We start from the raw sequence: 284,284 nt of genomic DNA on the forward strand, positions 1-284,284 counted from the left end.
AGATCACTTACATACGGGATATCACCTGGTTCACCTTTCTGTCCCTATAAAGGAAACACATGAATGACTGGTTTTAATTTAAGGAACAATAGTTTTTAAAAATGAATCCATGTAAGAGTGAATGATGGCTTACCTTGAAGCCCATAATTTCTAGCAGGAAAAGATGAAAAAAAAGAAAGAAATTAGATTTTATTTCTTATTTCTGTGGTCTTTCAGTGAGTTTGTGATGCAAAAGCATCCTCCAAGGTGTGTCAGTGCACTGTGACATCACTGCTGGGCGTACAGGTGCAACACACTTGAAACATTAAACCAAAGTGGCTTTGAATGTTGAGCTTACTTCCCATGTCTGACCATAAAGATGATGGCCAGTGGGCTAACAGGCGGATTATCTCACCTATCATCCTGCTGGCGCTGGCGAAGTTGTCGCACACGGGGCAGCACTCTCCCTCAGGTGTGACGACCTTCTCGCAGTTTGGCAGCAGTTCACACTGCACCTCGTCACAGATGGCGACACCGTTGTCACAGACACACACGCGACAAGGCTCCGGTTTCCAGATGTCGTTGTGGTGGTAGACCTCCCCGTCGACCGTGCAGCTATCCATTTTATTTTCATCTGCAGCTGCGGCGAAGGACAGAAACAGAAAGAGCATTTTACAGGTGACACACTCTGAGCCATATGTCAGGATGCACACCTGTGTTACCTGTTGTGGGGTCTGTGTTTGGAGTTGATGTTGAAGCTGCAGTCAAGCACACAGGGCAACACTCGCCCTCCGGGGTCACAGTTTTCTCACAGCCACCGAGGTCCTCGCAGATCACTTCTTCACACATGGCGGTGCCCTGATTGCACACACAGATCCGGCACGGCTCTGGGTTCCACATGTCGTTGCTGGCATAGACTTTTCCATTTTCTGTGCAGGTGTCTTCGTGGAACAGAAATGCAGGGACATTAGATTAGTATCTGGGGCAAGTTTGAATCTCAAAGTGCAAAAAATTACTGTTGAACACTGAATATTTAATATTTTAGGCTTTCTTGGCTAGAGTAATGAAAAGGCTGGTCCCACACTGTCTGTATGTTAAATATGAAGCTATCCAGTCAGCTTGGCTGATCAGCTTTAGATGTGCTGGTAGACATTATTATCTTAGCTGTTTCTGTCTGTTTCCAGTCTCTATGCTAAGCTATGCTCGCTGGATGTATCCTCATATTTAGCATGCATTCATTAAAGTGGTACTGGCCTTCTCATACAACTCTTCACCAAAATGCATTAAAGCGCATTTCCCAAAATGAACTTAAATACTTATAATAATAATAATCTTAACTTCTAATGGTGTACTCTAACATGCTTAACTTTCATGCCAGTAAAAAAAATCCCGCACATAGGGGCTTTAAAGAATGCATTTCAAATTTAGTTTAAATACTTTTAGCTTTAATTGGTCCTGAAATAGAAAGCAACTCATAATAAGTGGAAAGATCAATGAACATGTCAATTACCAGAATAAAAAGTGCATCCAAAGTGCAGTGAACAACATGACAGTGCACATGATGGAAGAGGTAGCAATTTCCCAGAGGAATACACTTTATTTGGTACATAAGTGACTTGCTCAACTTCCTTTTGTGTGGCAGTAAAATTGGTAGCAGCTGCAGTGGTGTCCGTAATTTCCCATTATTATCAATCCTGAAGTGGTTGTGAGCGTGCGCTTTATGCAAATTGAAATTGCTACCAATGTTTTTGCTGCACAAAAGCTGGTTGAAAAGTGATCTTATTTAGCAAAAAGTAAATGTATTCCTTTTGCAAACTGACAGTGGAGTCAAAGGGAAACTCGGAGCACGATACTGTAGAATTAAAAAGAACATTTGGAGGTTGTGTGCACAGGATGGACCCTGAAGAGGAGGCCTTCAGGCTGGGAGAGCACCAGCAGTCCTGACACAGATGGGAAGCTTGTCCGACTGCTGAAGGTGAGGAAACAACACAAACACTGCGAGAAAGAACCCAGGATGCATCCGCAGAATATATTTCGGTGCAGGTTACATTCCAGTTTACCAGTGTCAGGCCGCTGTGCTGCAGCCAAGCACACGGGGCAGCACTCGCCCTCTGGGACCTCTGTGGTCTTGCAGTCACCTACATCCTCACACACCACGTCCTCACAAAACACCGAGCCCAGATCACATATACAGACTCGACATGGCTCTGGGTTCCATATCTGATTGTTGGAGTAGACTTTGCCATCCTCTGTACAGGAATCTTTATGAAAAAGAACAGCAGCTGGCATCAGTAACTGGGGTCATTCTTTGCAGCAGATGTACCACAGCATCATTAGCATAATAATGAATAATAGCAGCACATGGTATTGTTGGAGTCCCAAAAACAATCATCTGTGGACATGATTTTCGTGAAAGCAGCTTAAAATATGCGCAAAATATTGTAAACACTCATGTCATCCTTGTTATGACATCCTCACAGCAGATACAAAGAAATGTAAGAGATGAAACGAGAAAATAATGGGATGAAACACAAAAATTGCGAACGAAAGAATGGATTTAATTTTAGTGCATTAAGAGTGAAGATTGACCACTTTAAAGCGCGGAAAAATCCACATAAATACACCAAACGTGGATTTGGAAATGTGGATATTTATGGAACATACAGACCCACATTTAAATCAGCTCTGCCAAAGTTCAAAATGGTTCTTATTAAATATTTATTACCAGTTTTATTGTCCATGCTAGAAGGACGTGGTGTTGCAGTGGAGCACACAGGGCAACACTCGCCCTCTGGGGCCTCGGTTGTTTGGCAGTGCCTTAGCTCTTCACACACCACTTCCTCACACACCACAGTGCCCGTGTCGCAAACACAGATCCGACACGGCTCTGGACTCCATATCTGATTGTGGGAGTAGGTCTTTCCATTTTCTGTGCAGGTATCTTCATGAAACAGAACAGCAACTGACATCAGTATTGTGGGTTGACTCCCTTTCAGTTGGCTGATGGTGAAGTCTGTGCATCATTATGGGGTTTTTGATCATGACACCTGCAGCAAATTTCTCATTTTCCTCATCTGTTTCACAATTTAATGCCTCAAAACGTCCAGTACATCACAAACACCTTCAAAGCACTATGAAGCTACTTCAAACTCCGCTATTGTTTACTGTCCCGGAATTCTAGTCACCAAAATAGCTCAGAAATGTTCTAAACTTCTGCACCAGTGGATCTAACCAAGGCTTCTCCAGAAGTTTAAACAAAAAGTCAGGATTCTCGTGGGCCTTTAATTGCCCAGAAATGTGTAAACACAATAAGGCGAAAGCTGGTTTCCTCGGGTCAAGCTGTGCAGCCTGTGGCTGAAGGTAAACAGGAGAAGTAACACTTAAACCACACTGGCACCTTGACTTGGCGTCAGCTGGACCACATGGCGACAGCGACTACGTGTGGGCCTCCTGGCATGCAGTTTGATGACTATAACACCCACTGTTTCCATCTACAGCTGCGTTTCCTGTTTATAGACATGAGGTTGACTTTACAAACCTGGAGGCAGAGCTTGGGTGAAGCAGAAATCATCTTTCTCGGCCAGATAAACCTCAACAGACCAAGTTAAAGAACCAAAGCGCAGAGCTGTTGCTTGCTGTTGCTGTTGCTCCTACGAGTAAAAGCTCCCATGAAAGTGAAGGCACTGCAAAGATAAACAGCTGGTTTGAGTTTTTCTGGCTAATCACAAGTTGAAGTCAGGTGGAGCTGAACTGGCATGTTGCTAGTTTCGAGCCACATGTTGCTACCAATGTGAATAAATGCTACATGATGCAATGCAATTATGCATGATGACAATTTGACATAAAAACAATGTCCACTGTTGTCTTTTCTCAGGAAGGAAAAACCTACACACGTTAAATATTTCTCATGATTTGGCTAAAAATGCAACATTTCAGGTCAGACAGACCATATCAGGCATTAACTACTATTCCTCTCTGATTTGGCAGCAGAAAGTCTTAAAAGTCTTGCAACATACGTAAAAGCAGAACATGGCCAACACAGACTTAAAACTCCTTCGCCATACAGTCAGAAAAACCCCATAATGATGTGTCACAGTCACCAGAGTTCCCTGCAGGAGGGAACGAAGGTGCAACAGCAGTCATTTCCATTTACCTGCTTCAGTGTCTGTACCGCCAGTCGGTGCTGCAGGCGAGCACACAGGGCAACACTCGCCCTCTGGGGTCACAGCCGTCTGGCAGTCACTTAGCTCCTCACACACCTCGTCCTCACACACTACTGTCCCCATGTCACACACACAGACCCGACACGACTCTGGGCTCCATATCTGATTGTTGGAGTAGACCTTTCCGTTTTCCGTACAGCTGTCTGAGTCAAGCACAGCAGCAGTGAGCATCTGGACCAAATGTGCATGGAAAAGGGTTTATTTACACCAACCAAAGGTCATGAAACATTTTCTCTGTGTTGGAGACAGTAGTAGGTATTAGCAGAATAAATAAACAAAAAGAAAATAAATAAAACTTAGGGACAGACAACCTAAAGCTGGTCTTTTATGGCACTGTTTGATTTCATTTATTTTATTTATGGATCTAAAAACACCTGATAAAAAAAACAGGTCACACAAAATTAAACAGAAAACCTGAAAGACCAAAATTACATGAGCGCAAACTTAAAAAAGAAACACTTAAAAACACCTGAATACTGTAGAAATACGGTCATGTAACTGCACTTCCCCACTTTGGCCAGCAGGCCGCACCCACTACTAAGCAATGTGGTTTTCATGCATGATTTGATCCACTTGCAGAAGGCTAAAATCAGTCCAAGACTGGGTGTAGTAAAACCTCTGCTGATGTTAAAGCCCATTATAGGACCCTCTGTGCAATTATGGACTCGTTTCGTCTACCCATCTTTCAACAGCTGCACAATGAATCCAGGAACCAAAAACTTGTGTAGTATTCAAGAGGTACTTTTGCAGAGGATCATAATTGACAGTGGAGTATAAAGTATGTACATTCCACCATTGATAACCCGTATAAACGAAGCGAGCGTCAGCCTCGTTACACTTCACTGTTCACAAACTAAGTACTGTTTTCACTCTCTTTTCACTCTTTAAAGACATGAAATTAAAAAGGCATAAATTACAGTGAAGGCCAATAAACTCTGCTGCTGCGAACCTGAAGGGAAATTCCACAGATCCAGAGTCAGTTTCCTGGAGTTCAACTCAACACTATTATAAGGAGGGTAAAAAAGTCACCCGAGTGATGTTGCCATTTGCCAGCTGCATTATGGGAAGTGTAGTGTTCAGCTGTTTTCAGCTTTTAACTCATACTAGGAAATAAAAGTCAGGATATCAGCGTCTGTTTGACCATCCTTTTTTTAACCTGTCTCTCACAAGCCACCAGATTTCATTAATTTTATTTCATCTTTATTATCATAGGGACAAATATTACTTGAATCATTGCCACATAACACAGTATCTAGTCTATGCTCCTCTGTAATGCCCGACCCTAGATGTGCCTTTCAAATACAAAAAACTCAACAAGTACAATGTTGACAATGCAATAATATCACCAGGACAGGCAACAGGTCATTCATGACTTCACTGATCCTTCTTTGGAGTATCCCTTTATGCCTCAGTTTTCCAAATGCCTGCACATTTCAGCCATGTACAGCAGTCTAAAAAACTGTGTTTTTAGTGGTTTATACGATATAAAATGTGGCTATTTTGACATATTTTAGGTGAAACCGCCCCCAGGAGACGAATAACAGCTCACTGATCTATATAGAAAACAATACAATGTGGAGAAATGTATCACTTTCAGGCAAATTGCCACTGAGCTGCACTTGAGCAAGGCACTTCAATAAGCCAGTCAGCGGCTAGACTGTGGTCGAGCTCGACAGGCTCCTGGCTGTAAATGTGTCTATAAATGTGTCTGTATGCGACTGTGTAATCATTTTTGCACCAGCAGCGTCTCTCTGAAACAAGACGAGACCAAGAGTCTTCATGTCGGCACATCACGGTGCACAAAATCCACCGACATGTCATGTAATCATGAGGTATGTCAAAACGTGCCCCTGGAATCCTATAATTTATTTGGATTTCTAAAAATGTTTTTTCAAGAAAAACTCAGTAAATTCCACTTAATGTTAGCAAGTAAATGATCATTTTGATAAGCCAAGTGGAAAAATACACCAGTACTGTGAAGAATTTTCTGCAAAAAAGTGACATTTTCTTTGTGGTTTTAGTAATATTGTTCTTAATAAAAATTGGTTTTTCATTAATAACATGATATAAAAACGGTCTGAGGCGGGATTAAGATTTATTATAGTCACATTTTGACCTTGTTTTGAGGAAAATAAGGTTTAAAGGCAGGTTTAAAATGATTAAAATGAAAAGTTCATTACTCATGAAACAAAAAAAAAAAAAAGCCAACATGGCCACCTGCTACACGAGCTATGTGAGCATATTTTAATCCTGGCAGTTTGGTGACGTCCTAAGTACTAATTATGTGGTGGAGCCTCTCCCCGCGAGAGAGGCCCGTTTTCAAAAGCAGGAGTTATTTCAGGGGAAGCCGCAGTGGCTGTATTATACGTTGGGCTTGGGTATAACTTGTGGCTTGCCTTTATTTGGGAGAGAGAGCAGAGAGGTGCCACACCCGGAGAACCCTCCCGAGGAGCAGCTCGCAGGCTGCAGCATGCAGGAAACGGCGACTAAATCAACCAGCTGGAGGTTTATCTGCAGCTTCTTCTTCGTCCTTCTGCAACTGCAGCAGTGATTGAGTTTTTATACTGATGATTTGCAGGAAAGTTACAACCTACACACTCCTGTGATCAAAAACTGATTATAGCTTGGATATGCAGCATGAGAGCAATTATCATAACTGAGCGAGGGCTTCTTTTTAAGTGGAAACTGTCCGTGCTGCCCGCTGACCTTGTGGTTTGCAGACGCCTAAACCTCCTCAACTCAGGTTTATAATTAAACAATATTCAGCCTACATAAACTGTACCTTAGCGCCAGAGGTTTCCAACCTGGGGGTTAAGACTCCTCAAGAGGTAGATAAATCAGAGGGGTCACTAAGACAATTAGACACCAGTACCTGTTTTCTTGTAAAATCTTCACCTCCTCCAGCCTCATGCATTCATTCACACCCACATTACATTCATTATGTCCATGAAATGACTGTAAGGGTAACTTAAAGGCCACAAAGGTAATTTCCCTTGCATTAAATTCAACACTGAGTGTTGGAAACTCCTTAAAACCAGTGAAAAAAACATGTGGAGAGAGATACAAATAAGCCTGCTGATGTTACGTCCTCCCATTTAAAGTCTCTCAAACAAACACACACATTCTCATGCACCATGCCAAAAGCAGCACACTAAAATCTGAGATGGCCGGTCGTAAATCATCATCAGCATCGTAAATCTCAGCGCAGAGTCCCTGCACAACAACAGGGAACAGACCTGGTTCAGAAACGACCAGAGCGCCTGAATTCAGCTTGAAACCACTCTTGAACACAACATTAAAACGCTGGGTGTGAATTCATCTTCTGCAGAAATCGTCATGCTGCAATCGTCATGTGACAAAAAAAAAGCCAAATATTTAAACTCCTATTTTGTAAAATAATGATGCTTAAAGGAATAGTTTTCAAGTTTTCATAAACTTCACTTTTGAGAGTTAAATGATGCTGTAATGTATATTTTTGTCGTATGATCTTAATCAGTGTAGTGTGGGACTCGTTACACCTGCAGCAGTAAACTGAGTATTGTAAGACAGGGTAAGGAAAGACCGTAAAGGGACCACTGGGGCTGGAAGAGTCTCCAAACAGCCTTCGAATTACCCTTGATGTCAGAAATACAATGCAAACCTTCACTTAGCCCAAAGCACAAATGTAAAAGTGATAGCTTGTTGTAGTTGTTTGAACACAACAGTGGTGTGTGTACTGCTGTCATATCACTTTTTGGACTCTAGTGACGCGCCTGTCAGTTCACAGGTGGGGGAAATGAACCCAAAGCACAGCATCGAAAGGTCACATATTCAGTCTTAGAAATATCTAACGCACAAGTCACGACCTTCAGGTATCAGCGGGCTTCTCTAAGCGAAGTCTTTCTCCTGTTGATGCTTCAGTGGAGGGGAACTTGGATGAAAGCGAGTGAGGCATATTTCATATCCAGCATCCTCTCGCTCTGGGTGTGTCTTGTCTGCCTCTGGCCCAAAGTCTGACCAAAATTAGTGGCCTGCTTTTGTCCATCCCATCCGCAAGGCCACATCATTATAGCCGTGGCACTCAAAACCCCGTCATTCAGCCTCGACCTTGCACTGAAATAGCCCGGCCAGCCCTGCGCAGTACATAGTGTGTACTGCAGCCTGTAGGGGGGGAGATATTTTTGACCCAGGATCACATCCACTGGGACTTTTTATTTTAGCTCAGCCACATCTTCAAGAAATCATTTTGATTTGGAGATTTTATCTCAACAGTGTGAGGCCCTCAATATCAGACATCAATGTCGCTCTTCCTCCAAGAGATTGGAGCTCGATATCACTTTCTCCATCTCTAATTAATTCCTGAAAGGTTTGCAGCTTTCACTAGATATTGTGTGTGGAGAACACGCTCTTAATCATGACTTAGCGGCTTCACGAACAGGGAATGGTGTGTCATTAAGTCATAATAAGCCTTTCGGGTCCAGGTTGTGGGTGTGATTTGAACCCTTAGTTCCCAAACCACAAGGCCAGTGTGGGCCGGTTGCTGCAAGGCAGAGCAGCCCGGTTTCACTTATACACGAAAGAGAAACTTCCCACATCACTTCCTAAACTTTGAAAAAGACAGAATCATAAACCAAGAATGGGAAAAACAAACACAACTGCAAAAAGCGAAGAGGGAAGTGTTTTTACAGGACCGGTCATGAATCATTGGATGACAGCAAATATGGAGGAAACATTGTTGTCAGGAGTTATATAAAACACAAACATGAAAAGATATATGTAGCTATCTGGCATTTGTGGTACTTAAAGTAACCAAAAGCAATTTTTCAGGGTGATTTTATGAATTTAAAGTTTACATATTGGCATAGGACAGGTGTTTATTTCAGCACAAGAGCCCACAGAGGCACAAGAACATCTCCCTGACTTGATGTCACACAGCCAAAGCATTTTTATGACCGATTTGTGCTCCATTTTTGCATAATAAACCTGTCAGCATATCAGGTATCAACACAGAAAACCACCCAGAGGACAGAAAGGAGCAGCCACACATGGGCGGGTGCCGCTCACCTTTTTTGGTATCTTCTTGGCAGGTCACGGCGATCACCTGAGCCAAGGTGATGACCAGGCAGAAGGTAATCCTAGAGCATAGCGAGCGGTCCATGTCTGCCAGACATGCAGCGTCCTCACACACAGCCGCCGCTAGACAGACAGAGAAGACCAGAGAGAGCCCAGCCCCGAGCTACAGCATCCAGGCTGAAAAATCCAAATATCCCTGAGTGGAACAGGCTCCTGGGTGAGCGATCACTGCACACCGAAACAAGCTCCCTCTTTACCCCCCCTGCACGTCTCCTCCTTCGCTCACTCTCCTCCTCCCCTATCATCATTTTTTCTTGCTTTATGTCAAAGCCAGCCTCCTCCTCGGGCTCTTGCCGCCGCCTTGAAAGAGCTGATTAAAGGCTGTGTTAAATTTGTCCAACCAAAAGGAATGATGAAAGGAGATGGAGATGACATGGAGGCTCGAGCTGAGCTTTTCTTTTCAGGATGTCCACACAGAGGATTCACAGCTTGCTGCATGACCTTTCACCTTGGTTGCTTTGTGGGTCAAGAATAATGTCTGCTCACACTTTCTGTGTTTCTGCAGTCTGCTGCTGCAAAAGATCATTTCAGCATCCTCTCATTTTAAGTTTATTTACTGGCTTTAATTAAACCAAATCAATGTTTTTCAATGGATCTAAAGAGGATTTCAGGCTCATTTTTTGGGGGGTTTTTGAGTTAAAATAAGAGTGAATATTGGACTTAAATATTCCAGGTCACCTGAAACATGCAACCAGTTTATTTTTCTACCTACCTGAAATTCAACTTGCTGACCTAAATCTGTGCACTCCAGCTTGAGTGTTTTACAATGTGCATGTTACATTCACCTGATGTGTTTTCCAGGGCGAAGCTCTGCCAAGTCAGTGCGTCAAGCAGATCGTCGGTCCCTGAGGCGATGTCCTAGAGGTCGAGAACAAAACAAACATCGTGACTCCTTTGCTATCATTTCGGCTGGTGGATCCTGTACAAAATACTTTACACTTAACAAGCGGTTTCCGCTTCAAAGCCTTCATAATGTCACATTTCTATCAGTGGTTGAGGTGGATTTCACGTGTTTCCTCTGCTGGACAACTGGTCAGGAAGTGTTTCAGGTGCTTGAGGAACAGACTGATTTCCCATTAAAGAGTCGGACAGGGCAGATGCTCGGGGGACAGAAGCCGAAGCAGATGGGAAGATGGTTCCTCCATCAGATGAGAGCTCAGCGTCTGTACATTCATCGTTTTTTATGCGGTGTGATGAACTGGTGGCTGGAGTAAGATCTCCTTTGAACCAAAGGTCAGAGCTGTCAACCCCTGAAACAGCCGGTGTTTGTCTGTTTCCTCCTGAGATACTGAGCAGAGTATTTTAAAGCACGATAGCCTTCTGTCAGAGCTGGTACGACAGGGTCATCTATCACTGCTGCCCTGCAAACAGTGATTCAAGCAGCCATCAACCACCTTTACACTGATCTGTAACAACACATCAGCAGCATGTTTAATGTTTAAAGGTGCTTAACTCCAGTGTATACACATGTCTGCATCTAAGTGGCTCTTTAACATTTTTACGTTCACTTAGTAGTCATCAAAACCGAGCTTTGTTACATACTCACTCCTACATTTTCCTTAAAATAGGTTTAAAATGCTCCAAATTCACCATACTTAAGATAAAACTAACTTCCTTTCTCCCCATTAATCTCACCTGGTGATTGCAGGGGAAAGCTGTGGGTGCCCACTGTGTCACCAAACCTCAGTTGGTAAACTGAGGTTAGGACGAAGTGAGATTCAACATATATTGCACTGTAGGTGTTCCTGAAATTTGAAAGAACAGGCAAGGCTACATGTAAGTGTAAACTGCAGTGTGAGGACTGTTTAGCCTTAAATCATGCTTCTTTTGGACAAGAAGTAAAAATTACAGGGAGCGCAATGTATAGAAAACTAATTCTGATGCTGGCTCTTGCGGTAAGAAAGCTGCTTACATGTGGCACTGAAAAGACCAGCATGCAAGCTATTTCTGGATGTATGGACTAGACAGCAGCGGAACCACAGCAGAGATCAACCCCCGAGCGTGCATGGACACACACACTGTGAGCGGAGGCCACCAGTCAGAAAGGTGGACATTATCCAAACTAAAAAAAGCTGCAATGAAAAAAACATTAGATCTCACAAAAAACCACTGAGACATCCCTAAAAAAAATAATCCAGCCCGCTTTTGGAGACAGGCTTGTGGCCAGAGCGCAAGTTTCCTGGAGTCAAAGGAGAACATGTAGCTACTGTTTAAGCAAGGATGGAGACTTTTATTCATAGTTAAAGCAGCAGAAAAAAGTGCTGGGAAGACAATGCTCCTTTAATTTACGTTTTTCCACCTCATTTGTCATGTGACAGGAAGCCGCAGGCCTACAGTGACCTATCAAGTTAACACACACCTTGTCCCATATTCCCTTACACACTACCTGCATTATTTAACATTTCACGAGCCTGAAAGAACACTCCAGAATTAGCTTCCCCGCACCCAGCTCGTCAAACAAGAGCAGCAAATGGACCCAGCGGGGTGTGTGTGTGACACCCTCGTCTCCTTTGGAGGTTGTTTCTGAAGCAGGTTTGTCCTCATGCATCACTTGAAATGTTCGCAGCAGCCACCAAGAACTTTGTGAAGCAGGTCGGGGACACGGGGAGGCTGATCCCCGTCCCGAGCCTGAGCGAGGCCGACCGCTACCAGCCCCTCAGCCTGGTGACGAGGAAGAGGAAGAGGCATTTCTGGAAGAAGAACAAGTACGCATCCACCCCTTTCTCGCTGAAAGACATCATGGTAGGAGAGAAAGAGATCACAGCAGGTACAGTCACAGGAGGTCCTTCATGTGTTTGAATGCAGTTTTCCCATTTCGGACCATTTCAGTAGCTTCAGGTTTGAAAAACAATATTACATATAATCTGTATCAGCTCTACATTTAAGACGGCTAAGATATTACATTTAAATCCGAGACATAGATATTCTTCATGTCTACATTAAGCAACATTTCCCTAAAATTCAAGGTGAATTTGAGATTCGCAGCTGCATTAAACCATTTCTTCGTGGCTTAAGTGTTAACACGACTAAATATTTCCAGTGGTGAAGGGGGTATTTAGGTAAACGTGGAAGTGCAGGTTAAAGTCCTGCAATGCAAGTACTATTAGCAAAATGTACCTAAAGTATCATAAGAAAATGCAACCTTCTTGGATTGTTAGCACTGATGCATGAATGTGTTTGTGTTATACTACAATATTTTCCTCTAAATGTACTTCATTAAATGTCACCGCTGAATCTTTCTACGCATGCCTTGACCACAACCTCTTCCTTTCTGCCACAGGAGTGTCTTCTTATCAGCTCCTGAACTACGAGGACAAATCTGACGTAGCCCTGAACGGCCGGTTGGGAAACCACCTCATCAACGACGTGGGGTTCAACATCAGCGGGTCAGACTCTGTGGCCGTCAAGGCCTCCTTCGGCATCGTGACCAAGCACGAGCTGGAGGTGCCCACCTTACTGCGAGAACTCAACTCCAGGTAAGACGACTGCTGAGTGCTCAACAGCTGTGCAACGACCTTCACCTGCCAAAGCAACATAATCATCATAGTATCACTGCAGACAGATTAGATGATGCGCCCTCTCTGCAATGTTTTATTAATAACCAAGTTAAATGAGCTATTTTTAATTAATTATTAATCTCTTTGAAAGAGAGAAGGGGGCAGAAATCTTAAAAAACAGCTGTAATCAATTGACTTTCTTTAAATAGATTTTTCTCCATGCAAATTTGACATTTTAAATATCATGTTTTTTTCCCCCAACGACAGTTGGAAGTTGACACCTGACCTCTGACCTCCTTGTGGCAGAGGGAACATGAGATGAGGGTTCCCTGTCAGGATGAATAAATGATTGTGTTATTCTTCACTGGCACACACACAGGAACATGAAGACAATGCAAGACAGCAAATGAACAAACATTTTTTTTGGGGGTCTTTCAGGAAAGTGGACCTGGATCACTGCCTGGTTCGTCAGTCCAAGGAGAGCGGACGCAGCGTCCTCTGTGTGGTTGTGGAGAGCATCCGCACCACACGTCAGTGCTCTCTGACCGTTCACGCCGGCATGAGAGGGACGACCATGAGGGTGAATGCACGCAAACACAGCGTTAATCTGGCTCACTTTTCAGGACAGCAGTACACGGAGCAGGAAGTGCAAAATGAATCCACTGTTTGAAAATGTAAATGCCAAAAGTCCTTTAAAATACTCACATACTTTTATATCAGAATCATGCTTTTAAGCAGAAGGCCATGAAAGGAAAACATGACATCCCCGGACAAGTAAATACACTCAGGGCCTTTACCACTATCTTATGGTGGGTGCTGACTGGTCTGATCTATTGCTCAGCTTTCTATTACGCTGCAGTTTCAGATCGACGACGGCAGAAATCCCAAAGGTCGAGACAAGGCCATCGTCATCCCGGCTCACACCACCATCGCCTTCAGCATCTGCGAGCTGTTTGTCCGACTGGACGGCCGCCTTGGTAGGAACCGGCACTGTTCCCCGTCTTTCTTCCCCCACAAAGCACACACACCTATGATCACCACACCAAGTGATTCTTGCCACATCCTTGGGTGTAGAAAGTTAAGATTTCACTCTGCTGCGAGCAGAAAAATGGCTCAATGAAGCTGACAGTGCTGAAATTACAAACTGCAGCTTTCACTGAAATAATTCTGCTTTCCAGTTTTACTGACTCCCGCTTTAATCCACTACAAACAAAGAGTGTGACGAGAGCCAGCGGGGGCACTTAAAGGATAAGCAGTGTGGTTATTGTGAAAATTGAAGGCTTGAGAGGTGCGTGCCACATGAAAAAGCTACGGTTGCATCAGTTGTGGTCAACACCTGAGGCTCCTCAGCGCTCTTCATGTCGCACATTCTTAACTTCAATGGCAGGAATTATATTATAACAATTCCTCCACCTTGAAACATGAAAAGGATCATTTCTTCCTCAAGAGTGGTGGTGTCGTTTTGTATTATGACAGCAGATTGTTCAATGAGTGGATCAGCCACAAGAATGTGCTGCCATTGATGCAAAATGCTGTAAGCTGAGAAGTCCCACAACACCTAAATGTGTTTTGATTTTCCAATAGTAATCATCACAGAAACTAAAATCTGTGTGCTCTCTTCCACTGAACATTGCAGATGTAAAGTCAAGACGGCTGGTTAGCATCCTTTAGCATAAGCTAATCAAATCACAGGCTGGAGGGGTTTGAAATGTAATGCAATGAAAAGACATTTTTGAAGTTAGTTTCAAGTTTAAGTGTGTCAGTGGTTGAATTATCACTTTTTTATGAGTGGCCTGGTTAAACCAGGTGTCAGAGCATAATGCATGACCTTTTTTCCGAAAAATAGATGCTTCTGTTGTTTGTTTGTGAGACCACGTGGCCTAATGGATAAGGCGTCTGACTTCGGATCAGAAGATTGAGGGTTCGAGTCCCTTCGTGGTTGTAATGTTGTTTCAATGGATGGATGTTGAGTGAAGTACATGCAAACAAAACTGTCCTTTGACAACCCAAACTAGAATTAATTGACTGATCAAAGTACGCCTGCATTCCTACCTGAAATGGCACCTGACAATTTCTTTACACAAAGCTGTTTCCCTCCTGTGTCAGATATTTGTGTCGCCCCGGAGTCTCAGGGGGGCTTTGAGCGGGAGCAGATCAGGGAGCAGCTCGGTGGTTTCATCGGTCAGTTCTCCATGGGTCGTCTGCGCCGCTTCCTGTCTGGAATCGTCTACGGAAACCCCTTCAGAGCAGGTACGGTAATAATGACCTCTGCTAGATCAGAAACTCACCTTTCATCTCGCTATAATTTCCCCTTCTGGCTTCATCCGACTTCTGTGCAGAAAGCAGAACATTTGAGGAGCTCACCCACTCCGACACCTACATGGACGACATGGTTACCGACTATTATGAGAAGGCGGCCAGCATGACGGACGTGTCCACTGCCTACCTCAGAGAAAGCTCCCACACACGGGTCAACCTCCTCAAACACAACATCCCCAAGGGGCCCTGTGCGCTCTGCGGCATGGGCAACCAGCGGCGGGAAACTGTGTACGGCTGTCTGGAGTGCTCGACCGGGGGGCAGAAATATGTCCGGCTGCACGTGGTGCCCTGTTTTGACCTCTGGCACAAAACGCTGAGGTGAAAAAGGGAGCTGTGAGCTGTCTTTCATGTAAAAGTCATGGAAACTGGACATTGGTCTGGACTTTGTACAGAGCCGCAGCACCTCCAGCCATTACTTCCGCCAACAGTTCCAGTCAGATGCACAAATAAACTTAGTGTTATCTCTCACTTTGTGGTGTCACGCGATCAGTTTACCTTTGGCACCGACCCACTTCTACACGTGTGCTGCACTGTAGCTGCCAGGTGCTAAATTATTCAGCGGGGGTATTAGTGAAAATGGAGCAGAGGGATCGTCTGAAGGCCTGTCCTGTTCCAAGTGTGTCATTTATTTTGAGTGGGGTTTTTTTTGTTTTCACTGTGTCCAATGTGTGTGTATGTACAGTCTATAGAGAATGAGGACATGATAACTAATGGTTCCTCATTAACTTTGATGGAAGCTTGTTGTTCTGTCTTCTTAGTTGTGTATACAGATTGTTGCTGTATGTTATTGTAATTGCTTTCAAAATTACTTTTGTTCGAGGTTGATATTTGGATACAGACAAGCATCTTTTGAGACAAGCAAGTCTCGCTCAGGTACAGAAATTAATTCAGTTTGTTCTGACACTCTTCCCTTTGTTGTGAAGCATGAATATTCTCTGTTAATTTATTTTATTTTTTATTTTTTTGAGGCTGCATGTGAAATTAGCTGGTGGAAATCTGGTGGACCTAGTCCTATTTTATCAAGATACTATAAGAAATTTGTGTTTGTGTGTATTTGATATTTGTGACACCATAAGAGCCAAAATAAAATGTAAAGCACCCTCACTTGAATCCATAATAGTACTGGGAATACAATATTGGCTGGATATGCAGTTAGTTGCATTTTCCCAATCACTTTGTTTGTTATTAGTATTTTTTATTTTTTATTTATTTATTTATTTTTTACCGAAATGGATTCGGTCTTGAATAAAGATTGACGTACCATGCTTTCACTTTCACTCATTTCCCCTCCGTGGCGCTAGGGGGCGCAGTGTTTTCACTCGTTTACCCTCCCTGCCGCTGGAGGGCGCAGTGGTTCGGGTTGAACTCGACTCCAGCCGGATGTGTCAAGTGTCAACAAAATGCAAACACGTGTGAGGTCGCTGTGGAGTAGGAAGCATGTGGAAAATTAGTGCTTTATTCACATTTCCACAGAGATATAAAAAGAATTAGAAAGCAGATAAATGCGTGTTTAAGGGATATCTAGTAAAATGAAGTTCGCTTATCGGGTAAGTAAGACACTGCTAGCTAACTTGGTACTGTCGCGCTGCTTGGCAATGTAGATCTGAATGTAATGTATGGGAGAGAACAAACCGGACTTCATTCAAAACTTGTTTGATATATCATGACATGTTGTTAAAGCTAAAAGTCCTGAAGCACTTTTTCACTCGGGCTCCTCTCTGATCTGCTTGCACTTTAAAACGTATGTAACGCAATTGAAGAACCAGCGATCTGACATTTATGTGAAGTTTAACAAGATGTTACTGTGTACTGGTTGGAATTATTATATTTATGCACACCGGCTTGTAAGCAAAACACTGTCTAATTCCCATATTTTTGAATGGAGTTCGGGATGAGGTTCTCTCCCCAGCCGCAATCTAATGAGTGCTGGAAAAGAAAACTATTGTAATCTCCATTGTGTAGTTTTCCAATCTGCTCGGAGCCGTCTATCGTCAGGGAAATTTGAACTTCTCTAAAGATGGAAACGCTGTGGTTAGCCCGGTTGGAAACAGAATCTCTGTCTTCGACCTGAAAAAGTAAGTCATGATTAAATGCATGAAATGTTGGGGAAGTGTTAATCATAAAAGACAAAGCAAAACTTTTTTCTTTCTTCTCGGTCCTCTAGCAACACATCTGAGACATTACCCGTCTCCGCCACAAAAAACATAACATGTGTGGGTCTGTCCCCTGATGGGAACTTAGCGATTGTGGTGGATGAAGGTAAGATGTTCCACTGATACGAATAAAACGTGATATCATAAGGTGTGATTATAAGGACTTCAGCAGGAGTTAGCGTGCTGTTGCAAATCCAAATGCTCCTGTTTTTTTGTCACACAGACGGCGCGGCGCTGTTGGTCAGCCTCATCACCCGAGCCGTCCTTCATCATTTCCACTTTCACAAACCTGTCAACAGCATCCGCTTCTCACCTGATGGCAGGTACGGCTGCCTAATGAATTTCTTAATGAAATGATAACTTATTTTGTCCATCCATCAGTCCAGAACTCCAAAGATGTTCAATTTAATGTTATATATGACAAAGAAAAGCAGCAAATCCTCACATTTGAGCAGCCAGATCCAGCAAATGACTGCTATTTTCACTTGAAAAATGATAAACACTAAGTCTTTAAAACAGTTTCTTCCCACATTTTTACTATGAAAGACTATATGTTAGTTAAGACATCCTTACTGAACTGCAAAGTGATGCTGAGCACTGGTGTGTGTTTCCTTGCAGGAAGTTTGTTGTCACAAAGGAGAACGTAGCTCTGATGTACCACGCTCCTGGAAAGCAGCGGGAGTTTAATGCCTTCGTGTTGGACAAGAGCTACTACGGTCCCTACGATGAAACCACCTGCATCGACTGGACAGACGACTCCAAGTGAGTAAACATCAGTTAGCATCGATCTACGACTACTCCACAGGAGAGAATGTTGTACCAAACTTCATTCAGAAATTGTTCAATCTAACATGTTACACATGGGTAAATGTAAAAAATCGTGCAGCACATTTAAGGCCTTCTGTTCATTCATACATTCATACTCAAGTTCGGCTGATGTCTGTGACACCAAACAGCATTTCATCATAAAATGTCATCATTTTGAAATGGGCTCTAATTGTCTTCCGCTACGATAAAGTTATGTTACGCTGCTGAAGGACCCGCAAACTTCAAAATCAATCATGGTTGTGACATTTTCCTTCAGGTGTTTTGTGGTGGGCAGCAAAGACATGTCAACGTGGGTGTTTGGTGCGGAGCGCTGGGCCAACCTCATCTACTACTCTCTGGGTGGACACAAGGACGTCATCGTGGGCTGTTTCTTTGAGCAGGACAGCCTGGATGTGAGTTTGTTTTTGCTGCGCTCTATTTTAAGTTTTTTTTTTAACTAAAATGAAACCGAACTTTAAAATCTATCCCTGATGAGTGTGTGGTTCCTGTGTGGGCAGTTGTACACGGTGAGCCAGGACGGGACACTATGCGTCTGGGAGAGCGACACCGAGCTGGACGGCCTGGTCTTGAAGAAGACCCGGGAGAAACCCAAGACCCCGAGGCAGGGGGACGAGGAGGAGGAGGAGGATGAGGAGGACAGGACGGAGGGAGAGGTCATCAGAGGGAAAGCTGAAGCTCCCAAAGAGGAGAAGACCAAAAACGTTCGATACAAGCAGAGGAGCAAGTACGACACTTTTCTCTCTTTCAGTCAGTTAATGTGAAATAATTTATCGTGTTTAGTTTTTTCTAAAGCTCCTCTGGCTAAACCAAAATGCCACACAACTGTTTCTCACGCCAATCTCTCAGTCACAGTCGTTTTTTGCTGCCAGAAGTCCTTCCAAAAATCACCGTACTGCTCATAGTTTGACACTTGGACTGGCAATCATCCCGCTCTCCATTAGGCTTTTGGCTACACAAAGTGCAGGTTTATTTGTCCCTTGGCTGCTCTAAAACTCCAATAGCAGTATCAGTATTTGTAATGAAAACCAGCATGTGCCGCGGCTTTGAGCCAATGTCTCGTCGTAATTTTTCCCGTTCAGTTAAACCTCCAGAAAGTGCTAAAAACGAGCAAGGTGCGGAGTGAAGATAAGCAGCAGATGATGAGTCGAAAGGCCTCACAAGTGGCAAATTTTCAGCTGATGATAAAGACATCAGCGTTTTCTGGAGATGCCTCTTGGCTTTAGAAGTTAAAGAAAGGCTGGAAGCACTTCACGCAGCTCAACCTTGTTTATTCCCTCGGCACTTGCAGACACTTCTTCAACAAAGAGGGGGATTTTAACAACCTGACAGCCGCCGCCTACCACAAGGCGACTCACATCCTGGTGACGGGTTTCGCCTCGGGAATCTTCCACCTGCACGAACTCCCGGAGTTTAACCTCATTCACTCCCTAAGGTGAGAGAGTTGCCTTTTTGTCTGTGAGAGGGTAGATTATAAAAAGCATTGTTTTCCCATATGAATGATGCTATTTGAATGCTTTTCCTTCCAGCATTTCCGACCAGAGAATCACCTCGGTGGCGCTAAACAGCTCTGGAGACTGGATCGGCTTCGGCTGCTCAGGTAACAAGCTGTGCTTTCTTTTGTGTTTTTGACTCTGTGAGCAGCAGACAACCCCTAATGTTTGTGTTGTTTCAGGGATGGGTCAGCTGCTGGTGTGGGAGTGGCAGAGCGAGTCGTACGTCTTCAAGCAGCAGGGACACTTCAACAACATGGCCTCGCTGGCGTACTCGCCAGACGGACAGTACATCGTGACAGGAGGCGATGATGGCAAAGTGGGTGCTCCACGCTTTGTTTTACATCATTATCAAGTTAGATAGCGGACATTATTCAATACTTATAAGTCAGTATTTTAGCAACATATACAACATGCATAGAGTACCATGCTAATGTTAGCTGTTTCGGTTCAGAAAACAGTAAGTCAGTCTTGAATGCTGCAACCTGAAGGTGTCAGAGGTCAGACTGTGGACTCATTTCCGCAGGTCAAAGTGTGGAACACCAACAGCGGCCTGTGCTTCGTCACCTTCACGGAGCACACCAGCAGCGTCACCAACGTCACCTTCACCTCCAGTGGTTTCGTCATCGTCAGCGCTTCTCTGGACGGGACCGTCAGAGCATTCGACCTGCACAGGTGACTTACAGTGAAGGGATGGGGGCTGAGCGGCGGCACAGGGAATACAAATGCGTTTGAGTGCGTGCTGTAGGAGCCAACAGCTGTGTGATCATGCGTTATTTAATTCATCACAGGTACAGAAACTTCAGGACGTTCACGTCGCCTCGGCCTGCGCAGTTCTCCTCCCTCGCAGTAGATGTCAGTGGAGAGCTGGTGAGCGCAGGAGCCCAGGATTCCTTTGAGATCTTTCTGTGGTCCATGCAGACAGGCAGACTGCTGGAGGTAGGCACGAAGGATGACCTCAGCTCTCAGTTTTCAGAGGTTTTCCAGTGACATGTCATAGAAAAGAATATGCTCTTATTTACCACGTCTGCCTGTCATTGACCAGGTCCTTGGAGGCCATGAGGGTCCAGTCAGCTGCCTGTGTTTCAGTCCAGTTCAGTCCATCCTGGCCAGCGTCTCATGGGATCGCACTGTCCGGCTGTGGGACATGATGGACAGCTGGCAGGTCAAAGAAACCCTCCCCCTCACCTCCGATGGTAAGTACCAATCCCTCACTAATGATTATTACTTTTTGATACTTGCACCAGGGGATGCCAGCAGTGAGCACCCTCACTGTGCTTGTATTTTTTGTCCTCAGGTCTGTCAGTGACTTATCGCCCTGATGGTCAGGAGTTGGCTGTGGCCACTCTGAACAGTGAGATCTCCTTCTGGAACCCTCACACGGCCACACAAACCAGCTCCGTGTCTGGGCGCCATGACCTAGAGATGGGCCGGAAAGAGACCGATAAAATCACAGCCAAGCAGTCCGCAAAGGGCAAGTGAGTGAAAGCAGTGATCCTGTACCCTGTGGTCCAAACCATAGAAGAAGAGTTTGATTCGGTGACTCTTTGTGAGCAATGATTGATGCCTTTTTAAACATCCAGGTCGTTCACGTCGCTGTGTTACTCTGCGGACGGGGAGTCGATCTTGGCAGGAGGCCAGTCCAAGTTTGTCTGCATCTACAACGTCAAGGAGCAGATGCTCATGAAGAAGTTTGAGATCTCCTGCAACCTGTCCTTTGATGCCATGGAGGTACGGCCGCACCTTCAGCTCAGTGCATGCAGAGTGAAATATGGTAAAACAGTGGTGGTCAGTGTGAGATTCAGACCAGTGTTTGATATTACAAACACGCTGACTTGAATTTCACCAATCAGCACCGTCACTTTTGGAAAATGGGTGTGTGTCAGTTGGGGGCCTGTTGTCTGATTCATGCTGTGGTCCTACGGTGACACTCAGGAGTTCCTGGACCGACGGAAGATGACCGAGTTCGGCAGCCTGGCTCTGGTGGACGAGGGCGCTGGAGACGGAGACGGGGTCAACATCAGCCTCCCCGGAGTCAGGAGAGGTCTGACGCTCACTTCAGCCTTTACACTGCATATTATTATGCATATGAATACCTTATTTCTCCGAATTGAGGCTTGTGACCTTTTCCTTCAAGATTTCTGAGATTTTATCTTTGCCACCAGACAGGAATGATTTATCTGCGTTTGGTTGTTGGGGAAATTTAACAGCATTAGTTTTCTCAATAAATTGATATATTTTCAAGAAAAAGGTCAACTGACGTTGTTTTCCATTACTTCCTCATGTTTTTGCCCAGCGAACCTTTTTTTGTCTGGATATCTTCACAGGTGATATGAGTTCTCGACACTTCAAGCCAGAGATCAGAGTGAGCTCACTGCGGTTTTCCCCTACTGGTAGGTGATGGAATTACAAGTGGCGGTGATAATGTAGTGATTCCTCCCTGCGAGAAGTCATCACGTGTTGTGAGTAGCACTAAAGTCTGACAAAGGAGATGAAAATTAGATCAGACAACAGCTTTGAAAATATGAGCATTTAAATCTTGCAAAAAATGCTCCAAAATGTTTGCAATGGAGAAACTGGTGTCATAAAGTGTTTCCATCTTTTCTCAGGTCGTAGCTGGTCAGCCACCACCACCGAGGGCCTGCTGGTCTACTCCCTCGATGGCTCTCTGGTCTTTGACCCCTACGACCTCGACCTGGATGTGACGCCAGCCAGCATCCGGAAGCAGCTGCGGCTGCAGGAGTGGGCATCGGCCATCGTCTTGGCGTTCAGACTCAACGAAAAAGCCCTCAAGCAGGAAGTGCTGGAAGCGGTGCCGCACGAGCAGAGTGAGTGAATTAATCTCCTCACAACACATTGAAAATGACGAGCTGCGATGAGCTTCCTGACTGATCCGGATTGTGCTTGTTGTTCCAGTCCCGGTCATTTGTGACTCTCTTCCTGACATCTATGTTGAGAAGCTTCTGGGCTTTGTGGCGGCGTGTTTGGAGAAGTCCGGTCACCTGCAGTTCTACATGACCTGGGCCCAGAGCCTGCTCATGCTGCATGGACAGAAGCTCAAGAACAGGTCTGCCCCCAGTCCCTTAAAGCACGACTGTCTCAATGCAATTGCGAGCGAGTGGAGCTGATTGTCTTTACGTGGTGTGCAGGTCAGGAGCCATACTGCCCACGCTCCAGGCGCTGCAGAAGAGCATCCAGAGACACTTTGACAGTCTGTCCAAACTGTAAGTGTCAACATTTGGCCTCAGTGAAACCTGACACCCAGTTTCAAGCTAAGTCATTTTAAGTATGTGTTTTCTTTCCACAGGTGTGACTTTAACATGTATAACATTCGCTACGCGGTGGCCCTGTCCAAGCAGAGGGGCATGAAGAGAGCAGCGGAGGGGGAGGACGAAGACGATGAGGATGAGGAGCTGTCTGAGGAGATGAGCGAGGCCTCCTTGGAGGATGCAGACATGACGCTGTAAGCCTGAAGCCAGGGCACCTCATTCCAACGACATGGCAGATGACACAAATAGAGAATAATGATGTTGGATTATAAAAGCAAACCTCAGAAAACTTGATTGTAAACTTTTTTTTATTAAATACATTTAAATGTGAATGTTTTTATGTTTTCTTTCACCTGCATTCACTTTGGTTTTAGATCACACATCACATGCACACACAAATGATTTTGGCTGATTGGACTCCCTCTCAGGTGCAGCAGGTGTCCAATCAACCACACAAATGAAAACACCTGTGAGTGTGTGCAGGGCCCCTGAAGAAAAGAAATGTTCGATGTTGAAGGAATCCTTTGTCCTTCGGGTGCTTGGTTGCTATGAAAAAGGGTCCAAAACGGCTCTTTGTCTGTGCGGTGTCCACCACCAGGGTCATAGCAAAACTTCTGCAAGCCAGAAGGATGACAGCAATTAACTGACTTCAAGGGCTGCAGCTGCTTATTTCTTTCTATATTTTTTGCAAAAAATATCAAAGATTATGGTGGCGACCTATTTCGATGTAAATATATTTAAGTTATCATAGTTTGTAATTGATAATTTACACTGAAGTATTCCTGCTTGCAGAATGTAAGCAGCATTACAAGAAAAAAAAATCTTAAGAAAATCTTACCCATGATCAATGGACTGTACTAAGGTCAGCATACATACACAATGGAAATAAATTGGTCATGGCACTTCTCTGACACAATGTATAAGAGATAGGATATATATTAAAAAAAGCAACAGCAACAACACTGCTTCATGTTCAGCAGTATTTACACTAGTGTCACATTTTAAACATACCAAAATTTACAGACAATACAAATTTAAATACAAAAGAAATTAAAGACAGCATACATTGCATGGATTAATCACCAATCCATGCAGTGTATGCTAGAAATGAATGAGAAAAACAATACAAAAGACAGTCACCAGATGTTGAGATATTCATCTCAGAGCAGCAGTGTTCAAATGAGATGGTGATCCCAGAGAGCATGTGACATTGTCATGCTTATAACAGCTAAATAGTAAATTTACTAGATTTCCCTTTACAGACACTGAATCAATGAATCAAAATGTCAGTCCAAGCTAACATTAACGTTATAGGCTATGTATAGTTAGTAGGGCTGTCACTAATCAAAAAATAAAAATAAAAAATCATCAGCTATAACAGCAACTTCTCCCCCACTAGAGCGGAGCTGCTCCATACACCGGGCATGAACGGACCGAGCCGCCCGCCGTGAACGGACACAGCGGGAGGCGGTGATGAATAATGAATATATATATATATTTTTTTTATTGTTGTTGTTTGAAAACATACATCGCAAGGTCTGAGGCACCGCTGCAGTCAAAGATAAGCGGGTCAAAAGAGAGTTATGCTTGAATTATGCGTGAAAACTACATTGGTTAAACATGAATGACACAACATGAGGTCGAATTTAACTTTCAGACAAAAAAATGGACTCGTTCTTAAATTGAATTTTTGTCATCTCAAAACCACAATCACAAGTGTACTCGTATTGGTCTTTCCTTATTCTTTCATTATTTGATAGATAATCAGTTTTTACCTCTTTCCTGGTGTCTTCGTCCTTGACTCCTGGCTCTCTTGCTTCGCGCCCCTCCAATCAAAGGAGTCTCATGCCGCTCTCGCGTTTTCTCGTGCTGCATGCACTGTCGTCGGACATCGGAACTTCGCGTTCGTAAACGTTAAATTTGCTGTGACTTTTCTATCAATTCATTGCCGCCGACTGGGGTGGCAGCAGGGGTGGCAAGGGTTTGTTTTAGGGTGGCATTTGCCACCCTATGCCACCCCGGTAGATCCGCCCCTGCTGGTGGCTGAGATCTGTTCAGCATCAGTTGTAGCAGAATGGGGGCGAGATGCATTTCCAACTTGACTGAACTTTGACCTGCAAAGACAAGACTGGTGTGAGGGGGCGGACTCATGCCTCAGTCAGGAAGTATTGATCGTTGCAGTCTTTGGATATCCTTCTGTTCAGGTTCTCCGATTTTCTCTGAGCAGGTTTGATCAGCAGCTGCTGCGCTCTGAAGAATCTGACGAGTTAAGAGGACGGTCATCTGGGCGTTTTGGCATCATTTTAAGACTTTTATAATAACATTATAAAGTGAGCCAACATATCTGATTACATCAACTTATTGGCAGAATTATGAGTTCATTTAATTAAACTGACTATGAAAGTTTACATTGTTTGAATTACAGAATTACGGTTAAATTACTAATACTTTCAGTTTGACCTATGTACATACTCCACTTGATGTTAGTACTATACATATATTTATTGATAATGGTCTGAAAAACACAGATGAAGTGAAGTTAAACATATAAATAGAAGGAATGTAAACATATGTGCACACACAGAGGTCCCACTCTCACATTCGTATGTTCCGGGAACAGGTGTCCACCCTTTGAAATGATTGATGGATTGGACTGGGCATGCTGGCAAATATTCACAATTAGTCTCTGACATTGGGGAGAAGAAGAGAATCGTTCTGTGCAACAGGAAGCAGTTCAGAAGAGGCTAAACTCCTCCACGCTGAGATAAGCTGAGTGTTTTAATGCTGCAGCCTTCTGCCACTAGAGGGCAGTAGTCATCCATTTCCTCCAGTGTCAGTTTAATTTGCATGGAGTGCTCCTTACCTTCCCCATATTTTACAATAAATTAGACTCTAAGTCGGGTCTATAAATTCTCCATTTGTCATGATCATCCCGAAGAAGTTCCTCAAGCAAATGCTGTCCAGCACACCGCCGACTCCACCCCGTCCTGCGCTGCGAGTTCCCAAAAAGCGACACCCAAGCTCAGACTCTAATGATGCTGATGGAGGAAGAGGCTCGGTGGAGCTAGAGGAGGGAGAAGGGAACAGTGAGCTGTATTCACAAACACATGAGTCATGAACGGAGAGGGTCACTTATACGAACATGAGTCACACAGGAAGGCAGCGTGTGGGACATGTTCACATGCACTGCCACGTGAATTCATGCACTTCACATGAGGTGTACGTTAAAGATTTATGTCCTAATCAATCACCTGTGCACGGGTGCATGACAGCTTGACGTTTACTGCACAATCTAACGGCTCCCAACGGGCTCAGGTCAGGCCCCGATGAATTTCTCATTTTGCTGCGTTTGTGTTCTTTGTGTTTTTGCTTAAAGAAGTCCGACTTTTTGGAAATAATCCTCCCTGTGGGGATGATGATGAGGCATTTCTCATTATCTAGGCAACCGGAGACAAAATTTCTACTTATCTCTGCCTTTAAATCAGATCATATTTAACCTCTTAAATTGTTACAATCTCATGCCGTGCAGCCAAACTACATTGAAAACAACCGCACTTTATGTGACATTCAAGAGAAGATGCCAAATATGGCTGAATTTGGGAGAAATGTGATGATGCAGAAAACATGAACTCAGATGGAACAAGCCGCTATGGAACATGATGCCATCCGGTGGAGGCGGTGGGAGACAGGAGGATGACGGCTAAGCTACCGTCCCTGATGGAGAACACAGCTCCTTCACAGCTGCAGTTTCAAGTGTGTGAAGGAGGGACACTGCGTTCCGTCCTTCCTGCTGCTGTCAGACTTTGCAATCACGGCTGCCCCAAATTTCAGGATGAGAAAAGACAATCTGCTCATGCACTCGTTGATTTTAAGAAGTGTTGAGCGAATGAGAATTTTCAAGTCCTCACGGTTGATGCATCTGACTGCTTTGGTGTTTACATAATGTTGGCCTGGCTGCTCCTCAGCTATCTGGCTGAGATGATATTCTGCTTACACACAAAGTCTTCACAGTCCGAATCCACCTGCCACTGAATCGAAGAGGAGCAGCAGCAGCAGCAGCAGCAGCAGCAGCAGCAGCCCAACAGGCATCTGCAGCTAGCCCTCTCTGATTCCAGCCTGGTTGTTTTATATTTAGCCATGATGGCAGCAGCTCTGGTTGCTAGGAGATCTCTGATGCAACTACAAAGACTCTTCAGAAGAAACAAAATACTCCCGGCAGCCAAGAATGATCATGCATTACAGAGAAGCGCCGCAACTCAATTAAAAGTCGTGGAGTAAGTTTGAAAAGATGCAGCTTTCTTAATGGCGTTCAGAGGAAATAGTCACCCTGCTGCTGCGGATGGCGCCGTTGTGGTAGATGGGGGAGCTGCCGGCTGAAGCGTTGTAGTAGGAGGAAGTGGCTCGGACCAGCGGCCTCTTGGCTTTCTCTTTGGTGCTGTTGGAGTCGTTGTCTTTGATGATGTCATACTGTCGGCAGAAGAGGGCGATGACGGCTTGGGTGGAGAGCGGGAGAGAGCAGAAACAACGTCAGCCACGTGAATGTTTGCACGCGGGTGCCATCACGCCCACATTCAGCTACAAGCTTATCTCCAGCTGACACACGCCCACGCATGCATACAAACACACATCCAGGCTGACCTGCCCACAGCAGCAGCACAGTGGTGATAATGAGCAGCTCCCCTGTCTGTAAGTGAGGAGTCATGCCCAGACCCTCCATCGCTGGTTCATCTGAGGAAAGACACGGATTCAGCATGTCAGACTTTGCTAACAAGGACGGGAAAATATATAAATGCACGTACGGTTCATAACATTTGCACTTTTTGTGTGTATGATTGTGTTTATTTACGGTGGTCCAGGACTCCGGCTGGATAGTGATCGCTCCTCTCCAGAGTCCTGAAGTGGACGGCACGGCTGGGCTGGCTGTCCCCGTGTGTGCCGACAGACTGCACCTAAAGCCCCCCCCACAGAGGAGTGCAAAAAGAAGACGGGTTCTTGAGGTGAAAGCACGACGAGGAAACACTGAAGCTCAGATGGAGCCATTCAGACACACCGTTCTTTACACCGGGTACGTTCCCAGCTGACATTAACGGAGGATGACATTATGTAACGATGACAAGAAACTGGCTCGCGAGGGTATATTTAGCGAGCAAATGGTGCTTTGGTTTTTGGCTGGGATCCTGAATGACCATTGGAGGACAGACAGTACTGTAAGTGGAGAAGCAGACTGAAGATAAAAGAGGGAACACAGACGAGCTAAAGACTCATTTAGGGGCGTCTTTGGGACGACCGAGGAAAGTTAAAATCCTCCCAAAAATGAGGCGACTTGCAAGAAGTGAACAAGTTTGCTTGTTGTGCTTCTCATTTAGACTGAATGCTGAGACATTTCCAGCAGCTACAGAAGCTCAACAGTCATAGAGGGAGAGAAATTCATCACAGAGATGCAATTAGATGCACAAGAGGTTTCAGACACTGTGGTCTGCGCCTACGTGTCGAACACAAAGGTTGAATTCAACGAGTTTTCTGTGCAGTCATTCTCGGAAACCAAGGCAGGAGTGGGCTCGATGACGACGCTACATTACAAAATAAGTCCTTGAACTCATCTAAAAATATCCAAAAGTTTCTGTTTCAAGAAAGAAAAACCTCTCTGATTGGAAAGTTGCAAGTTCTGCAAAGCTCTCATCCATTCACTCTGAATCAGGATAAAATGTCTTCACCGAACTCTTACTCCTCGCCACAGGAAGGTCGGAGGTTAAAATTCCGGTGCCCCCGGTGCTGGCGAGGCTTCAGCGCTTTGCTCAATGACACTCCTGCAGGACACCCGCCTGCTGACGAGCACATTTAACAGAGTCCTCCAGCTGAAGGACGATCTGTGTCAGTCTATTAAACGAGAATGGATTATAAAAAGTTTAATAGAGTCATGATAATGGAGTTACATTAGATACTCCCCCTTCAGAGAGTCGCTGCAGCTCGAGCTGCAATAACTAATAGCTCCGCCATTAAGAAAGCGCGACCAGTTTATATTAATTATACGCCGAGGAGAAGTTAATAAGAATAAGAGTTTCTCCATTCAAGCTGCACCAGAGACATCTGTGGAGTCCCTCATTTGCATTTTCTCGGGTGAAATTTGATGCTAAATTGTCAACTCAAGCCGTCTTGCTGCCTTCTCTCTGAGCTTTCAATGTCTTCCTCAGTGGATGATGTTTACTTAGCGGTCATGAGGCAACAAGCTGCTGAGGAAAACCCGCTTTGTGGTTGAAAAAAAGCCACTAATGTGAGTAATTAGTAAAAGTCTTTGCTCAGCGGCCTCGCCTGGCCCGTCTTTATTTATTAAGTGGCAGGGAAGCCCGAGGACGGAGAACCACCTTTAAATCATGACTTAATTAAAACCGTAATTCCCCGTAGCTGCAAACAGAGAGAAATCTGAGATTATAAAAGGGTTTTATGTTGTCTCTAATGGCTTTATTAGAGGTTCATAAATCACCTCCTCATGCTTTATGGCTTTAGTGTACGACCATTAATAAAGCCTCTGTGTGTCTCCAATAGACTGTCCTAGCTTGGACAAAAGGACCCCTGCCTGACACTGATTCACCTTATTTCTTTAAGTTAAACATGATCCCAGCTCAGTCGTCTTTCATTATGAGACGCAGCAGTGGAGTAATCCTGTCTGCGTGTGTGTGTGCCAGAGTACGACTGCTGTCCGTCTTGTCCTCACCTGGACGCTGTAGTGCGTGTCCTCGTCCAGGTCCCACAGCACACACCAGCGGCTGGACGTGTTCACCTCCCGGATGGAGCGCTGCATCAGGCCGTCCTGCCTCTGCAGACACACAGAGCAGCGAATATGAGCAAACAGAAGGAGTTTAAAGTCAATCATTGTCACTATTTGGCTCTGCAGACCGTTCATCAACCTGGAAGAGGAAGCCGGAGCGTAACATCTTGCTCTGGGGCACGTCGGCAGGCGCTGTGATTAAATAGCTGAATTGATTCCTCTTTATTTCATAATTTCAAGACAGAGGTTATGAATGCAAATAAAACCCCTGCTGCAACAGCTTCACCTCATATAAATTCAGCTTCAACGCCGACTGTCCCGCTGGGGGAAATGAGGCCTGCAGGCAAGGTAACACCACTAATCATTGTTTGGAAGAAACACATGTACAGGCAGAGGGGCCCTTTAACACACAATCCATGCACAAATATTACTTTACGGGTATTATCTGGGCTTTCCTTCCAACTAAAAACAGACAAATTCCTAAAAAGCAACCACAGATGAGACACTTTCTTGACAGTGAAATGGGTTCACAAGGGCCAGGCACGCCATTTATCTCTGCAAACAGCTTCGTCCGCTGGATAAAAGTCTCCGATCCAGCCAGTGTGGGCGTTAAAGTCTAATTTAGAATGAGACACAAGTTTCCCATAAAGGAAATGTGGCTGTTAAGTACTAAAAGCAGAGGAAGAGTCAATAAATAGACGGCTGGTGGGACGCTCGCGGCTCTCCAGATGTCTGAATCACCAGAGATCAGCAGAGCTGAAGTCGCCTCTCCTGCCCCTCTGGCAAGCCCCGAAGAAGGTTTTACTGCACGGAAAGACCATCATATACAATATCTCCCCGCGGTTAAAAGGGATGTAAATCGATACAAGTGACTCAGCTGGAATTTTGCAAAAATTAAGAAATGCTGCTGAAGCAACTGGCATTAATTATAGGTCAAGAAAGGTGCGAGATACAGCACATACGCCTCATTCAGGCAAAAATAAGGCACTTAGTGTCTTCTGTTTATCTGTGCATAAATTGTTGTGTTACTGTTCTAAATCTATAATAGAAAAGGACAGTTCTTTTCATCCCTGCAGTCCTGCAACCTCAACCTCGAGGTTATATAGCCTGTATATTCCCTATGAGGCAAAACTCAGGGCAAAAAAAAGACAAGAAAGCAGACGCCTGGTCATAATTGGAGGCAACATTTCATTCCCCTGTGGAAATGATGCCAATTATATTTGATGCAATGTCTGCGATGCACAGTGCTCCACTATAGGAAGCTGAAAATGGAATCATTTTCGGACCACTGCAGCAAATATTTAGCCTCTTGCTCGGCGGGACGAGCTGATGCCGCAGAGGCTTTTTAAAAAAAAAAAAAGGAAAAAAGGTCGTAACCTCAGTAAAAAGGTACATCCTGTGAGGACTGACCCTGAAGCTTCCAGGTGAGGACAAAGTTTGGCTCCGCGGCTATTTTTAGGGAAAGAAAGACGTCGGCAGCCTAATGCATTCTGGCAGTGAAGTGCAGCAGATAAACACATCTCTTCTTTTTGTCACAGGCTGACAGTTTTCCTCTTGTTGCAGGTTAAGGAACGACAGAACACGCCTACAGTTTAAAACAGACGCTATCTGCAGGCGCAGCGTGGATTTATTTGATTGACGTCCACCCACACGCACACACACCATCAATTAGCCTCGTGCATATGATCGCTGCAGATTTCTGAATCAGAACGAGGATTATTGGGATGTCTGATGCACAATCTCAAATTGGGTTACTCTGTGTGTGTGTGTGTGTTTGAAAGCGCTGTTGCATAATGCGCGGATCTCAGCTGCAGGAGCTCTGGGATTTGGAATAACTTCAGATGAGTGAAGCAATTCTTTGTCTGAGCATTCACTCGTCCTGCTTCTCCTTCACAAACAGAAGGCTCAGCTTGTTACTGAAAGAGCGCACACAGGAAATAATCTCCCGAAGCAGCACCCAAATCGAGCCTTAAAGCCTGACACGGGATCATTGTTGAGTCCAGCACCTTGCTTATAGCTGCATTTCTGAAGATTTCTTTTGCCTTTTTAGTAAATTTGCAACCTTTTTCTGAGCACCTTTTGATGACTAACAGCAGAAAAAAAGCTCAGGAGATAAAACCTCCTGCATGGAGAGCTCCTGTGTCTACCTGATCCCATCACCTCGCCTATTAATATTTGAGCGAGGTTTTTACATAAGTGCTTTCAGAGGTTATGGCAGGAGATGTTTTACATCCCCATCCTCTGTTTTCTTGAAAAATGCCACTCGGCTGATGGATTCTGAGTCAGACGTGAGGAGACTTAAAAAAAGAAAAAAGAAAAAGAAGAGTTGCTTGGCATCCCCGCCACCGTGGAGGATGTTTCTCCTGTGAGACGAGTCCCGGCCAAATAATTTCCACTAATGGAGACGACTCCCACTCAGAGCTCAGCTAATGTCTGATTCTCCTTTTTGCCAAACTGTGGGTGGTAAAAACTGATTGGAATGAAGCAAGCTGAGCGAGCAGCCTGGGTTTCAGGAGACGCGAGACCGGCGCGAGCAACATGAAATGTCGCTTGATTGGCAAACAGGTGCGCTTGTACCCCGTGTGGCGCTTCTGTTGTTGCCTTTATGGGAAGGATTATTCATTAGCTATGCAACAAATTAAGGGGAAAAAAATGAAATTATATTTGGGTGGCAAAATATAAACACAATAGCTAATGGATCTAATAGGTGAAGAACAGAATTTTATCTGATAAGCAAATAACTCTCAATGTTAAACAGCTGAGACTTAATTTCTCATCATTTCAGTGACCATTATCCATCTGCTTTTTCTGGCTGTTTGCACATAAAAGTTCCCGTTTTTCTTCTGGCTGGAAACTTTTGTAATCAGGAGATTTGTTTTTTTATTATTACCTCTTAAAGCCCCAACGTCAGCCTCAACGTTAACAAGCCTTTCAACAAGTCCGACGTTTATGAGCGAATTCTCCTGACGTTTCCGAACTTTGCCAGGGTCTTCAGGCAGAATGCTGACTGACTGGCCTCGTGAATGACACTGCACTTTAAAAACCCCGGTGGGCGGCAGGAAGGGGGAACAAAGAAAAGAATCCACTCCCCAGGAGATAAAGACGATCACAAAAAATGCATTATTCAACTTTGGAAAAGCTGTTTTCTTGCACTGAGCATGGCAGAAATCCATGTTTTCTGGGCATTTGAGGCATAATTTATATCCCTTCAATTTGTATCCCTGCAAAATTAATTGGCCTTCAACCAAGTGAGAGCGCACAGAGGGTAGATCCGGGTGAGTGTGATGAGAGACGGATTGACTGAGTTTAACGAGAAGTCTGACAAATCATTTTTCAGGCTTTGAGGATTAAGCCAATTAAGAAAAATCCATCTTTGAGCTCAGTTGCCGTGCTTGTGGTAAATAGTCACACACACACACACACACACACACACACACACACACACACACACACACACACACACACACACACATTGGGTAATGACACGAGGCTCTTCACTGTACCTGCTGTGAGATGGCGTATCCGATGACAGTGTCTCCCTGAGGGACGTTCCAGGTCACCATGGCCGAATGCGCCCTCAGCTGGGTCACGGATACATTCACTGGGGCTGCTGGCACAGCTGTTAAAACACAAGCACACACACACACACACACACACACACACACACACACACACACACACACACACACACACACACACACACACACACACACACAGAGAAATGAATGCCCTGCTGCAGCAAAGGCAAAGTTTCACAAAGCCAAAGAAATATTTGAAAACAATGTGGGCAAAAGTATGCGGACACCCTCAACATCCATGTGTTTTCTAGAACTAAATCTCAGTTTAAAATGGCCAAAAAGTGTGTGGACATGTCAGCATTACACCCATACGTGATTGCTGGATCTCCACCTGCATTAAAACCTGCATCTATTACAGCCTCCACTCTTCTGGCTTTCCACCAGATGTTGGACTCTGGCAACAAGGATTTGCTCCCATTCTGCCAAAAGAGCATGGTCCCAGTGATGTTGGGTGGTGCACGGTTGGTGCTCCACTTCATCTTAAAGATGCTGGATGGGGTTATGGTCAGGCCTCTGTGCAAGCTCTTCCACAGCAGACTGGGAAAAACCATTTCTTTATGGACCTCCAATATCAGCCTCAAACAGAGATGTCCACAAACTGTTGGCCATACTATGTTTGCATGCAAAGCCACTTGGGGCTTTGTTTTTGTTGCGTTTTGTCATATTCTTCGACACAAGTTCCTTGCTGCTGTCTGTATTTTAACACACACACAGACAGAGATGATAAAGCTCGAGATGTAAATGTGACACATTCATTCGTGATAAATCTCTGACGCATCAACACTTAACACATTTGTATTTCCAGAGGATAATTCAAAGAGGCTAATTGTTGGCATCCTGCGCTCTCGCTGGACGTCCTGAACACAAAAACAAACGAATACTCCATCACGGCCATGTGTTTCTGTCAGTTTCCATCAGCCGCCTGTCCAAGTGTCCTTGAACAAGACACTGGCGAGGATGACTTTTCCATCTACTCCGTCAATGTGAGTCACTGTGGATTAAAGTGTCAGCTAAATGACCACCATGTGAATGTATGGTCATGTGCAAAAGATGAGAAACACACACACTGTACTTACACACTTGAAGGCTCATACTAATGACTCTCTGGGGACAGATTAAAATTAATGGGAAATCTGAAGTGTTCGCTAAAAGAGTGTGAGATTTTTTTTTTCTGTCACTAAATCATCAGTAAAAGCTGTGACATCCAGAAGGAGGAGAACAGCTGGAATTAGGAGGGGAGAAAATAAGAAGGAATGAAAGAGATTTAGAGAGAAAAGTTTCTCTGAAGAGGACAGAAAGAGAGAGCAAGAAAGACAAAAAGAATAAAAAAATGGGATACAAAAACAGAGAGAAAGGAAAGACAAAAAGAGACAGAAACAAAGACAAAATAAGACAAAAAAACAGAATGAGAGAAAGATAAAAAGAAAGACAAAGCGTAAAATGGACAAAACTGAGCGACACTGAGCAGCAAAAAGAGCAGCAAAACAAGAGAGAAAAAGACAAGAAAATAAGGACAAAATGATAAAAATACAGACACAATAAAGAGGAGGGAAATATATAATAAAAAAGACCAAATGGGACAGAAAAAAAATTAATGAGACAAAACAACAAAGATGAAACAAAACGAAATACAGAGAGACAGAAGAAAAGATGGCAAAAAACATGAAAGAAAGAAAGAAAGAAAGAAAGAAAGAAAGAAAGAAAGAAAGAAAGAAAGAAAGAAAGAAAGAAAGAAAGAAAGACTTCCCTCTTGGTGATTTTATATCTAATAGAATCAATAAGTGGATATTCACTGGATATTCACTGAGAGTTAACAACAGAGAGTTAACAGTGTTAACACCCAGTGTGGATGAACAGTGAACTTGATAAGTTCAGTTCACCCACACCGACTTCTTCTTCTTCTTCTTCTTCTTTTCATGCAGGACAAGAATAGCACTCCACGTTTCTCATCAATTTTTCTGGTTGCAGAAAGCAATTAATATGTGCCCACTGGAAGTGTGTGTGTGTGTGTGTGTGTGTGTGTGTGTGTGTGTGTGTGTGTGTGTGTGTGTGTGTGTGTGTGTGTGTGTGTGTGTGTGTGTGTGTGTGTGTGATTAAAAAAAAACACTGTCAGAGGGGAAAAAAGAGCCTCCACAGCAGCAAATGGGGTCATCAAGGCTCAAAAAGGACATTTATATGCTGAGGTTTTGCATTTTGGCGCATTGAAGTAAAACTGAAGTTTGAATTCTCTTCACGTTGTGTGTCAGAAAATAGAAACAATAAAGAAGCGGCAGCTGTTGTGCTTATTCTAGCTTTTTTTAAAAGGGGACACAACAGTTTTTTGGCATAATATCAGAGACTCAGCTTCCAGCCTCTGGGTGGTGTTTTCCATTTCAGGTGCAGACCAACGTGTATTTTTTATTTAAACCACTTAGATTTAGCAAACTATTTCAACCAGTTATTTGTTACTATTTGCTAATAATTCCAACTGTTAATCTGTTACTTTCAGCAACTTTTTAACCCACTGACTTTAAGCTAACAATTACATGTGTTTATCCACTTAGCTAACAATTTTAACCACTTCTCTGCTACATTTATCTAAAAATTTTAACAATTATCCATTACATTTAGCTAACTATTTCATGTGTTTATCTGTTACTTTTAGCTAACAATTCAAATCATTTATGCATTACTTTTAAGAATTTTGACTGGGTTTTTTTTCCAATACATTTTCTTTTATTTTCTTAGTAGCCTGTTAGGATACTTACAGCTAGCTAACCATTTAAAATATTTTTGTTACCTTAGAAAGTGCTCTTTGTATCTGCAGAAGATCCTCTTTCATGGAAGCAGCCATGTTGCTCCGCCATGTTTCTACAGAAGCCCAGAAGGGACATACCAAACACCGCTCCAGACAGTGCATTCCGTTTTTGTGACGCACTCTCACCACTAGATGCCACTGAAACGTACACACTGGACCTCTAAGATACTATTTAATCACTTATTTGCTATTTTAGCTATTAAATCACCCCTCCTTTACTTTAATCCACCTATTTTTGCCATTTTTGCATGACTTTTAAGTATTTACAGCTCTCTGACTACTTGCTAACTAGTTTTTACCCACTATGTTTTCCAGTTTATGAGACATTATACATGTTGGCTATTATATGATACTTTGAAGCTTTTACTTTATTTTTGTGAAACAAATTGTACTAACTCAGCATTATATCAAGTTCTTTTCCCTCTAAGGGTCCAACAAAAATATTAATAATATCAGTATTTTGGCCTGATGGCTTATTGATTGCTCATGGAGTACTAAAATGACACAACACTGTTTGGAGCACTGACAACCAAAACAAACACAGCAGCAGCATCAACCCCCCTTTCCTGTATGAACAAAAAAACTGACAAATTTTTAGGCAGCTGGAGGCGTAATCGCTGACATCAACTCTCCAAACACAACAACAAAAAACGGAAAGCATCCAGTCAGGCTCTGTGAAGTATGACCGTGAATGTCAAGCTCTATCTCGGGCTAACAAGCTAACCGCAGCTCATTATACAAGCCAGCCTTCCCCCGCTCCCTGCAGGACATGCTCGACTGCCTGCCAAAACTGGTCCGGACTCATTAAAGCACATGTTTTCACTGCAATCTGTGCTACGCTGCATCTTCCTACATTTCCCAGAATTCCATATGACAGCTCACAGGGAAGGATTAAGAACCTGTTGCACTCCGCATGTGTAGGTGGAGTGAATGAAAGCATGGCAGAACAAGACAGTGGGAGTTTTTGTTGGTTTTTTTCAGTTGAGAAAAAGCAGCATTTGTGGCTGCAAAGCATTCTGGTCTATTTCCTGACACTGTGGGTGTAGAAATTGGCCGCTGTGCCTGTTCTGTGATGAATTCCTCTCTGTATAATTACTGAATGTCTCTCCTAAATGGTGGCTGTAGAAAGACACTCTTGACTTTTGATGGAGAGGAACTGACTCAAGTTTTCCACTTCTGAATCATTTCTCAAGGATGTGGACACCCAAACAAAGCACACAAATGCGATTGCTGAACACCTTATTCTACACCACAGGTATAAATACAGTGCTATAACAACTCTTTTGTGAAGACTTTCCACAAAATTCTCAAAGCTGCTTGCTGAGATTTGGTTCAATTCAGGTGTAGGAGCAGTTTAAGCGTGTAAAAAAAACAACCTTAGGAGAATTTCAAAGGCATGATTGCATTAAGGCAAGAGGCTGAACAAAGCGAGGTGAATTTGCAACCTTGCAAATGTGCAGAAAAAGAAACGTCCTGCTGGTTTCTGAGGCTGAACTGTCACACAGGCCAGCTCCACAAACAGCGCATATGTTTGCATGCTCGCTAAAGCTAACATGTGAGCCATATGCGGCAGACTGCACCAACAGTCCAATGATCCTTTTTTAATGCATGGTGGTTGGTCTAAACACCCACTCACACAATGCAAAGATTTGCTTTATATTCTGTCCAAATACATGTTTTGTGTGGTCAGCGTTGTTCCAGCTCATCCCAAAGTTTTAGATGGAGTAAATTTCAAGTTCTTCCAAATCCAACATGGGAAAACTTCTAGATGGACCAGGCTTTGTGCACAGGGAAAGGCCAAGTCGGCACAAATATTGTGCAAAGAATCGTGCACATATGCCTGTCCACGTACTTTTGGCAATACAGTGTTCTCCACATGGCACCTCAGACAGGCTTTTATGGAGGAATTTTTCTTTACGGAGGGAAGAGACATTCAAAAAAACACTTGTACATATAATAAAAACAAGCAGAAGAATCCCATCCTCCACCTACACACACTCACTCACTCCACAGAGGAAAACACATTCAAAACCGTGTTCCCTTGTCTCTGCCAATGACAGCCAAGATCCTCACGAACTCCCATCACATTACGGCTGCTAAATCCCAACTGCTTTCATCTGTCAGGGCTGCAATGGAGTGCACGCATGGTGAATAGACTCCTGCAATTACATTATACACACCAGGAGAGGAGATGAGAAGGGAGGCTTGGACAGAGTCAGGAAGACAGAGGAGAAGAGATGGAGATGAGAGGACGACAGAGAGAGAGAGAATGAAAGACGACAGGAATATGACAGAACAACGGATGAATGAGTCAGAGGAAAAATAAAAGATGGAGGGAGAACAATTATCTCAGCCAGATATCACGAGGTGGGCGAGTGGATTCTTCAATCTTTTGGTTTTGAGAGGAAAGACAGACGAAGGGCAAAGTGAGATGGATGGATGGAGAGGGAGGAGAAAAGATCAATGTTGGTTGGAGTGGTAAAAAAAAGAAAGGCGAGAGATGGAGAGAGGGTGGAGGGAAAACAGGGAGTAGGAGGAGAAGTAGAATGTGGATATTGATTAAATGATGAAATATAGCAGCTCAGGTGGATGTAAGAGAACACACACACACACACACACACACACACACACACACACACACACACACACACACACACACACACACACATACACATCCTGACATGTCCTTGTTTGTCCTTCATGTTTCAGGCTGGTTTGTCCCAATTAATTATTTAATCCCATTCATTATTTTTTAAACATTTCAGGCTTTTAGCCACTGTTCCAGGCTATAATTGCTTTATATGAGGCCAAATTAGGGATTCACCTGAAATCTTCTTAAATCTATTGATATAACTATGCAATCACCATAGACAGAATGTAACATAACATAGACGTCACACATCCCCCAACCTGCTGACTTCATGGCACTGGACCAAAGTGACTGATGGACAAAAATCACCTGTTAAGGACTTTGTCGGTGTAATTGTTGTGTTGCTCCAGAGCAGCTTTTAACAGAAAAGTCAAATTAAAAAGTAAATTGGGACAGTTGGGGTGTGATCACTGAGGATGTCCTTCATTTTTGTCCTCATTTGGTCCTCAGAAGTTCAGAAAAAACACACATGCACACACACCCAGCAGGTTTGATCTTTCCACACAACGCTCCGTTCATTTGCTGCGCGACACGACGGACAAATGCTTCTGCCACACTTGTCAAATCCAACCCCGTGTTTCTCCGCAGCCCCTCACAACAATACAAGGGCCATGTCACCGGCAGAGACAAAAACAACAAGGGGCCTCGTGACAGTCGTTGTTTACATCGTTTCCCTGGAGTAGAGTAGTCTGTGACGTACGGCTCGGCCCGGACAGTTGACAGTAAATCACAGCGGAGTAACAGTTTGCTGATAGACTCAGACAGCCTAATCTGGCTAATGGCTCCCCACCACGTCTGTGATGGATGGATGTCTGTGCATGGGTGTGCGCTCGAGATACAGCAACAACCTGTGCATGCTGATTGAGATACAGTATGATCAAGGACAGATTGTAAGACAATAAGCACTTGGACATGGATACAAGGACCCCCGCTGCCTACATAAGACCTACAGGCTGACACGCAATGGGACCGTTTTGTGTCTAACGGCTTTTACATTTTGCACATCTTTCTGTCCTTTTGGGTCTCTTTGTGGTCATTTTGTGCCTTTTTGTGGAGTGGATTTTCATTTCTTGGTATTCGTTTTGTGTCTGTTATATCATTTTGGAACTGTTTTTGGGTGTTGTTTTCTCAACAAGAAATGTTAAACAAATGTGTAAAGGTTAAGGTTTTTGTGGATCTTTCTGTGAGTCATCTAAAAGCTGCTAATCATTTTCAGACTAATGGCCACATTATGCAACAACATTTTTGAACCAGACCCAAATGTCAGCAATTAGCAGAGAATTTTAATTTGCCCTCGGGCCAATCAAGTGCAGCCATTTCCCACAAGAACCCATCAAAGTGTGTTCTGCTGAATTACTGAGCAGCAACGCGGCAGCAGTGATGCTGCAAAATGGAAGAGACACAGGTAGAAGACACAGGGATCAATCAAATATCAGGTTGCCTGGGAAAATCACCGCGAGCAAAGAGGGTAAATAAAGACAACCAACAATGAGCACAACAGTGATGTGAAGCAGAGCAGAAAGGGAGCCTTCCCTGCATGAATAAAGAAGCACTTTGCCCTGCTCCGATTTAATAAAGACCTCTTGAGGCCACAGTTGGGTTTTTTATACCTCCTACGTGCTGCAGATATTCTGCTCCCTCTTTGAGCTCCTTTCCAAAAACCCTTGTAGGTTTTTTGGTCTGAAAATGAGCCGCTTTTCGTTTCATTTCAAGGGATTGCATCTGGGAGCAGTGAGATGCAAAAACAACCTGCAGTGCAGCTCGAGCTGACCCAAATTTGCCTTGTTGGATGGAGATTCACCCTTGACCTTGGTGCCACATCTATATGGTAAATATTTGAAATACAAAGGCCACACAGCTATTCCCAGAGTGTTTGACCACATCCCACGGTCGTCTTCAGCGAATGGAAAGTAAAGGACCTCAGTCAGGTGACAACAGGTGGTTGTCTCTTTAGTAGCATTTTCTAGTGATTTTAACTAATGCTCATGCTGAACAAGATAAAGCTCCAGTTGCTTTTCGTGAATGAAAAGCCTGATTTAAACCTAAGGCAAAGAGCGCCGTGGTTAATGAGCTCCTGCAAAGACGAGATGTTTTTGTCATGAGCCTGGAAGATGAAGGCCGTGTGGGGAAGTATAAAAGCACTCTTCATTGGCTGAATCAATATGGAGCCTCGTAAATGCACATTTGCCGCCTCCTGGTAATCAGCCGAGGGGAAGTGTGTTGATTCGGCTTTGTTTGCCAAGGGTTGCTCTGATTTTGTAGAAATGGAAAGAGCGGGAATCTGACCAGAGGTTGGGATGATTTAAGTGCTGGTGCATTCCTGCTATAGCTAATTAAACAGGCCGGAAAGCGAGCGAGAGATTGCTTTGAAATACCAATCCCCCGATAGACATTCAATTAAGGTTTTGACAGTTTTACAACAGCTGTTTGTCTAGTTGATATATAGAGGGAAAACACGGTACAGTATGCAACCCCCGACTCACCCTGAATCAAACAGCTGAAGCAACATGTTAATGTAAATCTGTGTGCTGCGGATGAATTTATGAATATTTTCAGCTTTTTTCTCCCCTCTGAACATCCAGTTTTCTCTCTTTAGTAGCTTTCAGTTTGTTAAAAGCATCTCATTCCACACTGTCTGACTGCGTGTATGTCAGTGTAGTCTGACTCTTCACTGAAGCTAGAGTGAAATAGTCAAACCCAAGAACTAAGGCTGTGATTGAAATCATTTTATACAGATTTCCCAGAAATTCAGCTTGACATATTTAGTATCTTTAGAAACTTTGGGATCCCTGGTAGAATTGAAAATCCAGTTTGGGTTTGATCGATGTTTGGCTGCACAGCTTGACTTTGTAATGACTAGACCACCAGCGGGTTTAGGGATTAAATGAATCAATGCAGAGAAAAAGGAACAGATAAAGAGATGTTTGCCCTGAGAACATGCAAAACAACCATCAGTTGTCCTTTTTTTGTATCAAAAATACAGCATTTTCTAATATTTATTCTGTTTGCTGAAGAAGAATGAGCTTCAAGCGATGGCTCGATAAGTGACGGGATGTTATCAATGCAGAAACACCTGAACGATCACCTGACCTGCTTCTGCTATCATCATAATGACATTACAGCCTGTTTATTGGGTCATTTATGTTAATATTGCACAGAAATGACCAATCTTCTAATCAATCAGCCTGTATTTGTTCTTCTCCAAACATTCCGCACGGATTTTTATTGTCAGATTTGCCATTTTGCTGAGATAAATATTGTATTTTTAATGTAGTTTTGCGTATGCGCTAATGTGTGATTCTTAAACCTCAGCTGCTCTGCTGAATTATATATATCTTTGGATTGGATGACAATAAAGCTATATTTGAAACACACATATATCCTGGTACAAAAATCTCCTCATCACCTGAACTGTGCCAGCTGTTTGCACCTGCAAAGTCTTCACTTTGATGCGGTATTATTGCACGGATGTGCACAATGAGAAGCACAAAGACGCTGAGGAACAAAGGGGAAGTAGTAAACAAAGAGACTCACTTGCTCCAACCATCCCCGGTGTTTGCCAGCAGGCCAGCAGCAGCAGCAGCAGCAGCAGCAGCAGCCTGGGGTCCAGGTGGAGAGACGCGGTCATAACCTTCTCCGTCTCCGCGCACACCTCTGGCTCTTCAGCACGCCCTCTGGCTCTTCCTTTCCCCCCTCAACTCTCCTGCGTTCGATTGCAAGTTCCCCCCAAACAGGGTCACCACTATTTCCACAGCATCTCCATCCTCATCTCCAACCACAGCCCGGCACTGCTTCCTCTCCTGCGTCGCTTTTACTCCCAACTTGCACAAAGTAGGTCAGTAGGTATGCAGCTGTGAATTCAAATAACGCGGATTGAACGGCGAAGGACACTTCTGGGCGCCTTCAGACGCGCAGCAGATCCAGCATCATCCCGCAGCCCGGAGAAGCTAACAGGTAGTTCGACCCTTTCCCTCTGCTTGTGTCTAGCGGACTCAATTTTGCGTCAAACTGTCCGCTGGAGACGCAGAAATTCGCCTCTCTCCGCGGCAGGTGGAAGGTCGCGGGAGTTTCAGCACGGCAGACAGCGCACGGACAGGTCGGCTGTCATTCCAGCCAAGAAGAAAGGTGAGAAATCGGCGTGGTTGGAGGGTCTAAATGAAGAAGAACAGGAAGAAGAAGACAACAGGGTGATATTTAGCGCACGCTGTCTCCAGGGAGGCTTGAGACGCAGGAGCGCAAAGGTGATCCGCCGGTTTAATCTGACAGATTAGAGGCAGCCTGGAGCATCAGAAAATGTCTGTCTGCCTGCAGGAGCTAACTCCTCCAACCAAACACAGAAATCCAGCACGGTGCCGCTTTCAGCAACGAGACTGACAAATCCTGTCACTACACAGAGGATGGAGGAGGAGGAAGAGGAGGAGGAGGAGGAGGAGGAGGGGATGAAGGAGGGAGGGGGAGGACGGGGGTGCGCATTTCATCACTCTTGAATTGCCTTCATGTTATCAGTGACAAACTGTTGATACTGTGGTCAGATAACAAAGACACACGTGTTGGTATTGATTCAAATCAGAAATCAATGAAGAGAATCAACCATGAACTTAAAATCAATGTTTGTGCTTTCCACGGTCCGTTTCCACTGGAGGAAGTATTCAGACCCTTTACTTGAGTAAAAGTTCTAATACCACACTGAAATATACTCTGGCACAAGTTGAAACTGTTACTTTGATAAAAGTATGTAAGTGTAATCAGGAAAATGCACTCAAAGTACTAAAAGTAAAAGTACTCCATGCAGAAAAACACCCCCGTGACTGTTAATCACCTGATTGTTTCCTCTATGAATCGATTGATTGAAACAAAGAGACCAAAGCTCAAAATTACAATTATTCTGATAAACTGTCAGATTTATGTAGTGAAGTAAAAAAGTAGATTATTACCTACTCAAATGAGCAGAAGTATGACAAAGCAGGAGGAGAAAATAAAGTTCTATGTACACACAAACGTAAGGCATTTGTACTTTTACTTAAGCGTTCTATCATACTTCTACTCCATTACATTCGACAGGACTACTTCAGTGTCCTTTGCATCATATGACGTATTTCAGATAAAGAACGAAACGTGAAGAAACGTTAAGTTTCAGCATATCTGTGGTTTGCAGAAACACACTGCCAGCATTGTCTCTAAAGCTGTGGGCCAGAATGCAAAACAACGAGACAAAAACTCCTTTCACATCGTCAGAGGATGCATTATCATAAAAATATCGATTAGAGATGCTTTAAGTTGTCTCTTGAGATGCATCATCTCCTTTACAGGAGCGAGCCGGCCAATATGGCAGCATGGAGTGGTTAACAGAGTCAGAGAGGCAGAACTGTTCCAGTATATAAAGCACGTTATGAAAGTATGGATTCTAGTTTCTCAAGGCCCGAAACAAGATAAATCTAGAGTGAGAAAGGCATTGTAACCTCTCTACGGATGCACTATGAAACCATTTTAATGTATATTTTCAGCATAACATCACATATCTCACTGAAGTATGATAAGCTTGAAACTGTAATTGGAGAAAAAGCAGCAATAAAACAAGTTCCCCTGAGGAACATTACAAGGATGGGTTATAGATATTCATTATAAAGCAAAAAAAAAAACAAAACCCCAAACCAATAAGCTGAACATTGTGGCACTCATGCTTCCATAAAGCAGGAGCATATTGACCTTGCTCGTAAAATCGGCTCCATAAACAAAGGACGTGGCTCACGACCTTCTGCTAAGCCTTTTCTATGGTGTAAACTGGCATTTTTCCCAGATATGCTGTCAAAATAAAGTACCTGTTTAATAAAAAGCCCATGTTTAACACCTGTGGGACGGTGTTAACACATTAATCTTTGGTTGGAGCTTGAGATTTAGCCCATTTTCGTTGAGCGCTGCACTTGTTATTTCCCTGCAAAGTGACACCGCTTGACATTTCTCACATTACAAATTGATTCAACATGAAAAGGTCGTGTGTGTTTTTGCTCTTGATATTCTGGGATCAGATGTCTCGCCAGCCTTCAAAGCGGTGAACTCCACGATGGAAATGTGAGTCTTGAACGAAGCGCAGCAGATTCTTCATCAAATGAAAGTCAGGTTTTCTTGGTGCACTTTGACGGGAGATGCTGTCTGCAGATGGAGCGCTACATGTTCAAAATGGAGGTTTCAAACACTCATGTCAGCTGCAAACATCCAGAGAGACATCTCCACAGACTCACAAACTCAAAAACACTTGAAGGTTTCATGAGTGTACAGCATATCATTCGGGGCCAATAAAGTCCTTCAAACTCCTGAAAGCTATTGTAAATACACAGAATATTTCAAAATATGTGTTCCAGTTGCAGAGGACATACAGAACTGATTCTTGATTTAAATGCACTGTTCATACATACAGTTGTTATATGTGCCTGTTCCCTTTATTGTGCACTAATTATTATGTAGTATGCCCTAATATAACCCTGTAATATCACCATGCTGCCACCTGGGGTCGCCAGAGTGCGACTTCTTGAAGTGCACCTGTCAGGTCTGCTTCTTCCTCACTGCTGCAGTCTGCATGCAGTATTAAAAGTATCCTGACTGTCATTGCACAGGCTTCTGTCAGCATCTACACGATGGATGCAAATCAAAGTGCGACCCACAATATCAATTAAACTCACAGAAGGAAAACAGAACTTTAGATTCAGATTTTTATTTTTTTGGGGGGGCGAGTTCAGATAACCTTTCTCCAGCTGTCTCAGCATCACCCGTCATTTGTTTTAATTGTTTGCAGCTGTGAGCAGCTTCTCCTGCTCTGTGTCGCCATCAACAGTGACTCAGAAATCAGGATGTTTTCAGTATTACTGGTGTAATTTTATAAATTTTCCAATGTGTCTTCCACAAACTATCCACTTAAAAATGCTTGGAATTAGCACGCAGCACTAACTTGTGTGTGAGCTCGTGCTGAGAAGTTTTGCTGTCCTAAAACACTGAATCAGTGTGTTGTAATGGGCCTTTTTTTTGACCTGTGCTGGACTTGAGTCACAATAACTGAAATAGCCCAATTATACCAAGGCAGTTGAGAAGCTTCACCGCTTTGTTTGGAAGTTTCTGGGGTCACAGATCTTTGAAATAAAACAAATTATGTGTACTGACATAAAATCAGTATTTCCTTTTGTAGACGGTTCAGCTGGTTCAGACATCTGCTCAGGACGCCTCCCTATGGCGATTGTTGTGACCAATTGGGAGAATACAAAAGCAGGGGAAGATCAAGGACATGCTGGAGGGTCTAAATATCCCATCTGGTGTGGGAACGCCTCGGGATCCCCCTGCAAGAGCTGAATCATCGGCGAGAGAAAAGGATGTTTCTGCTCTGCAAGTTTTCAGGCTGGCCAGCAAACTGCAAAACGGATAAGAAGTTGTTACTTATACTCACATATAATGTATTATATTTAGCTGATTTCTATTGTGTATCCTTTTTTATTTACTTTTTTTTTAATCTCTTCTATGTCTGTTTTATCTCTTCTATATCTTCCACGTAAATAAAGTTTTATCTTATCTCACTTGTAGAATTAGTGTCTTCCTGAGGTCTTTTCTTCTAGTTTTAACCGGTGTGTTTGAGTAAAGACATTTTATTTTGACTTTTTACATGTGTCCTCCTGCCCCTCTAATAATAGAATAAATCAATTTACAAGACGTTTCACTTCACACAAAGCTGAATTCAACCTGAGTCAGAAAATAAGATGCAGTCACCAGTGGTTAAATAAAGCCAGTGAATGGTGAGTGGAGTAGAAGTATTCAGTTGTATGATGTGGAAATACTTCAAATTTGTATATCAATACATTCCACTGGTGGTTAGCGATATTTAGCAGGAATTAGCTTGTTTTGTTTTCTCCATTCTGATTGGATTAGCACGGGAGCGTGAATGGATGAACGGTGGTATAGTCTACTGATGTTACACGTCGTTGATGTCTCACTTTCGTCCTAAGAAGTTCTGCTAAAAACTCAGATCTTCAGCGCTGAAACATCAGTTTGTTCCAGCCCGAGTGGCTTTGTTGTCTAAGTTCCACTTTACTGCACGCCTTGATGAGCTTTCTCTCTCTCTCTCCACTCCCAGGAGGACTTGCTGGCAAAATAAATCAAGCCTTGCTCCCTTGTTTATGGAAGTATGCTAATGTGTTTCTGCTGCGTGAGGCTCTGACAAAAGAAAGCAGAAAGAAGAAGCCCTGAAGTGAAGATGCACAGTGAACGGATTAAAGTTTGCCTCTGCTTTGAATAAGACACAGTGCAGAATGAATTATGATGGGAACTTCTTTGATTCAGTTCGGGCTGACATTCGGCCTTTGATATTTGAGTTTGAACTCGTCCTTTCTGGGATTTATTATGAGTCTTGCTCAAAATCAAAGCTCTGGGTGTCAATGAGAACTTTAACATCTCATTTCCGAATAAATATATTTAAAGGTTTTTTGCTGATTGTTAATGGCTGTAACTGATTATTTGCATGTTTTCTTATTTGGAAATGGAGCACCAGATTAAATTCACAGCCAGCAGGACCCTTGTTTACTCCTGTGTACCGACTCTCTCCACCAAGGGGAGCTAGCAGCCTGCAGAACACCATTTATCCTTCGGCAATGCCAAGATTATGAGTCAACCAACTTCAGATCATGTCTTCCTCCTGCAGAGTAAAGACATCCAGTACAGGCCCAGTGAAACAAGGCCAGACCACATCACTGTGTGAATATACAGCATGATTTGTCCATGCTTTTGTTTAACCTTATTAAGCTGTGAAGCAGGAGTGATCTGCGGTCAGGGACTGTGCTGCCTCAGTGGTGTGACACCAAATGCACCACTACATTTGACTTAAATGTTGCTCATCCAGGTGCATCCACCTCCTCATCACCACAAGATGCACCCAGTAAGAGGGAGGACTAGAGGATATTGCAGCCTCCCCATCAAGAGTTCATTCACAAAACCTCAAATAAAACACACATGATTTAAGAACAAGACCACGGTGATGCTCGCAGCTGTAATATTCGCCATCTCAGTCAAGTGAGCATGCTAACGTTTGCTAATTAATGCCTAACACAGAGTACAGCTGAAGCTTATGGGAATGTGGTTCATCCTCTGGGGACCACACATATCTGCATGAAATATTATGGAAGTCCACACAACATTTGTTGAGATATGGAGATAGAGAGGCAAACTTTGACCAGCTGGTGGTGTTAGAAAAGTTGGGGCACCACTAAAATGATGAGGATTCATCCTCTGGCAACCAAGAATTCTTGACAAAATTTCTTTCTTTCGATCCATCTAATAGCTGTTGGGATATTTCACTCTAAACCACAAATGTCAACCCCGTGGTGGTGTTAGAAGAAATGTCTGGGGATCAACAAAGCCATGAGGCTTCAGCCTCTGAGGATCATGAATACAAAAATCCACAGAATGAGACTCTCACAGTATTAACACGAGTTATGACTGCTTCCATTTGCTTTGAAAATTCCACTAAACCATGTTTATTTAACAGTCTTTATGAGCTGCTTTTGAAAACAAAATAATGAAAACATGTCCCCGTTAAAAAAAGCACCGAGCTGCAGGGTTCATTCCAATTCTTCACAGCTGAGCGCTTTATGCTACCTTACAGTATCCCTCAGAGATGTGAATGCAAATTAAATCACATAACGACAAGAATAACAAATCACAAGCGCTCCCTGCCGGGGTTGGACACTTTAATTTATAATGTTTTAAGTCAAACGCCGGCCTGACATGACTTTCTCAATTTGTCTCACATGTTCCTGCTTTTATCTGTTTGAATAAGCTCACTCAGATTTTTCCATGAAAACCGCTGGATCTTTACTTGAGGGGGGAGAGGAATGCTGGAAATTACAAGGCCTAATTAGAGGTTTTTTTTAATTCTTTGCTAATGACAAAAGCCAGCCATGCATGGGCTAAGTGAGCAGCTCCACATATGGTGCTGCAGCCATGAGGAATGTTAGCGAGCAGCAAATCCACCGCATTCATCCTTTTACATAATGTGAGTGAATGAAGGTTCGGTACTTTGACGCCTGACAAAAGGAGGATAATAAGATAGAAATCTGAGGCAGACATTGACCAGAACTTCATGTTGGCAGATAAAAACCAAATGAGGCTTTTGTCTCAGTGTGCAGCTTCTAATTAATGCATGGAGCATTAGAATTTCATACAGACATGAGCACAAATGCTTCAGCCATTCACAGAAACGTCGGGCTCTGTCTCATCTCCATCTCATCTGGTCTCTGCTGCATTGTCTGTGATGTGAGACACATTTTACAGATGTTTTCTTTCTTTCAGACATTTGATCCTTTTCATCACTTCGGTTCATTGGATTAAGTGTAAAATTAAGATTAAGTTGTTTATTTATGACTATGGTGACATCTTATGAATATAACTCTATTTGTTTTAGTTGTATTTATGTGATTTCGCGTGGAAATTTATGTATTTATGTTTTGGGGTTTTTTAAATGGTGCAACTGTGTCTGCAGAGGCCTTCATATAATGGTAAATATGACATTTCTTGATAGGTAACTGCTACAAAACACATTACTGAAAGGGCCCAAAGGGTACAGGACCAGCGGCCCAAGGGGTAGAAAGGCCAGAACCTCTGTTTGAAGTTACATTAACATTTCTTGTGCGAGAAAAACAACCTCAAAGAGTAAATGCAGAAAGACAAGAGAATAAAACAAGCACAAAAAGAATAAAGCAACCACAGCACAAAGAGACACAAAAAAAAACCACAAAGAGACACAGACGACAAAGAAATGGAAAATGACTGAAGAGATAAAATTATCACAAAGACACACAAACCACAATCATTTTGTTTGTTTATGCATCCGTTCGTCTTGGTGTATTGCTCCGATAATGGAGATGCGCTCAGGGTCCCAGTGTGATATAACAGAAGAAAAGGTGAGACAGAAAAGCAAAGACCTTGAGTTACTCCTCTGAAGCTTCATGAAGCTAATCCCCAGATCTTCATCTCGCCTGGCACTGAACTGTAACTTAACTCTGCACACTCTTACTGCAGAATATTCTCAAATCTGTTCAAATCTGTGTTAAATACCTAAATCCAGGATTTTCCCTCTCTGTTCTGGTCATATAGATTTAGATCAAAAACCCTTAAATCTGTCCATTTGCACATGCACATATGTGATCGCTGAAAAAAAAAAAAAAGCTTTATATTATGTTTCACACTCACTGCACACATTCAACCTCACCTTAACCTGAAGCTCCGACCCCTAAAATTACCATTTAACCAATCGCTTCCCGGCCTCGCTATGCTTGTGAGCACACTTGGTCCTCACGAGTATGACATAACCACACAGGCCCTTTGCATACACTACAGAGACGCACAAACACACACCCACATGCAAACAGCCACACTTCCAGTATATTCAGGGCATCAAGGCTTCAGTCCTACTGACACCCAGGGGAACTTGTGTCCTTTGTCAAAGCAACTGGTTCTGCCACACTGGCAGCTTCGGCTAGGAGGCAGCCGGGGCAGTGTGTGTGTGTGTGTGTGTGTGTGTGTGTGTGTGTGTGTGTGTGTGTGTGTGTGTGTGTGTGTGTACAAGAGCCAGAGAGTATAAAAGAGAGAAATCACCGGATGCATGTGTTCTGTAGGATCACTCAGCACAGTGGGCGGCCACGCTTCGCCGATAAAACTTCAGCTCCGGAAAATCTAAACGTACCAGCTGACAGGTGGCTTGTGAGTGCCTAGCAACAAGGACAGAGACAAGATGTATCAGCACTTAGTCTGTCATGTTGAAAAAGGAGAAGCTGCAGCCAAAAAAATTATTGCTTAATGCTGGAAAATTCCACATTCAATTATAAAAACACTTCTCTTGGCGTTATTAATTTGCAGCTGCCGAGTGGTGCAAAACCTGAGGCCATTCCAGCTCCTTGTGATTATCTTAGCTCAGCTTTTATTATTATTTTACTGTATTATCATCTAATACATCCTTCAGATTCTTGGGGAGTGGGAGGGCTGCTGGAGGACAGCCTGTTCTCAACACGCATAATGTCGACTGAAATGAAAATGCTTCAACTTTGATGAAACAGCAAACTGAGAAAATAATCAGCAGATTATTTTGACAGCCAAAGGTGCAATCATGTCCATCTAACTACCAATAATCTCTTAATTTTCTGCACATTTCCAGGTTCCCTCTAACCTAAAAAAAATAATAATTTTGTATCATTCAACTATTCATTCCAGTGAAACTATATCTACTGTATAAATGTACAGTCCATCTGCAGCTTTAAATATTTAATAAATGCAGTCTGGCTGTTTCAGTGGACTCGACTTGGACTTGCGGCCCCTGAGGTCGTCTCGAGTGTTCGTGTTGCGGGCCCTCTAACTTTGCTCGCGTCAAAAACTGTCCTTCTGAGGTTCAGTGATGCTCCTCCGTGTGTGTGCGAGTGTGTCTCATCGGCAGCCTCTGGCATGGTCAGGTCCAATTTCTATCACTGCGCTCTTTGGACGGGCTAAGAAAATGGTTTGCTCTGCCTCTGCAATGCACCAGCCATCCGTTCGCTCATCTATTCACTTCTGAGTTTCCCGCTCATTCGCCTCCACGTCCATCTGTCCTTCGATTCATCCATCACCCAGCCATCATCAGACCTGTGCGTTTGAACTCATCTCCATCCCAGATGTGTATTCTTGCAGCGCTTGCCCTGCAGTTACTGTACCCATAATCCCCTGGCTCATATCACTACAGTTCAGCACATGGTTGCCCCGCTCATCATCCTCATCTGATTTCACAGCTGTATGTGCCCGGCATCTTAACATGTCAGATCTCATTGCATGGCATCAGTCTAAATCCTATCTGGATGTTCCAGGGGAGCCCATGTGTCGATGCATTGTGTTGATTAAAATAGATTTCTGTCGTACAGTATTTGATGTCTCAGTACTAATGTTCTGTCCAGTAATACTGCCTCGGATTGAAGCAGACACCCTGAGAAAGACTCGTCACCTCTGTGTGTCTACATAGGGACAAAAGACACTCAAAATGCTGAAAGCTGAACAGGTGAACCGCAAAGGTTTCATTAGCATTAAGAAACTGGAGCTGTAAATGCAAAAAACATGCAAAAAAGCAGGGATCAAGGCAGGTTAGAAAAACCTCAAATCTACCTTTATACTGAAGAGATGCTTTTCTTTCTTTCGATCTTTGAACAAAGGGCCTTTAACCTGGCTGCACCTCCAGATGTTTGAATCTGGTTGTGGCCCAAAAGGAGCAAAATTATAAGATAAACATAGCTAAAAGCGACCTAAAGGTGTTGTTGGGAGTTATTTATCAATGAGTCTTGAAGTGGTGAGGTCAAAAGCAAAGTGATCTGCAGGGTAGCGGCCAAGAAAAGGAAAGTTTCAAGTGGTACAAAAGGCAGAACTCATACCTCAGCTTTCAAAATGTTCTCCCACAACCTAACTAACTAAATCCCTCCTGAAAAATCAAGGTTAATATTTCATTTATCCCCCTTCAGAAGACAGCTTGTAGGATTAAAATGGAAACACAGCATCCCTCTATGACTCAGCGTCGTCTGCTCATCAATGCGTAATATTCTCTCCCTTGATGTGTTTTCTTTGGTGGATCTTGCAAAAACTAAACTTCCTCACAAGCAAGTGTTATTGCACCTTTTACCCAGCATCTATGTGGTACAGTACGTTTCATTTTTTGTACACTAACAAAGCAAGAGAGTTTGAGCCCAGAGGAGTCAGACAGTCAAAGTTCCCCACCAAACAGAAGTCTATTCATCATCGGTTTTTGCCAGGAGGCGATGTGTTCCCATTACTGGCCGCATTGACCACGTCAGCGGACAGGGTCAGGCGATATTTTCCATTAGGAACATGGAGTTGCTTTGTGCGGAGCAGCTTTAGAGTTACGGGCGAAGGCTTTTAGAGCATGCTGAACACTTATGGGATGTTTATTGTTCCCACGACACAAGAGTGCTTCAGTTATGGCTGTCAGGGATAAAGTCTCACCATAAAAGAAGACGGTTAGACATTATCAAACAGGAAAGGGTTCAGAAGGGCTTCTGCTTTTTATTTCAGATTTATTTATATTTAAGCACCGCTTCCTTTCTGTGTGTTTATTTCTTTTTACGTTCTGCTTGTGCATTAATTCCTCCCTTCATGCTCTATGAGAATATCCGAATCCTCCTCTATGCAAAGCCTTATGGGTGTTGAAAAATCTCTATAGTTGACAACAGCAGAGGAGATGCACTTTAAGATGATCTTTAATGATTTAGAGCAAAAAAAGTGTTCATTCAGAGTTCGTGGGTTTTTCAAAGCCCCTAAAATGTACTGACAAAGACTTATGAGTGCACCATAAAGGTTCCTCCAAATGATATTTATGATGATGGATATTTAAAGAGCCATAAGGCATCGATAACTCTTTTTAACCTTGGTTGTGAAGTGAGTAGGTCTGTCTGCTGGCTGGTTGGTACACCACGTGGATCCAGAGTGAAATATCTCAACAACTATTGGACGGATCGCTGTGAATCCCAATGGTCTGAGTCACATTTGTGGTTTTGACAACTCTTGACAACTTTCCAATGGATTGCCATAAAATGGATCGTCACTTTTCATGTGTCCAGCACTGTGTTTCCAGGAGAATCTGACAATGCGCTGTTATCCTCATGTGAAACGTTATTATCAGGCCTCCATCCCCTCTATGACAGCCGGCTTCTCACTCCACCCTCCAGTGTGGCTGTTCAGAACAACTATAAACACTTTTGTCTTCTCACATGATTGGACAACACATCATACAAATGACCTTTTCTAAGGTTTTCCTTATAGCTTCAGTCTGCTGAACCCCTAAATCTTCCTCTCACACCATTTATGTTTGGCCTCAGTTGAGCTTTGTTATTTGAAGGGCCAATGAGTAATCAATAGAGGGCTAATGTAGAAGAGCAGCTTCCAAATACAGATTTAAGCATCCAGGCACAACTTCACTGAAGACACAAAACTAAACTCTCTGACATTTTCAACAGAAGACAGACCTGTAAGCCGTTTTATCTCGTCTGATAGCTGTTTTTATTTCTCTGCCTGCTTTTTCTGATCATTTATTGCATTGGTTATCTGCTGGATATGGAATTATAGAAGTGAGCTTGTGTAAAAAAGCATTATAGATTTGGATCTCAGATAAAACAACAGGGTTCAGGTTAAAGAACAAAGACGGTTCTTTGTTCTGGAAAAGCACTAAACAACTAAATTGTGTAAACTGAAAATGCACTGCCGAAAGCAGAACCATAACAGTGAGTTTCATCTGCGTAGAAGAAGACCAATCAATGCTTCTGGACAACCACAGATAAATGTAGATTTCAAGAGTGCAGTTACGTGCTTGGATACACATTTTCAGAAGCTGCAGTCAGGTCAATTCGTCATATCAGTGATGGGATGATGACTTACTGTTGATCCGGTCAATGTGTTAAGCAGAAAGATCTAAAACACAATTTCTATGAATTGTTTTTGGACTGATACCCACTTAAGTTGGCTGGCTGCGGTCCAGGTCGCTAACAGTCAATGGTGACACGCTGCTGGTTACTCATGGAAAATTAATATTGATCGCAAAGGAAGTTCTGGCAGAAATAGCTCAAAGCCAATACAACCCGTCACTTCCTCTCTCTCTCACACACACACACACACACACACACACACACTTTTCCCGTGACTTCCTGTTTCTTTGACCCTTTTCAACGTCTTCCAGTTGTAATCTCACTTCTCTGGTTTTCCACTTTAGGAAAATTACTTTCCCAGATTCAGACAGATTTCAATTAACTTGCATAACAAACTTTTTTCACACGTCATGATATGATTGGGGTCAACCCAGCCACTCTTTTGTCGCCATTCTCTTGCATCCATCAACCATCAGCTGGATTGACCATTACTGTGAACTCCCTCACTCTCTCCTTCACGCCCTTCTGCCTCCATTAGGACCCTGGCACCCTGATAGGACACATGGGTGGCTAAGAGTACAAGCTCTGGTCGGGGTGGTGTGGTAATGAGGGGGTGGGGGTGTCTGTGCATGCTGGATCAGCCTGAGTTCATCACCTTGCTGGAGGCCATGGGTGGGGGGTTAGTCAATTTATAGGGCCCTGGGAGCTGCCCCAGCCCTTAGTGTGCCCATAATCTGCCATCTTGGTCCTAACCTCCTAACCAGACTGCACCTCCTCTCTCCTGATAAGGAGCTTCCCTACATCTTCACCGGTAAGCAGACGGACCTTTGACCTAAAGAAGTGCTTTATTAAAAAGGGCTGAGAGAATGCAAACAAGATTTATTTTTCGGTTTCAGCCTGATATAGAAATCTTCAGCTCACAAATATTGTTGATTTATTCACTGGGGAATTTTGTATGAACTGTTTTTTTTTTTTTTTTTTCATTTAGATGGCTTATTATGGCCCTCTAAGCCATTAATACTGCTCCATCAAACAATTTTTGACAGATTATATGTCATATCTCAAAGGACTGAGGACAGAGTGCATTTAGCAGTAATGAGGATTAGACTTCACTCAATTATACAAGAATGTTATGCAAACTAGTTTTTTTTGTTTTTTTTCCAGGGCTGCCACCAGTCTTGGTTTTGGGTTTTGAAGGTGAGCCAACAGTGTCGTTGGAATATAAAGCAGATTTCCTCTGACGTGGTGCTCTATTTTACCCCACACACTCGTCCTTTTATGATTCAATGTGGAGCAAATTTTATGCTCTATTTGTAGTTTATCCCATGGGCCATTTTACAGTTGGGTGGGTAGGTAAAGGCACGGTTACCATTTTGTGTCGTATAGGTAGAAAAATTAAAAGCGTGCACATATCAGGAGCCTCATTACCAAGTACTTATTTTGCCTGATGTCTGGCTAAGACTGGATTTTGCATGGAGAGCATCTGCGTCAAATCAAAACAATTGACAGCGAGGTGAAACACGTTCTTCATTGTCTGCATTGCCCCTAATCCAGACAGCAAAACCCCACTGTTTGCTTTTCCCTGGCAGCTCCCTTAAACGTTCTGTCACTGCCGTCCAACCCTAATAACGTCAGATTAAGCTCTGCACACAACTGTCCATCTGACATGAGGGCTGGATTTGTGCTGGATTGGAAAAGCTGGATGGGATGCCTCCAAAGCTCCGTAATTCTGCACATACACACTCACAGATCGACACACGCACACACACACACATAGCAGTAGATTAAAAAGCAGTGAGGCTGGAGAGGATGTGCATGTCATGGTGGTGTGTTTGTGCGCTGTTGGGGTTGTGTGCATGTCTCTGAGTGCGTCTGGATTGACCTCTACTTCTTTCAGGTGTTTGGTTGCATCAAACCCAAAAAGTTTCTCAACTGCAAGTCCCTCACGGCTTTGAACCGAAGAAAGGCATAATTTGAACAAGGAGCTGGGTTATTTTGGTGTCCATTGTTATCGGCAATGACAAGGACGATGATGAGCTTGGTGGGTTTCAGGGGTGCTCGACCCGACCCTCCCCTGGGATAGACGAGCGCCCCGGAGGCTACAATTCTGAATCAGACCACCTCATCCATGCCCCCGCAATGCCCGCGTGCCTCACTGGGCATGCCCCCCTTTTGTTGCAGCCGAGGGAAAGGGGGGCGTCTGACAAGGCGGTGGGTGATGGTCACCCAGATTACGTCTCATCATACGGCCTATTTACACTTTACACCGAACAGTATGGCAAACAGTAGCAACAAAAACTGCGCTCTCTGAGGATGCCAGTCGGTTTCGTTCCATCATATAATTTCGAGAACTGTCACGTGTTCCTCTGGTCGCTCATGTGACCCTGTGATACCGACCAATAGGGTGGCGCGGTTTGTCCTGGGCAGAGCAAAAGGAAGAGGAGAAAAAAAAAATCATTTTGCCTTTTGCGATTTTTAATCCTGCAACGCTGAAAGTGGTCGTCATCTACGGTATCCTGCGCTACATAAAGGTAAACTCTCCTTGTATGGCTCTTACGAAGAATTGTTGGGTAAATCTTGGGTCAAGGTGTTCTTTAGCATTTTTTCCTGGATTGCTAATATTCAAATGCATAATTTATTTATTCATTACAAAAAAAACTGAACATGGTTTGTGGACTTCCAAATCAAACTGTTGAGAACCTGCATGAAAAACAGGTCCATGCTGAGTTGCGAAAGGCCATTCAATAATTAATTAACTTGATAACTTACCCACAGTCAAAAATAATCATTATCCTGGTAATGAGCTGTGTCACAGTATGACTTATTGATGTAATGTGGTTATTTGAAGCAGATCAAGTTAGCGTTTTCGGAACTTATCAAATAAGGTGCCTGCATGCAGTGTGGAAATATTTTGGTTTTCCTCAGAGAATAGTCAATTTTATGCTCAGTCGCTTTTGCTTTCAGGAGTCTCTTGATTATAATTGTTTGGGTGTTCATCGCCTTGGCTTAAATTCAAGCATGAGCGGTTTCATTGTTGAAGAATTGCTCCTGAATGAGCAACATGAAACAAACTGCTGTTTATCTTCTGCTAACTGTGAAGCTGGACCTTATTCACTGTAGGATTGATAACGTGAGTGGAATTGATACATCAGCCGCCCCCCTTCAAGATCATTATTCCAATTATCGTCACAGTGATATTAGCGCTGCTGATGGCCTTATTCTCGGCTAGTCATACACCAAAAACGTCATTCGTCATTACCTCAAAAGCGAAGTGCTGCGTTCGAGTTGAAATACACCGATGAATAACTCCTTTGTTTGGGTAAAAGCTTGCCGTTTGGCAGCGAGATCAACAGTGAAAGTGTGGTAGTGGGTGATGATACTAAAATACAGCAATGTCTGAAACAGGTTTGGAGGGAATGACAAGAACAATTAGTGAGAAGAGGGGAAACCAAAGAAAAGCTCGGCTGCACGGCCAACGCTCCACGTATGGAAGCCATGACTTTGTGACAAGCAGTGATCTCACATTACAAATTGTGGCAAATCTAAAATGGCCGACTTAATGCTCAGCTCTTAGCACCGCATTCACAGCACAACATGGTGTGCCTGCATTGTAAAGCCCTTTACGCTGTGCCACAGCCGGTGCCGACTCACTGGAACTCCCACCCCCCCATAGTTGACTATTTTAAGCCAACACATAGTACTCTGCGAGGTACTTTTAAAGCTACTTGGTGATAGTTGGTCCCCGTGTCGTCTTTGCTCGTTGCATTCTCTGATTTGACTGGTTGTGGTGGCCGGGGTTTTGATTGTGATTTAGGCTGAGCTATCAGGATGCTGGGCTGCTGATGTGGGCTGACAGCTCTTGAGAGCACTGTCATACTGTAGTGGCGTATAGGAAGGCCGATGGGGTAGAAGCCCCCCCCCCCCCCCCCCCCCCCCGCCGCCGCACCACACCACATACAACAAAAGCCTGCGCCAGACGAGACAAGAGCTGCTCATATACCAGTAAACTGAGGGCGAAATCCTCAGGACTCAGTGCAACTCCTCTCAATTTCCTCTCTCCTTGATCTGTCTGCGGTTACAATTTCTGACAGGAGCGACCAATTATTTACCATCCCTTTTCTTCCTCCTCCTGTATTCCTGTTGCTTTCCCCTCACAAACTTTGTCTCAAAGAGGCTTTTTTTTGTCTCCGAGCTGAATTTCACGAGTTGAGAGAGGTCCTGAAAGTGAGAAGTTCCTCCATGTGGAACGGAGAGGCTTTGAACAGAGCTCATGGAAACATATGGATCAACGAGGTCACCCTCTGTGCTCCCCCTCTGCTGGCCTATATGCACACTAATTTTCCTTTTGTTCGCCCTTAATTGGAACACAAACACGTATGTCGGGAGATCTCCCCGGTCGTGGCTCTAACATATTGGCTGCATTACAAGTAAACCTTTTCTTATGGTTGAGTCGATTAGCTGCACACGTCTGCAGCTGAGTTACTATTTCTATTGTTCTGTCACCAATCATCTCCAATACCTGCACTGGGATTTACAGGAAGCATATGTGGTGTTTTGGCATGTGCTTTCATTGGTTAGAAATGTCTTACTTGCAGTGATCAAGATTGAAAAAGCTCTGGAATATAGAGAAAACATTCAGCACGGTTGCAGCATCCTTGGATTCTTCACATATTTTTACCTTTTCAGCTTTAAAAGCAGGTTATTTAATGGCTGTGCACAGGTTACCTTGAAGATGACCTTGCCTTGTGCTGCATTTAACCAAAACATGTCCTCTTAAACTTTCTGAGTCACCATCCATCACTGGAACACAGCAAACTGCGCATGAACTCTGAGGGAAAAGGCTCAAATTGAAAGTACAGTGTCACTTTAAGATGTTTCAGGAGCTTTTGCAACCACATCTATTTTTAAAAGATGGAGAATGCAGCTGTTTAAAGTTAGCTGCAAAAGGTCAGAGAGCTCAGAGTTGGACACCTCCTTTAATAGCATGTGAACATTGCAGATAAACTTAGTTTGGGTTTCATTAGGACTATTTTTAAGGGCCAGTGTGCTTAGCAGGAGGACAGAATGAATCCCTGCACTGGCGTCCCTCCAAATGCAAAACATCACATGCAAGAAACTTAGAAAATCAGGACGACTTTGACCATTAAAGCAAGACAACCAGCAAGGAAAATCCAAATTTAAGGGAGCTAACTCGATTTTGCATTGTGTCACGTTTCCAAATTGAAGAGAAAAAGAGGCACCAACCTCATTTTTCATGCTGCTTTCTCGTTTTCCCCTCTCCTTTACATTCTCATTGCAAAAACCTTGTTCATCCATTTATCCAAAGAAACTCTCACTTGGAATTTAATGCTCGGTGTTACTACAAATGAAGAATTTTTGCTCTTCCCATGCATTTGGTGAAACCTCTGCCTTGCAGCTCAGCCTCTGGTATACAGTCAGTTAGGGTTTTATGTCAAAACGTCATAATGACATATCTGTAGATATGTGGATTAGGATGGAACAGATGAGAGGAGCTTTGGCCTAGATTAGACTGCCGGCCGTCCATTTAATGATTTTCTTTACAGGATGTCTCTCTTTCTTTCTGTCTGTCTGTCTGTCTGTCTGTATGCAGGCTGTTTTATCGACAGTGTGTGAATCTGTGCTGGCTTTATGGAAACAGAGCGATATGAAAACTTATTTTAAAACAAGTTGCAACACACTCATTTAACCTAGAATCAAAAAAAAAAAAAAAAAAACTGGTAACAGGCCGCTCCCTTCTCACAGGACATAAAACTATCGACATTTCAATTCATTAATGGCCTTTTTCTTACATTTTCTGTTTTTTTTTTTTTTGGCATTTTATGGGGGACTTAATTTAATAGTTTGTGTCATATGCTTACCTAAATTTACCCTGATCTGATAGAAGCGCGGAATTATTTGCATAAATCTCCCATTTTTGCAATTTCAGCACAGCTTTTAAATGAACTAAATCGAAGAGCGATAAAAATGACTTAAAGCTAAATCTTTTTTGCAGAAATTCGATATTCTCACCTCCGAAAACCACAACAAATGACCAATAAAAGTGTCTCCAAGCTAAAAGAGAAATAGGTCTTCAACTTCTTTTGTTAATCTTGATATTTTGAGATGCAAGCTGCAGCTTTTTCACGCTTCACATCAAAGGGGTCAAAGCAAGTTGATGGTCACTTAGCTTGGACTGCACAGCTGAGGAAGAGGGGTGTCCAGGTTTATATGCAGTGGTGTAATGAGATGAATCCATATCTGCAGCCTGCCTTCTCCCTGTCACAATTAAACAAGATATACAGGCTTGAAGCAGCTAATAGTGTCAGTGCTCATTAACGATCAATAATTTCAGCTCTTTCCAGCTCACCAAAGCATCTTACAAATGCACTTTCACATGCCAAATATTGCCCTTAACTTTGCTTTTTCATCCACTTGCGAGTGTTTTCGCATCATTCACACTCCAGCGGCTCCAGATAAGAGCAGCATCTCCTCATTGTTAGGAGTGCATAAAGAGATATAAAGAGGGACCTTAGAATCAAGTTCTTCAAGAGCGGTGCACAAGTCTTTTCTGTGGCGAGTGCTGAGCAGACGCAGGGAGATGGGAGACGAGGGGGTGGGCGGGGGGGGGGGGGAGCCATTTTGTGCACTGCGTTGTCCAGCCGAGCGTAAAGCGTGATTAATTCAATAGCCGCCATAGAGGAGGAGGCTAGCAGCGCTGCAACACCGAGCATGACCCACTTTCCCCATCAGATGTCATGAAAAATTCCCTGCCATCCCTCTCTGTGGTTCTCATTTCCCCCTCCAACTTCCTGCCTGATTAACAAAGAGACGGAGGAGGAAAATTACAAAATCGATGCAGGCACATGATGTTAGAAATGAGTGTCCACAGAGCAGGGATTCCACCCCTGAAATCTGCTAAAAAACAAGCTTTGAGGTGGATGTTTGGTCGCTTCAAAATGCTGCTTTGAGAGTAAGAACTTCAGACCTTAAAATAAAAAAACTGGCTATTTGCTGGAAGGTTTTAGCCCATTGGGGCAAATGATTCACAGGGCCTTGACCTAATTCTATTATGCTACAGGATGTATGAACAAAATACAGTCTGAGAGAGCAACTATTCAGCTCTTAACGCTGACCTGGTTCATCGCTGAGGTCCAGCAGACTCGTCTTTGCTGACCTAAATGTACATTTTCTGTGTCTTAATCACAGAGAGGGATATTTCTCCATTGTGCAAGAGTGGAAACAGGAAGTAGCTACAGGTCTCATTGTTTCTAAAATACAGGTGAGAAGGCATGTGGAGATGTTATTTAGTCAACGGCATCAACTGTCAACTCTCTTAAACTCTTGAAGTGTCCCTGAAAGGGGACGAGCTCTGGGCCATCTATCGTCAACGTTAGCTTGAATCTCATCGTCAATCTTGGAGGGTTTTTTTCCTACCCCCCTCTCCTGCCCCTGCAGAGGACCTGCACCGCTGGCTTGGGTCTTAAACCCGGATTAAGGCTTTTTATGTAATCTGGTCTCCTTTGGGAGATTGGAGAGACAGCTGGCAACAGAATCCCTGTCCTTATCTCTCGAACCTCCCCTGGCCTCCGACCAGCACATCCCTCAGCTCTCAGCGCTGCATTCATCGTAGATTAGAGGAGGAACGATTTCTGGAGCCAGTGGCTGATGGTGCGGTCATACTCGTGCAAAATATGTCATGTTTAACTTATGTGTGGGTTAAGGTCGAAACTGTAAAAGCAACACAGCAACTGCAGCTGGAATAATCAATTAATAGCGGGACGCAACGATTCAGAGATCCTGTTTAAATCCCTGGAGTCTGAAGTCCTGCTTCATTTTGCAGACTTTCACATACATTTGCCTTTGTTTACTGCCTTTTAAACATATTATCTTACTCAGCTACAAGTCTGACTGCTCATTTTCTCTCTTAATTATTGCATAAAGCTGTCAGGAAGCCAAATTACAAGAAAAAAGACAAAGGCGCCTTTGAAAACCGACAAATCTTCACTGATAATTGCTTCATACACATAAAAAGCTGTTAATTTCCATGTAAATTGATTTAATCCCATTGAAACTCACTATCAGTATTAATAATTCAGAGTTAAAAGATAAAATACAGTGTGTCTCCATGATATTGAAATAAAGTTGTGTTGCCATAAATAAAAGATGAAAAAATGTTTTTAAGCAAACTCACCAAAACTGTGTTCCCAGCCTCTTATATATGAATTTCTGGTGGTTTTCTTCATTTTATATCATAATAAACTGAACATCTTCTGGTTTTGGACTGTCGGCCAGACAAAGAAAAACATCTGAAGGCTTCATTTTGGGCGTTAGGAAACAGGTTTTTGACATTTTACAGATGAAACAATCAGTACTCATCAGAGTTATTTATAATGAGATATGTAAATGTGGCATTATCTTTAGTTTATTTTTTTTTTATATTTGTTTATTTGTTCATTTATTATTTGGCTTGTCTACATTTAGATGATGCTGCTGCTGTTACCACTTTGCTTTCATTTATCATCACAGTGAACTGAATATATTTGGGTAGTTTCCTCTTATTATTTATGTTTATCAGGCGCTCCATGTCAGCATCCATAGACGGCGTCTTGACTCACATCATCAATCTTTTAGCGGCTTTTGAGCACACAGGGCATCCGGCTAAATTTGCTCCACCATAAATTTGCTGATGAAAGTTCAGGTGTGGAGATGCTGTGGGCGCAGAAGGACGGGCCTGCACGTCTCACAGCAAATCTGACGACTTAAAATTATAAACTTTATTTGAGCAGCTGCAGGCTGAAGCAGAGAAAAGTCACTTTACTCTAAGTTGCAGTACAAAGTAGGAAAGAGTGCAAAAAATTAAATTCACAATGTACATAAAGCCAAAAATCTAAATAACAGAAAGACTGGAAGAAGAAATATTGCCGATCTTCCATATTATCTTAATCGTGAATGACCCTCAGTGGATTAACATGTGGTTTTAAACATTAGAAATGTATTTAATGGTTGTTTTCAAGTGAATATGTGATATGGCAGCAGGGATTTTACCGGCTTAGTCTCAACAGCTCACCTACCATCACCTGTCCCCTGCAAACACAGCACAGGACCACCAATGTATTCAACACGTACAAGTGTTCAAGCTGTTAAATTAGACTCCTCTTGTGCCGGTCACGAAGGCCTCGACAGGCTGACAGCAAGGTCAAGCAGTTCAATAGACAAGCCCTGAACCTGCCGGAGCATCCAGGCTTTGTGCCATCAGTCCGATTATTCCGTGGATGGCGTTTGACTCCTCTCATGTCTTTGCTGCAGAGCCCATAAGTGCATATTCCATCAGCTAATTAGCGATCACATGAGGGAGGGAGGAAGGAAGGGGGTCCGTTTCCACATAGCAACAATGCCTCTGATTGGCAGACAGTGACTTTATCTGTCTCTTCAGTCAAGGTCAGCTGCTTTAGGAGCTTTTCTCCCCACAGATCAGCTTCTAGTGAACATCATTTCCTCATATCTGGTGCTGAGATGCTTTAAGGGCTGTTAGACGTGCAGGTTCATGGTGATTTTTGTGTGAAATACTTAATCCAATTACAAAAATAGTAAATATATCTAATATTAATTCCTTTCAGCTCACATTTTCAGGAGCAGTCTCTCACTCCAGACGCTTCATGTATTCATTTATCCCATTGTCTTTATCATCAGCAATCATTATTTCAGCAGTCTCACACTCTAAATGTATTTGCCTTCGAACACATCATTTATTCAGATTCACTAACAATCATTTAAAGGCCATCGTTTAGATCCATCGACTGATGCTGGGTGATTCAACACAATCTCCCTTTATAAATGCCTGAAGTTTTAAATGTGCGCTCCCTGTACCAGATTACAAATCAGCCAGCAGTGACTGCACTGCATCCAGGGCTCAGATCCACTTCCAGGACTGCGGCGTCCTCTTGTGGTCGCTCTAGTTACTGAACGCTTGAGTCATTACATCACTTGTCAGCCAGAATTAGATGTGTTCCAGCTGAAATGTGCTCGATGAAAATAAATATGGCGCTCGACGTTCGATGGCTCATCTTGTGACTGAAGAGACATATGCTGACCTACATTTCAATGGCTTTTATTGCCAACTGCTGTGGTCTGCGTCAGTGACCAAGATTGTTGGAGCATATTTACATCTTTTACCTTGTTGTGAGGGTAAAAAATCTGACGCAGTTAAGCCCTGTTCCTCCCTCTTTACTGTCTTAAAATACTACGAGGCCCCAGGTTTAGCTGTGTGGTCATCTGATTAATAATACTAGTTGAAGATTATAGAAAGTATAAGCACAAAACTGGAATAATAAACTAGATTTTCAGCACCTCTGGTGATGTCCTGGAAAAAATGCAAAAAAGCTTTCTCGTTTCTGTTCGTTTGTAAAGTGCTCGAGTGGTGAATAATCCAGTAACTTTCAGGAAGAGATGTTCCAAACAACTAATCTCCCTGATGTTTAAACACAATCTTAAACTAGTCTGAAAGAAAGAAAACACTCGGAAAAGAGTCAAAATTGCCTATTTTAGAGCCATTTAAAATCACATTCTTCAACAACAGAATTGTATTCTAAATGCCACCATCCTGTCATTTAAATATACACATCATTAAAATGATAAAAAGTTTAACTAACACAGGTTGTAACGTTTAAATCGACCACTCGACTAACTGTGCACATCCCTGCTTTTGCTTCCCAGCTCTCCGGGTGTCATCCAGCCTTGTTCTAAGCTGTTTTTCTTCCATTTATACAAAAAGCTCCTCAGTCGAACTTTATTTCAGTCGTTCTCTGCTTAAAACATAACCTGTTACCCAGCGACATGTGACCTCAGGCCCTGCTCATCGGCTTCACTTCCTGTCTGTCAGGTGACCGGTTGGCTGACTCCACCATCACACTCGCGTTGGCCCTTGAACTCCTCTCTCACGTGACCACGCCCCTTCCTTCACATCCAATCCCGACATGGAGCCCATCAAGGTCCAATCAGAAGGTGGACTGAATGTGACCCTCACTATCAGGCTGCTGATGCACGGAAAGGTACGAAAAAGGTTCTCGGCAATGAACTTCCTGTTCTGTGACGCTGGTTCTGTTTCCAATTATCTGTCAAAAGGTAATAGATCATTTCAAGGGCCCCCCCGGGACAAAATACACCTAACATTGTATTTGTTGTTTGTGTTTGTTCCTGCAGGAGGTTGGAAGCATCATAGGAAAGGTATTTACCATAAACACAACAAGCAGACCACAAAGCATCATAACACCTAAGTATCATAACAACTAAGTATCTCAATAATGTTCCTTTTCTTTACGTCCAGAAAGGAGAAACGGTGAAGAAAATGCGTGAAGACGTACGTAGAACCTTTCTGCAAAGAGTCCATTATTACAAACAGTCCCTCACATGTGTTTTTGCCTCATAATAATAATTATAATTTTTTTTTGCACTTCAGAGTGGAGCTCGTATCAACATCTCAGAGGGGAACTGCCCTGAACGGATAGTCACCATCACCGGACCAACAGATGCTATTTTCAAGGCCTTCGCCATGATCGCCTACAAGTTTGAGGAGGTATGACGCTCATCATCGAACACTGCAAAGTTTTTAATATGACGCACTAGTGCAGCAGTGGAGGAAGTATTCAGATCCTTTACTTCAGTAAAAGTACTGCGAAAATACTCTGCTACAAGTAAAAGCCCAGCATTGTGTATTATATCATTCTGTTATTATTGCTCATGCATTTATGTAAAAGCAGGATTTTACTGTCGCAGCTGGTTGAGGTGGAGCTCATTTTGAACTATTTTACAGAAGACAGCAACTAATTATTTTCTTGATTTTTTGATTCAACTGGTTGATTTGTAAAACTTCAGAACATAGTAACACCTTCACGAGGCTTGTTCTGTCCTTTATAAACCTCAAAGTCTTCAACATTTGGAATCGGGTTTGTATATTTTGTATGCAAAAAATGTCATCTGTAAAGCACAGGAGCCTCAAACTGAAGAGCCGTAGTTGAGTAAATGTACTCCGTTACATTCCAGCGCTGTGCTGTAGCGTCTGTGCTGACTCGTTTCCAGATGGAATACAAAGCAGGCTTGGCCCCGTTATGTAGGACAGAAATGTGCTGATCTAACCTTGCAGCACCCTTTGAAAGTGGGCCAGTACTGTGTTTTGATTTGGTGCCGTATCAGCACGCTTTCAGCTGGACCAGGCGAAAACGCCTCCAAAACACGACATACAAACAAGATTATCATCAATTTAAATGTCAAATATGAATCTGCAGAGTAACTCTCAGGAATATCGAGGAGTAAAAAGTGTAATATTTCCTCACTGAAACGCTCAAACAAATATAGAAATTAACAACTTTACCTCATCATGAAAACGGTTAATTTGAGCATCAGGGGCCTTTCGGACTGCATTGGATTGCACATGCTTTACAGTTTGTAAAGATATGATTCAAGAAAAAGAAAAATCAGAAAACAAAAAGAGTTATAAACTTTGCAAAACCAGCATTTAAAGCAGCTACAATTAATATTTTTATGATAATAATATATTACTGTGACAATGTGAACAGGCTTTTTAGCTCATTGTTCATCTGTTCAGCCCACAGCTTCCTCTCGCCGCTCAGAGTGTCATTTTTGGTCACAGCAGGGAGCAGATTTCAGAGAAAAAGCTACTGTCCACCACCTGCGCCTCACCAAACAGCAGACAGACACAGTGAGCGACAAGCTGGTTAACATGGCGGAGCATTTCGCAGCTAAAGAGTCAGATATTTCCCTCAAAAATTAGAGCTAAAGCAGAGCTAAACGAGTCAGCATTTGATTTGCGTTCAACAGATGGCCACAGAAGTGCTGCATGTGGAGACTAGCAACTGTGGGTCAAGTGGGACTTTAGCACAGTGCTTGACTAACTGTACTCTTGTTGTATTCCACCACTGATGAGCATGAAGTCAAACAAGATGCAACATAAAAACATGATGAAAAATACCAAAATATATAACAAGGTATCACAAGGGCTGCTGCACGTGGCCTTGTTACAGAATATAATAGTGATGGACAGATGGTAGAAATGTATGTTTCTGCTGCAACAATGTGACTTTAAGCTAAAGCTTTATCTCTTTTTCTACAGTTTCTACTGACACATGCGTGAAGGTGGATTTCCAAAAAGCCATTGCTGCAATCTTATAAAACCTGGTCTTTCCTCCCCTCAGGATATAATCAACTCTATGAGCAACAGTCCAGCCACCAGTAAACCGCCTGTAACCCTGAGGCTCGTCGTCCCGGCCAGCCAGTGCGGCTCCCTCATTGGCAAAGGAGGCTCCAAAATCAAAGAGATGAGAGAGGTAGAGTGCAATCACCTCTATAAATACCATAAGAAGAAAGATATTGCCATACTTTAGAGGAAATGCACCAGTTTCAGAGGGATTTCATTACCCGGACTACTTTGTGTTAATGGTGCAGACAGCACGCTTTAAAACCTGCATAATCCCAGAACTAACTTGTGACTTGAGTGTGTATTTATTTATTTGCTTTACGTATGAATTCAGATTGGAATGAATATTCTTCTTACCTTTAGTCCACAGGGGCTCAGGTCCAGGTCGCAGGTGACATGCTCCCCAACTCCACCGAGAGAGCAGTGACAATCTCAGGGGCCCCAGAAGCCATCATCCAGTGTGTCAAACAGATATGTGTGGTGATGCTCGAGGTACAACTGGGAAGGGAAAGGGAAAAACATCAAGGAATTAAGGAAATGTATTCACAATAAACATATGCTGATATGGAGTAAAGCAGTTTGTTTGCAGTTATAATCCTTAAGATTTCTGTGGGGCTTTAATGAATGTCCATCCATCCATCCATCCATTGTCTTCCGCTTATCCGGGGCCGGGTTGCGGGGGCAGCAGTCTGAGCAGGGACGCCCAGACTTCCCTCTCCCTGGACACTTCCTCCAGCTCTTCCGGGGGGATCCCGAGGCGTTCCCAGGCCAGCCGAGTGACATAGTCACCCCAGCGTGTCCTGGGTCTTCCCCGGGGCCTCCTCCCGGTGGGACATGCCTGGAACACCTCCCTAGGGAGGCATCCAGGGGGCATCCGATAGAGATGCCCGAGCCACCTCAGCTGACTCCTCTCGATGCGGAGGAGCAGCGACTCTACTCTGAGCTCCTCCCGGGTGACAGAGCTCCTCACCCTATCTCTAAGGGATAGGGTGAGGAGGCATCATTTCCTGTGAATCCCTCGAGTGTGGGAATGCAGTCTGAAACCCACATGAGAATGGTGGACAATGAAAAGAGGCAAAAACAGGGTTGGATGTTATGGAAATCTTAAGGGTTGTAACGTCAACACAGCTGGGAGTTTAATCTGCTGTGTAAAAGTACAGTAAACCTGCTCAATGTCTGCATCTGCTAATACTTCAAAACTGATGCATCTGATTTGTTTTTCTTAGTTTTCTGCCCTTCGTTTCATTGCTGCAAACACATTTGGCTTCCCAACGAGCTACAGTAACAATTGCAGCACGATCTATGTGCGATCTTGCAGGCTAAAAATGCCCTTTTTTTTTGCTCAGGCTACCTCAGCTGACTATTCGACACACAAGTCTTCAGGGCTGCACACTTTGTCTCTCTTTTTTCTTGCACCATTAATATTAATAATTATCTGCACAGCCAGTTCTCCATTGGGCCTTCATGATGGCACCAGCCATGGATGCTAGGAGATATGTGACATGACTGTAAGTCTCTAGAATATGGACCTCAACAGATGTTTAAATACAGTTTGTAGAGTCATCATTATCCAGTTGAAAGTGATGTTCCAGGTAAATCCAGCTTTAGTTGTGCACTGAACCACGATTTGGACATTTTCTGTCAGCATGAACACACAGTGAAGAGCACTTTTGTGTGAGTGTCACAGGTTGTCTTCCCTCAGGCACTGTCCCTCTCAGTTTATGCAACTTTTCTTTCTTTCTCTCCCTCTTTTTCTTTCTTTCTGCTCTAACACTCTCTCCACATCTCACCCTTCTTCTTCTTGCCCCACTCTCTCCTCCTTTGCTCTCCTCAGTCCCCACCGAAAGGTGCCACCATCCCCTACCGCCCCAAGCCTGCCTCCACCCCTGTCATTTTTTCAGGTGGCCAGGTAAGAGCAGACCCACTGGGGGCGTCCACAGCCAACCTCAGCCTCTTACTGCAGCACCAGCCACTGCCTGTTAGTGTCGCACCAGGTTTTACTCACTTCTCCTCCCGCCCTCACTCCCCCTCACCTGCCCCCGACTAGCATGAAGCCATCACTGCTGTTTACTGTGCCCTCACTGTCATCCATCACCTGCGGCCACTCAAACCAGAACTGGAAGACACGGCATTAGTCACGTAATGCAGAATTTGAATAATCTGAGTCAAGTTTTGGGGGAAATTGGCCAGCTTACCTTTTAATTGAGGAGAACTGAAGAGGGAAAACATCCCTGTGTTTGCTTTTGATGAGGACTCCTGCAAATCCTAAATGGACAGAGCAAGATAAACAAAAAAAAACTTGATGTTACTCAGAAAATTAAAAGCACTAAAAAAATTACTTCAGCACTGACACAACTGAAAAAATAATGCTTGCGAACTTACACAGTCAGTAATAACCTGGATCCAAAAACAGACACATGGTGTCACCTCGGGTACAATTAGTTCTACAGCAAGGCGATCAAAACAGACTCAGGAGCAGCAACAGGTGAGCGCATGACAGCAGAGCAGGCTCGACTGTGGAGGCTAATGGGAAGCAGGTGTGTCGACGGTCGGCTAAATCAGGCAAACTGTACAGGAAGGAAAACTCTTTAGAGGAAGCTAATGACTGGAGGTGAGGAGAATCAACACAAAACATCAACTCCAATCAACAGGGCTGTTATATTTGACGACAGTGCAGCTGCAAATGATTATTTCCAGTCTCAATTAATCTGGTGATTATCTTTGGTCTGCAAAACGTCAGAAGACACGAAAAATGTTCTTCAACAAAACTCTCAAAATTCACATTTTAAAAGTTCCTTTTAGGTAAAAAAAAAAAAAAAAAACACCTTTAAATCACCTAAAACGTGTGTCTAAAGCGTGAAAAAGTTCAATTTCCCATCACATAAGACCAAGAAAATCATACATAAACTTCCATGTTGATCAGCTGACTGATTAATTGCTTCAGCTCTGAATCTGACAATCGTTAGCATGCTTCATGTTGCCTTATGGCACTACAGTTGTCTGTTTATCAAGACTATAGTGATATTCTCATCAATTAACAGGAAAGCTGATGGTTAAAATTAACATATTTCCACTGAATTCTGGTTGGTTTTAAATTCCTATGAGAGACATTATTGAGAAAGCAACAAAAAGCCTCAATCTGGGGATCGATTAGTATTTTTCCACTGAAGCTTTCTGAGCTGACCTCATGTAGGTGCTTGACATGTTATTTTCTCTGGCTCCAGTGCAGCTCTTGTTGCTGTCTTGGCAGATACAATGAAAGTTTGCTCAGTTCTGACCTCTGTGGCCCCGATACCACACATCCAGCAGGCCATTCCTCCTCACAGGGCCGATCCTCTGGTTTCCTCCGCACCCTCCCCGTCACCTCCCCGCTGTCTGAGTCGTCCCTTATTGATTTAGTTCAACTGGATCTGATTGATGAATAGTAGGAGAACATGGCAGGGAGTCTATAGTGCATGACTTTCTTGTAATGTCGCTACAAATATAGCTGAGATAAAATGAGTTTCTAGAGTGCTTGAGTTGTAGTAATGTCATTTTTCTTAAATTACATGATTTATGACAGTGTGTGTTTTATTTTTGTGGGTTTGTTCCGATGAGATAACAATGAGCTCTTCTTCTGTTTGCAGGCTTATACCATTCAAGGACAGTACGCCATCCCACATCCAGATGTGAGTGCTAACCCCTGCAGGCAGTCCACACTGCACTCCCCATCGTTCTGTCTCACTGCATCCAAAATTTCTCTCTTTGAGTTGCAGGCTCTTTGCTCTTTCTGCACCCATATTAATATTAATTGTTAATATTAATACAGCTTTTTCTGATATGTAATTCCTATATCTTCTAACTTTTCTGACTCTTGCCTCCCTGCCCTTTGCCATTAAACCTCGTGGGGCTTGGCCTGAATAAGTCACCAGATTCGGCTGGAAATGTCAAGTTTTTGGAGTGATTTCCTTCTTTTTTCTTGGCAGCCGGTGGTTTCACTTCAATGTCGTGTATAATGCATTACAGAGCTGGGACCATTTTGAAAACTCCTCTTTGTTGTTGTGCGCTAAGGAGTTCTGCCATTCAAGGCTTAAATGGCAGCTTTTCAGTCACAAGCTATGAAGTCGGAAAATCAAAAGGCAAACAAGACGTCTCCTGAATTTAAAAGGTTCCTGGTTACAACTGCGTTCAATGCCATTTTAACAAAAACTAAAATCAACATGGAGGTCACTGTGACATTTATTGACTACCTGTAGGGGAGGAAATGATAGTCTGATCATCTACATTGACATTTTGTTTTCACTTCATTATTCAATTTGACATCATATTGATGTCACCTTTCCTTTTTGGACAACGGGGTTATTTTTGTACTAATCAATCATTAATGGTTCACCTGTTCATGCAGGTGACATCAGTTTTAGTCAGATGCAGTTGCTAGAAGCTGTAAATTCTCAAGTAGTGGCTGGGACTATTAATTACAACTGCAGAGGGCAGAAGCAGTCGGTGCTGTAAATATAGCTGCTGCTTCTTTTGGCACTTTTACGCTACTACAAAATACAGTTGTACATGAACACAAATGCACCTGCAGTGATGGAAATCGGACAGTGACTTATCCAGAACAACAAAGTGTAGAAAAGAGAGCCATGATATTGTTGAATTTATTCAGTTTAAGTGATGGAAATGCACATTATGGTTAGCTGGCAAGCACATTATTTAAAAATTTCAACAACCTCTACAACTGCACTGACCTCATCCACACTCTCTGTGGAGCCTCTGATTGGCTCGAATGTTTTTCCAGCTGAGGAAACGGACCTATTGAAATCACTGAAAGAATCAGAGATGCTGCCGGCGACACAGAGGACTGAAACCAGGCTCAGCAAAATACTCTAAAAGGACAAATAAGCTTTAGAAACATGCAAAAAAAAGCCCTTTGCACATGTTCACACAACTCAGGCCAAGCCCTCTCTTGGCTTCTTCTTCTGTCTTTCGTCTGTCTCTCTCTCTTGGTCTTTGTCCTTCACCTGTCTGTGCTGGTGTCCTCAGATCCTCTCTCGACTCTCGTAGCATTTCGGACAGACCTGTGCGTGCGTGTCTGTGCGAGCGTGTGCGAGTGTGTTTTTTAATGATGACCTCATAGCTCTGCTGTCCTCCTCCTCCCCCCCTCAGCAGTTGAGCAAGCTCCACCAGTTGGCTATGCAGCAAACCCCCTTTACCCCCCTCGGACAGACCACCCCTGCCTTCCCCGGTACGTACCCACCTACACGACGACCCTCTTTACCAAAGCTCCTTCTCTCGTTTTTACCTGTAGAGACAAACACATTCTCTTCCTCCTTCTTCTCTCTCTCTCTTCTTTTCCTGTCTCTGTCCTTTCTCTTTTATCTTCTTCTCGTCGTTCTCCTCCTACTGGTCTCTGTGGTGCACTGCCATTGACATGGCCTGCTGGTGGTCTGCTCTTGTTGATGTTGAGGTTTCTTTTGTTCTTTGGTTTTCCCTTAGTATCCTCTCTTTTAAAGATGCCTCAGATCATTTTTTCCCCCCACTTAGAGCGTAGAATTCAAACTGTCAGCGTATTATCTTAGTTATACAGTGTGTGTAGGCTCTGCTCAGGGCTGAGCCAGACTTTCCATTGACACTCAAATGCTACCGGTCAATAGAGAGAGAATGAAAAAACTCCAGGACTACAGTTCATCAATGCTGCTCCCTCAATGTGCCAAACTCTATTTTATGTCCTCTTCCTTCCCTCCTCTCTCTGTCTGTCTGCTTCCTGTGTTCAGCAGCAGGTCTGGATGCCAGTAACCAGGCCAGTACTCATGAACTCACCATTCCCAATGATGTGAGTACATTTGTCATAATGTGCAAAAAGTCTGTTCGTGACTATTTTTTTCGTCTTCCCTGACAGATATTAATCCCAAGCAAAACTGCAAACGACACGCTAGTTCAAAATAAAAGATGTGTCATTCAAGAACTGATGGAGCGTACATTTTTAAGTTATAACAGGCACTATTGCAGAGATACTGTCACACTTATTCAGCAGTTCTGATCATTGGTTGCCAATTTGTCAACACTGCGGAAAAACACTAAAAGAGATCCTCGTTTCAGGAAATCCATCATTGTTAATGTGTGCATATTTACCAACTCAGAATTCTTAATTGACTGGTTGAAATATAAGTTAAGTTCCCAAAATAGCTGCACGAAACAGAAACAAAGCGTGACACTGGTCTGGAACTGACCGCTATCAAAGCACAAATTCGCAAATGTTGCTGGACCACAATGTCAAAAACTCTGGTTTGTTATCTTTGAACATGGCTTCCTGTTGAAGTTTCCAGCGATACAATCTGACAGCAGTTCAGAGATCTTCCCTTTCCACGGCAGAGATATAGTGCAGCCAAAGGCAGTTGGCTTTTTAAAGTGAATGTCCTTAATGGAAAAGACTTGTTGGACCAAAGTAAGAAGTATTGTTACAGTTGAAAGGCTGACAATGACTGGCCTGTACTCACATACATCATAGCGAGTCCGTGTCTAGTCGGATATGGCATCAGATGAAAAATGCATTCTGGCCATCCTAAGTCCCGCCCCCATTTTCTTCCCAGCTAATAGGCTGCATAATCGGACGCCAGGGAACCAAAATCAACGAGATCCGTCAGATGTCTGGGGCGCAGATCAAAATTGCTAACGCCATGGAAGGGTCATCGGAGCGCCAGATCACTATCACAGGGACCCCCGCCAACATCAGCCTGGCCCAGTACCTCATCAATGCAAGGTCAGAACTCAGCGGCTGTTAAAGTCTCATTTTCAGCAGGACTGTGCAAGCTCCGACATGGATGTTTCTGTTTTGACATGGCAGAGTGCCCAATTAGCAGCCCTCAGTTTGTCAAGTTCATGCAAAAGCACTCGTTTCTCATCTTAATGATCATCACATCAAGCCTGGAAGCGTTTATCTTTGCTCCTCTTTCTTTTTTATTGCTTATTATTGTTAAATTTATTGCACTCTGTCTGCAAGTCTCTCATTATTTAATATTAAAAACCTTTCATTACAATGTGCCCTTTTGTGTAGGGGAAAGTAAGGGTGTGGAGGATAACCATAAAGACAACCACAACCTAACCCTAATATTACCCCAGTTTTTTAATTTATCAATCCATAAACCAACCCCATTGCTTATAGTTATAGCAGCCAGTTAGCATAGCTGAGCATAAAGACTGGAAACAGGAGGAAGCAGCTAGCCTAGCTCTGCCCAAAGGTAACAAAATCCACCTTCCAGCACCTCTAAGCTCACATATCAACACATTAATTAACACCTTTAATGAGGGGGATATGTGCTGGAATATTTCTTGGCCTGGAGCAGTGACTTCTTGGCTCTTGTAGCTGCATTGGCTGCTCAGATATTGTCGAGGGAAATTACTGTACATCAAGAGAAACATCACTGAATATAATCAAGGACTTTGCAAAGCATCCAACACCAATGTTCTTCCCGGGCTGGTTTTATTTTGAGCAGAATGAGAGCATAATAGAATTTGTTGCTTACTTTCCGATGATCCTCCGTCAGGTTTAGAGACGTGGCGGCCATGTGGAACGACCCATCTTCCATGACCACATCCTGAGATCCCTGACTGGCTCCTCCGTTTGGCCCTTTCCAATGACTGACCACCGCAGACAACCCTGATGAAGCCCTTCGGACTCTGGCTCTGGCTCTCCGAAAAAAAATCCCTGACCACCTTCCCGCCCTGGTTCAAAGTTGTTTATACATCAGAGAGGGTTGGGCGCTCATTTTTATTTCAGAGAGCCAGATTAAGTAAAAACTAAACAAAAAAAAGGGAAAAAAAAAAAAAAGAAATTCTCTGTTGATTAGGGTTTTTTTTAGAGAACTGTTGAAGCATGTTGAATGTTTATTAGGAACAACTTGTGTTAATCTCTTTTTCTCTCTATCTATTGCTTTCTCTCTCTCTGTCAGTGCTGCGTCATAGAACAACGTTTAAAAGTATAAAAAAGTACTCGTAAGCCATTGACAATTTTTGTAGCACGTAGTTCTTTGCCTATTACAGCTGCTCAGTGATGCTATCGGCAGAGTGTGTGGTGGGATGTAGCCCAATTATCCAAATTTTGATAATATAATTTGAAAAGAAAAAAAATTGGATTGTTCCGCTTTTGTCCTAATTTGCATCTTTGTCTACTTACGAATCCAGTCTCTACCCATGACTCTTTTGCTGCATCACATGACCCTTTTAAGCCAATGGTATCACTCCTAGAGCCTCCCTTCTCATGTTCATTTCCGATACTTACATTATTGCTTATATTGCATGTGTTCAGTGTTGTATCGTTGCGTATTTGAGTAAACCTGTTCAGTGTACGTGTTCCTTCAAATGTTCTTATTATATCTTTGCGCTCCTGTTATTTTTCCGCACACTTTTTCAGCATTTTTGGCCATTCACGTCTAGTCCTACTCCCTGCCCAAACAAAAAACTTTCCGACATAGCCTCCCTCTATCAACACCGATTATTAGTATATAGATGCATGAATGGGAATTAGTGAAAAATCAGTGGCTAAAACATGAACTGAAAAATTAAAATGATTGTTTACTAACTTATTATTATTATACTGTATTTGTTTTGTACAAAGACTTTTGTGACTTAGCACATTAGTCGACTACGCGGCGCTCATGCAATAGACTATTCAACACTTTACTCTGGACTGCCTCTGATGTGGGAGGAAATAGTTGGACTTAAAAGCCAAGTGTTGCGTCCAAACCTTTCGGCTTCTTTCCCTTGTCTCAGAAAATATTCGCCAGACCGCTGGCAATAAAAAAAGGTTGGGCTTTCGAGGGAGCAGAAACAAAGGGAGAGAAGCCGACTCTTGACAGCAAAGAGGACTAAACGTTTGGACGAAGCCGAATGGTATTTTTTGGGCCAAGGAATGTTCAGGGGTTCATTGGGGGGAACCCACGGGGTCTGGGCGGACGTGACCACTCAGTCTCTTTTTCAAGATTGTTCATCTTGTCATGTTTTTTTTGTTGTTTTTTTTTGTTGTCATATGCTTGTTTTGACGCATTAGGTTTGAATGTCTTTTTATTGTCACGACTATGTCAGCAATTTAATTGTTTTTATTTCAAAAAGGACAGGTTGGATGACAATTCCTGCTTCACTGGTTTTCAGTAAAACCAGCATGTATTTATTTATGGTGTGGTGATGCACATATGACTTTCTGTTTGTTGATCATGACACTTAAGCTAAGTTAGACTTGTATTTCATTTAAGAGGGAGGTGTGGATGGCATTTGGTATGATTCAGTATTTCAACCATCCCTCACCTATTCTACTCATAAGGACGCTCTTAATACTATTGGACAGCTTGAGTCATCTCATTTGCGAGCTTCAGCTGAGCTCAGTTAAGTTTTGACACATACAAACAGCTGTTGAATGTTATTGTCGAATCACATTATCTACTGTCCAACACAGCAACATTCTGCATTTTCAGTGTTTCATCATCTGCATACGTTACTTTTGTTTCATTTCCAACAGCCTGTGCTGACCTTAAAGGAAAAGTTTGGCATTTTGGGAAATACACTGATTGGCTGACGAGCCAAGAGTGAGATGACAAGACTAAAGACTAGAAACACAGTGAACTAAATCAGTTTACCAGCACTTAAAGCTACAAGTTAACATGCTATATCCAGTTTGTGTAATGATCGGAGTCAAGCTTGCAGTTTTCCCTTGTTTTTATGCTTTATGCTAAGCTAAGTGAAGCTAACCATCTCCTGGCTGCAGATTCATATTTACAAACTGCCATCGGCTCATCCATCTCTCAGCAAGAAAACGAACGCACTTCCCAAAATGTCAAACGCTAACTTTAAGCGCTTTGGCGACGTATGTAAATGTTATTATCTAAATGGACCAAATGCTGTATCACTATACTGAACCATGCATAGTCAATGATTATTCTGCAATAATTCTTACATTTTGATGTGAACTCAAGTAGTAGTGCTAGCATTGAAATTATAAATTTGTGTTTCTTTTCATTTTGAGTTGTCATAGCTTGTACTTTAATGGGAATGTTTGTCAAATGATTTTTTTTTTTTCTTTTTTTGGCAAACTTGCTTTTTAGAGCAGTTAGCTGATACCTAAGAGGGTATTCTTTCCCACCAGTGCTGAACCAGTGAAGAACATCCTCAAGGGTATTAACTGTTATCAGTGCATGTGTACCATTGAGATGTCTGCTTCAAATTAGTACACATACGTAAGAATTAAAAACATAATAAAACAAGGATTGCTAATGCTTATTAGCACAGCTGGCACTTATGTTGGAGAAAGATCTTGTTGTGTAATATGAATTTGCTCTACGCAGGAATATTGAGTTGTAAGTGATGGCAGTGTGATTTTAATAACATCAATATTCATGTGTTACTCAGTGTTTGAAAACTGTATTTACATTTGTGTATATGGCTGAGTATACTACGACTTTGAAACAAACTGCAACTAATGCAATAATAGGGTGCAATGTGCAATTATTTATTCAGTTATTTCCATATTAGCATAGATGCAGGAGAGCTGTGTAGCTTGCTGAAAAATGCTCTTTTTGAAATTTATCCACTTTCCATGTGGCAGCAACAGCAGGAAAAAAGAATGACTAGACTTTTTTTTGTTGTTTTTCAGCTTTTGTTTGTGTGTATTGCAGTTTGGGAAAAAAAAAGTGATAGAACTTTGTAACTATTTTTGATTGATTTATTTGCTATGTGCAGATCTATATTAGTTGTGAGTAATTACATAGGTTTTAAATTCAAAGTGTTGGTAAGTATAAAAACAAATAAAGTTTCATTTTTTCTTTCTGTGACTTGTTTTTCTCTGGTTTTCACTTTTGCTGCTTCTGACAGAAAATTAATAACTTCGGATCATTACTGCATAGTCCCCGTGCGCACATTAAGGCCTGATGAACCATGAGCTGACAACGGTCTATGTCGAGCAAAACCTCCCTTGATAGTTATTGAATACAGATAATTATTGTATAGCGAAATGATTATGGTAATTAGATGATGAGCTTTAAATGGGAATCTCATCTATCCTTTTTTAAAAAAAGATTGGATGTCTTTGCTGGAACAAACATTAAAATCAAATTTAAAAAAGGCAATTAAATATTGCCAGAGATACAATTAAGCACAGCATGCTTATTATTCAAAGCAGTGGTGGTCAAAGAAAGGTTCAGGGACCTCTTGAGATCTTAAGAGTTTTGTGGAGGACCACAGTAAAATTAGGAATAACTATAATTTCTTGTAATTATAACCATTAGCTCTAATTTAATTTTAATTTGTCCTAATTAGAGAATGACTGAGGGTGACTATTCTTATCATAGGTTGCTCTCTCACCACTTGCATCAGCCACAGTGCAGACAGTTTAATAATGAATCAATGGCAAAAGAAATCCTCTCATATGAGGAATAGAATCGTAACAAACAGCTGTTTGCCTTTAAAACATCCCTGGGTTAAACTTTTGCTAATAAATTAATGGTAACGTGTTAAATTTAATTCATGCCTGGTTGCTCGACTCTGAACTCTGCAAGATTCCAGATGATTAACCTTTGAGTTCGGGTTTTCAACACATGGGCATTAAATAAAGTGTGGAGTTATATCAAAGTGGATGAGTCATGCAAGTGAGGGCCGCTTGATATTGTTGTGCATCTAAAAAGATGAAGTACACAACATTTTCTTACTGTAGTTCTTCTCTCAGCCTATTGGTGAATAATGAGTGTTATGTTGTTATGAGGATGCCTATGAATGAATGAAGATCATTTTACTACATGTTGCTCAACTAGAATGACGACACTCCTGAAACATGTTTTGACACAATGCATCCCCTAGCCCCTTACCCAAACCTAATTATAATCATAAGCCTAAAACCAGGTCCCAAAGGTTATTGTGCAGTCAGTTCAGAGCCCCCACTGGAATATAAAATACAAAACACACACACAAATATATGGAAAGCTGCAACAGACAGATAGAAGCAAAGATCCAAGGGTTTCCTCCCCTCTGCTCTGAAAGGGTCATTTCACCATCTTGATATGAGCTGGCCAGCCTTTGATCCTGCTATTTGCTTCGCCAGGGTGGATGCTGAACATCCAGACCTCACACAGTGAGTCAGAGCCTTTCTCCCCCTCCAGAGCTCGTGATAAAGCTTCTTTCGTACTGTTAAATTTTGCACCGAGGAACACTGCTCAGATTATAGGCAGAAAAACAACAGATAAGTCCAAGAGGCCACTTCCTTTAATATGAATTAACCTATCAGCTGTGAGCATTAAACAGGTGAAAAGCTCACAATTTTAGGATTTTTGGAGGATTTTTTTCATCTCGCTCTCAGGAGATCTCTGGGAGGATAAGTTGTCTTGTGTCTGGATTTGTTCTAAGACAGAGAAGATCCTCGAGGACAGACAGCTGGGCTTATTATGGGGTGTGTGCCTTCACTGTGAAACCATGTGTGATGGCTAGAATTCCACTGAGTTTATCTTCAGAGAACACCGAGGGCTTAAAACAAAGCACAAGACAATGCCAGGAAATCCAAGTTTCATGCTGTGAGATGGGGGGCGCCCAAACTTTTAGCGAAACGCATAACGCTTCCTGGGTTCAGGGCTGGATTCAAGGGCAGATTAAGAACTCTTTGCCGAGAGCGGTCTGTGAAGTTGATAGGCAGGCAGGCCGTGTTCGCTGGCAGAGATCCAGCACAGGGCTTTGCAGTGTGTATCAGAGTTTAACGGGCTGCACCTGCAGCTGCCTGTGAGCCTGACTGAGGAATCAAGTCCTGCCAGGCTACTGTCATAGCCAGTTTTTTTATTCTGATATTAAATAGCAGTATGTCACAGAGTGCCTTGCAAAGAAAGCATATTCAGTGATATAAAGTGTGGAATTCAAGGCATATTCCTACTTACATCATGAGAAGTCATGGATTTTCCATCATATTGGTATGACAAATGGGTTAATACTAATACAAACCATGCTATGAGTGGTTCAATCAACAGAATTTGCGCTCCATGATTGGCTGTTTCTTTCTGAAATGCTCCAAACACACTCGCCAGTCATCACTGTTCGAAGGTCCTGCAAAATTACGCTCAGTGGTGTTTTTACATCACTTTCTACAGAGTCTGTGCATAGCTGTGGCTCAGGAGAGCTAGCTCAAAGCTGGGTTAAAAATCTAAAATCAACTCTACTGGAGAATGATGAGACATGCAGCTCCTCAATCCTCTGAGAGGCTTACAGTAAATCTGACAAAACATCTGACCCGGCACTCAACATTAGCCAATGATCAGATAATCTGCTGCACTTAGAAAGACACAATTACTTTCATCCATCCTTTGCTGTGGCCTATCCAACCATACACTCAGATAAAGGAGGGCGAAATCTCGGGAATGTAACCCAGAGTGCTATGAGGCTCGAGCTACAACAAAAGAAGACATCAGCAAATGAAGTGGCCAACACACTCTGCATCAGACTCGAGCCAATTTACCTTCAATAACGGTTCAATAAGGGTTTGTCCCACTGGGCTCTTCCAAAACGTAAAGGCATTCTCTGCCCCTGTGTTGACTTGGCATGGAAGTTGGAGAGGGTCCATGCTATCACTCAGCAATGCTGTAAGCTGCTTACAGACAACCTTCTCTATAATGCAACAGACTGATGTCACAGCAGCGAGGGAGACAGTGTGCAAATGTGGAACTTGCTGCAAACGTGTTGAAGTACGGAGCGTGAGCGCTTTGGACACGGAGGTCGCCATGCTAAAACTCTCCCACGTGAGTGAAAGCAACTGCAAGCAGAGTGAGCGAAATCCAATGTCAGACAGTCTCTGTAGCTGGAAAGCATTATCAAATGTACTGAGCGTGGCTTTGGAGAGGTCAATACATACTGTAGGGCAGCGCAGTGCTGCTTTCAGAGAGTGACTTTGCAATGTCATCAGTAACAAACCAGCCATGAAGTGCAGATGGGACAGAATGATGTCGAAACGAGAGCCGTGTTAACAGGAAATTATGTCTGCTGCAACTCATTGTTTACATGATAAATATGTCTAAATGTGACTTACGTTATGACAAAATCCCTCAGTCTATAATGCTTACCCGACAAAGGTTCCCTATATTGGCACGGCTCCATATCATTGTGATCCTGTGGAGGAGCATGAATTTATTTAAGATGGCTTACCAGGCAGGAATTTTGCCAGGAGTCTGACAAGATGAGTAAGGCTGTTCAACAAATGCCTTGGCATCTTTCGAGTGGTTCAACCACCAAAGAATGTGAAGTAAATCTGTCACCCTGATTACCCAGGCGCAAGAGAAACACTGATGCTGGGTCGTTCTGACATTAACGAGTGGGCTTTGTGATTTTGGATCCACAATGAAGCAAACTCCTGCTAAAATGCTTCACTAGTCAATATAATCATTGATTCTGCCTTTCAGCAAAATTGACAGGGCTGAACTCTGCACATTTAATCATGTAGATGCTTTGCAAAGCCCTGGCTGCACTCAGGTGGTCTTTAGGTCACAGTGATACAGCTGGGAGTACCTTCAAAAAGTTTTTTTTTTTTTTTGTCAGTGTGGGTGTGAAGGGCTCAGTATTGAAGTCCTCCACCAGGGCAGGACAGATGTAATCAATGTTTATGAAGAATGACAGAGTGTGACACGCAGGGCAAACAATCAGTCACAGGCATGAGGAGAATAGAGCAGCGGGAGGTGGTTCAGGAAAATGTGGTTCAGGGACCTCAAGGGGCCCTTAGACACTCTAAACGCCTGTTTTCTACATCAGCTATATCACAGACTTCCAACTTTCATTTCATGCTTACTTAAAGAGCTTATTTGCAACACACTGCCCTTTTAATTTCCTTTGTCTTCTGCTGTCTGGCTGCACTGATTGGTGACAGGGATGCAATACAGTCAAAATAGAAAATCTAATTAAATGTGCAAAGGTCAAAGCTTAAGTCAAAGTCCAGCCTTCAAAGGCTTAAGAAAAAGTATTGTAAGTAAAAGTATTCGTTCTGCAGACAAACAGTTAAATTAACCGTGTTACATTAGAGTATTGCTGCTGATGCAGTAATGTGGAGGTAGTACTGTAGTAGCTGGTTGAGGTGGAGCTCATTTTGATTACTTTACAATCAGCAAGTTAATTAGTAACTTCATTTTACTGTGTATGGAGTACTTCAGCCCTGTGTATAATTATAATACAGTGGAGGAAATGAATACTGCCATTATATTGACATGCTGATTGGATGACAATCTGTGGAAATGATGTAATGTCGATTAAGTTTTGGTTCATATAATAAGATGCATGCTTAACACCAGTGGTTTCCCCAGTGACTCACAGGTTCAGCAGGGAGGCTTTTTAACAGAGTGAGAGGGAGAGACGGACCACAGCAGTGCCTCTGCGCATATCCACACACACGCACACACACACACAGCTGCTGCAAACCTCCACTGACAGGAGGTTGTAAACTGCGATCAAACAGTTGGATCCGGACTCTTGAACTGGCTGCTTTCTCTGGATGTGACTGCTGCTGGAGACGTGTGTGTGCAAAGGATGATTTAATCCCGGATGTCTCATCAGACAAAAGGATTTGACTGCGTGAACCGCAAAGAGTGAAGCTGTGAGGTAGGCACTGACTCCAATAACAATCGAAACTCACTTCAAGTCAATGCATCACCTGTGATTGGAGTATTATGCATGTCATTTTAATAGGAAAAGCCCAAATTAGGAAATGGATTTTTGTTTTAAGCTCGTTTTAAGATTAGTTTGACTACAACCGGATGTCATAATTTACACAATTATTAATTTTTAAAGAGCTTTTAGGGCTGCAGCTGTATATTCTAATTACTGATTAATCTGATGACTGATTAGTCAATTAATCATTGGGGCTTTAGACCAAATTTGGGTTTGCTGAGAGCTGAACCAACAGTCAAAACACAGTAATCAATTTCTCATCGAGGACAAAGAAAATGTTCATATTTACAACCAGGATAAAAGATGGAATCAGTTAATTTTGAGCATTTTTGCTTAAAAAAAAAAGAAGAAGAAGAAGAAGAAAGCAAAGATTCATGATCAAAATTGTTGCCATTTAATGTTCTGTGGCAACACTAATTGATTAACTGGGTAATTGTTTTAGGTCTATAATATTGTGATAGGTTTAGAATATTCTTATTAAGATTAATGCTGTCTCTGGTACATTGTGATTAGCCATCTTAATCTGTCTTTTGCACCTCCAGTAGTGTTTTAATGAGACATTTAGCTTATCAATATTTAGCCCAGGACACCCGGATAAATCAAAAACATCAAAAGCTGCGTCTTGGTTATCAGCTGGTCTTTGTGTCGTTATCTTCCGCACAAATGCACTGTGTCCTTTGCATTCTGACCTTCACTGCTCTCACTGTTCATCTACACACAGTTTTTTTTATTATTATTTAATCCCAAATCACTGTTTCAAAGTTCATCTGCTGCATATTGATGAGCTCCCACCTTGTTTAATGGCTTGTCATTCTCTCCCAGGGACACATTTTGAGTGAGGGGACCCGTGCTACAGAAACATGCTATTATTATTATAATCTTGAACTTTACTAGCTTTCTCTCAGAGGAGGAAGGAGTCTGGAAAGGGGTGGTGTAGGAATTTCACTGTCAAATCCTCCTCAGATTCACATCATCAAAGGTGTTAACAGCGTCTTTGTGGACAAACTTTACCTTCTCGAGGCAGCAAATGCAAACAAAGAAATTCCTAAATGTGAACTTTCAGGAAAGGCTTAACATTTCCTCAATCTAACTTCCATTTTTTTTATCTCTCTCTCTCAATCACAGGTTTCTCCCACCATGGATGCACAGATATGACTCAGCCTGTCAAAAGTTTTAATTCTGTCTTCCCCTCAGCTGTGCTGCACTTTGACATCTCATTTAGCTAGCATGCAAACCTTTGGACATTTGCTCATTTTGAGCTGGATCTGGACGTGGTTTTCCATAACTGTCGAGGTAAATGACAAACGCTGATGTCTGAGTGAATCCTGAAAAGTGCCCTGAGAATAAAACTTTAGCCAGTAATGCCCAAACTAAGGCCGTGTTCATTCAAATAAGGCCAGTACGCAGAGGGGTCCAGCAGAAAACTGCAGGGTCATCGGCCAAGAAAGCTGAATCTGGCTCAACTTTTGCTGCAACATAATGCAACAAGGGACTGCGCTGGCAAATCAAATGCAATCAAGCGCACATTTCTGTGATAACCTGCCAGAGTTAAAAAGTCCTGTCTCAGAGTATCATAAAGCACTATGCAGTGTTCTGGCATCTGCCTTTAAATTCACTCAAACTGGACTTCCTAGTTTGTATTTTCATGTCTCACCGGGACCCAAAGCAACACACCCCCCACCTGCACAACCCCGTGCGTTGTTTTAACGCAGGGCTGATTTCAGTCTGACCGCTCGCTAATGGGGGCCTCTCGAAGGTGCAGGTCATCCATAAAACCTCCTTCTTGTGGTCCTCTTTCATTTGCGGGAGCACTGTGGTTTTTGTCAATGATTACGACTGTGCATGCTTGCCCCAAGATCTGTCATTGCACAGACAGGAACGGTGTGGTGGTGCAGTGCACCTCGCGCAACCTGGAGAACATTCCGCTTAACTTGCCCAAAGACACCGTTGTTCTCTTGCTTTCGTCTAACCGGATCAGACACATCCCGAAGGAGGCCTTCGCTGACCTGCACCGCCTCAGGGAACTGGACTTATCTCACAATGCCATTGAGAGTATGGAGGTCGGTGCCTTTCAAGGAATTTCTGAGAGCCTGCGGACCATAGATCTTTCAAACAACCACCTCAGCAGCCTCCCCAAGGACACCTTCGCCAAGCTGCACGCCCGCGTCCGCCTGTCCCACAACCCCTGGCACTGCGAGTGCTCCTTGCAGGAGGTGCTGAGGGAGCTGAGGCTGGACCCCGAGACAGTGAACGAGGTCAGCTGCTACACATCAGTGCAGGAGGAATACGTGGGACAGCCGGTCATCCAGGTTCTGGATTCGGGGATCAACTTTTGCAATTTCCACCACAAGACGACAGATGTGGCCATGTTTGTGGCCATGTTCTGCTGGTTCTCCATGGTGACAGCTTACATCATTTACTACATCAAACACAACCAGGAGGATGCCAGGAGGCACATGGAGTACCTCAAGTCCCTGCCCAGCACTTCCCACATTAGCAAGGACTACGACACAGCCAGCAGTGTGTTTTAGTGTCTGAGAAAAGATGCAACTGTACCAATGAATACAGATGAAAGTGCACCAGTGAATACAGATGAAAGTGCACCAATGAATATGTTTACAGCCGAGAAGGAACAATGATAAGTGACAGCTTTGCAACAAGTGATAAAACTCAGCACAAAGACATCAGGAAAGTTTATCATCATCATCGAGTGCAAACTGAAAAGATTCTTTAAAGCCACAGAATAAAACAAAAACGGATGAATTACATGTTCATCTTCTTAAAGAGTAACCTCAAATGTGGGACCAGCGGGATAAACATTCAGAGGTTTAAAACAGCCTCGATTTGTTTTCCTTCCACGATAACAAAAGGTGGCAGATCATTATTTTCCTCTGAAATGTTATGTATAATGCATAAAAGCATCTCCGAGGGAAACTTCGCCAAAACCCCAAACAGTTTTGCATATGATGATGTGGTTTCAGAGTTCACGGTGAATTCATCCACCGAGTGAGGCGAACCTGAGAGCCACTGCTGGTGTCAAATAGAGTTCGGTGAAATTAGGTACCTGAAAAATAATCCCTGCGGCTCCACGGGGGGACAACTTGTTGAAAAATATTACTTTTAGGTTGTTTGTGTGAGAGCATAAAGTTTTCTGACGTATTTCAAAAAAAGTAAATCCTGACTGGGGACTTTGGGGGGGAGTAGCAGAGAAAGAGGAAAAAGCAAGAGTAATATTTGGATGTATTATCTTGTAAATTTCCTGTGAAGACTTGCATATGCTTCTTAATGTGAAGTGTGTTTAATAATCCGCAGAGGATCTCAGATAGTAGCACAGATTCGGTGGCGCTGAACCCTGCTGACACCTTACATTTACGGTGGAACTGCAGCCAGAATTGCATTTCACGCTTGAACACTTGTCACCTCACTTAGTGTTTTGCTTCAAAAGGAAATAACTTTGCCACTTCTGAGAGTAAAAATAATGAATTCCGGTCACAAAAAGCGTCGATGAGATGATCCTACAGATTTCTATAGATCGCACTCGTGTAACTTTTGACAAGTTCAAGATTGTAGAAAGGAGTTTTGTAGAACAATTGGGAAGGAGAGCGGATCAAACAGCAGCCAAATTCAGGCACATGACATGACATGACATGTGCCTGAATTTGGCATTTAAGCAAAAAATGAATGAATGAATGTCATTTAAGCAAAAATGAAAGGAGAAACTGGCACATAAGGAGATCCAAGTAAAAGTGTTTGAATCATGCAATCAGCTGTCAGTATCTGACCACACTGCAGCATTTTCAGGCACATGCTTCACTCACTTCCTGTTCTGCCTGACACCTGAAATTAATCTGGGCAAGCAGACACATATTACATGGTCTTACAAGTCATGTGTCCATGCAAATATAGTGCAAATTTGGTTTCTTGATTTAGAATTAAAAAAAAAACTGTGGATGTCTGATTAAAATCTTGCCGACTGCGCCTTTATGTTTGTCCAAGTCAGTTTTCTAGCTGTATTTCCACTGAGCTCCTGTCCTGTTTTCATAAGTTGGATACAAATGTCTCGCATCTCATCAGAAAACAGTGGTGCGTTTACTTTTTTGCTTCGTCTTTGGACACAAAAATAAAACAAAAACTTCTCGTTTATCAGAATCCTGCTCCTTCTTCGCCTCAGGAAATACAGAATCTGCCTTTGTTTGATGGAGAGATTTGAATCCTGCATTGAGTTCTGTGTTTTTTTAAGAGCACCGTTTTCTCTAGCTGATTCATATGCTATAACTTTTAAACCTCTCATAGGATCCTTCATCAACTCATCTGGCTATAACATACTCCTCACCATCACATCCTGTTATTTATCCCCCCAGATTACCATGAAAAATACCCACAGCTCCAAATATGGAACCCATATATCTTCTGCTGCATAGATCCGGAGGAGGCAGAGTATTAATACATGTCTTGCAACCCAAAAATAGTTTCATCCCTCTAACAGTTTAAATCTATAAATATAATGAGCCTTTGTGGAGGGCATTTCAGGGGGCTGCTCACTTAAGTTCTCCCTACTGTATCCATTTATATCATAGATGTCTAAATGCACTTTAAAAGGTGGACAAACTGTCTTGTTGTGGAATGCTCCAAAAACACCTGTGAGGAACATTCCACAAGTAAACAGGTTCAGTGGTAACAGGTGATTGTATCATGATTGGTTATGAAAGGGGCTTCCTGGAGAGTTGGAATTATTGTAATTTCGATCAACCTGTCTCTTCTTAGCTGCAGCAGCCATGGGAAAAACTATGTACCGGTGGCTGGAAGAGGTCGTCAGCAGAGCCAAACAGAGCTGCTACCCTGATATAAAAAGAGAAACTTCAACTTGAACAATGATTAATTAATTCTGTTTGACAGCGCTGGCGGCCGATAAATAAACAGACATTTTAAGGAGGCTGGACTTTGGCCATATCTGATTTATGTAATCATGCGTCCATTTCTTATTTCTGAATGCTCATCAGTTTGCTGTATTTCATGGATGCAACATTATGGGCCGTCCTCTAGCTTCTATCTATGTTTGTATACAATGCTGACCTTGTAGTCTAAAATTTGACCTCTCCCTCCTGTAAGACTGTCACAACATTAATTACAGTCCACATTACTTTGTGTTACAAGTCCCAAGGGCTGTGCTGTACATCTTAATGAATTGAATATTATTAATTAGCTGCATACAGATGAGGTCAGTGTGTCTCTCTTAGTCTAGATTCAGAAGCACGAGTGGCACTTCATTAGCGTCACATCAGCACCGGGACAAACATTTGCGCAGTGCTTCAGACCACATCCATCTCTTCACTATCAAATTTCCTTGATTTCAGGCAGAGGTAGACAAAGGCAGGCTTCTCATTTCTGGCCAGTGGCTGGCGATTTTGTCGGATGAAAAGACGACTGATTCTGGCTGCTCGTCGGCTAATGAAGCTAATTAGTTGGTTGAAAATGCAGTTTGGAGGAAAATTCTGTAGCAGAAGAAGAAGTCTTTAGTTCAACCATGAGTCCAAAAAAGTCATCTACAAATGCAAGCCAAGACTCTACCATGCAAAGCAAAAGTCAGGTGTCAACAACATCCAGCAACTGGACTGATGCAAAGTGGAAAAGTGCGCTGCGGTCTGATGAGTCCAAATTGTTTTTGGAAATCAAAGACATTGTGTCCTCTGACCCAACCTTTATGGAACGTGTTGCAGACATCAACTTCAGAATGAGTCCATATTTCCAAACCATTGCATTTTATTGACACCTCTGCGTGCTTTTAATGTGGGCTTTGCAGTATTTATCTTCCCACATGCAGGAAAGTCGCTGTTTTTTTTTCCATTGCAATCCTAGGTCACAGCAAAGGTCAGCAGTGCTCCACCTAAACCATCTTTACGTCCAAGTCTTCCTAGTCTCATCCTCTTGTGTGCCTTAGAGGCTAATAAAAAAGCCTCTCCCTGCTTCCTCTGTGCTCTGGGGACTCTCCCTGGCTTGACATTGGCAGACAATGTAGGATTATTCTGCCCCATGCAAACACTGCAAATGTAGAGTTTAGTCACCTTCAAAACCATAGCTCCTGTAATGCCCTGGTAATGTGGTGTAAAAGGCAGGGAGGGAACGCACTGCTCCTCAAACTGACCACAAATTAGATTCTGCTGGCTGATGGATTATCAAGCGCACATATTGCTGAACAAGCAAGTCTCAAAATGTACATTAAAGATTAGACATGTGTACTCCAAGTATGGCAGCGAGGCCAGACAAACATTCACCTTTGAGAAGTTTCTTACACTGTACTATCCATCTAAGTCATCAGCAGGTTGGCAAATGTGTTGTTTTATTAATGTTGCATTGCTCGGTTTTCTTATTTACTCGAATCCGTTGCAGTGGCATATTGATTTATGATTAAAAGCTTCAGAAAAAAAAGCCTTTATGGAGATTTACCACAATGTTTGCACATTGGATGAAGGCCACCCTGCCTCTTCACCCAAAACACTGACCTTCAGTGAAATAGAAAACGTCAAGAGGTAAATGTGTATGCATAGCAGTTTTAGTTCCTGTCTTATCACTCTCTACAGCCAGTCAGGATTAGGCCTCCTCTCAAGGTAAATTAATGCCCCAGTGTTTAACAAATTAAATTCCAAACTATTACAATTTCTGTTGCCAAGGGGCCCATATTAAGCGATGCTGAGCTCTCTGGGGTGCTGTTTGGCCCCTCGACAGATGTGCTGATACAGTATGCGGCCTTATCAAAAATCTGCATGCTTGGTGAACAACTTCGCACCGAAACATTGACGATGTCCGTGTTTCGGGCTTACTCAGTCCTGCAGGAAGCCAAAAATGGAAAGATGCATGAATCTTGTCATTGTCAGAGCTGGGTTAATAATGTAAGTAGTATATTCTGCTCTTCTATTAATCCATCTGCCTTTTGAGCACAGATGGCTCGAGCGTGCAGACAGTCACCGCAAGGCCGTTGGTTCAGTGCCCGTACAGCAAGTCAAAGAAGCTGGGACGACCTGCTCTTACAGAAAGGAAACTGTGACTTTTGGAACATCTGTTCAGCAGTGACTGGACAAACATCTCTCAAATATATCTTATTTGGGACAAAGTCAGTCAAAACTAAAATGATACCCACATTTTAAGTGAAAGTAAATCTGGGTTTTCATTCGTTTGGAGAAAATCTGCTCTCAGCTCCAGTCCTGCTTTTAGTTTCTATAAAAAAAACAAATGTGTCTCTGTCACACTGACGTCTTACAACACTCATCCACACGTCCACAGACTTCACCTCTATCAGGTTAGAGCTGATGCGTGACGCAGCACCTTCACGGATCACTGTTCAAGGTTCAAACACCTGCAGAAGAGACAGCGAATGAGAAGGATGTTTATCCTGAGACGCCCTTAAGTCGAGAGCTGTCTGTCTCTCACCATCTTTTCCTCTGTCAATAACTTCTCTCTTAACAAAGAACAATATTTTAAGGCTGTTTACAATACAGTCACAGTGCTTATGCTGTTTTTTAATCAGTAAAATGACTGGGCAGCTATTTCTCACTTTACTGAATATGTTAAGTACAGTTTTTGTAATATTACTCTGGCATAATAACAGCACAGCCATAATTTTTCTCTTCTTCTCTCAGCTGGGGAATAAAGTTAAATCTACCTAAATAAATGTGAGTGAGCTGAACTGTATCTATCGATTAGTTTTTCAGCATGTACAGTATGAAAGAAGCATCTCACCGACCACACCTGCAGGTGGATCGTCCGAGTTTGGGTCTTTAGAGCTTAACGAGATAACCACTCTGATGCATGTGCATGCAGCTTGGAGCTGCAGCCACAGGACAATGAGCCAAACATGGAATAAACAGCTTCTTCCTGAGTTTAAAAAATATGAATACCACAACCTCAAAAGCTCATAAATTGTTTGATTAGCAAACACACTGTTGTTAGCTGTTAGCTCAGGCGTTCTGGGGGTAAATCTGATCATTTCAAAAGCACTGGTGAGCACCTAACAGCACACAAACCGGGCAATATCAAAATGATCATTTGCAATCATGTGCATTCAACCATTGTTTTATTATTTTACTGATGTTTTGCTCATATTGTGATGTTTCTAATGTCACATGGTGACTGTCTGTTGCACAGGGAGCACATGCTAATGAGACTGAGGATGCATCCTCAGAGACGAAGACTGTGAGTGAACAAGTGGAGTCTGTCACGACATTTCTTTTCCTCCCCTTCACTCTCTGAGCACATTTCAGTGTTTTCTGTACGTGAGGAAATTAAGAAGAAGAAAGGGATTTAAAAAAAAGGGGACAAAGAAAAGCAGTCGCTGCACACTGCGACAGAAAAGTTGAGAGATTCCCGGGGAGGGGGGGCCTTTCAATTTCAGATGCGGTCTGGAAGGAAGATGCAGTGTTTGGGTTTAGAGGAGAGGAGAGAATGATTCACTATCATTGTGTTGCACAGGGGTTGGCGGATGAACACGCTGAGAGAGGGCTGCTCAGTTCAGGATGAATTCTCCAAGATATGAAGTGCTTGAAGTGTGTGTGTGTGTGTGTGTGTGTGTGTGTGTGTGTGTGTGTGTGTGTGTGTGTGTGTGTGTGTGTGTGTGTGTGTGTGTGTGTGTGTGTTTGTGTGTGTGTGTGTGTGTGTGTGTGTGTGTGTGAGAGAGAGAGAGAGATGAGGCAGAGTCAGATAAAAAAAAATGAATGAATGAATTCAGTACTCTGACGTGTCTTTTGATACAGGATGCATCCTCTGAGATGCAGCTTTTAGATGGATGTGCTTGTCTGTGGGAGAAAGCAGGTGAAGATACACTGGGGCCAAAAGTATGCGGACACCCATGTGTGATTAATGAGCATCTCGTTCACAGACGACTGCAATTAGTCTGCTATTATAAGAACGATTTGCCTAACCCTAACCCTCTTGCGTTGTCTTCACTGGAAAACATACAGGAATTTAGTGAAATCAACATATCTTTTATAATATTAAGAGATTTTGTGTATATCTACAGCTACTTAGCAATTTATTAATGATTAATGAATGGAGTTCTTGATTTGTTCCAAGTGTGGACTGTTTATTTTTGCACATTTGAAATATGTGCAAGCCTTATTTATTCATTGGGTCAGTTAATATTTGAATAGCCAAACAAAGTTGCAGAATGACACTTTAAAATGTGCTTTATATTTAAAATGCCAGAACTTGCAGATATGTGGTCCTTTAAAATGAATCCTGAGCAGCCAAGGTGATTTTGCTCCTCTCAGATTGTGCTATTTGAATCATGTAATTTGCTCTAAATGCCTTCAGGAGGTGAAAATGAACAGTATTCCACAAGAAAAAAAGGCAAAAGGTTTAAGATAGTCAGAAAAGAAAATGGCAGAAATACTTCATTTTGACTCTTCAGCTGTGTGGACATGATTAAACTTGTTTGAGGCATTACTGGATTTTGTATGAGATATTAAACTAGGAACAATCTGGGATGCATTTCAACTGGATTAAATCATGATAATCCTCAAATAATAATGAATATCTCCCACTGTTACTGTAAAATAGATGTTTTCTAGCAAATTTGAAAACCTAGGGACAAACCCAGAAGCTTTGTTTACTTGTTTTGGGCTTTGAAGCGCTGTTCCATGAAGATTTAGCACAATACAGACCTGAACCCGTCAGTGCCCTCAGCAGCCCATTATAACCAGTGGCCTGGGAAGTCATTTATCAGTAGCTGCTGTAGCAACCCTTGAACTGGGGAGCACCCAACAAAGAGCTCGTTTATATCTGTAAAAGAAAAGTTATAAAACAGCTATATCACAGCAAAGTGTGCCTTTGCAGGTTGAAATGTTTAATCCTGAGGGGCTGCTGTAAGTACACTTAATCTTCTCCTGCTCAGCTGCTCTGGGGTCAGAGGATCGTCTTTGCAGAATAGCTGTAAAATCTTCACTCAGGGGTTTCCAAACTCCCGGCAGTGTGTCATGTGTGCAAATGTTGAAATGAGCTGATGTGACTGCGTGTTACTGCTGGAGTCGATGCGGCTTTTCTTCAACTGAATTTATAAGTCAGGAAATATGCTGCCCTCCGCTGGGTGGTACCATTATGACAAGAGAAAGCACAATAGAACAGCTGTTGTTGAGGTACAAGTTGAGCAAAACAACGAAAAAAACCCAGAAGATGGATGAACTACGCAGAGAAAGAGTGCAGATGTATGTTATCATGGTTCTCAGGGAATGCACTCCTACCTACAGTGCTGTAATTGGACATCCTAACAGCTTCCACGGAAACTTGACATGATCCTCTTTAACTTGTCAAATCGTCACAGGATTTGCATGCTCATGCTGAAAAAAACCCTTTCAGGCTTCTCAAAGTCAAAGGTACGGACCACAGATTTCTGGCAATTGTGTGTATTTTCCTTCTCTAAAATATGCTCCAGACGAAATAAATAAATAAGTGCAGCTAACGCCTTCTCATCGTCTGTCAGAGGGCACTTTGGAAAGTCTCGGCATCGCTCCGAGACCATCGGACTGTGTCTGTGGGAGCGTCTACAGGCCTAAAGACGCACTCAGCTGCAGGCTGGGGAGGCAGCTTGAATGCATCAACCATGCACGATTACAGATGCAGAGCTGAACAAGCACAGGACTCCCCACGGTGCTGTGCGCCCATAAAAAAAAAAGCTGTAAAATACATTTTGACACCCTGCTAAACAGGAGTTAAAATGTGTTTGCACAGTGGCTAAACAGATATAAAAGATAGCTGAAAGAGGAGATGAGATTAAATGAGAAAGCATCAGTTAAATCTCTCCCTTCAGAATAAAACAAAGAGTTGTGGAGCAAATCTGCCGCCATGAATAAAGTGAAACAGACCAGCAGAGAGGATCATCTCTGCGGTCATCCAGGCCGGAGGATATCTAAACATGTTTAGTCAAACGCTGGAATTGCTGCAGCGTCTAAAAGATGTTTTGCCTCTCATCCAAAAAGCAATATTTGCAAAATCACAAGCTTGAAAACTTGTCGAAGTTTGTGCAAAGATCCAGTCAGAGCCTCACAACGACAAAAGCTAAACACAGCGGCTCAATTCAGCAGGGCTGAAGAGGTCAGGACGGGACAAACAAAGCACTTTTCAGATCATCTGCAGCATCTTCGAGCACCTCTGCCAGGCGGTTTAACACCTGGAGTCATGTGACCTTCTCACATGACAAGCAGGCAGTGGAGGAAGCTTTCAGATCCTTTACTCAGCAGCATTTTACTGTTGGAACTGGTTGAGGTGGAGCCTCAACATTACAAATAAACTGAAATTATTACAGTAATTTAAAGGGAAAAATAGCAAATTAAATTTAAAATCATGAAATGTTTTTACGTAACATTTATCAAAATAGCTTCCAAGCATATTTTATGCTTATTCATATGTTTTCTGTGCAAAAAATCTGAATTTGTGAAGCAACTAAAGCCGTCAAATGCACGCTCAAAGCAAGTAAATCAGGGGAAATAGCAGTTTAGGTGTCAGGGAGTGTTGATAACAGAAGCTCTGCAGTTTGGATAGAATCACACTACAACGAACAGCAGGAGCAAATATGAATGAAATGAACACTTACCTGAGCAAGTGTGTGTGTCAGCAGGCATGTTTTAAATGTCTACCAGCAGCATCACAGCTCAGGTGGAATCAATCCCACTAACGACGCCTCGTTGGCACTTATTGATTACAGCTGTGAGTTTCCTGCGTTCACATGTCAAAATGTCTGCTGTGAAACAGGTGAGAGTCATATTTATACCCCTGAAGTCTGCATATCTGTTCAAATGTGGAACTGATTCTTCCTGGTTAACTATAGAATCCATGGATTAATCATCTCCATCAGTCATCCTCAGCTGAAAATACACTTTCTTCACTTCTATATATAACGCGGCACACACGGTTCTGTGCGGTTCTGCAAATGTCCAATCAGAGCTCCGAATCAGACGAGACGGACCCAAACACGCGTTGTGGATAATTCAGCTCGTGAATTATTCATTACCCGAGTCTCTCAGACCAACAGCGACTCAGTCTCATCCAAACAGACTTTACTTTGAGTGATGGAGATTGTAAAAAGTGCATTTGCACAGCAGTGACTTCAGTGAGAATTAAACAACATGATATAATGCTTCACTTTGGAAGTCTTAGCAGCTTGATTTCTGGACTTTTTCCTAAGAAAGTTACAAATTGGTGTTGACTTAGAGCCACCAGTAAACTATTCACATAAATACATAGAAATATTACACAAAGAGCTTCACTGAACTGAGTCCTTCTTCCCTTTTCCCTTTACAACACATTACGGTCCTCTGCAGTCTGGTGGTCCAGGAGGGAGCAGCGGTCCTGCTGCTCCTGGACAGAGTTAATGGATGGCCCCAGGCTGGATGGCCGGCTGGAGAGGGTTGGTGGGACGCCGCCGCTTTGGCCCGGCTGCTCCCGGGCCCGGGCAGGCGGAGCGGGGCTGCGGCGCTGGCCATCCAGCCCCAGATGAGTGCTGATCTGCGACGACCGCAGGCTCCTCATTTGACCCTGCGCTCGCGCCTCATACAGCTCCAGTGAGGTTTTCTTGTACCTGGAGGTAACAGATGGTTATTACATTCACCTCTGAGATAGAATATGATGAAATTGGTGAAAAATACAATAAAACGAAATGAACAAGAGAGGCTGCTGCAGCACCAAAGGTCATAGGATATATTAGAGGAGGAAAATAGAGAGCGCACACACAGTGTATACTGCTGGATAATAAACATGCAGCTCCTGCTTACAGGACTGATTTTTGGACTTAAATACTAACACATGCCGTTTTGCAGAATCCCACAAGCACCTATTTGTGCTGAACTTATTTGCCTTCATTTCATTTTACAGACTCACAATTTGAGCAGTAAAGACGAGAGAACCACGGAAACAGACGAGGCGGCCATCGCAGCGGAGCCCATCCAGGGTTGAAGCACAAGGCCGGCAGGCATGAACACACCTGAAAGCAACAGAGGAGAGAGGACGGCACGGGCAGCCGGGAGTGGGAAGCTGTTTAATTATGTGTGTAACTTTGGACTGTGAGTCAAAGTGTTTGCCTTTTCTAAAGTTTAACTTTTATATGAAGCATTGTTCTTGTTTCCTTTCGTCCTCAGTCACCCTTGTGGTTTTAAAGTGATCTGCTTCTTGCTTTGCTGCAGCTGCCAGTTGGATTTCTGCAGCAGGTGTCAGGTCACGGGTGTCAAGCTGCACTGGCATCACACTTTCAGTTTTCTGGGAATGTGGGATTTTTTAACCACCTATATTTTGACACACATCCCTCTTTTATAGGCTTTGGTTATCTTTTAATGTGACTTTCATTGTCTTGTTGTGCTTTATTGGTGATTGTAAATCCTCAGCAAACTTCAAAAGTGCAAGCATGATTTTCATTTGGTGTCTAATCCATCCACACCTGCAGCGATGGGGATTCCGAGGAGGTTGTAGATGAGGGCGAAGACAAAGTTGATCCTTATCCGCCACACCGTCTTCTGCGACAGCTCGATGCTGGCCACGACATCCAGCAGGTCATTCTGCAGAGCGAGCAAAAACCTTCAAGTCACACTGTTTCCTGCATCTCCACACACACACACACCCTCAGCCACAGTGTGTCACCTACTCGGATCAGGACAATGTCGGCCGCCTCGATGGCCACGTCGGTGCCCGTGCCGATGGCGATGCCGACGTCGGCCCGAGCGAGGGCCGGCGAGTCGTTGACGCCGTCTCCCACCATGGCCACTCGCAGGCCTTTTTCCTGCAGCTCCTGCACTTTTGCCACCTTATGTGAGGGCAGCACCTCCGCAAACACCTTTCTGATCCCTACCTGGGTTCACACAAGAAGGATTTTATTTCATTTTATGTTCCATTCAGACACTTTCTTTAAAAACAAAACATCATAAATGTGTTTTACCTGTGCTGCGATGGCTTTTGCCGTGCGTCTGTTGTCTCCTGTTATCATAACCACCTCGATGCCGATGCTGTTGAGTGTGTGCACTGCTAACGCTGACTCTGCCTTCACTGTGTCTGCAATGGCCAACATGGCACACAGCACTCCTACAGAGGAAACATGCAGCACACAGTGAGGTGCGGATGCTGCGGATACGACATGAAACTGCACGTGTGTTGTTTTTCGTCTTCACGCGTTTTCTCCTCACCATCAATGGCCACCAGGATGGCGGTCTGGCCTTTGGTCTCGTGGCTGGACATGGCGGCATCGACGTCTGCTGCGATGTGGTGGCCATTCCTCCTCATCCACTCTCTGTTGCCAATCAGGACAGAGTAAGACGAAGGCTCGCCTGGAAGCAGAGAAATACTGTGAAAGTCAAACTTTTACAAACTTTTAAGCGTGGTGCTTTAGCCTCACATAATGTTTTTATTTCAGCATGTACAGCAACTGACATTGAAAAAAAAAAAACGTGGCAATTGATCAATTTGAAGTTGCACGAAACTCCCACGGGTAAATCTAAAATTCTGTAACCCCAGACGACGAAAGCCCTCAGACCTGCAGACGCGGCGTCGGCAGCAGAGAGGAGGCTGCTTTCGTCGGTGGTGGCTCCTGGCAGCAGGAAACACTCTTGGCTCTGCTGCTGCAGCAGATGTTCCACGTTGGAAACCCGGCAGCTGATACCACAACCGGGCACCGCCTGGAAGTCCTGGCAGTAGCCCAGCATGGCAGAGCCCAGCTCCTGCCATGTGCACGCAGACAGATTATCAATGTTATATGTGGATACAAACTTTACAGAGCACTTTGTGAGGCTGTGTGTGATCCACCACTCTCACCTCTTTGCAGTGTTTGGTGACTGCCATGCCCAGCGGGTGCTCGCTGCTGGCCTCCGCTGTGCCCACCAAGGCCAGGATCTTCCTCAGGGGCATGCGAGCCATTTCCCACAACACCAGCACACGCGTCACCCGCGGCACGCCGTTCGTAATCGTACCGGTCTTATCAAACATCACCACGTGGATCTGGAGCAGTGAAACACAGCAAAGTCACGACTCCCATCTTCTTTTTTTGACGCTGTCTTTTTGATCATTTTTGTGTGACAGGTGGGTTTCATCTTTCGGGCTCTCATTAGGACGACGGCGGAGGTGGGAGGATTTTTCAGAGAGAAAATCTGAATGCTTATTTCCTTGTTATCCTTCACAGGTATTTTCAGGTCACAGATGCTCAGAATGATAGAAAGTTTGTTTCCACAGACTCACTGGAGCTCCAGCACAGTCAGTGTGGACACCTTGGATTTAAACGCTGGTTTCACCCCGAGGCAAACACTCATTTTCAGACTGTTGAAATCTTTGAGATTGTGAAAATACCTTTGAAGACCTGAGACCTGCTGCTGGATTACAGGCTTTTCCCCCCGAAGGAAGTAACATAAAATCGGCTGAGGTCACAAATGGGGTGAAAAAGTCACCAAAACCTAAAGGTGTGTTCAGTGTTTGAGTCATCAAGCAGTAATGTTTGATGCCACACGGGGTCACTAGTTAATTAGAACAGAAAAATAACAGATAAGGACTGCAGAGTGAATTAGATCAGATAGATATTAGATTGGAAACAGCAGCATTGATTGAGAAATATGAGAATATGATGCGGGAAGTACAACACAGTATTTGGTGTCTCAGCTTTTCAGTGATCGTGATGAGGATCTGATGGCACCTGGCAACAGTCCTGTACCGTAGTCATCATGAAATCTAATAAAATGAGAGTATCAAAACACTAAAAACTTAGTCAGCAGAAGCAGGATGTAAAGTGCATTGCCTTGTGGGCCATCTCCAGCGGCTCGCCTCCTTTGATTAGGATCCCGTTCTGAGCTCCAACCCCTGTGCCCACCATAACAGCTGTCGGGGTCGCCAGCCCCAGAGAGCAGGGGCAGGCAATGGCCAGAACTGTGATGGACGCCTGGAAGGCGAAGCGGACGATCACCTCCGCCTTGGAGATGTTCTGGTTGTAACCCTGCGAGGAAGAGAAATGGTTGTGAGAGTGATATCAAAACACTGAAACGATGAAAACATCTGTGTGCACACTGACCGGGAAGTTCTCCTTCACGATGTCAAAGTTGACAAACCCGACTGCCAGCCAGGCCACCAGTGTTAGCAGAGACACGACCACGATGAAGGGCACGAAGTAGCCGCTAAGCCGGTCTGCAAACTGCTGGATGGGAGCCTGAACAAACACCAGAGAGTAAGTGGTGTCAATGTGCAGCAAGAAAACAAGGTCAGCTTATGTGTTTCAGTTAAAAAAATGCAATGGAAATATGATATTTCTGTTTTTCTGGTGAGTAAACTGCCTCTAACCTTCGAGGTTTGGGCCTCTTCCACCAGTTTCACTATCTGAGACAGAGTGGTGTCTGCGCCGACGTGAGTGGCCTCCACCAGAAGAGCGCCGTGAGCGTTGATGGAGCCGGCAATGACTGAACTGCCCACCTTCTTACTAACAGGCATCGGCTCACCTGATGCAGGAACAAGCACAGACAGGGACCAAAAAGATCCTCCTCAAATAGAAAGAATAAAAGGCTGACATTGCTTTCTTTGGCAGCTTTGTTGTGACATCATTTTTAACATTGTAAAATCAGATTTTATGTCCTTAATGGCTTAGAGGTAAATGATGCCAGCTAATACGCCTATTAAAAATACAATCTAATGCAGAGTATATTTCTAAATGATCTTAAATGCCTTTAAATCACGATGAATGATGCAGCACTGCTGCAAATTTGAAAACTGCAACCAAACACCTTTACTGACAAATAGAGAATAAAACAAAACAAACTTCACTGTTAGACTCCAGTGAACTGAATTGCCTTTTGTTGGTGAATTTGCTGGTGTTGGCTGCTTGTGTTTTTTCCAAGTGGAACTGATTGATGAACTTGTCAACAGCCTCAATCTGGAAACACGATTGTGTCTCAGGTGTATTAATTCACATCCTCCTACCTGTAATCAAGGACTCATCTGCCATGGAGCTTCCCTCAATCACTTTTCCATCAACGGGGAACTTTCCTCCTGGGATGACTTTGACGATGTCGCCCCTCTGGACGAGCTCCACCACCACCTGCTCCTCACTGAAGCACACAGATGCATTCACAGTCACACGTGGAAATCATCGGTGGTTTCAGCTTCTGCGGAGCTGATGGGTCTCACCTGATGATGGAGTGGTCAGGGCCCAGAGTGACCACAGTGGCATCGGTGGCTTGAAGTGACATTAATTTAGCCAAAGCCTCTGAGGTTTTACTCTAAAAATACAGAAACAACAAACGTATTTAAAAATGTTCTGGGGTTATCAAGGTTTTCAACCATTTATTATTACCTTTAGTGAACTATGTCAGTAGTTTAGCCATGACTTTTAGCTATTCAGGGTAGATATGAATAAAATATTCTGCAATATTTTTTCATCTTCCTGTCACAAGAAGCCCATTTATCACCAGAAATTACCGGACCGCTATTTAGCGTCATAGTTTTGAGGCTTCCATCAAACAGCAGCAACAATGGAGGATTTTTCAACACACAGGCATGTTTTTTTCAATTTATTTCTTTATTTTTACCTTTGCAATGTGCTCCAGCCATCGGCCCAGAGCGATGAACACAAAGAGCATAGGTGGAGTGTCGAAAAAGGTGACGGGGCTCTGGCTGGCTCGCTCAGCCATGGCGACAATGAGGACCACACAGGAGTAGATGTAAGCAATGGAGGTGGCTAACACGATCAGCACGTCCATGTTGGCCGTGCGGTGCCTCAGCGAGCGATACGCCTGGATGTAGAAGTATCGGCCTCCAAAGATCTGAGGGGAAGAAATGGTTTAAAACTTCAAGGACTCCTTCAAAACAATTGGGAAATACCTTCTCTAAACTCACAAAGTGTCGTTTTCACAATTACTTTTTGTATTTTATATTTAAAAAATGAGGTACGACATGTTCATCACTGAGCTTTAGGTGGATTTTGTTCAAGAGCTATCCTGTGTCTAAGACCTGCATTAAACTATCCCTTTACTTCTTTAAAGAAGAAAAAGCTTGAAATGAACTGCACCATTAATCCAACACTAGTAGAAAGAAACCAGCCAGATCCATGAAGCCAGACATGTTGTGCTCGCTTACCTGCACAGGCGTGCAGAGGAGGAAGAAGGCCAGGTTGAGGAGGGAGAGGCCGGGCAGCAGGTTCTGCTCCTCGGGCATGGAGCCCCCGTGTTCCTGGTGCTGACTGTCCATCACGATCATGTAGATCATGAGGCCCATGACAGGCAGGCCGAAAACAAGGCTGAGCAGAAAGGAGCTCTTCCACCTGGAAAGGCGCCACAAATGTGCCAAATTATGGAAAGAAGACCCCAAAGTAATAAACCTTCGTTTCCCTGGGGTGATTTGTATTATAGCAGGTGTTGTGGAACCACACCAGAACCCAAATGTTAATATAAATAACTGTGTAAGTTTGTGTGTTTGATCAAAATTAGCACACATTTGTGTACACAACCTATTCAAAGTGCACTTAATCTGACTGTAATGGAAATTTAAAACCAGATACTTGCTGATGAATTTCTTCTGTGTGATCGAGGTTGCTTTTGAAGTCCGCCTTCGCCAGACTGGCCTCGAAACCAAGACTCTGGAATGACAAATGAAACCCAGATGTACTGTGATGTCAACTATGTACCGGAGAGGAAGGCTAAAATGGAAAGTGTTCACTACCTGAATGATCTTGATTATATCTCGAGCTCCGAGCACCTCTGGGTCAAACTGGACCTGCGCTTTTTTGGTGGCCAGGGCGACTGAGGCCCCCAGGATCCCTTTGGTTGTGGTGAGCTTGGACTCAATGTTGTGGACACATGATGCACACGTCATGCCTGTTATCTAAAGGAGGAAATACATGACTTTTTGTTCAGGGAGTGCTTTAACTCTAATGAACCAGCATGTAACGTCCTGAAAATGCTGCACCTTTTGAAGACTTACAGTGAGGTTCAGTTTCCCATGTGTCACTGCATTGTCCTCTATCAGTCTGGCACCGAAGCCCAATTCTTCTATAAACTGAGTGACAGCAGCGGCACTCATGACTTCTGAGTCATATTTCACCTCTGCCTTTCCAGCCATTAGTGATACCAACACGGCGATGATTCCTAGACGTCAGAGTAATAAAGACTATCACATGTGTTAATCAGCACAGGTGTTGCATGGCGACACTCGAGCTCGCTCACCCTCGTGTTTGAGCAGGTTCCTCTCAATGTTGGCCACACAGGAGGCACAGGTCATTCCCATTACGCAAATGAAGCACTTCTGTACTTTTATCTCTCTCCCAGAGGCTGACTGTGATGCAGTGCCATTGCTGACTCCCGCCTTATTGGCTGACTGCAAATCAGAAAGGTCAGAGGGTGCAGCGCTAACAGGCCGGGACTTGTCATGACTCTGGATGCTCTTTGGAGAGTCTGCAGAGAAGAAAGAATAAAGTGAGTGGCAGCACGGAGCCAAAAATGCTTAACAGCAGATAGACAGAGGCGAGTGGGTCAGTGTCCTTAAGTACTGTATAATGACACGCTGCAGAGCGTATACTGCAGCTGTCACCCCATTTATATTAATGAGAGCCGACAAGTGGACGTCACAGTGTGACACTACAATTAAACACAAACTGCAGCCTCTGAAATGACAGTGAGGTTGAATCAGCACCTCTCTGAGCTGATCATTATTAGCTTGAACAAAGTATTTATTGCAGGATTGTTGTAATATCAGAATATTACCTTCAGTTAAGAGGACCTGACAAACTACAATGATCCTGTGATCCCTGAAAAAACTAGTTTGCTAGGCTGCTTTTTGTTGTTTTGTCTGTTTTTCTTTGATTCCATTAAATTCTTCAGTTAGGTATACAGTTTTAATGATCATCATCTTTCATTAAAGCACTTTTCAGTGCTCAGTTCTGCACGTCCATGCTCACACACAGATGGTTTGTTTTTCACCCGGTCCAGAGTGCTGGAATGTGGTCAGCCATGTATATTCGTAAAGCAGACGTTTAAGGTATGAATGAAACATGAGCGCAAGCCAAAGATGAAACAAAAAGCTGCACTTGTCTCCGCTTTAAAGGAAGAAAAAAAGATTTCAACCCAGCGACCGAAGTGAAGCTCGACCTTGAGAGGTACATGAAAAAATCAGCTCCTAATCTGCCCGAGTTAATTCCACGTCTTGGCAAGCTGTTGTCGTCATTAAATCCAACAGGAGAGGCCCGGCCGGCCTGAGAGCCCTCCATGTCACACTGGAGGGCATACTTGTCTGGTTGCCATGGTAACTAGTGGTAACACAGGTGAGGTTAACATGAGGTGTCCTGTTGGCTTAGCGGACCAGAGCGCCATGCAGAAAGAATTTAATCAGAGTGTTTTTGCTCGTGATGTGCAGGTGCTACCGGGAGCTTACTCCTCTCAGCAATCAACCCCAGACTCCTTTAAAAAAATCACAGTTTTGTGATTTGTGGTGTTTCGAGGAATCTTAAAAAAAACTGTGCTGTATTTAAATTCGTAATTATGCGTCCTTCTCTTGTACATTTGTCAAATATAAAACATGAAGTTACTCCTTTCTTTGTATAAAAACACTGTGTGAGTTTATGTCCATGATGAATCCATGAATTCAGAAAATAATCACAAGCTGAAGTCCTGATCTGAGGATCCCTTCCCTCACCTGTTCTCAGAGCTCCACAGAAACACACACTCTCATGCCTCTTCCTCTTTATCTCTCCTGTCAGGAGCGTACTGTGAATGAAGAGTGGGCTGCCAGGTCTCGCCTTTCAAAATAAAACCTCTGCACTCCCTCACAATCATTCCTTCAGGTGCTTTATCTTGACGGTTGCCACATTCTGTTTGACTTACAGCCTTAGAATAACCATTAACATTTCACGTCAGTGCATACCTTCAAGTGACGCGTCAAAGCCCATGTCCTCGATGGCTGCCCGGAGCTGCTCCGGCTCCGTCAGGCTGGGGTCAAAGGTGACTGTTCCCTTTTCCTCCCTCAGCGACACCACTATGGACAGCACTCCTGTCATCTGAGAGATCCTCCCTTCTATGGACTGCACGCAAGAGTTGCAGGTCATCCCTTCAATCCAAATGGACACGGTCTGGATTGACGAGTTTGACGCATCCCCTTGCCAGTAGCTTACATCTTGTCCAGGTGGATCATCGGTAAATAAAGTGGCACCAAAGCCCATGTCCTCGATCTTGTCTCTCAGCTCCTGTCGGGTAACTAGAAGAGGTTGATATACAATCAGCGCTGTGGCATCTTGAAGGGACACCTGAATATGTGACACCCCAGGGAGAAGACCGATCTGCTCCTCAATGGACTGCACACAGGACTGGCAGTGCATGCCGTCCACCCCGATCCGCAGCGCAGACTCCACGTTGAACCCCATGATCTGGAGCTCCAGGGCGATCTCTTTGGTTGTGATAACTGAGGTATCATAGTGCACTTTGACCAAGCTGCTGGGTGAAGACAAGCTGGCAGCAAGAACTCCATTCAGGCCGGAGATCTGGCTTCCGATGGCTTGGGTCTGGTGCTCAGGGGCGAGTCCAAGGAGTTTAAAAGTTGCTCTGGAGGCAGTTTTGGATGGAGGGTAGAGTTCGCTCTGACTCCCATACTCATAGGCCAGGTTGTCGAGGCCGTGTTTCTCCAGGCCAGGGCCATCCCTCTGGAAAGTAAACAGAAATCAATTCAGCATTTCTCACTTCTGCAAACTTAGAGACTGTATTAACTTTAAGATATGAAGACTCTGTCTCCTCTCACATGTTATTGATATTTTCTTTGATGCTGTGCTTGACTTAACTCAAAGTGATTGGGTCAATCAATCCGCTTTCCTGCTATGAAACCACACAATTGTCGCTGCACAGGAGATATCTTGTAGTTGTCTATGCTACTAACTTATTACCATGTTGGCTCAGGAACAAACACAACGCACACTTTTAATTTCCTCTTCCATCAGTGTAAGCATGCCTGCCCTGTGTTCATTTCCTGAGTACAAGAAATACAAGTGGAACTAATGGATGGGTTCCTCAAGCCAACCGCCATTCGACTGCTCAACAAGCACCCATTGACCCCATCCAGCCTTTTACGTGTTCCTTCGGAGACCTTGTTGTGTGGCCCATGTTGGTGGAAAATACAAAACAGAGCAAAACGGGCCCCAAAAATGCAACATTTCATTAGCAGCAGTCATGATTTTGAATAAACAGGTTGTTGCCACTGAGGGCAATGAGGTCGCAACCTCTGTGTTTTATCAACCTGTTACGATGTGTACATTTCATATTTTAGAGGAGAGCGGGTGTGGAAATAGTCTGCCAGGATCACAATTGCTGACTACACTGACTTTTATTTTGAAATTTCGGCCTCAGATCCCATTAGATTATGTATCATAATGTATGTGGCTGAATATAATCATTTTGTTTTGGTCTCAACTTTGCAACTTTTACATAAAAATTAGATACTTTTTAAGAAAACTCTATTAATGATTGAATTGAATTGAAATACTATCAGCAGAAGACTACTGATTAATCCAAGTAATATAAATACAAAAACAAAATAAAATCATGACTATAGCAGCCTTATCCGGGATTTATGACCTCAGTACTGCAACCTAAGACAAATCTAAAACACCTCCATGAGTCTATCTTCTTAAGATGTTGTCATATAAGAGCTAAATCTCATGCTAAGAGTTTTAATCCCCCTGTGAAATTACATATCAGGGCCCCTTTCTCTGCTAGCTGGACTGGTCCCTTCTTGAAACACAGACCTGGTTCCTGCTAATCACATTCGCCTTGAAACTGGAGTTCACCACACAGCAATCTGCTCTGATGGAATATATATAGGTGTATAATATATAAATGGTTAAAATACCACTCTATCACCCCGTATGTTATCATGTGAAACACTTGTCTCCCTTTGACCCGAACAGAGAAAAGCCCAGAATTGCCGGTTTGGGACCACATGACCTGCCCGTCACTTAAGCCTCCCAATGTGATTCTGCTTAAAGTCAATACTTTCACCTCACAGACCTGAACGGAGAAGTCAACTCCAAACAGGAAACCTATTGATTTTGGAAATGCAGCTGACTTTCTGTTCCCACCTGGAAGTTCATTATTTGCTGGAAATCGACCTAGTTGGGACACAAAACCCACAATCCCTGGCTCGCCGGGGAACTAATATTCACTCTTAAAACATAAGCTACAGCCCTGTGCATTACAGTGGGGAAAGCAAACAATGAAATGTTGTGAACTACTGTTGAAAGTGCAACAAATCACAGATGCTGAAGACAAACATCAAACTGTTACACCATCCCCTATTATAAATTTCCAGAGTATCCACAGCCGTGAAGTATGTCCCACTGACCTGAGTGTATTCTGTTTATCTTTTTCAGCCACGAGTTGAGATATTTGCACTAATAGCATTTAAAATAATCATATGGACATCAAAAATTGAGGTAAATGTGAAAGATAGCACGCTGAAACATCACCTGGAAAAAATAAAAGTAACTATATAAAGGCAATATTTCTGGTTATATTGTATACAACACAAATAGGCCATTTAACTGTTCATATTAGGTTCTGTTTATATTTGCGACGCTGACACATTTTATGTCACATCACAGTTACAGCCCTACTTTCTACACAGCCCTATTGATACTGAACATGAGTTTATCTTTAACTAGCTCTATGTGCACTTTAGCCATTACAGTATTTGACTTGATGCACACGTGCATTCTGTTGCACTGGTACTTCACGAATGCAATAAAGCTGAAGCTAATTCTACCTAAAAAACAGTTAAGGGACTGGGATGAAATTGCCTAATTTTGTATATATATATATATATATATATATATATATATATATATATATATATAATAATCTGCATGTTAACACTGGACTTGGCATCAGTGATTGGCTTTATGCTCGTTGGCTCAATCTGAAGACACTTTGAGAAAACGAGCTGTCTCACACAGACATACACGACAGGCTCGCTGGACAACATGACGTTAAAACTGAAGCTCGAATTTGTTGCAAGCTGTGAATGTAACTGTGCAGCAATCAGGGTGTGTTTGATTACACTTTTATGGTCTAATTCCAAACCGTCCTGGATGCAGCAACTTGTACGATTACATTACATCCATCTGGCTGCTGTCCAAAGCACATACAATAAGTTCATTCACCCCGCAGCTCCAGGTGATACGGGAGCATATTCGCTGACTTCATTCATTCTCGGACAGTAAAACGTTTGTCCAGTGCTGGATCGCTGTGACAAAAACCAAATGATGATGTGTTTCACATAACATCATTGACTAAATTAGTGTTTTTGTGGCTTGTAACTGTTAAATTTAAAGGTCCAGTGTGTGGGATTTAGTGGCATTGCAACCAGGTGGATATTTCTCGCCTCACCTGTCCCTCCAAGCATGTTGGAGAACCTACAGTGGCCCCTAAAAATAGGACAAACATAACAGGAGTGTACTGTAGAAACATGGCGGAGCAACATGGCGGAGCAGAAATACTGCGAGCATTCAAGCAGATTTCCTCCAAGACTGTTCCCTCTGACCTGCTTGAGGCCCAAAAAGGTTAAACAATGCAACATTTTATAAAACACAAACCTCATAGAAAAATACATAAACATATCTGTAGCTGCTCCTCTGCATCGAGAGGAGTCAGCTGAGGTGGCTCGGGCATCTCTATCGGATGCCCCCTGGACGCCTCCCTAGGGAGGTGTTCCAGGCATGTCCCACCGGGAGGAGGCCCCGGAGAAGACCCAGGACACGCTGGGGTGACTACGTCACTCGGCTGGCCTGGGAACGCCTCGGGATCCCCCCGGAAGAGTTGGAGGAAGTGTCCGGGGAGAGGGAAGTCTGGGCGTCCCTGCTCAGACTGCTCCCCCCGCAACCCGGCCCCGGATAAGCGGAAGAAAATGGATGGATGGCATATCTGTAGAGCAGGACTTGATTTCCTTCCTCTCCCATCAATCATCTGACAACTCCTCTGATTTATCTGCTGGCCCTTTAAGAACATTTTGCTGATAATACTTTTGTTTTTGAATGCAGGACTTCATTGTTGTAGTAGTACATTTACTTCAGTGAAGGACTGCTTCCTCCACAACTGATGTCTTCCTCATTCGTCTTTTATCTTCCCCTTGGATTTATCTTGGGAGCCCTGGGTGGGGCCCCTATCCTCAGGTTTGGGAACCACTGCTGTAAAGTATTGTCATTATCTGTTATTTACTATTTACTATAGTTACTATCTATTATTGGTCAATTAAATGTCAGAAAATTCACAAATTCCTAAACTTAAATCCTCAAATGTCTCGTTTTGTCAGATAAAAAATATCACATATTGAGTAAAAGACCATAGAAGAGGAAGGAAACCAGAAAATATTCATATGTGGGAGGCTGACACAAGAGAATTTTGACTTTGTTTTCAAGCAATTAATCAACCAGTGGTGGTGGACCAATTCAGAGCCTTAAGTAGAAATACTTAAGTATATATAAAAATACTCCACTATGAGTAAAAGTCTTGCATTGCTTGTACAAGTATTACTGGCATAATGTAGTGCAACTGAAAGTATGAAAAGTAAAAGCACTCATAATGCAAAAATGCCCCGAGTGTTTTCACTGCTCCATTAATGTGGAAGTATTTTTTAAACTGTTGTAGTAGGTCGACGAGCCAATTTAAATACTTTTAATGCTGCTGTAATCGAGAAAAATGTATTATACTGTATGTTTGTAAGGAGTAGAGTAAGCAGGGGATACTGCAATCAGCTTTTTGTTGCAGCTCTGCACACGCGCCTTCTTCATGTATTTAGTCAGAAACATCATTTTTATGTGGTTAATCAATGTCTCAATTAAACGACCTGCTGCTCTCATCTGATATAAATGGAGTGAATTAAAGCAAACTGCTGCAGATGGAAACTTTCAAAATAAAAGTCTGGCCTCAGCGCCATGTGAACCTGTGGAGAGAGGATCATGGAGCGCAGCTCTTCGGAGGCCTACCTGGAGCTCTGGCGCACAGGGTGTCCAGCTGCTGGCGGCGGAGTGCGCGTAGCAGGTGCAGTCCGGCTCGCAGCCGCATTCGACCATACAGATCTGCTCCCCGGCGCCGTGCGACGGCTGGGAGACATACTTTGACAGACTTTTAGGCGACTTTGGAGAAAACATGCTCGAGTTGCTGGAACGCCGTTTGGCTTATCTTCACCAATCAAAGCCAGAGGGCAAAAGTCCGCAGTGGGAAAGCGCTGCGTCCTGTTCCTGGAGATAAGAGCGCGCAGCGCCGGGGCGCACTCCTGCTCATTGTTCTGCGCTCAGCACTGGAGTCTTTGGAGGTTTTTTGATCAGAGGGGGTTCACGAGGAGAGGGTGGGCGAAGCTTCCAATCACATGACCTCTGCATGTTTGAGCAGAGGGTGCAGAAAGACTCCAAAACTGACAGAAAGCGATACTTTAACCCCTCTGTGTGGCTTTGAAGATGATCTGCAATCTGTTAATCTGCAGTTTGTTTTTGAGGGGAAACTGGGTACAGACATAAATTATGCTTTCTGAAGGAAAATAAGTTTAATTCAAGTCTAAATAAAAAGCACCCCATAAAGGCAGAAGCCACTTGAGCGGACTTTATAAGGGACTGGATCTAATTTTTCAAAATAAAAGCAGGTTTTGAGAGCTACAGATATGAAGCTAAAAATGACTTCAATCCCAATTTCATCTGACGTTTTGTTCATCCTCAGTGACTGAACACACTAACTGCAGCATTTATTTACAAAATACATTTTATTGAGGGGCTTTAAAGCAAACCAACAAGGCATTAAGAGAAGGATGCAAAGGAATGTAAGAAATATTTGAAAACTAAAAAGGACAGACATCTGATTTTTCTTGTGTGAACAAATGAATAGAAAAAGTGGCACACTGCAAAAAAAATCCATCTTTTGTCATTTTGTCTGTTGTGTCTCTAAGGTTATTTTTCCGATAACATTGACAAAAATGTGCCAGTTGACTGAGATACAGGCAATAATTCCTCTAAAGAACATGGAGAAAAATGCCTGCAGAGAACAGGAGTGATTGATCAAACAACTTCAGATGAACGAGTCTGCATAGGAAACTAGAAGGCACTTAACCACCACCAATACTTTCCTATTCACCATCCTGCTCTGATAATTAGTTTTCATCTAACTCAAACATGAACTGATACTCGCTGTGGCTGAAAAAAGTTCCTCTGATAAAAAGAAACAAACCCAGAATACATCTGACGTGTTGTCGGATAGAAAATGTTTATCTTTCCTCCCAAATCCTGCCGGCAAACAGGAAATGAAACAACCTCCTTGGCCGAAGTCACAAAAGGAATCATCTCAACTTTGGCACAGTTTCTCACTGTTTTAAGGAAAAGGATCTTAAGACCACACGTAAGACCAAAATCTTCAAATGGACATTTCTTGCAGTGTACATCTGTACAACAGGGGCTGCAGGGCGGGACGCGGAGCAACAGGAAGCGGAACTGCTCAGGCTTCAGCGCTGCCGATCCCAGCGCCAGATCGAAGCGTCGTCGCACACGGCTATCAAAATGCTGCTGTCGCGGCTGAAGCTGGTTTGCCGGATGGCCGACGTGCATTTGGGGAGGGTCAGTGTGGTGCACCTGGAGTCCAGAGAGGAGACGGTTTCATTTTAGCAAAGAAAATATAAGAATTAATACTCAGTCTCATTCATATTTCCTCTTATGTTAGCAAGGATTTATATTTTGAGTCACATAAAAGGACAAGAAGGGAGGTGTTCGTTTTTTCTTCCATTTTTGTAACTGAGCAGCCATGAAGTATTTATTGACGTGTTTGTGCCTCTTGGAAACTGTTTACAAGGAAAAAAGCCTCACAAATCAGGAGGACGTGCAAAACAAAGGAAGGCTGGATTAGGTGAAATGCTTCAGTAAACAGTACAGACAGTCAACAACAAACATGGATCAACATGTGGAAGTCGACAAAAAAAATGAACGTGAGATTCACAAAATGAGCATTTGTGTTTCTGTTATTTCATCCGCACCCTGGAGATATACACAAGGTTCAAACTGAGGTGAAACTAGAGCTGTTGATCATATTGACGCCACAGTCGTAGTTTCCAGGGTCACTAAAGCAGCCTTTCATTTTTCAACCTGCTGAACCAGTCTGGTGTGACTCCCGCACCAAATTACATTCATATTTTTGGGGATTTAAGGACGATCATCATCGGTGACAGAGGGAGGGTCCTGGCTGTCAGTGGGGGAATAAAACTATGAATTATCCTTTCTAATAAAAGCTTTCTTTCATCTGAGGCTGTTCACTTACTTTGCTTTGTGTGGGTCTTCCACTTCAAGGTCCCACACATAAAGCTTCCCCACCTGGTTTCCCAGAGCCAGCATCTGTAAACCAGCACCGGGGAAGACAACACATCCACAGCAGGATCAGATCCAAGCTGCACTTTAAGAACCATCATTGTGGCTGAATCACAAACATCAACAATTCCTTTATTTTTTAAATACAAAGTGACGCATGTGAAGTGAGTGTGTGTGCAGCGACAAGTGAAAAACGAATGACTTCACCTTCTGCCAGAAGTCCATGGAGAAGCGCATGTACCAAATGTCACACTGGCTGTAATCAAAGCGTCCCAGAATCGTCACATTTGACTCGTTCGGTTTAATGTGATCGATGTCATCCTCCATCTTTCCTGGTTTCCAGCAGACGATGGCATTTTCACAGGACTGCAGTCAAAAAGCGTGTTTGATTGTTAAAGCTACATTTTCCAATTAGAGCGGCCTCAGAAAGGATTCAGATGACTCTGATGAACTTGCCTTGGAAAGAATAAGGTCCCCCAGCCACCGCACACAGTCCACATAGTTTCTATGGATGTCTCGTGTTGAGAAGTCGGGGAAGTGAATTTTCTGTGATACAAAGGGTCTGAAGAAAACATGAAATCATGAGGACAGGTAAGAAAAACAGCCGACAGGTCCGCACAGATAAAACCGTTCCCCTACCTGTTGGTCTTCGAGGGGTTGTACTCATAAGAGCCACGAATGGCTTTCTGCATTCTCTCTGAATTGATTCGCCAGAGTTTTAGGGAGTGGTCCATCCCGCATGACATGATCTTTTCGCCCAGAAGATCAAAATCCTGCAGCAGGGTTACAAAAAACACATTTAAATCCAGGTTCAGTTTGAGGTTCACCCTTTTCCCCCCACAGGGCCTGATTTAACGATACTCACAGCGCTCAGCACTTCATCTCGGTGACCTTCCACTCCACCAAATATTGCCACTAACGTGTCCGTCTGTATGTTCCATAGACGAAGGGCGTGATCTGAGGACACAAGTCCAGTCGCTGATGAAAGGATTCAACTCATTTCATAGACTTTGGCTGGAATTACAACTGATTCAAAGCTCTGAAAAGCCGCCATACACGAACAGCTCAGCACAGCGAGTTACGAGCTGGTGAACACAGTGGAGCATTTAGCAGATTATTCCAGCTTCTTTGTTCAACTTAAACTTTTTGCAGCACAGAGCTAAGATTCATTTGTTAGCTTGCCGGCAACAGCATGGTGCATCAGCGTGTGTTCACCTCAAACCTTGTTCCACAGATGAGAGGCATATCTGCATGTTGAAGGAGGCCAGTCGTCCTCTGCGACTGAATGCGAGCATCCAACTCTCAATCATTCGAACTCTCCATGTGCAAACCAAATTCCGCCCAGCATTATGTCCTGTTTCACTCAGAAATATACAGAAGCTACATGCTCCTGAAATCCTGTCCACTGTGAAAAAGTGTAATGTGCTTCCGCATTAGTCTAATTAAATTATCACTTGCAGCTCCCAAAGGTGGCGGCAGAATGAGCGACACCTCTTTTACACCCATCCAACAGTGAACACCAGGATGCCCTTTGGCAAGGCGAGCGCTCACCTACACAGTGTGAACGCATGAATTTAACAACTTCAAAGCAGAATGTGCCTGCGCCCGGCCAATATTCACCAGATTAAACATCTGCTGCTGTTACCTGAGCAAGGAGAGACCGCCTGACGATCGTGGTAATAAAAAACAAGCAGAACGTTAAAGATGCGCCACAAAGAAGGCAGCAACAAAGCATGGATGAGCATCAAGATCAAACTCGATGTTATTACAATCAAAAATAGGTCCTTTTCACACGTCACTGTTGATGTATTTACCTCTCAAAGGAATAAGTGACATCCTGTCCTCTGGCTTTTCTGTGTCATAGCTTAAATGTATGTAAAGAATTTTGAAGGTTATTGAATGTTTTTCTTTTACCTTTGCTGACAGACAGAAGGAGATTTGGATCCCTCGGATGAAACTTGAGCTCATTGATGGCATTTCCATGACCTACATAATGCTGGATTTGAAAAAGAAAAAAAAAGGGAAGTAATTGCAGATATGATCTTGTTTTATTCAATGTCAGCAATGAAAAGCAAATTTATCACACTGTAAATTAAGGCTGCAGAACACGTTCAATTTTCCTTTAATATCAAAGTTAAGCAAGAAGTTTGGGGTCATTCAGTGTTTTTAATGTTTAAATCAGCTCAAATACGTGTTGACACTGACGACCCTTACCTTGATGCACTGCATTGTGATGTGGTTGATCACCCGAATGATGCCACGAGACCCGGCCACAGCCAACAGTGGATGGCTTGTGTTGGTGTCGTAGGTCCAGGCACACGTGTAGAAGTTCTCGTCTGCCTTTGTGCACGTTAAGTCAAGGAAATTAAGACAAGGGAAATGCCCCAGTGATCTTTCAATTTCTCCTCAGAGAGGGCTGACAGAGAGATGGTTAATGAGAAAGGAACCAGTGTAAAAAGCATCTGAAACAAGTGAAAGGATACGTCTGCATCAACATAAGACTGCAAAAGCCTTATTTCTCCCTGAGAGTGACATTCATACAGAGTTACCTGGGGAAGACAAGACAGCACGAGTTGAGTATAGAACAAGACAAGAAGAAATGAGCCACTTCTTGAGACCACATGACTCCTCTTTCACTCAGATGCCTCATCACCACTTACCCTGTTACTCCCGACTGTGGCAAACACCAGCGGGTCTCCCTCCTTACTGTGCCAGTTAAACTGGACTCCAAACAGCGGCTGGCTGTGGTCCTCCTGTGGAAACCATTATGGTTAATGACTTTCAGAGGATCACCTGACCTTCGCTGCAACAAAATGGTCTTCCTACAGTAATCTACATGGGTGGAGCAGCAGTTATGGTGGCTGGTGGACTATGAGATGACCCAGAGCTGCGTGTTAGTGGAAGTTTGTCTCAGTAACATCTGGATGGTGTTTATTACAATTCAAGTTGCTGAAAGAAATGGTTTCAATGTACAATTAAGCTTAATAAGACGCGTGTTTGATGTTCAGGGTGGCGTCTGTCCTCACCCTCAGACTGTTGACACATTTAAAAGAGTATCTGCACTTCTTGGACTTCCACTTGCCCTTGCCCCAGCTCTTTCTGCCCGGGGCATTGGCAGTGTTCGTGGGTGTGTCTGGGCGCTCTGCGTTGGTCCCACTCTCAACACTGACAGCGTCATCCTGCAAATGCAAAGAAGACACAGGTTATGTGCAGAGATGTTTCAGATCTGTCCTGCAGAAATGTCAGTCTCTGCTGATTAACATCTCAGCAGGAAAATAACAACAATCCAACCACCTGACCCAACTTTGCAAGCTAAACAATAACTGGCTCCCAGTATCTGTCTGGTGGCTGGGACTATTTTCACACTACTGATACTAACAAGTGACGCTAATGTGTGAAATGTGTATAATAATAATTAGATACATGCATTTTTGTAACTGTCATACTGTCTCTACTCTTCTTGCAGCCTTAGTGGTGAAGCACTTTGTTCTTGCACAGGAGCTTTAACATAATCACGACAAAGAAAAGACATTTTGTGAAGCTTATATCTGCTGAGTTTAAGTAAATAGTGCTTGCTGGAGACCAAATGGCTCTGACATCAATATATTCGCCTTCAACGTTGGCAATAAGAGGACATCCCTCATTATACATGAGGACGCTTTAATCATTTCAAGACAACGCCTCTCCATCAAACGTTACATTAAATCTGCCACAGTAAACATTTCAATCAATCATTTTCCTCATCAACTTCTATTAGCTGCTATCGCTAATGCTAACCTTAGGATGCACGTGAATGGTGGTCTGAGATTAAGAACACGTGTTTTGTTTCTGTACATAACAGTCTGAAAATATAGGTGTGTCGTGTATTTTGGACCTAACAAAGAGGTAATAGCTTTTGCCATCTTAGCTTAATTACACCAGCTGTGTGAATCTAGCCGGTGATTGTGAACAAAGCTGCTAGCTAACCAGTTTAGCTTGCCGGCTACTTGAGCCCGATGCTAACTCGCTAGAAACACTTTGAGGCTCATTTGTCGCCAAGGAAACAACACGGTTTGACTGCTTACATTCTCGTCTCCTGATAAATCGGGGTTACTGTTCTCGTCACTGCTTAGTTTTTGTTTTTTCGCCGGTATTTCTTTTCCCGCTTGAGAGGGGGACTCGGACATGTTCTTATTTTCCCTCATTTTGGCTCAAATCCCGCCTCTTCCGCTCCACCACCGGAAGTACTACCGGGTAAAGTAGTTCGAGTCAGTCTCTGGTTGGAGTTCATGTAGTTCTACTTTATTTCCCTCAAATTTTGAAGGAAATTACCAGAGAGCGCAGTTTGCTCACATGCAGGATGTGATTTTATTATCACTGACAGCTCTTTCTTGAATGTACAACAGTGAAACCACACAAGAACAGGGAACAGGGATTATGTCAGAAATCCAATCATTTATGTCCTTTTTCCTTCCACCTTTCAGCAGCTGCTTGAAAATCACATCACATGCTGTTATTTTTGGCTAATGTAAGTTTAACGACGTTTATTTTTATTTATTATTCTAGATGTAGTAGATGTGTGGTTTGGACGCTAGATGGCGCTTCAGCTCTACCAGGTGCAGGTTATGTCCTGCAGGCTGCGAGTATGTGTATGTGTGGTAGTATATTTGCATTTGTATGGACTCACAGGACAAAGGTTCATTATAGAATGTGAGAATATTTGTATCCATCCAAAGCATGTTTCCAAGATCACTGAGACATTTTGATTTTCGACACGCTGTACATAAAGAAAATAGTGATGATTGTGTCCAGATTATTATTTTTGATTAAGTGAACCGATGCGCAAATCACAAATAACCATCTGGTTCTGTACAATAGAAAATGAAGAAAAAGCGGGATTAATCAGTTAAATTAATTAGTTACACTTACAGTGTTCCTTTTTTTGCTGAGCGACAACCCCAAATAATTAATATTAATGAATGTCATGCCTTCTATCATCCCTTGTCTTCTGCTTTGCGGACAATCAGTCCAAGAACTACACTTCCCATAGTTTGGGGGTTTACGGGACGTAAACAGGAAATATGTTGCCATGGTGTCACGGGGTTCACGTTGGGCTACAAGTTTATTTTACTTTATACATTTTGGACAATTGCAACCGTTAAAATTATGCCGAATCAGTCATCGGCAGTTCCTGTCGGTAATGTACCCATAAAATTACAGACAATTGTCCTGAATTACTTTGATATTTAAGAGAAATTGAAAACATGATGATTCTCAACCAAGTTCTGCAGGTGGAAGGAGGGTGCTTTTTTCTCCGGTTTCTATGCGGATCAATGGATTTATTTTCATGAGGGACATCGACGGTAATATTCAGAGGAACTGTAAGTCACACTGATCATAACAATGTCTGTTTCATGTCAGATTTGAGTGAAAAAGCGAATGGGCTGCTAATAGTAAATAAGCTAATAATAATAAAGCTTCTAATTGTGTTTCCCAAAATATTTAATCATTCCTCAGACACATGAAACAGAAGGGCCGATCTTTGTATTGTCAACACAAATATTTTTAGATTTGTTTAAAAAAAATTGTTGAATGGAGCAGCTGGTTAGCTTAGCCTGACCTAAAGACAGCTTACAGACAGGAACACAGCACTACGCTTCTGTTTCCAGCTGTGCTAGCTTGAGATAAGCTAAGTAGCGAATGCTAACTACGTATATTTATCATACTACAATACAAGACTACATAAACATTGTCAGTTTTGAAGGCTAATTCTGTTAGCTTATTTGATTATTTTGGGACAAATTTAAGAATTAAGCCACATAAAATGAGCTGCGAGACTCCTCATCTTCAGCAGATTTAATTTATTATCGATCATTAACAATGTTGGGGAAGCAGCTGATAAAAAAGAAGCTGAGTTTATTGAAATCAGGTCAGCCTGCAAGCATCAGCAAACTCTACCGTGTTTATTTTCCACACATAAGTATTTATTCAACACAGATCCATTTTTCCCCTGGTCATCCACGGCCCCCCTGCGGCCCCCTCAACTTGCAATCCACAGTATTAGCATATGGTTAACAATGAGAGGGCAGGCTTCCCCTGCAGATGGAGGTGGTCAGCAGGAAAACACACAAGTAATAATGTTTGCATATTTTTCAAAGGAATGCATATATTTCATGTTAATTTGAATAGAGGCAAATGTCACCGGTCACCCCACAGCGAACATCAGCTGCAGCTTTAGGGCTTCCAGGGTCTGAGGTCACAGGAAGGACTTCCAGATTAGACTCTGAGGGCTCTCTTTGACCTTCAGAGTTTGAATTAAAATGTGTTTCCCGCTGTAATTTGTCTTTGTTTTCAGCCCTCCTTGCCTTCCTTCTTTCCTTTCTTTATTCCCTCTTTCAGGCTGGAAAACAAAAGGCAGCAAAGGAAGGACGGAGGAGCGGAGGGATCCTTAGCGAGAGGTGGTGTAAAGGGCAGGTCGCCTTCGCCGACAGACTGAAATATCACAGCTTGCCCGGGGCTCGTCATCCTCTCTGATGCTCCGAGGGAGTTTGTGACAAGTCAGGGGTAATATTGAGGAAAGAGAGAGAAGAAGCCGCCAGGGAGCAAGATCGATGAAGTGCTTTTGACTGAATCATTGACTGGTCGCTAAATCCTCTTCTTTCACATCGTGCTGCCTTTACAGTCTGATTTCCTTTGAAGGGAATGGAAGAGAGTCCTGCAGGTAGCTGAGGATCTCATTCGGAGTTAATGAGATTTTAATCCAGCATGTATAACAGCACCCTCCACGCTGACATTTAAAGAAGTCATTAAGTGGTGATGGGTGAGAACGAGGGTGCGGGGTGGCCAGTTGTGACTTTCCCTTTTGTCTGAATGTGCAGTACAGAGAAATCATAGTTTGGCGATGACAGCAGTAATATCCTTGCAATATGTCACAGCAGCATCCTGACTTGAGTATTTAGCTTACCACCGCGCTTTAATTCAACCTCACGGTGTCCAAAGTTGAAGTCAGATGAAAGTGTGAAGATTAAATTAACAACTGTAATGTTGTCTGGTGTCTGAGCTGCACAGGTGGATTCTATGTTTCTTGTTGCTTAAACAGCTGAAAATGTAAACAGCAAAAGTCATAAGTTATTATTATTGGATGATTTTTACTGTCACTTTTCAGTCCTTCAGTAGCCGTTTTTCATCCCATCCAGGTCCAACCTGCTGGAATGACTTAACACACACCCACACCTCCATTAGTACACATTATTTATTCAACATCAGTACTGTTCACAGTGTCAGTCCTCTCATTTGATCCTCTGTTTTTCATCCCATCCAGGTGGACCTGTTGTCAGAGCACATCATGTCATCATGAAGCCTCTACTTCACCACCTCCATGCGCCCTCCAATGGACTTGGAAAGATACTGCTGCTACTTGCATATCCACCTGCTAACAAACTAACATCATCTTCACCTTTGCTCTGCTTTGGAATTGCTTATTAACACTGCACACTGAAACAGTGAATAAAACAGACATCTACAAAACTCAGCTCCCACCATCCCTTGCCCTCGTGATCCTCCTCTTCAGTCTACACCCACAGAGCTCACAGCGTGAGGTTTGCAAATGACATGATTTTGGGGGACAAAAAAGTTCTACATCACACATGAGTTAGCCAAGAGTCCTCCCCTCTCCAATGAACACCTACTTTATTATAACGTTGACTTCTCCCTAATGTTCTCGCATGTGTTTTTATGCACTCTTACCTTACGCACGCCTGTTCCATGATGACATAGAATTAACATAACAGTGTGAAAAACCTAAATGGATTAACCTTCTTTAAAAGTTGGGGAATGGACCAGAATTAGCATTTGTCATCTTTTTGGGGTGACGTGAGAATAAATAATTGAAGAGAGGCTGAGTGTTGTCTTTGAACAATAAATACAACATCCCACCACCTGATCTCCAGCTTCTCATGTAGCTCAGTGGAGTAAGGGGGTATTTCTTGTTTGTGGATTTTTTTGATAAATAAAATTAAAAAAAAAAAAAAAAAAAAGAGTAAGGGGGTGCTACTAATGCCAAAAGGTTGCTGGATCAATTCCAATCTGTTGTGAAATTTTGTTTTACTTGTAAACCAAGTACTGAGCCACCAAGTGTAGCTCAGTGAAATAAGTAGTTTTTTCTTAATGGTTGAAGGAAAAAATGATCAAATCCTCTTATCATGATGTTTTCAGTTTCTTCCTCAATCAATAGAAAAAAGAGTACATAGCAGTAAAGCAGTAAACTAGCATAGCAGGAAGCTGTCAGCCTCAGGTGTAGCTCATTAACATAATGACCATGCTCCTTTCCCCCTCCCCTTGCTTTTGTTGGGGGGGGGGGGGGGGGGGGGGGGGGGGGGGGGGTGCCTCATGCCCCCCTCCGCCCCTCAACTCTCTTTTTTGTTTTGTGGGGCGGAGGGGGGCATGAGGGCCCCCCCCCCCCCCCAACAAAAGCAAGGGGAGGGGGAAAGGGGCAAGGTCATTTATGTCAATGAGCTACACCTGAGGCTGACAGCTTCCTGCCCACCACTGCCACCCCCCCCCCCCCCCCCCACCCCCCCCCCCCCCACCCCCGCCACCCCCCCCCAAAAAAGGGCAGCACCCCATCCCAACACTTGGGAGGGGGGGGGGGGGCAGGGCCCACCAGGCTTCATAAGACTTGAACACACAACCTTTGACTCCAGAGTCCTCCTCTCACAGCCTGAGCTATAGGACAGACAGCTGGCTGCTGCCTGTCAGAGCTTTTCTCTTCTCCTTTTGGACTCTAACTGTCATCACAATAACCATATTTCCACTCCTTCTGAGCTGATATTTTTGAGATCTCCCCACAATTTTCAGCCCACTCACAACCATTGACGCGAGTGCGCAGACTGGGGTGTGAAAGGAAGCATTGTTGCCAGGCAGAAACATGGAGCGTGAGGAAGCCCTCCATGAAGAGCCTGCTTCATTTTCATTGTGTAGGAGGAATCAGAATGAGCCGCAGTTCACACTCAAACTGCTGTCTGCGCTCCTCTCATGAGATGTTTGGTCTCGGCCGGCGCCAGTTGGACACATTTTGAGACAAACAGGCTGTGTCTTACAAAAAAAGAGGAATCTTTGTGATATTGGTGGTAATCTTCTTCTTCTTCTTCTTCTTCTTGAGGAAGAACTGACTTCAGATTCTCTTCTTATTTGGGTTGAGTGGCAGGTGTCCATTGAAATGCAGCAGAAAGCGCTTCCTGTCCACACAATGACAGACACAAAGCCTGCGCATGACCCAGGTAAATGTCAGAACACCTTTTAAAATGCCTTTTTTGTTCGACCGTGGATGTTCAAGAGTGGCCCAGAAAAGGTTGGACCATTATTTCACCTCATAAAGTGGAAATTTTTCTGGGTTTCAGCCCTTGAGTCACCTCAACATCTGACATGGCACCTTGGAGAATCTATTTTTAAGCATTAGGGTGTCATTTAGTTTCAAAAACAACCTCCTTCTTTAATGACTTTCACTTGTAATTAGAATTAAAGGCACCAAATAATAACATATTAAATTCACCTGCCCTCTCCCATATCAATATTTGAACTCTTACTTGCTTGCAAGAGGTCGATGTGATTAATTTCTCAGTTAATTATCATCTTATTTACCATAATTATCAGCTGAATAAATGAGGGTTTGCAGAGTTGTTGTGGGGCCTGGATGGTCCCAGCGCTCTCACTCATACTTCTAATTAAAACTCATCAAAACATCTTTTTTTCTGATGGAAACCAAGAGAATGGCACATGATTTCCACTCAACAGCTTCTAATCACTGGAGGCGCGTGCAAAGCAAGGGCGGATTATTACGAGCACGATCACAAAATGAGGACGTTTCCTTCATATCACGAGCTAGAAATGTAAGTTGATGTGTTGTAATACTGAATAAATATATGGGAATAAACGACGCATTTACAAAGCGATGTAGTCCTCCGGCAAAGAGAAAGAACAGCCACTCAGAGCAACTACAAGTGATTAGACAATTCATCAAGGATTCGGAGGAGGAGCAACCAATCAGAGACGAGCAATTGACGCGCTGAATTAACATATGTCGAACTTTGGCGCATGATATTTCTTTTCTTTCTTTTTTTTTTTCCACGCCAAACTGGATTATTTCAGGGCATACCTTTGGACGTAAGGTGATTTGGACATTTATTCCCAAACATCCAAATTTAATTTCCTTTGAATTAAGACGGAGGAAGACGGTCGTTAACACCACCTCCCCATCATCCTCACACTTTTCAATTAGTGTGCAGGCAGACACCTCGGCATGGCTGGCATCCCCGTCCTAATTCTCCGGAGGAAAAAAGGAGCATTAGCGGTCATATGCCGAGCAGATTTGTCCCATTATTCATCGCAGTTAATTGCTTCCCCGCTCTGCGGCCTTTTCCCAGGAAGCCGTCGCAGAGCGAGCGCCTCCGCCGCAGACTGTAATGCGAGCGCAGGACTTAAAGCTGTCAATCAAACCTCAGCGTGACCTTTAGGGAGAAAAAGCTGTTTTTTTTCAGCCAGTTTGCAAGCAGCTGACTGGATGAAGTTTAACGTGTGTGTGTGTGTGTGTGTGTGTGTGTGTGTGTGTGTGTGTGTGTGTGTGTGTGTGTGTGCTTCTATCTTTGTGAGAACCAATCTGAGAGGATATTTTTTACCGCGTGCAACCTGATCCCGTGTGTTACACTGACAGGTGACAGGTAAAAGGAAGGTAAATCCCTCTGAAGTCCACCTGTAACATGACAAACACGTAAACACATGGAGCTGCTCAGTGGATTTAAAGTATCTGCTGTTCGCGACTCTTAACATTAGAGGTCAGCAGTGAGGCGCAAAGTTTCTCACTTGAGGTGAAAATCAATGCTCATCACAAGATATCCCATCAACAAACATGGAAAATAAGCAGAATCACATCTGAGCAGCTGCAACCAACAGATGCTTGAAAAACGACCTAAATGATGAATGAGTGATCAAAAAAGCTCGATCAGCTCCTTAATAATTGACGTGTTTCAGCACTAGAGGAAAGCGATGCCTTCACTTCAGCTCAGTTTTTAAGTTAAAATATTGTTGATGAACAGTCCATGCTTTTCTGTCCCGTTCACAGGCTGTCACATGACGTCTCTGCGCTGTTGTGACGCCAGGTCCCTTTGAGTGACACGAGAAACACAAAAACCCCACAGAGCTTTGAGAGCAACCAGATACATTTAATTAGATAATTGCTTTGTGTTTTTCTTTTTCACCTGAAGACTGACTCACAGTATTCTTACAGTGTTGGTGGAAAAGAAAGAAGGAGGAGGAATATGATTCTCTTTGAGCCTGGATAAAGCTGTAATTTCATCCAAAGAAGACAATCAAACATCGGGATGTGGCTTGAAGTCGCGCTGCCCATGAGCGACTCTTGACGGGGCCGGCGTTGGCAGCTTGAAGGGCCCTCAGTGTGGAGGTATTGTGGTTGAACCCCCATGTGACCGCACACTGATACACACACTTCAGTAACAGTTACAGTGTTTTGGTACGTGGGAGGAAACGTATGGAATAACTCTGTTCACTGCATACGAAGAAGTCCATAGAAAATCTGAATATAAATCATCATGTGAAGGCAGTAAGGAAGCACAGTCTGCACACGTCTTTCACAATATAAAACCATCATCAGAGGCCTGTCGTGAGGAAGAGTGGGGGCTGCCATGTTGGAGGAATGGGAGGGTGGGAGCACCTACATTAACAGTCTAATAACTTCATGAGGGTTTGTTATCAGTGCAGCTATTTTGTCTTTTCTCATGCATTCATTTGTGAATTCCAGTCAAATTTGATCTGATTGTGGACCCCGTTTTCCCATGTTTTGTGTCCAAGTGACTCATGGGGGTGACAATGTTTGAAACTGGCCCAGCTTTGAACAAGAGATCCTTTTTTGTTCCACCAGAGAGAGCCGTTTTATCGCCGTCACCGAAGACACCAGAGTCCATTCACGGTCGTTTAATCGTCACCAGCGGAAAATCTCTGCTGTGAAATAATTCAAACTATTCAAACGTGGGCAGAAATAAGTGTGTAAGACCCCGTCACTCACAGCAGGAAGCTGAATGTCTTCAAATATCTAGCGTGGTGATTCAAAATGGGGGCGATATGATAAACAGTAAGTAAATGAGGTTACAGATCTGACCAGCTTTTGGTTTTGATACTCCATCCTGGTTCTTCCCTCCAACATGGCGGCTAAAACAGACCCCTGCTCTAAAAAAAAAATTACATACAATACAGTTTAAATACTATTCTTTATATAACAACAGTCATTTAAATATCTCTACATTCTTAACATAATTTCCTGTTTGTTTAACATGGAGTGTGGCATTCGTGAAAATGTCTGAGGCACATCGAGGCACATATCATACAATCATACTGTGCACTCCTGGAAAAAATCACACAAAAGCTGAAGCTCAAGCATGCCGAGACGTCCGTTCTGGATTATTTTAGTCACATAAACAATGAAGTGCACAGCATGCAGGATTATAAGCCATCAGTCTGCTGTTGAGGGCCTCACAGGCAGACTGGATGTGCGTTAATACGTCGTTTCAGATCAGATCGCTCCGCTCTCGAGCACAAGCGCGCAAATAAAGAGTGAACTTCAAACACACAGTGTAAAAATAAAAGACTTTGCTTACATTATTTAGAATTAACATGTAGCATGCAATCCACCTAATAAAATCACTCAAACACATCATAGTCCCTTTAAGATCCTGTTTTGAAATCTATAGTCTGTAAACGGCTGGAATAAAAATTCTGAAAATATGTACGGAAAGAAGAGAACAGCAGTGATTAAACAGCATCTTCCTCAGTAACGCTAAAGCTGGAAATATCGTTGTGTAAACCTCACCATCAGTAGTTTGTAGTGCAACAGATGGAAAATACAGTAGACAAGAAGATTTGCTCCCAAACTTATCCCAGATCAGCTTTTTGAAACGGCGTGTCTGGGATGAGAACAGGCCTCAGAAACATCTCAGAGTGCTTTAAGAACCATTAAAAATTACCCGGCTGCTGTTTGTAACACGCAAAGATCAGAAGTGAGCGGTCCACTTTCACAGAAAGTTTCCTGGAAAGAATTGGTAATTTGTTACTAATTACAGATTTAAAAAAGTCAATTCCGTGCTCCATTTAATCCATAAACCATTTATCTTCTATGCTTTTTATTTATTTTTATAAATAACAATTAAAACTACAATATAATAAGTCAGAAGGTCTCGAGCATGCACTCGCTTTTAAATGCTCTTTTGAGGAAAAGTGTTCAAAAATTTAAGAGATTGTAGAAAAAAACTACATCTGGTCCCAAGTTGTGTCATTCTTTCCAGGAAACTTTTTGAGGGAATCATTCAGAAACAATGGACCTGATAAAGCATGAGATAAAGCATAACCAAAAGCTGTCTTGCAAAGCTGCATCGCATTAAGGACGATGTTTCACCAGCAATCAGTGTCGATTATGTTAAAAAAAGGAAGTTTAAAAAGGAGTGTCGGAGGAACTACAAAGATAAAGTCATGATGCAAATATCAAAGAGTCTGTTTAAAAGACGGTAGAAAACAGATACACTGTGTGCTGTGTTAATATCAGAGGCACCTGATGCTGAGATGCAATCACTCCACTGAGGACGAGAGACAGACACATCTACTCTGAGACTCCATGAAAAACTGATCCCAGCCTCAATCATTAGATACTATTTCAACCAAAACACTCAGGAGTGATGCCGGGCGTCACTTGATTTGGCCGAATTTGCCCCGCCGCATGCTTGATTGCATTATTGTCATTCAAATCGCGCATTTGCATGAGACCCTTTTGTTTCTGTGTCATCGCCACCTGTAAAAGTAGCTTTTTCCTTGAAGAATCCTCGGCGCCTCGGGGCTCAGACGCCGCCCCCACTTCGGTCCACCGTCACTGGTCCTCTCTTATCCAGAGTTTCCTCCGCCGACTTCATCAGGATGGCCAGGCGGCTGTCGGACACTTGTCCCTTCTTCACCGCACTCATCAGCTACACGGGAAACGGCAGAGCACACAATAAACAGCGTGCACGCTAACAAACCAACCGGTCGCAGTAATTATCTAAAATACCCACAATCAAAGGCTTTAGAGCCGTCCGACCACCTTCACATCCCAGACTTCAAGAGGCAGAAATGAAACCAACACCAACCGTGTTCTGTGCCTGTTAAAGCTGAACCAGGACGCTGGTTTTCGAAAATACGCCTGATTCAACGAAGCACATTCTGCTGTGTGCGAGCAGAATTCAACAGGTTTTAAAGGATCAGGAAAATATTATTCTATATTATTTTTACTGTCAACAAATCCCATTGAGAGCCAATTAAAAAGCACTTATTTATTCTGGGGCTTATTAAGGGTTTGGTTATTTAGATAAGTAGTAATTAGGAGGTCATTGACTAACATGTGTGCTAATAAGCAACTAATGAATGGGGAGTGTGTGTGTGTGGCCTAACATAACTGTCATCTGACAACAGCTGTTTGAAGCACGCTGACGCCTTCAACTGTCTCTCTTCTTATTCTTTGTTTAGCCAGCAGGGGGCGACTCCACTGGTTGCAAAAAGAAGCCTGATGGTCTGCGAGCTTCTGAGGAAATGACTTTGCTTCTCACTTGATTTATGACCTCGGGAAATCACGGTCTCGTCGCGGTTCATTGTCAGTTTGGGTCTTCTCATGGAATTTGTTGACGATAACAACATAATCTCACCACGCTCATGCTTCCAGTCAGTTTCCCAGTGCAGCTTTAACACTTGTCGCATGCGTTTCAGTGTGTTCTCCCCTCCAGCCATGTTCTTCCTTGTTCACCAGAGGACTTAATAAAGTTTGGTGCAACTTTTTGGTTATGTGAGAGGAAACCCCTTTTCCAGCCCCGTAGGGCTCCAGAGTGCCGGTTTCCCATCAGTGCTGCACGTGTACACTACCTGTTTGTTGTCTCTAAGTCATCCACGCGTCGGTCAGGCATATACACAAGCAGAAACAGACACTCAGCATCATAACATACACGACATGATATTGTACTGACACATACAGTAAATGAAACATATTTGCTCTCTTGGCTGTTTTATCGTCCAGCCGTCAGCTTTGTTTCCTCCACGGTGCAGCGAGGAGGAGCCGGCACACTGATGAAGACTAAATCATCTACTGCCGTCAAGCTCTCCGATAATGACTCTTTTCTGGACTTGAGTGAGAAAGTAATTTAGCGGCAGACGGACTCGGGAGCAGTGGACACACTTCCGGCCTCATTACACAAGTCGCTGACAGACTCTGCTTCCTAATTAAGTCCATCTAGCCGAGCCAAGGCTTCACACCTTCTGTTTGCAGGAGCGGATGTTAACGTCTCAGGTGGACAATAGTCTTTTTTTTTTAACGATTCAGTAATTTGTGTGTCAGCTTGCACGAGGAAGAATGACACTGGAAACGACTGTAAAGCATATTTATCAGTATGTATAGACCTACGAATACCTAACTGACTGCTTAAAATTAGATCTGTACGCTCCGGACGTAACATACACGCAGATGTGTCAAGAACAGCATCCTTTAAGTGTAGCAGAGGAAAGATTAGCAATGAAGTTGTAAATGCACAGTGAATGAAGGCTGCAACTTCAACAAGGGGACGCGCCATCGCTATGACGATCAGATCACAATCCCACCTGTGCTGAGGGAGGAGAGCAAAGGAAGGCAAAGTATCTGGAAGCTGAAGCGAGTTGAGTCAAACCTGTAAAAATGTGTTTTTGTTCTGCAAAAACCAGTGTGATACAGGTAAGCTGTAAAAAATCAAGAAAAGAACGGTTTCTTCATTTGAACTGAGCGTTTTACAGATGAACTTCACTCGTGACGGCAGTAAAAAGTGAAGACTCTGTTGAGACGCAGGTGTGAACTGATCAGACGCCTTTACGTCGCGCTTCCCTCCCCTCCCCTCCCCTCCCCTCACTGTCTGCACGTCACCCACCTGCAAGAATTCATCAATTTCGACTTGTCCGTTCTTGTTGAGGTCCACCTCATTAAGGATTTCATGGAGCGCATTTTCATCAATGTGGACATTGATGCTCTGCAGGAAAGAAAAACAAGAGCGGAGATCAATAACATATAATGAAGACAAGTGTGCAGGGATGAAGACGGACAGAGAGATGACTCACTTCCAGAACTTGCTGCACGTCAACGGTGGTGATGAATCCTTTGCTCTCTTTGTCGAACTTATGGAAACGCTTCTTGTACCTGTCACACGGATGAGCAGTGATGTCCTCTCTCACTTCTTTACATTCGATTTTACAGCATTTGTTACAGCTGTTTTTATGAAAGCTGATGGCCACGTTCTGAAGGTGAGCTTGTGTCATAATTACCTGACTACTTCCTGGTAGTCCAGGTTGATCTCGGACGTCTTGGTCAGCTGCTCAGAGCGAGACCTGTAGCCCATCTCGTGGTACAAAAACTTCCTCGCTGCTTCGAGCTCCGCCTGGATCAAACATTATCAGAGGATGTAGACTGATCATTTTATCTTTAATGATATGAAACATACCCAAGAGCATTTCCACAGTAAAGGCTGAGGTTACTGTAACGTGTACAACTGGAAAATGTCTTCAAGGCGAGTACACAGTCAAAAGATCTAAATAAAAAAACAAGAATTATCAGCTGGATTTTAATTGATCTTCAGTTGAGCTGACTTTTACTTGTACCATTACAAATCAATGTGCTGGTTGCTGTCTCGGCTAATTAATTAAGAGTTTGGTGTATGAAATGTCAGAAAGAAATGGACAACAGTTTCTCAGAATTTCTCGTTTTGTTCAAGCAACAGCCCAAATTCAAGGACATTTTATCTCCAGCAGCTAATCCTCCCATTTGAGACACTGGAATGGAATGCATTTTTGTCTGAAAAATGACTGAAACAGTCCATCAAATATCAAAATATCTGCAGATGAATGCCCTCAGTCCATTCGTCATAGCAGCTGTTGCTTTGTTGTTACACTTCCTGAAACCTTATTACACTTAATATTTACTCTTACACTGAAAAGCTCCTCAGTAATAGCAGACAAATAAATGCATCCAGTGTGAAATATCCATCTTAGCATTAGCAGTTTTTCTTAAATAACTGAGGCTTATTGTCCATTAAAGAGATCATGAAACAAGTAAACCTTGACATTTAACATGAATTGAAGGTATTCATCATACTGGCAGATGTCTTGTTTATGTTACTCTGCAGTGTTCCTCTCAGACGTCCCTGTTTCTGGTGAACAATAACAGCTTAAAATAGTTGAGAGTTCAGTTTTCACGCACACGTATCACTTCATCGCTCTCATGCACAAACAGAGCTTCTGCTCTAAAGGGATAAAGGGTGTGGGCCTCTCCATTGTGCACCGATCGAAAAAGAAACTTCAAAAACCCACTAGGGATTAAAACAGGATGTCAAACAGAGCAGGTTTTCTGGGGCAGGGAAGAAAATTACACAACTGATGAAATGGCTAAAAATGTGACAGAATCTTGAGTTTGGGTTAGAAAAAGTGGAGTTATACCACCTTTTGGTGGATAAAGTGTTTCAATCGTACCGTCCTGCGCTCCTGACTCCAGGCCAACTCTTTGCCCATGATCTGCACGATGCATGGGAGGGCTTCATCGGCCGCCTGCACGTTCAAGAAGCCCAGGCGTGTTCGTCGGGCGATAACGTCGATGGCTGTGCAGGCATACTCCTTAATGGCATACAGCACCTCGGCCTCGATGTACGGGAATTCAGACACCAGTCTTTTCCCAACGATTGGCCATCTCTGCCCAGTAACCTGAGCCATTTTGGCCACGTCGAACGCCTTCCCTCCATACGTGGAGGCCAAATGCTGAGCGACCTGAGCACAGAGGAAATACGACAGGAAGTTACTTCATTTAACAGCCTGGACACGAACATTAAACTGACAGTTCCAGTAAATTACTTCACAGTACTGCTGGAAAATACTCCAAATCCTATAGATACAAAAATAAAAATCACAGGTTAAACCTTGTAGGTCGCAGTGGCGGCTGCTGGTCCTCACATGATTGATTTCACCTCCTTGGAGCTAAACGATAAGCGTTAGCGCCGCTTTGTCAATGAGGTGTCACATGTTTACAGAACAAGAGGGCTGTTTGCTATTCAGATCGCCGGCTTGCCGATCATGTGAAAGGGCAAACGCTGTCCAAATATCAACAGTGACCTTTGAGGAATATTCCAGAGAACAGCGGAGCCAGTGCAGAACACCTCTAATGAGAAGTAAGCGTACTGTAGGCACTTGGTGCACGAGTACTTTTTCTTCATGAAACAGTGTTCTATTGGATTTAATGAAAACGCACAGCCTAATTATTGGAAAGATGGCGTGTAGCTGATGTAAATCAATGCGCCCTTACTTAATGCCATTGATAAATTGTACAGCGTACAGTGCACTTCAACGTGTGTCCAGTCTTTTGTGTAGCAGAAATGTCAGCATTGTTACAGCGGCGGCTTTAATGTCAGCTCCACTGCAGAAGACAGTGAATGTGTCTGTGTGAGCGGGATTTTACAGCTTTGTTTGTACATGAATGTCTGGCCGCTGCTGCGTACAGTAGGTAGTTAAAGGTCTTCTTCCTGCTATGCCTCGACATGCTGAAAACGGTTCAGGAATTCAAAGAAATAGTTCTGTCCAAAGTTAAAAAGCAGCTCTAAAGCTCACTATCTGCAAGAGAAATGCAAAAAAATATGGTTTAATGGCACCTGATTGGAAAATTAGCACCACCACTCTCTGATTTTCACCTCCATCTCCAGGCCGTAGTCCTGCACCAGGCGGATGTAGAGGGTTGGCGTCCAGCCCTTGGCTCCCTCCAGCATCAGACCCACAGTCTTGCAGGGCTCGGCAGACAGGCCGTGGGCTTTGATGGCTGCGTCCAGAGTCTCCTCGGCCATGGACCTGTAGGTGGTCCACTTCCCACCTGCACACAAACAACGTGCACCTTAATATGGTGAACAGACAGCTTGTAAATCCACAAGCTTTTCCGAGTGGCTGACTGACCAGCGATGGTGACCAGGCCGCTGTCACTGACGCTGACGATGTGGTTTCTGCAGATGGACTGAGTGTCTTTGGAGCTGGGGTCGGTCACCAGGGGTCGGATGCCGCTCCACGCCGCCAGCACGTCTCCTCGGCGCACTGCAAGCGACACAGACACATTTTTCCACCATTACAATCCCCATTACTGGCTAGTAATGGAATTGCTATATATATTTCTGACCTGTCTTATGTTTCGGGATTATTTGTGGGATGACCAGAAAACCAAAGAAGAAAGAAAAAGAGTGCCAGCTACAGAAAGCCAACATTGTGACGTCACTTTCTGTCTTGCTCCACAAGCTTTTGTAAATTCTCATTTAGTTTCTTCCATCAGTCTTTCTGCAGGAAAATTAAATTAAACCTGTTCCCGGGGTTTTCTCTCTCTACTCATCTCTTTTATGCACCCTTTATGAGAAATGGTGTTTGTTAAAGACCACAAACAAGACAGAAATATTCAATATTTAACATTCAAGCCTCTGTTTTAGGGCTGGATTTGTAGTTATTTGAATTATTCCAAATGTCGATGGGATTTTGAATGAGGTTTTCTTACTTCCTGAAATTCTGGTTTCACGTTGACACTTCACACACATTTGAACCAACCACACTGTTTGAAACGAGTCAAAACTTATTGAAAAATCAAATGTAACATGAAGGAAAAACCCTGAACACGCTCCCCTACCTTCTATGTCAGGGCTGAGGTAGTTGCGGACCTCCCTCAGGATGAAGTTGATGTCGTCCTCTCCTGGGATGGGGTGGGCCGTCACGTTGGTGGGTGTGTCGGTCGTCCCGGCAATGGTCATCTTCTCCCAGGGCAGGAAGAAGATGACACGTCCGTCGCTTGTCGCCGGATCGAGCAGACCCATGTTGTCTGGGCTGTAGGGCAGAAAATAGAGGAAGTAGCAGTAGTTTTGTTGTTACCAGGTAGCAGGTACGAGGAAGGAGAAAAAGGCAGAAAAGGTAGCACAAAGAAGTGAGGAAGAGAAGGACAAATTGAGGAGTTAGAGAGCAGATGGAAAAACACAGATATGGGGGAGGAAGAGGAGGTGAGCAGTGGAGGGGGCAGATAGCGGCGGGAGGAAGACGAGAGGAAAGGAAGAAGAGAATTAGGTGGTTGGCATTTCTGCAGCTGTTCAAAGGGCTCGCGCTCCCTCGGGTTTCGCTCAATAAGCTTTCGCTGAACTTTAAAAACCCCCCGACTTCAACAAAACCACTCTATTGCTTTGCTGTTGCTTAACCAGGGAAGATTGTACTGCGCTTGTAAGTATAGGTCAGATAATAGTTTAGCCAGCTTAGTATTTACACATAAGAATGAGAAAATGCATTTATGCATTTGAAATACCAAGAACCTCATGAGAAGTGAGAAAGACATAAAATGTCTCCATGTCTCCACGCCTTCGATAAAAATGGGCAATTTTTAAAGGAGATGCTGTCAGAGGGTTGAATGTATGCAGCACCTGTAGTAACCGGGGATGACGATGTGGACGCCAGCGCTGGGCTGGCAGATGTTTTGGGTCTCCTGGTTGTCCATCTTCCTCAGCGAGTCTGTGAACGGGCCGGTGGCGTTGATCACACACTTGGCCTTCACATCAAATTCCTGCCCTGTGAAGGGGAACAATAACGAAATATCCTCAGTTTTCACTGATGCAGGCTGGAGGATGAACTTCAGTGACTACTGGTGAATGAACCGCACGTCTCACCTGTGATGACGTCCCTGCAGCAGGCGCCACACACCTTCTCCTTTCCGGTCTGTGGGTCCTTTGTCTTCAGCAGGCGGACCACCTCGGTGTAGTTGGCGATGGCGGCGCCGTAGCGGGCGGCGCTGAGGCCGATGGCCAGGTTCATACGGGAGTCGTTGTGCTGCCCTGAAGGAAACAGAGAAGAAGAAGTTGGATTTCTTACACATTCATTTACGATGTGCACCAAAGTCAATCAGCCAAACTGTTTCTATGTCAGACCAAAACAAACACAACAATAGTGGACAGAAAGCAAGTATAAAAACTGCAGCACTATCTCTTAGTTTGAAGTAGTAAAACACTTTTTATGTGTGCCATATTTATTTGACATTTAAGGCCTGGACACCTCTTTAAATGTGCAAACTAGCAGTGACAAGACGTCAGTCGCAGTGCACATTCTGTATTACAAAATGACAGCTCTCTTTTTGCTGTTTTATATACTGTGTATTTTCAGCCAGTTGATGCTAATTCTCTATCATTTGATACAGATCTGTAATTACTGGATTATTCAGCGGGCTACCTCTCAGCATGTCCACCATCGCAGAATACTGAGGATCACACTCTCAGTACTCTTTATCAATAACATAAGCAGGCCATTATTGTGTGAAGTTTCCTCATGTTTCTGCATTGGCTGGCTCCTCTCCTCTCCTCTGTGGATATTCACAGATCCGTTTGGGAAGCCGAATTCCACCGTTTTCTGTGGATTCCTCAGTGCACAGGTCACCAGAGTTGATGCGAGATGCCATACCAACATCCCTCAGTGTCAATCGCCACAACATCCTGTTGATACCTGCTTGAGTATTCATTTCTTGTTTTCTTGCTGCAGTTATCTGAAAATTTGCTCTGTTTTGTCTATGGGCTCTTGTGCATAGTCAGTGTTTTGGTAGCAGTTTGCAGTGTAAGATGAGACATATCTGTTGAACCTACAGCAGCATTAACATACTGTAGATTCATTTCCCAGAGCATTCATACACCGCCCAGCCATTTGAAAAGAAGAGGATGAGGCCAACACATTTGCTGTCCTGTGTCTCGGCTGTTGTTGGTGGCAACAGAGGCAGCAGTCACCAAGACAGCGGGAGAATTAGCTGCTGCTCAGCCGGTCCGATCTACGACGCTCCTCTGCGCTCCACATCGCCGGGAGAGAAGGTCAGATTTCGAAATGTCACCGGCGTGATTGTTCCAGACGGCATAATTGGAGAAAAGACGGCCCACCCCTCCACCACCCCAGCCCTGTCCCCCCCACCCCCCCACCCAAGAGCAGATGACAGCGGGCGGGGGGAGGTGGAAATCAAACATATGCTGCTTTGCACCAAGAAAATGCTCTTTCCTTTTTCCAGCCTGCAGTACATCCAGTTATGACTGAACACTTATATTTAAATAGGAAGAGGGCTGCTCGTTTTGGCCTAAAAACACTGTAAACGAAGCAATCAATGGCTTCCAAAACATGCTGTTAAGTGGAGAACTTTTATTTACAACTAATAGTCATGGTGAGAGACACACGTTTAAAATTGTGGAACTTGCTCAAATTATATCCTTTAAAAAGCAGCAGATGCTATTTTTTGCAAGTCCAATATGCAGATTTTGAAAGATATCTCACATTAACTAACAGACATTGAAAGCCTCTTTAACTAGCAACAACAGCAGCGTGTTGTCATTAGACGTGACGAGCCGATACGCAGTGAAGCCTACAGTAACGGACACATCACCCGCAGACACAAATTTGTTATTTTCGGTGGCGGAAAGGAAAGCATGCCTGCGGCAGGAAGGCTCCTCACACTCAGCTGGACACTCAGCATATGTTTAGTTCTCCTCTGTACTCATGCAGGGAACACGCAACCTTTACTGCCACGGGGAAGAGAGGCCATCCTACCAGCCTGTCAACACGTTTTGTTCGGGACCAGTGGAGATGTGAAGGCCACAGGGCGAGATTTACTTCTGAGGGCTCATGTTTGGCTTAATCAAGCAGTTTCTACACATTTCCAACAATATTAGAATTTATTCAGAAGCAGAATTTGCTTGAGAAATTTCCTTTTTTTTTTTTTTTCAATTTTGCATCTTTTTACAGCCTAAGCGCTCATTGATGGTGATGTTGCAGTCATCAGTTGAACTGTGGATGGAGGCGTTTTCTCTCCTAACAGCTGCCAAAGGGATCAGAGGCAGCTCTGCAAACCTAAAAGCTTTTCTGAACTGGGTGCAGGTTTAGTGAATGTAAAACAGAAAATATTAAGATTTTGTCCCGTTGTGTCCCCTTTGAACCCCTGGCTTTTTTTTTTTCAGGTCATCTCTAACAAACCTTTTGCAGACAATAGTTTGTGTCTTGCTGCCGAGCAGAGGAAGAGGAGGGAGGTTTTGCACTGTGTTCAATATAAGAACTATCATAATATGACATTTTAGAAATGTAAAAACAAAACCTCCTCTGATGTGCCTCAAAACCCCTTTGAGGGCGTATCAGTCACAGAGATGCAGTTAAAATCATGGTGTTATAACTTATCAGTTAATGGCGAACTGATTCAATTCATTGTCAGTGGAAAGGAGAGACAACAGTGGAAAAGGGCAAGAGCAACAGGCCTGACTCAGCTGGCTCCAGCATGTTTACAGAAAATAAAGAGTTGAGTTGTGAATCAACAAACGAAGCATGCCTTTTAGATTACTGTCCACATGCCAGCGTGACAATATCTGACTTAAAGCAAAGCAAAAAAAAGCCTCTGTGGGTGAAAAACTCACCGTCGTAGTAGACAATCGCCCCCACCAGCTTGTCCTTCTTCAGCATGGGGAAAAGCTCCAAGGCCTTGGTCTTACTGAGGACATAGCTGCTCTTCAGGCACTGGATCCCAGCCACCAAGTCGTACATCTTGATCCCTGCCCAGTAGTAAGGCAACTGCCACCATCTTGGAAATGAACACAGTGATTACAGTTAAGACAGCGAAGACGCAAACTGAATTCAAGAGTCCCTTTCAGCATTTCTACCCATTAACTACATTTTTGGGGTCGTCAAAAGGCCACGACAAACATTCAGAAGCTGGTGATAATTTTCCATCCAGACGAAAATGAATCAACAACTTCAGTTGACTTCAGTTAAAACATTAAAAGCATCATGCTAACAGAATACGCCAATTATCACCTGCTTGTTTGTGCTATTTTTCCCAACATGTCTTGCGCATTTTGCACACTGTAGCAGTCGGACACTTACTTGTAAACAGGAAGCATGATGGGGAGCGGTGCCGATAGGTGAGGCGCAATCTCCAGGAGGTTGGCTCGCTCGTGGAGGGCCTCTTTCACCATCATGTACTGTTCCGGCAGAGAGGAGGAGAGGATGAGGACGAGGAAGAGCAACAGATGGAGATGGAAATAAGAGGATGAAGAGGAACCTGCTCGTAGTCTAACTGCATGATGGCCTTCTGGAGATAGCGGACTCCACCGTGGATCAGCTTGGTACTACGACTGCTTGTCCCCGAAGAGAAATCGCTTCTCTCTACGAGGGCAGTCTTGAGGTCTGAGGGGGAAACGGCGATGGATGAGCACAGCATAGCCATAGCACTGATACATGCTCCTTAGGTGTATTTACAGTAATAACAGCTGACATACTGGAGTGAGACCATGATAAACTGTTAGCAGCCCTCCTTCAATCATGACTCCATGAGGACACTGATGGAGCTGGAAAGCTGCTCCGTCCCGTGAGACATGGTTTACTTGAGAGTGAGCTTACTGCGTGTGACAGCGTCTAAGGCACATCCTACACCCGTGGCACCTCCTCCGACAACCAGAACATCAAACTCCTCTGTGTTCTGCAGCGCCACGAGCTGGGCCTGCCGAGAGGGAAGCTCGTCCGCAAAGGGAACCTTCAGCTCCGCCTCTGCCACCACGTGGGCTAACCGAGCCTGGATGTGACACAATCACAACCACAGTGAGTACGGTGACTCCAAGGTTCATTTGTATTCCCTGAATTGTGCAAAATAATGTTTCTATGTTAATTTCTATTTCAACTCGATGTTAAATTGTGTGAAACGTAGCAACACTTTCCTTTAGGTGCGTTTTGAAACATTATAAGCACAGTGCAGGCACAGTGTAATGTGTTTATGCATTACAATCACCTCATAAAATTCCATGTGATATAATGCATAATGACTTGCAATCATTTTAATACATTATGGATATGGTGTGAATGTGTAATGAGATAACAGTTAAGACATACGGTGGTATGCTTGCCTATAATCTACATTATTGTATTGTGCATTCATTACTTTATTTAAATATATACCAACATTACTTAAATATACTTAGATGAACCAGTTTACATTTTTTTGAACTTTTCATTAAAATTAGAATGAAAATACAATTACAACTGTTCCTAATTGCAGTGTTAGAATTTATTTAAGAACATTTATTGATGTCATGCACTTCAGTACAAATTAAGTACAAACTTTACTTCAATCTGTCCATTTTATGCTATTATTATATTGTACTAAATATTATAGTTTTTACTCCACTGCATTTATCTGGTTACTTTGATGATTCAGCATGTAAAGACTTTACAAAATATTATCCCTCGTCAACCATGAAACTCCCCTACAGTATATAAAGTAGTTAATACCAGCTTCAATAATGTATAAAATAATCTATTATGATATAAGACCATTGTGAGTACTTCTGATACTTTAACATAAGATTCTGAATGCAGCACTTTTACTTATGAGAGGGTAAGTTTACTTCATAGTATTGCTGTGATCTGAATACTTCTGCCACACTACCGTCTTAATTTGCCGCAAGAAGTGAGACGGAAACCAAATGTAGTACGAATGCAGTATCCAAGATTAGTTTGGTGAAGCTATTCTTTTGAGTAAAAGTGAGATTATGATGTGCTTATGATGTCTCATTTCCACCTTTAGTTTCTAAGTGAAGTGTTGCTAAACAATCAGGGTGTTTTCTTGATGTGATTAGTGGCAAAGTGAAGTTGGCTGCAGGTTACTATCTGCTGCAACATGCTGCTCATCTTCGCAAAACCCACAAACTTATATCACAATTCACTCTCTGAACATCACTCATATCCATCGTTTGATTAGCAAAAAGAATTAATTTAAAGGAATAATCATAACTACAATAAAAAAAAGCACAGCTCCCCTCTGATGTGAGGATGTGGGATTTCACTTCTAATGAAATATTTATTCATTTTCTATTTAGCAGGTTCAAGCTAAATGATTGCATCAAGCTGCTTTGAAGCGAACGTGGCATTTGACTTGCAAATAGAAGCAGGCGTTTGTAATTTAGCTCTGCAACTGCAAACAAGACCATGATATAATCATTGTCTATTTTTGATGATGCATACAGACAAACACCTCCACAAAATTAAGAGCCACCGTGCCCCCCGTAATCAAGTTAAGTCAGCGAATGGCACAGCAAGGCCCATGCTAATAGCCAATCGACCGCTGTCTTGAAAACTTCTCCAAGCCATATGCCCTTGCTAACGGAGACAGGACGGACATTCATCTCATCAGCATTGCAATTACTGGGATTAGAGGCATGCATGATTGCAAACTATTGTGAAAATAATTATATTTCATCAGGGTCGACTTCTTGCTTACCAATCCGTGCTTGGTTGAGAGGACGACGACGACGGGCGAGAGAGGACATTATCGCGCCAGGACACAAAACAAAGTTCACATTAGGTTGTACAGTCAAATAAAGCCTGGTATGTAGATGTGAGGCATGCTTAAAATAGGCCGATGTCAGGTCAGAGTTCAGGGGAAACACAGCTGCTTGTCCATCTCAGATGAAGCCAAGCCGCGTGGTTATTTATGTGTTCATGAAGGTGGCGAAGCTTCGACAAAAACTGGTTTCTCTCGAGGCCAGCCGTGCTCCCAGTGCCACTGGTCATGAGGCGAGACGCGAACTCCAGACATCAACTGCTGTTAAAACTTGACCTATTGTTCTCTGAGCATTTTCTTCATTCCTCAAATTAAAGGTGTCGTCCATCTACATTGTCAAGCAGCTGACATGAATCTGTGGTCCATTTAAACAGGCAGAATGAGACAGTTTGGGGATTTAAGTGTCAATGTGACCTGTAGATAAACACAAACCTTTGAGTATATAAAATGACTAAACATCTAAAATCTGTATTTACTGTGTATGTTACAAAATAGGTACAGTGATAGGAATAAAAATATGTTTATTAACAGTGTTTTTCTATATTCATAAACTTCTTTTAACTAAATGAATTTGGCTAGGAGCTAGTTGATCTGTAGCTGTGTTCAACACTTCAGGAAATATGCTTTTTCACCATCTTGAGAGACTGATACCACTCTCATGTCTCATGTACACAAGCTATAGCCGAAGAACTGAGCTTAGCAGAAAGACTGGAAACAGGGTCAGCTGGATCTGTCCCAAGGTGACAAAATTTGGTGCTCAGCACATCTTAAATCTCACTAATTACTACTTTGCATCTCATTTGTTTAATCTGTACAAAAGTCAAAGTATGAAAACAGCAATTTGCTGTTTTACTGGGGCTCTATACTGCAGCTTAGCCGGGGCCATAAACTTCCTGGAGTCTGGCAGCTGGTTCCTGTCTTCATGCTAAACTAAGTGAGCCAGCTGCAGGTGTAGCTTCACATTTAGCATTCAGACATGAGAGTGGCATCAGTCCTCTAATCTAACTCAAGCAAGAAAGCAAATAAATTTATTTCACAAAATGTAAAACTTCTGTTGAACAATTCCCAGTGAATTCCTTTTACAGAACACTTTACATCTCCTTGTCTCAGTACACACTGATAACAAACTAACTTTATTACTTTGTTCTGAAGGGAAAAAATAACTCAGCCACACCTCGTAAGACTTGAAGTACGAGGTGACCTCAATTACGATTAATGAATAAAATGCATGTTATCGGACCAGGAAGTGGAAGAAAAACAATCAGAGGTGGTTGGAGTTTTACCGCAATGTAAAAACCTGCTGGTGCCAAAGAATACAGTATGTTAAATTTATCACCATTTTGAAGCAGTCCAGGGTCCAGTGCCGGCATGCTTGCTAACTAATGCCAGCTGTACAGTAGCTGGAAGGATCCAGTTAAAAAAACACTAAAAACAAAGTACACACCTTGGAATCCACAGTGAGCACATTCCAAACTCTAGATAGGACATGCCCTGAAAGGTGGTCCCTCCCGGCTTGTTGTAGACTGTTTACAGGGCAAAATAGCTATTATTCTAAATATTATATCGCTGTCTTACCCAGAACATTCAAGTATTTGAAGTCTGTCCCTTAGTTTTCCACATGTCAAGCATTTAATCTGCCTTTCCAGTGGGGTCTTAGGAGCAAAAATATTGCCAATTGCAGGTAAAGTCTAAAACATTTGCCTTCAGCCAAATGCTGAAAAGCAAGGGTTCTTGCAAACTGTGCTCATGCAACACCAAACAAAAGCAACGCAGACTGAGAGGTGACATCTTTCTTCATCTTACCTGGGTCCTCCTATACTCTATCAGCTGTGACAGGCCGAAAACTGTGGCGACCGCCCCGCTGCCTATGATCGCCGTCCGTTTCAGAGCCTTCCTGAAAGCCATCGTCGGCCCTGTGGAGAGAGTGAAGAGCAGTGAGGAGGCAGATCCGGGTTATAAGGCTCTGACATGACAGGCGGTCATGTGAAGGAGGCATGCGACCCTGAGTGAGGGAGTAAGTAAGGCGGGTGGGAGGATCCAAAAAGCTGCAAGTCAGGCTCAAACAGACGAGAGGAGAAAAGTTCACGTGGCAAAGGCGTGGAGAGGAGTGCTGTGTTTATGTCACCTGTTGCACAGAATAAAGAGAAACTTACAGAGAATGAATTGGACATGATTGGCAAATTTGATCATACTTTACATATATTACTGATTTTTTTTTGTCATTTTTAAGGTTATTGCTCATCACATAATTACACATGGTGACATCTTTTTTTCCTTTTTCCCATCATTATGAAGTGTTTTAATTGTTGGTCAGATTAAAGAAGCACTGCTAACTTGTGATGGGAGTTTGTGATTATTTCTGACATTTAAAACGCTACATCAGACAAATTGATTAGATGAAAATCAATAATGAAAATGACTGTTAGCTATACCTTTTGCAAAATCATTATGTTTGTCCAACTATGCAGCATTAGCACATTTCATTCAGTGAACTTTGACTTTAATTGTTCTGTGCAATGTGTGCAAACAGTAATATACAATGACTCAGTATAAAGTTAATGTTTGCTATGCACGCTCTGCAGGGACACAATAAACATATGATAAGTGTCCTATGATGAAAAAAAAACAAAAAAAAAAACATTCCCTTGTTCCAGCTTGCAAAATGTGAGGATTTGCAGCTTTCCATTTGGACAGTCAGACATCACATATCATTATATTTCTCTTTCGATGCAACCCAGCCCCTAAATGTTGCCTTTCAACCACAATGGCAGCAACTCCACACGTTTGAGAAGGTGGAACTGGAGAATTTTTGGCATTGTTTCTTTAAAAATCAATCAGATGTTTGAATAATAATCAAACATTTAGCATTTAATTAATCTAACGATTGCTTCAGAGCTATTTAAAACACAGAAGGGTAAAAAAGCATGTACAGTCTGGTCAGATGTTACAACGCTGCACAGCAAATACACAATACACTCTGTAGTATTATCTTGACATACAGTATATTTGCAGTTTATTATCAAGCAACTGCCAGGACACTGTGTCCATTTCCATAATGACCCTGTGCACTATAATGAGCAGAACATGATAGCCGCTCTGGCAGGGCGAGGGCCTCACTTCCCACCAGGGGCAGCCCAGAAAAGTATTTAGTACTTTGAATAAAGGTTTCCAGGGAGTGGCATACGCTGGAGCAGATTCTAATGCATTTTAATAAAACATAGCTACAGATGGCACAAATGTCAGTGACCAGTTTGGTGTAACAAATGACCTATTACAAGCAGCCAATATCAGCACCAAAAATCAGACTGAATTTTAAATTATAGCACTTGACTTGAAAAATGACCATGAAGTAGGAAAAGTGCAACCTAAAGAAATGCACAGCAGGGTTGTGGGACGTCTTATGACACACATGTGGAGCTAAATGTTTCATCTAAACGTCTAATCTTGTTAATTTATTGCTTGGTTGGACAGTTCCTGATTTTCATGGAAATATCGCCAGTGTTAGACAAAGGTTGGACAGATATAAAAATGACACACAACATAAACAAACAATCCATATCCAGATCCCTTAGCTTCTCTGTGACAAGGATACATACAGAATAGGAGATTTTACAGTAAATATAAACCTGTCAGGGCTCTCTGGTGGCCAAACTGTGTAATATTGACACTGCCTCCAAGTTATCTCAAACTTACATTTCTCATTACAAATCAGTCAACATTTACACATATAACAATAAAGGTGCAGCAAGCTACTATTGGCCGACACACTGGTCTCCCTCTAACACAGCTAATAGTCCAGATTTTTCATTCAAATGAAGAAATTGCAAATCAAATAAGAAAGATTAAACATGTGACTCGTCACACTTTGATGCAAAGATTTCAATACTTTCACACTCAGCATATAAGACATTTAAGTCTCTGCCAAACCAGTACTGAGGATCAATACCATTTGCCTGCACTATGCAGTGGCATGCCATCAGCTTTCACACCCTCTCACAAGCTGCTCATTACTGAAGAACATGAAGGCCAAACATGACAATAATTAGCCCTTAGGAACCCTTTTGACGAAAACTTGCCGATGGGTGTAGTTCAGCCAGCTGAACCACAAAACTGACTAATGAGTAAGTGACACAACCAGAAAACTGAACTCTTCCTCCTCGTGATGATGCTTACATCAGCCAGCAGACTCACTGTGAGTCAGCAGGGGAAAGGGGCTTCCTGCCTCCAACGTGGGCAGATTGTTTAACAAGCACATGGCGAACTCTCATTGACATTTTGCCTTTTTTAGGCCAATGTATTCCCAGAGAGACACTGAGAACCCCGTTTGTAGTCCTGACAAAATCCCACACATCAGGTTAGCACTGACGGCTTTAACAGCAGGTGGTTGTATATTGATTTATGACGGCAGGTATAACCACACAAAAGCAAGTCGCTGCTTATCTTACACTGACATCTTGCTGTGGATTAAAATGTCAGCTCAGTTTGAGTAAAACCACAAACGAGCTTCGTCTTAACAGTCACGAATAAGCTCTTCGCAGTACAGATACCTTCACAAGATGAGGCTAACGTCGTAGGGAAAAATCAGCTATTTTCCTGGTTTTAAATAAGCAAAATAAACACATTAACTTGGCATGTCCTTAGCTGTAACAGCTAAGGACGTTATTCCTTCGTTGTTATAGAGTCACTAGCAAAGCTCGCAGATGTTGCTCCGCTTTTTGGCTCTATGCCAGAACGAAGAGAGGGTTCACGATTCGTTAGACAAACTAAAACATGACCGAAAAAACACCCGGTGATACAACACACATTCCCACTTACAGGATTTCTTGTTTTGTGGCTGAATAAAACTCGCTCGGGGCGTTTCAGGGCGGCGACTGAGGGCATCGGTTGCTATCTACACTGCAGTCTGTGTTTGACAGCTACAACCAGGAAGAGGAGAAAGCACGAGCGACGCCCCGCAGAGCCAGTCGCAATGCAGGATTCGACTAATCGCGCCCAATAGCGGTGGAGAGGAGGCGGTGCTACATCGTTGACGTAATATGTGGGTAAGATTGCACAACCGCTCATCTCCCCTCCATCCTCCTTAAGGATAATAATAAAGAGAGAGGAATACCACCAGCTGTCGCTTTCTCTGTCTTTAAACACGGGATGGACAGCGCAAAAATAAAAGCTACAACACATGCGCAGACTGGCATCTCCAAAGTATTTCTTTATACTAAACACGTGGTTTAAGGTGTAAAATGATGCTCCCCATCTATCGCCAAGCAGTGATTAAAGAACAGCTGTTGAACGTGATCTTCGAGAGGAAACGAGATGCCAAAAGGCATCTACTAGCAGCCCAATTTAGAAAATACTAAAAAGAATCGCAGCTTCTTACATACGATGCAAATTGCAACAAACTGGGCTCCGAGCATAATTTCCAAATCACATGAACCACTTTCTGCCCACACCAGTCAATGTCACACACACACACACACACACACACACACACACACACACACACACACACACACACACACACACACACACACACACACACACACACACACACACACACACACACACACACACACACACACCAGCCCGCCCGCCCCTCTGTGGCTTGTGCGTAATCGGGTTTGGCACAAGGGTGCGCACCACGTAAACAAAAGCACATTGTCTGTGTCACTGGCAGGCAGTCTGCAATCCAAGAGTGGGAGAAGTGAACAGTCATTTCCTTTGCTCTCCAGACACTGAGTGGACTTTTCTGGTCGTGGCTGAAGGTCTAATAGATCCCACAAGCGACACTCCAACAGAGATGGGATTACTCGTCAGTGTCCTCCTGCGCTGGATGGAGGTCTGAGGTATTGCATATTTTACTTTTTCCTCGAAATTTTATGAAGAAATCGATGGCTGCATGTCAGTGCAACGCTTGCAAGTGATACTCTGATGTTTATTGTCTCACACCAGGCGAACTCTGGCGGGGAATAGCATTTTTCTGGGGGGAAAAGACAACTAAAGCTTAAGGTAATAACCTATCCAAGTCTGGTCTTGCATCCCGGGTTCATGGTGTTTTCTGATTTAAAATAATCTAAAGGTCTGATCTGTCTTCCAACAAGTGGAAATTTCTGTCTGACGGGAGCGTAATGTTTTTCCAACGGACTTTCTGAAACAATCATGAAGAAAATTACAAAGACGGCCTCCGAAATCAATGCTTAATATCTGATATAAGCGAAATAGCCTTGCACTTGTCTGTTTTGTCCACTTTGGCCTGAATGCATTATGCCCATGTTTGCAGGGACCATGCCGTGTGTCCAGACCCAGTGCGGCTCCTCTCCACAAGGTGCCTGCCCGGCCTCTCAGAGCATCGGCGGAGAGCGCAGCTGCGACTTCCTCACCCCGGAGTTTGTCAAGTTCAGCATGGACCTTACTAACAGTGAAATCTCGGCTGCAACATCGGGTCCCAGTTTTGGCCCTTTGGGTGACACGTATGGCTCCGGCTACGACGTGAAGCCCCCGTGCCTCTTCCAAATGCCAGCACAAGGGGAGCTTCCGTGCGTCAAGGTCGAGGATGCGCATGGGTGTCCGCGGTATCAGCCGAATCAGCATCACCAGTCCGAGGAGCTGCTTTCTTCCCCGGGCTCTGTTTATTATTACCGGTCTCCGTCACCGCACGCTCCCATCACATCCAACTATCAAACTCCACCGGCGCACATATGGGAGGACTCCGGCTCTCTGTACAGTTTTCGACAAGACTATTTGACGGCGGCGCACAGGAAAAACACACTATCCAGATTCTCGCTGATATCCCTCAAACACGCGCAACAACAGAGCTTATCCACCTGCCAAATGAAATTTGACGGATCTCTCCATGTGTCCATGAACCTGGACGCAGCCGGGGCGCACCAGCCGCTGGACAGCCCAGGGGTTTTGAGCTCCACTGCCCTCGGAAAGCAGCCCGGGGTGGGATTTCCTCACCCTCTCCAGCTCGCCCACAGTCACCACTTTATGGACTACCAGACTTCTGCCGCTGCCAGCCGAGGACCGCTTAGCACGGAGGGGCTGTGCGCGGTGTGCGGGGATAACGCAGCCTGCCAGCACTACGGAGTGCGCACTTGCGAGGGCTGCAAGGGTTTCTTCAAGGTTTGTCCTCGATGCAACTTTATTATAAAGCTGCATGGAAAAGCTGCAGTTTCAACTGGGATATCTGCAGGCAGCTCATGGGCTCACAGAATGCGGGTATCATTATTATCCTGATGAAGTTTCAGTTAATGCTGTGGAAATGACGCGCAAGAAGCGCATGTGACATGTTAAAAGTGTCAGTCAAAAGGGAAAAACACAACCCCAGTTCTTCCCAACTCTCTAAAATAACGTATCTGATGCTGCTTTTACGAGCATTAGAAAACGCCAGACTTCTTAATTAAAATGGATATATTCGCTTTTATCTCTCTCCATATACAGAAGACTACTTGGCCACACTGTCGTCTAATAAAACTCTAATTCGAGTAATAAGCAATGTAAAAATTCCACTGGGACCCCTGACTGGCCTCTGAAATTGGACATTATGCTTCATTTGCACGTTTTGATCTCTTGACACACGCGTGTTCGGGGCAAATGTCCTGTATGAAAATGGCCACCAACGTGCCATGAATAAAAACATTCCCCTTCTCCTCTCTGAAGGAGATTCCCGGGGGCAGTTCTCCAAATTATGACTGACCACGACCCTGTATTTACCCAGACTGCCCTGTCCGCCTGCTGAATGCCTTACACTGCCTCAGATGGCCCACAGGAGCAAGAGTGCTGCTGCTAATTTTCAGAGGACAATTTAATGGTTATTACAAAAATGGGTCTCAAAGCAACCGAAAAAGGTTCTTCATGTTGAACCATTTCCCAAAGACCTTTGAAGACCCTTCTAGAAAGGTTACCCATGTCACCAGATCAGACCATCTCTCACAGACATGTAGAAGGCCCCCACCGATGCCATGCAGTGAACCTTCTGAGGACTGTTCGACACCAAAGTATTAGTTCTACAGAGACCATAATTGTGTTTCAAAGCTCTTTCCAGATGCCCTGACAACTGGCACCAACATGCAGCAAAGAGAATGTACAAAAAAGGCGCATCGGGTTGGCCCTGTGTGTAGTTTTATGGTACCAGGTATTTTTATCGTGATAAACACAGATGAAAAAGAGGAGCCAATGAGGATGAGGTTGAGAACTAAATTCAACCTGAAGTTCACTCAAAGTGTTCTTTACGTTTTATGTCTTTATATTTCTCAACGTTGTTTAAAACATTTTTCCTTCTCCATGCAGCGCACAGTACAAAAAAATGCCAAGTACGTGTGTTTGGCTTCAAAAAGCTGCCCTGTGGACAAACGCAGGAGGAACCGATGCCAATATTGCCGCTTCCAGAAGTGCCTTGCAGTGGGAATGGTCAAAGAAGGTAAACCATTCAACCTTAGAGACACATTTTACATCTGGCATTAGAGCAGTGGTAATTCCAATTCGACTGATCTCACAACAAAAGTTGAAAAGCATATCCTGTTTCTCGCTGCAGTGGTGAGGACAGACAGTCTGAAAGGTCGAAGGGGTCGTCTGCCGTCCAAACCTAAAGCTGTTCCGGACTCATCTTCACCTGTCAGCACCCTTTTGAGCTCCCTCATCAGGGCACATGTGGAATCGAACCCTCCGCCTTCTCTCCTTGACTGCTTCAGAGTAAGTGTGGGCTTCATTTCATTGCTTTATGATTGAGATAAAGCAAGTACGGCAAGAGTTGTACTTTTCACACAATGTGTCGGGTGCCTGTGTGGCCCCTATACACAGCATATTAGACCTGTAATTGATGTATTTTCTATCTTTTCTACTTAATCCCGCTGATGACCTTGTTCTAGCTCAAGGAGAGTCCAGGAAGTGCGCTGGGAGATGACGCTCAGCATGTGCGGCAGTTTTACGACCTCCTGACCAGATCGATGGAGGTGATTCGAGGCTGGGCACAGAAGATCCCAGGCTTCACCTCCCTGCCAAAACACGACCAAGACCTCCTCTTCTACTCTGCTTTCCTGGAGCTCTTTGTTTTACGATTGTCTTACAGGTAAAGACAATGACAAAGGAACCCATCTTCTGAAGCTACATTGCCATTTTGTCTGCAAATATGAACAATGCATCACAGGTTAGAAGTCCTGAGCATGTAAATATGTCTGTTGATGGATCCTCCAATAAACACAACTAAGCTCAGGAACAGATTTGTTATTCAAGCACTTTTTTGCCACCAATGAAAGACAGGGTAACAGCTGGAGAGGCCTTAGAAGGACATGGGAGATTCCAGAAGGAGGATAGAGCATTTTGTCTTAAGGCCTAAAATTTGAAGCCAGGGCCTTGGACGCTTTTCTCTGCACCGATCTTGTACATAAAACTGTAACCAGGCCGTTTATATCCACCTCTCACAAGCTGTCATACTATTTCAGATCCAAACCAGAGGAAGGGAAGCTGATGTTCTGTGACGGCTCCGTGTGGCACCGACTCCAGTGCCTGCGGGGCTTTGGGGAGTGGATTGACAGCATCGTTGAATTCTCTGCTAATCTGCAGAGGATGAACCTGGACGTATCCACCTTCTCCTGCATGTGCACCCTCGCCCTGGTCACCGGTGAGACGCTCGAAAACACTTTCTGTGCGACTGCGGGTCATCTTCTGATACTGTGTTCACATACTGCGGCTCTTTTCCAGGATTTCGAAATTGCAATTAATTATTGGTGGAAACAACAAAGTAGACCAAATTCACATATCTGCCATTTTATGTTCAAATTAAATTATGCGAAGAGGTGCAGTTTTAAGCTAAAAGAAGTACATTTTCTTGCCTGGGTGCATATGTACCACAATGTTTAAGGACTCAACATTATGTAGGACACATCAAAACTGACCTTGTGACGAGGAGGTACTTGCTGCCAGAGGATAGCCCTACATGGAAAGAAAGTAGAAAAGCTCAAAAAAGTAAAGTTATGTAGAATTAGTGTGATGGCTAAATGTTTACAATTGTTAATTCAAAGTAATGAAAAAATGGTTGAAGTCGTTAAATACTTAGCTAAAAGTATGGGTAGATATTAGCTAGGCTAACAGTAAGCTAATGGATAACTTTGAAACACTTAGCTAAAAGCTATGGGTAAAAGTTAACAATAAGCCTAATGGATAAACATTTGGAATAGTTAGGTAAATGTGATGATAAATAGCTACAACACTGAACAAACTGATGACATTGCTAAAATCATGGATAAATGGTGAAATGGCTAAAAACAATGAAATAATAAGATCACATATTTTTTTCAAAATAAAACCCTTTAAATGTCAAGCTGTCAAATATCAGTGTGCAGTGAATGCAGTTAATTTTCATAATTAAAGACAATTAAATGCTCGCCTCTTAAAAATGATACTACATCACGTTGGTCTGATATCGTTGTGTGTGATGTGATTTACGGACCCGCAGAGCGACACGGACTGAAGGAGCCCAAGAAAGTGGAGGAGCTGCAGAACAACATCGTCAAGTGCTTGAAGGAGGGCGACGGAGGCTCAAGCTGCTGGTCCAACCATCTGTCCAGACTGTTGGAAAAACTGCGTGAGCTTCGCACTCTGTGCATCCAGGGCCTGCAGAGGATTTTCTATTTGAAGCTGGAGGATTTGGTGCCGCCGCCTGCAATAATAGATAAGTTATTCCTCGACACGTTGCCATTTTAGAGACATAAGAAAACACACATGGGGACGTTTTTCTCCGCAGCTTCCTTTGCTTTAATCCCCGCAGTCCTTCCTGACAGTTTCACACCTGTACACTGCATTAAAACATAAAAAAAAATAAAAAATCTAATCGAGTTGCCGAATCGCGTGAAAATGAGCATTCCCGACGCAAAAACGTGAAACTCACCTGTAATTTTCTCCTTAATATCAAGCGATCAGATGAGTGAAATTGAACACAAAGCCATGATGATGGGGACTTTTTCAATTTTCAGACCAATTTTATTGCTTTATTGCTTATTTCCAGCCTGCCCAGGTTTTTCCCTCTTCTCAGCCTGTACAGGCACTTTTGATACGACTGTGTCTCATTTAGGTTTTTCATAACATATTAGTGATTAATATAATAATATTGAGTAGACGGTTGTGTCCTCAGAGTAAACTGTCATTGTCCATGTTTTAATAAATAAATGACCATTACTGCTGCCGGACTTTGTCTCATTCATCAGCTTTTTTTTTTGGTACTTTCATTTTTAAGAAAGAAAATCCTACTTCTGCAATGACTCAACAAATTTGAGGATGTAGCTCATTTTTATTTCCTGACTTAAAACGCCGATTCGGAGATATGTGATTATTTTTCACTTAAATAAAACACTGGTAACTGCATGCAGGTTGTCGTCTATAGCTTCTGCAGCGATGCGTTTAAAGGTAATCTTCCTTATAAGAAATGGCCTTTATTGAAGCATATAGTAAAACATTATTCAATTTATGCAATTTGTTTTAATTCTGCAAAGCTAACAGGCTGTCTGCTCAGGTAATGCATATCATATTTTTTAATATTTCCAATATATGAGTACAAACTACTAACTTCCATTTGTTATTTCTGCAACAAGCAGGCATTAAGTAATGCAATATATAACCTGAGACTTGAGGACACACTGGAAAACAATACATACTACACCCAAAGTTTTCTAAAATATACAAGTGACACCATTTTTTTTATTATTCAGTTTGTCATTTTCACCACAAAAAGACACAAGAAAGGCAAAATATTGGAGAGTAATTAGCACACTGGTCAATGAGGATTGTGTGTCAAGGTCAAAGGTCAAGTTAACCCTCAGTGTGTTCCAGCTGACAAATTTAATCTAAGACATGAAATAGAAATGTATGTGTGTGTGTGTGTGTGTGTGTGTGTTTATTGGCCGCTGGCTGCCTGACATTTCTGCAGCCCTTTGGTTAGTTCTGGCATTAAGAAGTCCTTTTCTGCTGCTGTTAGCGAAGATAAAGGCCTGGAATTCAGCAAACAGGGGAACATACGGCTGCTGCTCACAGTGCTAAAGAAAATGTAAGCGCTCCTGTTGCTCATCCTTGTGTTGCAAAAGCTTGTTAGTATGATTAGAATTAAAGTCCACTTCAGGAAAAACATTAATTTTGGCTTCTTGACCTTAAAAGACCACCAGCGAACGACTAAATCCTTAAAACATAATCAGATCAGCCTGGAGAGGTTAAATCACTCTAAATCATCCCAGCCGGCTTGTACTCAGCCTCGTCCTCGTCTGCAACAATGTGACACGTCTTTTCTTCTATCTGGTAGAAAGAATTGATTTTATGGTTTGAAAAAGGTCTTATGGAAAGAAAAAAAATAGGATGATGTTCCAAAGAAGGTTTTAATAGGCCTGCGGATCAATAGTGGAGGCTGTTCAATGCTCCGGCGTGGCGGGCGGAGATAGAAATGAATCGATGGCAATATCGGAAAAAAGTCCAATTTATTCTCACGATGATGGTGATTGACAGGTAGAGAGAGTGAATAATACAATATCAGACGTTTCACACCAGGACTACAGTGATAGCTCCTACAGCAATTTTACAGATACAGATATTAAAAGACTCCATTAAGTGCAGTACTGAGTACTACAGAGACGACTCCAGTGGAACTCCAAAGACGGATGACATATAGATATATTTGGAACTGCAGTGACACGGAGTAAAAATACCTCGAATCATATGTCATGACTGACCATCAGAGACATTCAGATGAGTGACAAATAAAAGGAAAAACCAGTGTCTTAGTAAAATCAGTTTTATTCGTAAAGCCCACAACAGGCCGACATGCAACAGATAAATAACCAGTGATGGAAAGTATCTCAATACATTTACTCAAGTACTGCACATTTCCAAGGTACTTAAACTTTACGTGACTATTTCCACTTAATACTATTGTACTTTTTTCTCCATCACATTTATTTGATCATTTTATTTACTTTACACATTCAGAACAAATAAATTAGGAAGCATATTTATATATTAAGAAAAGACTTTATTGATCCTTTGAGTATATTTTGACACTAATGTTTTTGTATTTTTGAGTGCAGGCTTTTCACTTGTAACAGAGTATTTCTACACTGTGGTTTTGCTATTTTAATGAAGTAAAAGATTACTAGAGTACTTCTTCCACCACTGGAAATAAGAAGAGGAAAATTCCAAATAAAATGGAAATATGTAAGAATATGTGTAAGAATATTATTCCACCAAGACTTTCAAGGAGGACACGAGACTCAAAGACGCTGTCCACTCAGCGGGAGAAGAGACGCGACAAGAGGAGGAAGCCGTTAAAAGCAGAGGCAGAGCTGCACTGAGGTCTGATGCCGGACACCGAAACTCTGAAATGAATCACCAACAATTCTCTGAACTTTTTCTGGCAAAAGCGCCAAACACTCCGTGCCTCCAGCTTCTAAAATGTGCTCGTCTTCATCTTGTGTGATAATAAACCGATTATATTTGGGTTTTGAACTGTTGATCTGACAAAACAAGACACTTGAAGCCAAATCTGTCACCATTTTCTGACAATTTATGGACAATTACTCAGAAAAATGATGGTGGGGAGTACTGACACAAAGTCTTCCAGAGGCATTGAAGTGGTGACTTTGAAGGCAATAACATATGATTCACATCACTATGAAGTCTCCTGCAGTAACGTTACAGGACTGTACTAATAAAGAGATTTTAACTACCGGATGACCTTCACTATGTGGCCAAAGAGCATTTGGCCTCCCCTCTTGTCTTTCATGGCCTGCAGCATGCAAAGATACTTTTCAGCTTCAAAGCTGCAAAGCCAAGTCCAAAAATAACAAGTTTTTCCCAGTTTGGTCTGCAAAGAGCCCTGACCATCCAACACCTTTAGGATGAACTGAAGCACCAGACCTGATCAGTGCTGCTCCTCCCTGAGACCAGAGGAGAGGTTGTAAAATGAGATTTTCAACAATCACACACAGACATAATGCTCAGGCGTCCACATACTTTTGGCCATTTAATGTATGTCAGCTCATTATCTTGACATTGAAAGACACTGAAAAATTTCAAAGGTGTTCACATACTTTTGGCCATTTAATTTGGCTTCCTACAGACTATTGAGCGGGAATGTTGTAGTGGCACCATAAGAGATGAAGTGCTCTTTAAATGAAGTAGAAAGATGCACCATGAGAAAGTCCCAAAAGAAAAGATTAAAAGAAAGCTGCTTCCCTAAACATGAATATCTTCACCCCTCTGAGGTCTTCCCGATTGTCTCAATCAACAGCTGAACTTGCAGGTTGTTTTTCGGGGGGGGGGGGGGGGGGGGGGGGGTCCTGGCCTTGAGGCTGGCGGAGGCCGTGCAGGAGCATCAAGTATTTTTATCTCGAGAGCTCGATTTGTGGGATTTTTCTGAGACTCTGACTGCCAACTTTGATCTCTGCATCCATCCAGCTTCAATACGGCTTAACCCTTATCACTACCAGCCCAGAGACCGCGAGCATCAAGATGGATTTATAGGCAGGGACACCCGGTTACTTTCAACATGTAATCCATTATAGATTATTACAGATTACTGATCAGATGCTTCAATAGTTGTTGGAATTATAACTGAGTCAGACATAACATCTGTTCGATCCATTCTTGGGAATATAAGATAATAAATTTCTTACATTTCAACATCCACTGGAACGTCGACTGCTCTTAGACTATGAATACAACTGATGTAATATTTATATTAGAAGCACGACTTTTATATGATTTGGAGCATAAATGCAAGATCCACTATGCATTAATCCACACACAATACTTGATCAGTTAAACCAACTTTCTGTTATCATAATACCTCTGAACCCTGATAAAAGTGAGCTCAGCCCACATGATTTCAGTTTTGTTAACTGGCCTCCACGAGGTGTGGCTGAATTGTTTCAACAAACATACTTTACTCTGATTCATATCTGCTTTAAAACTCACATTTATGAACAAGCCTTCACATTTGGACAACACTGATTTAAAACCAAACCACAGAAATGATCAGAACATCAATTACAATCAGTCATTTGGCAGATGCTTTTATCCAAAGCGACAAACATATGAATTCACAAAACGATGGCAGTTTTTTTGGGGTTCTGTATCTTACCCAAGAATACTTCAACATGTGGACTGAATTTCATTCACAAATTTTGTTCATTCACAAAGAGTGGTGACTGCACTCCAGTTAGCTGTTGAAACATCCATCCATTTTCTATACCCTTTCGGGGTTGCGGGGGGCTGGAGCTACAATGGGCGAGAGGCGGGGTACACCCTGGACCGGTCGCCAGCCGATTGCAGGGCCACATACAAGGACAAACAAACATTCACACTCGCACTCACACCTACGGACAATTTAGAGTCACCAATTAACCTAATGAGCATGTTTTTGGTCTGTGGGAGGAAGCTGGAGTGCCCGGAGAGAACCCACGCATGCACGGGAAGAACATGCAAACTTCACACAGAAAGGCCCCGCCTGACCCGGGGATCGAACCAGCAACCTTCTTGCTGTGAGGCACGCGCACTACCTGCTGCGCCACCGTGCAGCCAACGCTGTTGAAACAGCCGAAGCTAAAGCTAATTAGCCTTTTTTACATGCTTCCTTGAATGAAAATCTGTTTTTATACTCCAAAAGCTCAGAAATGGTCTTGTCATACCATATAAATAACACAACAGCTAAATCTCATGATGGAGAGAACGAAGACCAGGCTAGTTCTGGCAAATGTTAACTAGCCTGGATTGCAGTAACTGCTGCCTCTTTAGCCCCCAACTCTGGTGGAAATCGCATGATTTAATGTGGTTAAGACACCTTTAAATCACATGCATTTAATTAAAGTTTCATCTCTTACACTACCTAGCTGTTTCATAAGGCAGTTTATTGCAGTCAGACAAGTGTGGCTGTTTAAAAAACTGCTTTAACTATTTGCCTCAGGTTCATTTGTTGAGGAAAGCAATCAGTGGATTTTAGTGGATTAGTATTATGTCAGGATGAAGGGTCCACTTAGCAACTCTTCCTCTAAATCTTCCTGTCATCAAAACAACAGACAATAATTGGAAGGGATTAGAGTTCTTTACTTCCAAGGCTAAATCCTTCAGGGGGTCTCTAACTTACTACTGAAATTAGCATTCTCTGCTAACAGCTAACAGTTGTCTGGACACTTGAATCACTGGATTGGATTATTTCAGCCCTGAGACAAAATACAGAAGACAAACAGACATTCCCAGGTGATGCATCAAGAACCTAAAATATTCCACTTCAATTTTTTGTAACCCCAAGCAGAGTTAATTTATTAACAGGAAGTTGGTGATAGGGACTGACTGCATCGCATTATTGGAAAAATCCTCAACAATTTATCCAGATTATAAATGTGTCGTTTAGCAGTTAGATATTGACATTTTATTGTCGGGAGACAACTGTTTTAGCTGATTTCTTTAAAATCTTGACTGCTGCTGCTTGATTTCCTTCCACTTGGTAAAGAAAAGGCTGTCTGATTGTTAACTTTAAATGAGCTACACTGACGATTTTACACACTGTCTGATTTATGTTGTTTCATTCAGTCATTGCCATGAACGGGACCATGATGAAACCAGCTGCTTCCATCTGACGCCAGCCGCATAGTTATCAGTGTTTATCCAAATATTGACTCATGAACTCCTGCTTCCTGGCCCAGAGGGCGAACACTTTCCATCAAATTTTAATTCTTCATCACAAAAATTACGTCAGCTTCAATTATTCTGAAGTAACAGAACTTTAGACTTTTCTTACAGTGCAAATGCACACAGGTCTTAAGTGTCTAAAATCCTAATGACACAGTGAATAATAGCAAATGTGTAGCATATGCAGCATGTGTTAAAACCATGACAACTTCTCTTCACATTTATATGAATATTTATCCTGATACACCAGTGATTTCATTTGCGATGCACTTCCAGTGTTGATTGGCTCAATTTAAACAATGCTGCATAATGTTACACCCATAAATTAGGCAGAAATATTCCACTCTTACTTCCACATCGAAGCGTCTCACATACACATACATACAGTTACAATTGTCGGGGTTGAATTTACAACTTCCTGAAAACAGACATGATGAATATAAAAAGAAACAGTCAAATACTGTGAATTTTCCTCTTCGATCAAGGGTCAATCTCCAAAACTCTGGATCCTACATTTCCCACAATGCAACTTGATAGTGTTTGTAACACAGGCATCATGATGGGTATTTTACGGCATTATACATCTTCATGTGTGAAAACAGAAATCATACAAGTGATTATGGATTATGGATTTAAGTTATGGATTTAATGTTCAGTATATCAGAAAAAAATGGAACAATCCCTCTTTTTAGATGAGGAGTCACCCTCAACTGAAACCTTTAGATCCTCTCTCAAAGGCCATTTCTATTCTTTGGCATTCGGACCTGTGAAACTACACATGTGCCCCAGTGTGTTTTTGTGTATATGCTGTTTGCTCTTGAAATAAATGACTTTTTTTAACTCAAGCTGCTGCAAAAGCAGAAGAATAGGACAAAGAAAAGCTGCCAACCTGTCAGGAGAAGTGAGGGAAAGAAATGGGAAGATGTAAAAGAAAAGTAATCTGCGCGCTTCCAAGGGGAGGAGGACGAAACACAACACTTGAAAAAGATCTCCATTATCCGCCTATCGCAAACTATCTCTCCCTTCCAAAAAAAAAAAGATGCTTACGGGAGCGTTTGAAGAGGAATGAGCGGTTCAGGGGATGAAGCTATAGGCTCCAGAGGACTCAGGGGTTTGTTTGAGGATTATGAGGACGTTTACATTCAGAGCCGAAGGCCTGGTGCGATGAGCCCAGGCCTCTGAAGGCTCCTGGATCAGCTCTGCATTCCTATAAAGAGTGATGGACAGCTAAAGTTCACAAACTGAAGACATTTGTGAGGTGGAAACTGAATTTGAGGGAGAGGAATTACACGATTTCTCACATAAACTCCATGTTTTCTTGAGTGCAGCTGTATAATTGCTCTAACAGTGTTGGAATAATTTAAAAAAAAAATCACAGAACAAGAACAAAAACACTCTACACATGCGGGACCAGACGATATTTATGTGGGCAAGCTTTAGAGCAAATCTGATTTGAGCTCGAACAACATAAATCAAGGCCATTTAGATGGACAGAGGAGGGGCAAAACAATCTTATACTCGACCATGGGTAGTAAATGTATATGATGTAATTGTGGAAATGCTGTTGGTCTTAGGTGTTTCTATCTTTGACTTGATCTGCTCCTCGTCTGTACATTTATTTTTCAATGTCCTATCTTTATTATTGATATTGTTACCAAAATTCCAGTTGAGGTTGAGATAAAGTTGACACTGTCACAAAAATCCTCTGCACTGGAAGGAAACGGACCAGATTTCCTCCTCAGCATGATGTTATCTGCGCTCTGCAGCGTGAGAAGGGTTGAGGACACACATAAACAGGATGAGGACTCCATCTAGTGGCTGTACCCTGCATTGCTATATGAGGGTGAGCTTCACTGCAGCAAATCTTGAAAACATTCAAAATGAAAGCAGCACTTAAAAAATATATTAAAAAAAATAGAAAGTTACATCAGACAGTATTATACCTAAACATTACTTTCATTTTGTACCTTTCAAAGAATATCATTCATTTTCAGCCTATTTTAAATGGCATGAGTCCAATGAAAAATATTATTTTGTTCAAGGCCTTGAACTATCAAATATCTAAAATTAAAGTTTATGATATTTTATACACACACACACACACACACACACACACACACACACACACACACACACACACACACACACACACACACACACAGAGTTAGTTCACTAGATATGTAACATTAGTCCAATTTTTATTGTGCAAGTATAGAGGCTGATTTTCCCTCCTCACTGTCTCTCCACACCTGCCCTGCATCAGCCTCGTTAGCACTGCCCTCCTCCCACTGTTTTCCCCAGCCAATCAGCACCTTCCATCCTCTGGTGCTTCGTTAACCTCATTACCCTCACCTGAGCTTCTCCACCTATCTCACCACCTGCTCCTCATCCCCTCATCGCTTTACTTTGGATTTTAATCTGTGTTTTTTTTGTTTGCAGCATTGAGAGATTTTTTTTTTTTTTGTCACATTCACACATGAACTGATGATCAAATCAGACTTTTTGGCCTTGTTCACACTGCTAGCCCAAATCTGTGTTTAAAGCTGACGTTATACGACAGACTATAAAACACCTGCTGGAGTACTCCCTCAAAGGAGCCAATACGTATGAAAAAAGTACACAAGTATACTTAACGTTTCTGCATAAGGCAGAATATTTAAATATACTTTCCCTGAGTACACCTCTAACACAAGATCTAGTCAAATACACATGTATACATAGACTCCACACTTGTCAGCATGAGGCAAGTACAACACAGTCGGGACACTGTGCTAAACACTGAAGCCCCATATTTAACTGAAAATAGCCTAAAGACACTGAAATGTGTTGTTTTTGAAATGTATATCCTTATTTACAATCTGATGCCAGCAACATGTTTCCAAAAAGTTAGGACAGTGGCAACACAAGACTGGAAAAGTTGTGAAATGCTAAAACAGCTGGAGGAAACATCTTACAGTTAATCAGGTTAACTTGCCACAGTTGAGTAATGTTGGAGATACAAAGAGCCTCCCAGAGAGGCTGAGTCTGTCTGAAGTCGAGATGGGGGGGGTTCACCCTCTGTGACAGACTGTTGGGAAACAGATTAAAGATTCAGACACTCTGAAGAAATCTCTGTGTGTAAGAGACAGGGCCAAAACCCAAGACTGGCTTGCCGTGATCTTCAGGCCTCAGACAGCTCTGCATTGAAAACAGACACAAATCTGTTGTGGACGTCACTGCATGAGCTCAGGAACACGTCCAAAACCATCATCTATGAACACAGTTCATCGCTGCAGCCACAAATGTGAGCCGAAAGTGAGGAAAGCGTCTCTAAACCGCATCCAGAAACACTGATCTCATTTAAGATGGACTGAGGCGAGGCGGAAAACTGTCCTGTGGTCTGACGAGTCAACATTTGAAATTCTTTTCGGAAATTATGGGTCCTCTTGAAGAGGAGAGGGACCATCCGGCTTGTCATCACACACAGCTCAAAAGCCGGGAAGGGGGGGGGGCATTAGTGCATGACATGGCTAACCTGCACATTTGTGAATGCTCCACTAATGCTGAACCATATATTCAGGTTTTGGAGCAACGTACGCCGAATAGGCAGTGTCTTTTTCAGGGAGGACTTTGCTCATTTCAGCTCATATCAGCCAGCCTGCATTCCCGACCTGACCCGGAGACCCCGAACTGTCAAGCAGCTGAAATGATACATCAAGCAAGAATAAGAAAACATTCCACTTTTCAAAATTATGGCAATTACTTCCCAAATGCTTCTGCTTTAAAGATTCGAGATGTTGTCTTTATCCTTTTTTCAATTAAATACGAAGTTCCAGTGTTTTGCAAATCACACTGTGTTACTCCTTACATTTAACAGTGTCCCAACTTTTATGGAAACAGGGTTGTGTAAAAGTTCAATATTTCCCTCTCTTACATATTCAACAATAATTAAATGTTTGTAATTAAACACGTTTCACCACTAGAAATACACTTCACACAGTGATCATGTGAGTGCTTGAGCTGTTGCTTTTACACTGAAAAGGTCAGACAGGAAGCCATATCTCACTCTTGAAAAAACAAAAATTTGAAAACAACAAAGCGAAGCTGTTAATGGCTCCTCCTCATCCTCCTCCGCCTCCCCCTGCCCGCTGCTTTAAAAGTGTGTTTCACACACTGATAGGACTTCACTCACGGAGATCTCATTATAGGTGCACTGTGAGAGCCTGCCAGTTTGAACTTCTTCTCCAAAAAGGACAATTTAAGCAGCACAATGGTGAGAATCAAGTCATTATTACTGTTACTAGTTTAATTCCTTTGATAATATTCCAAAAAAAAGCAACATCTGCCGTGTTTTATGTGCTACTGGTGACTTAGAAAAAACATCAATGCTCCTGAAAATCATAGATTTTTTCCTCTAAAACTTAACAAGCCTGAGCCTTTTGTCGACTGTCTACTTTAGCGGGCTCCAGCCTGCTTCTGAAATAACTTTGCGCCATTGCTACAGCACGCGAAACTCATTCATTTGTTTGAAATAATGAGAAACAGAAAGTCGATTAGCGGAAATGTGCTACCAGGCATGTGGCTCCAGCTCCAGTAAAGGTTAACTGTTTCCATATGGGCACTGGAGGGCTGCCTGAAGGGAGGGCGTGCTTGTTTGCCTGGCTGGTTTGGGGAATGCTGATGTGGCTTCCAGCGGCTGCTTGTGTGTATTTTACATTTCTATTTCTGCTGCTGATAAGCTGCTGGATTCCTGCAGTGTTAGCTGCTGCTTTGGGGTATTCTGAATACATTTGAAGAAATGTCAAAAAGATCAGCAGTCTGCTACAAACATGGGTGTTTTGCTGTCAAACTTCAGGCCAGGCACATGATGTCTGGCCTCACGTTAGCCTTGGATCAACATTTTTACAAGCTAATGAGAGCTAAAGAGTCTTAAGTTCATTCTTCAGCATGAGGTCAGGCCACTGACCTTTCTCTTTTGACTTTGTTCCTTCGTAACACAGGCGCAAACAGTGAGCGTGTTGTAATGTTTGCAGGTCGTTTGGAAAGACGGGGGTGCATAAAAACAGTTTGTCTAGGTGTAAACTCAGAAGAAAAGCCTGCTTCCCCAAATGGGTTTGAGCTGCTGCCTCTTCCTGTTGGGCAATTTGGTAAAAGCATGAAAGGGGAGGAAGTGTTAAGAGTCTTCCTGCCTTCAGAGCTGCTATTCCTCCTTAAAAAGCGCAATTAACACAGAATAATCAGCATACTGTGCTGCAGATTTATTTTCATTATATTACATTTTGGTTTTATAACTATAAAGATTTTGTTCCTGTGAAACCTCAAGAACTGCAAAGCACATATTACTACATAAAAACACAAACAACCTCCTTGTAGTTCATTTTCAATTGGGAAAAGATGAAGTCAAATGTTTTTCTCATTCTTCTGTGTCTTAGTACACAAAGCCCCACTGTGTTGCTGAGATGCCAACGTCAGCCATGACGTAGTTTTAGGACATGATACAGGAAGTAGATAACCACTCAGTTGCCTGGAAGGGTAAATTTCACACTGTGCCTTGTAAACATGAGCGGATGTGGTGAGTTACAACACCAGTGAGCAAATGCTCAACATAAACTTCATTACAATTTTAGAATGGATGATTTTGTCAGCTTTCTGTGGTTGATTTTACATAAATTCACTGAGGCGCTCTTTGCACTTATAGCAAATTATTTCCACGATAAGCTGCAGTCTGGGAGTCCAAGCAGGTCAGTGGGGTACAGTTTAGTGGTCTGTGTGGCTCTCATGATGGGAGTTTCACTCAAAATAGCTGGCTGCTGAGCTGGCTGCCATCGCCATATTTGGCAGCTCCCATGTCAGGGTAGCCCCTCCCCCATCCTTATCACAAGATTTTTTTTCAGGGGAGGGGGAGGTCAAGGGATCAAAATTCACAACAAGTCAAAACCCCACAAAGAAAAAACGATTTTTGTCAAATTTTAGGCTGTTGTTTAGGCTTCAAGTCTGAACAGAACAGAAATTTTTAGGTCAGTTTGGTTATTTGTACTCCTACAACTTCCACCATGGCAGAAGGCTGAAATTACAATCATTTATCTGTGAATTTTAGCTACATTTCAACCATTTATCAAGTACTTTTATGTCGCTGTTTCAACTGTTAAATACTTTTAGCTATTTCAACCATCCATCCTTAACTTTTAGCTACATTTCAGCTGTTACTTTTAGCTATCACAACACTTAATCAGATTTTTTAGCCAATGTTATTACAACCACTTATCCATCGCCTTTAGCTAACCATTTTTCAATTACTTTTAGCTATAATTTCAACCATTTATCCTACATCAGAGTTTGGTTTCCCGAAACTCTTGTCTTGTCGGGTATGAGGTGAGACACCGAAAGCGTCACAGTGATATTTTGACAGCCATACTTGAGGCATCTGTGTTCTCATATTACCAGTGACAGCTGAGCTTCTGTTGACAGACTAACTGCCACAATAACATGTAAACATACAGCAGGCCAAAGCAGTGATGGACCAGCAGAAAGGAATCAGATTCATGCATTTCTAACACAAGTTAACAGTTCATTCATAATGTTAGTTTCTTCCTCAAAAGTGCTACTCATGTACTTTGATGTTCATGAGTTTGGGTTGGCCCGCATTTGCATTTCCATCTCTTCCATCTCCTCGTGAAAGGCCAGTGAACAGAACAGGACAGACGACATTGCACTTTAAACTCCCTCAGGCCAAAATTCCCTTCCAAGTGATGAGACTAAACTTGTTTCAGTCCTCAGCAAGCCTGCACCCATTGCCTGCACCCCACCCCCCCACCCACATCTTTTACAAGGAACTAGAAATACTTCAGCAGGGTGTGGAAGCACTTCGGCCCCACAGACACTTTTGACAAGACTGTGTCAATCACCGCTGTTTCCTTATTAATATGACAACATCGTACTCGCAAAGATCTGTGAAAATGTACCAGTTGTCAGCAAAGTTTGCATATCCTGACCTGAAAATTTGAATGCAGCTTGTGGTGCAACTGGTGTGAAAGTATAAAAGCAGTTGACGACTCCACCCGATGTGTCCTGGTGCTCAACTGTCATTTTCTGAATTCAGTGATGCCATATTGCAGCTGAAAGCATTAAAAATCTCTGCATCATATAGGATTCAATGCCAGAGAGTTAAATAATAATGATAATACAATAAAATGTCAATACAATATTTTATATAATACAATATTTTTTCCTCCACAGCGTGAGTGTATCTCTATCCACGTCGGCCAGGCTGGTGTCCAGATGGGCAACACCTGCTGGGAGCTGTACTGTCTGGAACACGGCATCCAGCCTGATGGCCAAATGCCCACAGAGAAGCCCTCTGGAGGCTACGACGACTCTTTCACCACCTTCTTCAGTGAGACAGGCACCGGGAAGTACGTCCCCAGAGCCATCTTTGTCGACCTGGAGCCCACTGTGATTGGTGAGTTTTAGAGTTTTTTCCTCAAATTTCAGAGCGAAACATAAAGAATTGTAATGTTCAGCCACAACTTCCTGTTTCACATTCTTTGAACTCATCTTTCTGGGAGCTAGTGTTCAGGGGTTAAGGGTCTTGATCAGCAGCTGCTGAGGAAGCAGAAGAAGCTGTTTTCAGTTATGGAAAATTTCTGAATGAAACTACAGAGGGCTGAGCTGAGGAACCAGCTTTTCTGGCAAAGAAACTTCAGATTTAAGACAAATTCAGCATCCAGACCAAAATAAAGTCAATTTTATCAAAAGCCCAAAATCAAAATTATATCTCAGAGGGCATTATACGGTATTCAACCACCTCTCTCTTTCAGATGAGGTCCGCACTGGCACATACCGCCAGCTTTTCCACCCCGAGCAGCTGATTTCAGGAAAGGAGGATGCCGCCAACAACTACGCACGTGGTCACTACACTGTCGGAAAGGAGCACATCGACTGTGTACTCGACAGGATCCGTAAACTGGTAAGACGAGCAAAATTCAAACATGTTTATTCTTACAGCTTTCTTGCAGTATTATTAAATAGTAAGTTCTACCTTTTGTGCACAGTCTGACCAATGCACAGGACTGCAAGGTTTCCTGGTCTTCCACTCCTTTGGAGGAGGAACTGGTTCTGGCTTCACCTCTCTGCTGATGGAGCGCCTCTCAGTAGACTTTGGCAAGAAGTCCAAGCTGGAGTTCGCCATTTACCCAGCCCCTCAGGTGTCTACAGCTGTGGTGGAGCCGTACAACTCCATCCTGACCACCCACACCACCCTGGAGCACTCCGACTGCGCCTTCATGGTGGACAACGAGGCCATCTACGACATCTGCCGCAGGAACCTGGACATCGAGCGTCCATCGTACACCAACCTGAATCGCCTCATCAGCCAGATCGTCTCCTCTATCACTGCCTCTTTGCGCTTCGATGGCGCCTTGAACGTGGACCTGACAGAGTTCCAGACCAACCTGGTGCCCTACCCTCGTATCCACTTCCCTCTGGCCACCTATGCTCCAGTAATCTCAGCAGAGAAGGCCTACCATGAGCAGCTCACTGTGGCTGAAATAACCAACTCTTGCTTTGAGCCAGCCAATCAGATGGTGAAATGTGACCCTCGCCATGGCAAGTACATGGCCTGCTGCCTGCTGTACCGTGGTGACGTAGTGCCCAAAGACGTCAATGTGGCAATCAGCAACATCAAAACCAAGCGCACTATCCAGTTTGTGGACTGGTGTCCCACTGGCTTCAAGGTTGGCATCAACTACCAGCCTCCCACTGTGGTTCCAGGAGGAGACCTCGCCAAAGTTCAGAGGGCGGTGTGCATGCTGAGCAACACCACCGCCATCGCCGAGGCCTGGGCTCGACTCGACCACAAGTTCGATTTGATGTACGCCAAGAGGGCCTTCGTCCACTGGTACGTCGGAGAGGGGATGGAGGAGGGAGAGTTCTCAGAGGCCAGAGAGGACATGGCTGCTCTGGAGAAGGATTATGAAGAGGTCGGTGTCGACTCATTCGAAGAGGAAGGCGAGGAAGATGGGGAGGAATATTAAAAACAGAGCTGTATTAAAGAAAGGGTAGCGGTATGCAGATCATTAATAAACACTAATGTCACTGCTGAGCAGCAATTTGTCCAACCTCAATCCCATGGTGTTTGGTATATTGATATACGACTCTCCAATTAGAGAGAATGTGTCTTTACCTCCTTCTCTAAATAAAGCTGTTTACTCCTACTTCACTTGATCAAATCTTTGTGAAAACTTGAAAAATTAAATCTATCTATCTAAATCTATCTCTTCATGGACAGAAATGTCTATTGTTGGTGACACTCCACATGATTTTCCAACTGATGCATTTCAACGGGAAGTATCTTTTGTGCCTACAGCACATTTCTATGAGTAAATGAAACACCACATTTATATACTGCCCTGGAGTCACAGGAAGGCGGTCAGGGTGAATGGCAGGCATACATTTTTACAATTGCATTTACAGGCGATAATTAAGGCTTTGAAAGTTTGAAAGTGTTTTGGTTTACATAACTTGAAAGTGCTTGAAAAGTGCTTGAATTTTACTCTTAAAAAGCTGAACAAACCCTCATAATGTTAGTTAGTTTTACGTATTCCTGAGGTATTATTTCATTGTGGAAATATACTGATGAAAGATCACTCAAAATTATACCACAATGTAATAATATCCCTACATTCACGTAGCATCAGTGCAAAAAAATAAAACCTGTTTAATACATATCAAACCTGGGAATGTACAACATATAATTATAAAAGTCACTTACACTCTGACAAGTTTCACCAAACTCTCGTGGGACCTCCTGAAGACCACACAGCTCACCACACTGTTGCTGACCTTCAAACAGAGTTAAAATGACTGCAAAACTTTTCGCATTTCTGTTAACAAGGTACAATAGCACATTGTGTGTTATGCTAACATTAACATGCTAATAACGACACAAAATATCGCCAAAACTTCAAGACGTGAATTCCAGAAGCGCCTGTATGAAACCATCCCGTTAAAATATGAACACATAACGTCCTTCACGTATTTGTACAGAAATATTTTACAACATGTGTGTATTTACCTGCTACTTTACATATTCACAGCATCATCCACCAGGCAAATTTCCATCTTGTTCGCGCGTGAGAACAGGAAGCGAGACCGTGACGCACTTGCTGGAGTAACAATATTATGCTGCCACCTTGTGACCTAAATCCGCCATAGCAAGTCAAAATGTGGCGACCCACTCACAAATCTGCCTCACATTTTATTCAGACTTAATGTTAGACTGGAAAAACAAAGAACATATTCATTGATATCTAAACAACTCTGTGGAAAAGTACATCTGATTAGATGCAGTTTCAGTCTTGTTATTATGACCATCAGCATTATTATTATGCCCTAACACACACTATCTGGCTGCCTTCATATTTGAGCAGTATGAAAAAGGCTGGAGCTGCAGTTTATTGTGCTGATTATTACTGTTGTTTAAACTTACTAGGTGTTCCTCACTGCAGCTGTTCAATATATTCACCCCTTTAACTGAAATACAGTTTTTAACTGTTAATTTTAGTGATTTTCTCTGATTTTTCGGATCAAAAACCTTGATCTGGATTTCTCCAGTTTCTCCATTAATGTTTAAACGGGAGGGAAATTCACTTTGAAACCTTTCGACGCGGAAGCTTTTGCACAATCCAACAGAGGTCACCATGCATGAGATGCAGTGCAGTCACTTCCTGAACGTCTCGGTAGACTTCCATAATAAAATACACCAAGACTCGTTGATCCTGAGAGAAAATGAATTCCTGCCAATATGTTTTTTAAAAACTGGTTAGCAGGATGGAAAGATTTCACATATGAGCTATTATTTGTACTTTACTTCAGTCAATTTGCTGCTTTTCCACACACGTTAAAGCAGTTTGTGCCTGGAGCCACTAGAGGGCGCTCCGCCTCTACAGATCTGTGATGTCAGTTTGTCGCGCAGAGAGTAGTTAGGAGCCAAAAACAACGAAGAAGATGATGGCGGAAGAGGAGGAGAAATCAACTGAACGTGCGTATTCAAAAGCTGTTTATTATTGATGATGCATCGATTTGTAAACTGTATCAAGGTCAAGCTATTTGAACTATTTTACAATTTATTTATTTATTTATTTCACAAAAATCATTGTAGTGAGGTGAAAAAGTGGAGAAAGTGGAAATACTAAAATAACAAGCACCTCAAAGTTGTACTGAAGTAGTGCAATAAATATACTTTCTTATACTTTCACTGTGCATTCAAAGCAACCTCAGTGTATAAAATGAAAAGAGAAATTATCTTTAATTTCACATAATTTCCATTTATTTTACAACTCTTTATGACAATAGACAAATCTTTTAAACATTCAACGATGACTGTTGACAGTTTTAAGACAATTAAGCTTGTATGAAAGGTGACATTTGGATCTGGAATCTGCCACTAACTATAGAGACTTTGTGGCCGATTGTATCGCACACTGTGACACTAACTGACCACAGAGGTCAAGAAGAAGGTCAAGATTATGGACAGAAAAGACCCAGGATGCACGCAGTCTTCATGAGTTTTAATAAAACACTCCTGTCCATTCACAAAACATCATGTTACTCTGCTATAAAAAAGGTGACACCTGTTGTTATTTCCTGTGTATCTTGTTCATGTCCTTCCCCCATCTTATCATCACCATATCTCCATCACAGCCTGAACATCCTGTTCCTGTTTCTACTCGTCCGGTTCGTGGGCTCCGTACCCGAGCCGGTCCGCGGAGGGAAAATGAGCCCAGAAGGTCCTTGCCAGGTCTTCGATTCGTTCGTAGCCGCCGTGTTTCCTCAAGTCCTCCACCCATCCGAAGAAGTCAGAGGAGGTCATGGCCCAGTTTGGTATGTCACGCTTCTGTCTTCCTTCTGCAAAACAAGTGAGGTGAGGAGACCTGAAGTGGATTTAAAGGGACATTCAGTCTGTCAGACAGCCACTCCGAGTTTAGAAGATATTTTTCCTCATCTTGCACCTATTTTATATCAGTTTATCTGAGGTAACAGGAGATCCTCCACATAAGCTCCTTTTGTCCACTGACATTTGAGTCTGTAATGTTCAGAAAGATCATCACCTTCACCTGCATCAACCGCGTCCTCGTCTGCACCTGAAAGACATCATCAGAAAGCTTTGTATTTCATGGTCATCGTATGTAGCGATGGTGAAGGTATTACTTTGAACATAATGAAGCGTGCAGAATATTTCATGGTGTCTTGGCGAGACTGGTGAAAAAGTTTTAAATCTCTCATTTAGTTCGTTTGTTTTCAGCTTTGAACATTTGCACCAAAAGTTAAAAATGACTAAAATTCAAAACATGTTTTTCTGTTCACTGTCACTATTGTAACTCACATATAGAGCCTGAAAATTAGCTGCTGCTGATTAAACATTGAACTCAGAGGAGAAATCACTCTCTGCTTTGCGTTTTTGGAGGTTTTCACTGAAACATGAAGCAGAGAGTTGAGAGGAAACGGTTTGTTTTCACGCTGCTTCGTCATCTTCAGCACAAATCCCCACAAAATGACACCCAGGTGAGAAAAACCGACCAGAGCTCTTTGTCTTCTCCATTATTTCTGAGCGCTGAAGAATCTGCCTGATCTGTCTGACTCACCTTCATATATTAATGTGACCTCACAGCTTTATGAGCTGCTTTATTAACGTTATAGTCTCCATTTCCCCTTGGTTTGGCCTGTCAGGCCTTCAGTTACCTGCAGGAAGCAGCAGCAGGAGGACAGACAGCAGGATGAGGACGCTCAACAGGAGACGCTTTGTCATGTTTCGGGTGGACTGAAGACGACACACAAACAGACACACACTCTTTGACATTTTGACTCAGTCAGTCTCACTTTCTGCTTCACATTATAATGACATATTTTCATGTTTATCTCTCCTGTTACAGCAACATGTCGCCTCATCGTCATTTCACAAAACTTTATTGTTCACATGACGTTTCTCTTTACAGCATCATCAGTGTTAAAATGGCAAGAAGATGGGAAGATCGTAGATGTTATAAAACACCTTTTCACCACCTTTTCTAAACTAATTCTCAGGAAAAAAAATGTCTTATCAGATATGATCAGTAAAGTTTTGAGGAGAAACTGACTAAAGAATTATCTCTGTTATACATTTCACACTGTTTAACTATATTCTAACAAGGACACCAAGCTCATGTCTGATAGATAGATAGATAGATAGATAGATAGATAGATAGATAGATAGATAGATAGATAGATAGATAGATAGATAGATAGATAGATAGATAGATAGATAGATAGATAGATAGATAGAATACATTGTACATATTTCTTCATCAAATTACCAAAAATAAAATGTCTTTGTCACCTCATGAAGTGAAGTTATCCAGGAAAAGACGCGTACCTGATCTGCGGATCTGGATCTGTAGAGCTGTACGGGAGGATTCGGCGGTGCTTTCGGCTTCGTCTGCAGACACAAAGTGCTTTTCTGTGTTCAGCTTTGCGAGTTTTTAGGGGGTTTTTCTTCTCACACCTCCACATGACCTCCGGCCTCTGACCTTTACTGCATGAATGGACGTCTTTGTGAGAGCTTTTCTGGTCTAGTCTCAGCTGTACCAATATCCCTGCACATATACCGAAGGCTGTCTAACGTCGTGATATTATTCATATTAATTATCAGCACTTATAAACAAAGACATGATCTCTATGTTTAATCTGTCTGTGGCCCCAAACATCACAGGCTTGAATGTCCATCCAGCTCAGTCATGAAAAACAGTTTGCTGGGCTCATTCAAAGAGATTATTCACAGTACGTCCTGCTTCTATAGATCATGTTAAGACGCCCCCGTGAGGTCAACTTATAACCCAACAGTGAAAATCAAGTTGAAATAGTTAACTAGCAATTTTAGCTTGTTGCTAAAGTTGTTTGTTCTGCTGTGGAAGGTTCTGCTTGATGAAGCGTTACAGCATTACTGAGTCCAATGAGTTACCTCAACATGACTGCACATAAAGAAGACTGAACCCAGCAAGTACAGCAGCAAGTAAAATGTGTGTTTCGAAGGCAATAAACACAATAAAACTGATTTCCCTCATATCATAATACTTCCATAAAGAATGTTGGTAGAGATCAGTCATTAGTTTGTGGTCACTTTACTTTTATTAAAAGCACCATAAAAACACAACTTATACTGAAACAATAAAGGCTTAAAAACTGTTTTTTCTTACATTCTGCAGATACAAGATGAGGTGAATATATAAGGTGAATATATAAGGTGAGATTAGTGTCGGAAAACATTAAGGGTTGAAGTTAAGTATTTAAAGCATAAATGGTTGTATAAAAACAGAAAAAAACAGGATTTTATGATTTGAAAATAAGATTTGGATGTCTGAAATGATTAACCAGGTGCCAGAAGCTGAAGTTCACTCAGTCTGAATCATTGTGTGCAAAGATCATTGATGAATTTCCTGCAATAACCTGAATTATTTCTGGCACTGTGACCCTCAGCTGCTCTGTTCAGTAGGGACACAGAGACACCGAGGAACCAGACCTGAACCAGAACCCAAAGCCAGGATAAAGAGGTTCGGTGAATGTGGTGCTGAAGGTGTGGAGGTGGATCAGTGTGTCACAGGAGACGCTGTAGAAGGACAGAGTGCCAGCAGGACAGTCCACATACACTCCTACTCTGTGAGAGACAGAGGAGGAGGAGATGGATGTTCTGCTGTTATTGTGACAGGCAAAGAAACGATCAGCTTCCTCGGAGCAGATCAGACTCCAGGACTGGTCGTTCCATCCAAACACACAGTCATTCCTGTATCCTCTCCTTGGGATTCCTCTGTAAGCCACCGCTATATCGACTCTTCCTCTCCACTCAACCTCCCAGTAGCAGCGGCCAGTCAGACCAGTTTGACACAGCAGCTGATGGCACTGGTCAAACCTGTCTGGATGATCGGGATACGACTCATCCACGTCCACTTGTGTCACCCTACTGTTGTTGTCAGACAGTTTGATGTTTCTGTTCACTGTGTTTGTGTCCAGTTTGAGTTCACAGGAATCTGATGGAGAGAAGAGGACAGCAGACAGTTATTGATCTACCACCTGCTCATTGATCGACAGTTTGATGAAGATGCTTGGATGTGTCCTGCTTCATTTTCATCAGTCCAATTGAAAACATACTCACACTTCATCAGGCCTGGTTTCAACCACTGGGCTCCAGCAGGATCCACCCTGAGAGGAGGAGGAAGGTCAGAGCAGCAAATCCTCTTTCAGCATGCAGACATGGACGTTACATTACTCTCATAACAAGTACACAATATGTGCATCCAGCCTGCTAACTAAAACCATAGCTGGTTTGGACATCCTCTGTCTTCTTGTCCTCTCTTCTTCCTCCTCTCTTCACTCATAACTCTGTCTGTTCGTTTGTCCAATTGAACCAGGCCTCCCAACACTGACCCATCCACAGCAGAGACCAGAGTCTCTCTGTCCTCTCCTGTGTGAGCCCGACTCCTCCAGCTCCACCTGCTCCACCTGGGATCACCTACACCACCTGCATCCAGCAGCAACATCTGGCTAAGACTTGTCCTGCATGAACGCTGCTTACACTGCAGGAAACCGCTGCAGCAGGCCTCTTCGTACCTGAGAGTCTCCAGCCTCCTGTGTGGATTCTCCTTCCCAGGGGACAGCAGCTTCATTCCTGAGTCTCCTGGATGATTGTAGCTCAGGTCCAGCTCTCTCAGATGGGAGGGGTTGGAGGTCAGAGCTGAGGCCAGAGAAGCACAGCCTTCCTCTGTGATCAGACAGCCTGACAGCCTGCAAACAAAGTCATTTTCTGAGTCTGCCAAAGTTTAGTTCAAGGTCTTTTGACAAAACTTGTTATTAGACACAATTCTACACAGGTGAGCTGTTCATGCTCTAATGTTATATTTTAAATGGTCATGTTGGATGGGACATTGTATCCTGACATGAGAGTTTCCAGTGTACAGCGTGGACTCTTTAATCCATCTGACAGCCGCTTCACGCCTGAATCCTGCAGGTTGTTGTCACTCAGGTCCAGCTCTCTCAGACTGGACAACTGGGAGCTGATGACTGAGGACAGAGCTTCAGCACTTCTCCCTGAGAGGTTACAGCCACTCAGTCTGCAGAGGAAATAACGAACAAGAAGACAAGTGACAGATGATTCACAATACATGCAATCAGTCTGTGAGTTTCCTGGGCTGCTAAAGCAGTGCTGTAAAGGTGAGAAAGATGCTCCATCAATATTTAATTACTCATCCAAACTACTTCACACTTGACACTGCACTTAGTTGGGTCATCAACAATACACCCACCAAGTGTCAAGCTGATCAGATTGGTGACTAATCGTGGCTGAATCAGGAATAAACAGACATCCAGTAATCAAAGGCAGATTATATCAAAACAGAAATGAGATCCTTCATTGAAGCCAGAGTTCACATTTCATCCTGTACAGCAAATTAATTAAGACAACTGATAAGATAATGGTTAAATAAAAGGTATGTCGACAGTCTGGAAGGAAAAGTTCTTCAGTTAAAACAAACAAAATGTGTGCTGACCTGAGAGTTTCCAGTGCACAGTGTGGACTCTCCAGTCGATCAAACAGCAGCTTCACGCCTGAATCCTGCAGGTTGTTGTTACTCAGGTCCAGCTCTCTCAGACTGGACGACTGGGAGCTGAGAGCTGAGGACAGAGCTTCAGCACTTCTCTCTGTCAGGTTACAGCCACTCAGTCTGCAGAGGGAATAATGAACAAGAAGACAAATAACGTGTGTTAAAATGTGAGGTTCCACATCATATGACAGCGACGGCATCTTGGAAAAGAGCGATACTGTTTATTAGAGTCATGGGAAGCATTAATTCTGAAAGGCTAAGTTTGAGTCAAGACTCCAGTTGTTGGATTTCTGAGTTGAAAGAAATATGTCAATGCTTTAACAGCAAACAGTAACTTGGTGAGACCTGAGACTTTCCAGTGCACAGGGTGGACTCTCCAGTCGATCAAACAGCAGCTTCATGCCTGAATCCTGCAGGTTGTTGTTACTCAGGTCCAGCTCTCTCAGACTGGACGACTGGGAGCTGAGAGCTGAGGACAGAGCTTCAGCACTTCTTCCTTTGAGGTTACAGTCACTCAGCCTGCAGAGGAAATAACGAACAAGAAGACAAATTGTCAAGTCAAACATCAAATAAACTGCACTTAGGCTTCGACACTCCCTGTTCAATCCTAAACATGACAATAACAATAATTAATTTCACAGCTTGCAGTTGTACATCACCTTCTGTGTGCATGTGAAAATAATCGCATGGATGCATATGACTTTCTGTACTGTGACATGAGAGAGACTGTTTGAATTAAATGGATGTCAAAACTTATAGAAATGACAAGACAAGCAGTAGCTTGATGTGACCTGAGAGTTTCCAGTGTACAGTGTGGACTCTTCAGTCCATCTGAGAGCTGCTTCACGCCTGAATCCTGCAGGTTGTTGTTACTCAGGTCCAGCTCTCTCAGACTGGACAACTGGGAGCTGATGACTGAGGACAGAGCCTCACAGCTTCTCTCTGAGAGGTTACAGCCACTCAGTCTGCAGAGACAGCAGAAGTTATTGATTTATTCTCCTGTTAAAAGATTGCACAGAATTTACTGATGAATAAATCCCACTTACAGAGCTTTCCTGGAGGCTTTGACCACTGGCAGCAGTCTCAGAAGAGCCTCCTCTGAAGCAGAGAATTTCTTCAGGTCAAACACATCCAGATCTTTTTCTGATGACAGTAAGATGAAGACCAGAGCTGACCACTGAGCAGGAGACAGTTTATCTGTGGAGAGTTTTCCTGAACTCAGGGACTGTTGGATCTGATTCACTAGAGAACGATCATTCAGTTCATTCAGACAGTGGAACAGGTTGATGCTTTGCTCTGCAGAGAGAGTCTCCTCCAGCTTCTTCTTGATGTAATTGACCGTTACCTGACTGGTTTTTGAGCCACTTCCTGTCTGTGGTCTGCTGACACAAAGAGGAATTCCTCTTTGTGTCAGCAGACCTCGGAGGAGAGTCTCATTGGTCTGCAGTGAAAGACCCAGGAGGAATCGGAGGAACAAGTCCAAGTGTCCATTTGGACTCTGCAAAGCCTTGTCAAGAGCATTCTGGTGGAGATATGTGAGCTCAGGTTTGTCTCTGTAGAATTTAGAAAACCAGAGAACAACTTTAGATACAGATGACAGCAGATTGACTCCAGACTTGATGAAGGTCAGATGGACATGAAGAGCAGCCAGAAACTCCTGAACACTCAGATGGACGAAGCAGAACACCTTTTTCTGGTACAGACCTTTCTCCTTTTTAAAGATCTGTGTGAACACTCCTGAGTACACTGAGGCTGCTCTGATATCGATGCCACACTCTGTCAGGTCTGATTCGTAGAAGACCAGGTTTCCTTCTTGCAGCTGCTCAAAAGCCAGTTTTCCCAGAGACTCAATCATCTTCCTGCTCTCTGCAGTCCAGTGTGGATCTGACCCATCTCCTCCATCATACTTGATGTTCTTTACTTTGGACTGAACCACCAGGAAGTGGATGTACATCTCAGTCAGGGTCTTGGGCAGCTCTCTTTCCTCTCTGGTCTTCAACAAATCCTCCAGAACTGTAGCAGTGATCCAGCAGAAGACCGGGATGTGGCACATGATGTGGAGGCTTCGTGATGTCTTGATGTGGGAGATGATTCTTCTGGCCTGCTCCTCATCTCTGAACCTCTTCCTGAAGTACTCCTCCTTCTGTTCATCAGTGAACCCTCTGACCTCTGTCACCATGTCAACACACTCGGGAGGGATCTGATTGGCTGCTGCAGGTCGTGTGGTTATCCAGAGGAGAGCAGAGGGAAGCAGTTTCCTCCTGATGAGGTTCGTCAGCAGCACATCCACTGAGGTGGACTCTGTAACATCAGTCAGGATCTCGTTGTTGTGGAAGTCCAGAGGAAGTCGACACTCATCCAGACCATCAAAGATGAACAAAACCTGGAACTCTTCAAACCTGCAGATTCCTGCTTCTTTGGTTTCAGGAAAGTAGTGATGAACAAGTTCCACCAAGCTGTACTTCTCCTTCAGCATATTCAGCTCTCTGAAAGTGAATGGAAACATGAACTGTATGTCCTGGTGGGCTTTGTCTTCAGCCCAGTCCAGAGTGAACTTCTGTGTTAAAACCGTCTTCCCAATGCCAGCCACTCCCTTCGTCATCACTGTTCTGATTGGTTCATCTCGTCCAGGTGAGGCTTTAAAGATGTCTTCTTGTCTGATTGTGGTTTCTGGTCCGTGTGGTTTCCTGGATGCTGTTTCAATCTGTCTGACCTCGTGTTCATCATTGACCTGTCCAGTCCCTCCCTCTGTGATGAAGAGCTCTGTGTAGATCTGATTCAGGAGGGTTGGGTTTCCTGCTTTAGCGATCCCCTCAAACACACACTGGAACTTCTCCTTCATGTTAGATTTATGTTTACGTTGGTTAAATGCAGTAAGATGTTCTGAATGAATACACAAAATACGATATCAGGAAGTGATTTGTGAAGTACGTGACAATGTAGTTACCCTTACTGACTGACTGACTGACTGACTGACTGACTGACTGACTGACTGACTGGACATATAAACACATTTTCCTCCATCTGTTGAGACATCAGTGAATGTCCTATTTATGCAGCGTGTTAAATCTTTACAGAGAAATCCACTTACTGCTCTGCAGACGCTCAGCCAGCTCCTCCTGCTTCATTCTCCTCAGGAAGTGCAGCGTGATCTTCAGAAATGCCTCTCTGCTGCTCCTCCTCTGCTCTGCATCCTCACCGAACGACACCTCCTCACCCTCCCCCTGACTCTCTGGGTATTCTGGGTAATCTGAACTCAGAGCCTTCTGGATCTTTTTCAGCTCTATCGTCACAAAAGTGACAATGTTCTCCTCCAGCAGCTGGAACAGAATATTACATAAACACCAAACATCAGATCTATGTTGGATAGAATGGATGTAAAGGTAGCTGTTGCACATGTTCAGACCATAAATATGGAGTCCAGATGTGTTCGATGCTGCTGGGCAGACTGGTTGCTGGGAACCTCTGAGCTCTCCAGGTCAACTCTGTGGAGGAATCACTGAATTAGATATTTTCCACTGACATTAAAGTGTTGTTCGTACTGCGTTGGTTCACCAGCTTGTCTTGTTTAGCCCTTCCAGGTCTTATTAACCCCTATGATGCTGTGGACAGCATCACACAGCTCACACGAGCTAATTGGATGCTACCTGTCCAGTGCACATAGGTAGTGAGTAGCAATAAACTTGTAGCAGGTGAAGTGAGTGATACACTGGAAAGCTAAAGAGAAAACGAGAGATTACTGGATGAAACCAAAGCTAAGGGTCAAGCTACGACTTCTCTGGGCTACACAAAGGTGAACAGGTACAGGTGTTGTTCACAGAAGTTGTTCTGGCTGTTTCTTTCATACTTGTGCAGCATGTTCTGCTGTCACATGACTGAAAACCAGAAAATGTCGATTTGATGGAGGAACTCGGCGGAATCAGGGTTAGCCTTTGCCAGCATCTGATAGCTTCGCTAAAATCCCTGATTTTACTTGTGCAGTCATCGATCAGAACGTGCGTGCGGAGAAAATGTGAAGAATGATGCTGAAAACAAACATAGAGTTTAAAAAAACCCCTCTGGGTAAATCTGGAATATTTTAATGTTATTCACAGCTTACTTCTGTGCATCAGTAGGTTGTTCTCCTTCAAAACTATGAAAGCGATCCATTGAGCTTTCACTCCTGAAGGACACACAGCTGGGTTCAGGTCCAGGTTCAGCAGAGTCTGCGGTGTGCTGCTGCTCTGGGCTTCAACACAACACACACACAGCTTCAAGTGTGAATAACCAGTGATTTGAGTGCTGTGACACGGGGCAGAGTCCTGGACAGTTAGAGATGCTCATCTCACCTCTGAGCATTGGTCTGGCCATCATCTTCCCCACACAGAGTGGTTTTAGAGTGGAGGACTCCCTCCTCTCTGTCCTCACACTGATTCATGCTGCTGAACTCACATCAGCTCACACACACTTTGATCTGGAAACACAAATCATTCATCTGCACATCAGCTGAAATCATCCTTTCCATCATGTCTCCCCCCACAATATCAAAAGTTTCCTGCCAGTGATTGGCTGTCTTCTGTTCCCTGTCAGTGTCAGCTGACCGCAGACAGCTGAGTGAGGCAGAGCTGCTGTAGTTCTTCTAACAGAAGACTAGATGGCGCCATAAAGCTACAGTGAAGTGAATACCAGCTGGCACACACACCTGATGCATGGAGCAACGTTTAAATTCACTGACACACACCGAGCTTCGGATTCTTTAATGTTCAGTAAATTCAGCACAATTGAAGGTTTCTCTATGGCCTTATAGAGAAACCTTCAATTTTTCTGTTATGTTGCTCTGCTTATACAGAAAACCACCTGTGTTGGCTTTTAAACAGGACGCCTAGGCACAGTCTCAAACGCGTTCTAATGCGCTTTCAAACATTTTCTTGGGTTACTTACAGGGGATGAATTGTTGGTTGAAGGTCCAGGTTGGTTTGCAGCAGGTCGAGTGAATGTGTGCGAGTGTGCGTTCGTATAAACAATGAGACAAATAAACTTCACATGCATGTATCAAAAATGCAAATGCAATGCAAATTGACTCGTTCAAAACCGTCAAACAAAAAATAAGGATGAAACGCATTAAACTCATACGAGTGTCGAGCGAGCGGTTGAAAACTATTTCTGCTCGGCGTCCCTCCGCCCTCCGCACCTGTGAGTACTGAGACGTGCGTCGATGATGTCAGCTTAACTCAAAAAGCAAAGCTTTGTAGTTCTTTACAACAACCTGCGTTATATCTGTCAGAATGAATGTGGCAGCAATGCATATTATATTATCTCTGAGGTCATTAGAATGGCTCCTTTAACAGTTTTATTATTCTATTATTGTATCACTGATGTGTAACGAGTACTTTCATTTTTGTAGTTGGTAGTGGAGCCAGTTTTAACTGTTGTGTAGACTTGTAGTTTAATGGACTGACTATTTGTTTTTTGTTTAAATTCTTCATATAAAAGTAACAGAATGTAATGAAATAAAAGGTAAAATATGTACACAGTAGAAAGATAAAGAAGCAGAAATATTCAACTAAAGTACAAATCTTTCCAGATTGTACTTTGTTACAGTTTCTGAATAAATTAGTTGATTTCCACCAAGTTGCACAAGTAGACACATTGTAGTTCAAATGGAGAAAAAGATGCAACACTTGTTTCTTTTGTAAAGTGACACAGTCACATATTGAATTAAAGAATAAAAGCTCCTCACCGCCCTCTGAATGCTCCTTCCTGCTGTCTCTGCATCAACTATTGAGGACCAACTTTCTCTGTTTCTACTCTTAATGAACAGTGAACAATGAAGGCTCAGATCGTTGCTGTTTCTAGTGAAGCAAAGCTAACGTAAGCTCATGTTAACAAGTGAAACATTTCAAAGTTGTCACATTACCTTCAGCTGGAGGTTGAGATGGAGAAAACAATCTGTGCCACAAAGTCCACAGAGAGTGAAACTAAACCCTCAGAGAGGTGTGAGAGAGGTAAAAATTAATCAGATCTATCAACCGCCAATGAAGTCACTTTGAACAAAGTTCTTGTTTAATGGGAGCATATAAAGATAAAAAAGTTAATATATTTTTCAAATATAAGTTTTCATCAAACACAACTGAAAAAGTGAAACAATCCTACTGTCCAATGTACATGTTGTGACTCTAAAGAGACTCAAAGCTTTTATTTTTTTATTGTATTCTGACACTTTGAAAACAAAAACATGTTAAACTACACATTAGATTGCTTGTGTGACTTTACATTGTTAGGGAAGCTTCCCAGCATGCACCACGGCAAACAAACTCATGGATCTCACTGATGAGCGTTCATGCATTGTTGATGCTGTTGCTGTGTTTTACATGTGGTCTTACAATCTACTACATAATCAGCAGTCTTATGTTATTCTCATATAGTTTGGTGCTTTTCCATCCCATAATCCCCTGCTTCAGTGTCTCTGGAACATCAGGAGGAGACATGGCCTCCTTCCTTTGGAGCATAATAATGATAATACACTAAAGTTTACTACTTTTTGACATGAGAGGGAGTAACTGCTTGAAGGCTAATGATGATTACATGCAAATATTACTGTAACACAAGTACTAATACTGCGTTTTCCCTTCCCTTTATTTTTCCTCATTAAAATGCCTCATTTGCTATAAACATGCAGTAATCAGTGTTTGCACTGTGAATCAGAGACCTCTGGTGACAAGATTTCGTTTGGCTCAGCATCAAGTCAACAAACATCCAACACTTGAAAACAGACTGAGGTTTGGTTTCAAACAGTTTTATGTTTCGACTTCAGTCGTAATTTCTGTTAGTTCTCGTGTGTTTCCTCGTCTGTGTTATATAATTTTCTTTATGCAGATTAGAGTGTGTCATGGCGGAGATGTGATTGGTCAATGGCTGGATTGGCTGTTTCCGGAGGTGCCAGCTAAAGGATCCAAGACGGGGGTCGGCGGTGGGACGGTAGACGGCGTTCAGCATCTCCCTCTTCTCCCAACTGGCCACACGTTTTCTAGTAGGGGTGGGCTGCCAGTTTTGTTAACTTATTGTTTTCTCTTGTGTTGCGTAGTCAGGGAGGTTAGTTTCATGTCTTTTGGTTCTTTTATTTTGGTAGAATCCTCCTCAGTTAGAATTGTTTGTGGTTTTGGCAAAACCTGAAGCCATTATTGTCTGGAACCTTCAGTTCATTCATTTTCTGTTGTAAATAAATATTATAATCACTGGTGAAACTTGCTCTGGATCTGTGGCTACTTGGGACTTGGGGAAGATGGGGGGCTCTTTTCCTGTTGTGCCTGTGCACCCCTAGGCCAGGCGTAACATTTATCTTCTCTCAGTAGAAATGCAGCAGTCTTGCATGTGAGTGAGGCTTTCAGCTAAGAATTGTCCAAATATTTAGCAGATCTTTGAGATCTAATTAAATAAAACAAAGTTAAACTGATGATTTCTCTGCAAAGGCGGAGACAAGTTTTGCCTTTTGTTGAAAATATGAAAAAAAAAAAAAAAATGCAATATTTTCCACTTCATATGAACAGCTGCTTGACGAATCCCATAAAACTCTGGAGCAAAAGTCTGAATTCATATGTGACTGCTCTTTCAAGCCTTCTCCAATCTCGGCTTGGACTCAAAAATGCTCAAAGTGAGCGAACTTACTGGTTTCTAAGAAGCTGGCGTTCTGCAGATTTTAAGTTTCCACCTGACAAAGACGAACCTGCTTTTATTGATTTATTGTAGTGCCTTGTTGTTTGCCATGTCTTTGATTTTCCAGTCCAACTGGTTTCAGTGAAGTGGAAACGGGCACCTCCCTGTTTTCTTCAGTTGAGTGCTGCACCAATAAGGAGTCCAAATAAAGACAGAGACAAACACCATCAGCAGAAATGTTCAGCACCAGCACAGGTATGACCCTCAGCTCATGTTTATTTTCTGCTGTTAAAATTTCTTCAACAAAATGTCCCATAATCATCTGTCATCTTCATTGGGCTCTTTATTCTGATTGATGCTCCAACAGACAAGCCCGCCTCCGGCTACGACCTGGGCCCCCTGCCAGGGGACCAGGAAGGTCATGGGGCCGGCGACAGGGAGCATGCATCTGGACGCACCTCTGGAAGAGGTGGAGGAGACGAGCAGCGTGGAGATTCTCACCATGGTGAAGGTGGTTATCAGAGAGATGATGGGCGTCGAGATGAGCACGACGAGCGGCAGAGGAGACGCAGCCCTGACCCTGATCAGGACCGCTACAGGGACAGACGCAGCCCCGCTCGCTATGATGACCATGACCAGGAACGTGACCACAGCCCTCAACACGGTAGGAAGCAGCGATGACAGCAGCTGCAGCGATGGAGATGACGGCCACGGCGGCCGTGGTAAAAAGCACAGGCGAAATCAGAAGCTCGGCCACTGGCAGGGTTGTGGACGTGGACGTGGACAGGGGCGAGGACACTGGTAGAAAGGTAAATACAGGTGGGCCACATCTGAGCGATGGGGACATCCTTGATGTGAAAATATGCATCAGAGAGTCACAGACTTTTTGTTCACTGTCAATAAAATCTGATAATAAAAACTGACGATAAAACCACCCACTTTCATCACTTTTACGAGATGCAAATTTCAGAAGAAGCACCATATAGCTGCAGCTTTTCCAGGCTCATTCAGCCACATGACACTTTTTTTAACAATTTTTGTCAAAATAGAGTAAAAATAAAACAAGATTTTGAATCACAAGAGTTTTTTTTATTTGTAATTTTACTATTGAGGTTTGGGATAGAGTGGCTGCTTGGAGAGAGGACCTGCCCATGAGCTGTGAGTGTCCCCACAGACATGATGCTGAAAGACAGGAGAGTTGGACACTTGTTAGGACCAGTTGTCCCAGACAGCTGCTTGATAATCCAAAGCAGAGCGGAGTGTATTGTCATTAGAGAGCTTACGTTTTTCTGCCAGCCTCGTTTACGCCTCCACCTCTTGTTTTGCTGTCCCTCTTGTGTGCCATAATCTTGGACAGGACGCTGCGAGTGCCTGTGTAAAATAAAGGGTTTATCTCTTGACCTTTAACAGCAAATAATCCCTCCCAACTCTAAAAACATCCAAAGTTGTCCGGCTTTCTGGGGAACTGGTTTCAGATGCACTGATTCCACGTGGACGTGTTGTCATTGGAAAACCTACCTGTTCTTGCGTCCACCTCTTCTTCGGCCCCGCCTTCCTCGGCGAGTCTTTCTTTTTGGTCTCTGCCACCCGGTGAGCGGGTATTTCAGCAGAAACGCAGGGATGTCCTTCTGGAGAGTTCGTCTCTTTCTCTCCGGGCTGCAGATGAGAAGAAAAACATGTTAAGCATCTTCTATTCAGTACAGAGTAAATCATTCACAGGGAGAGAATCTATAGTAACACCTACCTGTTTCCACGCATGTCAGTCACGTCGTCCTGCTTTCTTTTATTTGGACGACTGTTTAGTGCGTACCATGGACTCCCTGTTGAATCGCCACCAGAGGACCTGAAGCGCATCGTTTTTGGGTCGTCTTGCGTGGAGATGTCCCCCATGCCTGAGGCGGTCAGGTTGGCCATGAGCGATGTGAGCTCATTCACAGACTCACGATGCTGAAAGACAAAAGATTTGGACACTTGTTAGGACCATTTGTCATTTTCATCTTAAATAAAATAAATAAATAAATAAATAAATAAATAAATAAATAAATAAATAAATAAATAAATAAATAAATAAATAAATTAAGCCGAAATGTCTCTGCTTTACATGATGACATCAACAGGTAGATTTTGTCTTTGAGCAGAGCCTTGGCATGTATTTGTACTGCAACACAGACAAATCATCACTTTCAGCTTACTTTGCGCTTCCTCTGCCTCTTGGACATATTCCGCCATGTAGTAGTCGACATTCTGACAATGTGTCGTGAAATAGTCGTTTCCCTTTCTGCACGCAGCCAAGAGCCAAGACGAGAAGGGACGAACACAGCTCAGCAGTCCATATTTGTACTCTCCTGATGGATTTATGCTTCATTCTAGAACTGAACGTATGACCAGAATTCCATCAGTGGTTCCAAATGGTGACGTTTGCATTTGTAACTTTTCTAGCGCTTGAACTGTGTGCGTTAGGCCACAAACAGACATTTCAACCATTTATCCATCACTTTTCACTATTCTCACTCGGACATTTACGGTGTTTTGTTGGCCCGGTCATCAGATTGTGTGGATTCTGTCAGTCTGCAACATCAGCTGGCTTCCCCCTGTCACTCAGACACTATAATAATATTGTTTTGGGGCCCTTGCTGAAACAACTGATGGCATCAGTTGTCTTGGGCGGATCGTCCCACACAGCATCACACACAACCTCTTGTTTTTACAGAGATAAAATTGGCACACTAACACAATAACCTGTACATGTTACAGTTCACATGCAGTTGTCGCATATTGTACAGTGACACTCATTCAATTTCACGGAAAAACACGAAACAAACTACATGGGAAAGTCACTGCGACAATTAAGACTCATCATAGTTCGTCACTAACAAATTCGTCTAAAAATATTGGTTAATAATTTTGCTACCTCTTTAAATCTCCCTTCGGACTTAAAAAAAAAAAAAAAAAAAAAAAACCCTCCTCGCAGCCAATCATAAAGTCCTGAGCTCCGGGGACAGACTCATATCAGACAGTGTCACTGCGCGGACCTCTTCTTCTCTCCAGGATGCTCCTCTCACTCACCCTGGCCGTCTTCCTCTCTGCGGGCTTTTCCTTGGAGATGAACCAGACCTCCAAGCTGCTGGCGGAGAGCGGAGAGCAGTGCTCGGCCTGCGACTTCCGGGAGCACAGCAAGCAGATGAGGCTCCACAGCATCAAGTCGCAGATCCTCAGCATCCTGCGGCTCGAACAGGCTCCTAACATCAGCCGGGACATGATCCGCCAGCTGCTGCCCAAAGCGCCACCTCTGACGCAGCTTCTGGACCAGTACGACCCGCGGGTGGAGGAGGAGGACCGCGCCACCACGGAGACCATCATCACCATGGCCACCAAGCGTAACTAAACCAAACCAAAAAAACGCTTCACATGTACTTTTGTTTGTTCTGTACCTTCTCTGAAGGCCGTGCTGAAAGCGTGTAATGCGTGCGTAAATGTCGTGCGTAAAGTTTGTTTTCCAAGTAGCCGAAAACAGTTTTGGCGCAAACGACTTTGTGGGCCTCTAAACTGTAATTATTTGTATCCCACTGAGCAAAGATATAACTCGATGCTGGGCTTTAATCCAAAATACTGATAGCAGTCTGATTTTGGTCAGATGTTCGTACTTAAAATCCATAAATTAAACCTCTGCTCATCAAATCAAAAAATTAAAACTCAAATCTTTTCATTTCAATAATGACACGTGCTGAACTCTCATGTCAGTAGTGGGACAAGAATGATGGATGTGATCCAGCGACCGTTTGCGCTCTGCGTAAAAGTGTGCGTCCTCGTCTAATCAAAGCCACGCAGTCCAGTTTCAGTAAGGGACGATGTCTGGCTGTTGAGTGAATATATTGTTTCCTTCCAGCTATTTTTTTTTTGGTCATGTGAAACAATAGAGAAGTAGAAGGGCACAGACCTTCATCGGGGCCAATCCTCCATCCCTCTATGATACGAAAATGTGCACTTTACATCAAAACATGGTTGTGCCTTCCTGAAAACTCATCATCTCTACTGTGCAATTTATTATGTACTTCTTGTTACTGCAATGATGAAGCCACTGAGTGCTCCATAATGACCTCTTTCTGTATGAAGTTAGAGCAGCTATGTGTGTGTTTAGCAGAGAGTTCCTGGTCCCAGTGAATATGGTTTGTGATATGGAGTCATTGGCTTTGTACAATTGGCTGATTTGTCACCTTTGAACTTTACTGCCACCTGTTGGGTTGTATGATGTAAGGCATTTATTCTGTAAAAGCCGAAATGTTCTGTCTCGCGATGTAAACGAAAGTAATACCTGTAGCCACCCCTTGATTTGGATCTCTTCCAAGATTCAGTGGCTTCCTCTTTGACCCATGCTGCCATTCCACCAATATTATTCTGTTAATCTCAAAACAGCACACTTTTTCCACAACAAAACGTGAGTTTGGTGACACACAAACTGGTCTAAATGACTGGAAATCTGACAGTGGCATGAGTTTTGTCACGAGGCTGGTGCATGAAACAAGATCATTTTATAACTTCATGATTTCTTCCAGAGAATCCCATTGCCCAGGACGAGCTGTCCTCCTGTTGTCTGTTCAGCCTCAGTCCAAAGATCCAACCCAAGAACATCCTGCGCGCTCAGCTGTGGGTTCACCTGCGGCCGGCCAACATGGTCACCACCGTCTTCCTGCAGATCTCCCGCCTCAAACCCGGGAAGGAGGGAAACAACACCCGAGTCAGAGTCCGTTCCCTGAAGGTCGACACTGACGCCAGCGCCGGCTCCTGGCAGAGCATCGACATCAAGTCTCTGCTGCAGGCTTGGCTGCGTCAACCGGAGACCAACTACGGCATTGAGATCAATGCCTATGACTCCAAAGGAGAAGATCTGGCTGTCACGTCAGTGGAGCCTGGAGAGGAAGGACTGGTGAGTGCAACCAAAATATTAACATAAAATCTCAAAAGCACATGAACTGAACTGAAGATCTGGTTTTCAAGCGTTTGTTCTGGCAATTTCATCACAAAAGTTTGGCTTTTTTTGCTGCTGGTTGTTTGTGGTTGCACTTTCAGAATGTTTGCAATTATTTTCCAGCAACCGTTCATTGAAGTGAAGATCCTCGACAGCCCCAAGAGATCCCGCCGTGACTCGGGCCTCAACTGCGACGAGGAGTCTGCAGAAACCCGCTGCTGCCGCTACCCGCTCACTGTCGACTTTGAAGAATTCGGCTGGGACTGGATCATTGCACCCAAGCGTTACCGGGCCAACTACTGCTCGGGGGAATGCGAATTCATGCACCTGCAGCAGTACCCGCATGCACACCTGGTGAACAAGGCCAACCCACGGGGCACCGCAGGGCCGTGCTGCACACCCACCAAGATGTCACCCATCAACATGCTCTACTTCAACCGAAAGGAGCAGATCATCTACGGAAAGATCCCATCCATGGTGGTGGACCACTGTGGCTGCTCCTGAGGATGCCCAGGCTTCTGCAGGACATAGGCTCGATCGTAGAAGCTTTGTTTTCAACAAAGTGATGCAAAAATTCTGTATTTCGTTAAAAATCTAAACTTAGACCCAGTAGCATCCATCTACAAATGAGATGCGAGCAGACCATTCTTAAGTGTATAAACGGTTTAATCCACCAAGTGCACACAGGACGCCTTAAAAACTTGGCATTTCTGAAGCCTGCACTGCTACATTTCTGCAAAACTAAGCCTAACCAGATTAAATACCAAGTTTTCAGGGAGTCCCAGGTGCACAGAAAGTATCCAGGCAGAAAATAATGCAACGCTTATGTATTCATATGCATTGGTAAAAAGCAGATTCGTTAATGAAAACAAAACCTCATTTGTGGAAGCATCTACTCAATAACTAGATAGACAGACAGACAGACAGACAGACTCCTGCTGCTTCCTGTCTTATGAAATCGTGTCCTGATTTGAGCCTTGACCAGAACAAACGCTGCAGGGCATCTTCCATGTGCGCCTTTATTTTGAAAAACATGAACCTAGTGACTCCAAGCTGACAGATTGCCCTTCTGTCCCAAAGCTTGTTTGCAAACTCCTCACTGTGAATTGTTCTGAGGAGCATTGCAGTGATGTGTGAGAGAAACATGATTTTGTTGTCAGTTGTTCTTTGAGGTGGATTGTGTGGTATGTTGTAAGAATGCAAACTCAGTCAGTTTGTCAGCAGCTCTGATGGCTGCCCTGTCCTCATCTAATCAGCTGCTGGAGCCAGAAAATGTTCATTGTGAGTGAATGGATGGAGCTGAGTCGATGCGCATCACAACTGAAAGTGGTAAGCTGAGAGACCTGTCAGTCAAATCTTAAAGGCACCCCTGTGAGGTTGTCTCGTCAAGTTACCCCTTCCTTGAGGCCTAAAGCTTTAATGCATTTGCATGAAAGATTTTCAAAGATGATTTTTAATGTCTTCTTTCTTCTTCTAACTTGTTTTTGGCATTTTGCACTTTCTCTTCTTCGTGTTTTGTGTGCATATTTGAGGGGTAAAGAGTAACCTGACATCAGACTGAAAAACAGTATTTTGCTGCCCTGAAAGTGGCTAAAAGAGGTGGGATTGGTGCTTGTTGTTGCACCTGTAATCACACCTGATCGTGATGTCACAGTGTACTGACATGCACTGCTACATCACTGCAGCAGCATGAGAAGTTAAACCAATGGAGGTCACCCTGGTACAAGAAAGTGAAAATAAACGCACATCAATCATCGTGCACAGTCAGTTACCTGTTGTAGTCAGAGTATAGGACCATCTAGAGGATGTTAGAAGGACTGCAGCTAAAGGCTCATCTTAGCGTTCAGCTGTGGTGTGTGGTGGTTTAGTAAAAAACTTGTAATTCTATACAGCTGGGAAGCAATAATATTAATTTGCATGGCTTCACGCCAAAACCTGACCTCTGAACTCAAGCTGGACTCAAGCAAAAATCTAAAGAACAACAGAACCAGCCTTTAGAGGTGGTTTCAGATCTAAAAATCACCACTGACGGGTGAAATAGTGAAGAAATAGCCAGGGAGGTTTTGGATCCTCCAGCCAATTACAACGTGAGGGCAGGAACTGTGATCTCAGAGGGAGGTTTGATCTTGATTTGAAGCCGAGTGCAGATGTCCTGACTGTTGTTGTGCTTCACGGGGGTTTCTGACCCAAAAGTCTTTGTTTTGCTGTTGGAACAGAACGTCCACGAGTGACACAGGTTTGTGATTCTGCAGCGAACAAAATGTCCCATTTCCTGCAAACACGCCTCAGATCATGTCATGTTTTTGTTGTGTCATGATGTTCCTCTCTGCAACAGTTGTCTTTAGATAAGGCAGATTAATCCACCGGAGATTTGCATGGCTAAAAAGCAGAATTATTCCACTTCATGAAAAATTTAAATCTCAGTAAAATGACTTAATATCATATGTTAAGCTGCTTTTATGCAGACAGCTCTGAGATTATCTTCCATGCACATTTATGTCTTTGAAGGCACCAACAATTTAGCAGCAGTTCCTGCATTAACAGGCGACTATAATGTCACATCATCACTAATAAAGACCAAACTGTTGGAGTCACATTGTTCAGTGTGATTGCAAAAATATTTTAAACTTGATTCTCTTAGAAAATATTGCTGAAATGGACTGAAACCAGTGGTTGTATGGACTGGAAACTGGTCAACAGGAATATACAGTATGTAAGTGCAAGTATTACACAAGGATGGTCCTTTAAAAAGTAGATATTTGTTTCCCTGATTATCCTCCATCTCTTTGAAATCTGCTGCACACAAGTCCAGCGTTTCTGGTTAAGTCCTTCAAATATATATTGAAAGATATTTATTTCTGTCACCAGGTGGGGCTAACACACATTGTTTCCAAATTGAGGGACTGCACTCTGAACAAAAACAGGTAAACAATTGTAAATGCTGCAAGAGTTGATGCCACCTGTGTGTTTTAGATATTTGTAACTGTCTAAAGGCAGATTTTTGTGCACTCTGTATTTGTATTTGATCAATCATGAATGTACTATAAATGTCCACATGTTGACAAATACTGTGAAGTGTTGAAGTATGTGAGGAGAGGGTCCAAAAACAGCTGCACATGACTCATATATATGCATGAATAACAGAGTTATCACATATTTTGTCATGCTTCGATGAGCAAACTAACAGGCTTGGATGTGTTGGTTGGTAACAATTGGTAAATTGTTCAGATCTTTTTTCTGTATTGTTGATTAACATTTTTTTTGTGTGTGTGTGCTGCTCAACCAAATATTCATGTTTTCTGAACCACGTTAAATAACAAGACACAGTAGTCCCTAAAGCAGTGCTTCCACCCTCATATGCTTTGTGACCCTTCAAAATAAAGCAATGTCTGCTTGTGATCCCTCATCACAATTGTGATATTTTCACCTCTACACGTTTCAGATTGTGTTATATAAGGTTTATAAAGCTTTAGGAACAATTGGTAACACAAATAAATATTAACAAATATAGCGGGAATAAAAATGTGCATTGTTTTAAGCAGTATTCAGTTCTTCCTCTTTTCTAGCCTATTGATAATCTTGTTTTTGCAAAAGCCTTAGAATCATCTTTGAGGTTGGAAATCGCTGTGTATAGAAAGGATATTATTGTTTTTGTTATTGGTTTAAGTGTTTTGTTTTGTTTTGTTTTGTTTTGTTTTGTTTTGTTTTGTTTTGTTTTGTTTTGTTTTGTTTTGTTTCGTTTTGTTTTGTTTTGTTTTTAATGGCTTATTTTCCAGTCACGTATTTAGTTATATGTTATTGAGGACAAAATGTCATTAGTAATGTGTAAAGTGATCTGGATCGTTAGTTTCGGAGTTGGCGATGAGTTACTTTCTCTTTCTCTGAAAACACGTGGTCACTGTGAGCTCTTCTGCTTATTGGCTTTCCTCCCGTAAAACCTCTGAGTGGTTTTGCTTTTAATCATTTAAAAAATGTTTTGAAGCTAATTTGACACTATTAGAGTCCATGAAATTAAAAAAAAACGTATTTATTCTCAATCATATGTTTATTTTTCCAAATCTACATGAAAAACACAGTGTATAATTGTTATTATGGGGAAGATTGCTAAATGACAGAACAGCCTACATTTATCGCTCTGATTGGCTGTCACAATCAAAGGGGCGGGCATGTGTCGCAAGTGCTTAACAGTGATTGGATGACGCTGTTTCCGTACTGTAGCTACTGCACGACGTCAACAGACACTGCCAGGTTCGCTCGTTGCACAATTGTGGAACGTCCTCGGAAATAAAATTACATTTCTGCCTGAGAAAAAACACGTTTCCTTATAATAAAAGGTAAGTTTAATCACCTACATCTTCACACAGCGTCAAAATGTAGCCCAAACCCGCTATTTGTTGTCATAGAAAACGCCAAACTCACGTACAAAACTGGGTAGTTGAAACTTGGCTTTGCTAGTTAAACATGTGAAACGAAAAACTGCGGTTAGAAAAGCGATAATGGTCGCTTATATGTCGCTGGCTTCCTCTTGTATGTTTGCTACACCCAGCAGCAGTTATTTCAGTCAAAATTAAACGGAATAGTTGTTCACGGAATCCGTCACCACCCACCACCTTAAATGTTATGTTAAAGATTTGTTATGAACAATATCCTGTCCCAAATGTCGTCATTTCATTTCATATTTTCCCTCAGATGAGTGACACGTTAGACGAATTCACCAGTGGAATCTAATCATGTAGATGAAATGTTACATGTCATTGTATGACTCTGTTATTAACGGCGAAACAGAAGAAATCCTCAAAAAGTGGCATTTCTGGACGGAGTGTGGTTTGCTCGCAAGGCCAAGTGGCTCCAGGGAAGAGATCTGTCGTAGGACCTGTTTGGACAGATGCTGGAGGCAGAGTGGAACCAGTGGGGAAAATGAAACCTATGGACTTCTCCTCCGACATTCACCATTGCCAGCTTATAATGGAAACTGTTGCGTTTGAATAATAAGAACTAAGGTTTGATGCATCAATAATCTTCAGTTTTCTCATTTAGCTGAAGTATGTTTAATGAATAAGTTGCATTGTAGGATGGTTGTGTTTACTCGTGATTTGTCTTTCGTTTTTGCATTTTCTGTTAAAAGAACACAACATTTTAAAAGCCCTTAAGTCTCAGATGTTGGACTTCGCTGTAGACTTTGAATGCATTGTTTCAAACTTCTTTTTTCAAGCTTATTTAACGTCCATGCTTCCAGATTAAAGACCTTATCCACTTTTCTCTGAGCAGAAATGAGTCAGGGAGGAAGAAGGATACAGCCCATAATAATTAGTCAGCACTTCTGATTTCCTATTTCTTGCTTTGTGTCTGTTAATGAAGAAGTGAAGCTCGCATTCAGTAATGTACCATTTAATACGTTCACTCAGTCATCTGTCTGGCAGTAATTGTTTATGTAGGACAATATAGCAGCTGGTCAGGAGCTCCCTGACCTTTGACCTCTGACCACACTGAGTGGTCAGAAACAGTTATAAAGTTAATACATTATTCTTATATTTTGCAGGTTTTAAGGTGACTTTAGGGATTGGATGAAACTTTATTGACTGTAGTGGGAACACTGGGAGGTTGCAGTAATCCTGCAGATCATAATCTGAGTATAGAAATGATATAATCTGAACAGTAAAAGCATTCTTTTTTATGGTGTCTCAATTCCATTACACACTTTGTCTTTTTTTTAGCTGTAAAACATCCATAGTTTAAAAATGAAGCATTGGTTTGGCTGATGTTTGGATCCCTGAATCCTCATGAAGCTGCTCTTGTTCACCAGAAGATGGCTCAGTGGTGCCAGCTCCAGATGCTGGACTGCAAGTACCTGGAGCAGGTGGACCAGCTGTATGACGACTCGTTCCCCATGGACATCCGTCAGTACCTGAGCAAATGGATCGAGAGCATCGACTGGTAAGATGACGAGAAAGCTGCGCTGTTTACAACCACGTCACGTCTCTTGTCTCTCTGCCTTTTTTTAAGTAGAGTTTCCTCCTCAGGGACACGGTGGCGTTTCAGGACTCTCTGGCCACAGTTCGGTTCCACGACCTCCTGGCTCAGCTGGACGACCAGCACAGCCGCTTCGCCCTGGAGAACAACTTCCTGCTGCAGCACAACATCCGCAAGATCAAGAGGAACCTGCAGGTCCGTCTTTATTCTTTGTGTCACTGTGGTTTAGCATTTTGGTGAGAAGCTCTAAATGTGGAGTGACTGTCTGCTCAGGATCGGTTCCAGGAAGACCCGGTCCACATGGCCATGATCATCTCGAGAAACCTGAAGGAGGAGCAGAAGATCCTTGCCACAGCCAAGAGCACAGAGGTAAAACCTGCAGCATTATTCCATTTATTCATTTCATATTATTCATTTTGGTCATTTTACAGGCGACAAGTCCCAAAATGTTTTAGGAATTCAATTCAGAAATCTTTAATCGATGCACAGCAGGTCAGCGGACCACAGATATTCACTCACGCCTCTGGAAGCTGTCATCTCTATTAAAACAGCAGTGCTTTGTGTTCTGTCATGGAGGCTGCAGGTGTTTTTTTTCAATGCTTTTTCTTTGTGGACTGTAAACGTGTCTCCTTCCTGTCTGCAGCAGGAGGGTGAGGGCACAGTGTCGGCCATGGTGGTGGAGAAACAGAAGCTGGACAACAAAGTGAAGGAGATGAAAGACCGAGTCCAGGTACGTCTGCAGCCGAAGCTTCAGGTCGTGGCCTGACGTCACGCCCCTAAAATGTCACTAATGTCCAATCTTCTTCATCAGGTGGTGGATCAGAACATTAAGAACCTGGAGGATCTGCAGGATGAGTACGACTTCAAAATCAACACGCTGAAGAACAGAGGTGGGAAACACGTTGAGCTTCATTCACATCATTTCATTTCCTCCAGTAAGAAACGTCTTTGGTTTACTTTTAGAACTGCGATTTAAGGTTTTCTTTGCGTCTCTGCAGAGAATGAAATGAACGGCATGACACCGAAAGAGCTGGAGAAGGAGAAGATGACAGTTGCGCGGATGTGCTTTGAACTGAAAGCCAAGCGACAGGTGAGCAGAGACGAGCTGATCCCTGAGAGAACACACCTGAAAATGACACCCCCTCATCCAAAACAGAGGAACATGTTGATTCAAACCGAACGCTCTCTCTCTCTCTTTCTCTCTCTGTCTCTCTCTCCCCCCCTCCCTCCGCCGCCCGTCAGGACGTGGTGATCCAGCTGACCGACCTCCTGAACGTCACGCAGGCGCTGCTGTCGGACCTGATCTCCGAGGAGCTTCCTGAGTGGAAGCAGCGGCAGCAGATCGCCTGCATTGGCGGTCCGCCTAACGCCTGCGTGGATCAGCTGCAGAATTGGTGAGACTTCCTGTGTCCCGCAAACAAACAAACAAACAACAGTAAAATAAACAGACACAGATAAACGTTTTTTCTTTTTCTACCCACCACTTCCTCTCTGTCGGGAACCTGCTCCTCTTCATCCACGTCGTCTTCCCTTCATCCCTCTCCTCTTTCTCCTTCTGCCTCTCTTGCTCCCTCCTCTTCCTCCTGTCTCTCTTGCCCCTCTCTTCCTCTTATCTTCCTCTTCTCCTCTTTCTCGTCCTCCTCATCTTCCCTCTGCCTCTCTTGCTTCCTCCTCTTCCTTCTGTCTCTCCTCCTCCTATCCTCTTGTCTTCGTCTCCTGCCTCTCTTCTTCCTCTCATCTTCCTTCCTCCTGTCTCTCCTCATCTCTCCTCTCTCTTCCTCTTCCTCCTCCTCCTCCTCCTCCTGCAGGTTCACAGCAGTAGCAGAGAGTCTCCAGCAGGTTCGTCAGCACCTGAAGAAGCTGCAGGAGTTGGAGCAGAAGTTCACCTATGACAGCGACCCCATCACACAGAAAAAAGCTTACCTGGAGGCCCGTGCCCTGGAGCTCCTCAAGAACCTCCTGTCCAAGTGAGGAGCCTCTTACACACAAGTTATTGATCACCTGATTATTGATTAGCAATTAGAAATTGCTGAATAGCTTTTAAATAGCTCATTTAACTGTAATACACAGTTTTTTGTGGGTCGTAGTCCAAGCAGTAATGGACTCGGTGTGTGTGTGTGTGTGTGTGTGTGTGTGTGTGTGTGTGTGTGTGTGTGTACCTGCGTGCGTGCAGCTCCCTGGTTGTAGAGAGGCAGCCCTGCATGCCCACCCACCCACAGAGACCCCTGGTGCTGAAAACAGGCGTCCAGTTCACTGTCAAGCTGCGGTAAGAAACCGATTAGTGACGTCAAAACCATTTGATTTGATAGCTGAACAGCACACTCCGTGCTTCATCTCATATTAAACACTTTGAGTTCGGGCAGATAAAATCTGTTCTCAAGTCTGTTCCCACTCTGCAGATGTGCGTCAGCTTCCTGTCTCAGCTGATTAACCTGCTTTGGTTTCTGTTCAGGTTCCTGGTGAAGCTGCAGGAGTTTAACTACCAGCTCAAAGTCAAGGCGGTGTTTGATAAGTAAGCTGTGGTTCAAAGTTCATCACCCACTGAAAACTGTTGAGAGTGTGTGTGTCTGAGCACGTTTTTTAAAATAATCTCTTCATTTCTGCTTCTCCTCAGAGATGTTACAGAGAAGAAAGGGTACGTCCCAAAACCACTGACACACACATCAGCATGTTCATATAAGTAATACTACCAGAGCATCCAATGATACGATCGACTGTCTGTCATCAGGTTTCGGAAGTTCAACATTTTGGGAACAAACACCAAAGTGATGAACATGGAGGAGTCAAACGGCAGCCTGGCAGCAGAGTTCAGACATTTGGTGAGACTTAGATTTAGATCCCTTCATCCCTTTAGATGCTCCAGTAGGCTGAAAACCCGATGCACAAAAACAATCCCAGCATGTTCGGGATCTTTGGCTGAAACTGAAACGCCGAGTTTCTCTCATTTGTTTTTCTTCTCCATGCAGCAACTGAAAGAGCAGAAAGTTGCCGGCAACCGAACGAATGAGGTAAGAGCTTCAGCGACGTGACGCAAACGTAGCTTCAGTCATTTTCCAGGAGCTTCGGGAGGCTTCCTTGTTTCCTGCAGAGTGTTTTGTGTTGTTTCTTGGCGTGTTTTGTAGTTTTGTGTGAACTGCGTGTGTTTGCTCAGGGTCCTCTGATCGTCACCGAGGAGCTTCACTCGCTCAGCTTCGAGTCCGAGCTGCAGCTCAACCAGTCGGGACTGGACATCAAACTGGAGGTGAGGTGACTGAACACTGTTTGTCGGAGGAGACGGTTCACTCCTGCAGTCCACAGTCTGCCCTTCAAGGGAAAATGTAATGTTTTAATGTTATTGTTTACATGCTGTCGTTGTTGTAGGCCATATCTCTGCCTGTTGTGGTCATCTCGAACGTCTGTCAGCTGCCCAGCGGCTGGGCCTCCATCCTCTGGTACAACATGCTGACCACCGAGCCCAAGGTGATCACACACACACAAAATATGTCATATTAATAATTTCATATTTAAATCATTACCAAATCTCTGTATTGGCCTCAAAAATCACACGCACACCATAAGTTCCTTCTCCTCTCCTCATCCTCAGAATCTGAAGTTCTTCATCTCCCCTCCGACAGCGAAGTGGTCTCAGCTGTCCGAGGTCCTCAGCTGGCAGTTCTCCTCCGTCACCAAGCGAGGCCTGAACCAGGAGCAGCTCAACATGCTGGCGGACAAACTGCTCGGTAGGAGCCCCTTTGACACCTGCAGGCTTTTTGCACTGTTACACTGTGAGCTGGTGAATCGACGAGCTCACAGCTGATTGTGTCTCTGCAGGAGCCAAAGCCCAGAGGAACCCAGAGGGACAGATCCCATGGACCAAGTTCTGCAAGGTCAGAGAGGGAAACATTGTTAGTCTTTCATATTGCATCTATATTTCTATGTATTTTTATTGTCTCCTCTGGACGGTACCTGTGCACCTTTCTTTCTGTCCTGCAGCAGAGCGCCAATGAGAAAGCTTTCCCCTTCTGGTTGTGGATCGAAGGAATCCTGGACGTGATTAAAAGACACCTGCTTCCCCTCTGGAACGACGGGTGAGCCCGTGTCGTGGTTTTTAGAGTGAGCGGGAAACATTCCTGAGCGGATGTTTGAGTGTTTTTCTGTCTGCGTGCAGCTCCATCATGGGCTTCATCAGTAAGGAGAGGGAGAAGGCTCTGCTGAGTGACAAGTGTCCCGGTACCTTCCTGCTGAGGTTCAGCGAGAGCAGCAGGGAGGGAGCCATCACCTTCACCTGGATCGAGCATGACGTCCACGGTGAGCACAGCATTCATTCAGTGTACTAATACCACACTGTGGTTTTGGCATTCCTCACCATCTGAACCTGTGACGCGTCTCTTTCCGAACAGACAAGCCGGTCTTCCACTCCGTGGAGCCGTACACCAAGAAGGAGCTGACTGCCGTCTCTCTGCCTGACATCATCCGTACCTACAAGGTGATGGCTGCTGAGAACATCCCAGAGAACCCGCTGCGCTTCCTCTACCCGGACATCCCGAAAGACAAGGCCTTTGGGAAGTACTACCCCAAACCCTCAGAGAGTAAGTCGCACAACAAGTTCTGTACCCAAGTATTTTTCTGCCACCTCCTCTCCATCACATTTACCTGTGTTTGACTGACTTCAGCTCCAGAGCCGATGGACGTGGAGAACCCAGAGAGGAGCGGCTACATGAAGACGGAGCTCATCTCAGTCTCAGAAGTGTAAGCATCAGTCACAGAAACATGATGTATTTCTTTTCTTTATATGCAAAAGCTCAAAGGTTTGGGAAGTTTCAGTACAAGCTTGGGCAGTTAATGCGGATGTTCGTCTGTCCTGTTGGTCCAGGCATCCGTCCAGACTGCAGGACAACATGATGCCGATGTCTCCTGATGACTACAAGGCTTTGGCGCAGTACGTCAGTCCCAGAGATATCGATGCTGTGGTGAGTACTGCTTTGTGCCGCTGCCGCTTTAAATACTGCTCTGTTGAGGTCCAGCTCCAGAACTGGCTCGCCTTTGAATGTCAGAGCCGCGATGTTGAGGGAAATCAGGAAATGATGAAATAAGTCTGTCTGTCTGTCTGTCTGTCTGTCTGTCTGTCTGTCTGTCTGTCTCTTTCTTCTTGCTCTGCTTTCAGGCCAACAATCTGATTTCTGGATTTGAAGAGTTTGACGTTCAGGTAGATGCAGCATGAATGTGTTGCTCACACCTGCTGTTTGGTTGCTCTGGTCTGAATCAGTTGATAAATAAAGTTGGCAAATTTGAAGCGTTGGAGCCAAAATGCCGAACGCACACTTCAATCATTGGTCAGATGTGTCTGCAGAAATAACCAGGAAACAAACAAACCCGCTCCAGAGTTTGTTTGCTCTGCAGCAAAAATCGATTAACCGCTTTCACACCTGCACTAACCCAAACCAAACAGGCCAGGTGTGAAAAGAGCCTCTTCTTTAACACCACAGCTAACAGAACACTGCCTGCCCTTTCCCTGCATGCACAAGTCGCTGTGTGTTGTGTCAACCACAAGAGTGTAACGTTTCTTCTTCTCTTCCCAGATGAGTGCCGACTTTCCAGACCAAAACTGAGGACGAGCCAGTTCCTTCCTTTCATCCACGTCCTCACACTGTACTTTCTTTTGGAGCTTTTGTTGCTTTAGAGATCTTAAGATCTTGGTTGATCATGTGATATGCTCTTTGTGGTATTGTAGACCTTGAAGCTGTCAGATTATGGAGTCAGGTACACAGGGCAGTAAAGTCACCAATCAGGAGGAAGAATGAAGAGGCTCGAGCCCCATTTGAACTGGAAAAACTCAGCGATCCAGTTTAAAAGTTCCCAGAACAGTAGCACTTATATGACTGCGGTCAGGGTGGAAGTGACCCACATACAGAAGCTGAGCCAGTCTAAATCAAGTGATCTGTCACTTTATTTATGTACATATATGTTTTTATTAGTGCTGTCAGGCGATTAAAAAAATGTATCTAATTAATTACAGGATTTGTAATTAATTAATCTAATTAATCGCATTTTAATCTCATATCTGCTAAAGGTCCCCAAATAAAGAATTTGAATTCTAGGACATTACAATTCACTGACATTCACATTACAGCTGGTGAATTCTTTTCATCACTGTAGTTCTCGACGGTAGCTGGAAATTAGAGTCAGATGACGCTATCTGAAACGCCTCTTTTAGGCCCTCGTCTTCCACGATTGAAATCGGCCTGCAATCAGCAGCAACCCACTTTGCGATTGCGTTTGTCAGTTTTTCTGTCGTGGCTTTGCTCATTCGTTTTCCTAACTCAGCAAGTGTGGGTTGGCGGAGTGAGCTCACGGTAGCACTAGCGGCACTAGCAGCAACTACATGTTTACATGGAGCGTTTAAATGATAATTCAGGCTGGAGCTGCTACGGTGATAGGAAAATTCTTTTTTACACAAGTACAAATCACTGCGTTCTTGTTAATAGTCCCGTCTTTGTTCTTTTTATAAATAAACTTGCCGTTCAAAGGTCCAAGCAGGCTTGCCTCGCTCTCCGGTGTCGCATCCGCGTCTGTTGTCACCCTGCTTTTGACTAGTGGCGCAGGTAATATGCGACCTGCCACTGCAGTCTACGGGTCGCTCAAAGGGCCAAATTTAAAATGCTTGCGCATTGACTTGCCACTCATGATTAATTGCGTTAATTTTTATAGCGCGTTAATTTGCAGCGTAATTAATTAATCTAATTAACGCGTTAAACTGACAGCCCTAGTTTTTCTAAAATCCGAATGAAAAACCCTTCATAAGCCCAACTTTAAAACAGTGAAATGCAGGAATGTGATTGTGCATGGCGGCTTCTTTGTAGCAGAAATTCTATGAAAACATACTTTTTCAAAGGAAACTCTGTTAAAAGATTAAATGATATAATGTGAATGTCTGTGCATACATGAAATGCGCGTGTGGAGCTTTCCTGAGCGTTTTATCTAAGAAACTGTATCATTAGCTTCAGTTTTCAGTGGGAAAGCTACAGCAATCAAACTATTTCATAACTTCATGAGTTCTGTTGGTTTTGAAGAAATAAATCATCACAAATCGTTTGGTGTGTAAGAAGCCAGAAAAGAGAGACGACACTGCCTGGAGACGAAGGCGATGTTTTATTACAGCAAGAGACAGAGATCACTGCCCTCCAGTGGTCATTGAAAGTAACTACACACAACAGCACCCATATTAACACGACAGCATATAGGCCTACTGTATACAGCACTGATGATTAAATGTGTTTTAAAAGTTTCCAAAACCAACATAAAGGCTGAAATCCTCCCAATAAGGTCTCCAAAGACCTTATCAATATTGAAGAATACTTAATTAATTAATATTGGTGTGAGAAAAGAGGTTGGCCCAGGGGGCACTGGTGCGAATCAGGCCTCATGCCAGGAGGCTCTTGGTTTGTGGCTGATCTGTTCTTTAAGTTTGAGTGGCCAACATGTCAGGATTGAAAAGTTTTGCTGGAAACAGTAGAACCAGCCTGAGCCATCAGCTGCATCTCATCTCAACGACCTCTCAATAACAAAAACAATGAAAAAACATGAAACTCTGAGCATAGTTCAGTGTAGAAACCTGCATACACACAAAACAGGAAACATAACACACCTTCTGACCACAGACTGGTTTTATTATTACTGTAACTTGACTCCGGTGTCATGAACATGTGAAGGCAACCTCTCAGTTGTTTGATGCAAGAAAAGTCTTCATCCACTCTTGCGTCTGAGGAGCCAGGTCATTTCTGCAGCCACTGCAAGGTAACTCATGCTGCATGCCACGTCGGTATGCAAGCTTATTGATTCACGTGCCTCGTGGGACAGACCGCTCAATTTTCTGACAAATGCTGCCGGGACACGGAATCCAACCACTTCTCTACCTCTGAGAATGAATAAATCATGATATGAACTAACCTCAATGGATTAACCGTCTTTAAAACTAATGAGCACTTTGATGGCCAGAATTAGCATTTGTCATCTTTTTGGGGTGATGTGAGAATAAATAATTGAAGAGAGGCTGAGTGCTGTCTTTGCTTGACTTTTGCAGACCGATATCTAAAGGAAGAAGAGAAAAGCTCTGACAGGCAGCAGCCAGCTGTCTGTCCTATAGCTCAGGCTGTAAGAGGAGACTCTGGAGACAAAGGTTGTGAGTTCAAATCTTATGAAGCCCGGTGGGCCCTGCCCCCCTGAAAAAAAAAAAATCCCCCTGCCCCCCCCCCCCCTTTTTTTTGGGGGGGGGGAGTGGGAGTGGGGGGCAACCCCTCAACTTTCTTTTTTGTTTTGTGGTTTTGCCAACAAAGGCAAAGGGAGGGGGAAAGGAGCATGGTCATTATGTCAATGAGCTACACCTGAGGCTGACAGCTTCCTGCTATGCTAGTTTACTGCTTTACTGCTATGTACTGTTTTTTCTATTGATTGAGGAAGAAACTGAAAACATCATGATAAGAGGATTTGATCATTTTTTCCTTCAACCATTAAGAAAAAACAACTTATTTCACTGAGCTACACTTGGTGGCTCAGTACTTGGTTTACAAGTAAAACAAAATTTCACAACAGATTGGAATTGATCCAGCAACATTTGGCATTAGTAGCACCCCCTTACTCTTTTTTTTTTTCTTTCTTTTATTTATCAAAAAAATCTACAAACAAGAAATACCCCCTTACTCCACTGAGCTACATGAGAAGCTGGAGATCAGGTGGTGGGATGTTGTATTTATTGTTCAAAGACAACACTCAGCCTCTCTTCAATTATTTATTCTCACGTCACCCCAAAAAGATGACAAATGCTAATACTGGGCATCCAAGTGCTCATTAGTTTTAAAGAAGGGTAATCCATTTAGGTTTTTCACACTGATATGTTAATTCTATGTCATCATGGAACAGGCGTGCGTAAGGTAAGAGTGCATAAACACATGCGAGAACATTAGGGAGAAGTCAACGTTATAATAAAGAAGGTGTTCATTGGAGAGGGGAGGACTGTTGGCTAACTCATGTGTGTAACATAGAGCTGGGGGAGGAGAAAGGGGGTTTCATCCTTTTTTTTTGTCCCCAAAAATCATGTCATTTGCAAACCTGACGCTGTGAGCTCTGTGGGTTTTTGAGCTAATTTTAAATGGATGCAATTCAAATCCTTTTTATTTTTCAGTCAGTGCATGTTAAATATCTCCTAAACAAATATAAAAACACCATCGTCTGTACTTCCAGAGAGCAGCTGAGGATTTTGGCCCCCCCTCCGCCCCCCTCCAGGCAGGCATGGATGTGTGAGCAAGTGGGTGTGGGTGAGTGAGCATCCCGGTGTGGTGTGTGTGAAGATTTTAAAGTGATTTTGTAGGCTCTAAATGCTCAATGTCGGAATCCATCCTTTCAACACTAAAGGTGGCAGCAGCAGCACCTGGAAATGGTAGCTTGTAAAATATGTTAGCTTGTTCCAAGATAGTGTTGATGGTGTGCCTGTTGTTCCATGTTAGTGTTGTTCCAAGATGTGATCCATTGAGGCCATATATCTGCAAGTGTGACACAAAAGTCTTAACATGCAACATCACTATACAAACAAACACAAAATAAATGTTCCCAATAAATCCATTCAAATAAATAATGAGGTAAAAAATATAGCTATACTAACTGTCCATCAGAAGAGAAAATAATATAGTTTTGTACAGATGGATGCCAACGTAAAGGACACACAGTGACATCTTGTGTCCTGTTTGGGTAACTGCAATTGCTCATGTGTCTCCACACCTTGAAGCATAAGCCTGCAGTATATGTGTGTATATATTATCACAAAGCAAGGAGGGAAAGCGACACACATGAAACATTAACCGCAACGGCATCGTTATTTAAATACATTAGTTTCTTAAAATCTATAATTTCACATAAATTGCAAGTCTTGTGTTGATGATCTGCCCATTTTCGACGGCCAGTTCGCTTGCCGCGTTCTCAACAACAGGAAAACAATAACAAAAGCAATATAAAAGGATCATACATGAAATTCATGAAACCCCCCCAAAATACAGACATCCAATTGATTTTATAGCTTTTATTCAATGTTTGATTTGTGAATAGATATCTGAGCTGCCTGCGACAGCATAAATATACATGAAGAGGAGACAGAACGACACCAAACACGTTACATTCAGAGTACTTCAGTCACTTCATATCTATGACAGCTGAGCGAGCGGAGCTGCCGGTCGGGATCACTTAATCAAATCCATATTGCTGACTTCATCTTACAATCATGACTTTTGCTATTGCTAATTGCTTCTTCTAAATATTGCAGTTTGTGGGTACAACTTTGTGCTTCTCGTCAATCACTTTGAAACGAATGAGTTTTAAATAATTTCAGTGAACTGATCCCAACCAGAGGAGTGAAAATGTTTCCGCCTGCACTGAACTTGAACTGTGGGTTGTTAATATTGCAGACGCGTTGATTGCCTGGTTTGGTTTGTTTGTACAGAAACAACAACCAAACTTCCAAGAAGCTACAAACACACAAAAGCTCTGCAGAAATGAAACATCTGCTCAACATTTCAAGTATGTTCTGCACACGATACAAACACAAAACGATCCATCTGCATTAGAAAACTCCTTCAGTTTGTTTTTAGCGTCTCGGTTCTGCTGTGGAGGTCTTCCTGAGTCCTTTCCAGGAACAAGTGTTTACATACAAACCATCATAACTCGTGTGATACATTACAGTCAATACATTTTCTGCACTAAAAGCTTGATTTTCAGGAAAAAAAAACAGAGATCTTGAGATTGATAGCAGTGAAAATAAAGTGTTACAGCATGAAATGAAATGGAAGAGGTGCAACTCAACAAAGACAAATACTTTAAAGTGGCAACAGTTTCATTTTTGAGACTTTGAGGATTAGCTGAGTCAGTTGTTATTGTGTTAATGTTGGACCTAATTTCGATGTAACTGCCAGTGGTGGAGTCATCGCTTTAAGATTTCATTTAAGATTAATCTTAAGGCTTTTTTAATACCACCAACAATACAATTTAATACTGGTGTCACAATCGTACCAGCCAAAGCATGAACGCATGACGGAAAACCAGTTGGGACAATAATTACCTGCCATTATATCACATCTTTTTTAGTATTTCCCAGCAGTACATGTCCGCAGCTCTGATTGGCTGGTTCTCCAGTTTGGGTAAACGGGTCATTTTTGGGATTATGGTTCCACCTGAACATTTCTGTTTGTCTCCAGTTAATTCGCTTTCCTTATGTCACAATAAAATAAATATCAAATAATATGCTGTCGCCCTGAAACTGGGAGTAAACACAAAAACAAAAGCTTATCGGTCATATTCACCTTTACAGGCTGAATGTTTAATGGTTGAAATAAAGAAAAATGCAAATATTCATCTAAATGTTTCCAGAGTTTTGGTGAAATCGACGTCACACACCTCGTGATCAAAGCCACCAGAGCCTTCTTTGTTTCAGTGAGCTGATCCACGACAGAACTACAACTATACACCTGAACGTATTTACACTAATTTATCCTCATCTCAGAAATGCACGCACACACACACTACATGACTGTACAGTTTATCTTAAATAGATAAATAAATATCTCACACACACTCACAAACACACACACCAAAGTGTTTGGGGAGGATACATTCCACCACACTGTGATGATGAAGTGAGGAAGGTTTATAACTGTCTGTCACACCCGCTGGATGCCTAATTACACCTTCCTGTTTTCAGCTTTTCAAAATAAAAACAACCATGTGAATAAAAATAAGAGAAATAAGAGTCCTCGGACTGCGGCTGAATTCACCCAGCATTCAACTGCCGGCTGATGACTTCCTACAAAGCTACGAAGCAGATGGCGAAATACAGAAGGAGAAATTAAAAAAAAAAAAATTCCCCCACTCAAAGTACATACATTGATACAAAAACCAACAACATCTAATAACATGATGGGGAGTGTTTACACTGCTCTGTGTTTAAGGGGACTGCTGTCTACGTTGTCTCTACAGGGATTTTTTTCCCCACTGTTCAGTTTGTCTGGGTTGATGTCATGTTTTCTACGTGTGATGTTTAATGCAGTTTCCTTCCTGACCTTTCTGATTTAAGACATTTTCTTTTCTCAAGTGCTAACCGAGTCCTGTCGCCCCCTCGCAGCATCCCGTCCGGGTTGGTTTGGCTGACTTCTTGAACACACAACCATCCAGCTTCTTCTCTCCGGCCGCTTCCCTTCACAGCATGCCGTCCAGGTTCTTCTCTGCGTTCTGCTTGTCGGGCGTGGTTTCCTGAGGGCTGTACTGGGTGTGGTAATCGCGGAGGATGGTCACCACGTCGTGGTGGCCGAAGTGCACCGCTTCGTCCATGGGTGTGTTCCCCCACCTGCAGCAGAGGGAAGGGTCAGAGCAGAGCTGGCAGCTGCAGGAATGAAGAACATAATACTTCAGTTTGCTGGTGGTTACCTGTCTCTGGGAACTGGGTTGACTTTACAGGCCTCCAGCAGGAATCGAACCACCTCGGCGTGTCCTGAAACACACACACACACACACACACACACACACACACACACACACACACACACACACACACACACACACACACACACACACACACACACACACACACACACATCAGCTGCACAAACAGAAACACACTGATCAGGACTCATTAATGATCTCCTCAGTGTTTTTACCCTCAGCAGCTGCCACGTGCAGGGCCGTCCTGGAGTCGTAGTCCCTCTGCTCCATGTCCATGGAGGACAAGGCAAACCTGGACGAGTAATGGATAAACATTAGACAACGACTCGAGACATTTAATATTAGTGTAAAAACAAATACTGGCTTCTGAGGAGGACAAAGGTAACAAATGGGAAGAAACACTCCTAATGGGAAAGCAGACTGGAATTGGATTTTTTTTTTTACCTCCTCAGGGCTGAGACGTCTCCAGTGTAAGCAGCAAACAGGAGATTGATCACTGACTTCACCTGAAACCAAAACACATGAAAGCTGAGCACTCGAAGTGAAGCTTTACCTGCATCAACTTTCAACACTGGTGATACTATTCACTTCCACCAGATGGTGCTACGGCTTAAAATGCTCAACACAAGGTCGCGCAGCATCCAGGCCAGCAAGCGCCCAGCGAGAGGACGTGACGCAGACTGCCTGAAAAACGTTTCACTGCCTGATAAAATGACCCCTCTGCACTAAAAATAAACCTCAACGAGAAACGGAACAAGAGGAAAATAAGAGTGATGCAGCAGGTGGTGGAGGAGGAGGATGGATAGAAACCGATGAAGGAGCATTGTGCTGGGACTCACCCTCTGGTCTCCTCCCTCCCTGCGTGGATCCAGTTTCTTAGCAAAGTGTCTCAGGTTATCGTAGTTGTGAAAGTTACAGAGAGAAACCAGGTCCTGGAAGATGAGAATGACCTCTGTTAACACCAGACGATGAAGCACATTCATAAAGCACTCAGTCATAAAATGTGTGGTGGAGCTGACCGTGCAGAACTGGATGCCTCTGACGCTGTTGCCCAGCTTGTCCAGAGGAGGAGACCAACACATGATGCCCATCACGTTTGGAACAACCAGCAGAATCCCGCCAGCGACACCAGATTTAGCCGGCAGACCGACCTGAAACAGAAGGAGGCCGACGCGTTGACAGAACAGCCGCAGCAGTCCGACAGGCTGATTATTGTAAATGTCTGACGGACGTGATACTGACATGGAAAGCGAACTGTCCGGAGAAGTCGTACATGCCGCAGGAATGCATCAGACTCAGAGTGTTTCGCACCGCCTCGGGGCTCAGCACACGCTCTCCTGTGATTGGACAGAAGCCGCCGTTGGCCAGAGTCGCCGCCATGACGCTGGCGCTCTCGCAGGTCACCTCAATGGAGCACAGCTGATGGGGAACACCAAAAGGTTTAGAATGCTAGTTTCACACAGAAACCAGCTCATCAGTTGAACAATAATCTAATCTTCCATTTACCTGGAAGTAGAAGTCGAGGATGGAGGTCATGTCTGTGCCCTCTGGAAAACACTGAAAGAATGTAAATGCATTCATGTTTGTGAAAAAGAACAGCAAACTTACTGAAGGAGAATGACCGAAAATACTGGAAGTGTAAAAGGGAAAAAAAGATGACCTTTGACCTTACCTTCTTCTCCTTCAGGTAGTAGCCGATGGCAAAGTTTCTGTCTCCAGACTCTCGCTCGGACTGGAAACTGGGACACACAGGAGGGGGGGGGTTTGTTCTTCACACACCGCGACTCAGCTCATGTTACATAAAACTCAAACTGTCCTGAGTGAATGACTGTCAACAGAGTGCTACGCTCCTCAAGGACTTAATAATTGAATATATGTTATATAAAACAAATCAGTAAGTCTGTAGTGTTCAGTGTATTTCCACAGCTGTACTCACGTGGCGTTGCTGAAGCCCACGTATTCATTTCCTGCCAGTTTGTTCATAAAGTTCATGACCTGCAGAGCACAGCGGCAGATTTAGAGTAAAACATCTGCTAATAATTCAATTAAAATGGTCTATATTTACAATATCATTAACAGCACACATTGTACGCAAAGAACTGACGGTTTACATGTCAAAATGAACAGAGGTGCCTTTGTTGTAACACCTGCAATAATTGGATAATTTGGCCGCTTGGGGGCAGCAGAAACAAGAAGTGAAGGACACTGAACATAGACATCATCATCCTTCATCAGCATTAAGTACCACAGCTAGAAAATAGATCTGCAGTCAGATTTTCAACCCAACACAGTCATACTCACATAATCAAATTTTTCCGCGTTGCTTGCCCCTTGCTGAAACACAAACAGAACAATCCCAGTGTTAAATTTGCATCTTCCTTCTCTGACCGACACTGACACTCAAAGTCACCCATGACATTAGCACTACTATGCATGATCCATATCTCTATGACATTAAACTACGACAGGGAAAACAGTGCAAGTTAACGTCACTATATTTCTTTCAAAATCAAAAGCTGAGCTCGTCAGTTATGTGACCAATCAAACCAATCGATGGATTGAGATTAGAGGTGGGAAACTAGCTGGAGATGGAGGAGGTGAAATAAAACAGTTAATCCACTCAGAGTCATGGAAAGTATCAAAGAAAAAATAGAATATGTTCAGCTAAACTTGATCCATCGAGCTAAACTAGCTACAAAGTGAAGTTAGATGTGGCTGGTCCAGATGTAGCTATTGATCAGCCTGTGTGTTTATGTGGAAGTGTGCCTATTGCACAAAGCAGGTGAGTTACTTTACTTCAAGGTGTATTCATACTGCGAGCCATGTGATCAGCAACTCACCAGGTGTGTTACATGTTTCTAAAAGCATGCAGATGTTGTCCTGCAGCATTAAAGCTGGTGATGGGACAGAAACCAGTATTTTCTGACGATGCTGACGTGTGAAAAAAATTGCAGATAAAACTCTGAAATTGCAATTTAATGCAACTGCAGGCTCTCCTGCAACAGATTTTACCAGTCACACTAGCTCGCAGTGTGAATACACATTCTGAGTTCTATCAACTGTTGAGCCGATTTTCTAGCCTGAGTCCTGAGTTAAGAGAGTCCCTAGTAAATCAAAAGGATGACAGATAAAAGACAGACAAAACCAGTTCTAATCTAAGGACATAAAATTAAAAACAGACAAATCAAAAGCAAAGAGGTCCTTCTCTACAGAAGAATGGAGTATGATATAAAAAACCAGTGTTTGAGTTGAGCCATAGCTGCACTGTTTATAATCCAGACGTCTATAAACAGGTTTGGAGAATGCAGGTGAAAAGTATAAAAGCGACATTTAAACATTCATAAACAGCCATGTGAAGGCTAAAAGCTTGTCACAAATCCAGACAAAAGAGGGGGGAAAATAATTAAAAAGGAAAAATTACCAACGTCATTGACCTGTTGCAGTGGTCATAATTTCCCAAAGATCCTAATGCTGTAAAATATGCAACAACACATAAAACCACACAACGAGCCTTGAAAAGGTACATTGCAAATGAGTGCATTTGAAGGGTAGAGAGGAGGGGGGTACGCATGCACAGAGAGAACCTGGTTTCACTATTCGGATCAATGGATAGGACAGATTCAACCTTCAGCTACGGAAATCTCAACAAGTGATTGGTTGGGATTCAAAGGGAGAGTGGGATTGGTTGACAGGAAGTTTTCGTATCACACGGGAATGATGGACTGCAAAACCCGACAGGAACGAGCGATTCTCTGCTGTTCCTGGCCGTCATTCCCCTGCGATATGAACACGACAAGACAGTGGATGACTCCTCTGCTCATCCAGATATGCACAGCTGGTGTCATGTAAAAAAAAGAGAAATAAATAAAAAAACAGCAGCTATTCTGAGGCTTTCTGAGCCCACGTGTTGGTGATGCCCTGAGTATCAGTTAAAGTCTCCAGAGGCTGATGTTCAGTCTGCATTTACACCTCTGACAGCGACATGAAGAAAAAGCTGCAACATCCAGGCCGGGTTTCAACGTACAGCAGCTAGATCTCAGTCTGCAGGAGAGCTCTAACACCTCCTGTAGATGCGTTTTCTCTGGATGAAGTGTAATTAAACTGCTCCTCGTTCCACCGGGATCCTTCGTGATCCTCGCTGGCCGCCTGAGGAGCAACGGGTCAGAGTCGCTGAGACTCTTCATTTTTCAGTTGTGAATCAGCAAGTGGTGCTCTTGTGTCTGAAGGTCAGAGATATTGAATGAAACACTGAGGTGGCGGAGCAGTTTCTGTGATTGAAGCCGCTAACGTGTCCGAGCTGACCTGACTGAGAGATGCTGGTCTCCATCTCCGCCCACTCTGTAAACTGTGTGTGTGTGAGCAGGATATCTGAGCGATGCTGCTTTCAACCAAATCCCCTTTCAGCGTTATTATCTCCAACCTTAATCTCCTGTATACAGTAATCTGGCGGAAACACATTCTCCAGATGAATAGAATTGTACTTCATACAGTTTATCTTTGGATACAACATTGTCGGACTTTCTAGCTGCGGTCAGAAATTCAGAATTCAGCCCAGGCAACAAAACAACACCCCTCACAATCTGGAAGCTACATTTTCAAGATATGAAATGACACATCTCAGGATTTTAGGCCATGTTAAGCAAACTTAAACTAAAACTGGGGGTACATTAATGCAGCTCACCTTAATGAGGGAGGTACAGACGATGGCACCAGCGTTAACCATGGGGTTGTGTGGTTTATCTGCAGGAGAGAACATTGAAGGTTAGTATCAGCCTGGCTTTTGCTTCATTATTCTAAAATGTATTTAGTAAAAAAAACACCTTTATGCCAGAGGTCAAAACATGAATAATCCCATGAGTGAACATCAGCATAATGAGGTAGATAACTACACAACATCCACACAAACTAAAACACACCATCTGCACTGACACAGCGCTTCCCCTCCGTGTTCTAATCTCCTTATGCAACTGGCCAGGACAATGTTAAAAAGAAAAAAGAAAAACAGATCTAAAAATAAACAGCTGGAATACTTCCGCTGCCGGCGAGTCCTTTGCTCTGTTAGATAACGACAAAGGGAGGAAACCTGGGAACTTTCTCACACCAGTTTCCCTTCAAAAAACGCACCGTTCTGACCGAAGTCTGGACTTGAGGTAATGTCTGCTGACAGCGGCAGCACAGGACGAGCCAACAATTCACGCTGCGGTTCAACGTTTCCACACACCGACGGCCACCAGCATGCATTTATTAAAGATGCTGGTGGGCAAAAATCATGATGTACGTTTGCATAAAATCAACCTTACAAACTGGATTAACACTTTTCTACATCATATCACTATTCAATGTGTGAGATTTGAAGTCCTGAAGACAGGGTCTCATTGTCCCAGCAGTTTCTTGTATCTCCCTGTTCCTCAGTCTGTTCCACACTGGCCACTCTGTTTTACTCTGCTGCAACCTCTCATTAACTATTTATTCCAGCTCCATAGCAACCAGGCCTCGAGATGGATCCTCTTTCAGCGAGTGCGTGGAGAGACGGTTCAACCACAGCTGCAGAGGGGCAGGTGTGTGCGTGTGGACTGATTCCTCACCCTCCTCGTTCAGGAAGAGCTTGTTGAATCGCAGACCGCTGGGCTCTTTGCCGATGAAGCGGTGCACGTACTCGGTGCCGTGGTCGTGAACGGCGATGGCATATTTGAGCGGCTTGACGCAGGACTGCAGACAGAAAGGGACCTTGGTGTCGCCGACAGTGTGCCTGAGGGAGAGACAGAGTGTCATTACTGCTGCTAATGTCAAAGGTTGCTCAGGCTGTGTTTCCATTTCTGTGCAGATTTCCACCGCAGCGCAGAAAGATGTTTCATGAACTTTGTACATCCACTTTAGAAGAAGAGTTTTAAGAATAACAAAAAGAAATAATTCCCTAAAAAAAGCATGCTTTAACATTTCAGTTGTACCTCTGTCCATCGACAGTGCACAGGGCGACGGCCCACAGGTCTGGGCTGAAGCGGGCCAGCTGGGGAATGTAGTCAGCCACCTATTGCATGATGTACCATACAAAAAAGAACAAAACATAAAGCTTTTATCAGGTTTATTGTGTCAAACGTACTCTGTCGTCCCCTCACTAACCTGCCCTCCAGACATGTTTTTGGCGGTGTCGTAGAGGTCATCGATGTGGGCGCAGAAGGACTGGAAGTCTGGGATGACAAACTTCTTCCTGAAGGCCTGGGTGAGCAGCACGATGTTGCTCTGGACACATCTAAGACGACAAAACAGATTGGACCTCCAGGTTTTTGAAAGAAAAGCCTGACTTGCTGGATGTGGACAGGTGATTATTAACACTGCAGCTCACTCGTTTGATGGTTCAAAGCCTGACAAAGCTTAAAGTTAAGCCTTTTCATAAAACCAATCATCGCACTGGCTTCAGCGGCTTGCTAGCTGAACTGGTCCAATTCTTCATACTGCAGCTGCCACTGTGAGACATCTGCTCCTGGACTTAAACATCATGTAATTAGTAGTGTCGCCTTTTGGAAACCTGTCTGTTTTTCTGGTTCAGTGCCTTCATTTCCGGGCTAAAACCTCCTGCCGACTTTTCTAAACAAGCTCTCTGGAGACTCAGCCTGATGAGCTTGTTGGGAGGATTTATGCACCTTTGTTTAACCACAGCGAACCCTCAGATTCCCCAAAATAAACATTTGTTAGCGGCCCCATGTCTGCAAGTTTGTTTTATTGTGTGGTTCTTACTCACATTACTACCAATCTTCCAAATGTTGTCATGGCGTCCAGATTTTGCTCTAACCTATTTCATCTGTGCGATTAAGGACCACAGAGTCAACACATGACTCCACATAACGAGGTGGTGAGGTAGAAGCTGTGCCTCTCGGGCAGCAGAGAGATTTGTGGCTCAGCTATCTCACTGCATCAAACCCTGTCTAATCCCTGCAGCATGGGATCCCTGCACAGAAAAACCCACACTGCACTCCACCGCCCGCTCACGTGCCTCCCTCTGTGAGGCCGAGCTCTAAAAATAAGCCCGGGGAGCACGATCCCAGCGGCGCGGGGGTCTGCTCGGTGAGGACTGGGCTCCCCAGTGAGTTGTCATATGCCCCGACTCGCCACGCCACCGCTTCCCAAGCTGTCACCCAGTTCTGTCTCTACATCATTTCTGCTACGGGCTCAACCAGCAGCGGTGCTACTGCACCGTGACGGGGGGTGTTAATGTTATGTTACTCCACATCCAGCCTTGTTTTGTTTCCACTTGTGCTTTCACAGCAGCTTTAGGGGCTAAAAATGTTTGGTCCTGTTGAATTGTGGGAAGTGTAGGCGGCGGGTTTTGTCAAGGTGCATTGATTCTGGTCGCTCTGAGTCTGACAGTGTTTTAAGATTGACAGGTAGAGTACGGCTCAAATCCTACAGGACAAAAACCTCAACAAGATGCCGATGACGTGCAAACTGAGGAGTAATGAATAATTAATGTGACCTTTTTCTGCAGCAGAGAAAAGCAGAGGACTCTGACCAGCATTAATAATTCTTCTAATAGACTCTGACGAAGCACTGATGCTGACAATAAAGGTGGAACAGCAAAGCAGGATATTACTTTAAAAGCCCACTGGCAAGAAATTTTCGTCCTTGGTTTCAAAGATAATAAATAATAACCTACTTTTTGAAGAGGTGTCGGTCCAGCGCTCCATCAGAGGTCGTCTTCAAAGTCACCTTAAGCATCTCCATACATTCTTTCAGCCGAGGGTCTCCTGTGCGAAGCCCCGTGGCTTTAAGAGCCTGAAGAGGGAGAAGGGGGGTGGGGGGCATGATGATTAAGACAGCCGGACAAGAAATCAATAATGCCATGAGTCGTGAACTGAGGCTCCTGAAGAGCCGCACAAGAGGCTGCTCATAATTCAACCAGGGAGACATCGACAAGGAGTAACACTGATTCACTGCTGGCCTGCTGTTAAGCTGTCACACTAAATCCTACAGCATGGGCCCATTTTTTTAATTTATTCTTTTTTTTTATATGTGGAACTCTTGCAGAAAAAAGTCTGATTGGAAACTACTCATTTCAAACATAAATCCTTGGTGATGTTTTCCTGCTCTGACGACTCACTGTGGTGAATTTGTGCGCAGGGATTTTTTCCTGGCCCTCTGCGATGGTGTAGAAGAGCAGGTCCTCCAGGCTGGGCAGGATGCCTGCCTTCCTTCTCCTGCAGGAAAGCAAAAGACAAACACACAGACAGCAAAGTGAGAAAAAGAACTCCGCCGTGAGACCTGCTGTGGTGGAAACATGGAGGGGAAACTGCAGCAGAGGAGGAGGAGGAGAAAAAAGCTTTTCTGACTGCAAGGAGAAGCTGTGAGGAATAACTGTAAGACTGCACTGGAAAACATTACCTTACACTGACCTTAGCTCAGTATCATAACCTGTGGAAACACGTATTTTTCCTTAGGTTTATGCTGCCGTAAGGCCACTGCAATGTAAACTATTTGTTGTCTACTTTGCTAGAACACCAGCCAGGAATGTGCTTAAAAAGCCGATTAACATATAAGCTAACCAAACCACTCACTGCATAGTTTTACACTGGGAATTTAATCCCAAACCCTTTGACCCAAAATGAAACTACCTTTGAGCAATTCAGAATTATAAATTTTGAATATATGTGTCCTGTTTTAGTTTGGGTGAATCCTGGGGACAGTCATGCTGGACAGCAGCAGCGCATGAAAACCAGAAAAACACATATTTCATGACAGTCTGAGAAAGAAGTGACACTGCCTTGCAGGCATCTTCGCCCATGCTTGCCACGTGAGGTGGCAGTGTCAGCGCAATTCAGCCGAATAAAAGCGCAATCTGTGAATTGTGAAGACTGGGCCTTAACTGTTGCAGCTGTGATGTGGAAGCTCGCCAACGCCACTGGCACATAAGTGCACAGTGGCGGAGAAACGACCACCAGCCTGCTACTGAATAACAGTACAGTCTGTTAAAAAACCCTGAAAGTGTGGCTGCTTGCAGACTCATACAGAACCAACCAACCAGACTTTTACATTTCCTGAACCACTGAATGTGTTTATCATCTCTATTCTTTGTGCAGCTGTAATCCTGTTATTTGCAGCTCCAACACCTTTTGTCCCCCATGGCGATCATTGAATTAAATAAACTTGGTCTTTACAGTGCAAAGTGTTTTATCAGGTTGTATTACGGCCTGGCTGGTATTCTAAGCAGCGCTTCCACACCAAGTCATCTCTGGGAGGACAGTTAGTAGAGTATCAGGAGGCAGACGGGGCGACCAGCTCACAGTAGCCTCTCTGCTATGATTCATATCAGCACCAAATTGGATTTGTGCAAAGCTCTGGGTGCCCAGGTGCACTCTGTCCTGCAAGGCATCATGGGACACTGGCCTGTGTGCTGGGAGAGGATGTCTGAAGGTAAAGCTTTAGTTGGCAGGTGGCTCCTCGCAGCAGCCAACCAGATATAAAGCTGAGTTTGCACCCTTGGAGACATGAGAGCAGAAATCTGGCAGATTGTCACTTCAGACTCAGCGTTAACAGTATTTCCGGATTTATTCAGCAGCAGTGAGCTATCAGGAAATCGACACGACAACTGAACTGAAAATTGAAATATATGAACATCCAAAACATCAGTCAGCCAATGGCAGCTTTTCCTTTCTTGCGATTAAACAAGAAGAGCTTTTACTGTTTTCCTATCGATGCTGTAAACATGTTTTAAACCCATCATCCGGACCACTGGGCTGCAGAATAAAACAGAGGAAACACTGGGACCGAGCCTTCAGCCTGTTACTTCCACGTCATTAACTATTCTGATGGTTCCACTCAGAGTCAGAAATCAGAAATTCTGAGCGGGAAATTTGTGATTCCAGCGTTTCACTTTTTGGTCCTGAGATGAATTTTCTCCACATAGGAAATCTGAATTTGCAACTTTCTACCTCGTGTGTGGTTTGCAGTATTATTACTGAATTGAAAATAATTGTCATGCACTCCGGACAAACATGTTGTTGCGAACCTGCAACGTTGCATTGATTGTTAGCGTGCTCTGACCTCATTAATGGAAGCTGATGCCTGCTGGTGAGGAAGGAATACACATCAGAGAGTGTGTGTGTGGGAGGGAGGGAGGAATGGAGGTGAGGTAGAAGGGAGGGGATTCAAGCACAGCCGCTGGGAGGAAGTGAGGTAATTTCAAGGTAAAAGCGGTTATTGGCTTTCCTGCAGAAAGCCTCTACATCTACTGGAAAACAGATTTAAAAAAAAACACTAAAACTAAAATAAAAATAGAAACATACTTACAAATGCAAAGCAAGCAGACCAACAACAGGGAGAGAGTGTGCAGAGGGAATAATACTGAATTAGTAACAGTGAAAATGGCATTTACAGTACAGTTTGAACACATCAGCACGTCACTGCAGCAAGCATTGATAGAATACTGACAAGCAAACACATCCTGGTACAAAAATGGACACAAATATTCACATGATTCACAAAAGATAAAGTGATTAAATGTACACACAAATATGAATACTGGCATAATTCAGAGCTGCTGTCAGTACAATAAATTAACAATAGAAACAGAGATTAATGCATGGAAAGCATTGCAGGTGTGTCTATGTCACGAACCTGAAGAAAATCACATCATTTTGATCAATCAAAGAAACATAATATGCACTTTTCAGTGGCCCAGTAAGTGTCTAAAAATAAACCTCGACCTTGCTTGTAATTATTATTCCGAGTAGCTGCAGTAACATTAACATAACTCAGCCTTAAAGTAAATATCAACTGCGCTCAAACACAACAGTGATCTCATGTGAAACAGCACTGACCTAAGAGGCTTTAAATAACATTCTTGTTAAGTTAATAAGGCCTGTGAGAGATTTTACGTCTGGGAGCATCATCACCACCCAGGTTAGAGGTGGCCAATGGAACATCTGGACCAGGCTGGACCGTCTCATTAATCCACCTCAGCTGCTCTCATTAGCGCTCTCGCATCCCTCTCTGCATGCTTTTAAAGGTCAGCTGTGATTCAACACACAGCACGTCCAGAAAAGTGAAAACAACATTGCACCGTAGATCGATTTTGGATTGAGCCGCACATGAAGGCTTTGGACGTTTATCTCCATCACAGAGAAACTAAAGAGCTTCTGATATTTAGCTAATAATCTCAACAAAACCAGGCTACAAACAGAGATCTCACGAATTTTACATCTTTCCAAAGATGTCCCACTCAGCCCGCCGTAGATTAAGCTATTTCATTTGATTGGCACACTAACACTCATATTGCTGAGTTGAGGTCAGCGTCTGGATTGAGCTGTCTGTAGTTTCTGTTTATTTGAACTGATCGATGGTGCTGGTTTCACTGCCTCACAGATGTTATGACAAACTGGCGCGGAGGGTGGAGGCAGACATTAAAGCCAGAGCGTTGAGAGGCGGTGCTGCACAAATCAATCTGCGCAAGTGACTCATCTGCTCCTGGAGGCCCTGACAACTGCTGGGCAGCACGCCAGCATCCAGGCTTTGGTGCAAAAACCATGGAAAAATGATGTGGGCGGGATAAGCCTCCCTGCATTACAAACATTTTTAACCCTTTATTAGCAGGAACACAGCCTCGGGACCCTCATAGCCAGACTGGAATTGAAGCTGAACATTGTCAGGGCCCCTGGGACTTCAAACACCTCCCCGTGGATATTATATTTAACAGATTTATTCATGTTATACTGGCCTGATTTACTGACTTTTAACCCTGGGAATTCTGTATGTCTGGCACAGCACCATAATCTGGTGGGTTCGTCTATAAAATGTCACAGCAGAGTGAAAAATGCCTGTAACATTTCCCCTGAGTCTTCATTTTCTGAGCAACATGGACAAAATTTTAAAAAGCAGAGGAATAAAATTCTGTTATTTGACTACTTGTTATAGCTTGACTTATCAAATGTTTATTTTGTCCAGGCAACAGTCTCAAACCCACAGATATTCCATTTAGTAAGATATAAAACAGAGAAAAGCAGCAAATTCTGAAACCTCCCAACTACTCAAAATCCCTCATTCAAGCCAAAAGACCAAATGCCTCCACAGGGTTTCTTTATGTTAAATATTTCCATGACCCTCCGTGTTGGGTTTGTTGTGTTGCAGCAGCTTGACCACCAGCAGAAGTCCATGTGATCAGATGAGTCAGTGTCCCTTTGCGCTGCCTTAAAGACTGATACAATGAACAGCCGATGTGTTCCTCGACAGCAGTCCTGCTCACACACTGTCATCCTGCACGAAGCTAAATGCGAACGCAGCCTGTTGGTGATTTCTCAAACACGAATCCTTACTGTTAACAGAACGAGTCGAGGCTTCACTAACACTGAAATTAGCCTCCAAGGGAAACAAGACGTTGCTGACAACCAGTCAGCTGAGCAAAGTGACTGCCTATACATGGCCGACCGCTGAAGCAAATTGTCCGTGAATGGAAACAAATGGGACAGCGGCGGCCTGCAGGGGCAATGAGGCATTTTATTACCATGGAAACTCTCTGAAGGGAGGATACAGGCCGGTGTGGTGGCTGGTATCACAGCTGCTCCCAATGTTGAAGTCTATTACGTTGCCTTAATATTCTGTCCAACATGGGGAAAACTGGCACCAACATCTTTATGTGACTCTGTGCTTTAAAAGCTACAGTTAATACTAACACATCTCCAAACACTGACTGAGCCAGACTGATTCAGTCCAGACTGTTAAATGGGTTCTGGGTTATGAAGCACATCTTCAGCAGCAAGCAGAGGCCTGAGTCAATACTCTGGTGTTTACAGATGAAAAGAGGAAGCACCATATCACATTCCAGTCAGATCTACATCTCATTAAAATCACACACACATCAGAGTGGATGCTGCTGGCATACTAATGCAACCACAGACCAACCAGTGTCGATGGCGTTATGAATTGGTATAAATCAGTTTTACAATTCCATGCTGTCGAGTAGTAGAAACTTCCTGGTAAATACTGTGATTCTCACACTCAGATTTGAAGTGAGCTTTGAGTTTCAGTGGCCGATATAAATATTGCATTTCACGACAGAAACAAGCCGTCAGTGCCGGAATGATAGGACCATTAATCAATTAGTCGATCAACAGATAATTAACCAGCATCTTTTTTTTTTGATGATGGATTGACAGTTTCATTTTTCAGGCAAAAACACAGAATGTTCTTTGGTTCTAGCTTATAGAAACCAATAGGGCTGGGCGTTTTGCTGCTTTTCTTCATCTTATATGATAGTAAATTGAAAATTTTTAGATTTAGGAATGTTGGTCAAGAAATGAGCAACATGGAGATGCCATCTTGGACTTTTTTCAGTATTTTCTGACACTTGTCTGTGGATCCCAGGACAAAAGTAGACAAGGAGTCGACACTCTGCAAAGCAAAGCAACTGCATGGCATGGTGGATAATTGTCTTCACTGATGCCAGTGGGTTTTAATTGGACTCAGGGAGGCCTTATCAGCCTGTGGTGGTGATGTTATAGTGTTATTGGTCATTAAATGCTTTTTACCTGTATCCAATCTATCACCAAGAGGACACTTATCCTCAATTCTCTATGAGCACTCACGAATTCTGCAAATAATTGCTGGTAACGACCACGTACTACTCCGCCAGTCAACACTTAATATCAGTAATGGTCACTGATTCATTCTATCTTCATAACACAAACCAAAACGACAAGCACTAGCAGTGCTGAAATTTGCAGCTGATTGGTTAGTTGACAGAATATGAGCTGATTATATATTTGATACTTGATTAGCTATCATTTATCACCATATCGTTTTGCAAATGCATAAAATTGCTTAGCATTTCTTTCTGACATGAATGGAGATCTATGTGGTTTTGGGGGCTGTTGATAAAAATTGGTAAATTTTCATTTTAAGGACTTACGAATTAATGATCAATACATCAGATCAATAAGAAATACCTGTTAGTTGCTTTCCTATATCCAGTGATGATTGACCTTCATTAGACATTGAGTTAAGGCTTAGGCTGTCTGCATGCTGCATTAAGTTACGCAGACACATATTATATTTGTTGTAGTTATAATGTCATTTTGAAAGCCAAGAGAAGCTGGTACAGCTTAATGCCTCAGTGAGTATAACATGCTGGGCTGATGATCAAAGCTGGAGCTTCTGGCTGGTCACGATATCTGGCTGGCTGCACACCACATGCTTCCATTGTCGGACAACACAATATAACGCTCATTTCCCTTTTTCCAGAGACGTTTCATCGGATTACCTTCTCTTACAGGCAGATACCAGTGAAACATGGGTTTTGATATTATTGCAATTTATGATGATATAATGTGCTCACAAAACAATATGCTTACAGCCACTTAGCTTTCACGCCCCGGTTGCTAACAACCGGTACACAGAGCTTTTCACCGGTCACTTCTGGCGATTGTTCCCCTCCACTACAGCCTTGACAAGCCTACTTAGCTTAAACCCACAAGACAGCATCAGCTCCATTAGCTGGCTGGCTAGTTCGTCATTGCAACCGATGCTACTCATTCCAGTAGAACTAAATCTGAGCTAGCTAGTCAACAGCTAACCTAACATAAGCCCCTTTGCCTGGTGTAAACGCTCAATGCTGAACTACATTGTAAATATCTACTAATTCAAACAGGCCTTGAGTAAATGTAACACATACAACACAAATGAAGACATTTTAATCATAAAGTAGCTGATATTAGGAGCGATTCTCTAATTCGGCATTCATTCTGTAGGTAAATATAGACATATTTTAATAAAAAAATGAACTTTAAGGAATGGTTCCCGGCGTCATCACAGCCTTCCATGAATGATTATGGCTTGGTAAATTGTCACTTTTCCCTTTCCAGTTCGGTGTACTGTGGAGCTAGCGGCTAACGCCTGCCCGCAGACCTGGGTTAACTGTAACGTTACTCACTTCTCTGCTGATGAGTCCTTGGCGGCTTCATTCTGGCCGTCACCTTTGGTACAAAAGCCTCTCACGCCGTGCCTTCTGGTGAGGTGCGGCGGGGCTCTCCAACCGGCAAACGCCCTCCCTCTTCCCGGCAATCTCCCATCCAAACTAACGGTGCTGAAGCAGGCGGAGGTTGCGGGCGCCGCTGTAACACCAACTCTGCATGTCAACGGACGCTTAAGCTGGGTTTGAAATAACTCCTTGAGCACCACAGATGACCGAAAATGTAACATTTCAACCCCGTCGAGAAGAATGTCTGGAGGGTATAACTACAGTAAGGCCGATTGTGGAACCGGAGAACTACAGTGGACAGTTGCTGATGAGAGAGGAGGCTTTCTCGGTCGAGTAACGGTTTTCCCGGTGACTCAACAACAGAACATTTTTCTCAGTGGGATACAACCTACCCTTCCGCCGCAAGGGCTTTGATTGGAGTATGATAACATATATTTGCACCTGATTGGCCAAAGGGGCTGTCAATCATCAGTCCTGGCTCGCCAACTGTTTTGACCTGATGAGGGTCGTGTTTGTGGCCATTTATTTCCATCACTTTCGACACTTAGGGAACAATTTATAGCGATTATGAAAATATACTTACCTTTATAATGTTTTTGTAAAAAGGTTGCCACTTTTTGGGCAATGTGTGTGTCGGGCAAAACATGACTTCAGACTGACACAAGTGAACAAAGCAGATTTCAGAGTATTTATAATACAGCTTAAGCAAAACCATCCAGCTTTGGGAATGGTTATTTTAGATATTTGTAACCCCACATCTGTCTCAATTCTTTATGTCTTTACATTTGTGCATTTTTCCTGCTGTGTATATATGTTAGATTCTCCATCCTGGCCTATTTTAGGGCATGGATGATCTATCATTGGGAACGTGCTTTTCCCTTCCCCTGCACTTTTTGCTTTTCTTTTGCGTTTGCATCTGTTTTTTACAAGAACCTCTGTTGTCAACATTCAAGATTTAGGTGACTGTCATTTTCTTGTGTACTTGCATCCATAAACAAAAAACAAAAAAATAAGAAAGTGCTGTTTCACCCATCCTGTCATGTGTCACTCTTGTGCTCTGATTCTCAGCAGTAACCCCTTTTCTCTCTCTCCCTCTGCTCCTAGACTGAGTGCACGGAGGCGGGGCGATCAGCTCGGCAGCAGGGTTGATTTGACTCACCTGTGTCTCATCCTGCAATCAAGCTGGCTACTTAAGCCGGCTCCAAACTTGCCTCTGTGCCAGAGTATTGCGTATTGCTTCTCTCATGTGCCCTGCTCTCGAGCTCAGTTCCTGCCTCACGTCGTTTTGCTCCAGTCTCTATAGATTTTCTTTGTACTTTGTCATTCTCCAGTCTGAGCATTCTCCTGGACGTTTTCTGTTGTTCTAAGTAATTTGTCTTGTGTTTTATTTGACTTTTATTTGGTACTTTTTTCCCTTCAAGGTGATTTTCAGTTGGTTGTCCTCGGATCGAGTGTTTTCCCTTTATGGTGATTTTTTTGTTGTTACTTTTGGAAAATAAACTTGTTCTTTTGTACTCTGCATTTGGGTCCTGGCAAATTCCTTGCACGAACCGTGACACATCCCACAGCACTGCAACAAGAAATTATAATATATATATTAGGGCTGTCAGTTTAACGCGTTAATTAGATTGATTAATTACGCTGCAACTAAACGCGCTATAAAAATTAATGCAATTAATCATGAGTGGCAAGTCAATGCGCAAGCATTTTAAATTTGGCCCTTTGAGTGACCCGTAGGCTGCATCTTACCTGCGCTACTAATCAAAAGCAGGGTGACAACAGACGCGGATGCGACACCGGAGAGCGAGGCAAGCCTACTTGGACCTTTGAACGGCAAGTTTATTTATAAAAAGAACAAAGACGGGACTATTAACAAGAACGCAGTGATTTGTACTTGTGTAAAAAAGAATTTTCCTATCACCGTAGCAGCTCCAGCCTGAATTATCATTTAAACGCTCCATGTAAACATGTAGTTGCTGCTAGTGCCGCTAGTGCTACCGTGAGCTCACTCCGCCAACCCACACTTGCTGAGTTAGGAAAACGAATGAGCAAAGCCACGACAGAAAAACTGACAAACGCAATCGCAAAGTGGGTTGCTGCTGATTGCAGGCCGATTTCAATCGTGGAAGACGAGGGCCTAAAAGGCGTTTCAGATAGCGTCATCTGACTCTAATTTCCAGCTACCGTCGAGAACTACAGTGATGAAAAGAATTCACCAGCTGTAATGTGAATGTCAGTGAATTGTAATGTCCTAGAATTCAAATTCTTTATTTGGGGACCTTTAGCAGATATGAGATTAAAATGCGATTAATTAATTACAAATCCTGTAATTAATTAGATTATTTTTTTAATCGCCTGACAGCACTAATATATATATATATATATAAGCCAGGCATGCGACGTCATCATGAACCCATGTGGTGATTTCAGAGTGACTGTTTTAAAGCTCCACAGGCATAAGTTAAGCCCTGGTTATAGCTGAGTGACAGACATGAGTGAGTGAATAATGTGGTTTAAAGTCAGTATAACTCACCACAGAGCAGCGCGCACACACGCGCCCATTGTCATGCCTTGTCCTGGTGTGACACCATTCGAGTCATTTTGGTACTGCACACACTCAGGCTGTGGTTTCCTCAGCAGATGGCGTTTCTGTCCTGGACAAAGTACCTCCAGCGCCACCTCCTGGTGAGACATGAGTCTAGTCCACAGGCCGCAACAACACACACACAAAAGATGGTGACAAATTCCAGTGTTGGATGGTATTACTTCTAAATAAACTTCATAATGATAATAATTTAAAATTTGTTAGAAATGTGGATTTTGTTTAAATCACATGCTGTGTTTACACACACAAATTGAATTTCAGTAAGAATCAGGATTTAATTAATATATAAATTGTGCTTTAGTCAGGTCAGGCTCCTTTTCCGTTGACCAGTAAACCAGATTCTAACTTGAAGGCTTGAATGTGTTATCAGACTGTAATGGACCTGAGTCAGACAGCATTTTAATGTTTGCTTTGACCTCTTTTGCAGCCTAGGTGGGTGGAGTGCAACACCCAGTGTAAAATAATGACCTACAAAGGAGATTACTCACTGGAAAGTATTTTCTAAGTTGCTTCAGTTTACTTTTCTGCAGCTCCCAACTTCGATCTGAATCTCGGTAAACTCCACCCACCTGGAGCTCCAAGTAGGATAAAACAAACAAATTCATGCTGACTAATAATGCCTCACTTGGAACATGAAACATTCATGAATTTGGACTGAATGCACTGGAAGAAACCCAAACTCTGCTTATCCATGCAACCAGATCTACAATTAAAGGGGAATTCCACAGAAATGTTCTCGTAGGTTGTTATTTTACAGGAATTCACAGAAAAATCCCTTGTTTTTGCAGTTGCTGAATGAGTCCAGTGCTTCAAATGCAACCTCAGCTACATCATCAGCCTGCTGTATGGCCAAAAGTGTGTGGACGCCCCTGTTTGGGGCTTTAGTTCCAATGGATAGAATTGTTAATATGACCACATACAGTGATTAGTTTGGGGAAGGCTCTTTCCTGCTCCAAGACGATAACCCCGTGCACAATGTCAGCTGCATAAAGAAATGAATTTCCCAGTTTGGCATGGAAGAACTTGATTGGGCTGCACAGAGACCTGACCTCAACCCCATCCAACACCTCTGGATGAATTGGAACGTAGACTGTGAGCCTCAAGTTTGACCAGCAAGGTTGTCCAGTCTTAAATTGCTTCTTACAACTCATTTCCATCGGTTAGCCTGGGAATAATCTTCCTCTCTTTCACTCTTGCTTCTTGTTTCCCTCTTGTCGATTCTATTCCTGTATCTTTGTTTTATGAGAGGCACTTCGTATCATTGGTTTTGAATAATGGTGTAATTGTTCGGGTGTCCACATATCATGGCCATGCAGAGCATTTGACAGCCTAACAAGCTTGATAGCAAGTAAATTAACAGGAGCCTTGTTTATGTAAGCAAAACAATTTCTCGACCACTGGGAGCTTCTAAAAATAAGACCGTGCAATCTGTTGCATTCAATCTGCAGTTAAAAAAATGACTGACTGCTGTGTCTTGGGTTCAGCGATCAGTGAAACAATTCAAACTGCTTTTGAATGTTAAATTTGACCAACAAGTCCTCAACTTGCAGGCAGTATGCACATTATGGTTAGTGGGTTTCTGGTGCAGTCATGTCTTCTTCTGCAGTAGCTGTGCAAACCCCTGAAAGCACAGACACATGACAGCTCACCAGATGTCAGCTACTTTGAATCAAACAGGTGTGAATGCTTTCTATTAAAAGCAATACAAGGTGAGAGTATGCATCATTTGTGTCAGACAGACAATAACTAAATCCCTCATTCAGCAACTCCCAACAGAAGTCTTTGCCACTCTGACGATTTGGGGCAGGACATATACTGTTTTATCTGTTATTTTTCAACTCTATGTCCAACACTTTTTTTGTGTGTTTCACACTACAGTCGCCTCTTCACAGTTTTTTTAATCTCATTGTAATTTTCACTTCAAATCTTCATATGTGTGCATTATGTGCATTCATAATATGTTACGCAGGTTTAGTTTTAAGACAGAATCTTGTTGGATAAAGCTGCATGTTGGTGTAATAATATAATTTTTTGCTTGACCCTGCTTGCCTTGCCTTTTATTTCTCAAGCGTCTGTCTTGAGAGGCCTTTGGTCTCATGTAGTCATGTCAAAAAAAAGCCACGTTTTCAAACTAACAGCAGCTGTCAAAGTTTAATTTTGTGCAGAAATCCCCTGTGAGCAGCTGTATTTTCACTGCATGCAGCAGTAAACCAGAAAACAAAGGAAGGAAGGAAGGGAGACAAACAAGGCGATCCCTAATGAAGCTGCAGGGAGGAGAGGCGATAATTCACCAACACCCACACCTTCTCAAAAGCAGTCAGCTTCCTGCTCCTTTCAAAATGAGGGTGATGGGTGCGCTCGGCAGATCCCTCCCACGCTGCTTAGCGGCTGGCTTCCGCCCACCACCCGTGGAGCCGCCCACCTCCAGCCGTTGCCACGGCAACACATCATCATCAGCGACTTGAGCTGGAGGAGGAGGAGGAGGACAGGGAGGGGAGGGGTGGCCGTTTGAGCGCCCAGCGGGGCTGCCACTGTGAACGGCAACCAGCATGGGTGTTCATGAGCTGAGCTATTCTCCAGAGAAAATCTGTCTACGTGTGTGTGACAGAGAAGGGGGGTGAGGGAGGGATGGAGGGAGTGGAGAGAGAGAGAGGGAGAGGGAGAGGGAGAGGATGATGGGAGGTATGTGAAAAGGACCTGCGTCAGAGTGAGTCATCAGCCAGTTTCACAATGTGTTGATGTGACGCTGATGCAAATGGCCTGCGCAGGGATTCATCTCAGTAAAAAAAAAAGCAAAGAAGAAGAAGAAAACAAACAGAAGACAGAGAAGCTCCTTTAAAGGAAGCTGAACTGTCCTTTGAGTCTTTTTGCCTGTCACCACTTTCATCCCATTCCTGGCTGGGTCTCTTTTTACCTGCCTTTGCTTGGATTACTAAGCACTTCTGCTTCCAGCTCCTCCCCGCTTTGCATTCGCTCGCACATTCAGCCTGGGAGAAAGCTGGGGCTTCCCTGCCTTGCTCAAAGGCATCTTCAGAGACATTGCTGGAGGATGAGTGCCACCAAGCAGCTCACATTTTCCAGCCAGGATTCAGCTACTTTTACGAGCGAGACACTCGAAACTCCACCAGCTCCTCCCTGTAGCTGAAAGCTAATATATAATTTACCAAAACATTATTATCACGACATTATAGTGTTACAAAGACTAACCTATTATCACAGTACTACAAAGAGCTTTTCTGCCCCATTAGTCACTGTACTCGATATTCTGACTTCAACAGAGGCTGCAAAAGTCTGTCTGGTGTGCATACTAACATGCAAATGTCTACAGTGAGGGTACAATGAGCAGCTGCACATCCATCTGAGTGGTACAGTAAAGTTCATTTTTGACCTTGGAAATAGTTTGACAAGATAATCTTAATTTCAGGCCTCTTACTGTCTGAAAGATCCAGGAAAAGTTAGCTAGCAAAGGCCATTCGGGCCATTATTGAATTAGTCCAGCAAGTGCAAATGCTGGATTCTGAGATGATGTTGGGAGAACCACAAACAAACCAAAGGTTTTAACTGGATTTCGATGACACTGATCACAGAACGCACCTCACAATAGAGTTCAAAAAAATAAAGTTTAATGTTTATGTGCTGTATAACAAATAAAATATATTAGTGTTTAAAAAACAGGTGCATAACTAGGTGAAGCCTAATCTATCACTTTACAATAAACAGTGAGGAGAACAGTGATCAGTGAGACGGCAGGTCAGACACGTGCAATCTGATACATCGTACAACAGTCACTCTAACTAGGCCAGTGTTTGAGCCAATCCGGCCGGAAACGATGAGCCACGCAGGCTTTATCTCCCAGAATTCACTGGCTAGTTCAGCAAACTAGATATTGACAACGGATTATGACTCTCGCTAGTTTCCTGCCGCAGTGGCTGCTCCAAACAAAACAATGGAACCTTGTGAAAAGAAGGCAATGTCTTTAAATACAAACACAGTGCCCTGTGCACTAAAAGTCAGACAACACAAACATTTCCAAGTCGTAGGTGAGTCCCCACCCTGAAGTTCATGACAGACATACAGTTACTGAGCACATAACAAAATGATGGATCCATATAGTATGCAAATAGACTTATTACTTACATAAATATTGCATTGGTCTGTCAATACGCTGAGTGAGACTAAACTATTTGTAGGGCGTAGGGGGAAAGGAGAGTTCAACCAAATTGTCTGGACATTATTATCATTTTGGACCAAACAGACGTATTTACACAGTGTGCCAAACACATAAAAACACAGTGAACACTTATTTGTTATGCATTTACCTCTAAACAGCAAAAACACATCTTTGAAATATGCACTGATGGCCATCACAGGTGGATTAAACACTGTTAAGAGCTAAGGCTAATCAACATTATCATCATGTAAAGCATGTTTTTATATACCAGACACTTTCACACTGTTGTATTTTTTTCCTCAATGACACTGAAGTTTCTTTTTTTGTTTTTGCTCTACACACATAAACACTGTATCGACACCAAAAATCTACAGCAAAGTTACACTTGACAAAGGAAAACCCTGGTTGAGAGATTAGGCTAGCACTATTTGTTATCTCGGTACTATTTACAGACCCCAGACTGCTGCTCTGTGACGAACAGCAGTAAATGGGAATTTTGCTTTTTGCCGCTGCTGTTGAAAAACCACATACCTGCAATCTTTAATATTTGACTCTGTCTTCAGTCGAACATTGACATGTTGAGTGGATTTTACGACCTGTGGGGCCTTCTGAAAACTTGTTGGATCATTTGAAATACCCAGGCTCTATTCCTGAAATACTCCCTATTTGCAGATGCGTGGTTTCAGTTCAACAGCAGTGTTTTGCTAAATTACAAAGTGAAATGAACCAATTAGCTCGGCCTCCGGCATGCCAGCCCAGCCATCCTGCCAAGACGAATGACAGAGGTCCCATGCTGTTATTCCACAACAGCTCCTATACATCCTCTTCTTATATTACCTCCCATAAATATACACAAGACAAGAGTGAGGAAAGAAGGATTAATCCCACCTCTCCCTTTTTCCCATTTGAAGTGAACGACAAAAAAAAAACTAACCTGCAGCAGGGGCTGAATCCCAACTCAATCTCCCTACAGTACTTTTACACTTTTGCTTTGAGTTACAGTACAAATGCAGACACCTAAGTTAGATTTGGGAGAATGACGGAGGCTCAGAGGTCCTGGGGCGACTGTCAGAGAAATGACAATGAGCCACCACCCATAGCTGCTGAATCTTTGGCTTTTGCTGGTAAGTTTTAAGATCTTCTTATTGTAGCCAAGATTTCTAGTTTCCTGGTAAAGTTCTGAAAATGGTTTGCGAATGTTTGCACACCAGCCACTGCAGCCTACAGACAGTTATGTTCCTAGCATTAAATCTCAAAGTTTGGTTACACTTTGCATGAATGCCATTACTGTGTTGATAACTGATAACAACAGGTATCAATAAGCACTTGTTGTGTTGAGATCATTTAAAAACTGATTCCGAATGCCTTAACAATGTAATATTAGTATTAGAGTAAGAGTGATTTTTCGATATATGGGCCGCAAACCCAAAATAAGTGTGTGACCACCCATTTCCATCTTAAAAACAATAAGACTACAAGTTTAAAGCCATGCTAGTGGCTCTGTGAGGCTGTACTTGAATGGCTTTCAAGCTAAATGCTAATGTTTAGCGAGTAGTGTTTGACATAGTCACCATCTTAGCTAACAATTATTAATTAGCACCATACACTGTGAACAGGGAATGTCATTAGCTGTGCAGGTATATTGTCAATAACCAAAGTAGTGGACAGTTAAGTTTTGACTTCATGGCGTTGACACTGAGATATTAAAACTCTGACCTGCAGGTGGTGCTAAATCAAAAGTCAGAGGATCGCCAAAGTCCTGATGAATATCTGTACCAAATTTCATGGTAAGCCATCAAATAATTTTTCAAGATATTTAAGTCTCGACCAAAGTCGGGGCACTGCCAGAGCACCGCCAGTAGTGTTGCTAAAAATCTGAAAGAGAAATATGGGATACCTGAAATATTTTGTAAGGTTGAATATTGGCAGCACCTGCAGCATCAGCTTTAAAAACACTGGTTATGTCATGGTCATATAAAGTGTTAATAAGATGCTTTTGTTTCATCTCTGAATCTGCGTTTGAGTTAAGACTCAGCCCCGGCATCACAGCCTGTCCAAAGAAAGCAACAAAAATACCACCCAGGCAGAGGTAAAGAGTATACAAATGTCTACAACAGATCACTCTTAAATTACATGTACATCAAACGTGTACAATTAATCCACAAAGACCTGTAGAGCATTGAAGGGCTTCTCGACTTGCTCTCTCGGTGCTTTGGCAAATACATCTTCAACAACACCCCCCCCACCCCCCACCCCCCCCAAAAAAAGCAAACAAACAAACAAAATAAAAAAAAAGACAAAATAAAAGAAAAATAAATGCTATTCATGAGGCAACATTGGTTGTTAAGGCTCTACTGTGGCTGTGCTTGCTTAGTATCTATTGACGGGTAATAACTGCATACTGTCAAGTGTGAGTAGACTGAATTGAGGGTGGGTACATGAGGTGGAGGGGTGGTGGTGGTGGGAGACGGGAGGCACTATGTGGAGTCTTCCGGCTCTGATTTGATGGTCTTCTTCTCTGTGTTGCTGGACGCTCGCTGTGATGTCCCATTTTCTGAAGATGGACACAAAGGGAAAGGACGGTATCATCAGCAAAGAAGTTTATAACGCTCACAAAATAGTGACTGTGGAGTAAATGTAATGCAGTGAATTCACAGATTTGATGTACCTCAATTCACTCTTTTGCCTTGAGCAAGGCATTCAACCCTCTAACCTACTTGCCCACTGGATAACAGCTCCAGCTAAATGTCTAATATCTCTAACCTGTTGCTGGTGTTTTGGTCTCGTCTGTGTTGTTGTTGTTGTTGTGGTTGTGATGGCGCTTCAGTTCATTGGCCAGCTGCTTGCCCAATGGGAGGTCGCCTTCCTGCATATTCTGACTAACCACCCGCAAGTTGATTGGCCGCTCATCTGGAGGACAGACAGACAAAAGAAATCAAACAAAATTATTCTCATTTTGCTCAGAACTTCAGTGTGGTATTTACCAATCAGTGATTAATCAAGATTAAATTAAACTCTACTCATCATCAGCCACAATTAGACTAAAGTGAATCCAAAGCAAACATCAGCCCAGATGTTCTAAGACTGCCTTTGTTTTACATGCTGTATATTCCCTGTGGTAACAGAGCCTCTGTTTGTGTGCATTCAGCTACTGATCCCTTGTGTTTGCCTTTTATTCCCTTTGAGAGCAAGAAAGTCAGAGAGAGAGAGAGAAAGAGGGGGACAATTTTCCTTTATTTTCTATACCGCTAGACTGCTCTATGCTCAATATTGACAGTTATTCTTTATTTTACAGATCGTTAAATTTGCATGTGCACTCATATCCCAGATTGGAGCCTGGTGTTGATGATGTTCAGGAAATGATGTTTATATGTAACATGGGAAAGCCTGTTATTTACATCCCTGTACGCATGATTCAAACATGATGCAAGTGTCTGATGTTTTTTGCTGCGACTAATGATTCATTAGTGATTAATCTGCCAATTACTTTCTTAACTCACAGCTCAAGGTGATGTGTTTAAATTGCTTGATTTATTTAACTAAAACCTAAATATATGCAGTTGACTGTCACATATGACAAAAAAAGCATCAAATCCTCTCAGTTTTTTAAGCTGGAACAAGTGACTAAAACGATTAATTGATGATCAAAACAGCTTTTTTTTTTTAATTAATAAACTAATTGTTGCAGCTTGACACAGTTGCCATAGCAAAATATGTTGACATATTCTGGCGGTGGTTAAAAAAAATACAATCCACAGGGCTCTATCACCAAAAATACATGGACATTCAATCAAGCAGGTTTTGGCCACTTTGAGGTAATTATGAGCCACTTTTAGTTCTCTAATCGAGCTGTTCTGGTGGCTATGCAGAGAGAATATAAAACAGAAAGGACAAACAGGAACAAGGAAAATGGAGGGGAAGAAAGAGGTACAGCACATACAGGAAAAGGCGAGATAAAAGAAAATACAGTGGTATAGGAGTGAGGTTAAAACAGGAGGAGGACAAGAAGGAGAAGAAAAGAAGTGACAAGTGACAGAGAGGAAGAAAGAAAAGGGACAAGAAGAAGAAAAGGAGGAAGGAAAGCAGAGAAGAGGGGGAGGAGAGAGAGAGGTAGACAGACAGAGAGAGAGAGAGAGAGACGCCCCCCTCCAGGCAACTGGCTGGAGGTAAACAGGCGTGGGCGTGATAATTACAGGTGCATTGTGGGATTTGTGGGAACAGCGATATAATGAGCTGTCGGGAGTGGGTGAGGGAGGAAAGGGATGAAAATGAGATGAGGCCCCGAGGAGAAGTAAGATCCTGAATAATGATGTTCTTCCTCCCTCTGTGTTTGAGGAGTCAGAGCCGAAAAAACGCAGATGAAAAAAAAAAAGGTGACAGCTGCCACAACTGGGTGTGGAAAATCAGTACCTATAGGTGTTGTTTCCATCCATGCAGCCGCGCACACATCCTGTGGCATTTACGGCATGAAATGAATCTTCTCTTCAAATTAACCTGCCGCACTCCAGAAAAGATCAAGTCCTATTAGGCTCCGATTCAGTCTGTTTCCTTTGAGCTTAAAGCCGACAATGGGCAACATTGGGCTGAGGACTGCACCCGCAGCTGGGTGTCTTCTTTTGATTGCACATCAGGGGCAGCAGTGAGCCGGGCAGACCAGCTTTTGGCAAAAAAGACGCTCAAACTACATCTGGACAAACTAAAAGAAAAGCATTGATTTAAGCTTGAATGGGAGCATATTCAGCCTTTTTTAGGTTTTCTGTGTTGCTGGGAAGCAGCAAATATTCTCACTCAGATAGGAAAATAGATCCGAACGGGGCTCTCCTACACATGTGGGTGAGGGGTACTCAGCTGGTTGCAATCTGCAACCTCACCACAAGATGCCACTAAATCCTACACACCAGACCTTTAAATTTATATTAATGCTAAAACACGGAAAAGCAGCAAATCCTCATATTTGTGAAGCTGGAAGCAGAGACTGCTTGATAAATGTGGAGCATTAATTGGGGATCAAAATTGCAGCTGCCATTCTGTGTGGTCAGTGTGTGGCCATGGCAACCTGATTCTTCCATCAGAAAATCTTAAAATATGTTGTCATTACAGTACTATTATAAGAAAGCAAACCTTGGTTGTCTCTGTTGGCGTCGGCAGCGGCTCCGTTGGTGTTTTGGGCGTCGTTGAGGTACTTTAAGGCGGCAGGGGGGATCCTCCAGTCCAGAGCCTGCAGTCGCTCCTGGACTGCGGCGTCCTGCAGGATCTCCATCTGCCTGGCCAGCAGACGCTCCAGCTGCATCTGATGGACACAAACAAATACATGAAGAGAAAAATTAAGTCCTGAATGTAGAGGAGAAGAAGTAAAAGCTGAGTTCTGCTTGTGGTGTCATGTCTACCCATGGAGCTTTTATGACAACAAACAAAACTGATGAGAGTGTTGTTGAACACCGCAGGGTGACTTTTTGAGCATGATTTGATATTTGAGAGTAAAAAAAAAAAAAAAAAAAGGGCAGTTATTATTTGATACTGTATGTAGGCACATTTACAGGAAGGATTCCTTTAAAATTTGGTTTCCTCTCACTCATCGCCCACATACCTGATTTTTTTTTCATCAAGTGGCAGTGAAATGACAGTTCAGAGTGATTATCGGGCCAAAAGCATCCACACAACATGCTGATTTGTTGTTTTGCTCATAGAAAGTCAACAGGATTCACTCCTGCGCTGCACTTTTTGGAGGGGAGGCCTTGCGGAGGACTGGGGAACCAAACTGGATCAGACGTTGGCAACAACACAAGCGAGCCGCAACAGAAAAAGGACGGGAAACAAAGAAATGTCACACTTCTGAAGCTTTGCGAACCAATGCCGAGAAGGCTGTTATGGTGAACCGCGCAGGAAGCAAGCAGATTGGTTGATCGTGCTGCTTCCTAGTGGACAGAATCCTCCCAGGTATAAAAGAAACTCACAAGCAAAGAAGAAGCATAATTCCATCTTCAGGCAGTGTTAACATGGAGGACGAATGAAGTAAAGGTTGACAAACAGCTGACACCTTAGATTCATAGAAATGTGCAGGAATAAAAACAGCAGTGATATCTCTTTATTGTCAGTCTGCGCATCACTGTCAGCTCACTCTATTATGGGCTGTGCTACCATCCTCACACAGGGAAACGTCTGATACGAGCAGCGGTTCAGACGGCCTGCGGTGTGAACGCAGCCATGAAATCTCTTCTTCGTCTGAATGCGATTTCTGAGGAATTACATCAAAATGACAAGTGTAACTGCAGCCACCCAAACAGCTGATGAACCAGCATATACACGGCTATACATGAAGGAGCGTGCGCTTTCCACACACACACACACACATGCTTCACATGTTTCCTGCGTAATTAGTTATCATAAAGCTCTCCTCCCACACTCCGGCTCTAATTAGGAACAAGCCACAGCAGCAGAGGCACTGGAAACCAATAAAGAACATTACTGGGATCAAACTGGATCCTGCTGCCACAAACATCTGCTGACATGGAAGTCTGTCACCATATCTGATGGCGAGATTCCTTTCAACCAGACAGCTGAGGTGCATTTGTTTGAGCGCTACGGAGATGCTGTGTGTTCATGTCTGATTGAAATACTTTCTCATTTTCCTATATTGTTTTCAATTGCCCACTGTTCCATCCCATAATATCTTACCATTTGTTTATTTACAGTAAAGCAGAAATAAAACACATTTTAATTTAATTTAGTGTGAAATTTAATATTTGATCTTGTTTAAGGTAATTTGACCAAAGCACAAAAAAGCTTGATTTTGAAAACAGACAAATGAACAAACTAACAGCTGATGAAGGCCTTGAGATGTGTTTGAAAGCTCTGGAAAAAGCCAGTAAAAAGGCCCTTGAGCTCACGCCTTTCAATATGTGTTAATTGTATAAACCCTCTCTTTTATTTACCACAAAGAAAGTTTTATTTTCAGTGAGCAGGATCTTAAAAAAGCAACCATTTCAATGGGATTTGGTGGAAAGTGAAGCAATGAGGATTGCTTAACACTGCATTTTTTTTAACTAAATCACACCAAATATAAGGCTGATGTTATTCTACATGTATTTTATTGTAATGAAAAATGAAATGAAAAGACCAAAACCAACAATGTGTCATTCCTCTCAGCTCCAATTCATTGGCTCCATCTGGAGATGTACAGTGCATGTGTTGGGGACTATTTTCAGCACCGGATTCATCCACATTTAGTACTCCAGTGAGTATTTGTGGCAGCAGATTATCCATTTATTTATCAGTCTATTTGTCACTCCTGTTCACTCAGCTTGTAAAAGACAATCTGTCCTTCAAATAAGTTCAACATGTACACCAATTACAAGCTTGTGTTTCAAAGATTCACTCCCTCATTTTGTTACTGCGCCCCCGACGTCCCCGAATGTCCTCCCATCTCACCCTTAATGTTCTGAAACGCAGCTGTGGGTCTGGGATTTCGGGGGAGTCGTAACAAAATCAAACAGCAACAAGAATTTCATCTGCCTCGTCTGCCTACCTGCAGATTCCGCCCGACGGTTTCTTCTCCTTTCGACTTGGCGCAGGCCAGCTGCTCCCTCAGCATCTCCTGCCTCATGTGGATGGCCTGCAGTGCCTCCTGGATGTCGAAGAAGTTCTCCTGCAGGAGCAGAACAGAGTCAACGTGAGCCTTACTTGACATTTTTGCTCACCATCTGAAGTAGTATTTAACATTTTTTCCCTTAACACAGCAGAACAGCAGATTATAGGTCAGATTTTGCTACTGTACTGAAGATTTTGGGGGCTGAAGGATGTGAGGAGGAGTTTACTTTCCACAATTACACAGATTTTATTATTTAAATCTTGTTCTGAAATTATTAGAGTCTGTATTCTTAAAAAAAAACAAAAAAAAAAACAAAAAACCCTGCCACTGTAGAGAAGACACAGTTAAATCAATATAAATAATAAATATTATATATATATTATAGTTATACTTTTTCAATAATTTTAACACCCTCCTTTTGAATGTTATAACCATTATTTTGAAAAAGTGTTCCATAAAAACAGGATATGAATTAAAACTTCTGACAATCCAAAAGTTGCATCACCACAGTAGTATTAGTATTAGTCATATTGCTATTATTTCCTGTAAACATCTCCAATATTGGCATTTCCTTTCATAACAGAGCAACTGACAAAACAAAAGTGGAATTTTTGGGAGTTTTTCTGTTTCTGTACAACAGCGGCCTGAAAGTGAATTTGGCAGGAATTCCCCCCTTTGGGAGCTCAGAGTAGTTTCTGTGAGCAGGTGCCACTTCATCTGCGGCTCTTCATCTTGGTTAAAAATCCCTGCAGAGTTCGCAGCCACCACATGTTTTCAATCACTGGTTTACAAACTGAGAGGATCCATTCAGAGCTCAAAGAAAACTCCCAGCCAAGTGTGTCAGCAGATGAACACTGAGAGATCGCTTTGTACTCTGTTCAAGGCTGTTGCTGCTGTGTCCGTTCTGTGTCTGATAGCTGCCCACAGAGGATCTGTCGAGCTTGTGTCTTTACATCGGAAGCATTTGAAATATGGAACAATGAATGAGCTTTAACTCTTAGTTCAACACTATTTATCGCAAGCAGCCAAAGAGGTCAGAAGTCACACTGCTCAGACGTGTCGATATTGAGGTGATCCTCCATTGTATTTTCAGTGACGACACAAAGGAAGTGATGCTTTTACTGTTGTGGTTTGTTTGGAAGAAGCAGATGAAGAAGTGGGAAAGCAGCAATGGCTGAAACTATAGAAACTCACATTTCATCTACATAAAATCAGAAGGAAGCCTTTCAGACAAGACAAAAACGAGACACTAATATTCCTGATGCTCGGCTTTAAGTGGACAGCAGCATGTTTCACTCACCTCTGTTTTAATCCTTTTTGGGGATGGCTCGTCTCTGTCTCCACAGCGAGACCTGCAGACAAACATCAGCAAATACACTTCAGGACTTTAAATTCAAGGGCTGCATTCAAAACCACTTCCTGTCAGCCGGGGACGGCTCTCCGAGATTTTTTCAGCGGTGAAAAGTACAAACAGCATGAACGCCGAGATGAATGGACGGCACATCTTCACTCATGAGGAACTCGTGTGCATTTAAGAGGCCTTGAATAATGTCTACAGCAGTCTCATCCAGAAATGTCGAGTCAGCTCGTCAACATGGAAACATTTCTTGAATATTGTTGCTCAACATGCACAGTAACATAAAATCTAATCTAAGCATTAAGATAAAACAAAGGCAGACTCGGTTTAAGCTCTTACTTGCTGGTGCGGTAGGTGTATTTGTAGGTGACCTCTCTGGAAATCTGGCGGGCGAGTCCGAACAGCTCGTCCCGACGCGTCAGCAGAGCCATGTCCCTCATGCAGAGCTGAGCCGCCGCCTCGTTCACCGTCAACTGCACATCACACACAGTGAGTCAGGTTAGTTTCGGAAAAACACAGCACACAAACCTCAAGGAGGCGGGAATGTAAGGACAAATTCTTGTATATAATCGGAGCAGGAAGTGAACCTCATGCAGCGTCAGGTGTTTGCCGTCCCTCCTCTTGGAGTCAAAGCGTCCATAGATGGCGCTGTATTTACGAATCTCTTCTTCCCTCCGCGGGTCATCGTCGCTCATTTCAAAGATGTGTCCGATCATCTTTGCTAGTTTCTTGTTGTTTTTCAGCTGCTCTTTGACCTCAGCCAGGTCTGTCTTAGGCAGTCCAGGTGCCATCCTGTCCACACACTCCAGGACTGACTGGACGGCTGCGGCGTCCAGAGCCTCCAAGGCGTCCCTCGGTGAGGACGGGGAGCCGAGGTCCGATGGTGAGAGGCTGTGCTCGCTGTCGTTGCTGTGGCCTGACCAGAATCGAGCCTCACTGCTGCCCTGCAGGGGTGACCCGGCTGACACTTTGTCCCGTGCCACGTCCAACTTCCCTGGGTCGGAGCAGGCAGCGGCAACGGCTTTGGGCATCTTGACGCTGGCTGTGTTGGCTCTGTCCTGTCCACTGAGCAGCGTGGGCGAGCCCTCGGGCAGCTTGTAGACGGGGATGCTGCAGACAGGCAGCGACGTGAGCGGCTGGTTGAAGATGGCCGGGTTGGTGACCCAGTCCCGCAGCGCCTTCTGCAGGCGGCGCACGTGGAGCGGCTTGCTGGCCATACCAACGAGGGCCATGATCTCCAGGAACTCCTCCTCCCCGGCCTCGCACAGCTGCTGCACGTCATCGCCGCCCTGCTGAATGAAGGCCTCGTAGTAGTAGAGCAAATTCGCCCGCTGCAGAATCCGGTAGAGCTGCAGCTCACCCAGGGTTCTTGGCAACACCGCCGCCATACCTGAGGGAGGACGCACAACAGGTTAACCTGACCTTAGATTTACAGAAAATGTGAATTTGCTATCTAAAAGACTAACTTAAATAGTTCAGTGAGAAGCCCAATACCACTATAAAGCAGGAACCAGCAACAACTTAGCTTAGCTTAGCACAAAGACTGGAAGCAGGTGAACTGGAAGCACTAGTCTAGCTCCACTGAAGCTCACCAATTAACACGTTGCATCTTGTTTGATTTATCAGAAGCATAAAAATGACAAGTTGCAGTTTTATGGGAGCTTATGAGCCAGACATGGCTAGCTGCTTCCAGTCTTTGTGCGAAGTCTTTGTGGCTTCATGTTTAACAGACGTGAAAGTAGTGCTGACCTTATCATCTAACTCTTGGCCAGAGAGCAAATAAGCATAAAAAAAACAATCTGTTCCTTTAGAGCTGAATAACTCTTCTCATTATTCACATAATTTCAGATGTGGAAATGTCAGATAAGTCATTTGCTAACTGCAAAGCCTGAAATCCCCCTGCTGAGCACCAAATGGCGAGAAAACCCAGTTTGTCCTTTAAAGTCAGACAGACAGAGAGACAAGGACATGATTTCTGAGATGATGAGCCTTTTTTGCTTGTCACACTGCTCTTAACAAACAACCTGAGCTCAGTTTTCTTTCCTGGATTGGTAATTAGCAGCAAATGAAGTTTAAAGACAGTGTTGAGCTAGAAAATTGACCTTGATTATGTCTCCGCTCTCGTTATTGGATGTTAACATGTTACATGTTCTGCACATAAATAAGCACTGTAAACTGAAACTGAGACACGTTTCTATGAAAACTGTAAAAGACTTATATTTGGACTGTACATATTATTCTTGGCAGGTGCACGAGTGCAGTTTATCAGGCCTCAGCAGGTGTGTGAGAAGGTTAAATTTGGAGACTTTTCCATCAAGAATGCCACGAGTGCCTCACATTTTTAGAATGCATGATACTGGGAGGATTTTTCCTTTAACCCTGTTTAGTAATTGACATCTTTTCAGGTGTTTGAACTTGAATATTCCTATTTTATGTCACAAAAAGACTCTGTAGGTGCATGGGTGAAAGACTACAAAACCTTTCACAGGGCTAATTTTGTATTTATTATACTTGCATTGATCCACAAATGAGCAAAGATGTTAGCAGTAGTTTAGTGCCATATTCTGCACGAATGCATGTAATAAACTGCTGAAAGTCTGCTTTAAAAAAAAAAAAAAATCTACTGTTACTATTTTAGCTCTTCATGCATCAGGGCAAATTCCACATTTGCAGAACCCTGTGAATAAACCCTTTCTGGATGTGTGTTTGGCTGTTTGCTGCCCTGTCAGCTCGTCAGATTAGTATTTATCTTCGAAAGCGACGCTGTCATTCACTCTGCCTCCGATCTCAAGCCTCACAATGCGGAGAAACACTCAGATCTGTGCCAAATGCGTGTCACTTGCCACCTTGAATTTGAGAAAATGCAAGTGGAGGTCTGAAAGAGGCTTGTTTTTGACTCTTCCTATGTGCATGTGAGGCCCTGCGGAGGCCTTGCTGACAGAGGAGTGGCAGTCAGCAGGCCCGGGTTGCTGGGAGGACCACATGCCTCTCTCCACCCCTGCAGGATGTGTAGGTGGTGGGCTCGCCTCGCCCAGAATAGGCCCAGAGAGCCTCAGCCCTGGGAGCCAGGCAGGCCTTGACTTAGCCTGACTGAGTCGGGAAAAACGACAAAGACAAACGCTGCCAGAGAGAAGACGGCGGCTAAAATGATCACCTACATGTTGACCACCTAGACCTCCAGTTTTATTTCAACTGGGACCACAAACGCTGCTGCTAACAGCTTTTGCTAATTCACAGCCTGCTGGCAGTTGATACCATTAATGCCCACAAACCAGACTAGCGACAAAAAGTGGCTGAAACAGGTTATTGTGATGTGTCAGTGGATCCATTTCGTAAGATTCTCCTTCACACTGAACAAACTGATCAGGAAGGTTTGTTTCCAAAGTAGCTTCTGTCACTTTCTAAAAGAGTTTAGCATTCAAAGCACAGCAGCTCCCCTGATGTTTTTCCAGCCGATTGTACGTCTTCTGAACTTTCTTCCACATCCATAATGTCAGCCGATGCTCGTCTTTCCAACTCTTTTTGCTTTAATCTTCGCTGTTCAAAAAACGTCGACGACATTCAACTTCTCTGTCAAGCTGCTGACTTTTAACCCGTGAAGCTGCTGAAAACAGTAATATAGAAACATGACACTGAGGAAATACATGAGCAACTACATAAACAGTCACTGGAAATAAAAAATTAAGAACGTGGAATAAAGATTGAAGCTAATTGAACTTCATATTCTATCTTAAAATGAAGGTCAGGGCAATATGCGTGCTGCTCAGGGTCATTATTGCTCTCATTCAAAAGTCATAAAAGTCTAAAAACAATTCCAGTCAGACATCTGGGGAAAATTTGGGATGCTAGCACCCGTCAGAAGAATCAGATCCAAATCAAAAAGATGAAGCTCAAGACGCGCGCTCATTGTTTCCTGAGAACAACTTTCCATCTGTGTCACCTGCGTCAACACAAGCGTATCCTTGAACACAACATGAAAGTCAAAGAAAGCAGTGACACAGCAGAATGACTGTGGGAACGCAACATCACGCAAGACAGGAAGCGCATCATGAGCATCCTGATGCAACAGCCTACCAAAATGAAGTGGAAAACATGACCATTCAGCTTATCTCATGATTCATGGCGAAAGGTCATCTATTAAAGTTCAACCTGCTTGGGACTAATGTGGCAACAGCTGAAACTTGGACCGGAAAAAAAGAATTGATAAGCACAATCAGATTTGGTCCCAGTTTGCTTTAAGTGTGACTCAAAAATTTCCCTAAAAACGCCATTAGTGCATCCTTAAAGCAACACAGCATTTATTTTTATCCAACAAGGAAGCAGCCATCATAAGCACCAGTCTAGAGATGACATTTAGTGCCACAGATGTTAATATGGACTCCGGTGAGCATCAGAGTATCAACAGCATCCGAAATTTAAGACCAGACATGCCTCGTCTGCAAACCAGCCAGTCAGAGCACGGCATGAGATGAAGACAGAATCAATGATGGTGTCTTTATATCATGATCTGGATGAAAATATGAGTGTTTCAGATGGATAACTTTCCTGAATTACATCCAAACTCAGAACGGAGGAAACATACCAGGTGGTAGAGAGTGTCGTCTGATAACGTCTGAAGGCTTCCATACGTGCTCTGAAGGCTTCTGCGCACGCTTTCCTTGACGGCATTCGTGGTGTTTCACTCGTTTTTATACATGGGAAAAGTTACAAAAGTGGCTGATGTAGTGTGAAGAATGAAAACTACACCTTTTGCACCTCCACAAGCTACTGGCTAATAGCTGCGTAAAGAAGGTGTGATTTTCTTTATGTCGAAACAGAAAAAACACCTCAGATAAAACTCATTTCTGGCACAGTCTGACCTGCCTTTAAACTCATATTGTACATCTGATGCAGATTCCAACCAGCATTTCATTAGAGCCATTTCACATAGCGTGAACCTGCAAGATCACTGTTACTGCACAGTGTGCAGGGAGGTTACCTGCTGCTACTCAAATGCACCTATTCTGAGGGTGGATTTGTCATTTTAGCCATTCTTCAGGCAAAAAAGCCAACTATTCTGTTTCTGGCTTCTTAAAAATGAGGATTAGATGCCTCTCTCTGACATATATGCCAGTATTTTTGTGGTTTTGGACTATAGTTTAAAATATAACAAACATTTTCTGACAAAACAAAGACAGAACTTGTTAGCTGTTGCCCTAAATTCAACAATACAACTAACTTTGTCATTGAAGGTATCTTCTGCTGGTTTTTCACAATAAAGTGTGAACCACATTTAGCTGCAGTGTGACTGCCATACATGCAGCAGGTAAACTGTCCACCAGCTGCAGGGACAAACTTCCATCTGGAGAATAAAATAAAGCCGGTAGCTGCGGCTATAAAAGCACCACAATGTGTCTAAACCAATAGAAAGTGGATTCTTTGACCTCACTGGGAAAATAGCTTCATAATGCTGATTGTCAGTGTGTTGGTTCAACAGCCGTCTGCACAAACACACTCAGACTGGCATCTAACAGCCTGCCATCTTACTCCAGTTTCATCACAGCAGACGTGTGTGTGAGTGTGTGTGTGTGTAATATGCAGCCGTGAATGACTGGCTCTAATTGAAGTCCTGCTTCACAAAGCGAGTTTAGCGAGTTCGCCTTTTCACCTAGAGAAGCGAGGCGTGCGCTGGCACAATGGCACCAAAGGCACACACAAACACACAAACACACACTTAGACTACACACACACACACACACACACACACACACACACACACACACACACACACACACACACACACACACACACAGGCTGATGTGTAGTTTTCCAGGTGAAGTGCCACGCAGCAGAGCAGGGTGACCTCAGCCCTCCATCAGCAAAGTGAAGAATACTAACTTCACTTTGATTCAGGAGGAATTTCCCAGTTTCTCAATGCAGAACAGTCATGTTGTAATCATCACTGAGCTGGGAACCATGTGTCCGTGTGTGTGTGTGTGTGTGTGTGTGTGTGTGTGTGTGTGTGTGTGTGGTGTCCTCAGTCCATGAGAGCATCACATTTACTACACTTATTGAGTGAATGTTGTTAAAAATAGCCGAAATGTGACAGGCAGGAAACCGCACACAAGCTCTGATACTGAATATAAACGAGCTGATGTTTCCCATAATATTCCCACAGTAACTTGTCTGCGGTGCTTTACTATCATGCTGTCACCTTTCACGGCACTTTAGCGAACATAATGAGCTCAAAATACACATTTATGATGAGCAGGAGTGGCTGCAGCAGCGCTTTAGGGTCTTTTCATCTCAAATATTCACACAAAGTCTCATTTCTCTGTGTGTAACGAATCCATAATCACATATGAGCTCATTTTCTCTCGCAGAAATATTCCCTTTAGGTGCTTTCATCTCCTTTAGTGTCTCTTCAGTTTACCAGCTGAGACGCGCAGTTCAGATTCACGGAGTTTTACGCGTCTGTGGTGAGTTTACTGCCAGTCTGTGATTTTCGGAAGCATTTCCTATAATATTCCTCTAATACCTGCTGATGCTACCGGCTAGCTATCTTTGCAAAACATGACAGACTGGAGGATAAAAGCAGCAGCAGTCAACATGCAGCATTGAATTCACGGCTCATTGTGCCTACCTGGTGAGTTTTTGGCCCCCTTTGGTCCGCCCTGGTCCAGCTCTTCTTCCTCTCTTTCTCCTTCTTCTGGACTGTTTGTCAACACAAAAGCCTGGGAGTCAAAATGTGCAAAAGGAAAGCCCGCAAAGAAGGGATCCCCCAGGACAACGAGGCGCGTAATATCAAAAATGGGAAATCAAAGGGAAGAAATTGAAAGATTATTTCCAGGACAAAAAGAAGCCAAAGAGCGCCTGCTTGTCTGTGCGTGCTCAAACCGAGCAACACTCCTCTCCTCTTGCTCTCTTTCTGGAAACTTTTTCTTTCTCCTGCCGCCGAGAGAAGAAAAAAAGGCGCAGAGTATCAGTAAAAAGCCGCTGACCTTCGTGCGTCTTTTTGTTGCGTCTTTTTCCTGTGTGTGTTTGCGTGTGTGTGCGGGTATGGTGTGTGTGAGTGTGTGTGTGAGTGTGTGTGAGTGTTTGAGTCCTCTCCCAGCGTCTCTCCACTCCCCTGCACTGTTCAACACTGTCAAATCGCACACAGTCACACACACGCGCGTCCGGCTGGCGCGACAAAATAAAAGCATCGTTCACGGTGTTCAGAGAAGTAGTACATATCCCTAAAAGTAAACAGCATGTAGTAATGCTAAATATAACCACATCAAACTCACACACTTATAATTGTTTAATTTTTTGAATTATGGCATTGTTATCATTAACATGTAGGAAGCATTTCAATGTGGCAGTTGTTTGAGGTGGAGCTGATTTGCTATTTTATCTCATATTTTATGTATTTTTGACATTAAATTTCCATTTATAGTTATGATCCTTGAATTTTTGCTCTACTGACTTGTTCTTTTCTCTCACTGTTTACTGTGATCGTTATGCACCAAACTACAAATAGACCTATTTCTGTTTTGTAGTTTTCATGTCAAATCGTATTTCAGATGCTTTTACTTTGACACCGCTTCCTGTGTCGCGTCGTTCTGACCGCGGGCAGCTTCACGCGGGCCGTGGAGTAAAAAGTGGGATATTCCGCGCGGTTGCCACAGAGCGCTCTCTCTCTCTCTCTCTCTCTCTCTCTCTCTCTCTCTCTCTCTCTCTCTCTCTCTCTCTCTCTCTCTCTCGCCCACGCGGCTCCCTGCGTGACGCAAATCCGCGCGTGGGCGGACACACGGGGCGTGGGAGGCTTTCTGCACGGAATACCAAACACAGGCAGGTTCAACACCCACAGAGGCTCAGAGAGACACAGCAGTTTGCGCACTTCATGTTCTCCACCTAAATGATGATTTGGAGATTATTTCATTATTTGATCCCGAACTGTAAATATTGTCAGAGTCAATCGTCAATAGATTTTGGAATCGATCCGCGTGCAGATTAAAACCCCGCAGCTGCTTTCAAACTTGTTCTGAAAAGTGAATATACGCCTTAAATGTCAATATGAGTACATTTTCTATCTGTACGAGGAGTTTTAATGAGTATTTTGTCTTCATAAGTGTATATTTGATGTACATGTGTGTATTTTCTTCGTGTATTTATTCTTTATCTAAATCTGGGTTCATATTAAAAGTATATATTTTCTGTATGTACAATGTGACCACAGTACTTTTTCTTTATGTAAAATGTGCATATACTTATATACTTTTTTGTGTACACTTACTTTATACAGGCATTACAAGGCATTACAATTACAAGTATGTATTCATTATGTATTCATTATGTACAGCGTGTCCTCATTGTGTCCATGTGTAAAATGTGTTCCATTGGCCTGGTTTTACACACATATTCTACTGTCTCCTTGTAAAACACTATGTACAAATGCATTTAAAGAGCCAGTGACAAATCATTTCCTCTGTTTAACTTGTTTATATGTAGTAGTAGCAGTAGTAATAGTATGTACAGTATATGCTTCCTTTATAAGTATTTTCTATATGTGCATCCATATTTATTTGTACATACAGTATATGTACTCTATATCTGTAAAATGTCAATATCAGTATATCTATAAATTGTGTATATACATACAGTATATAAGTATATAGTATATACGTACAATGTGTGTATGCTCTATAGATATATATGTAGGTATATGTCATATTCATCTATATATATTATGTCATCATGTGTCCTCTATGCTTTTATGTTTATTTGAATTTTTCAAAATAAAATGCGTGTATTTGTTTGCCAAAATGTGCACCTTCGTTGATAGAAACTGTAATATTTAGTATAGTATAAGGTTCACTGATGACCTTTGGGAACAGAATGCCCAACAGTAAGTTCAGAGGTCGTCTTATCAGCCTTTCAGCCGCAGCTCATGGTCCTCTTCAGTATTTGGAGTGATGAGAAACACCAGGAGATGCAGATGATTGTTTTTTTTTTTACAAATTAAACTGCATGCAATGCGGCGAGAAGGTCACGTGTTCCATCAGCTGCTACTTTCTGCTGCTGTGTCAACATGCGAACGGCATGTTTTCTTCCTGTTTGAGAAGAAAGCGGAAATACTCCAGGTGTGATTCAGACTCATCTCAAGGTTCCTTATTTTGGTTGAATGTGAGAGGAAGTGTCGTTTTTAGAAAAGACATAATTAGAAAAGTTGTGCTAAACATTCCTGATAACTGCTAAAAGAAGCGATGAGCAGGATTTCCTGCAAAAGGTTTTTTTTTCTGACACAGTCAAACATTTCGGTTCAGTGTCATATTGACGTGTGTCCAATCAGTCTGTCATGGTTATTGCTGCTGATATCAATACAGGCAGGTTTGGTCACGTGTGTGAAGCTCAGAGCCACACAAGTGCGTCAGAGAAACAGGCCTGCATGCAAACAGTCAGCTCAGATTCAAAGATCTGACGATCAGCAGCAATGTGACGGAGAATGCAAATGGTTTCCAACGCAGGGAAGAGGCGAGCAGGAAGCCCTGTGTGTGTGTGTGTGTGTGTGTGTGTGTGTGTGTGTGTGTGTGTGTGTGTGTGTGTGTGTGTGTGTGTGTGAATTTTACTAATTTGCTTCTGCTGCTAAAAGTGTTTCCCCAGCGTGACTTTCACCTCAGACTGACAGAGAGCTGATCTGAAAACAGCTACAGCCACATGTTTCATGACCAAGTATGTGTACTTCTGTACACGACTGCAGAATACTACAATACTCTATGTGTCACAGTATATAATACACTTAAACTTCTGCAACTGATACTAAAACTGTCATTACTAATGATACAACAGCTGTTGCCCCAATAGTTACTCCCATGAGTACATTGCTCATACTACTTCTAGTAACTCAACTTACCACTAGTCCTAACGTCACTACTACTGCTACAGCTGCTACAAGTACAGATAAAACTACAATACAGTCTCATACTCATAAGTACCAACACTAATGCAACTACTACTGCTGCTACACTTCATTTACTATCATTATGAGTACAGCTGTCTGCAATCTGATCTAATTTAATACAGCTGAAGAAAGGAGCTCAATTATTGCCACAACTTCATCTAATACTAGTATACATACATAGATATTGCTGCTAACTGATGGCCTACTACTTGCAATACAAGCAATAATACAACTACTTCTACTAACACTGCAACTGCCTCAACTACTATTATTGCTACTACTTACTCTGACCATACTCCTACTATTGATACGGCCATTACTGCAACTACTGCCAAATACTACTGCCACTAATTCCACTACAACTACCTCTACTTCTACAACTGCGAGTAGCAGCACTACAGTACACTACAATTAAGACTACCTGTACCATTACTATGGTTACTGATTACATTGTAGATCTCATACAGAAACATGATGGAAGGAGTTGGAAGGTCAGAGGTCACAGCATCCATGCAGCAAAGACCTGAGCTGAACAGGAAGTGGAGTCACTCCTGGGTGAAACTTAAATATTCAGTGCAAGATGAAGGCCAGGAGAGCGAGCAGAGAGCTTGCAAACGTTCCCCTGAATGCAGAGAGACGCCCTCAGCACTCAAATCAAATCTCCACGCGATCGCTTTGACTTGATTCCCTATCAATGAGCTATTCTGGGGAATTAGGCCAGCCGCCACCAGTGTAACACCCCAGGGACGAAACCAGAACGGCGTCTGTAAACCCCCCACACCTCCCAAAACCCTCCCACCTCCTCCACCTCCACCACCCTGAGCACAGCAGCCACAAAAAATAAAATAAAACAAGTACAATTTACATTCAAGGCTGCAGCTCCTTTTATGTGTCTTCAAAAGCCCAAGTGATGAGAAAACTAGTATTTGTACAGTGTGTGATTGTGTGTGTGCGCGTGTGTGTGGGCGTTGATAGGGTGGGACTGCTTGCTTTTCAGATCCTCTAATTAATTTCAGAAGGAAAGTAAAACAAATATCAAAGCAAAACTGCAGATTATGCTGGAATTCAAAATCCCACAGGGATATTATGCTGATACTGAAAGGTAAAATAACCTGAAAAACTCTAAAATTAGATGAAGATTGATATCCCATCACACTACACTGCAGGATTATCACAGGATTACTATAGCACAGTAAGTAAAAATAACAAAAAGTGCTCTCATGGTTGCCTATAAAGTCATATAAATCCATTTATGGCTCGAGGAAAACAACCAAGTTTAAAGCAATAGTTCAACATTTTGTTAAATAAATGCATTCACTGTTTTTCTGAGAGTTAAATGAGATCATTGATACCACTCTCATGTCTGTATGGTAAATAATTAACATCCTGGAGCCTCAAACTAACCAGGCTAGCAGTTTCCCCCCGTTTCCAGTCTTGAAGCTAAGCTAAGCTAATTGACTGCTGGTTGCAGCAACAAAGCAAACAAGTGGATTTTAAGGTAAAGAATGAACTTCACTGCTTAAAGAGCAACCTGTAATTTCAATTTCGAACTATTTTAAGTTAAATGGAAATCGTCTTGATAAGTTTATATATTATTTTAGATCCTTCACAAGCCATAATAACAAGAAATCAGAGAAAATGAGCTGTTTTAAACAGTAAGTAACAGGATTATAAGATCATTTTCAGTGTTAAAATTAGCATTAAGGTCCATTTTCTTCCTGTTAAACTTGAGCTTGGCCGTTTCTCTTCTGTCAACCGTCAACCTATGAGTCGTTTTCTGGGAAAAAGCTAATAAAGGAAGCCTGAGTTCAGAATATTTTGAGGTATTTTCAAGGTCAAAAATGAACTTTCATGCAAACATTTATGATGTGTTTTCCAAATGCACACATGGAGCAGGTAGGCAGGTAGGATTCCTGTCCGCCCACCTTCAGCCTCTAAATCCACGTCTGGCTGCTCTCTCTCTGTGTGTATGTGTGTGCGTGCGCATGTGTGTGTGTGTGTGTGTGTGTGTGTGTGTGTGTGTGTGTGTGTGTGTGTGTGTGTGTGTGTGTGTTATTATGCAGATATGACCTTCTTACGGCGTTCCAACAGATCAGCCTCCGAGCAGACGGGGATCAAATCAAACTCTGAAAGGAACAGAGAGGAGAAGGAATATCAGCTCCATATCTCTCTGCTTTGACCTCCTCCTCACCCACTTCACTCCTCCCACCCTCACCTTTCTCTCACCTACACACACATACACACACACACACACACACACACACACACACACACACGCAGCACTCGGTATCGAACAACAACAACCAAACAAGAACCAATTAAAACCAGAGTGCCGGCAGGAAATAGGATGTCCACCCACACTGTGAGGTAGGTCGACACCCAGGCTGCCTGTTCCCACAAGTCCCCGTATTCCAAATTTTACACGACTGCCCAGTTTCTTAAAGCCTCTTTTGTTTCCTTTCTGCATGGAGGGTTAATTTACATGATTGCTTTTACAGGAGACAAATGTCGCGTCAAGTTAACAACCAAAGCTGCAGAAAAACAACTTGAGAATTTACCTTGATGCTCCAGTTTCTCCCTTAAAGATTCTAATTATTATTGGTTTAATGGACACCACTCTCATATCTGTCCAGTCAACATAATTGGCTCAGTATGAAGGTACTGAAAGCAAATAATCCGGCAGATCACATAAAACCTTGAAATGTTGTTTTCACATTTAGATTTTTGTACAAAAGGTGACACACTGTTTTAATTAGTGAGCTTTGGAGGGGCTGCTAGGCAGAGTTTGTTACTGGATGGAGCCATGCGGGCTGTTTCCAGTCTTTATGCTAAGCTAAGCTAACGGCTGCTGGCTGGGGCTTCGTATTTATTGCGCAAACACAAGCGGTATCAGTCTTCACTTAGAGGAAGATTTTGAACAGATTTTAACAATGCTAGCAGTACAGCTGCAGTGATAGACGCCCAGGTCAGTGTGTCAATGCAGCACTGTGCTCCAGACTGAATCATCTCAACAAGTATTAAATGGAAATTTTGGATGATCCTCAGAGGATGAAGCTGGCTGACTTTGGCGATCCTTTGACTTTTCCTCTTGTATCAAGATGAAGTTCACTTTTGTGGTTTTAAGTGAAATATCTAAACATTTTTTGGATGTTTTGGCGTGAAAGCACCAAATACGAAAAAACATTCCCATCAGCCCTGGCTTTGCTTAGTGCTAATTAGAAACTGTTAGCACGCTACACATGACATCAAAATCAACATGTCAGATCAACCAATGAGCTAGTCTGATGCACAGATTACCCTTCTCTGCATAGGTTCGCAAGGATGGTTACGTGTATCTCAGCAGAAGCATAATTCCAGCTTCAGTCTTGTTCATCTGATCTGGTTTGAAAATGTTTCCCACCCCCCCCCCCCCAAAAAACCTCCTTCAATTTAGTCCAAAAACCATTAAAACCTGCCGAGAGCGAGACTTACAAGGTTTTCACACGACAACAGCAATCTGCTTTCATGTCGTCCTGTCAATCATTCCCAAAGAGTAGGCGTCACTTTGTGTGTGTGTGTGTGTGTGTGTGTGTGTGTGTGTGTGTGTGTGTGTGTGTGTGTGTGTGTGTGTGTCCTCCAAACAGTGGATGTATCTCATTTGGCGAGGAGCCTCTTTATATTTCATTTTTCAGGAGACGCCTGTTCGTTTAATTTCTGCAGCGGCTTGCCTCTCTCTCTTTTTCCTCTTCTTCTCCTTTTCTTTTTCCCTGCAACTTTTTTTTCTCCCTTCTTCTTCTTCTTCTTCTTCTCCCCCCCGGAGTAGAAACACATTTCAATGACACGCCCACGCCTGGGCCTGTCAGCCCCTCGCCCTGTCAGAGCGCCCACGCTGCTCTGCTCCCCTTCTCCCTCCCCTCTGTCTCCTCCCTCCCCTTCCCACCAACCCACATCCTCAACACTTTGCGCTCTAAAAAAGCAGCTCTTTTCATCCAAGTTCCTCTTTTGCAAGGAAAAAAAAAAAAGAGGAGGAACAACAGAGCGGCATGATTCAGTCTCCAGGCGGTGGTAGTGCTTGTCATGGAGTGTCCCTTTTCATTTGGAGGGAATATGGGTTACAGGATGACTGTGATGCCAAAAAGAAGGAGATAAAAAAATCAGAAAAAAAGGAAAAGGAGTATGGTGCCTCCTATTGTCGTCTCCACCCAGCGTTATGTTGCCGTTTTGGGTGGCAGACACATTTTAGACGGGCGTGGATGTGACTTCACTGGAGGGGAAGAAGAAAAAAAATGTTGTGAAATCAGAAAATCTGGTCAGAAAGTAGTTAAAGCAGCCGAGCAGGTTTTCTGTCTATTAAAGCACAGCATATTTTTTGAGTTTATGATGCCGTTCGAGGCCACGGCTTGTGTGTATTGAGAGAATTTGTGTGTGTGTGTGCATGCGCAGGGCTAAAGCTGGTGTGTTTGCACAGGCTCCCTGGTTAGCAGAGTCTTACTTTGTGTCTGTTGAGAAAGTGTGGGATGGTATGAGCGGCTTATGTCTGACTGAACACGTGTGTGCCTGCGTGGGCGGGGAGTGTGTATAGGGGCGATGTGTGTGTGTGTGTGTGTGTGTGTGTGTGTGTGTGTGTGTGTGTGTGTGTGTGTGTGTGTCTTTGCACACAGATTACACTCGTGTGGGCGTTTTGGGCAAGGATGTGTGTGGGCGTAGTGAGCGTAGGCGGAGGTTATGTGACATACAGATAGAGACTGCAGTGTTCCTGCAGTGTGTTTATGTGTGTGAAACTTTACTGCAGAGTGTGGACGGCAGAAACAGCTATAGGGGCCCTGCTGCCTGCAAATGTGCCAGCGTGGAAATCTGCAGCCCTCACACTCATCTACTACTACCTTCAGTCAAAATCCCCTCCATGAAGACACAGTCTGAAAATGTGTCACTGAGAAGGACGCCACACGTATGTGTCGCGTTGATCTTCAAGACTTAACCATGAGCAGTGCTGAAGGCAGGACTCAGATGTTTTAGCTGATGCCACAGTGTGAAAATACACTGTGCTGCATTGAAGCGTTGGCTCAATAAGGCAAAGACAAATAAGTATTAGCGAAAGGCCTGTTTCATGTCACCTGACATATTAGTGACAGACCGTTGTATTAATCACACATGTTGCAGCTGGTACAGATAGAGCGCATTTAAACTACATTATATTCTGCCTGACAACTTAATCCATAATAATTTACAGTAATTCACTAGTTGATTATACTTTCGATTAATAATCTGACTAATGAATGGTGTGAAAAGTACAATATTGGATTCTGCAGTGGAAGCATGAAGTAGCATAAAAATGGAAATACTCAAGCAAAGTACATGTACCTCAAACTGTACTTAAGTAAAGGAAGTACTTAAATTCCACCAATGACAATTAGTTGAACCGACAGCTATTCAAGCAATAACATCTCTCTGGTTCCAGCTTCTGAAATGTACTTTTCTGTGTTTTAAATCATTGTATATCAAATCTAACGTATAGGCAAATATGCAAAATAACTTCCACAACATATTTCTGCAATGAACAAGCAGTCACAACAGTTTCCTCTCAAAACATCAAAAGGACCCTTATTTAAGATCAATGGAGTATTAAAATCATGTGTAAATGCTGAGATTCTGAAATATTTTGTGATATTGAGAAAATAAAACATTAAGAAATAAAAAATGTCACTAATGGCCTTCCATATAATCTGACTTCTTCGCAGCTTCAACAATAAAATGTCATGTTTTGGTCACATAGAAGGATTTTAACTAGTTAATGATGTGACTTGCGGCCAACATGCAAATCTACACCTTTAACATCGACAAAGCTGGACTAAATGTTAAATGACATGTTTCAAGCTTGAATCTATGTTTGCATCGCAGGCTGACACATGTTGAAAACAACTCATCCTACTCTGAAGTGGGCTCGGTTTGAGGCAGAGTGACCTTGTGGTTCAAAAGACGTCACTGTAGGTGGAAGGTTAAATTACTACAAGTGTGTCAAGCAAAAATCCCACTTTTATGTTGATGGGTTTAGTCAGTGTTTCTGAATAAAAGACCAGATCAAGGTGGCATTCAAAACATGGTGCTAGTTTGACTGATGCTAACCTGCTACATGTAGCATTTTATGTTCATGTGAGCTGTCAGGCACTAGCTCGACGTATGCTACTCGAGCTAAAAACGTCACAGTTAGACCAACATAACTTCATTGCTAACAATTCTACCATTCAGACGTTCTACTGGCTAAAATTTGGGCGTTTAATGACCTTTCTGCAATTAAACATGTGGGACAAGTGCAGATTCGAATAATGTTCAGACTAAATGTCTTTAAATTTGACTGTTTTCACAAACAAATAAATCAAATGAAGTGGATAAACAAATAAAAAAATGAGATGAGAGAAAAAAATCATCCTAAAAAATGACAGTGCGCTTCATAACGAGCATAAACAGCGTCAAGGATTTGGTGTGAGAAGCATTTCAGTGAAATTCAACCAAAAATAAGTTGATTTAACTGTTGTTGAGCTTTCTCTGATGGTCAAAACAGCACATCTGCAGCGATGAACAGAGTGAAAGTATCACAAAAGATTCAAAATAATCAAAAAAATGAATTCAGTTTGGTGCAAAAAGGTGCTGAGAAAACTCAACCTTTGCAAAAATACAAATGTTGGAATTCTTTCAGGCTCTCATTTCTGACCTGAAGCTCACATCGAGGACAAATGTGGATCATTTGCTGCGTAATGTGTTCAGAAAAGACATTGTCCAGGCTTCATTACCGCGGTGGAGTTTTTAGTGGTGATAAAACGTTGCACCTTTAGAGCTTCAGTGGGAAGCCCTGTACCCCCTCGCTGACAGGCCGTGGGCTGACGTGGAGGGGATTTGCCCGTTTTGGCCACGTGCAGGCCTCAGCGACCCTCGCCGCCCACAGCCTCCTCACCCTGAGAGTGCTGCTGACGTCTGACATGTCTGCTATCTCCAGGCGGAGGCTGACGCTCCCTCTGCCACGACCACGCGCTGCAGTCAGAGAGAAACCAGGCGGCCTTCGATGTGGTGTGTGTGTGTGTGCATGTGACGTGAGACGCCTCTGAGCTTATCTGAAGGTGTGTTAAATCTGCAGAGTGTATTAATGTGGGGCTGCTGCACAAAGGTCACGGCTCCCTATCAGATCGCCTTCAAACCTCACAGACTGCTCAGATGTGACAAATGATGAATACTAAAGGGGGAAAAATCCCTTGTTGGAGAGGAAGGAGAAGAGAAGAAAAACGGGTAGAAATGATGAAACAATGTGAGCTACAAGGGTGTGAGCAAAGTTGAGGCAGGCTTTGAAGTGAAGCCACACATTTTGCATGATTATTGCTGTTAAGTTTTTGATCTTGAGCCAGCAGGCACGAAAAACAACAGCAGCTTGGGATTAGTCTCCCCCCCACTCACACGCCTACCTTGCCAGCATAAGTCCCTGACTCAATTAGAAAAAAACCTCTGCAACTTAGGGCTCCTCACGCACAAGTACCCACATCGCCCTGCCCACGTCCCTGCAGCACATCACAACCAGCATCACTTTAATCGCAGAGCACAATGAATGCACAGGGATTTGTCTTGGTGACATTAATGCAGAGATGTGCTGACAACTAATGTACACACAGAGAAGACAGTGTCGAGACAACAGGGCCAAACACACAGAGGAAATAAAGATTTATCTGCCTTAAATTAAACAGCAGATATCATCCGCGGAGGCTCCTGCCTGCGTGGAGGTGCACTAAAAACCGACTGGAAAAATCAGAAACGTGACAATCGATTGTGTTTGCAGGAGGGGTTTGTTCACTCCGCTGGTCAGGAGTGCTTTACAATCGCACCATGGTCTGAATGTAAAAAAGCAAAATGCTGAATATTAAAGCTTGTGAAATTACAAAAAGGACGATTCTGCAGAACCCCGGGTAACATTCAATGTCAATATTTTTGCAAAATTCTCACTATCTGCAATATCTATGAACGGCAACGATGGCGTGGTTAGTTTAGGGAAACATCATGGTTATGGCAAATAAGACACATGTAAGGTGATGTGAAGACAGCTGGTTGTACTTAGGGAGAGACTGGCGTTACGGTGAATAAAACAAATGTGAATTCCATGAAAATCAGATGTGCTTCACACCCATCCTCCACCGCGACCCACACACCCTTATTGCATGCTCTGCTATATAAACTACTTCCTGCATTCACACCATCTGCATTGGAGACAAATGGTGAGGCATTGAATTGTCCAATTTTGTCCACGGTTATTGGGCTGGAGTGGTTTTTGTCAAATACGTTTTGGAGGAAATGTAATTGCTGGCTGGATTAGAAACAATGGACTCCAGCGACCATCCAGCGTGGATGAAATGTAAAGCACGCTGGGTCAAATGTTTTCATTAAGGTTAAGAAAAGGTTGCGTCTGTCTCATGCTTCACAGCACTGTGGTTCTCTTTTTTTAGAGATAGTGGTCAGATGATAATTATCAGACAACAACTGAAATCTTACCCAACCCTCGAATGTTTGGCCTGATAATAAACACACAGGTGTAAATGGCTGTCACAGGTGAGTTACCTGAGACTAAATAGTCAATGAGTTTCTTTGCACCTGAGAATTAAAAGAAATCTGTTTGAACTGATCACTCGTGTTGCTCATCAGAATCTGCTGTTCAACTGTACAACCAGGGGCGAGTGTTTGGAGTTTCCTAAACTGAACCAGTCAAATCAGGTGCAGATGTTTCAGGAAAACAAATCGTCAGTGAATGTTTTGATGATTTGTTCAGCGATTCAACTTTGCTGTTTCCTCATTAGGCTGATAAAAAAACACAATCTGGGAGGCATTCTGTTCCTTTCAAAATGTATTTGCTGCTGCAAATGAGCAATATGTAAACATCATTGTTGGCGCATCTGGAAGTTTCATTATTATTCTCTGAAAAACATCTGACAAACGCCCGTGTTTGTGTTACGAGTTCAGTCTTTGGGGGAATTTGACTTGAAACAAATCAAATTTTTCAGTGGAAAACAAATAAAATCCTTTTTTTTTTGACAAATATAGTGTCATTTTAACCCAAACTGGAGCAGCATTGAGATTTTAAGCCAAGTGGAAATCCAACCCTGGCTTTGTAAATTTGTTCCTCACCTGCTCAACCAAACAGGGAATTGTCAGCCCTGTAGGCATAAAAACAAGCCCTCTCCTCTTTCTTCCTGCTCTCAGATCTGCAGAACAACATCAAACTTCAGCAGAATGAATTTGTGTTTCACCTCAGACGGTGTTCCTCGGAGGCAAAACCCATAATTTCTATTTCTGCCAGTCACTGCTTCCTGGTCTGGGAAGTGAAGCGGATTTGCTCACTGGAAGTCTCTGCAGGTAGGAAAGCTGCAGCTCAGTGAGTAAAATGCAAATGGAAACACGAATGTCCTCACTGTCGGCGATCAGAGGATTTAATCTGCCCTCTGCTCTGGACAACAGTGTCGGATAAATGACGATGTGTAAATGCTAATGTGTTCAGTGTTTGCCAGTTGTGATGTTGGTGCTCCAGGAATTTAAGCTCGCTGTGAGGTTGCAGACGACCACAAGCGAACGCCTAAACTACAAGTTTAAAAAGTCCTTTTTGTTGTCAAATTGTAATGTTGGTGACCCAGGAACTGAACCTCTTTCTGCACAACAGCTCCAGCTTCATGTCTGCACGGCAACCCAAAAGATAAATACACACTATATGGCCAAAAATCAGCAGACACCCTCACTAATCATTGAGTTCAGAAATGCAGATAAGTACAGAACAGTTCTGAGGTAACTGTACTTTGAATATTTCCATTTCCTGCTATTTTCTACTTGCACTGCACTGCAATTGAGAGGCAAAGTTTTACTTCACTGCATGTATTTGGCAGCTTTAGTTACTTCAAAAATTAAGATTTTTGTTGCAGACAAAACCTCTCAAATCAAGTTTTGTTATTGGCTAAATCAATGAACAGCGTTTTTCTGCACTTTCAGTAGTTTAAATACATTTCCCTGATTATTCTACAATGCACTACCTTTACTTGTAACAAAGTATTTTTACTTAAGTGAAGGACCTGAGCACTTCCTGCACCGCTGGCAGCACAAAGCATGTCTGCATATGCACATAAACCTCCTCTCTCATTGATGTCGTCAGATCTATTGTACTATCAATCCGCTGATATTGTTACCACAGCAACAGATGCAGCCAGGTTAACAACGCCTGAACACGAATCCGACCGGACAATCAAACCTGACAACAACAAATGAGAGGGAAATCAGATGCTCAGAGGAAACGTCTTCGCTGATGTTTACAAGCTGGATAAGAGCATCAGCTGAAGGAAAACCTCTCAGCTTCCACTTTTATCAGCCAGTCCTTTGCTGCACGGCCTTCATGACGAACGGATGCGTCTCGTTTACATCTCTGATTGTTTTGTTGTTTTCTCTCTCGCATTTTACCTTGTGTGCTGTTTTGCTGATGGACTGAGGAGCTCCAGAAATGAAGCAAACTCCCTCATTAAATTAATAGTGGAAATCTTGCTGTTGGTAACTGTGACTGGGTCTTTTTTTCCATTTACAACCATTACTGATGGAAACAAACCTGTAACACACACAGACAATATTAAAAACTTGCTAAAAACAGCAACAAAATGGACTCTGAACTGTTGCTTCCTAGGTCAAGAATGAACTTTGAACCTGCTCAAAAGCAGTAGCTTTAATATTTAGAAGTAACTATAAGTAAAGGCATGCTTCTTTCTTTTCTTTCCTGAAATCAGCAGTTTTTTGATCCACCGGTCGTCCAATCAAATTGCCCTTCTCTCTCACACTGCCATCCCATTGGTGGTGAGTGATCCCTCCTTCAGCAGGAAGTCGACCACAGTAAGAAAGCTCTGCTCTCTCCTACGGTGACTTTAAAGTGTCAGTCAAAAGCTTTCAGATGGAAAGTGCAGCTCTCCTGCTGTGCTGGCCCTGCAGGCTGCGGGGGCCGGAGGAGGCCCCGGGTGGGGCCGGACCGGGCCGGCCTGCTGGGCTGCTGGGCTACCGGCCGCCCACGGAGAGGCCTGGCTGGGTGGGCGTCATCTATGGAGCGATTGATCCCAGCCAGGACAAAAAGTCTCCCTGTTGTCCTGCTTGGCCGGCAGCCGCAGAAAAAAGTGCTCAGAGCCACTGTAGCAAATACTGCTGTACTACACTACTACCACTATAATACTACAACTACTACTGCTGCTACAGGACAACTACTTGCTGCTTCTTCATCTGTTTACTCTGTATCAGATGAGGCAGGAGTTTCACATCATGTCTATGACTAACGGCACTAATTATAACTTCAATGCTTTAAAATCTGCTTCGACTGAATACATGAATCACAAATACTATTAAACATGTAAAAATAACTTTTTCTTCTTTGATAAGAAACATCACTCATACTAATACTATTAACTGTTGATAATACTGATATTACTGTGCAATTGAATGATATTATCCATACCATTACTTGTACTCCTGCAGCTGTCAACCATGCTGCTGCTGCTGCTAATCTGAGTGCTTCCACAGTACTACAAGTGCTGATTTTTTATCAACTTGTACTTCTAAATGTGTACTGCTACCTCCTCGACTCCGAAACTCAACTAATGACGTATTTTCACTTCCTATATGAGAACATTGCGCACATAAAAGTTCCAACTGTGAAGGAAATTTCATGTATTTCACCATTTCGAACTGAATTACTTGCACGTGCACCTCATGAATTTACATGCTTTCATACAGAAATAGATTTCACATGACAGCAGCCACTCTGCATGAAGTGTACTCCTGCTTTTAACACCTGAAGGACAGCTGCTGAAGACAACTTTTATGGAGGTCAAAGGTCAGAGGTCACAAACGATGGAAAAGTGGTCTGCAGATAATGTATCAACTAACATTATCAGTTTCCATGAATTAGCGCGATTGCGTGAGACAACAGTGGAAAATGTGAAGTAAAAAAAAAAAACGACGAGGCGCAGGAGGTAAACTTTGTGAGGAGCGCTGTAGTACGACTTTGGTATCACGCCAGTCTTTTCTCCTTTGAAGTCCAGGCAGCCGTGCTGGGGGGCGGCTGCTGCTGTGGGCTCGGTGTGGAGGTGTTTGCCTGGAGAGGGGGAAAGGTCACAGCTACAGAGCACACATCTTTTACACTTTCTAATACGCATCACAGCTGAGCCGCGCCGGGGCTGAGAAAACAGCACCTGTAGTTTTTAGGCGGTGGAGGTGTGACGCTCACTTTTATAAACTGAGGGAGTTCTGAAAACTTTTAGATAAACTAAATTTACAGCAATGAATGCCAGCGAGAGCAGATCTATTTTCTTCGTTTTTATTTTCTTTCCGTCTGTGGATATGTTAAGTGATAAAGAGGTGATTGAACATGAAGCTTCATGACTACTACTAGTAGTACTACTACTACTCCAACAGAAAGGCAGTGATAGACATCTGTATATTCCTTAGTTTAGCATGCTAACATTAGTTAATTAGCTCTAAACAGAAAGTGCAGCTGAGGCTGCACTTTCTGCACTTTTATCTATTTATCTATAAAACTTCAATGTTTTAGCCAAATATGACTGATTAATTCAACCATTACAGTCTTAATCTATATGTGCACTGGCAGATCGGGTTAGCAAAGAAACTGAGCTGCTGTAAGATAACGAAGCAGAAGAAACAAGCAGTTTAGTCTAACCTTCAGTCAAGAGTTGCAGCTTCATTGAAGCTCCTTTGTGAATCCAGCTGCTACAAAATGAATGGCTTTTCCCACAAAACAGAGAAAAGTCCTCTCAGACAGCTGTGTTTGTGCTTTTTTCATCACCAAAGTCAGCTGGGATGCCTAAAGAGCATTGAGGAGGACCAGGACCCTTTCTCTTAGGTCACTTACTCTTCAAACCAAGGCTAAAAATTCCCAAAACGCTTCAATGATTGATTGAAGGTAAACTTTCCTGTGGGACATTTTTCTGGTTTGGGACGTTAATGATGATTTCTGATAAACCATTACATTTTTCTCCTTTAAATATTTCTCAAAGAAACGTCAAAAGCAGTCACTTTGCTTTTGACGTTGAACTCAAGGTCAAATTACTTGCCGGTTCTGAAGCTCTCGACTCTTTCAAAATATCGTTTTGTCTGACCAACAGTGTAAAGCCCCAAAAATACTAAAAGAAAGGTCAAAACAGAGAAAAGCCTACCTGCTAATTGTTTAAGCACTACTGGTTGAACATTTGAAGTTTCATTTAAATACTTTTTTTGTTTTACACGCTTTAAGATTTGGAAAGTTACATGATGTAACCAACTGCCCATCCAATTAATCCAGCTATTATCCAAAATTCCAGTTTCTTGCAACTTGGGCTCTACTTTTGCAGTATTGGCCCTCATTTCTATCAGTTATACAGACAAGATGTGATCACCCACATACTTGCTGAGATCTGGAAACGCAGTGAAATGGCTAAAAAGAACAATTATGATGGTTAAAACTACAAAAAATAAGCTTGTAATGAACCAGAATTATCCCTTAGTGATTTGTTGGCTGTTTCGTGGAACATAAAAGACAAGTTCTGCATCATACGTACATACCAGCAGTTGTATATAAAATATCCATTCCTCCTTGATAATCTCACTTTTTCGCACATGCAGTCTGTCCTCTCCACCTGACAGCAGCATCTGCTGGAGGCCGCAGATGTCGATGCATCTGGGAAAATGAGATTTTGCTGTAATTAGTCCAGTTAGTGACACTTCACTTTGTAGAGCTGTATCCATTGCTTTCTCATCTCACGGTAATTATCATCATAATCCATCATTAACCACATCATAGACCCACAGTACTGCTCACTGCCCGTTGACTTTCATTGATTTTTAATGATTAATAATGCATATCCATTATAAGCACACCGTCTGTCCTCTCTAATCTACATTAAGAGAGTTTACACACATTACATGATACAGCACTGAAAGTGATTAAATACAAACAATACGTAAAGAATGCTGTTGTCCTGCGTTGTCTGTGGTTTTTACTGACTTTGTCATTCTCAACCATCATATTTCAGCTTCTCTCTGGTCCGTCTATCTGATCATTTGACAGTAATCGATATAAAACGAAGAGCAGTAACACTGACTGCAATCACTAATCTGTGGTGCAGAAAAACACCACCAGCCTGCGGCTAAACACTGGTAACCTCACAACCTGCTGAGGATCTTTTGCCTTCTTCCAAAATCATGTTTGGCTGGTGAGGCAGTGAAACACGCTGGCAAAATTTGGAAGGCAGCAACCATTGTGGCCGGTGGATGAAAATGTTAATTTCCTCCCTTGATAATGATGCATGTCGTTTCCAAATGTGATTATACAAACAGAATGGTGTGTAACACGCTTGTAATGTGCTTAAGATGTTTTAAAATACATTACCATGTCTGCTCACTGTGAAATGTAAAAGACCTTGAAGGAAGCCTTTAAGGTTTTTAGATTAAAACCACAGGAGGACCCGGGACACTTCCCTGAGGAACCCCAGGATTAAGGATTTATGGTAAAATATAGGTAATTTGAGGCATTTCTGACATGTAAGAGCTCTTATGGGACTTGTCTCCGGGTGAGGAAGGAGATTATTAGAAGAAGGAATAAACATGAACTATTTTAGCACCAGCATTTCTGTTTACAGAGCCACAAAAAGACAAGAACCTGTGTTTTCCAACCATACAGTTAATCCTTAAATAATTTGACTGATAATGAATAACACTGCCATCATATCATGCTGGCAATATGCAAAATACAGTGTGAGGATTTGACACCACTTCCAAGGTGCTGAAGAGGTACTTTCAATGAAATAAACCATCCCATTCAATCCTTATCTTTTCAGATTCAGCCTATCTGAAAGTAATGCAATGTCAATTCTCTCAGAAAAAAAGAGAAGAATTTGGGATTTTTAAGTGCAAATGTTTATTTCCAGGTTAAATATAGACTTGTCGATTAATTAGATTTTATTGTGGTGTTAAATTAGCTCTCAAATATTCCCAACCCCCTGCTAGATCCACAAGTAACTCTTTAGTTTTGTCACAGTAAATGCCACCAAATCATGAGTGGTTTGGTTTTCATTCTCAAATCTGTTATCTGTTTGTGGTTTAAGGTCATAACTTTGATCAGCAGTGGATGACCTGTAACATTTGGCTAGAAGTTTGGCTAAGAACCTTTGACTACCTCATTAACTTCCTTTGACGTGCAGTGGCTTCAATCACTTCCTCTCCATGTGGTCCAGCTGAACAATCGTGGTCATGAATATGATGAGCTGCTTGAATGTGAAGCATGGCCGTCGCAGCAGTCTCTCCCTGCATTGAAAAAAGCCTCACTTATCATCAGGTAATCACACAATGGTCATGAAGTCAAAATGAGGTCAACGTCCAGTAAACGTGAACAGGAGTGTGTTGTATTTGGACAGGTAACATTGCAGCATCCTCGCTGTCCTGTGTAAACAGAGGAGAGGCTGGATGAACGCAGCCGGTCGGGTGATGCCGGACCGACCATGACAGCTGTCTGCTCTCATATGTCTTCGTCCGCTGCACCCTGTTCACACTGCAGTGCTCTGCTCTGCACACAGTGTTAATGTAACTGTAAAAACTAACATGAGGAGCACGCCGCTAAACACGTGAAGTTTGGGGTCAAGTTGAAGATTAATAGAGACTTTGCATTTCATTAAGGACAATATATTTCAAAGAAACCATGTCCTCATCGTAGCCTAAATCTCTTTAGTGAACAAAATCAAAATCCATACCTGCTAGAAACACAATGCTAGATTAACAAGACTGTCGGTCTCTCAGGTGCCACAAATAAATATGTTCATTAGAAATTAATCTCACAGCTCTTTAAATTAACATTTGATTTATAAAAAATGGGACCAACGTCCATAGCAGATTCCTGGAGACCAAACAGATGACTTTCAATGGTAATGTATGGCATTAAAATGTGAAAAGTATGCAAAAGCATAAGTAAAAATAAAAGTATGAGGCTTATTTTTTGCATTTGTGCTTTGGTCTTTACTCCAATAGTGGTGTAGCTTGACAAATCAGCATACCTGTGCCAACTGTTAGCACGCTAACGAGCAAGCAAGCGTCAAAGCAATCTATGATATCTCTATTATTGAGTAAATGAATTCATATAAGCCTTAAACTACAATTAAAACGTGTTTTGCCATTTAAATATAAACTAAGGCTGATTCTCTTTTTTTTCAAATCGTGCTACTTAAAACACCACATTTATTTTAACATGCGGTGATTATTTAAGCTGCCTTTGACAACTAAATTGACCATGAGACAAGATGATCTGCCTGGCTTTACCGCCTCGACTCGATCCGGGATCAGTTTTCTGTGGAGTGGTGCACAAACGCGACCTTTACTGTGCAGCAATGCCCTAAAGATACTGTAAAGCACTGGCACACACTGAACAGAAATAAAGGGCAGGCACCACATGGGAGACGTGTTATGGTAACATGCAGCCCTTTCAGGATGTTTTTAGTGTCATGCTTAAAATGAGCATGTGTTTTTAAAAATAGGCACAAATCTCTCGATCCAAAAAGAGAGGAAGAGGCATGCAGCCATGTGATATTTAGTCTGTAGCATCCTGCCAATAACATGACTCTCTGTGGTCTTTAGTCTGACTCAGACTTGACTCAGGTGGTCCTGATCGCAGCACTGCAGGAGGTCTAACCAGGTTGTCTGAGGGTTTTCTGGAACAGTGTCAGCACCAGGCTCATCTTTAACCCATGACCCGCTCTGTTGTCTGCTCTCTTACACCTCACAGTTTAGTCATTTAGCTCGGTGGTCTCCTGCAGTGCGCCTTGCGGGGCAAAGAGTCTGCAGGTTTCTGTTCCAAGCAAACACTGAGGCGGTTAGTTTCACTTTCTCGTAAACACACACAGCCCCGAACAGTCAAAACAGCACATGACAGGAGTCTGGGGCTTTGACTCAGGCTTACAGTAGGTATTTTGTCTGAAGGGTTTGAGGGTGTTAATGACTTGATGAGGACTTCATATCTTCACTTACACAGCTATTCTGATTTAATATCATTATATCCAAGTATTTTTAGTCAAGGAAAACCACAAGCAATGTTTAAATAAAGGCATTTCTCTGTCGGAATATTGAGTTTGTTATTTAGTTTTCAGACTTTTCTCTCATTTCTCAACAGTTCAATCTCTGTAGCGTAAATAAACATAAATGTGGAAAAAAATCTCAACATGTGACAAACTCTCTGTGGTGATCGGCTTTTGGTGGTTGAGCTGGAGGGAATTTGGACTCTTGGCATCAGGATTTCTAAAATCCTGGTTACAGTAATGATCAACATTGTCTGTATTTAAACACAAAGGCTCTATTGGACCACCAAATCCTACATTTACAGGCTGGCAGGAGCAAGATCAACTAATTTCAGACCTACTGATAAAAATGATCTCGCTCACAATTCACGAATATTCAGCTGTGCAAACGAGAAAACAAACTTTGTTCACCTAATTGAAACAAGCCTGATGGAGCAAACAAAGGTGCACAAACAGGAACACAAAATCAATCAAGGCGAACATGAGCCATGTATGCTTCACACAAAAAAGGTGAGTTACAAGCCAGGTGACGGACATTAAAGTCTTTGAAATGGCTGTTGTGTCAGATTCTAAAGCTTGTATTTGACCTCTTGGTGATGTTCAATGATCCACTGAAGTATTATCTTTTTTAGGGGATGGGACAAAGGCCACTGGATCAAAACAAGAGCTAGTTTTCTAGAAAACTGTGACGTTAAAGAAGCTTATAATGAGCCACACTGTGCTCCCTAAGGTGCTTTTGGATAATGTGAACACCTTGTTTTGGCTCAGAGAGATCCCCGATCTCTCCAGAGAGTCCGGGAGGACACGAGGAGCCATCATCACCTTGACTCAACAGATCTTGCCAAGTCGCCTCCTCAGGGCGTCTGGCTCGCCTCTCCATCACGGCACAGTGAGAAAAAAGAAGCTAAAAATAGCCTCAGGTTGTATCCGGGCAGCGGTTGGCCATGAGCGTCTGATTAGAGCAACACTCATATTCATGGAAAGTGGGTGCAGTTTAATAAATGTGCTATATTATCTCCCGAGGATGCGATTATGAGATAGTAACATCAGAATTGATGCTCAGGTGTGTGCAGAAGACATCAGTTTTGGTGGACTGTACAAAGAATGTATGATCATAATGACGGACATTATGACTGGTGAGACAAGGAACAGACTGTTCAGTGGAAGAAAAGCCACAGCTGATGTGTCAACAAATCAACAGACTGTCCACATGTCCTGCCAGAGTGTCCACGAGCAAGACACCAGAGCCATGAGCAGGTACAACACTCAACACTCCGGTAATTGGAAGCATCTGTAGGTCAGTGCTGCACTAATTCCCTGCAATTTTCAGAGCCGTGTCTGAGAATAAAAGCTGTCTGGCCTCGACCCGGTGTGTCATTCAAATTGAAATGTGCAGAATTGTTAGGCAGCTTGCGGTCATAACACCTTGTGAAAAAAACAACAAAAGAAACAACACTATTATACTGTTCATTATTAAGGACCATGCAAGACAAAACAACAACAGCATCAACAGCAGAGGGGCTGCTGAAATTTCTCCACGGATATCAGACAGGCCGAGTGTGCCAAGTCGGTTTTGATTTTATTATTTTATTTATTTCTTTTTTTTTTTTTACGACAGCACATAGTCTAGTTTTTGAGGAAGCCTATTACTGTCCTCCCACACACACCCATCGGTAGCAGGCGCACCACGACCTCAATAACCCTCCACACACGCACACACACAGACTGGTTTAGTCCATTTAAGCCTCCATAAATCCTCCAGCACTCAGAACGCTACTGCCATCAAGTGGCTGATTTTATGCACAACATCTGCCTGCAGCACGAGCACTGCTGGGTTTAAACCTGGACTGGGCCCAGTGAAAGTACAATACTCACATATTTGTACTTTAGTTAAGCTTTTTACTCCTCTACATTGACTCAACAGCTGTAGCTCCCTCATAAATGATTTGGAAGTATTCAGAACCTTTATTTAAGAAGAAGTATTATCAGAAAAATGTCCTTAAAAGTATGAAAAAAGTACTCGTGCAGCGCAAAACTGTGTTGATATATATAAATGTATTTCAACAGATTATATTATTTAATTATTATTAATTCTAATTATCATAAAGGACTGTTAAATTGACTGATAAATTATGATATATGACATTCATAGGTTGTTAATACTAAAAACAATAATAAAATAATCTGGGGTATCATTTGTCAATCATACATTTAATAATGTTTTTTAACCAATGAGATTAAGACACACTGATGCAGTATTAAAGGGCTCCATCACAGAGAGAAAAACAGGCTGGAAAAGTCAACATATTTCATTTTCTTTACAGTTTTCACAACATCCTTTAATGATTGAATTTACTGTAAACAGAATTTCTTCATCTAATTCTGTTTCTGAGGATTCTTCCACCCAGACGACACAAAAACACTGAATATTGGGAATTGCTTGGCATGAAAACAAAGACAGTAAATGTACTGCGTTGGCTCTTGGCAGCTTCGATACAAAAATATTGGAATGAGGCTTTAAAAAGACCCTCAGCCTGCTGCGTTGAGGATGACAGATTTTTCTGTAGGAGTGTAGGACAGTAAAGGGATCCTTGCTTGACATCTCATAATAATCAGTGAGAAGAATGATGATGATTAACAGTATGTTCAAAAGAGGCACTTCTTCATCACCGCTGTTCAGGAAATTACACAAATGATTTGCAACCAGGACCATGATAAGCAACATAAAATCACAGATTAGCCAATAAATTTGATCAACTCATTTGAGTTCATGAAAGTTTTTGCTAAATTCGACACTTGTCCTTATGAGTGTCCCAGCTGGTGAGCGTTTATGCAGGTTTGATGGTGCACTGTGTTTGCACCATGAATTGGACGAAAATAGGTCATCAGTACGTCAGCTAACCTGTCTGTTAACACCAGCTTTTTAGTGGTACATTAAATGTTTCTTTTTAATTTAGTCAGCAACCACATTGAAACACACAACCTAGAAAGTCAAAGTTTGGGTCATGATGACAGTCGTCCTCATTGTTGGTGGCAGGGTCTGCCACTCTTGCAATTTAACGGCAATTAATCCAGCGCTACTGATTTTGAATTTCACCTCAGTGATGCTGCCCTCACTTCCCTGTTCGCTTCCTTTACACCATGCTGGTCATGCTGGTTTGAGCCAATGCTAATGCTAACCTAATATTTCCTGCTGCTGCTATTTCACATTAGAAGCAATTAAAAGTATCTGGTCCAAAATCACAAATAAATCAACATAAAAACGGTCTGTGGTGCAAAAACAACTTAACGTCGGTATTACAGGGTATTAAAAGTCACTCCTGTAGTTTGCATGTTTGGTTGTATGTCACCACGGAATCCACCCAAATTCCCATTTTGTATGATTTCATCACTTTTCAAGCTAATCAAGTTAATAAGTTACCAAGAGGCACATTTTTCTTTTAGTTTCCTTCACACTCACCAAAGGGCAGTAAATGTAGTGCACAGCATGCTGAGGTGAGTTCGATTCGTCCACCTCTGAAGGGTAGACGCCACCAAACGCACCTCCAGGTTCATCTAAATGTTCAACCAAAACTCTCCAAAAACGATCCATGAAAACAACACCAAAGGACATTCTGGACATCGCTGCCTTATTAAGCAAATGTTTACAATAAGTCTATATGTACAGTGAACTATTAACACCACAGCAGCACTCACATCTCAAGACTGCATTTGAGACTTGTTAAGATGGATAAAACACACAGAGTTTAAAGCTCAGCATGTCTGCATTAAATAGTTTCTAAATGAACACTCAGTCTGTGTTTTCGGCTGTGAAGGCTGGGTTTTCTTTCGGCCCTCCTCTGTCTGAGGACGGGTGCGTTTGGTCTTTGTCCTTGTCAGAGTCTGTGGGCTCTGGGCGGGTGGTGTTCGGCTGTGTGGGTGTTTCTGAGGTGGCTGGCAGATCTGTGCCGTCATCGCTTGGGTTTCCGTGTGATGTTGCCTCTTGCTCAGCTGACGCCTGCTCGTTAGGTACCTGGCAACAAGAGGGACAAACAATGATGGCGGTGGACTGGCGGCCAGATTCGCAGTCACACATTTGTAAGCACACATCTGGCACCAGGGACATTTTTATAACTCCCCTGGTTACATCACCGGGGAGCAATTCGGGCATGCGTTCATGACGTCATGAAACGGTCATGGGAAATTCGCAAGCACAGAAACACATATGCATGCATGTACACGCCCACATAACCCCAACACACACACACACACACACACACACACACACACACACACACAGGTACACATGAGTCACTGCTATCACCTCATGCAGAAACACACACAGAGGAAACCCTGGACACCCCCACGCACCACACGGTAGTTTTCCATCAACCTTTGCATGCACAAACAGCTCACCTTTCTGCAGTGTGTGTGTGAGTGTGTGAGTGTGTGTGTGTGAGAGGAAGAAGCGTTAGAAAGTGGAGGTTAGTGAAAGTTATAGAAACATTTCCTTCACAGTCATTAAAGTAGCAGAAACAACAGATGGAAAATAGTATTAATATTATTATTATCATAATGTGACACTAACTGTTGCTGCAGCTACAAAAGGGTTTCCACTCATTACACACTTGAATATCACCTAAAAACACAGAAAAATAATGGAAAACATTCTTATTTTTCAGATTTAATATTGTCATTTTCTCAATCATAAGCACCCAAACTTCAAGAGTATTCTGACAGTGTGGTATTAGTACTTTTACTCTGCTAAAGGATCTGAATACTTCCCTCCAGCACCGATCATTGCTGTGAGTATTAGTTTATTTTCATTATTATTATTAGTATTAGTATTGTTGTTCATTGTTGATTACAGACCTGTTTGTTTTTAACACATTCATGTAACAGTTATTCCCACAACACATCCATGTTTAGGTACAAGACAACATGCAGTACATGCTAGGCCTGTACCAAACATGTAGAGAGTATTTTCAGTCTGTCTATAAGATGTCCTGAAATGGACACCGTACAGAGGACAAACTCTTCTACTCTGAGTAGAAACATGACTTTGCTCTGGCACTTTTTCTCTTTTAATTACGACACTGCACATGTTTTGAACTGTCGTTTTGATCACCTGCAGCGGTTGAGTCTCTGGAGGCGGTCCGCCGCCCTTCGTCATGTTCATCATCTCTCTGATCTGGACGATGGCAAAGGCGATGGTGACCCAGGGGGAGGCAGAGAGCACCCAGGCCGGCCTGGTCACGTCCTCCTGCTCCTCCTGGTGTTTGGTCTTCTTGACGGGCACAGCGGCCGCCTGGCGAGCCGGGGCGGGGCTACTGGCCGTGGCCTGGCTCTGTACCAGGTCGATGGTGGCGATGGGAACTGGGCTGGAAGGAACGGGGATGTTCTCAGCCAGCATTTTGTCCTCTGAGGGAGCAGGAGGCGAGAGGAAACGTTACAAAACAAACGACAGACAGGAAACAAGCTGTCTCTCAGAACGAGGTGACAGAGAACAACATGTGGCTGAAAACGTATTTGAAACAAGCTGAGAGGCGAAATGAAACCATCAGTCTCTTTTAGTCCAGCAGCTAGCAGTGAAGGAGGTGAACCCTCCATGGACGACAAAACTTTCAGTGAGGCATTGAAGGAGATGACTCCCCTTTTCTTGTCTTGATTGACATTAGCTTAGCATTTTTACTAGCGTTAGCCGAAGCTCACCCATAGTAAATATAACGTCCTGTAAAAGTACACTTCTTATGTATGATGAGCTTTTTCCCTTCAGTGAGTGACGTACATCCTCCACCATACTTTAATCAGCTCTCTGGCAATAAACTCAAACTGTGGCTTTGCACAGAAGACGGTTTTTCCCACCTTTCTCCTCAGTCTCTCCAGCGCAGCACTGGATGAAGGAAAAGACGAGGAGGATGACGAGGGAGGCCATGCCGATTCCCCTGAACGTCGCCGCAGCACCTGTGGAGCAGACAGACGTCACCTGGAGGTGCTGTGTCCATACAGCTGGTGTTTAATAAGCTTTTAGAAGTATTTTGTGCGTGAGTATGATCCCGCTGTCGTACCAAAGTAGTTGACGAACACTCCTCCAATCATGGCACCACAGCCGCGGCCCAGGCCGAGGTGAAGGCCCTGCAGGATGCCCTGCGCCGATGTCCTCAAGGCCGGCGGGACCGCCGCACTCAGGAAGGAGATACAGGCTGCCCAAACTGAGGCGTGGGTCAGACCTGGAGGACACACAAGGATGGACGTGGGTCACAACTGGAGGAGTCCTCTCTCACAAGCTATTTGTCACATTACAGAGGCAATACATGTCATGACCATTGAACTCAGCTGAGATAAATGTATGAGTGACCTGCTGAGTGGCAGGAAAGGAAAGGGAAAGACAGCATTGGACTTTATCACAGTGACCAAAAATACGCCATAATATGTTGTAATATCCACTAACGGCTCAGCTCCGGTTGTAAAATGGACGTATATGAATGTGGGAGGCTGGAGGTGAGAAATCTGCAGCTGCAATATTTGAAAATCAAGACAAATGGCCGACCTCTTCCATGTTGAAAGTACATTTTCACTGTATTGTTTATTTTTTGGCTGTTTCTCTGGACAGATTTGCCCTCAAGTACGATTTCACATCTTTGAGAGAACAGCTGAGAGTCCACATTCGTCTTTGAGTGTTTTGGCTCCAGTTTCAGTGGTAAAAATCACACTTTATTTGTCAGGGTTACTGAAACTGAGATCACAACATACCACAAAGTGGAAAATGATTCAACAGTGGTACCATTATGAACCGAGCCTGAGCACTGCTTTGTTTGAAGCACATTACTTCGGGTTATTTTTTTCATTTCTATTCATTTTCTGTGTTTCACGTCTGCTTAGAAAACGCTTTGTAGCTTCTTTTCTTTCATTTCTTCAGAAAACAAGGTCGTTAACCTAATTCAGACAACTTTTCTGAGAGAAAACTGATTTCAAACAGGGTTTTGAGACCCCACAGACACACGTGCTAGCTGATATATGATTGGATGTCTTGATCAGAGCTGCGGATTTTGCATATATGGTGTACGATAACTAAAAACAACAAAGTTTCTATTATTTTACTTGACAGTTTAGAGCGTTGTTACATAATTTGTCCACCGGAGAGTGCTGAAAAGTTAATTTTTCAGCTTTACGCTGAGCGCATATCTTGGTCAATAAAATAGAAATATCAGCAGCTGCCTTCAAAAATCCAGTATCTGTCAATCAACCACATTTATTTGCTTCACTAGTGACAATCTTTGCAGAACACTTTTATTTTGCTAACAGCTTAGCTTCCTGCCTGAAGTCAGGAACACTCCATGTCACATGACCACCACGCCCGCTCACAGCAGATGGAGGTAAACAGCAGTGAAAATGGAGCCTCTGGCTGAAGCTCTCCCTCATACTTTCTGTCTTTTACTGATGTTATCAGGAAGCCGGCAGCTCTTGAAAACTTGAACAGTTTTAAACTTTTCCAGTTGTTTCAGTTGCCGGCTTCACAGTCAAAACGGGCAGCAGAGTTGAACTTGTTTTCGAATGTTAGCCTTGTGACGCGTCAGTGTTTCCTCAGGGCGGACATCTCCAACAAACCGCCCAGGCAGACTGCTCCTCACTGATCTCTTTACTACGACTTTATCACCCGCTCTGCTTGAAATTTCTACTACTTTGACCTACTTTATTTTGATTTATCATCTCATCAGCATATTCAGAACCTTTACTTCAGTAAAAGTACGAGCACACTGTAAAAATGCTCATAAAGTATGAACAGGTTTATGTTTAACGGTGTCGTTTTGTCACATTGGCACCTTAAGTGCACGCCGGATTAGCTGTCAGCCGCTCCTGTTTGCAGTGCAGCCATGGAGGAGCAGACGACTTTTACTGAATTACTAAAACACTGAAAAACACTTAAAAACCTAATGATTCCAGGCAAGTTCTGCAGTTATAAGGAGCATCATTTTTCTATGGCTGTTATGGACAATGCACAACAAAGATCATGTCATCGTCAGAATGTGTCATGTAACTGGGTCAAACCCTGGGATTACTGTAAGTGATAAAATAAGCTGAACTGTATGTGTTCTGTCACTGTGTTCATGGGTTCGTCCTGCCCAAGCACAAGTTCCTGAGAGTGTTTTCTAAACTGTAGCAGGCGGTGGTGAAGCAGGCTGTCAGAGGAAGAAGGCCGTCTGATAAGCCTCCGGTTAGACAAACATGCTCAGGCTTCCCGTTCTGTCCCCGGGGTCCTAGCTTCCAAAGTCGCTCCCTGCAGACTGAGCAGTGAGTGCACGTTACCTTGAAGGATCTCCATGGGCAGGACAGTCCAGGCGTTCTGCAGGTAGGAGATGTACAGGTAGCGAGCGGTGTTGCAGGCCAGGCCGATGTACAGCACCCTGAGAGGGAAAAGATGGAGGACAGAGTTAAATAAAAGCAAAGAGCATCAGTTCATTTGGTTCTGCTCAGCTCTCGTCTTCTACCCACAATCCTATGCATGGGTGCTTTTTAGTTGATTACATGCTGTCCTTTAAATATCAAAAACAATGAAAAATGTCAGAAGTGATGCTTCTTAGAGACCAGCAGCAAAATAAATGCATGAAAATCTTACATTTTATGTGAGAAGGGATGTTAAAAATCATAAAAACTGTCACTGGGAGAGAAAAATCAGGACTCTTAAAGTTTCATTTACGAGACTTGTTTCCGGCTACAGTCAATGAATCACCGCATTGTTTCTTCTTCTGTGGTGTCTTCATGAGGCAGGTTCGTTTGGTCATTGTTCTCGAACACACCTGACCTGACGACACACCCCGCTCATCACCACACAGGATTACGACACTGTTAGTTCATTCAAAGAGGGTTTGCTGAGCACACACTTGAGGCACATGATGCACGTCTGAACGACAGCTGAGGATTTCTCACTCAAATCTGGAATAATTTCAGCTTATTTACTAACGACAGCTTTGTTTCTATCTTCGGGTAACGCCCGCTCTTACATCCTCCCTGACGATTAAAGGATTCAGACCAGCGATCATTTAGTCACTCAGCTCCTGTTAGCTATCCCGGCAAACACACACACACACACACACACACACACACACACACACACACACACACACAACCAGACACAGCAGGGATTGAGCTGCTTGTGGCTGTAAGCTCAAACAATGCTGATAATTTTAATTTCCTGGAGGGCAGGTATTATCAGGTAACAGTGACTAATCGTGCAGATGCAGATGCACTCCATCAGCAGTTGATTAGCTACACCCAGCTACAACTAATGCAGTCTAATCCAACTGTCTTGCAATAAGATTTTCCAATTTACGAGGACAGATTCCACATCACAAGCCAGTTGTCTGTGTTTGTATGTCAGAAAACACTCTTCTTTTCTTTGCATGATAAACCAAAAATCAGAACTTTTATATCACATAAGACAGAAAAGCAACAAAATCCTGAGTTCAATTGAATTTTCTGGTGATCAGCTAATCTGGATTGTTTTGTATTAGCAGTCTGAAAACTACGACACATACTACTGATGTGTTGGTCCGTCCATGTGTTGGCTCTCAGCTGGAAGACCATTGGTTGGATCAAGACAGTGGTGTAATAACACGTGGATGTAAATCTTCAAGTCTTCAAATCAAATATATAATTTCATCCTTTGGTGCAGCGCAGATTTTAGCAGACAAACAGGAGGACGTGTTTGCTGGGGACCATTCTGAGCCACTAAAAGCGGCGAAGCAGCTGCAGATGATCCCTCCACAGCGAACAGGTGGTGATAAACACAGGACACCTGCAGCCCGAGGCTGCATCCTAACATCCTAACCTCCTAACATTAACATCCACTCATGGATATAAAGACAGATCAGATGTTTCTGCTGCCTCCAGTTGAAGAGGAGGAAGTGTGTTTGCAGCAGAGCGTCACACACCGAGAGGCCAAACTACATGAAGAAAACACACAGCTGCTGAGCGCTGACGCGGCAGAACGACCTGCAGCAATACCTCCAAAGTTTGAAGCAGCTGTTCCACCACAGAGAACGTTTGTTTGTCAGTCTGGCGGAAGTCTCAGTTTCATTTTTACTGTCTGACTTTTATTTTGTCTTGTTTAACCTGTAGTGTAAAAACAAAGAATTGTGGGTTGACTGGAGGTTGTGTGCTGAACTACTTCCTGTAGCCTCATAAGTGTTGTTGATGAAGCTACAATCAGTAAAACTAGATTAATTCAGGAGCGAAAAACAATTCAAACTCAGGACTCCCAGAAGGGCTGAGACAAATCTGAGGGGTCACGAGATAATCAACAGGACAGAAACCAGAAAAAAATCTCCTTATGCTAATGTTTCCAGACTTTCTTCCATTATTTGTCTTTTTTCATTTCTTTCCCTCTATTTTTATCTTTCCACGCTGCTAAGAATCAAGCTAAGACACAAGCAGAGAGTGAAGATTCAATACCCTGCCTTAAAGCAAACAGCAGACTTTTAGGCGCGTCGTTAGTGAGAGATCAACATCAGCAGCAGCAGCAGCAGGTGTGTTTAGTTAGTGATGATTGAAATCCTTTTAAAAACACTCCTTCACCTCCTGTTGACTCCGGACTTGTTTCCTAGAGGCCTTACAGCTGAAATCTAACACCACGCTCTCGAATGTCCCCGCTGCCTGCGAGCTCCGGCCCCCCAAAATCACCCCTGCAGAAACCCACGGCATCAATGACAGCATTGTCTCAAACCATCACTGCTCGCTGCTGCTGCTGCAGAGCCGAGGACGCACTGAACTGCTCAATCTGAAGAGGTTATTCACTGTGACGCTCGTTTGCTCTGAGCGCTGAATTATCAGGCTGGGCTGGGGGCGGATGAGGTCATAGGAGATGAGGAAGCTGACGGGAGATTTCTTAAATTGACGCCAGTGTCAACACTGATCTGGTTTCAGTCTGATTCTCTGATTCCAGGTTTAAGTGGGAATATCTTTAGGCCTGACTGTTTGAAACAGGATAAAATAACCAAAAACATCACAGTCTTCATTGAAAATATTCTCTTAAAGCTATTTCCCTGCATGAGATCTGGAAGCTAGTGAGCAGAGTATTAGCAAAAACTTATTTTCTCTTCAATTTTAATCATTCTTATCATTTATCATAAATAATTACATTATATTTCATTAGCTTTTAAGTTGAAATGTTGATGAGGATTTTCTTGCCACATCTGTGCATGTTTGAAATGCAGCACTGGTCTTACCTGACGTGTCCGACTAGCTCGATGAACTTGTGGCTGGTGAAGTAGGCGGCGAGCTCTGAGATGTGGCTCAGGACGGAGCAGACCCCAAACAGCGTGGTGGTCCCCTTCAGGTCCTCTAAGTGCCAGTACAGGAAGGTGAAGACGAAGCCATAGCCGAAGCCCATGAACCAGGCGACGAACAGGACGGAGCTGTAGCGCACGCTGCAGAGGAGCTTCAGCAGGTCGCTGTAGTGGAACTCTTCAGCGGCGTCGGGGCTGATGGGAGTCTGGTCCGAGGAGCTGGACTCAGGTAACGCTCTGGGGCTGTCTGCCTCCGCCACCACCCCCTCTGGAAGCTCCTGCCGGTAGTTAGCTCCATTTTCAAAGTAAAACTGAGTGGCAACGATGAACGCCACGCCCATCAACACGCCAAACACAATGAAGGCGATCTGGTAGTTGTGGAGGCGGAAGTCGGGCACGTCGCAGCCCATGCCGGCGATGGGGTCTATGATGTGCGTGTGGTCAATCCAGATGCCCACCAGCAGCATGGCCAGCCCCCAGCCCAGTGAGCCCCACATCCTCTGTAGGCCGTAACGGTCGCGAGCTTTACCCAGGTACTGCAGGGTGACGGTGTCCACAATGGTGACGGCGGGAGCGCTGAAGAATTCGCCAACGATGATGACGAGCAGGATGAGCAGGAAGATGGTCTCCACCTGGTCCTTGTTGTAAATTACCTGGTTCCCCTTGGCTTTGGTTGGAGCAGAGGAGGTGGTGGTCGTGCTGGGGAAGGTGGCGTTTGCTGTGTATGGTGTGGCGTTAGCTGGCGGGAAGGTCATACTGGCGTCTACGCTTCGCTTGTGCCTGTGGAGCTTGCTGAAAAAGGAGCTCAGGAGTCTGGGAACACCATGGAGGTCTAGAGAGCTCCGGCGGCTTCTGGTGCGGTTGGTGAGCTCGCTACGCTGTGTGTCATTACCCTGCAGGAGAGTCGTCATCGCTGGTGCCACCGTCGTCAGAGGAGTAACACCTTGTTCCTCACAAGTCATCTCAGCTGGTTTGACAAAGCCGATGCCGCAGTTGAACACCAACCAACACAGAACAGAAAACAGCAGGACGGCTTTGCCCTTCTTGAAGCGGTCCGCCACCACGCCCCAGAAGGGGGCGCTGCAGAACTCGATGAAGTAGCGGATGCCCACGAGCAGCCCGCTTCGGCTGGCCGACAAGCCAAGCTGCTTGTAGTACACAGCCAGCAGGGGGTGCAGTGAGCCATAGGCGGCATAGAAGAAGAAGTAGAAGACTTTGGAGACGAGGAGGTGGCTGTTGATGCGGAGGCACATCCTCTCACAGCAGTCTATGGAGTCGGGCTTAGAGGCCGGCGGCTGTTCGGGCGGTAGGTCTGCGGTGGGCGCCGCCGCCACGACACCCGCCTGCCGCTCCATGGACAGAGTGTTGAACGGCTCAGCCAGCACATACTTCCTCTTGTTCTCCTCCTCATCGTCTGTCAGGATGGCAACCTTGTCGTCAGCTGCCATATCTGGAAGATAAGGAAATGAGTATAATGAATAACTAAATGATGCTGAATTTATTCTCTGGCTGGCAGGATTGTCTGCTCCGACAACCAGAACTACGTTTTGCAGGAAAGCAAACAGAGAATTTAATGTATATTTGAACTAGAGGTGATCCACGTCTGCTTTAAACAGATTCATGTGATGTTTCTGGCTTGAGTCAAACAGTCTGTGCTGATCCAAACGCGCCTCCTGAGAGTAACATCAGGTGAGCCTTAAATCCTGCAGACACAGCCATTAAATAGCTTTTTTAAGGAGGTAATACTAATTAGAAGTGTGATTAAGGGATGTTCGAGGTCTTAACAGGACAGGACTTAAAAAAAGATGTTTAAACATTTGATGTCTTCTTGAATTAATGACTACAGTATCGGATTTCAGATTAAAAGCTTTAAGATGGTTTATTTTGGTGAAACCTTTGTTTCATTCTTGGGGGAAAAAAAGAGCAAAGGACACTGAAAGCACTCTTCAGTTCATGTACATTGATTTGTGAATCTAGACCTGGTTGTGTGGTCTGGATGGAGGTAAAACAGTGAAATTACTTTTATGCTTTCATAAACTAGTTCATTTCAACATAGGCTGCTGTGGACCCTGGCTGGGATGCTGTTATGATCTTTGCAGGTCCCAAAACCAGCTCACGGTCAATGAAACATCAGTGATGTGTCATCCGGTTGGGTGGCTTCAGACGCCCGCGAGAGGTCCCCGGACCCCCGTTTGAAAACCCTCCGTCCGTCACTGACTGTCACTGCCGGTCCTATGCGGAAGTAAACGTTATCTTGAACAAAGCGAGTTTATTTTGCGCGTTAAACAAATCTAATTCAACACGTTTTAAAGGGGCGAATTAACTAAATCAGCCAAAATATTTTAGTAATTTTAAACAGAAAGAACAGCGGTTTACCGGGCAGGAAATGGCTCTAACGCGGTAGCTCCATTGTAACCTCAATTAAACTATTTTAAACACACTAACAGGCTGAGCGCAAGCAGAACACGACATTTACACAGGTTCATTTCCTCACCTGCTCAGGTCACCGCTCCCATTAAATTATGACTGCGCAGTTTCTGTTGAATTTCTCTCTCCTCCGTCCGACATTTTTCACACAAAAGCCACGAAAACAATTACTTTTAATTTGCTGATAATGTTTGAATTTAGCTTCACGTGTCTTAGTTTTTATTTTCAAATGAATTTAAAGTGTTTCTCCGGCTCTGCTCTCTTTGTATTGAGAACAACGGCAGCCCGTCAGACCGGAGTTCCCACCTGTCCAGACACATAGAGTCAAGTCTGCTATGATGAGCGCTACCGTTTCCGGTCTAAGCCTCCAAAATAAAAGTCTTTGATACCGTTGGAAGGACAGCGGCGCTAACGAATTGGAAAACGAACACGAAAGCAACGGGATGATTTATCATATCACTCCACAAAACGATATAATAAACTTAGCTTTTGTTCTAACGTGAGTGTTTCACTCAGGATTCATCCTTAAGATCCCATTAGACATAATGATATAGCTTGATAATTAATTGTTAATCACATTCTACCCCTGCTGCATCCAGTGCCTCCCCTTTTTGGTTGCAACTTCTCAAGTGTAAGATTTGCTCATTTTCGTGGTCTTGTATGATAGTAAAAGTAAAGTGATTCAGTGCAATAAATACAAGAAAGCTGATGACGTCCCTTTGAGCTCTGAAAACTAAATTAGACATTTATCGGTTTTCAGACCTTTTGTAGACCCAAGGATGAAGTAATTACACAATTAATTTGTTTTATCAATATCCGGTAGCATTCAGTGCCAAATTCTGGCGCATTGACGCACCAGAGCGACTCCTCCAAAACATCTCCAGTGTCTCAGTTAAAGGGGAAACTTCCATTACTCACATACAGTATAAAAACATTCCTGTAATTCATTTCAAAGTGACACTACAGACTGTCTGGCTCTGGTATAACGGCCGATGGGAACAATAGAGGATAAAAATATAACACTGAATCACCATAAATAACATTAAACGCACTATTGAGGAGCACAGATGAAGCAGATGTTCCTTCAGTGATGTGATGATATTACAGCAACTATAACAATATCAATATTTATCATCACGTTAATTATTAATCATACATATTTTAACATGTGCCCGGAAACAACAAACCCCACCCATCTGGTGCTTCAAGACCATGAAATCAAACGGCATAAATCCTTTCCACTGCAGTAAACCTTTTCACCTGCAGGGGGCACTGCAGACTGGTTTACATTCAAACAGCTGATGTTCTGTGTTGAAAACTGTTTTTTATTGCAAGAAGATGAAAATGTTAGCAGAAGTTTGACTTAAACGAGACATGAGACACAATAAAATGTCACAACATCCCATTAAATGTGTTCCAAACTTCGAGTCACATCTGGAACATTAAGAACACACAAACACTGCTGTAACCACATCACATCCGTCCACATAAAAAAGTGACATTCAACATTCAAACATTTAAGATGAGAAAATAAAACTTCTTTGTTAATATAAAAGTGAAGTTTGGGGGGGGGGGTCCATAAAAATACTGCATTTCAAGAAAATGGAAGGTTTTTTTATTATGAAGCAGATGTTTTGGAATAATATCCTGTGTGTCGGTTTACATGGAAGGTTTATTTGGTGCGAAGCAGATGGGAAATCCAACCAAATGAACCGCAGGATCTGAAATCTCTTTTCAGGCGTGCAGATGTTCCCGTAGGATTTACAAGTGATGCAACAGTTGCCTCGAAATCTTGCCTGAAAGTCAAAATGCTTTCTGTACCAGAAAATAAGGAGCGTAAAAGAGAAAGGGAGAAAGAATTGTGACACTTTTCAGGTAGAAGAAGGAAAGGTGTGGTTCAGTAGTCCGACTCATCTGAAAGCTCCCCCTGCTGCGTCCAGTGCTTCCCCTTCTTCTTCTTCTTCCTCTTCCTCTCGCCCATCAGCATGGCGGCCAGCACGGTTATCACCACGGTGACGGAGATGATGAGCACGGTAACCGTCTCAGCGAGGCAAAGCTCCGTGTCCACGTCCATCAGCCTGTAGTCCTCGAGGACCGGCGGCTTCTTGCAGGTCAGGTTGTAGTAGTCGTCCAGGAAGAGCCTCTGGATGCTCCGCAGCTTCCGGAAAACTCTCTGCAGGTCGCAGTCGCAGTTCCAGGGATTCCCCTCCAGCAGGATGTGGGTGCTGTAGGTGTGGATGTTGAGGAAGGTCTTGAAGTAGACGGTGGACATCTGGTTGTCTGCCAGGTTGAGTAACGTCATGCTGGTGAGCGGCTTGAAGACACCCATCTCCGTCTCCCTGATCTCGTTTCTGGCCAGGTTGAGGACCTCCAGGGAGCGCAGCATGGAGAAGATCCCGCTCCTCAGAGCTGTCAGCTGGTTGTCCTGCAGGTGGAGCTGCCGCAGCGTGCTCATGGAGGAGAACGACCTCACCTGGATAGTGTGGATGCTGTTGCTGCTTAGGTTTAGCCTCTGGAGGCCGTCCAGGTGTAGGAAGGCCCGGCTGTCCAGGCTCGTCAGGCAGTTGTGGGCGAGCTGCAGCTCCCGCAGGAGGGCCAGGCCGGTGGAGAAACCTTCGTTCAGGGTGGAGATCCGGTTCCAGCTCAGGTCCAGTTTCTGCAAGAACTCCAGCTGAGAGAAGCTGCCGTCCTCCACCTCGCTGATGTTGTTGTTCTGCAGCAGCAGCACGCGGAGCTTGCGGTTCTTTGTGAAGGAGCGCTCAGGGATGATGGAGATGTTGTTGTCGGACAGGTCCAGGAGCTCGGTGGTGGGCGGCACTCTGGCGGGAAGCTGGGTGAAGAGCGCCCGAGAGCAGATGGTGAACTTCAGATCTCCTCGACAGTCACAGCCCAGCTCGCACCTGCTGCTGTGGGACCAGGAGGTCTCCGCCACCACCAGGAGGAGGACCAGGAGCTCCTTCATGGCTCGACAGCGCTCTGAAATCAACCACAGACAGGAGTTTTCTTTTGATTCACCTCTGAGAAATTCACCAAACATGTTCCAGTCCACCAACTGCAAACATTTTGAATCTAAACTCCACAGTATGTGGATCCATGTCGAGTACTTCCTGTCACATAAAGAGAGAAACTTAAGGAACAGTTAAAAGATGAGGATGCGCTGCTTGATTTCCTAGAAATGTTTGCAAAAACTCTGTAATGTTTGAGGTTTTTCTTACCAGCAGCTGCTCCTGTGTTTCCGTCTGTTTTAGCTGCCAACAGTCGTCAACATGCGGCCGACAGCAGGTGGAAACTGGACATGATGAAGGCGAGGGAGGGAGGGCTGTCACGGCCCGGAGAAGCCGACGAGCGACACGACAAAGACAGAGAGATGGAAAGAGACACAGAGAGGAGAGGAGAGGGGAGGCGAGCTCGTCAATTATTCACCACGCAGCGCTGTGGTTGTGGGAGGGGGTTATCAGGGAGGGGAGCTTTAAGAGATTGAAGCCAAACTGGGCCACAGAGCTGAGAATTAGAAGGGCTGGACAGATTTGACTGATTGCAGGCGTGTTTATCTCCAGGTTGTTTGTGGGTTTATTTATAGACTTTATGTTTAATAAAAAAAAGGCTTTGAAAAGTTCAAAAAACACTTTCTGAACCGTGTTTATGACAAAGAATAACGCAGCACAAGCATGAAATGTGAATATGCTTGATGTGCATTCAATAAATATTCTATTAGAAACTGATACAGACTGCACCAACAGGTTTTAATGGATTTATTAATTGGTTGTGTGGTTTGTTTTATTATTATATTATTACAGGTACTCTGCTCTGCCTGATCTGTCTCTGAAGACTCTTTTCTTTTCTTTGACCAGAATTTGTTTGGTCCCTTACGTAATATTTCTGTTTCTTTTAAACAAAAATCTTTGCCATTTCTTTTGTTTCTTTGATGCCAAACATCACAACGGAAGTTTTTTTGTTCCTGCTTAAAAGAAAAAACTGCAAACTACAGACTACAAATCGACAGCTGAGGAAGGAAATCTGAAGGCATCACACATAAAACTTTGAATAAGACAGCGGACAAGCTGAAGCTGTGACTCCAGCAACTGAAGGCAGCTGCAGCCCAGATGTGCCATTGTTTATTCTCATCTGTAGGGTGAGGCTGGGATGTATTGGCTAGACGATGAGCGGACCTGTTGGTCACAGAGAGGAAGATTACACTAATACCATCCAAATCCCCGGCCCAGATAAACCACTCTCTGCTGCCGCCTCCATGCACCTCCATTAATTGAGGAATCAGAGCTTGTCGCCTAGTTTGTCGCGCAGCACTTTAACCTAAATTCTGTCTGTTTTCTTTTGCTTTTAGCCGAGTGCCAAGCACCAACACCACAAAGCAAAAACAATCTCAAAAGTCTTGCATTGAGATTAAACATATGCAAAAGTACAGATGTGAAATGCAGAACAGTGACTGTTATTTATTGTTGTATTGATGTTTAAGTGGCATTTTAAGGTCAGTTTGGAAACCCATCATTTGTTTTGTATGTACCTGTATGAGATGGAAATACTCACATTAATCTCAAATCTGTAGATTACATTACATTCAAGTAAATTAACTCCATTTGTTTACCTTTTCTTTCCACTGGTGTCAGCTGTTGGACAGCGTGGAGACTCTTCAATTGTTGCCTCCAGACAGTGTCGGTGATGGTACAGTCGTGTTTCCTCTCACAGATATTGGGTGTCTGCAGGGATCCAGTTTCACTGTGGCCTCTGACTTGACCTGGATAATTGTACTGCACAATAACAGCAGCTGGAAACTACTTCAGTTACTTCCCTGCAGTACACTTAACATGATTACTGCAAACGTTCCTGCCCTCATCTTTACTCTGAAATACAACTGAAATCACTTCTCTGCTGCTCTCACCACTGCTACTGCTACTGTTACTACTTCTCCTCCTGCTACTGTGTCCACTACTACTGCTATTGCCTTTACCATTACTGCTGCTACTATTGCTACTAGTTCTCCTATTACTACTACAATTGCTACTACTTCTACTGTTACTACTGCTACTGTCTCTCCCACTGCTGCTACTACTTCTCCTAATGCTACTGCGTCCACTACTACTGCTACTGCCTCTACCACAACTGCTTCTTCAATTCAATTCAATTCAATTCAATTCAATTCAATTCAATTCAATTCAATTCAATTCAATTCAATTCAATTCAATTTTATTTGTATAGCGCCAAATCACAACAGAAGTTGTCTCAGGACACTTTCCATATAGAGCTGGTACAGACCAAGCTCTTTTATCTACAAAGAAACCAACAATTCCCCCATGAGCAAGCACTTGGCGACAGTGGCGAGGAAAAACTACTATTGCTATTAGTTCTCCTATTACTACTACAATTGCTACTACTTCTACTGCTGCTACTGCCTCTACTACTCCTGCAAGCTGTTACAACTGCTACTGCATCACAATAATTACTGCATTTAAGAACATGTAAATCTTTTTCCTCTGTATGATGTGTAACCTCATCTAAATATCTATCAGCCAGAGCCATACAGTTTCCTGTTCAATCAAAGATCAAAAAACGCTACATATACCAGGTGATGGTGTTCTGATGTCATCAGTCTGACCTGTGTGCAGTACTCAAAGCAGCCAGCAGGAGGCGAAACAGGTCTGTTTGAAATGAAAAGAGGATTCTCAAAAGGAAGGGAAGGTGAAGTGATGTCTTTCTCTGCAGCAGCAGGAGTTGCAGCCATGCAGTTGTAGTAAAAACAGAAATAGCAGTACTCGTATTAGCATATAATAATAATGGTAATAATGGTAACAGCAGTAGGAACAGTAGATGAACTAGTGAAAGTACTCATACAAGGAGCAGTAACAGTAATATTTATTCACTGGTTTATTGTGCACAGCGTCCACTTTGTTATTCATTTGCAAGTGAAACAGTCATGCTGGCAGGTTGTATAGGTGGTGGTAGTAGTAGTAAAAGTTTAGCAGTACTTCCACGGCAATGGTAGCATGACTACTGGTTGCAGTAGTAGCAGTACTTTAGTAATACTCTGGGCTGTAGTGACCGTTGTGGACACAGAGGTCATGACCTCATTTAGATTTTGGGGATTTTTGGGGTTTGACATTCTGAAAAGCAGCCTGACTGTGTGTGAGAATAAAACTTGATTTGAGATCCTCTGACTCAGAAATCTCAGTTTGGCCCTGCTAATACTGTAACTCGACAGAGCCCACCCACCAGCTGTCAATCATCCCGCCCTCTGTCGCTCACACCTCTGAGCAATAAAGTCAATTCAAATGCATGTACAGAAGCTCTTTTGATCAAATCAGGGTTGACATGAAGCTGCTTACAGAGCAGTGCAGTAACAGTCACTCTGCAGGTGTGTGTCCAAACTTCTACAGTGAGTGTGCGTGTGTGTGACGGATGGAGGTGTTAATGAATGCGACAGCGGCGGCGCAGCGCGGCAGCTCGTTCACGCCGCTCCTCAGATCCAACATGGCAGCTGTGACTGGGTGACAGGAAGAGCCTCAGAGGGGTCACAGGGGTCAGGGAAACATGGAGCGGGTCTGCTGGAACAGATTGTCCCTGCCGCTGTCAAGTCCTCAATCACGTCCTCAGATCTGACAGTCAGTCACTGGACGACCAGGGAGGTGTGAACGAGTCTTACATGTGATATTTAATTACTGCTACTATTAACAGACTGTGAAATCAACCTCAGCTGCTGGAAGTAAATCTGTTAACTTTTATACTTCAATCAAATCGAAGAGGTGATTGATCATGAGATTCAGTTATGAATAGGATTCATTTTTTCAGCACATTTAGAAAACTGCTGCTCTACCAATAATTTGTCATAAAATGCATGACTGAATATGTTGAGCTCTTCATGTACTGACTGTTTTTTGAATGCAATCTGTTTTTATTTTATTACATTGGTAAACACTCAAATAACAACAGTATCACAGCAGTATTTATATTTTGAGGTTCAGACTCGTTGAAGTTTAAGTTCTGTCTTGTACTTTGTGTTTCACGTGTTGCAGCTCTTCTGATTCATTGCTGAGAAGCTTTAAGAAAACCTGCAGGTGCTGTCAGGTAAACGACTTCAGACCCAGACAGCGATTTTAAGAATATTCTCCGGCTACGTGAAAGCTGTCTTTAAAAACATGCAGTACAGAGCCTCCGTCACAGACTGGAGTCTCCAGTGTTTAAACACTGTGACAAAGACTCCTGACTGCGCGTGAACCAATTGCTTTGAATAAACATCATCACTGCTGTCGTTATCATCATCATCATCACTGCGAGTGTCAGCGCTGTCACCATCATCATCATCATCATCATCATCACTTCATCTCATCTTTTAATCCATGCTGAGCTCAACTTCAGTCAACTTCATCATGTTGCTGGTTACAATTACTAACACCTACTGCAAAGTCCTGCCACGACTTCTAGGACAACTACTACAACTTCTACTAACAAAACTCTATCACTGCTTCTACTACCAGTATTAGTAAAGCTACTACTGCAAAGGCTGCAACTACAAGTAAAACTACTGGTCTTTTCTGCAAATTTCCCAGCTGTGGGATTAATAAAGGATTATTTTAAGTATTACTGCTGCTACTGCAACAGCTGCTGTAACCTGTAGGAATACAGCCACCAGTACTACTTCAATACAGCAAAAAGTACTGGTACCACAACAACTGCTGCAGCAACTAAACACTACTGCTGCTACCACTGCAAGAACTGCAGTTGCTACAAACTCCTGCCACTACTTCAAGGACGTTTACTACAATAAGTACTGTGAACAAAGCTTCTGCCACTGCTTCTACTATAACTACTGTGATACCACAACTAGTAAAGCTTCCACTACAACTACTGTAGTATTACTGAACAGACTGTGACTACAAGTACTGTAACCTGTACAAATACTACGACTATGAACACTACCAATAGCACTACTGTCCTGAGACCTTTCACGCACTGTAAAACCTGCTTGCAAAGTACTTTCAGTTTGACCTCTGTGTGTGTGTGTGTGTGTGTGTGTGTGTGTGTGTGTGTGTGTGTGTGTGTGTGTGTGTGTGTGCGCGTTTGTGTGTGTGTGATTTTCCAGACGCAGCCACAGTCAATAAAGACAACACCTCCAGGGAAGCTGGGAAAAGAGTGTGTTGTAGACTGAGCTTGAAAACACACACACACACACACACACACACACACACACACACACACACACACACACACACACACACACACACACACACACACACACACAGTCTCCAGTGGTCTCTGGTTGTCAGTGTGGATCCATCAGACCAACAGGAGGGAGGCCGTGACCTCCAAACCAGCACTAGTCTCCTCTTCCTCTACTGTCCTCTCCTCCTCTTCCTCATCCACCCCTCTTCATCTCCCTTTCTTCTTCTTTTTTCTGTCACATTTGTGCCTCCCATTATCATCTTCCTCTTGTTTTCTCCACAATAACTGATTTTCTGTTCACCTTTTGTTTCACCTTTTTTCTCCTGATTTTCACTCTCTTCCTCCTCCCATACTTCTGATCTTTTCTCTCTCCTGTCACTTTCACATCTTTCCTCCTCCTTCTTTTCTTCCTCATTACCCCCTGCTTTCATTCTTTTTCCTCCTCTGTCATCTCTTTCCTCTTTTTTATTCTCTTCTTTTCTCCTCCTCTCCTGTCTCGTCTTGGCTGTTCCTCCTTAATTTTTTATATTTTCGTCCCCTTCTCATCCTCTTTGTCTCCTTGAACCCTCCTCCGGTTGTTTTTTCAGTATCTAGGTCGAGAATGTGTTTCTGCTCTCTTGTCTGGATGGCTGGCGTGCGCGCGCGCACACACACACACACACACACACACACACACGCACACAGAGTATTTTTGGCAGCTCAGTGTGTGATCGCCCCTTGAGATGTCAGAGCTTTTAGGTCAGGCAGATCTGTGAGCTTCAGCAGCTTCCTGGAAAAACTGCAAAAAACCCCACAAAAAAGCAGCAGCAGGACGCCAAAAATACTCTGAATTATTCAACATCATCATATCAAAGTCAAGACAACAAACGAGGGAGCCTGAAAATTTCCGTCCGACAAACACAAACTGCATTAAAGGATTATGTGTTATCAGAGTTCACCTGTTGGTGCGAGGAAGGGACAAGCGAACGCTTGCAGATGTTTGGTTAAAGATTCGCTCCCCGATTTTCTTCTGGAATCAGATTTTTATCTGTTGTTCGATATCAGTAACTGACAAATCCGCTGAATCGTTTGCAGATATATAAACATAAAGCCACAGATGGAAGTAAAGTTTTGGGTTCCTTCAGAGGGGAGCAGTTGTGTGTTTCAGCTTCTGGCATCAATATTTGACGACCTCTCCACCCGCCTCATCTGCTGGGGTGGACAAAAGAAACGCGCTGATGCAACCTGTTTTGGCATATTGACATGGAGGACGCGGTAATGGCAGTCATGTCACCAGCGGCACGCACACGCATTGGTGGGTGGTGCGTGTGTGCGCTTGAAGGCGGGGGTTAGAGGTCGAACCGTGCAGGCGAAGGTGCTCAGTGAAGCTTCACACGGACAGAAAATGGAGGGAAACGTTTTCCTGTCAAACAAAATCACAAGTAAAGAGTCCCTTCAGTCCGCAGCTGCACCGCTCATCTGTTTGTTTGCATGGTGAAATATTTACACTCAGTGAAAACAAACATTTTGTTTCATATTATATGGTCTCCAGTTCACCCGTGAGCTGCAGGCCAGCTCTATGGATCATTTTTGTCCTACTTACCGTGAACTCGGTGTGGTAATATCGAAATGTTCGATGTGCAGCCTCACCTTTGCATCGAATGCCGCAAACTTTTCTAAAAGTCCTTCAGGGAGCCAGAAATTAATAATTAAGTGTGACTGTGGTGGTTTGACCTGAGTGTCACGCTGAGGTTGCGGTCCGCAGGCTGAATACTGACACTCAGCAAAGGTCAGGCCGTCCTGCAGGCGCACACACACACACACACACACACACACACACACACACACACACACACACACACACACACACACACACACACACACACACACACACACACACACACACATCCTCTGGAGGTTTTGTGACCTTTTAGCTCTCCACGTGTTGACTCGGACCACCTGCAATCACTGAACCAGGTTTTTAGGAAACATTCAGCCTGTATCTGGGCCAGTGTTGGCCTGCTGTAAAACTGGACTCTGATCTAATGGATGCGATGCAGATTTGCAAAAAGTAAAAAGGTACCGGGACAAGTGCAAATCATCCTTTACGATTCTACAGATGTAGTCTCTGAAGTATCCATAAGAATTATGAATTTCAGCATATGTATTGGCTGATTCTGCAGCTGAAACATGAGTTTTTATAGCCAATAAAATCCATCAACCCACAGTTGACCTCCGTACTTCCCTGCTGGGAAAAGACCTTTGCGCCATAATCAAAATGGCTCGCCTTGGAGTGACCTGCTGGGAGGAATTAACTAAAACTTTCCTGCTTGATCAGCTAACATCATCAGCTTTGCAGCTTTTTAGATGTTATGAAATGTTTTTAATACTATAATGTAGCTGTAAGCGGATGCATGGCACCCATAAGTGGAGGTAAACACATCAGTAATACTGTGCATTAATAAACACTTAAATAAGTCCTTATAGCTGATACAATTAACAGTGTGTTAGAAACTTTTAATAGTAACTAAGTTCACTTAAAGAGCAAACATATGTGTGGGAATGTGTCTTTATTCAAAGCTGTGTGTGTGTGTGTGTGTGTGTGTGTGTGTGTGTGTGTGTGTGTGTGTGTGTGTGTGTGTGTGTGTGTGTGTGTGTGTGAGCAGCCTGCAGGGAGTCAAAGCTCAGATCTGGGTTACAGTGATGAGAGGTGGAGGTGGAGAGGTGGGGTGGGGGTGGGGGGGGGGTGTTTCCTCACTAAAAGCCTCCCTGCCTGTTAACACCGGCCGTTAGCTCTCTGTTTAAACCTTTA

The 284,284-nt window shown here is 43.2% G+C and overlaps 18 protein-coding genes, 1 non-coding gene and 1 pseudogene across 31 annotated transcripts; 9 read left to right on the forward strand and 11 right to left on the reverse strand.

Annotated features, from left to right (window-relative positions):
* Positions 1-11,870: 11,870 nt before the first annotated feature.
* pjvk (pejvakin) lies at positions 11,871-15,452 on the forward strand. Its single transcript, XM_070958072.1, is given in 6 exon segments — positions 11,871-12,081; positions 12,595-12,790; positions 13,250-13,391; positions 13,671-13,788; positions 14,918-14,960; positions 15,092-15,452. Coding segments are annotated over 6 exon segments (1,071 nt in total).
* trnar-ucg (transfer RNA arginine (anticodon UCG)) lies at positions 14,681-14,753 on the forward strand. The gene has a single exon. It is a non-coding gene; the product is annotated as a tRNA-Arg (tRNA).
* A 1,028-nt stretch (positions 15,453-16,480) lies between the features above and the next one.
* On the forward strand, positions 16,481-23,200 carry pwp2h (PWP2 small subunit processome component). Its single transcript, XM_070957765.1, has 21 exons — positions 16,481-16,677; positions 17,093-17,205; positions 17,295-17,389; positions 17,507-17,606; positions 17,902-18,045; positions 18,368-18,503; positions 18,609-18,835; positions 19,400-19,543; positions 19,638-19,708; positions 19,784-19,920; positions 20,128-20,276; positions 20,393-20,540; positions 20,647-20,797; positions 20,899-21,079; positions 21,185-21,332; positions 21,537-21,645; positions 21,929-21,994; positions 22,211-22,429; positions 22,518-22,668; positions 22,751-22,825; positions 22,909-23,200. Exons 1-21 carry the CDS (start codon positions 16,660-16,662, stop codon positions 23,066-23,068), a joined length of 2,742 nt encoding a protein of 913 aa, XP_070813866.1. The 5' UTR covers positions 16,481-16,659; the 3' UTR covers positions 23,069-23,200.
* On the reverse strand, positions 23,162-43,076 carry LOC139327794 (fibronectin type III domain-containing protein 4-like). Of its 2 annotated transcripts, XR_011601682.1 has the most exons (8): positions 42,196-43,076; positions 33,140-33,255; positions 29,583-29,684; positions 27,717-27,819; positions 27,509-27,598; positions 27,197-27,363; positions 24,646-25,934; positions 23,163-23,484 (listed from the first exon to the last, which is right to left on the reverse strand). XR_011601682.1 is itself a non-coding variant. In XM_070957766.1 (7 exons), exons 1-7 carry the CDS (start codon positions 42,287-42,289, stop codon positions 25,893-25,895), a joined length of 714 nt encoding a protein of 237 aa, XP_070813867.1. In that variant the 5' UTR covers positions 42,290-43,076; the 3' UTR covers positions 23,162-25,892. The 2 variants fall into 2 exon arrangements, 1 of the variants encoding a protein (XP_070813867.1); XM_070957766.1 differs by having other exon boundaries at positions 23,162-25,934.
* An 11,714-nt stretch (positions 43,077-54,790) lies between these two features.
* Positions 54,791-76,850, forward strand: LOC139327807 (poly(rC)-binding protein 3-like). 5 transcript variants are annotated; one of them, XM_070957802.1, is made up of 13 exons: positions 54,791-54,891; positions 64,960-65,128; positions 65,280-65,303; positions 65,404-65,436; positions 65,536-65,652; positions 67,289-67,420; positions 67,654-67,782; positions 69,125-69,268; positions 70,917-70,958; positions 72,436-72,514; positions 73,044-73,102; positions 73,860-74,029; positions 74,814-76,850. In XM_070957802.1, the coding sequence occupies exons 2-13, from the start codon at positions 65,054-65,056 to the stop codon at positions 74,866-74,868; spliced, it is 1,059 nt and encodes a 352-aa protein (XP_070813903.1). In that variant the 5' UTR covers positions 54,791-54,891; positions 64,960-65,053; the 3' UTR covers positions 74,869-76,850. The 5 variants fall into 5 exon arrangements, with proteins under 5 accessions (XP_070813903.1, XP_070813906.1, XP_070813905.1 ...); XM_070957805.1 differs by having other exon boundaries at positions 73,047-73,102; XM_070957804.1 differs by having other exon boundaries at positions 72,439-72,514.
* Positions 76,851-84,677: 7,827 nt separating this feature from the next.
* LOC139327929 (leucine-rich repeat-containing protein 3-like) lies at positions 84,678-85,469 on the forward strand. Its single transcript, XM_070957963.1, has one exon. The coding sequence runs from the start codon at positions 84,678-84,680 to the stop codon at positions 85,467-85,469; it is 792 nt and encodes a 263-aa protein (XP_070814064.1).
* Positions 85,470-94,924: 9,455 nt separating this feature from the next.
* atp7b (ATPase copper transporting beta) lies at positions 94,925-109,054 on the reverse strand. Its single transcript, XM_070957626.1, has 21 exons — positions 108,890-109,054; positions 103,789-104,560; positions 102,096-102,323; positions 101,854-102,017; positions 101,593-101,754; positions 101,436-101,509; positions 101,011-101,194; positions 100,464-100,697; positions 100,063-100,154; positions 99,856-99,983; positions 99,223-99,377; positions 98,957-99,091; positions 98,687-98,881; positions 97,717-97,899; positions 97,439-97,622; positions 97,092-97,232; positions 96,848-96,990; positions 96,557-96,760; positions 96,353-96,470; positions 95,800-95,902; positions 94,925-95,500 (listed from the first exon to the last, which is right to left on the reverse strand). The coding sequence occupies exons 1-21, from the start codon at positions 109,052-109,054 to the stop codon at positions 95,218-95,220; spliced, it is 4,047 nt and encodes a 1,348-aa protein (XP_070813727.1). The 3' UTR covers positions 94,925-95,217.
* Positions 109,055-109,645: 591 nt separating this feature from the next.
* Positions 109,646-115,449, reverse strand: eed (embryonic ectoderm development). Its single transcript, XM_070957660.1, has 12 exons — positions 115,309-115,449; positions 114,271-114,423; positions 113,905-113,997; positions 113,728-113,793; positions 113,459-113,584; positions 113,159-113,240; positions 112,110-112,201; positions 111,884-112,017; positions 111,701-111,806; positions 111,452-111,610; positions 111,198-111,271; positions 109,646-110,518 (listed from the first exon to the last, which is right to left on the reverse strand). Exons 1-12 carry the CDS (start codon positions 115,426-115,428, stop codon positions 110,392-110,394), a joined length of 1,332 nt encoding a protein of 443 aa, XP_070813761.1. The 5' UTR covers positions 115,429-115,449; the 3' UTR covers positions 109,646-110,391.
* Positions 115,450-122,420: 6,971 nt separating this feature from the next.
* Positions 122,421-142,589, reverse strand: gpd2 (glycerol-3-phosphate dehydrogenase 2 (mitochondrial)). Its single transcript, XM_070957638.1, has 16 exons — positions 142,473-142,589; positions 139,461-139,570; positions 135,722-135,893; positions 135,384-135,508; positions 135,206-135,303; positions 134,740-134,903; positions 131,980-132,144; positions 131,737-131,881; positions 130,962-131,155; positions 130,250-130,384; positions 129,994-130,169; positions 128,789-129,079; positions 127,589-127,701; positions 127,385-127,463; positions 127,198-127,296; positions 122,421-125,244 (listed from the first exon to the last, which is right to left on the reverse strand). Exons 2-16 carry the CDS (start codon positions 139,560-139,562, stop codon positions 125,119-125,121), a joined length of 2,184 nt encoding a protein of 727 aa, XP_070813739.1. The 5' UTR covers positions 139,563-139,570; positions 142,473-142,589; the 3' UTR covers positions 122,421-125,118.
* A 789-nt stretch (positions 142,590-143,378) lies between these two features.
* LOC139327758 (nuclear receptor subfamily 4 group A member 2-like) lies at positions 143,379-148,702 on the forward strand. The gene is made up of 8 exons (XM_070957707.1): positions 143,379-143,497; positions 143,604-143,660; positions 143,932-144,776; positions 145,944-146,073; positions 146,188-146,345; positions 146,522-146,721; positions 147,095-147,273; positions 148,108-148,702. The coding sequence occupies exons 3-8, from the start codon at positions 143,937-143,939 to the stop codon at positions 148,353-148,355; spliced, it is 1,755 nt and encodes a 584-aa protein (XP_070813808.1). The 5' UTR covers positions 143,379-143,497; positions 143,604-143,660; positions 143,932-143,936; the 3' UTR covers positions 148,356-148,702.
* A 9,782-nt stretch (positions 148,703-158,484) lies between these two features.
* Positions 158,485-163,510, forward strand: LOC139327821 (tubulin alpha-1B chain-like). Its single transcript, XM_070957823.1, has 4 exons — positions 158,485-158,571; positions 161,535-161,757; positions 162,116-162,264; positions 162,350-163,510. Exons 1-4 carry the CDS (start codon positions 158,569-158,571, stop codon positions 163,328-163,330), a joined length of 1,356 nt encoding a protein of 451 aa, XP_070813924.1. The 5' UTR covers positions 158,485-158,568; the 3' UTR covers positions 163,331-163,510.
* A 2,510-nt stretch (positions 163,511-166,020) lies between these two features.
* On the reverse strand, positions 166,021-167,758 carry LOC139328063 (otospiralin-like). The gene is made up of 4 exons (XM_070958177.1): positions 167,707-167,758; positions 167,037-167,115; positions 166,406-166,438; positions 166,021-166,202 (listed from the first exon to the last, which is right to left on the reverse strand). Exons 2-4 carry the CDS (start codon positions 167,101-167,103, stop codon positions 166,021-166,023), a joined length of 282 nt encoding a protein of 93 aa, XP_070814278.1. The 5' UTR covers positions 167,104-167,115; positions 167,707-167,758.
* A 680-nt stretch (positions 167,759-168,438) lies between these two features.
* On the reverse strand, positions 168,439-174,387 carry LOC139327820 (NLR family CARD domain-containing protein 3-like). Its single transcript, XM_070957821.1, has 9 exons — positions 174,330-174,387; positions 174,015-174,243; positions 171,970-173,806; positions 171,715-171,888; positions 171,269-171,442; positions 170,870-171,043; positions 169,935-170,434; positions 169,480-169,526; positions 168,439-169,354 (listed from the first exon to the last, which is right to left on the reverse strand). Exons 1-7 carry the CDS (start codon positions 174,330-174,332, stop codon positions 170,224-170,226), a joined length of 2,802 nt encoding a protein of 933 aa, XP_070813922.1. The 5' UTR covers positions 174,333-174,387; the 3' UTR covers positions 168,439-169,354; positions 169,480-169,526; positions 169,935-170,223.
* Positions 168,726-170,207, reverse strand: LOC139328064 (stonustoxin subunit alpha-like; annotated as a pseudogene).
* A 7,180-nt stretch (positions 174,388-181,567) lies between the features above and the next one.
* Positions 181,568-186,953, forward strand: LOC139327822 (growth/differentiation factor 8-like). Its single transcript, XM_070957824.1, has 3 exons — positions 181,568-181,932; positions 183,109-183,479; positions 183,645-186,953. Exons 1-3 carry the CDS (start codon positions 181,605-181,607, stop codon positions 184,023-184,025), a joined length of 1,080 nt encoding a protein of 359 aa, XP_070813925.1. The 5' UTR covers positions 181,568-181,604; the 3' UTR covers positions 184,026-186,953.
* A 782-nt stretch (positions 186,954-187,735) lies between these two features.
* On the forward strand, positions 187,736-196,588 carry stat1a (signal transducer and activator of transcription 1a). Of its 5 annotated transcripts, none has more exons than XM_070958083.1 (25): positions 187,736-187,855; positions 189,325-189,455; positions 189,542-189,686; positions 189,765-189,860; positions 190,135-190,221; positions 190,303-190,381; positions 190,490-190,581; positions 190,734-190,885; positions 191,300-191,458; positions 191,665-191,757; positions 191,944-192,003; positions 192,106-192,126; positions 192,220-192,310; positions 192,458-192,499; positions 192,643-192,732; positions 192,852-192,950; positions 193,075-193,210; positions 193,302-193,357; positions 193,464-193,558; positions 193,639-193,778; positions 193,871-194,059; positions 194,144-194,219; positions 194,344-194,440; positions 194,635-194,676; positions 195,050-196,588. In XM_070958083.1, the coding sequence occupies exons 2-25, from the start codon at positions 189,328-189,330 to the stop codon at positions 195,077-195,079; spliced, it is 2,295 nt and encodes a 764-aa protein (XP_070814184.1). In that variant the 5' UTR covers positions 187,736-187,855; positions 189,325-189,327; the 3' UTR covers positions 195,080-196,588. The 5 variants fall into 5 exon arrangements, with proteins under 5 accessions (XP_070814184.1, XP_070814186.1, XP_070814185.1 ...); XM_070958085.1 differs by having other exon boundaries at positions 187,751-187,855; positions 193,467-193,558; XM_070958084.1 differs by having other exon boundaries at positions 187,751-187,855; positions 189,328-189,455.
* A 2,936-nt stretch (positions 196,589-199,524) lies between these two features.
* LOC139352046 (glutaminase kidney isoform, mitochondrial-like) lies at positions 199,525-217,306 on the reverse strand. Of its 3 annotated transcripts, none has more exons than XM_070994079.1 (18): positions 216,862-217,306; positions 210,043-210,139; positions 209,599-209,717; positions 208,068-208,197; positions 207,896-207,975; positions 207,533-207,696; positions 206,629-206,687; positions 204,249-204,281; positions 203,884-203,942; positions 203,620-203,686; positions 203,454-203,504; positions 203,190-203,366; positions 202,967-203,098; positions 202,787-202,879; positions 202,392-202,453; positions 202,163-202,239; positions 201,933-201,996; positions 199,525-201,852 (listed from the first exon to the last, which is right to left on the reverse strand). In XM_070994079.1, the coding sequence occupies exons 1-18, from the start codon at positions 217,128-217,130 to the stop codon at positions 201,705-201,707; spliced, it is 1,881 nt and encodes a 626-aa protein (XP_070850180.1). In that variant the 5' UTR covers positions 217,131-217,306; the 3' UTR covers positions 199,525-201,704. The 3 variants fall into 3 exon arrangements, with proteins under 3 accessions (XP_070850180.1, XP_070850181.1, XP_070850182.1); XM_070994080.1 differs by having other exon boundaries at positions 210,043-210,133; positions 216,862-217,284; XM_070994081.1 differs by having other exon boundaries at positions 205,369-206,687; positions 216,862-217,270.
* Positions 217,307-223,120: 5,814 nt separating this feature from the next.
* On the reverse strand, positions 223,121-239,755 carry LOC139327887 (NGFI-A-binding protein 1-like). Its single transcript, XM_070957899.1, has 8 exons — positions 239,253-239,755; positions 233,218-234,020; positions 232,970-233,103; positions 232,574-232,625; positions 231,211-231,330; positions 228,807-228,975; positions 226,449-226,595; positions 223,121-226,239 (listed from the first exon to the last, which is right to left on the reverse strand). Exons 2-8 carry the CDS (start codon positions 234,016-234,018, stop codon positions 226,163-226,165), a joined length of 1,500 nt encoding a protein of 499 aa, XP_070814000.1. The 5' UTR covers positions 234,019-234,020; positions 239,253-239,755; the 3' UTR covers positions 223,121-226,162.
* Positions 239,756-261,822: 22,067 nt separating this feature from the next.
* LOC139327911 (major facilitator superfamily domain-containing protein 6-A-like) lies at positions 261,823-273,653 on the reverse strand. 2 transcript variants are annotated; one of them, XM_070957933.1, is made up of 8 exons: positions 273,389-273,653; positions 270,835-272,344; positions 267,917-268,014; positions 265,678-265,839; positions 265,475-265,573; positions 264,738-265,030; positions 264,198-264,248; positions 261,823-263,642 (listed from the first exon to the last, which is right to left on the reverse strand). In XM_070957933.1, the coding sequence occupies exons 2-8, from the start codon at positions 272,340-272,342 to the stop codon at positions 263,421-263,423; spliced, it is 2,433 nt and encodes an 810-aa protein (XP_070814034.1). In that variant the 5' UTR covers positions 272,343-272,344; positions 273,389-273,653; the 3' UTR covers positions 261,823-263,420. The 2 variants fall into 2 exon arrangements, with proteins under 2 accessions (XP_070814034.1, XP_070814036.1); XM_070957935.1 differs by lacking the exon at positions 264,198-264,248.
* A 1,053-nt stretch (positions 273,654-274,706) lies between these two features.
* Positions 274,707-276,676, reverse strand: LOC139327873 (leucine-rich repeat-containing protein 4C). The gene is made up of 2 exons (XM_070957884.1): positions 276,537-276,676; positions 274,707-276,297 (listed from the first exon to the last, which is right to left on the reverse strand). The coding sequence occupies exon 2, from the start codon at positions 276,281-276,283 to the stop codon at positions 275,219-275,221; it is 1,065 nt and encodes a 354-aa protein (XP_070813985.1). The 5' UTR covers positions 276,284-276,297; positions 276,537-276,676; the 3' UTR covers positions 274,707-275,218.
* Positions 276,677-284,284: the final 7,608 nt, after the last annotated feature.

Source organism: Chaetodon trifascialis, chromosome 24 (assembly GCF_039877785.1).
Source record: "Chaetodon trifascialis isolate fChaTrf1 chromosome 24, fChaTrf1.hap1, whole genome shotgun sequence".
NCBI classification, from domain to species: domain Eukaryota; kingdom Metazoa; phylum Chordata; class Actinopteri; order Chaetodontiformes; family Chaetodontidae; genus Chaetodon; species Chaetodon trifascialis.

Excerpts from the sequence above, each read along its gene's own strand:
- LOC139327887 (XM_070957899.1), bottom strand. The coding sequence starts at position 234,018 with ATGGCGGCGGTGTTGCCAAGAACCCTGGGTGAGCTGCAGCTCTACCGG. Across the intron at positions 233,104-233,217 it reads AACACCTGACGCTGCATGAG|TTGACGGTGAACGAGGCGGC; the intron begins GTTCACTTCCTG and ends TGTGATGTGCAG. Across the intron at positions 228,976-231,210 it reads CCGTCGGGCGGAATCTGCAG|ATGCAGCTGGAGCGTCTGCT; the intron begins GTAGGCAGACGA and ends TGTGTCCATCAG.
- pwp2h (XM_070957765.1), top strand. Across the intron at positions 20,277-20,392 it reads AGAGCATTCGACCTGCACAG|GTACAGAAACTTCAGGACGT; the intron begins GTGACTTACAGT and ends AATTCATCACAG. Across the intron at positions 22,430-22,517 it reads AGCGGTGCCGCACGAGCAGA|TCCCGGTCATTTGTGACTCT; the intron begins GTGAGTGAATTA and ends TTGTTGTTCCAG.
- LOC139352046 (XM_070994079.1), bottom strand. The coding sequence starts at position 217,130 with ATGTTACATTTTCGGTCATCTGTGGTGCTCAAGGAGTTATTTCAAACC. Across the intron at positions 210,140-216,861 it reads AAGGACTCATCAGCAGAGAA|GAGAAGGAAGGCAGGCATCC; the intron begins GTGAGTAACGTT and ends GCTTTCCTGCAG. Across the intron at positions 203,367-203,453 it reads TCCTCGACTTCTACTTCCAG|CTGTGCTCCATTGAGGTGAC; the intron begins GTAAATGGAAGA and ends GTTCCCCATCAG.
- LOC139328063 (XM_070958177.1), bottom strand. The coding sequence starts at position 167,103 with ATGACAAAGCGTCTCCTGTTGAGCGTCCTCATCCTGCTGTCTGTCCTC. Across the intron at positions 166,439-167,036 it reads CCTGCTGCTGCTTCCTGCAG|GTGCAGACGAGGACGCGGTT; the intron begins GTAACTGAAGGC and ends GATGTCTTTCAG. Across the intron at positions 166,203-166,405 it reads CGCGGTTGATGCAGGTGAAG|AAGGAAGACAGAAGCGTGAC; the intron begins GTGATGATCTTT and ends CTTGTTTTGCAG.
- LOC139327911 (XM_070957933.1), bottom strand. The coding sequence starts at position 272,342 with ATGGCAGCTGACGACAAGGTTGCCATCCTGACAGACGATGAGGAGGAG. Across the intron at positions 268,015-270,834 it reads GAGCTAGTCGGACACGTCAG|GGTGCTGTACATCGGCCTGG; the intron begins GTAAGACCAGTG and ends TTTCCCTCTCAG. Across the intron at positions 264,249-264,737 it reads CAGAGACTCAACCGCTGCAG|GTGATATTCAAGTGTGTAAT; the intron begins GTGATCAAAACG and ends CTGTGTTTTTAG.
- stat1a (XM_070958083.1), top strand. The coding sequence starts at position 189,328 with ATGGCTCAGTGGTGCCAGCTCCAGATGCTGGACTGCAAGTACCTGGAG. Across the intron at positions 189,687-189,764 it reads AGATCAAGAGGAACCTGCAG|GATCGGTTCCAGGAAGACCC; the intron begins GTCCGTCTTTAT and ends CTGTCTGCTCAG. Across the intron at positions 192,500-192,642 it reads CCGGCAACCGAACGAATGAG|GGTCCTCTGATCGTCACCGA; the intron begins GTAAGAGCTTCA and ends GTGTTTGCTCAG.
- eed (XM_070957660.1), bottom strand. The coding sequence starts at position 115,428 with ATGAGGGAAAATAAGAACATGTCCGAGTCCCCCTCTCAAGCGGGAAAA. Across the intron at positions 112,018-112,109 it reads GAGATGAAGTGCTGAGCGCT|GATTTTGATCTTCTGGGCGA; the intron begins GTGAGTATCGTT and ends ACCCTGCTGCAG. Across the intron at positions 111,807-111,883 it reads AACCCCTCGAAGACCAACAG|ACCCTTTGTATCACAGAAAA; the intron begins GTAGGGGAACGG and ends TGTTTTCTTCAG.
- LOC139327820 (XM_070957821.1), bottom strand. Across the intron at positions 173,807-174,014 it reads GGCTGAGCGTCTGCAGAGCA|AACATCTTACTGCATTTAAC; the intron begins GTAAGTGGATTT and ends GTATTCATTCAG. Across the intron at positions 171,443-171,714 it reads TGTACACTGGAAACTCTCAG|GCTGAGTGACTGTAACCTCA; the intron begins GTCACATCAAGC and ends TTTCCTCTGCAG.
- LOC139327758 (XM_070957707.1), top strand. The coding sequence starts at position 143,937 with ATGCCGTGTGTCCAGACCCAGTGCGGCTCCTCTCCACAAGGTGCCTGC. Across the intron at positions 144,777-145,943 it reads GCTGCAAGGGTTTCTTCAAG|CGCACAGTACAAAAAAATGC; the intron begins GTTTGTCCTCGA and ends TTCTCCATGCAG. Across the intron at positions 146,074-146,187 it reads AGTGGGAATGGTCAAAGAAG|TGGTGAGGACAGACAGTCTG; the intron begins GTAAACCATTCA and ends TTCTCGCTGCAG.
- LOC139327929 (XM_070957963.1), top strand. The coding sequence starts at position 84,678 with ATGGGGGCCTCTCGAAGGTGCAGGTCATCCATAAAACCTCCTTCTTGT.
- atp7b (XM_070957626.1), bottom strand. The coding sequence starts at position 109,054 with ATGTTTTCTCCAAAGTCGCCTAAAAGTCTGTCAAAGTATGTCTCCCAG. Across the intron at positions 101,195-101,435 it reads CACACAGAAGAAATTCATCA|GTGGAAGAGCTCCTTTCTGC; the intron begins GCAAGTATCTGG and ends GCGCCTTTCCAG. Across the intron at positions 96,471-96,556 it reads CCGACATTGTCCTGATCCGA|AATGACCTGCTGGATGTCGT; the intron begins GTAGGTGACACA and ends CTCGCTCTGCAG.
- LOC139327821 (XM_070957823.1), top strand. Across the intron at positions 161,758-162,115 it reads CCTGGAGCCCACTGTGATTG|ATGAGGTCCGCACTGGCACA; the intron begins GTGAGTTTTAGA and ends TCTCTCTTTCAG. Across the intron at positions 162,265-162,349 it reads TCGACAGGATCCGTAAACTG|TCTGACCAATGCACAGGACT; the intron begins GTAAGACGAGCA and ends TTTTGTGCACAG.
- gpd2 (XM_070957638.1), bottom strand. The coding sequence starts at position 139,562 with ATGGCTTTCAGGAAGGCTCTGAAACGGACGGCGATCATAGGCAGCGGG. Across the intron at positions 132,145-134,739 it reads GGCGATTGTCTACTACGACG|GGCAGCACAACGACTCCCGT; the intron begins GTGAGTTTTTCA and ends TGTTTCCTTCAG. Across the intron at positions 131,882-131,979 it reads CTGCAGGGACGTCATCACAG|GGCAGGAATTTGATGTGAAG; the intron begins GTGAGACGTGCG and ends TCCCCTTCACAG.
- LOC139327873 (XM_070957884.1), bottom strand. The coding sequence starts at position 276,283 with ATGAAGGAGCTCCTGGTCCTCCTCCTGGTGGTGGCGGAGACCTCCTGG.
- LOC139327807 (XM_070957802.1), top strand. The coding sequence starts at position 65,054 with ATGGAGCCCATCAAGGTCCAATCAGAAGGTGGACTGAATGTGACCCTC. Across the intron at positions 65,304-65,403 it reads TTGGAAGCATCATAGGAAAG|AAAGGAGAAACGGTGAAGAA; the intron begins GTATTTACCATA and ends CTTTACGTCCAG. Across the intron at positions 74,030-74,813 it reads CAGTACCTCATCAATGCAAG|GTTTAGAGACGTGGCGGCCA; the intron begins GTCAGAACTCAG and ends ATCCTCCGTCAG.
- LOC139327794 (XM_070957766.1), bottom strand. The coding sequence starts at position 42,289 with ATGACCGCGTCTCTCCACCTGGACCCCAGGCTGCTGCTGCTGCTGCTG. Across the intron at positions 27,820-29,582 it reads ACACGCACTACAGCGTCCAG|GTGCAGTCTGTCGGCACACA; the intron begins GTGAGGACAAGA and ends GGGGGGCTTTAG. Across the intron at positions 27,599-27,716 it reads AGCCGGAGTCCTGGACCACC|ATGAACCAGCGATGGAGGGT; the intron begins GTAAATAAACAC and ends GTCTTTCCTCAG.
- LOC139327822 (XM_070957824.1), top strand. The coding sequence starts at position 181,605 with ATGCTCCTCTCACTCACCCTGGCCGTCTTCCTCTCTGCGGGCTTTTCC. Across the intron at positions 181,933-183,108 it reads CATCACCATGGCCACCAAGC|AGAATCCCATTGCCCAGGAC; the intron begins GTAACTAAACCA and ends GATTTCTTCCAG. Across the intron at positions 183,480-183,644 it reads AGCCTGGAGAGGAAGGACTG|CAACCGTTCATTGAAGTGAA; the intron begins GTGAGTGCAACC and ends ATTATTTTCCAG.